The 288358-nt window shown below is 38.9% G+C and overlaps 1 protein-coding gene across 1 annotated transcript; it reads left to right on the forward strand.

Annotated features, from left to right (window-relative positions):
- The first annotated feature begins 50768 nt into the window (after positions 1-50768).
- LOC138427225 (glycerophosphodiester phosphodiesterase domain-containing protein 4-like) lies at positions 50769-176445 on the forward strand. Its single transcript, XM_069566594.1, has 18 exons — positions 50769-50962; positions 56740-56843; positions 67623-67716; positions 70677-70736; positions 77479-77577; positions 77649-77742; positions 78789-78866; positions 79656-79801; positions 80161-80243; positions 103641-103797; positions 133313-133534; positions 135805-135959; positions 152599-152746; positions 163036-163118; positions 164028-164080; positions 172869-173160; positions 175471-175663; positions 176116-176445. Exons 1-18 carry the CDS (start codon positions 50783-50785, stop codon positions 176443-176445), a joined length of 2571 nt encoding a protein of 856 aa, XP_069422695.1. The 5' UTR covers positions 50769-50782.
- The last annotated feature ends 111913 nt before the right edge of the window (positions 176446-288358 follow it).

Raw genomic sequence — 288358 nt, forward strand, 5'->3', positions numbered from 1 at the left:
TAGTAACTCAGAGAGTGGTTTGGATGGAGAGATGAGAGGTAAGGAATGAGACAAAGCAAATATGGACAGCCTCTCAAGATGTGTGGCCAGGAGGGTGGATGATGTGAGGATGATTGTGCCTGCAAGGTCTTTCAGGATTTGAGTCTGAGGTCCTTTGTTAGAAGTACAGACAGAGAAGTCCACTCCACTTTCTTTTCCCTGTCACTACTCACCTTGATTCTGGGATTGATTAAGTTGATACACTTGTTAATTACAATTAAGAGATTAACATGGCAGAGTGGGAGAATGCTCATGTGTTGGAGATTATGAGTGAAATGACACAAAACAAGACACACACACAAAAGACAGACACTCTGGCCAGAGGAAAAATAATAACTGTGCAAGCAAGCAGGCTTGCGGTTTACTTTTATATAGCCCCCCTGGGCAGAGTTCCAGACAGTATGACCAAGCCTTTTCAGTATAGCGCATGTGCATAAACGTTATCGTACAGCAAAAGGGACTGAAATTCCAGCCTACTGCAGAGTCTGTCCAGAGCCCTTATCACAAGAAGGGAATGCTCCCTCGTATGCAAGGGACCATTAATCTCAAGGCTGTGTCCGTCTCCTTGGCAGAACATCTTGTTTGCAAGCAGCACATCTCCACTTTCCCTATTATGGCTGCATTAACCCTTCACTCACGAAAACAAAGTTACAAATATGTATGGAGCAGCAATTCTCTCCAAGTTCACTGGAGGACAAGCCAAACACTTGTTCTACAGCTAAGTCTATAAAGAAAGATACAATCAGGAAGCGACCAGGTCAAGAACCACCCCTTTAGCAGGAGACACAGAAGAGGAGTGCAATAGCATAGGCTCAGGGGTCCTCCTTGGGGAACAAGGGGGTCAAGCCATGAAATAGGCACCTCAGCCCTGGGCTCAGACACTGAGATGCTGAGTCTCCTTAGCTGTTTTGAAAAGCAGTGGATCTTACCACAGGGTTGTAACAAACTGAGACTCTGCTCTTGAAGAATGCATTCACAGTCTTGCTTACTCCTGATTATAGCATGGTGCCAGTGGACGGAACCTCTGGGACTCTGGTTGGCTTGATAGGACTACTCCAGAGTTCACCCCAGCTTGCACCAGGCTCCTGCTTCCGACTCTCTTGCTCCACATTAAGTTGGAGGCTGTCACTACCAGTGGAACAACACATGTTTAGAGGGGACAGATGGACCCTGTCCTGCCTCTGATTAGGGCAGAAACAGCCATTATCACCTCATGCATCCCTGCCCACACTCTCAGAAATGAGCGTGGCTGGCTCCAGGGTGGCAGAGAAGGCAATGGCACCCCATTCCAGTACTCTTGCCTGGAAAATCCCATGGACCGAAGAGCCTGGTGGGCAGCAGTCCATGGGGTCACTGGGAGTCGGACACGACTGAGTGACTTCACTTCCACTTTTCACTTTCATGCATTGGAGAAGGAAATGGCAACCCACTCCAGTGTTCTTGCCTGGAGAGTCCCAGGGACAGGGGAGCCTAGTGGGCTGCTGTCTCTGGGGTCGCACAGAGTTGGACATGACTGAAGCAACTTAGCAGCAGCAGCAGCAGCACCTCCAGGGTGGTGGAGAAAGCAATGGCACCCCACTCCAGTACTCTTGCCTGGAAAATCCCATGGATGGAGGAGCCTGGTAGGCTGCAGTCAATGGGGTCACGAAGAGTCAGACATGACTGAGCAGCTTCACTTTCACTTTTCACTTTCATGCATTGGAGAAGGAAATGGCAACCCACTCCATTGTTCTTGCCTGGAGAATCCCAGGGACGGGAGAGCCTGGTGGGCTGCTGTCTATGGGGTTGCACAGAGTCAGACATGACTGAAGCGACTTAGCAGCAGCAGCAGCTCCAGGGTTGAGGCCATCATAACTGAGCAAGTGTCTCTGTGTATACTGGAAGGGGCCAGGACCAGCTCAGCTAGCCAACTCCTCTGGCCCTGAATCAACTTCTAACCAACTTCTAACCAAGCAAGTTATACACCAGGCAAATGGTGAGTGAAACTAATACAGTAGTGCAGTCCCAGGCCCTGGACATATACCAGACCAATGCCTGGACTTCTGCAATATCTGGAGAAACCAGGCTCCCTCAGGGCTCCTGTTTTAGCCACGTGTCGCCTGATAGGGTGATGATGGTCAGTCCGCATACGAGAAGGCCAAGTTTGCAACTGGCTCTGGATCTAGCCCCTCCAGCTCCAGCCCTATCTCCAACGAAGGTGGTTGCTGCCAAGCATACCCTGGGGGAAGACACAGCCCATGCTTATTTCAGATCCGGCTCTTCCACTGATACTACTGGGTACACACAGACTACATGGGACACTCCGACACAAGGACATGTCTTCAAAGCTGGGATAGGTAACTATTTCACCTAATTTCACAGACACAAAGTTTTGGAATATGTTTCAAATTAAAGAACAACAAAAAACTGGACAAATCTAATTGAACAGAATACCCATTAAAGACTTGAGTGATAAGAATGCTAACTGAACCAGGAAAAAAACAGATGAACACAGTAAGAATTTTAACAAAGAACCAGAAAATTTAAAGGACTAGTAAGAGCTGAAAAATACAATAGCAAAAAATACAATAGAAGGAATTAACTGTAGATTAGGTGATACTGAAGAACACAAGCAATCTAGAAGATAGTAATGAAAATTACCTAATCAGAAGAGTAAAAAGAAAAACATTTTTTAAAATGACAGTAGCTTTAAGGGACTTGTGAGATATCAAGCAAACTAATATTCAGAGAGTTCTGATTGAGATGGCAGAGGAGTGGGACATGTAGCTCATGTTGTCATAAGTACATCACAAATACATTTATGTGTGGAACGATTCTCACAGAACATCTGCTGAGTGCTGGCAGAAGACCTGAGACTTCCCAACAGGCAAGTCTGGGTAGGACCAAAGAAAAATGAAAGAAAGGAAGTGGGATGGGCCCTGGGGCCCTGGGAGGGAGCTGTGAAAGAGGAAAAGTTCTTGCACCCTGGGAAGTCCCTTCAGTGGCAGAGACACCAGCCAGGACAAGATGGGGAGCTTTGGAGTCTCGGAGGAGAACACGGCAAGTGGATTACAGAGGGCAAAGGGGAGGGAGACCTGCACAGATGGGCAGGGCTACTGTCTGGGACTCCAAATCCTAAGATGCTCCTCCACAGGGCTGGATGGGGGCTGACTGCTGAGGCTCGGACTCCAGAGGTCAGACCTGGGGGGACAGCTGGGGTTGGCTGCAGGGAAACCACCTAGGGAGCTAGGGTGTGATGTACCATAAACAAGGAAGTATAGGAAGAAGCCTGGGCCCACCAGGGAGGCCAGCCAGCATTGCTGGGAGGTGCATGAGGAGAGGGGTGGAGGCACACCAGGACCTTCTTTCTCCAGACTTGTACTCTCACCCCACAGGGCATTGCCTAAATGAGCCCTAGGGATGGGCATGAGTTGCCACTGCCACCTCAGACTGCAGAAGTGGGTGCAGACTAAACCACTGCTCCTGAGGGTCCCACAACTGTGCCAACCCCTGCCACAACCTCCTCAGGAGGGCACATAGGCTGCATAACTGTATATCCTCTTTCAAGGGAATAATGACCAGCACACACTAAGGAAAGAGATGGCACACATCCAAACCAAAACAGTCCCTGTGCTAAAAAATGTTAAATCCACACAAACTAACCAGGGAAAGTTCTGCGAATAAATAGCTGTGCAAGACTATGTAGTAGATAATTGTTTCTCCTAATTCAAAGAGTAAGAGGAATATACACAAAATGAAGAATCAGAGGAACCTCTTCCAGTTAAAAGACAATGTAAACTACCCTGATGGAATAAAAAATGGAACAGACCTCTTCAGTATAACACTGGGATAGATAGCCAAAAAGTTCGTTCAGGTTTTGTGTAACATAGTTCAAAAAGTATGTAATGAAAATACTCAAGGAATTAAAAAAAAGGCTATCAACAGAAATTCAGATTAATGTAAAAAGGAACTAGAAACCATGAGGAGGAACCAAGAAAAATTAGAAAATTCATTTGCTGAGATGAAAGCTGAACTAAAGGCAAAAAATAGCAGAATGAATAATGCAGAAAGAATTAGTGATCTGAAAGATATAATGAAATTACCCAGTTAAAACAGAAATACAAATGAAAAAAAGATGAAAACAATATTAAGAGACTTGGGGTATAATATAATGTGTGCCATCTATGTATATCAGGGATTCCAGAAGGAGAAGAAAGGGATAAGGGGATTGAAGATGTATTTGAAGAAATTGTGGCTGAAAACTTCCCAAACTTAAAGAAAGAAACATATATGATGATTCAGGAAGCACAGAAAGCTCCAAACAAGATGAACCCAAACAAACGTACAGCAGGACATATTATAATAAAAATGACAAAAATTAAAGAAAAAGGATTCTAAAGGCAGCAAGACAAGAGCAAAGAGTAAATTACAAGGGAACTCCCATAAGGCTATCAGCTGATTTCTCTACAGAAACAATGCAAGCCAGAAGGGAGTGGCAATATATATTTGAAGTCTTGAATGGGAAAAGCCTGCAGGCTGAAATACTCTACACAGCAAGATTATCATTTAGGAGAATAAAGTTTTCTTCAGACAAGCAAAAACCTGTCCTAACAGAAATATTGAAAGGTAATCTCTAAACAGAAAAGAAGAAGATATAATAAGGAGGAAATCAATTTGACAGTAATTTAATTAAATTAGGCAGTATACACATCAAACAAAACTATAAAGCAAAGACATAAGGAATAGCAAAAGCATAAACATGAAAATGTGAAAGAGGACATCAAAATCATGAAATGTGGGGAAAGAGTAAGAAAATGTAGATTTTTTTTTTTTTAGAATGTATTTTAGCCTCTATGTCATTCTAAATCAAGAAGATACAGGAAGGGTTAACATATTTGAAAAACACAGCAAGCACAAATTGAAAACATACAGAATACTCACAAAAACAAAAAGCATAAAATAAAACTAAATCATGAAACCATAAAAAGAAAAATAAAGGAACAAAGAAGAAACAACTAGAAAGGAAAGTTTAATATGTCAACAAATACATATTGGTCAATAATTACCTTAAAAGTCAATGGACTGAATGCTCCAGTCAAAAGACATAGAGTGGAAGACTGGATTTAAAAAAAAAAAAGTGCCTACAATATTCTGCCTGTACAGAGACCCAGCTCAGGGCAAAGGACACACATAGATTGAAAGTGAGGGTATGGAGAAAGGTATTTCATGCAAATAGAAATGACAAGCTAATGGGAGGTACAATACTCACATTAGACAAAATAGACACTGATAAGTAGAAAATGATATGAAGAAATGGAAAGATACTCCTTGTTCTTGGATTGGAAGAATCAAATTGTTGAAAATGACTATACTTGTCCAAAGTAATCAACAGACTCAGTGCAATGGCAATGGCATCTTTCAGAGAACAAAAAATTTTACAGTTTGTATGGAAACACAAAATACCCTGACTAGCCAAAGCAATCTTGAGAAAGAAAAATGGAACCAGGGGAATCAGGCTTCCTGGATTCAGACTATACTAAAAAGCTACAGTCATCAAAACAGTATGGTACGGGCACAGAAATATAGGCCAACTGAACTGAATAAAAAGCCCAGAGATAGGGACCTATGGTCCCCTAATCTATGACAGTGGAGACAAGAATATACAGTGAAGAAAAGACAAGCTCTTTAGTAAGTGGTACTGGGAAAACTGGACAGCTACATGTGGAAAAATGAAATCAGAACACTCTCTAGCACCATACACTAAAATAAATTCAAAATGGATTGACTTGAATGTAAGGCCAGATACTATAAAACTCTTAGAGGAAAACATAGAACAATTTTTGATATAAATCACAGCAAGACCTGCCGGGGTCCAGCCCGGGTGGATCCAGGGTAATTTGAAGTGGAGATGGAGTTGGCATCTAGAGGAAAATTGTTTAATTAAAGATATGGAGAGAGATTAGAAAAGAATAGTGTCATAGGAAAATTAGTGGAGAAAAGATGCTGAATAACTTGGTTTACGTGGAAAACCAATAAAACTCTGAGACAAGGAGTCTGCACCACCTAGTTAGGCCACAGGCGTCTTCCTGGCCTCCCTAAGAAGTGGAGACACAAAGTGCCTCCCCTTTCTGATCTTAGAAGCCCTGGCAAAATTAGTAGGCCTGGCGAGGCTCTGCCCCCCAGGTGGGAATTCAGGCAGAAAAGACAGCGAGAAAAGACGACATGAGGGAAATCAGTCTTTCCTGGAACTGGTCCATTTCTTTATTTTCTAGGTCCACTTTTATACTTTTAGTTGTACATAGAGATAAATGTAAGAAACAGTCACGCAGGGTCAGCTGCTCCAACCTTTATCTAAAGACAGTGTTCTTTGCATATCTTTGCTCTTACAAGGGTCTTACATTTGTTTACAATATCTTCTGGTCTGGAGACTGATTAACATTTTATGGGCCCATCTTTCTTTCTATTGATAAAGGTTAGTCAATCAGAAAACTTGTTTTCCCTTAAGATCTACTTTGTCTTAAGATAGTGATAAAGTTACATTCTTACATAGCAAGGACACAATAATTTATAACAAAAACAGAGTACAGTAATTTATAACAAAGAGAAAATTCATTAACTCAAAAGTCTAGTATTTCTAACATCAAAACTACTATACTTCTTTTCCTACATTCCAATTACATTGATTAACATACTCCCAGGTGCCTGAGGATATGGAGGCCTGACAGCAATCATTAACTCAGCAATGAAATCCTTCACCAACATGATTTGTATCTTTAGAAAAGGCCTATGCTAACTAAGACTTTCAAAATACTCCAAACTCTCTGTGCTTTATGGTTGAGAGGTTGTAAACAATCATGTGCGTAGTAGCAGGAGTGTGGATAATCCTGTCATGCAAGCTAGTCTGCCAGCAGAGAGGTTTGACCTGAGACACTCCTTTTATATGCAGGAGACTGTTAACTGGAGCTCTAAGTTAATTTTCCAGAGAAAGGTGGTTGGGGATAGCCTCTGTTAATGTCAGAAGAGTGTAGTATAACAGACAGATTTTGGTTTCAGGGGGTAGATGCCTGAGCAGATCTGAGGGAGTTCTTGATTTGCCTTGCCTGCATGACCTTGTCATGGGTGGGGTCGGGGAGTCCCCTTAGTCCTGACCTGCCTTTGCTCATCAGGGCTCTTCTTCAGGACCTTTGGCATGGGTGGGATCTCCCGTGCTGGCTCCCGGCAAAGACCTTTTCTGACCCACTCTCTAGTCTAGAATAATAAAAAATAAATGGGACCTTAGTAAACTTAAACATTTTTGCACATCAAAGGAAATCATAAATAAATGGAAAGAAAACCCTCAGAATGGGAGAAAATAATTTCAAACAATGCCAGTGATAAGGGATTAATGCCCCAAATATAGAAGCTGTTCCTGAAGCTCAATATGAAAACAAACAACCAATCCAAAAATGAGTGGAAGACCTAAATAGACATTTCTCCAATGAAGACATACAGGTAAGATAGACAACAAACATATGAAAAGATCAACATCACTAATTATTTGAGAAATGCAAATCAAAACCACAATGAGGTATCACCTCACACTGGTCAGAATGGCCAGCATCAAAAAACTACAAAAAAAAAAAAAAAATGCTGGAGAGACTGCGGACAAAAGGGAATCCTCTTGCACTGTTTGGTAGGATAGCAAATTGATACAGCCTCTATGGATAACAGTATGGAAGTTCCTTGAAAAACTAAAAGTAGAACTATCATATGACCCTGGGGCTTCCCTGGTGGCTCAGACACTAAAGAACCTGCCTTTAGTGTAGGAGACTTGGGCTCTATCCCTGGATCAGGAAAATCCCCTGGAGGAAGGAATGGCTATCCACTCCAGTATTTTTTCCTGGAGAATTCCATGGACAGAAGAGCCTGGCAGGCTACAGTTGATGGGGTTGCGAAGAGTTGGACATGACTGAGCGACTAACACACACACAGCATATGATCCAGCAATCCCAATCTTGGGTTTATACCCAGAGAAAACCATAATTCCATAAGATACATGCACTCCAATGTTCACTGCAACCCTATTCACAATAGCCAGGACAAGGAAGCAACCTAATTGTCCATCAGCATAAAAATGGATAAAGAAGATGTGGTACATATATGCAATGGAATCTTAGCCTAAAAAGGAATGAAATTGTGCCATTTGCAGAGATTGTGGTTGGACCCAGAGACTGTCATACAGAGTGAAGTAAGTCAGAAAGAGAAAAACAAACACCATGTAATGCTGCTTATATATGAAACCTAGAAACATGATACAGATGAACTTAAGCAGAAATAGAGACACAAGTGTAGAGAACAAAGATGGATACCAAAGGGGAAAGGGAGAGAGTGGGTTGAACTGGGAGATTGGGATTGACATATATACAGTACCATGCATAAAACAGCTAACTATTGAGAACCTACTATATATCAGAGGGAACTCTACTCAGTGCTCTATGGTGAACTAGTTCAGTTCAGTCAGTTCAGTTGCTCAGTCGTGTCCGACTCTTTGTAACCCCATGGACTGCAGCACATCAGGCCTCCCTGTCCATCACCAACTCCTGGAGTTTACTCAAACTCAAGTCCATTGATTCAGTGATGCCATCCAACCATGTCATCTTCTGTTGTCCCGTTCTCTTCCTCCTTCAATCTTTCCCAGCATCAGGGTCTTTTCCAATGAGTCAGCTCTTCACATCAGGTGGCCAGTGTTGGAGTTTCAGCTTCAACATCAGTCCTTCCAATGAACACTCAGGACTGATCTCCTTTACGATGGACTGGTTGGATCTCCTTGCAGTCCAAGGGGCTCTCAAGAGTCTTCTACAACACCACAGTTCAAAAGCATCAATCCTTCAGCGCTCAGCTTTCTTTATAGTCCAACTCTCACATCCATACATGTGAAGAGGTGGTGACCTAACTGGGAAGGAAATCCAAAAAAGGGGATAGGGACTTCCGTTGTGGTCCAGTGGCTAGGACTCTGTGCTCCCAATGAAGGGGGTCTGGGAACTAGATACCAAATGTTGCAAGTGAGGGTTGACATGCCGCAGCTAAGGATTTCACGTGCCACAACTAAAAGATCCGATACAGTGAAATATTTAAAAACAAAACAAAAAGGAGGGGATATATGTATTCGTGTATCTGATTCACTTTACAACAGACATTAGCAGAACATTGTAAAGCAACAATAATAATTAATTTAAAACAAACAACACAAAAATCTACTATGTATATACCGGGAAGATAAAGCCCTAAAATAGACAATTTCTAGAATAGTGCTGTGGGAACAGAGGAGGGTGAAAAACTGCCCAAACTAGAGATCGGGGCCAACTTCACAGATGGAGGACTTTTAAGCTGAGTCCTGACAAAGACAAATAAAAGGATTTGTGCTGTGAGGTGGGAAGGGAATGGAAAAGGAAAGGCAAGATCTACAGGCAAAGGGGAAAACTTGAGACAAAGTGAGGAGGCATGAAAGAGCCCATTCATTATGTTTGGTGATTTATCACTGGTTCAGTATATTGAGTGTAGCAAAAGCTATGGGATATGAAGAAAGAGATATGAGCAGAGCAGAACTTCCCCAATTTCTTTATTTTTAAATAGAGTTTACTTTTTAGAGTAGTTTTAGGTTCACAGTAAAATTAAGTAGAAAGTACACAGATTTTCTATAAACCTCCCACCCCCACATATGCACAACCTTCCCTACAACCAACATCCTGTATTTGATGGTGTGTTAGTTATAATTTATGGGCCTACATTACACATCATATTGAGTTTAGGTCCATATTTTACATTAGGGTTTACACTTGATGTCGTACATTCTGTGGGTTTGGACATATGTACATTGACAAGTATCCAGCATTATAGTATCATACAGAATAGTTTTCACTGCCCTAAAATTTCTCTGTTCTCTACTAATTCATCCTTCCTTCCCCTCAACCCATGAAACCCACTGATCTTTATGCTGTCTCCATAGTTTTGGCTTTTCCAGAATGTCATATAGTTGAAATCATAGAGTATGTAGATTTTTCAAATTGGTTTCTTTCATCTAATAATATGTAGTTTTCTCATTTTTTTAAATAGTTCGTTAGCTCCTTTCTTTTTAGTGCTGAATAATATTTCATTTTCCAGATGTACCTGAGTTTATTCATTCATCTACTGAAGGACATCTTGGTTGATTTCAAGTTTTGGCAATTGTGAATAAGACTGCTATACTATCTGTGTTCAATTTTTTTGTGAACATATTTTCAGCTTATTTGGGTAAATACTAAGGAGCATGATTGCAGTATTATATTATAAAAACGTTTAATTTTGTAAGACACTTCCAATCTGTCTTCCAAAGGGACTGTATGATTTTGCACTCCCATCATCAATGAATGAAAGACCTTGTTGCTCCATCCTCATCAGCCTTTGGTGTTGTCAGTTTTGGATGTTGGCTGTTCTAATATGTGAAGTGATATTTCACTCCTGTTATAATTTGCAATTCTTTGATGACATATGATGTTGAGCATCTTTTCCAATTGTGTATCTTTTAGGTAAGGTGTCTATTCAGGGCTTTTCTCATTTTGTTAACCAGGTTGTTTGTTTTCTTCTTTCTGAGATTTAATAGTTCTTTGTGCATTTTGGATAATAGTTCTTTCTCAGATACAGTCTTCCCTCAGTATCCATGCGGGATTGTTTCCAGGACCCCTGCAGGTACCAAAATCCATGGGTATTGAAGTTTCTTATATAAAAGGGTACGGAGTTTGCATATACTTATACACATCCTCCCATATCATCTCTAGATTACTTATCATTTGATTACTTATCATATAATACCTAATACAATGTAAATACTATATTAATAGTTGTAACTATATTGTAAATGCTATGTAAATAGTTTCCCTTGTAGCAAACTCAAGTTTTGGTATTTGGAACTTTCTGGAATTTGGGGGAAATACTTTTGATATGCAGTTGGTTGAGTCCACCAGTGAGGAACTCATGGATACTGAGGGATGACGATCAGTAAATATTTTCTCCTTATCTCTGGTTTCTCTTCACATTCTCTTGATCTTCAAATTTTACATGCAAATATTAAAGTTACATGGATCACTTGGGATCTAATTAAAATTCAGATTCATATGCAGTAGGTCTAGGGTGGAGCTTGGGATTCCACATTTGCAGCAGTCTCTCAAGTGATGGTGATGCTGGCCTAAAAAACAAGGCTACAGATCACTCAGGCCACTGTTGGAAGGGATGAAAATGCAGGTGACTAGTTCCTGTTAAAATGCTTCTGGCCACAGAGAACAACGTGTGAAATAGGATGGTGGCAGTGGCGATGGAGAAAAGTGGATAATTTGATCACTCTCTAGAAGGTGAAATCATTAATAACTTGGGGACTGCATTGGGAGAGAGGTGAGAGAACACCATCATGGGTGGCCGCTGTCCAGAGGAGGCAGGGCGACAGAATACAAAGGCCTTGGGGCTGGGAGACTGAAGACCTCAATCCTGGCCCCAGATCTGCTGCTAACTGGCTCGGTAACCTTGGGCAGGCTACTTAACTTCTTGGGACCCTTTCGTCTCTCAAACGGGCACCATCATCACGGCTGTGCTGTCTCCCAGGTGTTTTGAGGTGCTAATGAACTAACTCACTTGAGAGTGCTTTGCCAACACTAGGGCAGGACACACATGAAAGTGATTATTGTAATTATTATGAAATGTAAATCTATTATAAAGTGCTATGGGGTTTATTTGTTACTTACCCTTTCGAGTTAGGTCCTAACGTGGGTCCTCCAGCACAGTGAGCCAATGGAACGAGACTGAGTTTTGTTTTGAAGTCAAGGAAAGTTTTATCCTTTGAAAAAGAACAGAGGGGTGTGAGCCTGTGCGCTAGAGCCCCAACTCTCCTTTAAAGGCTGTGGCTGGGGCTGCTAGTGGTCTCCTCTGCAGGGAGAGGGAAGGAGTTCTCCCAGGCGGAGCACAGAGAACTGCTCAGCACACACAGCACTGCTCAGGCTCGAGAGTTGGGCTCAGCCCTTCTGCACATGGCCCGCAGCCGCCATCTTGAACGCAGTGTCTGCCTGAGCTTCTACCCCCAGCCTGCAGAGCTACAGTGTTGGGAGCATCCATTTCCCACTAGGAACTCTGGTCTCAAGAGCCCAGTGCAGGGCCCCCAGTACTGGTACCCTGAGAGCAACTGAAGCTAGACTAATCAACACAAAGAAGAAATAAGGGTAAGACTTTATTTTATCACCAGAGACTATGTTTATTTCCTGGGAGTTGTTAATGGGCTTTGCTGATAACATACTGACACTTTCTTTGGCCCTGGGACTATTCAGTCCGGTAGTAAGGCTCAGACTCGTCAACCTGTAAAGACAATAGAACAAGTGCTACAGAATAAATAGATCATATAAAGCAACCCAGTTCTTCTGGGCACTGGGGCCTAAAGTGTGAATTTGGGGGCCTTATTTTAGCTAATGGGCTTCAGCCTATGCTTTTAATATGAACTCCAAGGAGAGGCCCAGACAAGCCCGGCGTTCAGCCCCTGTCTGAGCCCAGCCCAGGTACCAGTCAGTGAATTCTTTTAGAGGTGAATTTGGGGCTTCCATTCTTTAATGCTGAGCCTTGCTGGTGTATGATCCTGAGTATTTCTAGGTGGGAAACTGTCTAGCTTGTCATGGAGCCCAGGATTTTGTGCCATGATTGTGACAGCATGGAGAATTACTTTTCTTACAAGAAGAAACTGGTTTTCCTGGGAGATCGGTAATGGGAAGGACCAGAGACTCAGGGCTCCTCACCTTTCCTCACTTAGTTATCTTAAAGAAGGGACAATGTGGTCTTGACTCTGGGATATTCTGGCCTTCAAGGTGTTTCTAGTTTGCCTAGATGTCAAGTTTGATGCTTGACAGGGTACCTGTATGGGGGCCCTGCACCAGGCTCTTCAGACCAGAGTTCCTAGTGGGAAATGGATGTTCCAACACTGCAGCTCCTCAGGCTGGGAGTAGGTTATACTTGTCAGGAAGGGTCAAGCCCAAGTAAATTATTAAAAAGAAGTAGCTATGTTTCCTTACCTATAAGATGGGGGTTATTAATATCTGTTTTGTAGCATTTCATGAGTACTTGGTGAAATAATGCAAACAGAATTCTTAGCACATGCCTGTCTACCATAAATGGTAGATTTGCAGTTACCCTCTGAAACCAGTACTGCCAGGTGATATGTAGGGAGTTCTCTGTGAGTTTATTTAGATCACATGGCCCTGTTCTCTACCTCCTCCCTAGGAGATTAAAGGAGGAGGAACCCTGGCTGGATTTTTTTTTTTTTTTAAATCTACAGATTTTTAAATCTTGGCTCTGTAGGTCCCCATCTTGGAAGAAAGATCATCAGGCTGAGCCTACTGCTGCTGCTAAGTTGCTTCAGTCATGTCTGACTCTGTGAAACCCCATAGACAGCAGCCTACCAGGCTCCCCCATCCCTGGGATTCTTCAGGCAAGAACACTGGAGTGGGTTGCCATTTCTTTCTCCAGTGCATGAAAGTGAAAAGTGAAAGTGAAGTTGTTCAGTTGTGTCCGACTCTTAGTGACCCCATGGACTGCAACCTACCAGGCTCCTCTGTCCATGGGATTTTCCAGGCAAAAGTACTGGAGTAGGGTGCCATTGCCTTCTCTGAGCAGGCTGAGCCTAGGAAGGTAAATATTTAAGCCTATTTAGCTGGGTTGCATTTGTAGACGGCTGCTGAGGTCTAGCTAATTGCAAGAACCTGAAACTCAATTGGAAGAGGGTTATATTAGTTTGCTAGAAATATTGCAACAAATTACCACAAAGTAGGGGCTTTAAACAACAGAAATTTATTGTTTCAATTCTGGAGTCTGGAAGTCCAAGATGAAGGTGTTTTTAGGGTTGGTTCCTTCTGAGAGCTGTAAGGAAAAATCTGTTCCATGCCTCTCCCCTCACTTCTGGGGATTTGCTGACAGTGTTTGGCATCTCTTGTCTTGAAGAACTATCACTCTGATTTCTGAATTTGAGACTGGAGGGGAAAGGGACAGGATTCAAGTGCTAGATAATGAAGAAGGGATTCAGCTGTTGGGATGGGATAAAGACTTGCTGGAACCAGCTGCAACTGATGTTGCTTTGAAAATAGTCCAGTTATTGACCTTTAGCTCCTTATTTGTTGTTGTTTAGCTCCTATTTCGGGTCTGACATTTTGGCCACCCAATGGACTATAGCCCACCATGCTCCTGTGTCCATGGGGTTTCCCCAGGCATGTACTGGAGTGGGTTGCCATATCTTGCTTCAGGGGCTCTTTTGGACCCAGGGATCAACCCACATCTCCTGCATTGGCAGACAGATTATCTACCACTGAGCCACCAGGGGAGCCCCTACCTTGATTAATTATTTACAAGTGACCACACCGTTACTTACACTTTCTTTGTAATACAAAAAATCACTCCTCATTACCCCATGACAGTTTGGAGATGGGCCATAAAAGGCAAAAAGTGGGCAGTTGCCTAGTTCCTTGGAAATCCCCAGCCTAGCCTGAAATATCAAGAATATTCCCCCTATAGTAATACCCTGGAACGTCTCTCACTTTCTGAGACATTCTGCCTATAGAATGTGTATCTCTATAAATAACTCATTTTCTCCTTCCTCTGACTCACTCTCAAATTCTTGCCAGTGGGAAGCCAAGAACCCTCGCTTGGCAGTCCATGCTAAAGACTCCTGCAGGTCCCAGAACATGACATTCTGTCTCCTGCAATACCTTTACTGCATATGGTGTTCTTGTGAGCATCTGTTTCCAAAAAAAAAATTTTTAACAAGGACATCAGACTTACTGGATTAAGGCAACCCTCTCTACTCCAGTATGACCTAATCATAACTTAAATTAGTTATCTGCAAAGGCCTTATTGCCAAATAAGATCACATTCTGAGGTACTGGGAGTTAGGACATAGAAATCTGGCAGGAATACAATTCAACCACTAGCAAGGGTAATTCAGCACTACAACTCCTTAAATATCGACATTTTTCCTGTTAGGTCTTCAGGACCTTAGTGAACATCCACTTCATGCAAGACCCTTGATGGCAGAGAAATGATAGCAAGTCTTTGGAGTTAATGATCCTTTGTGTTTCTAGCCTAGGGAAGCAGTATAGCACAGGCATTTAGAGCTCAGGCGCTGAGCCAGACTGCCTGGGTTTGGGTCTGGCTTCTGCCAGTTACTAATATGTGAGTGTGAGCAAGTCACTTAATCTCTGTGCTTCATTTTCTTTATCTGCAAAATAAGGATGATAGTGCCTAACTGATAGTGTTGCTGTGAGGCTAGAGCAAGTTACACATGTTTCATATTATTAAAACAACTTCAAAATCTAAAATGCTCCAATTCAGAGAACCTTAAAATGGCCTGTAATCAGGGATCAAAATGGTGGGATGCACAATATAGAAGCTCAATATAGAATGTAGGATGTTTGAGGCTAGTATGGCCGTTATAGACTGTGTACTTCGGTGTTGTTTTGCAAATGAGGAAATCAGGGTTCAGAAAAAGGAACTTGCCCTGGATCAACTGACTCATTTGTGGAGAACCAAGACTATTAACTCTGATAAATGTTCTTTCTTTTCCTCCCTTATTTAACATCAGTGAAAAATTAAGCCTTTAACCATACACTGAGCATCTACTCCAATCTAGGTCCAACATCAGGCTCTTTAAATACACATGTGAAGTACAGTCCTTGGCTTATATAGGAGCTTACAGCTCAACAAAGAGCTAATTAAATATAAAAACATAGAAGGAAGTAGTTTGGTTTTTGTTAACTTTTCCCCTGTTTCTCTTGCAGCAAATAAAGAGAAAGCGAGTTTATAGTAAGTTCTGGCTATTCACTGTTAAATTCAATCCTTTTCCAGACTTCCTGATGCCTCATCTTTGCCTAAGACCCTCATTGCTATCTTTTTATATTCTTGAGAGGGACACATTCTTCCTCTCCAGAATTATACTGGAGAAGTCTCTGAATCTCCATTCCATAAATAGACCTTGGTTAAGTGGCACTTTGGCAGTAGACTTCGTGTTGAGCATAGTGACCCAGAGATAGATCAGACAAGGTTCATGCTTTTAAGGAAGAATAGCCTGTTGGAGAAACATCTCAAGAAGTAACTGACACAGTGAGATATGTGTTAGAAGAGAGGCCTGTGAGGAGCTCTGATAGCAGAGAGAGAAAGGAATGACTGAAGTCATCTTTAGCTGCTGTCGGTTATCAGAGTTAGTTCTGAATTTCCTTCATGGGCCCGGGACTGTGCCTTGCTGACAGCCTTGCCTGTCTCATTATTAGGAATGCCGGAGCAGTGAGCCCACTCACTTCAGACATTGAATATCACTAAGTTGGAGCAGAAGAAAAACCCACAGGCTGTTCCGGATGTAATGGAATTTTATAACTTGAGGAAGACCTCCAACAGCCAGAAGTACATGAGATTTACATGTATGGAGATTGTGTCCAGGGAAGTATAGGAGAAAAAAGTGTTCAACAGGGTGAAAAAGCTCCACAGGTGTGTAGGTATGGGAGAAGGAAGAAAGAATTGGAGAGTGGAAATGGTACTGTCAGCGAAGATGGAATTTTGGAATTTGAGAGCCAGAATGATGGGTTTTACATCAAAGGGAGTCTTTACTCTGAAACTGCAAGTATTTTCTTGGCCATGAAATGCAACTTGTGGGATCCTAGTTCTCTGACCAGGGATTGAATCAGGGCCCTTGCCAGTGAAAGTGGGGAGTCTTAAAAACTGGATTGCCAGGGAATCCCCTGAAACTGCAGATTTTTTAAAGGTAGTGCAGGCTTCCCCGGTGGCTCAGACGGTAAAGCATTTCCCTGCAATGTGGGAGACCCGGGTTCGATTCCTGGCTTGGGAAGATCCCCTGGAGAAGGAAATGGCAATCCACTCCAGCCCTCTTGCCTGGAAAATCCCATGGATGGAGAAGCCTGATAGGCTACAGTTCATGGGGTCACAAAGAGTCGGACATGACTGAGTGACTTCACTTTCACTATATATATATATATATATATATATATATATATATATATATATATATATATAACACAGACTAGAAGATGTAGATTCTGACACTCACTAGGTTCTAACAGTCATTTCATTCTTTGAAGCTCAAAATGGGTATAATAATTCCTATCTCCAAGGTTTATAATGCAGATAAATGAGCTCCCTAATGTAGAAGTTCTTTATAGGTTGTAAAACAGCACCTTGGAAATGTAGCCATCATTATCATCTTTGTTTTCAATATCAGTAAACTATGTGATAACACATTTAATGTGTATCTTTTACACATTAGGGAGGCAAGTCCAGTTTCTTCTTCAAGGAACTGATTTTTATCAGTCAAATGAAAAACAGGCAAGTAATAGTAAATGGTCTTTAGGTTTACTCTTTGTATACATATATATATAAAGGACCATGTTTTTCAGAATGTTTTTAATCGCAAAATTGTGATTAGAATTCAGGTCGGGTCTCCTGGTTCCTGAGTACGTTTTACCTAAAGGTTCACGAGTACCTTTACAGTTTACCACTTGCTTCTAGTAACTGTATTTGGAGAACCTCCTTCCATAGCAGAGAGATTTTCCTTTTCTTAGGCAATTCATAAGAAAGCCTGCATTTTGAGAAACTTGACGTTTATACAGCATCTTAGAAGTTAGGGCAAGAAGTATCCTTAGTATACACCAGTTCCCCTTTCTTTTGCAGACATTAGAGCCTTTCTAATGTGGCTGAATGTGTGGTCTCTTAACCACTGGTCTTAATTCTGAGTCCAGTGCTCTTTCACTGTATCTCTTTCAAATGGAAGTATTGTTGGGGAAGGTGAGAACCACAATGAGCTAGCTAATTTTGAAGGATGCTTTTCCCAGCAAGTATCTGACTTGTAGCAAAGGGCTCAGATATTGAGGATGACAGACCACGGCTTTGCTGCATGGTGATGCCCAGCAAAGGGTCATGCATGTCCCTAGCATATTTCCTTCCTGACATCTGGCCTGCTGGGCCTGTCTCACTTCTTTCACTGGAGGCCTGGATCATTCCAAGGAGGCACTGGGATTGAGAGATGCTGGGTAGGCAAGTTTTCTAGTCAGGAGATCAGGGCTTGTGTTGTATAGAGTTTGTCATGGAAACATCAGATTAGAAGCTGGCTTTGAAAGCCTTAGCAGCAAAGTCTTTGGAAGAATCTGTTTTTATGAAGAAGAATTCTTCTTTTGAAAAATCTGTTTTTATGTGTATGGATGTGTACAAATGACATTTATGTATATGGAAGCATAGCTCTTTGGATTTGCATATGTTTGAAATTAAAGTCCACTTCAGTATTTATGACTGAATATGGGTATAGATATACAGATGCAGGTTGCTCTGTGTGTGTTCCTCTGTGCATGCATAAATGAATAACGAGTGGATATGTATATATACATACCCATACAGCTAATTTCCTGTGTATAAATTGTGCGAACTAGTATATATGTGTTTGTGCTTGCATGTGCATGCATGCACACATGTGAGGGAGTTTTAATTTTCTAGAAGCTGAAGATCAGGGCTAACTGTCCCCTCTTCTCATACTACTAATTATGATGAAACTACTTCAATTTGTATATGCTTACACATGAATTATCTCACCTGACTCTCATGATTGTCTTGAGAGATTGGTAGGGAAAGGACTATTATCCCCATTTTTCAGACTCAGACAAACTAATTAGGCTCTGGGAAAGTAAGTGACTTATTCAGAGTGTCTCAACTGCTGTGTGACGGAAGTGTGTTCTCACTTTGGGCCCTAAAATCCTTTGCAACCCAAGGACAATCCTCCTTGCCAGTTTTTCATCGTTTCCTATTTTTAAGCGCTTTGTTTTCCATACCAATCAGTAGCTAATGTGATAAGCAAAATGTAGACTGGATAAACAACCCAAGGTTCTGGGTTAAAATCTAGATTTAGGCTACTGATTTGTGTAAACTTGTACTGGTCTTTTCCCTCTGAAACTGAGTTTCTTTATTTGTAAAATGAAAGGATTGAAAGTATGCTCAGTTCTATATTCTGTGCTACAGGATATGATTTTTTCATATAGAAATTGTTGTTGTTTAGTTGCTAAATCCTGTCTTGACTCTTTGTGACCCCAAGGACTACAGTATCCCAACAGAGATTGTAAATCACATTTTACAAAAAATAAATAGAAGTGAAATATTTAATACCAAAATATCCAGTTTATAAGGTGAAGGCATAGTACTGCACTTTGCTGTGCTTAAGGTAGTACACTTTTGGGAAAGAAGAGTATGAATCAGTACTGAATTGGTTTCTTTAAGGTACAGATGGTCTTCAAGGTTTAAGAACACGTATCACAGTTACATGCATTCCATGATTTGTCACAGAACCAAAGAAACTGTCCTTTGTACTTTCTTATATGATGGAATTGGGATCTCAGACATTCTTTTGGCTTGATTCTTGATGATGAATATGTTGAATTTTGTCCTCCTTAATTCCATTGGTGGTAAACTGGTGAAGTCAGTTTCTTCTTGGACCTTTCAGAATAAGAGAACAAAACCAAACACAATATTTGGTCTCTAAACTTATTTTCTTGCTATGTTCTTCTTTGGATCTATGTTTTGTATTTCATTAAGTCTAAGATACTATTCATTGTAAGATGCACCATTATTTTATACGTCACTAAAGAAAAAAAAGTTGCCAGTTAAACCATGAAATGGTGTTAATTGCAAGACAAATCTCTGTTTTGGAGTTGTTAATGTTAAATAAAAAATCCATATCTGTAAACTAATGCAATATGGTAATTATCTGATTAAGGGAGGTTGGAACTCTTAGCAATAAGAGTTCCTGCCTTTGATTATACTTGAGATGATTAAAGCACTCTTTTCCTAATTCTTAGGGTTTATCACTCTGTGGGAAGTAGACATGGAATGTAGAAGGGTCCTTTTTAAAAACTGGTCTTAATTTGTTATGAAGTCTCAGCACCATGCCAACCATGATTATTTTTTCTTTCGCTTATAACGCAGGAAACCTCTTTGGTCATCGAGGCTTGATGATGATATAGTTGATGATACAGATACAATTCCAGCATAGTTTTTTAGAAGTACACCAGGGTTGAACTCTTAACTCCTACCAATCTGTGTGTTAAGCAGTTACTAGGAAAATTACTTAACTTCTCTGAATGTCAAGTTGCCAGTCTGTAAAAGTAGACATAGTGATAATACTCAGAGCTGTACTGGGGATTAAAGGAGGTAATGTATATAATGTGCTTAGCATGGTGTTGGTCCTATGGTACCAATAACACTATTATTATTATTCTCTGTGCTTGGCAAGTGGTTCACTGAATAGGCTTCCTTAGGTCTCAAGAAAGGATTAACTGTAATAGTTTAATGACTAAGTCCCTTGTCTTTTTTCCTTTGGAGATAAATTAGCAGAGGATTATAATCCTAACACTTTGGTAAGCCTTTGTTTCCTCTATTCTGATATGGGCAGGTATGATTTTTAGGGATCAGGTCAGTGTCACAGATGCAGAGTCTGGGCTGGGAAACACTTAGTCTTGCTCACTTTTCCACTCTGGGACTCAGAGTAAAGGACTTGGACTTAATAAACAGTAGACATCCCTTCCAGTTTTAATTTAATGCTCTAGAAATCATAACCATGAAACCAGAACTGGCTGCTAGATTGTTTTTCATTTGTAGATATGAACCTTATGAAAACCAATTTGCCTTTCTTAGCTTCAGCTTTTTCATCAATTAAATGAGCATAAAATAGTTTGCCATTCTTGGACATGTCTTCAAATAATTGAATTTAGAAGAGAATTTCTTCTTTTGGGTTGCTTGGGTCTTCAAAACCAAGATGAGGACTAATTGTTAAGGGAACAGATTCTATTAATTTAAGTCATTCATTCTGTTTTCTGAAGCTGTAGTGAATGTCCTGTTGCTTGATGGGGTATTATATGAATCATTGAATTTTTTGGAAAGTAAAATTAAATGAACTCACGGGTCTCTGCCTTTCTCAACTTACAAATTCTATTTTCCAAAGCAGTTAAGATGAAATGTTGATGTGTTTGAAAGGGTCTTATAAATAATAATCTGTGATGTATCTGAGTGAATATGGCTCTTCTTTGTACCAGATATTATCTTCTGTTTAAAGGTGGTAATTATATCAATTTATTAAATTGTATCGCTTTCCTAAACATTTGTAAAGCCCTCACTCTGTGCCAGGTCCTATGTGAAGAAATGGCAGTACAGGGATGAATAAGTCTTGTCCCAACTCCTAAGACTCTCCCAGTCTTAAGAGTGACATGAAGCCACAGACAATTACAGTACAGCATGCTAAAATTTCATGAGGTGAGGGGCTTTGTCTGACTTGTTAATTGCTGGATCCATGGCATCTGGCAAGTAACCATTTACTGAATAAAAGATTGGCTATACAAAGATGGGTTCTTGATGGTAGAATCTCTTCTGAATGAGTTATCTAGGTTGAGAATTAAGGAGACACGAGAATATTCTAGACAGAAAGGAAGCAACCTAAATGTCCATCAATGGATGAGTGGATAAAGCAGGTGTGGTACATATATTCAATGGAATATTACTCAGCCATAAAAAGAATGAAATAATACCATTTGCCACAACATGGATGGACCTAGAGATTATCATACTAAGTAGGTCACACAGAGTAACATCATATGATAACTCTCATATGTTGAATCTAATATTTTTTAAATGATATAAATCAACTTATTTATGAAATAGAAACAGACTCACAGATTTTAAAAACAAATTTATGTTTACCCAAGAGGAAACGTTGAGGGGAGGGATACATTAGAAACTTAGGATTAACATATACATGCTGCTGCTGCTGCTGCTATGTCGCTTCAGTCGTGTCCGACTCTGTGCAACCCCCGTAGACAGCAGCCCACCAGGCTGATAATCAATAAGAATCCACTATATTGCACAGGGAAGACTATTCATTATTCTGCAATAACCTATATGGGAAAATAATTTGAAAAGGAATGAATATATATACATACATACATATATATATATATTTATATATAACTGAATAACTGCTGTATACATGAAACAAACACAGCATTGTAAATCAACAGTACTCCAATAAAATTTAAGAAAGAGTATTCCAGACAGAGAAAAATTACCATGTGCCAAGACAAGGAGGTTCATGAGGTAGGCTTGTACAGATAACTGCAAGTGATTTGTTAAGACTGGAATGAGAAATGTGAAGGGACTAGAGATGGGTGATAAGGAGAAGGGTAGACAGGTCAGATCACATAGGAGATTTAACAATTTTAACCATAATGAGGAGTTATTCAAACATTTTAAATGGGGGAGTCATACATTCTAACACAATGCTGAATGCTGCTGCTGCTGCTGCTGCTGCTAAGTCGCTTCAGTCGTGTCCGACTCTGTGCGACCCTATAGACGGCAGCCCACCAGGCTCCCCCGTCCCTGGGATTCTCCAGGCAAGAACACTGGAGTGGGTTGCCATTTCCTTCTCCAGTGCGTGAAAGTGAAAAGTGAAAGTGAAGTCACTTAGTCATGTCTGACTCATAGTGACCCCATGGACTGCAGCCTACCAGGCTCCTCTGTCCATGGGATTTTCCTCGCAAGAGTACTGGAGTGGGGTGCCATTGCCTTCTCCACAATGCTGAATAACCACCCCAAATAGTTTGAACCATGCTTCCAGCAGTGGGGATTTGTTTGCTCTGAGTCATTTATACCCTTATCAATTATATTAAAAAATTTCACATATCCAACACCTTGTGGCACACTAGCTCCTTTCTTATTCAGTATCTATTTTAATATTCACAGGTGTTTTATAAAGCAGTTTATTATCTTCATTTTATAAAAGATAAAACTGAAATCAAGAAGGGTTAATGGCAGTAGGTATGTGATTCTCAATCTTTATTGCTTTCCCCTCGTTCACTCTTCCATCAAATGGAAGAGATGTAATTAAAAGACGAGGATGAATTTGCAAATGTTAAGGTCTTTGGGAATTTCTCCCAGTTGTTGAACTGTTAATTATTGAAGAAGAGGCCTGAATGAAGCTGAGCCATGCTTTGTGGCTCAAATGTTTTTACACTCTCATAGAAGGAGTAATAGCTATTATTTATTGAATAGCTAACATGTTCCAGGCACTGTGTTAATAACTTTATATATGTTAGCATAATTAGTCCTCACAATTACCTTGTGAAGAAAATATTATCCTCCCCACTTTGCACATGAGAAAACAGACTTTCCTGAAGGCTCATAATTGCTATTGTGGTACAACCAGATGAGAACTAGGCTATTCTGAGTCCCTGTCCTGGATTTTCTTTTTCACTGTGGCAGGGAACTGAGAAAAAGGATGTTGGAGAGGTCTTATAAAGGAGATTGCAGTAAAGCCTTTAGTCTGTTGTTCCTTAGAGGCGAAGAGGAGCCCTGGGGCGCATGCCATATGGCAGAGAGGATAACATCTGCTTGGTAAAAACCTGTATTGGTTTAGAATCTACAATTAAAACCACCAGGCTGTCAAGATTATTTCTGCCCCAATTCAGAACATGTCCCTGTGGTGCAGTCCTCTTTATCTGCTTGTTAGTATTACATGGGGGATATGGTTTGTATTGTAGTAGCATGACATTGTTTTCATACTAGTTTCACATGGATCATTTTACTTGTCTTGTAAAATAGGTGGATGGGATTGTTACCTCCATGACACAAGAAACTATGAATCAGAGAGATTAAATGACTCTGTACCTTGGATGAGTCAGTAGTAGAGACCAACATAAAATTCAATTCTCCTGAGCTTTTTATTCAGTCAGCACACGTTTTTGTAGTGCCTTCTTTTGCTGAGGTATTGATGATACAAAGTTAAATATGCTCTATCTTTGTCCTTAAGAAAAAATTAACAACAGAATAGAGGTTGAGGGCTGCAAGAGATGTGTAATTAGTATACAGTGGGGGTCATATTTGATGGAGTGATTTATTCTGTCTGATAGTACAATGAGGTTCACACGGAACTGTTGGCACCTTAACTATAGGTTCATTTAACAAAAGTTTCCTACAAGCTCCAGAATCGTTTTATTTGTGGCTCAGTGATCTGAGATCTGGCCCTCAAATTCTAGCATTTTAGTGCCTGAATTCTCATTTATAAAATGAACACTTTCTATGTAATAGGCTCTTTTGGTACCAAAGACTCAAGGACTAGTAAGATCTTTGCTCTTGATCTCACAATTTAGTGAGGATTCAGAAAATATAAATAGGAATTTATAATGTCAGATAAGCACTGCTAATGATCCTAGCCAGAGGAAAAGGCAATGGTTTCTTGTGTGAGGTGACGTGAACAAAAGCCAACTTAAAGATATATCATGTTAGGCCAGAGAACTTGGACCTTGTGCTGAAGCTATGGAAGTATTTTAGATCGGATATGGATGCAGTTGGATGTGCATTTTAGTGTACGCTACAATCTCTGAATGAATTTGAGGGCTTCCCTGTTGGCTCAGTGTAAAGAATCCACCCGCCAATGCAGGAGACATGGGTTTAATCCTGGTCCAGGAAGATCCCACATGCCTGTGATCAACAACTACTGAGCCTTGCTCTTGAGTCTGAGAGTTAACAGTTACTGAGATTCCAAGCTACTGAAGTTCACATGCCTTAGAGCCCATGCTCTGCAACAAGAGAAGCCATCGCAGTGAGAAGCTGTGTACTGCAACTGGAGAGCAGCCCCTGCTTGCCGTGACTAAAGAAAGCCTACGCAGCAACAAGGACCCAGCACAGTAAAAACAAATAAATAGAATTAGCCTATCCCTCTTGCTGTGCTAAATTGCTTAACTTCAGCTGCCATTGCCTTCTCAACTTCAGAAAAGATACATAAAAATCAATTCAAAATAATGCACCGGCATAAAAACAGGATATAAATGGGCCATTGCCAGAAATTCATGGAAGAGAGAAAGCAGGTAAAATCAGGTTGATTGGAACAGAAGAAACCATAGCTTAATGTGTATAAAGAGGGAAAATCCTAGTAAAATCAGATGAGCTCTAGAAAATACTGGCTGAGAGAGAAACAGGAATGAGTCATGGGTCATCTTCATGGATAAATTATTTAAAATTCTGTATTCAAAACAGGAGGGGTAGTCTCCATTTTTGCAATTAACCTGAGGTAGCAGAATTTTGATTCCAAGCTTACACAAGATAATTTTTTCTTTTTTTCATTGAAGTGTAACTGACTTAGAATATGATATTAGTTTTAGAAGTGAAAGTGAAGTTGCTCAATCATGTCCAGTTCTTTGTGACCCCATGGGCTGTAGCCTGCCAGGCTCCTCTGTCCATGGGATTTTCCAGACAATAGTCCTGGAGTGGATTGCCATTTCCTTCTCCAGGGGATCTTCCCAACCCAGGGCTTGAACCCGGGTCTCCCTCATTGTAGACAGACGCTTTACTGTCTGAGCCACCAGGGAAGTCAACATAGTAATTTAGTATTTGGAAGTACAACATAGTAATTCAGTATTTTTATGTATTACAAAATGATCACTGTAATAATTCAAGCTACCATGTGACCATAAATGTTGTTATCATATTGGCTATATTCCCTGCACTGTACATTATGTCCTTGTGACTTACTTATTTTGTAACTGGAAGTTTATACTTCTTAATTGCCCTCACACAGTTTATTCATCCTCCTACATGCCTCGCTTCAGGCAACCAAATGTTCACTGTATCTATGAATCTGTTTCTTCTGTATTGTTATGTATGATTATTTTGTTTTTTAGACTCCATGTATAAGTGAAATCATATGGTATTTGTCTGTCTCTCTCTGACTTATTTCACATGGCATAATACCCTCTAGGTTCATCAGTGTGATCACAATTGGCAAGCTCAAACTAGCATTCAAGCTTGATGTCAATATAAAGACAGCTTTGCACATGTAAAGTTCTGGTTTCATCACTCATAGGTGATCATGGAAAGGCTAAACACCAAATAGTAATAATAATAACCTCCAGGGTTGGTGATTATGTACATTTACTTCAAAACTTATATTTTTCTCAACTATTAGATTAAAATCAACCGGACTAAAATCCTTGTAACTAACAACTGTCGTTCTGGGATCTCCCTGCAGTACTGACTTGGTAGTATTTTTGAATTTTGGAGTTGGAGTTTCTGTGCAGTGCCTTTCTCAGTTTTAGTTTGCTTTTGCAGTTGGTGGAGCCTATATTACAGTCGGTTTGGGAAAGTAAATGGAAAGTAAATATTTAGTATCTTTTAGGTCTCAAAATGGAGTATTTCTATTCTACTGTCACACTTGATTTATACTTGAAACTACAGAATTCTAATCAGGTTGAAAAATTTCCATTGGAATTTGGGAAACATTGTACTTTTGTCATTTACATTTCTGCACTGGCTATTGATATCCAAAACCATTTTATTCCTGCTTCTTTATTTTCTTCTTCAGTTGAGAAGCTTGTAGTATTTTTGTTACCATCACGTTCAAATTTTATTACTACTTCCTTATATTCACCTCTTTATTTTGTGAGGAGCTTTGTGGACTCTTTCAACCTGGAAAGTCTGCCTTCTGCTTTAGAAAATTAGTTTGAGTTGTTTTGTTGATGAGTTCTTCCCCTCTGTTTTCTCTCTTTTTTTTTTCTTTCAGAAATTCTTTTTATTCAGATTATGAGCTTTCTGTTCTGATTTTCTATTTTTCATATATTTTCTTCTTTTTTTTTATTGTATTGGTTTTGCCATACATCAACATGAATCCGCCACGGGTAAACACCTGTTCCCCATCCTGATCCCCCGTCCCACCTCCCTCCCCATATCATCCCTCTGGGTCATCCCAATGCACCAGCCCCAAGCATCCTGTATCATGCATCGGACCTGGACTGGCAATTTGTTTCACATATGATATTATCCTTGTCTTCATTTTGTTTTGATTTATGGGAGATTTCCTCAAATTCATCTTTCAATCTGTCAAATTTTTTATTTCTTTTCTCATGTTTAATTTCTAACAGGTATTTAAATTTTTGTTTATAAAATTATACCATTCTATTCCTGTTGGACCATAAAGAAAGCTGAGTGCTGAAGAATTGATGCTTTTGAACTGTGGTATTGGAGAAGTCTCTAGAGAGTCCCTTGGACTGCAAGGATATCAAACCAGTCAATCCTATAGGAAATCAGTCCTGGATAATCATTGGAAGGACTGAGGCTGAAGCTGAAGCTCCAATACTTTGGCCACCTGATGCAAAGAACTAACTTGTTGGAAAAGACCCTGGTGCTGGGAAAGATGAAAGGCAGAAGGAGAAGGTGATGACAGAGGATGAGATGGTTGGATGGCATCACCGACTCGGTGGACATGAGTTTGAGCAAGCTCCAGGAGTTGGTGATGGACAGGGAAGCCTGGCGTGCTGCAGTCCATGGGGTCACAAAGACTGGGACATGACTGAACAAATGAGCTGAACTGAACTGAGAGCTACTTCAACTCTCTTATGGTTCCTGTTTGCATAGTATATCTTTTCCATTGTTTTGCTTTCCACATACTCATGACTTTGATTTTATAGTGTATAATTATTGATATATTTGGATTTACATTTGCCATTTGCTTTTTGTATTCTATATGGATCCTGAATTTTCCTGTTTCTCCTTCAGTGTCTTCTTTTGTTAAATAAATACTTTTATTTTACTATTTCTACTCTTAAAAAAAAACATATTTCTTAGTGGTGGCACTCAGGATTAAAATATACATTTTAATTTATCATACTTTTCTTTTGATCAACACAAACTGAATTCCCCCCCCCCACACATTTATATATGTTATAAGCCCAACAGTAAAGTGTTATAATGATTATTTTATACAATCTTCTGTCTTTTAAATAAAATAATGGAAGGAAAAAATGTATTTATAGAATCTTTCATGTTACTTTTCCTATTTACCATTTCTTCTGCTCCTTAATTGTATTTGTGGATTTAAGTTACCATTTGTATTATTTCTTCTTAGTTTGGCAGACTCCCTTCAGTATTATTTGTAAACAGCTCTGCTAGCAGCAAATTCTCCTTGCCCTTTTTTATCTGCATATTTCCTTATTTCACCTTCATTTTTAAAATATAGTTTTGTTGGATATAGCTTTCTTCATTAAAAAAAAATCCTTTAAATATGTTATCCTACTGGTCTCTAGCCTTCATGGTTCAGGTAAGGAGTTAGTTTTTAATCATATTGTCATTTTACATCATGCACCATTTTTCTCTTGATGCTTTCAGTATTTTTACTTTGCTTTGACTTTTATCAGTCTGACTATGATGTCTTTATGTATGAACCCTCATGTATTTTCTTACTTTGCGTATGTTTTGGGATTCTTGCATCTCCATATTAATATTTTTCATCAAACTTGGGAAAATTTTCTCCATTAGTTTTAAAATATTCTCTTCTTTTTTGTTCTCTCCCTCAGACTTTTCCATTTTTGGATGTTGGTGTGTTTTATGTTGTCCTACAGTTCTTTGATACTCTATTACTTTTTCTTCAATCTTTTTTTCCCTCCAGGTTCCTTATATTGAGAAATTTCTATGGAGCTTTCTTCAAATTCACGAATTCTTTCTTCTCCTGGGTTGAATCCTTTGTTTAACATCACAAGTAAGATTTTTCATTTACTATGTTATTCTTCAACTCCAGTATATCCTTTTTTTTTAAATGAGAATCTATATTTCTTGATTCATTATTATACTTTCTTTTAATTCTTTGAACATATTTATAATAACTGATTTGAAGCCTTTCTAAATTATTTTTCTTTGGAGTATAGTTGCTTTCCAATGATACATTAGTTTTTGCTGTACAGCATAATGAATCAGCCATATATATACATACATCCCTTCCTTGGACTTCCTTCCAGTTCAGATCACCACAGTGCCTTAAGTATAGTTCCCTGTGCTGTACAATCTGTTCTCATTAGTTATCTATTATATGCATAATATCAATAGTGTATATGTATCAATCCCAATATCCTAATTTCTCCCACTTCCCTTTTCCTATGGTATACATATATTTGTTCTTTACGCCTGTGCCTATTTCTGCTTTGCAAATAGGTTTATAATTTTTAGATTCCATGTATATGCATTAAAATACAATATTTGCTTTTCTCTTTCTGACTTCATTCTGTATGTCACTCTCTAGGTCCATCCATCTCTCTACAAGTGACCCAGGTTCATTAATTTTTCTGGATGAATAATATTCCATTGTATGTATATTTACCACACTTTTTATATCCATTCCTCTGTTGATGGACAATCAGGTGGCTTCCATGTTCTTGAAGCAGCTCTATTTATAATATTTAGAATAGTGCTTCTATGAATTTTGGGGTGCATACATCTTATGAATGATGGTTTTCTCGGGCTTTGTGCCCTGTAGTGGGAGTTCCCTTTTCTTCACACCCTATCCAGCATTTCTTTGTTTATTTATGTGTATAGTATTAGAGAGTTTGTAATTTCATTCTTTTACATGTGTGTGTATATGTGCTCAGCCACATCTGACTCTTTGTGACCTTTTGGGCTGTAGTCTGCCAGGCTCCTCTGTCCCTTGGATTTCCCAGGCAAGAATACTGGAGTGGGTTGCCATTTCCTCTTTCAGGGGATCTTCCTGACCCAAAGATCGAACCCATGTCTCTTGTGTCTCCAGCATTGCAGGCAGTTTCTTTCCCCATTGAGCCACTGGAGAAGCCCCTCTTTTACTTGTCTGTCCAGTTTTCCCAGCACCACTTATTGAAGAGTCTTGTCTTTTCTTCATTGCATATTGTTACCTCCTTTGTCATACCTTAGTTGACCATAGGTGTGTGAGTTTTTCTCTGGACATCCCATCCATTCTAAATGTAATAGCTTACATCTAACAACCTGAAATATCTTGAAGAATGCCATGGGGTTTTGAAGCCTACTGAGGATGTTAAATGGCCAACTTCTGGACCATTATTTTGGCTGGTCCTGATACGGGAGAGAGGACTGCCATATTTTACTTTGTGTGTGCAACTAGCAACTGTTTTGGAGTGTCTTGACTCAATTCTGTTTTCCATCCTATTTTGTGTGAAATAGTTTTATCTACATAGCAGCTTTTGACTCCCTAAATTCCCTAGGGTTCCACTCACATCTTTTCCTGTGTAGAACATTGCAAAGTACATAGGCACATGCTGGGTGAGAGCACTGTGAGAAGTCAGGGTAAAAAATGTAACTGCTTTTAGAGAAAGGCTGTTCATCAAGAAGCTGGCCTCTTTTTTCCATCTTGGATAAGGAGCTAAAAATTAAGATCTTATGATGGCCTTCAATCCATAGATTAAAGAGAAGGATCTCCAAATCTGACTATATGTTAGTTTTGGATGGTTTGTTGGCCTGAGATGATAGTCTGCCAGTTGTGAGGAGACCTTGTTTTTACAATGCTTGGCCAAGCTCTCTACAAATAGAAATGTTTGCACTGAATGTTAGCTCTGTCCTGCTGTCTTTGTGGTTTGGGTCCTCCCATTATGGTAGGACCCCTGGCTAGCATTGTGGCTTGTCATGTCAGCCCCATTGGCTATCCTGTCATACCATTGCCTCTGAAGGACAAGTTTTATTTCCTACAATAAAAGGAGTATACTCTAATTGGAGTATGCCTTTCTTTCTTCCTTTGCTTTTCCCCTTCCTTTCTTTACCCTCTTACACTGTTGGTGGGAATGCCAATTTTAAATTTTGAAATAGTTTCAAACTTAAGAAAACCTAAGAAAAAATATATTATGAATAGATATTTCTTCTTCCAGAATCATTTGAAATTAAGTTGCAGATAAGATGTCTTTTTATCACTATGTGCTTCAATGTGTATTCACTTTTCTTTTCACTTTTATTTTAAATATATTGATTAAGAGAAATGAGTCCCAAATGTTTGTGTATTATAAGATATTGACTAGGCAGTTACAAAGGCTGAGAAGTCCCACGATCTGCATTTGCAAGTTGGAGAACCATGAAAACCAGTGGTGTAGTTTGAAGGCTAGACAGCCAAAGAGCAGTGGTCCAGATTCAAGTCAAAGTCTGATGCCTAAGAACCAAGATCAATGAGGCCAGGAGAAGATCCATGTCCCAGGTGAATAGTCAAGCAGTGAGCAATCTTCCTGTACTGTTTTGTTCTTCTTAGGCCCTCAATTAATTGGATGATGCCTACCCCACCAAGGAGGGCCATCAGCTTTATCCAGTCCACCAATTCAAATGATGATCTCTTCTAGGAACACCCTCTCAGATCCACACAGAAATAATGTTTAACCAGATACTGGGCTTCCCAAGTCCCAGTCAAGTTGACTCATAGAGTTAACCATCACACTCTCCATCCCCACCTCCAGGTGAGGAGCTAATTGTAGGAGGGCTAAGGGAGTGGGTATCTTCTATAATGCTATGTGGTTTTGGCTTTTAGATCAAGGGGTCAAGATTGATAAAGGACTTGTGACTTTTAGTGTTGGTTTATGAGGGAGAAAAACAATTAAAAATAAAAATAAAGGCACAGGAGATCCTCCATTCTCTTACGAAAAGGACAGCTACAATTGGATTTCTTATCTCACTAAGATAGAAGGAATGTTAGAACATGGTTTGGCCCACCAGTAGACAGGCTTGACATTGACCCAAGGATTTCCTCATTTTGAGTGTGTGGTGGTAAATGGTTAATCTGATGAAAGCCTAACTCCTAACTGATATATGATGAAATAGTGGAAGAGACTAGAAGCCACAGTTCTGCCATGTCATGCAGCTATTGGATCACAACTCTTATGAGGCTCATCATTCTATGCTTTTCCAACCTCTTCCTTTGTGAAGAAACACCTCCCTCATTGGCAGTGAAAGGGGATGGGAGGGGATTAGACGACACTACACAGTCGTATATATGCAAGAGTAAGGGGCCTTCTCATTCCTGTGTGTTGAGTACAAATGGAATAAGCAACAGCAGACTTCCGAACCTGCTATTGGTTTCCTCCAATAAATCCTATGATAAAGGCCTGGTATATGTACTGTCTGGCCATTTGGCTTTGTTTGTTCCATGTTATTCAGTTGCCTGAATGTGCTGACATTATTTATTAATTCTTATCAGTGAGCATTTGAATTTTTTTTTTTTCTTCTCTTTGGGGCTATGACAAGCATGCTGCTATGAGCAGTGTTGTATATTTAGTGCCCATAAGCACGTTTACTTAGGAGATATTCTAGGTGTGGAATTATTAGATAGTAGAGCGTATATATCTTCAACTTTTTAAGATATTTTCTAAGAGTTTTCCAAAGAAGTTGTGCCAGTTTTATCAGCCACCGATTTGGGAGTTCATATCCTTTACTCAGCGTTGCTCTCATTGCTCAGTCCTTGCTAACATTTGATAGTCTCAGACCATTTAATCATAACCAACCTGGTGTGTGCATTGTAGTATTTTATTGTGCTTTTACTCTTTTGTGAAGTGAGTTTTCAAATATTTTCTTCATTTTATCTATTTTGCTATCCATTGAATATTTTTTTGTTAGAATTCTTTCATCACAGCCTTAGGTATGACCCACAAATTGTGTGTGTTACATTTTCACTTTCATTGAGTTCAACATATATTTATAATTTACCTTGACACTTGCTGTTTTTAAAATTTTAATTTAATTTATTTTTATTTTATTATTATTTTTTTTTACTTTACAATATTGAGACTTGCTTTTTTACCCATAGATTATTTCAAAGTGTGTGGTTTAGTTTCCAAATATTTGCAGATTTTCATGCTATCGTTCTGCTATGATTACTAGTTTGATTCCAGTGTATCACAGAACACACTGTGTATGATTTAACTCCTTTTAAACTGTCAAGGTTTAAGACCACTATGGTCATATTGGTGTATGTTCCATAAGAATTTGAAATGAATGTAGATACTGATGCTGTTGGATGGAATGTTAGATAAATATCAATTAGATCCTATTTGTTGATGCTGTTGTTGAATCCCTATATATATTTGCTGATTTTCAGTATAATTGTCCTATTAACTTTTGGGAGTTTAGTGTTGAAGACTTAAACTATTGCAGATCCGTGTATTTTACCTTTCAGTTCTATCAGGTTTTCATTCACATATTTTGCAATTCTGTTGTCTGCTGCACACAAACTTAAAATAGCTATGTTTTCTTCGTGTATTGGACCTTTATCATTATATAATGTCCTTTTGTGTTTCTAGTAATTATCTTTTCTCTGAAATATAATCTGTCTTGTATGAATGTAGCCTCTTCTGCATTCCTTTGATTTATGTTTACATGATATAACCTCTCCATCCACTTACTTTCATCCTGATTGTATTGTTATTTTTGAAGTGAGTTTCTTGTAGATAGCATATAGTTGACTATTCTGCACCTTATACCAGGGAGGTCATGCAAAATCAGATAAGGTGTCCTGATTTTTATTTATATTTGTTTCCTGACCTTTTCTGCAAATGACTTAAGAACACCTCCAACAAGAATTTTGTCAATGAAGTAGTAATTAATAAACACAGAAAATTAGGCTCAAGGAAATGATGATGCAGATATGTTTTTCGCAGGGGCTAAAATATTGTTATACTTGAGCTTAAACTTTGGAAGTCAGTATTGCTATAGTTGAGCTTAAATTTTGAAATTGAACTTCCCTGAAGTCAAAGTAATAAGGTACTTCATGTAATTCTCATTATCAGCAAAGAGGGAGGGCATTCCAATTACCTGTGATTCTAGACCAGCACTGTCCAGTAAACTTACAGTACTAACTTTCTCTACCTTCTTTGTCCAGTACAGTAGCTGCTAGCCATACATGGCTGTTAAGTACTTGAAATGTGGTTAGTAGCTCAGAAAATGACTTTCATTTTTATTTACTTTTTATTAATTAAAGCATAATTAGCCACAGGTGTCTCGTAGCGACTTAACTGAAGAACCCAGGTCTAGGGAAAAACATGTTGCATCAAATAGACTAGAATAATTTATGAGTCAGATGTATATGCAACTGTGGAGAAGCTACATAACCTTTGAGTATCAATTTCTAAGATCTGTGAAATGAGTACAATGGTGATATCTAATGCTAAGACTGTGGGGAAGTAAATAATATGTGCCATGTATTTAACACAAAAATGCAGTCCTGTTTTATAATGTTCAGATAGTAAAGAATCTGCCTGAAGTGCAGGAGACCTGGGTTTGATCCCTGAGTCAGGAAAATCCCCTGGAGATGGGATTGGCTACTCACTCCAGTATTCTTGCCTGGAGAATTCCATGGACAGAGGAACCTGGTGGGCTACAGTCCATGGGGTTGCAAAGAGTTGGAAACTACTGAGTGACTAACACTTTCACTTTATAATGCTTGGACTTACCTGATTTGTCAGACTTGTATGCCACAAAACCTTTCACATGCCCTAATGTGGAAGTTTTGTAGAAGAATCAGTAACTAGTTATATTTAAGCATCTTAGCCAATAACTGGTTTCTATCCATAGAATCAAAGGCCAATCAACACTGATAACAACCTGAATCTGTTCAAAAGCATAGGATTCTCTTTTTTTTCTTGTCAAATTATTAAGGATTTCAATCCTAATAGTACCATTTAGTAGCTCTTTCAAACTTGCCATTCAGTATTTCTTCATTATGAGTGTATTAAGAGCAAAAATATTAATTTCAATGAGATTTCATGAGATTCATTACTTTTAGTAAAAAGGGCAGTTGCTAAAGTAGGAATACCATATGTATTTAGCAAAGATAATGTCCAGACTTTGGGCTTGATACACTGCTGTACAATTAACTAGAGTCTGGCATCAAGCCCCAGCATGATGTCAAGATAGATAAATCAAAGCCTGGCACTCAACTGGTAAGGACATGTATCAATAGGTCTTGAGTTTATACTTTTTTTGGTGTCAATTTTATTGTTTTGCAGATTTAGATAACCAGTACTTAAAACAACTCCTGACTCATCCTTCGGATCTTCAGGAAGATACCCTAGAGTAGGGACTGGCTACCCACTCCAGTATTCTTGCCTGGGAAATTCCATGGACAGAGGAGCATGACAGGCTACAGTCCATGGGGTCACAAAGAGTCAGATATGACTGACTGACAAACACTTTCATCTTTCAGTCCAAGCAGTAATCAACAGAATGCTCTTACGATAATTAGAAAGCTACAAATAAAGTTTTGGATTGCTATTGACTAGACTGTACACTGCAGGGCAAGTTAGGAATTTGGGTGTTTTTTAAAATATTGCTAGCTTCTGATATTTTTCTGTACAAAAGGCCCAAGTGACAGTGTGTCAGCCTAGATGTTTAAATAGCAAATGACTGTGTTTGTGTGTGTATACATATGTTTGCAAAGTATATGAAACAGGTCTTCTGGACTATAGCAAACTGCAAACTCTCTTATGTTGTTTTCAGTAGAATTTCCCCCTAGATGATAGTGTAACAGTGATCACTAGAAAAAAACTGTATTTCAGGTCGGTTGGCTCCTTTTGGAAGCTGTTTGACTAAGAGCTCCTACTCTATAGGAGAGTGGAGTTTTGAAAAAAATGACTGACAGTCTTTATTTGCAGGTTTGAAAGTGTCTTTAAAAAATAACTCAGTTTTTCCAGTACGGTCCTATATGAGTTCATCATACTTTTTGTCTAAGATCATTTATGGCCCATTAGACTTTGAACAGTATTCATTACAAAATAACCACTTAATTAGATGAATAACGTGTGAAAACTGTCAGTTCTTTTAGGACAGTAGAGCTGGGAAAAAATATTTCCCAGATAACAGTAGGAACTGTGGTCTCTTATGCTACATCATGTCTTTGAGTCAACTTCTTTAACTATTTTTTGCAGTCAGGTTTGAAGCCATATACAGCGATTAAGTACTTAACGTTTTTGAAATAAAAATGTGATACTTAGACTTATTTGAAAAACTCTTTGATACCCTTTTTATATTCTGCTTTGCATGCTTTAATTTTGTCTTGCTTCTGCTTTAAAATCAGGAATGATAGGATCAGGCTTTATCATGGGTCCAGTCTCTAGAACTTGTTTCATTCTCTCTTGATAAGAGAAGAGGAAAAAGTGTCTAAAGAAGGAGTCAGAATAAAGTTTTAGAAAATCTTCATATCACAAAATATTTCTTAATCCCTTGATTGCTACCTAATCTCACTGGATACAATGATTTCAAGGTACATATAGGACAAGAGGAGGAAGTATTTAACTGAGTATGTTTCTGAGGTGATGATCCAAGATGATCAGCTTCCTGAACAGAGTCTTACACCTACAAGAGATGTTAACAGGTGACAGCTGGGTGTGGTAAGTGGGTCAACCTGGCAGTAGGGACAACATGAAGAAAGATATATAATGATCTAGGGGAGCGGTATAGGGGTTTGCTTTTGCGGGAGTTTCCCTCACTTTTGCTGAGTGGGGATGAAGGAGAGTAGCCGGAAGATGAAGCTGGAAAGGAAGGCAAGATCCACTTTAAGGAGCTAAAACTTTAACCTTAGGAATGAATTTTAACCATGGTCAGGTCTGTGTTTTTAAAAATATCACTAGCCAACCTTGATAGGTAAATTTTGGGAAAGATAAACTGGAAGTAGTGAGATTCTTACCTTAACACTTACCATAGAACTACTGAGTAGTTGGTACCAGGGTGATGATTATGGGCCTAGTAGGCAATGAAATCAAGTGACTAGGGGAAATGAGAAGGAAGATTAATAATCAGAATTTAGTAAGTATCCATGGGAGTGGAGTTGGGAAGGAAAAAGGGAAGAATTACACATGAGCTATTGGTTTCAAATCTTGTCATTTAGAGATTTGGATGTAGAGGCGATGGAGTGTATTCAAAGGGAAAGATCAGTCAGGTTAGGGTTTACTGAGTCTGAGGTGTCTACAGCAGGACATTCAGATGAAGATGACCAGTAAGCAGTTGAATATGAGTCTAGGGGTCAGAAATGAAGTCGGAGCTAGAGAAATGCCTGGACGAATCAGAGAGCAAACATAAAAGGTAAAACAGGTTCATTATTGAAGCAGATTAGTGAAGAGGAAAAGAAAAAAACAGCAAAACAACAACAACAACAAAAAAAACGATGAACTGAGGTACTGGCTGAACTAAATGACGGACAAGAACTAAGTTTATGTGTAAGTTATTTTTAGAAAGAGCAAGACAAAACAAACCGGCTATACTTTAGAAGACATTTAAAGTGTGGTGCTCTGAACTAAGGTTGGGCATTAGCCTGAGTGTCTGACTGGACACCTGAGGCCACGCCCCTGGCCATGCAAACCCGCACCTGCAGCCGTGGGCGCATTCTGCTGCCTCGCCGCCATCTTGAGAGACGTTGGCCTTTTCTAGCCTGAATTCCCAATTTAGGTTAAGGGTTGTGAAATCGCAGTACGTACAGCTCCTTGCTTACCCCTTAAGCATCTCCAGAAGGAGGAAGCTACATTATTAATACTCTCAAGTTGACAGGCACACCTGGGGTACTCTATCCTGTCAGCTCACTACCTCTGGTGAATCATCTTCCCCTGCTCAAGGAAGGACTCTGAGAATGGAGGGCACCTGTGCACCTAAGCTGGCCCACCGCCCCCATGTGGGGCAGGTGGGGGTGGGGCTAGGGTGGGGGGTCACCAAGCCCCGCAGTCCCTGGGCAGGCCCAGCGGCTCAGCTGATCAGGAAGTCCTGCAGGTGTGAATGGTATGCTTGTTTCTCTTCTCAAGGGTCACTGCTCATGGCTGCCTTTTCGAGATCTCAAAGTTGTTTCATGCATTTTGTCCAGGTTTTTAGTATTTCATGTCTATAGAATAACTCTTGTTTTACTTTCTCAGTCCTGATGGCCGCATCCTGAATTTTGCCTCAGACGACTGGGTGAACAGTGGTACCCTTTACTAATGGAACTGACCTCGAGAGAAATAGGTTTTGGAGGGAAAGTCAAGGGTTCAGTTTTGGATATATGTAATTTTGAGATGCCTGTGAGAAACCAGATTGAGATTGTAGTAGAGTTTTGGATGTATGGGTTTGGAAACCAGAGAATCAAATATGTAAGTAATTCCAAGTAATCCTGTAAGAGAAACCATGTTTGTTAGTCTCTCTCTAAATATTGCTAAATTTTCATGTGAATTTGGCTACCTTGGCTGGTAAATGCAAAGGTAAAGAGTTAGTCACTATGTGGGATATGATTATGATAATGATTCTGGTTAGAATGGTTTATTTTATTCAGTATTTAAGCAGTTTACCTTCCTCCCAGTTACATAACTTTTGTTCACGATGTCTTTCTTTGACCAATATTTGCAATATCTGTATTACAATTCATATTGCAGTTTCAACATCAACCGATTAAAACTTTTTCTCATTTAATTGTAATTATTTTCCTTTGACTCATGGGCTTTTTAAAAAAATGAATACAGTGTTTCATGCTCAAATGTGAGTTTCTCTAGTTATCATTTTCTGATTGATTTTTGGCTTGATTGTATTGTAGCTAGGAGGTATACCCATAAGATTTTGTTAATGAACCACAATTGTTTTTTTCAAGGAGCTTTATGGTTCCATAAAGTCCACTTTAGTTCTTTAATGCTGTCAGGTCATATTTGATTTTATGTATTTTCCAAATAGGACATTCCACTTAAACACACGGTAATATAGCCACCATTACTGTGTCCTGTTATAAGGAGAACAAATTCTTAGTAAACTCATGCAAGTAGCTCTATTTCCATGAAAGTAAAAATACTGAGTTTCAATTGTGGAGGGCTTGGATAGAGAAGAGATAAATGTTTCAATTTTACTTACAAAGATATAACCTACCAGGTTACTATATGTCATAATTAGCTTAAGAGGAAAGCTTTCCCCATATCTGCAAATCACAGATTAAAAGTCAGTAATATTTCAGATAAAAACTATAAAACATAATTATATTCATCGGTTATAATCATCATAATTATATTCCACTAATCCTTGATCTTAATATTTTGTTAACAGTTTGAAGAAACCATCAGGGTTCCATCAGTGTTTCCATTAGATTTCTGTGATTTCTTGCTCAGTTGAGTGGTATGATCTGAATGTTTCCAGAAACCTATACTTGTCAAAATTCCCTTCTATGAATATTAAAATGAAGCCCGTTTTGCAAAAAGCATCAGCGTGAAACAATAACTCTCTTTGAATGACAAATAAAACTTAAAAGTCTTGGTTAAAGATCTGATCACAGTGCAATTGACAAAGAAACATGATTACCAAGGTGACATACAAGGTGTGATGATAGTAGCTAGAATTATGACTGGTAATATTATACTAGGACATAGCCAATTTGTAGAAATTTCACATGATTTCTAGGACATTTATATTAATGACAGTTACCCATACAGTATAACGACATATATCATCACTCATTTTATAATGCTTTTCATGTAGTTTAAAATATCAAGTAATCCTAATTAGTTTAATATTTCTCACTGAGATGCTTCAGGGGCCCTCTGAAATATCCCAAAGTTAATGCAAGATTCAAAAAACTTTAGTTAGAATTTGATCCTTGAAATTTTATCTGAAATATCAAAAAGGTTTCAAAATACTTGGTCAGATAGACCTAAATCAAATCCCTTATGATTACAACAGATCACTTAATAGTTAATAAATGTAAATTATGTAATCCAAAACAGCTCACTATTCTAAGAAAACTTAGAACATCAAACTTCAGTCCTACATTTATTTATTTTTAATAACAAACCCGCTAATTAGATTCATTTATGTAATTGAAGTCCAATCTAAACCATTCCTGACCACGTGAAAAACTCTTTTCTCAGGGTTCCTTTTCCATAAACCATCTACAGTTTTATGTATGCATATTGTTGTTTAGTTACTAAGTCATGTTCAACTCTTTTGTGACCCCATGGATTGTAACCTGCCAGGATCCTTTGTCTATGGGATTTTCCAGGCATGAATACTGGAGTGGGTTGCCATTTCCTTCTCCAGTATATCCATATTAGCTTATCCTTTATTTTCACTCCCATTTAGAAATAACCAAGATTAGGACAAAATAACTTTTTTTTTTCCTTAACAAAATGTATTTCTGTTTTTCATACTTTCTTGCACTGAAAACACGTATCTTACTTTCCAAAATGCTGAGATATTTCCCTTATTATTTCTAGTAGCTTGAATTACACATATTTTACAATTTTTCTTTATTGTTTAAAAAGGCTAATATTCCATTAGAATATACCTGCTAATGCAGGAAACATGGGTTTGATCACAGTGTTAGGAAGATCTCCTGGAGAAGGAAACTGCAACCCCCTATAGTATTCTTGCTTGCAAAATACCATGGACAGAGGAGCCTGGCCAGCTACTGTCCACAAGGCCGCCAAAGAGTTGGACATGACCCAGTGACTAAATAACAAAGTTTCCATTCCATTCCATATACATTATGTATATATATGTATGTATGTATGTATGTATGTGTGTGTATATATATATGTATATGTGTATATATATATAATATATATATATATATAAAATCTCACATCTTCTTTATCAATTCCTTCATCAGTGGACATTTAGGCTGCTTAAATGTCCTGGTAATTGTAAATAGTGCTGCAATGAACTTTGGGGTTCATGTTTCTTCTCGAATTATGGTTTTCTCCAGATACGTGCCCAGGAGTGGTGTTGCTACATCATATGATAGCTCTATTTTTAGCTTTTTAAGGAACCTCTATACTGCTCTGCATAGTGGCTGAACCACTTTACATTTCCACAGTGTGGGAGGGTTTCATTTTCTCCACACCCTCCCCAGCATTGATTGAATGTAGATATTTTGATTATGGCCATTCGGATTGCTGTGAGGTGGTGAAGAAGAAGTGAAGTGAAAGTCGCTCAGTCATGTCCAACTCTTTGTGACTCCATGAACTATACAGTCCATGGAATTCTCCAGGCCAGAATACTGAAATAGGTAGCCTTTCCCTTTCCCAGGGATCTTCCCACCCAGGGATCAAACCCAGGTCTCTTGCATTGCAGACAGGTTCTTTACCAGCTGAGCCGCAAGAGTAGTAATTACAATTAAATTCATTGTAATTTAATTTGCATTTCTCTAATAATTAGTGATGTTAGCACCTTTTCAGGTATCTCTTGGCCATCTGTGTGTCTTCTTTGGAGAAAAGTCTATTTAGGTCTTCTGCCCATTTTTTTCTTTTACATTTTATTTTTGAGCTGCATGAGCTGTTTGTGTATTTTGGAGATTAGTCCCCTTATCAGTTGCTTCATTTGCAAGTACATTCTCCCATTCTGAGGGCTGTCTTTTAGGTTTTTTTTTTTTTTTCCTTCTAACTTTTTATTTTATACTGAACTATAGCCACAAGGAGAAGAGTGGAGAAATAACTCCAGAAAGAATGAAAGAGATGGAGCCAAAGCAGAAACAACACCCAGTTGTGGATGTGACTGGTGATGGAAGTAAAGTCTGATGCTGTAAAGAGCAGTATTGCATAGGAACCTGGAATGTTAGGTCCATGAATCAAGGCAAATTGGAAGTGGTCAAACAGGAGATGACAAGAGTGAACATCAACATTTTAAGAATCAGTGAACTAAAATGGACTGGAATGGGTGAATTTAACTCAGATGACCATTATGTCTACTACTGTAGGCAAGAATCCCTTAGAAGAAATGGAGCAGCCCTCATAGTCAACAAAAGATTCTGAAATGTAGTGCTTGGATAAAATCTCAAAAACGACAGAATGATCTCTGTTCATTTCCAAGCCAAATCATTCAATATTACAGTAATCAAAGTCTGTGTCCCAACCAGTAATGTGAAAAAGCTGAAGTTGAATGGTTCTATGAAGACCTACAAGACCTTTTAGAACTAACACCCCAAAAGATGTCCTTTTCATCATAAGGGATTGGAATGTAAAAGTAGGAAGTCAAGAGATACCTCAAGTAACAGGCAAATTTGGCCATGGATTATAAAATAAAGCAGGGCAAAAACGAACAGAGTTTTGCCAAGAGAATGTGTTGATCATAGCAAACACCCTCTTCCAGCAACACAAGAGACTCTGCACATAGACATCACCAGATGGTCAATACCAAAATCAGATTGATTCTTTGCAGCCAAGGAGGCAGAAGCTCTATATGGTCAGCAAAAACAAGACCAGGAACTGACTGTGGCACAGATCATGAGCTGCTTATTGCAAAATTCAGCCTGAAATTGAAGAAAGTAGGGAAAACGACTAGACTATTCAGGTATGACCCAAGTCAAATCATTACAATTATACAGTGGAAGTGACAAACAGATACAAGGGATTAGATCTGGTAGAGTACCTGAAGAACAATGGACAGAGGTTCATGATATTGTGCAGGAAGCAGTGATCAAGAGCATCCTCAAGAAAAAGAAATGCAAAAAGGAAAATGGTTGTCTGAGGAGGCCTTACAAATACCTGAGAAAAGAAAAGATGTGAAAGGCAAAGGAGAAAAGGAAAGATATATCCATTTGAATGCAGAGTTCCAAAGAATAGCAAGGAGAGATAAGAAGGCCTTCCTCGGTGATCAATGCAAAGAAATAGAGGAAAACAACAGAATGGGAAAGACTAGAGATCTCTTCAAGAAAATTAGAGATACCAAGGGAACATTAAATGCAAAGATGGGTGCAATAAGGGACAGAAACGGTATGGACCTAACAGAAGCAGAAGATATAAAGAAGAGGTGGCAAGAATACACAGAAGAACTATACAACAAAGATCTTCATGACCCAGATAACCATGATGGTGTGATTGCTCACCTAGAGCCAGACATCCTGGCATGTGAAGTCAAGTGGGCCTTAGGAAGCATCACTATGAAGAGAGCTAATGGAGTGGGTAGAATTCCAGTTGAGCTATTTCAGACCCTAAAAGATGTTGCTGTGAAAATGCTGCACTCAATATGCCAGCAAATCTGGAAAACTCAGCAGTGGCCAGAGGACTGGAAAAGGTCCATTTTCATTCTAATTCCAAAGAAAGGCAAAGCCAAGGAATGTTCAAACTACTGCACAATTGCACTCATCTCACATGCTAGCAAAGTAATGCTCAAAATTCTCCAAGCCAGGCTTCAATAGTATGCCAACTGTGAACTTTCAGAAGTTCAAGCTGGATTTAGAAAAGGCAGAGGAACCAGAGATCAAATTGTCAACATATGTTGAATCTAGAAAAAGCAAGAGAGTTCCAGAAAAATACCTACTTCTGCTTTATTGACTATGCTAAAGCCTTTGACTGTGTGGATCACAATAAACTGTGGAAAATTCTTCAAGAGATGGGAATAGCACACCTGACCTGCCTCCTGAGAAATCTTTATGCAGGTCAAGAAGCAACAGTTAAAACTGGAAATGGAACAACAGACCTGTTCCAAATTGGGAAAGGAGTATGTCAAAGCTGTATATTGTTGTCCTGCTTATTTAACAGAGTACATCATGCGACATGCCAGACTGGATGAAGCACTAGCTTGAATCAAGATTTCTGGGAGAAATATCAGTAACCTCAGATATGCAGATGTCACCACCCTTATGGCAGAAAGTGAAGAAGTAAAGAGACTCTTGATGAAAGTGAAAGAGGAGAGTGAAAGAGCTGGCTTAAAACTCACCATTCAGAAAACTAACATCATGGCATCTGGTCCCATCAATTCATGGCAAATAGATGGGGAAACAGTGGAACAGAGATTTTATTTCTTTGGGTTCCCAAATCACTTCAGATGGTGACTGAAGCCATGAAATTAAAAGATGCTTTCTCCTTTGGAGAAAAGCTGTGACCAACCTAGACAGCATATTAAAATGCAGAGACATTACTTTGCCAACAAAGTTCCATTTGTCAAAGCTACGGTTTTCCAGTAGGCATGTATAGATGTAAGAGCTGGACCACAAAGAAAGCTGAGAGCTGAAGAATTGATGCTTTTGAACTGTGGTGTTGGAGAAGACTCTTGAGAGGCCCTTGGACTGCAAGGAGATCAAACCACTCAATCCTATAGGATATCAGTCCTGGATATTCATTGGAAGGACTGATGCTGAAGCTGAAACTCCAATACTTTGGCCACTTGTTGCGAAGAATTGACTCACTGGAAAAGATCCCCATGCTGGGAAAGATAGAGGGCAGGAGGAGAAGGGGACGACAGAGGATGAGATGGTTGGATGGCATCACTGACTGATGGACATGAGTTTGAGTAAACTCTGGGAGTTGATGATAGATAGGGAAGTCCATGGGGTTGCAAAGATTTGGACACGACTGAGTGGCTATATTGACTGATTGACTGATAGCTGATTAACAATGTTGTGATAGTTTCAGGTGGAACATGTATTTTACTATTTTTTTAAACCCTTAAAAACCTTAGTCTCCAGTGAAAACCAGTAAGCAAGCAACTGTAAATATAGCAGAATTTACTGATTGGAAACTTATGACCATATTCTATAGCCACTAGGAACATACACTTTCTCACAGCATAATTTCTTTCCTCAGTATAGTTACAGAGAAGGCAATGGCACCCCACTCCAGTACTCTTGCCTGGAAAATCCCATGGGTGGAGGAGCCTGCTAGGCTGCAGTCCATGGGGTCACAAAGAGTTGGACACGACTGAGCGACTTCACTTTCACTTTTCACTTTCATCCTTTGAAGAAGGAAATGGCAACCCACTCCAATATTCTTGCCTGGAGAATCCCAGGGATGGGGGAACCTGGTGGGCTGCCGTCTATGGGGTTGCACAGAGTCGGACATGACTGAAGTGACTTAGCGGCAGCAGCAGTATAGTTAAAGATGTGTATCCAAAGAGCCCAAACACCTATAATTTTCCTCTTATAAGCAGAAAAATGTAGATAAACTTCAACCTTGTTCAGCAACTAAAGTTCTAGTATTGTATATTATTTGGAAACGATCTGGATATTCAGTGATTTCCAATTATTGAACTTAACAAAACCCTAAAGTTTCAAGTTACCAAATATCTAAAGAGATCATTTTAAGGTATCACTAGATAGTCCTAAAATATAATAATCCCCAAAGAGTTCACCAAAAAAAGCTCTTATCTTCTTTACATGTGATTTACTGAAAAGTTTCATCATGAAAAGTTATTTTTTTGACAGATTTTGCAATAGTAATAATGTGAACTTTATTAACTTTCAAACTAGGTGCAAAATATTTATACTAATTTTGATAATGCTTAAGACACGCCTACACTAAATAAACCAACAATCTTAAACTGACTTTAATATTAGATATTAATCAAATTCCATATATTTCTCGGATCACATGGACCTGAAATTCATTCAGGTTAATTTTTTTTTAATATTTCTAAGAAGTTATATAGGCATTTAATTTCTTTTAAGCCAGTTAAATAAAACTCACAAATTCATTTTTGGTAAAAACTTTCAGAGGTAAAGATACATCATAAATGTGTACAAAGACATAATCAGAGATATCTGCCTTCATTTTAAAACTTAGTCATGATTTAGGTATATTACAATTTACAACTCGTTAGTTTGTATACAACATTCAGAATAAGTTTAATTTACTCACGAGTTTAAAAGACATCTTAAGCTCCACCATCCTTTTTTTTTTTTTCCTTTTTTTGCCAGTTTCCGGTTCTGCTAATTAAGTCAAGGTCATAGTCTCAGGCATGTGTTTGCATTTCAAGACTGTAAGTGTTAAAACTTCAAGATTTCTCCTAGTAATGCTATTGTTCCCTCTGTGTCAGAATCTTGAGAAGATATATTATCAAGCCAGCTTCTTTAACTGCATATGCCAAAAAAAAATTTTTTTTAGAATGTCAAAAAAACTCATCTTGGTGATTTTCAGGGTGAGATTTCCTTTAGTTCTCAGTTAAGTGAGTTCTTACAACTGTTGGCTCCATACCAATTGCACATGAAGCCTGCTGGAATTCCAGTGGGTGGCTGCCTGTCTGGGAGCTGGAAAGCTTTAGAAGCATGATTTCACATTTTCTTTTAGTTTCATTTGAATATAGAGTATCTCCAAGTTCTCAGCCCCCAAATAGCCACTGTTTAACAAACAAGACAGTCATATATAGACAGACAAGACAACCAAGGCCAAAACATAAAAAACCCCAAACCAGAACCTCAGGACATTAACCCAGGTTTGGAGTAACCCTGCAGCTGTAACATTTTTATTGTCCCTGTTAGTGTGGGGCCCTAACCCATGATCCTACCACATTCCCACCAGTTGGGCCTCTAACTCACCATCTGGACAGTTTAAACACAGGTACTTTTTAATCAGGTTATTTACCCACAAATGTCTTCCAGACCTAGAAATTGTTTCTTATGTGCCGTGAAAATAATGCACCAAAGGTCAGCAGCACCATGCCAGGGGAAATCCAAGGCATTTCCAAAACCCTGGAACAGATGGACCAGGCATCTGCTTGGACTCATCCACAGGCTTGAAATGCCAGTAGAGAACCAATAAACCATGATCAAAAAGTCCCTCTGGAGATACCTCCCATCTGGCTCCCTGAATTTGTTACCAAGTCAGTTTTATTTGCCTGATGTGCAATAAACCAACCACAAATACACCAGGGTTTGTAGCAGAGAACAAATTTCAGAGCTAGTAATAAATCTTAGATCCAGGTCCCTGAAGGTGAGGGGCTTGAGATATTTATGAGATAAAGAACTTGGGTGGTCTTACCTGTGGGAAAAGGTAATTGGGGGTAGATAAAAGGTGAGGTAATTGGTGTTCTGTGCAGGTGTATCTGAGTTACATTCTTCTTCATGATGGATGCATGTTCAAAAGTGGAGATGCTTATCATGATATGAGGGTAAAGTTTGTGGCACTCTGACATCAAAATGTCATTCATCAGATACTTGAGCAGGCCCAGTTTTAGGGTTAGTGGTCCCAAAGAGTGTATGTGGGCTTGAACTGGACAAGGGCTGACTCCAGGTCCCTAAGCTATGTGAAGCTTGAAGGGTATACATTTTGATCAGTGAAGGCAGTCTGTAAGCAGAGGGTGTTTTTAAATGGGTTGTTCTCTTATCTGCTGATTGGTTCTACAAGCTCAAAAATTTCTGTTCACCTCATTCTGGTCATCCTATGGTATATAGTTTCAGGATGGCTTTTTTTTTTTTTTTAACCTTATGAGGCAGTTTCAATTTCAGTTCTTGGATATTTAACAAAACCAGCTGTGTGGCTCAATATATGATCATTTTTAAGAAAATGTTCATTTTTGATTAGAAAACAGTGTGCATTCTGTGATTACTGAGTACATGTTCTCTAAATGTCAATTAAGACTAGTTAATTAAGACTAGTTTTTTAATCAAGTTGTTAAAATCTTCTATATAGTTAGAGAATTTTTGTCTATTTATATCCTTTGTTAAGATAAGTGTGCTAAGTCTCCTACCATGATTGTGGAGTTGTCTGTTTTTCCTCTAGAGGCTGTGTGATTGGATGCCTATAAATGAAAATTTCTTTTTTTAAAAAATCATTTTTCATCATTATGAGATGTCCCTCTTTGTCTATGCTAGTTCTTTTTGCCTCAGGGTTCTTTGATCTGCTGATAGTATAATGAAGAAGATTACGTCACATGACCTCTCACCTTTCCTTTAATTACATCCTTCGTGTTCATAGTTGTCGCCATGCAACTTTACAGTAGACTCCCACCATTTGTTGACATACTCTGCTTTTAACTTTACCATGAAGACATCTCTTGAAGCAGGGGTTTGAAATGGTTTTATACCTTGGGTCTTACTCTTTTGGACAATTTTGATCACCGTGAGAACATATTCAGGCCAACCTGGTTGAGTGACGCATGGAGCAGAATTACCTGGTCATATTAACAGAGGCCAGTATAGATGAGTACAGTGAATAGTGAATCAGCTCAGATGTGTAAGCAGTAAGTGCTTATAATTATATGTGATTGAGGTTTTTGCCCTTGCTTTGTACATAGCATTATCCTGATAATGAAATACTGATATGTATAAAGTTTTATGTTTCTCTATTCTTTCACTTTCTATTTCAATAAACCAAACTCTTCTAAAGCCTATGTGGTTTAGTAATGCTGTTTTAATCCAGTTAGACAATTGTTTTTATTTGGAACATTTAGTTCATTTACATTAAAAGGAATCAGTGATGTATTTGGGTTTGAGTATGGCATTTACTATTTGCTTTCTGTTTGTTCTCCTGTTCCATGTTTATTTTCCCTCTTTTTCTCACTTTTTTTGTATTCATATTTATAATTTATTTTTATCTCCTTTAGATTCTTAAATATCTTATTGAAGTTTGTAGTATACATATTTCACTTATCCAAGTCTATCTTCCGAAGAAGGCAATGGCACCCCACTCCAGTACTCTTGCCTGGAAAATCCCATGGAAGGAGCAGCCTGGTAGGCTGCAGTCCATGGGGTCGCTAAGAGTCGGACACGACTGAGCGACTTCACTTTCACTTTTCACCTTCATGCATTGGAGAAGGAAATGGCAACCCACTCCTGTGTTCTTGCCTGGAGAATCTCAGGGACGGGGGAGCCTGGTGGACTGCCATCCATGGGGTCACACAGAGTCGGACACGACTGAAGCAACTTAGCGGCAGCAGCAGTCTATCTTCAACTGGTACTCCACTTTGCATATAGCAGGGAACTGTACAACAAACAGTACACTTTCAGTTTTCTACCTTTGAATTATCACTGTCATCCATTTTACTTTTACAGCTGTGCTAAGCTGCAGTAATCATGATTATAATTTTGCCTTTAAATATTCAATTATCTTCCAAAGTGATTTTATAAATAAGAACATTCTTTTCTACCTATGGGCTTCCCTGGTGGCTCAGATGGTAAAGAATTTGCCTGCACTGTGGGAGACCGGGGTTCAGTCCCTGTGTTGGGAAGATCCCCTGGAGAAGGAAATGACTACCCACTCTAGTATTCTGGCCTGGAGAGTTCTGTGGGCAGAGGAGCCTGGCAGGCTACAGTCCGTGGAGTGTACACATATTTATGCCTACACATATATTTACTTCATTCCTTTATTTAGGTGTCCATTCTCAACCTGGCACTTTTTCCTTTCTTATCAGCAGACCTCCTTTAACATTTCTCATAGTAGAAGTCACCTGTTGATTAAGTCTCCAGTTTTTAATATCTGAAAGGGTCTTTATTTCACTTCTTTTTTTTTTTTATAACTTTCATTGCTGTATGTCAAATTCTAGGTTAACATATTTGTTTCTTTATTTCTTCAGTGCTTTGAAGATGTTGCTCCACTATTTTGAGGCTCACTTTTAAGTTTGTTTGGCCATAGCCGCCTTTAATGTAGGCCTTTTTTATTTTTATTTTTTTTGCACTACTGAGGAAATGCCCTTCTAAGTATGTTACTTGGTGGCACATGCAAGGTTTTTCTGCTTTGGTAGAAACTATCCCCAGCCTTTTATGAGCCCTGGGAATTGACTCACACTTTTTTTGTGTGGTTTGCTCCCTACTCTCAGATAAGTTCTTTTAAAGTATGTATTGATTAGTATTCAGTTGAGAAACACAGGAGAGACACTGGGGGACACTAGTCTCCCTAAACTCCTGTTTCTTTTTGCTCAGTCTGGGGTACTGCCAGGCTCAACTACATACCCACACCCAGCACTTTACCCTGGAAAGTAAGTGAGATTTTAAGTGAGACATAACAGTCACTTCCTTTGTTTTCCTTCTATTGAGGATTGCTCTCCTTCACTGCTTATTGTATGCTATCTGAAACCTATTTCATATTTTGTAGTTTTTAAGTCATTTAATGTGGGCAATTTACTCTAGCCCTTATTATTCCATTTTGGCCAGACGTGAGTATTCAGATGTTGTGTTCTTAGCTACAACATTAGAATGTCTTTCACAAAAAAAAAAAAAAAACAAAAACAAAACAACAAAAAAGTGGAGCATAACAAAGTTTTCAGGGGCAAAGACTGTCATCTGGGATCAACTCTAAGATTTTTTGTCATTTGATTTAATTTTTTCTTTCTTTCCCCCAATTCCACACATTCTCTGGAAGTTCCTTTGTCTGAGGATTTTATCCTGTCACAGGGGGATGAGAAAATGTGGTAGTGACAGCTAGATGTCTTTCAATATCTGTTTTTCCTTTTTTTTTTTTTAAATCACTAGTAAGAAAACACCTGTTAGTGAAATGTCATGTCCAATTTCTTGAAATATCCTTAAAGGGGAGCACCCTTCTTTGTTCTTCCTTCCTTCCTGCTAGTTGGAATTTGAAGTGATAGTTATCATTTGAGCTTCCATTTTGTACCCTGAGAAGGAGCCATGTGCTGTAATGGAAGAGCAAACTGGAAGATGTCTCAATTCTAACGACACTGGGAAGCCACATACCACATAATTTGTTTATACCATTTTGGGGCAAATTTTTATGGCAAAAGCAAAAATAAACTTGTCTAATTTCAGCCATTGCTGTTCTGAATCATCCATCATTTTTGACTGAGGCTCTCAAAAAGCCATATGTGAGAGAAGAGAATGACAATGGGAAGGAATGTGTGTGTCTGAGTAACTCATTAGCCAAGGATTGTATTTTTTCATATACTTACCACCCATGCCTCCAAGTTCTAAAGCTACCTCAAGACCACACTACAGTTTTAAAAACACATTTGTATCTATTATCTAACTTGATGTTTTCAACATCTATTAGTTGGCTAGGGCAAAGAATATGGTACCATTTTAGAGGTAAGAAAATTAAACATTGAATAGTGTAATGTCTACAATAAACACTAAACTAGTTCATGAGAAAGAGAGGGTGAAGCTCTATTCTTCTACACCAAATCCAATGCATCATCCTAGATAGAGCTTTTGAAAGATCTATCTATCTATGGTTGATAGATTCTGTAGAACTGTGGGGCAGGAAATGTTTGAAGGAGCTACCAGATTCTGACTGTTTTATTTACCATTCCAGCAAAAGGGTGAACCATGGATAACACTGATGAGACTGAGAATGAGGAGACAGGAAGATGGAGAAACTTTAATTCATGGATTAAATGCAACTTCAACTATGAATGCTACATGACTTTCCTTAATGGCTGCTACAGCTGCAACTGGGAAGCCAAACAGGAGAAGAAGGCTAGACGACCACTCTGCTGCTGCTCTTTGGTACAGAGAGATGGGCGGGGGGAGACAGACCACACTTTCTTTTGCCTTGAGAGAATTGCTATAATTTTGTGTGTGAGTGTGTGTGTGTGTGAGTGTGTGTGTGTGTGTGTGTGTATGCCTAAATACATCATATGTAATGGGTCAAAAATAACTTTATTTAGAAGGCTAAAGGTGATCAGAATTGGATAGCTAAAGAATAGAGAATGGCAGAAGAAATGGTATCAGAGGAGGAGTCAAAGGGCTTAGTATAAGGTGTATTTTAGGTGGAACAGAGGATAAGAAGAGAGAAGTGATGCGAACTGAAGCTACAGATGGAGGCAGGACAGATGCTGTGTGGTTTTAAGAATTTGATTTCTGCCATGTAAGCAGTAAAGAGTGCCTAGAAATTTTTAAGATATTGAGAAACACAGTAGTGTGTTTAGTGAAAAAAGAATTTCCATTGTTGAATTTATGCATACATGGCAATAAACAGTAAGTGATCAGATGGAAAAAATGTTTTAACCAAAGTATGAAGTATCTTTATGTCAAACTAAAATATTTTAAATTTATCCTCATAACAGTGTGGAGGCTTTGAACATTTTTGAATGAATGGCAACAAAAAAAAATCAAAATAAGAAAATGGGTTTATTCCTCAGGTTTATTGAATGTGTGCCACAGTGAATAAGACCATTAAGGTTTCTAACCCTCCTGCACCTCACAATCTAGTGGGATGAGTTAGGCAGTAAACGGTAATGAAGAAAGATGGTGCTGGCTAGAGAGAAGAGCTCTGAAGATAATACGTAGGAAAATGTGTTATGTGATGGGAACGTGGTTATAAAAGACTGCTTTGAGACATGTCTGTAAAGAAGATGTGGGGGCCAGCCATGTATATGCATACGGGCAAAAATATTTCAGGCAGAGGAGCCAGTAAGTGTGAAACTCTTGAGGTAGGAACAGATTTTGTCATGTTCTAGAAACAGAAAGAAAACCAGTGTGGCTGGAGTTCAGAAATGGCATCAGTTGGTAGAATGAGTGGAGGTCAGGAATGGGCAAGGCTTGACCATGTAGAGTCTTTGGGCCATGGCAGAGAGTTTGGGTGATATTCTTGTATAGTAGAAAGCTCTGGAAGAATTGTGAGCAGGGGATTAACTTTATCTGACATATGTTTTTAGAAGGACACACATGTTTTGTGTAGAGAGTATCAGTTCAGTTCAGTCTCTCAGTCATGTCTGACTCTTAGTGACCCCATGGACTGCAGCACACCAGGTCCCTCTGTCCATCACTAGCTCCCAGAGTTTACTCAAACCTATGTCCATAGAGTCAGTGATGCCATCCAACCATCTCATGCTCTGTCGTCTCCTTCTCCTCCCACCTTCAAACTTTCCCAGCATCAGGGTCTTTTCAAATGAATCAGTTCTTCACATCACGTGGCCAAAGTATTGGAGTTTCAGCTTCAGCATCATTCCTTCCAATGAATATTCAGGACTGATTTCCTTTAGGATGGACTGGTTGGATCTCCTTGTAGTCCAAGGGCCTCTCAAGAATCTTCCCCAACACCACAGTTCAAAAGCATCAATTCTTTGGCTCTCAGCTTTCTTTATAGTACAGCTCTCACATTCATACATGCCTACTGGAAATACCATAGCTTAAACAGATGGACCTTTGTTAGCAAAGTAATGTCTCTGCTTTTTAATATGCTGTCTAGGTTCGTCGTAGCTTTTCTTCCAAGGAGCAAGTGTCTTAATTTCATGGCTGCAATCACCATCTGCAGTGGTTTTGGAGCCCCAAAAGATAAAACCTCTCACTGTTTCCATTGTTTCCCCATCATTTGCCATGAAGTGATGGGATCAGGTGATATGATCTTAGTTTTTTCAGTGTTGAGTATTAAGCCAGCTATTTCCCTCTCCTCTTTCACCTTCATCAAGAGGCTCTTTAGTTCCACTTTGCTTACTGCCATAAGGGTGGTGTCATCTGCATATCTGAGGTTATTGATATTTCTCCAGGCAATCTTGATTCCAGCTTGTGCTTCATCCAGCCTGGCATTTCTCATGATGTACTCTGCATATAAGTTAAATAAGCAGGGTGACAGTATACAGGCTTGATGTACTCCATTCCCAATTTGGAACCAGTCCATTGTTCCATGTTTGGTTTTAACTGTTTTTTTTTTGTTTGTTTGTTTGTTTGTTTTTGACCTGCTACAGGTCTCTTGAGGTGGGTAAAGTGGTCTGGTATTCCTAACTCTTTAAGAATTTTCCAGTTTCTTGTGATCCATACACTCAAAGGCTTTAGCATAGGCAATGAAGCAGAAGCAGATGTTTTTTTCTGGAACTCTCTTGCTTTTTTGATGATCCCACAGATTTTGACATTTTGACCTCTGGTTCCTCTGCCTTTTCTAAATCCAGCTTGAACATCTGGAAATTCTTGGTTCACATACTGTTGAAGCCTAGTTTGGAGAATTTTGAGCGTTACTTTACTAGAGTGTGGAATTAGTGCCATTGTGCAGTAGTTTGAACATTCTTTGGCATCACCTTTCTTTGGGATTGGAATGAAAACTGACCTTTTCCAGTCCTGTGGCCACTGCTGAGTTTTCCAGATTTGCTGGTATATTGAGTACAGCACTTTAACAGCATCAGGTTTTAGGATTTGAAATAGCTTAGCTGGAATTCCATCACCTCCACTAGCTTTGTTTGTAGTGATGTTTCCTAAGGCTCACTTGACTTCATATTCCAGGATGTCTGGGTCTAGGTGAATGATCACAGCATTGTGTTTATCTGAGTCATAAAGGTCTTTTTAGTGTAGTTCTTCTGTGTATTCTTGCCACGTCTTCTTTATATCTTCTGCTTCTTTTAGGTCCATCCCATTTCTGTCCTTTATTGTGCCCATCTTTACATGAAATGTTCCCTTTGTATCTTTAAGTTTCTTAACGAGACTCTAGTCTTTACCATTCTATTTTTTCTTCTATTTTTTTGCATTGATCACTTAGGAAGGCTTTCTTATCTTTCCTTGCTATTCTTTAGAACTCTGCATTCAGATGGGTATATCTTTCCTTTTCTTCTCTGCCTTTCACTTCTCTTCTTTTCTCAGCTATTTGTAAGTCCTCCTCAGACAACCTTTTTGTCTTTTTGCATTTCTTCTTCCTGGGGATGTTTTTGATAACTGCCTCCTGTACCTCCATCCATAGGTCTTCAGGCACTCTAAAGAACTACAGCCAGTCCCTCCCACCAGGAAGCTTCCACAAGCCTCTTTTCCTCACCCATCAGAGGGCAGACAGAATGAAAACTGCAATCCCAGAAAACTAACCAAGCAGATCACATGGGTCACATTTCTAACTCAATAAAACTATGGGCCATGCTATGTAGGGCCATGCAAGACAGATGGGCCGTGGTGGGGAGTTCTGATAAAACATGGTCCGCTGGAGAAGGGAATGGTAAACCACTTCAGCATTCTTGCCTTGAGAACCCCATGAACAGTATTAAAAGGCAAAAATATATGACACTGAAAGATGAACTCCCCAGGTCGGTAGGTGCCCAATATGCTACTGGAGAAGAGTGGAGAAATAACTCCGGAAAGAATGAAGAGATGGAGCCAAAGTGGAAATAACACCCTGTTCTGGATGTGTCTGGTGGTGAAAATAAAGTCTGATGCTGTAAAGAACAATATTTCATAGGAACCTGGAGTATTCAGTCCATAAATCAAGGTAAATTGGAAGTGCTCAAACAGGAGATGGCAAGAGTGAACATTGACATTTTAGGAATCAATGAACTAAAATGGACTGGAATGGGCGAATTTAATTCAGATGACCATTATATCTACTACTGTGGGCAAGAATCCCTTAGAAGAAATGGAGTCACCCCATCAAAGTCAACAAAAGATTCCAAAATCCAGTACTTGGGTACAGGCTCAAAAATGACAGAATGACCTCTGTTTGTTTCTGAGGCAAACCATTCAGTATCTCACTAATCCAAGTCCATGTCCCAACCACTAATACTGAAGAAGCTGAACAGTTCTATGAAGACCTACAAGACCTAAAACTAACAGCAAAGAGATTTCCTTTTCATCATAGGGAACTGGAATGCAAAAGTAGGAAGTTAAGAGATACCTGGAGTAACTGACAAATTTGGCCTTGAAGTTCAAAATGAAGCAGGGCAAAGGCTAACAGTTTTGCCAAGAGAACGCACATGTCATAGCAAACACCCTCTTCCAACAACACAAGAGATGACTCTACACATGAACTTCACCAGATGGTGAATACTGAAATCAGATTGATTATATTCTTTGCAGCCAAAGATGGAGAAACTCTATACAGTCAGCAAAAACAAGACCAGGAACTGACTGTGGTTCAGATCATGAACTCCTTATTGCAAAATTCAGACTTAAATTGGTTTTAGAAAAGGCAGAGGAGCCAGAGATCAAATTGCCAACATCCATTGGATCATGGAAAAAGCAAGATAGTTCCAGAAAAACATCTATTTCTGCTTTATTGACTATGCCAAAGCCTTTGACTGTGTGGATCACAATCAACTGTGGAAAATTCTGAAAGAGATAGGAATACCAGACCACCTAACCTGCCTCTTGAGAAGTCTGTATGCAGGCCAGGAAGCAACAGTAAGAACTGTACGTGGAACAACAGACTGGTTCCAAATAGGAAAAGGAGTATGTCAAGGCTGTATATTGTCACCCTGCTTATTTAACTTCTATGCAGAGTACATCATGAGAAACACTGGACTGGAAGAAACACAAGCTGGAATCAAGATTGCCGGGAGAAATATCAATAACCTCAGATATGCAGATGACATCACCCTATGGCAGGAAGTGAAGAGGAGCTAAAAAGCCTCTTGATGAAAGTGAAAGAGGAGAGTGAAAAAGTTGACTTAAAGCTCAACATTCAGAAAACGAAGATCGTGGAATCTGGTCCCATCACTCCATGGGAAATCAGTGGGGAAAGAGTGGAAACAGTGTCAGACTTTATTGTTTTGGGCTCCAAAATCACTGCAGATGGTGACTGCAGCCATGAAATTAAAAGACGCTTACTCCTTGAAAGAAAAGTTATGAGCAACCTAGATAGCATATTCAAAAGCAGAGACATTACTTTGCCGACTAAGGTCTGGCTAGTCAAGGCTATGGTTTTCCCAGTGTTCATGTATGGATGTGAGAGTTGGACTGTGAAGAAGTCTGAGCACCAAAGAATTGATGCTTTTGAACTGTGGTGTTGGAGAAGACTCTTGAGAGTCCCTTGGACTGCAAGAAGATCCAACCAGTCCATTCTGAAGGAGATCAGCCCTGGGATTTCTTTGGAAGGAATGTTGCTAAAGCTGAAACTCCAATACTTTGGCCACCTCATGAGAAGAGTTGACTCATTGGAAAAGACTCTGATGCTGGGAGGGATTGGGGGCAGGAGAAGAAGGGGATGACCGAGGATGAGAAGGCTGGATGGCATCACTGATTCGATGGACATGAGTCTGAGTGAACTCCGGGAGATGGTGATGGACAGGGAGGCCTGGCGTGCTGCAATTCATGGGGTTGCAGAGTCGGACATGACTGAGCGACTGAACTGAACTGATCTGAAGGGAAAACCACTAAGTCATTAAGGTATGACCTAAACCAAATCCCTTATGATTATAATGTTATAAATAGGGTTCTACAAAATTCCACAAGGGTAAAAGAATACAGTGGTCTCTCTAGCCTGAGGAGGGTAATGCTGCAATGTGACTATATAGACCTTTGGGGAATATAAACAGATGTTGCTGAGGTACAATGAGAAACGGAGCTAAATGAGACCTCCTTCTTTCTCTTACCAGAGAGAACGATTATTTTACCCTTGGTTGATTGTGTCCTTTTGCTTGTCTACGGTTTTACTTTTCACATGGATAGAAACTTCAAATGAATTCAATGGCTTTGACTGGTGAGTTTCACTTTTTGTATTTTCATTTGTGTAAGGGCTCTTTGGTCTAATAGTCACATGGATCTTTCTTCAGACTGAAAAAGTCTGGTGACATAAGAGCGAGGGTGGACAAAGTTGTAGTTTTGCAGCTGGTGGATGGGAGGCCTGACTCTGGGGAAGTATAAGCATGCTCAGCACCCTCAGCTACTATACCTCCCTTCCTTGCTCAGTCTCACTCTTAGACCAAATCTGGCTCAGCAGGAAGCTTTCTCTGTGCTTCCAGTCCTTCTATTCAGATGACTCCCTTGTTCTTCAGCCTCTTTTGCCTACATTTACTGATGCCTACACCAGTTGGTCTTCATGATCTTGGTCCATGAACCCTGGTGTCTCAGCCTCACCTCCAGCCTCTACTTCTTCCTTCTGTCCTCACTGGGTTTCCTAAGACTCTGGAGACAGAAACAGTGTCCCATCTCAGCATGCTTGTAGCCCAGTTCCTACTCTGGACTGCTCCTGGCTCTTCCCATTTTTCTGGCCTGGCTGGTATAGCATACCCATTAGTTGGTCTTTGAGGGAAAAAGGGGTATCTTTGAGTGTGAGGCTTTTAAAAAATGTAATATAGTTTATTTTTTCCTTCATAGAAATAAAGTATGGTTTGTTATTTTAAATATTAAGAAATGTAGAAAAATAGATAATATCATCTTATTCTTGAGTAGCAATCACTTGGTATACTTCCCAGTCTTTTCTCCTGTGCCTATTTTTATATTATGTTCATATCATATATATATAATTTTTATTTTTTCTCTCATTTAAATAGTCATACACATTTTGAAAAATTATTAAAACTCTTAATGATAATCACTTTATTTATTTATTTTTTATATTCAATTTTTTGCATTTTATTTCCCCTAGTTTCTGGGAAAATGTTTGACAACAAAAACAAGAGAGTTAGGAAGGAAAAGAAAATCCATTTTAAATGGTTTTAAAGTATTTCCTGATATGAAGGTAGTGTAGTGTACTTACTTAACGACTTTTTATTGTTAGGCTTTATGACTAATTTTCTGTTTTTATAAAATAATAGTGAAGAGAAATCTTTGTGTTCTGACTTACAGTCTTACAGGAAGTTCCCACAATGACATTATTCAGTCAAAAAGAATAAAAACTAGTAAAACTCATTGTGCCTGTTACCAAAGTATTTCTCAAAAGATAGTACAGTTTGCATTCACAATAGAGGTATTTGACTTTCTGTTTTAAACCTCCATTGACAGCATGGACTATTATAATTTTGAATTGTTTTTATTAATTTTATAGATGAAATTTGTTTTATTTTAATTTAATTATTTACCAGGTATCAAAACTTGTTTCCTTAGTAACTTATTTTATCTTTAGTTCTCTCTGTTTGAATATACATATCTTGTGGAATCTAATTTTCTCATTTATATGCATTCTTTATTTAGAGATAAGTTCTAAATTTCTCCACAGTATTGGAAATAAGAAATGCTTCATTTATTTATAAAATTTCCCTCAGTTTTAAAGAACTTTACATTGAGATATAATTGAAATATAATGTTACATTTCTGTTAAGTATACATTACAGCATAATGATTTGCTATTTCTACATATTGTGGAATGATCACCACAGTAAGTCTGGTTAATATTCTTCATCACACATAATTTCAGATTTTGTGTGTGATGAGAATTTTTAAGAAACTTTCCCTTCAGTTCAGTTGAGTTCAGTTCAGTCGCTCAGTCATGTCCGACTCTTTGCGACCCCATGAATTGCAGCACACCAGGCCTCCCTGTCTATCACCAACTCCTGGAGTTCACTTTTAGCAACTTTCAAATATACAGTACTGCATTTGTAACTATAGTCACCATGCTGTATGCATTTTATCCCCAGGGCATGTTTATTTTATAGTTGGAAGTTTATACCTTTTTATCCATCTTCACTCATTTGTCCACCTCTCACCCCTGTCCTCTGGCAACCACCAATCTGTTCTCTGTGCCTACGAGTTAGTTTGGTTGGTTTGTTTTTATCTTTCATGTATAAAAGTGAGGTCATATCTTATTTATCTTTTTCTGTCTGACTGATTTATATTAGCCTAATGCTGACAGGGTCTATCCATGTTGTCATAAATGACATTTTTCATTTTTTATATGACTGAATAATGCTCCCTTGTGGTATGTGTGTGTAAGGATATACCACATTTGAAAAATTAAGTCATCTGTGGACACTAAGGTTGCTTTCATGTCTTGGTTATTGTACATAGTGCTACAGATGTTTTTAAATGATGACAAACCCACAGTAAACATTATCCTCAATGGTGAAAAATTGAAGGAATTTCCCCTAAAGTCAGGAACAAGACAAGGGTACCCACTTCTACCACTACTATTCCACATAGTTTTGGAAGCTTTGGCCACAGCAATCAGAGCAGAAAAAGAAATAAAAGGAATCCAAATTGGAAAAGAAGAAGTATAACTCTCACTGTTTGCAGATGACATGATCCTCTACATAGAAAACCCTAAAGACTCCACCAGAAAATTACTAGAACTAATCAATGAATATTGTAAAGTTGCAGGATATAAAATCAACACACAGAAATCCTTTGCATTCCTATACACTAATAATGAGAGAATAGAAAGAGAAATTAAGGAAAACAATTCCATTCACCATTGCAATAAAAAGAATAAAATACTTAGGAATATATCTACCTAAAGAAATTAAAGATCTATATATAGAAAACTGTAAAACACTGGTGAAAGAAATCAAAGAGGACACTAATAGATGGAGAAATATACCATGTTCATGGATCAGAAGAATCAATATAGTGAAAATGAGTATACTACCCAAAGCAATCTATAGATTCAATGCAATCCCTATCAAGCTACCAATGGTATTTTTCACAGAGCTAGAACAAATAATTTCACAATTTGTATGGGAATACAAAAACCCTCAAATAGCCAAAGCAATCTTGAGAAAGAATGGAACTGGAGGAATCAACCTGCCTGACTTCAGGCTCTACTACAAAGCCACAGTCATCAAGACAGTATGGCACTGGCACAAAGACAGACATATAGATCAATGGAACAAAATAGAAAGCCCAGAGATAAATTCACACACATATGGACACCTTATCTTTGACAAAGGAGGCAAGAATATACAATGGAGAAAAGACAATCTCTTTAACAAGTGGTGCTGGGAAAACTGGTCAACCACTTGTAAAAGAATGAAACTAGAACACTTTCTAACACCATACACAAAAATAAACTCAAAATGGATTAAAGATATAAATGTAAGACCAGAAACTATAAAACTCCTAGAGGAGAACATAAGCAAAACACTCTCTGACATAAACCACAGCAGGATGCTCTATGATCCACCTCCCAGAATATTGGAAATAAAAGGAAAAATAAACAAATGGGACCTAATTAAACTTAAAAGGTTCTGCACAACAAAGGAAGTATAAGCAAGGTGAAAAGACAGCCTTCAGAATGGGAGAAAATAACAGCAAATGAAGCAACTGAAAAAGAACTAATCTCAAAAATATACAAGCAACTCCTGCAGCTCAATTCCAGAAAAATAAATGACCCAATCAAAAAATGGGCCAAAGAACTAAACAGACATTTCTCCAAAGAAGACATACAGATGGCTAACAAACATATGAAAAGATGCTCAACATCACTCATTATCAGAGAAATGCAAAACCACAATTAGGTACCATTTCACGCCAGTCAGAATGGCTGCCATCCAAAAGTCTACAAGCAATAAATGCTGGAGAGGCTGTGGAGAAAAGGGAACTCTCTTACACTGTTGGTGGGGATGCAAACTAGTACAGCCACTATGGAGAACAGTGTGGAGATTCCTTAAAAAACTGGAAATAGGACTGCCTTATGACCCAGCAATCCCATTACTGGGCATACGCACCAGGGAAACCAGAATTGAAAGAGACTTGTGTACCCCAATGTTGATCGCAGCACTGTTTATAATAGCCAGGACATGAAAGCAACCTAGATGTCCATCAGCAGATGAATGGATAAGAAAGCTGTGGTACATATACACAATGGAGTATTACTCAGCCACTAAAAAGAATACATTTGAATCAGTTCTAATGAGGTGGATGAAGCTGGAGCCTATTATACAGAGTGAAGTAAGCCAGAAAGAAAAACACCAATACAGTATACTAACGCAGACCGGTTCCAAATAGGAAAAGAGATACGTCAAGGCTGTATATGGTCACCCTGCTTATTTAACTTATATGCAGAGTGCATCATGAGAAACGCTGGGCTGAAAGAAGCACAAGCTGGAATCAAGATTGCTAGGAGAAATATCAAGAACCTCAGATATGCAGATGACACCACCCTTATGGCAGAAAGTGAAAAGGAACTAAAAAGCCTTTTGATGAAAGTGAAAGAGGAGAGCGAAAAAGTTGGCTTAAAGCTCAACATACAGGAAACGAAGATCATGGCATCTGGTCCCATCACTTCATGGGAAATAAATGGGAAAACAGTGGAAACAGTGTCAAACTTTATTTTTTGGGGCTCCAAAATCACTGCAGATGGTGACTGCAGCCATGAAATTAAAAGATGCTTACTCCCTGGAAGGAAAGTTATAACCATCCTAGAGAGTTGGACTGTGAAGTCTGAGCACCAAAGAATTGATGCTTTTGAACTGTGGTGTTGGAGAAGACTCTTGAGAGTCTCTTGAACTGAAAGGAGATCCAACCAGTCCATTCTGAAGGAGATCAGACCTAGGATTTCTTTGGAAGGAATGATGCTAAAGCTGAAAATCCAGTACTTTGGCCACCTCATGTGAAGAGCTGACTCATTGGAAAAGACTCTGATTCTGGGAGGGATTGGGGGCAGGAGGAGAAGGGGATGACAGAGGGTGAGATGGCTGGATGGCATCACTGACTCGATGGATGTGAGTCTGAGTGAATTCCAGGAGTTGGTGATGGACAGGGAGGCCTGGCGTGCTGCGATTCACGGAGTCGCAAAGTATCTGGCAGGACTGAGCAACTGAACTGAACTGAACTGAACTGAATGCATATATATGGAATTTAGAAAGATGGTAATGATAACCCTGTATGCCAGACAGCAAAAGAGACACAGATGTGTAGAACAGTCTTTTGGACTCTGGGAGAGGGAGAGGTTGGGATGGTTTGGGAGAATAGCATTGAAACATGTATAATATCATATATGAAACTAATCGCCAGTCCAGGTTCAGTGCATGATACAGGATGCCTGGGGCTGGTGCATTCGGATGAACCAGAGGGATGTTATGGGGAGGGAGGTGGGATGGGGTTTCAGGAAGGGGAACACGTGTATACCCATGGAAGATTCATGTTGATGTTTGGTATAACCAATACAATATTGTAAAGTAGTTTGCCTCCAACTAAAATAAGTAAATTTATATTTAAAAAATGATGGCCATACTGACTGGTGTGAGGTGATATCTCACTGTAGTTTTGAGTTGCATTTCTCTAATAAATAGCAGTGTTGAGCATCTTTTCATGTGTTTATTGGCCATCTCTATTTCTTCTTTGGAGAACTGTTTGTTTAGGTCTTCTCCCCACTTTTTTATTTCATTGTTTATTTCCTATTAAGATGCATGAGTTGTTTATTTTGTAGACTAATCTCATGTCAGTCAGATAATTTGCAAATATTTTCTCACATTCTGTGTGTTGTTTTTTCATTTTGTTAATGGTTTCCTTTGCTGTGCAAAAGCTTTTGAGTTTAAGTAGGTTCCATTTGTTTCTTTTTCCCCCATTACTCTAGGAGATGTATCAAAAAAGATTTTGCTGCAACTTATGTGAAAGTGTTCTTACTTATTTTATTTTTGTGTATGGTGTTAAAGAATGTTCTAATCTCATTCTTTTAAAAGTAGGTGTCTATATTCCCCAGAACCATTTATTGAAAAGACTGTACTTTTTCCATTGTATATTCTTGCTTCTTCTGTCATGCATTAGTTGAGCATAGATGTGTGAGTTTACTTCTAGTTTTTCTATCCTGTTCCATTGATCTGTATTTCTACCTTTGTGCCATACTGTTTTGATTACTGTAGTTTTGTAGTATAGTATGAAATAAGGAAGCCTGATTCCTCTGCTCTTTTTCTTTCCAAAGATTGCTTTGGCTATTCAGGGTCTTTGTGTTTCCATACAAGTTTAAATTTTTTAAATTTTGTTCTAGTTCTATGAAGTATGGCATTGGTATTTTGATATGGATTGTATTGAATCTGTAGGTTGCCTTGGGTGTATAGTCATTTTGACAATATTGATTCTTCCAATCCAATAACATGTTTTGTCTTTCCATCTTTGATTTCTTTCATCAGTGTCTTATGGTTTTTAGAGTACAGTTTTTTTTTGCCTCATTAGGTAGGTTTACTCCTAGGTATTTTATACTTCTGATGCTATGATAAATGAGTTTGTTTCTTAAATTTCTCTTTCTGATATTTTAATTGTTAATGTGTAGAAATGTAATAAAATTCTGTGAATTAATTTTGTATTCTGCAACTGTACCAAATTCATTGATGAGCTCTAGTAGCTCTCTGGTAGCATCTTTAGGATTTTCTATGTATAGTATCATTTTCTTTTTCTTGTAGTTTACTTCTCATCTCATTTCTGGTAGCATCTTTAGGATTTTCTACATATAGTATAATGTCATCTGCAAATAGTGACAGTTTTACTTATTCTTTTTCAAGCTGAATTTATTGTATTTCATTATCTCCTCTGAATGCCATGGCTAGGACTTCCAAAATTGAATAAAGCTTGTGAGAGTGGACATTGTTGTCTTGTTTGTTACATTAGAGGAAACAGCTTTTGTCTGTTGAGCATGATGTTAACTGTGGGTTTGTCATATGTAGCCTTTAGTATATTGAGGAGAAGGAAATGGCAACCCACTCCAGTACTCTTGCCTGGAGAATCCCATGGAGGGTGGAGCCTGGTAAGCTACAGTCCATGGGGTCACAAGAGTTGGACACGACTGAGCAACTTTACTATGGTCCCTCTTTGCCCACTTTCTGGATTTTTTTTAAAATCATATATGGCTATTGAATTGTTGTCAGAAGGTTTTTCTGCATCTATTGAGATAATCTTATGATTTTTTACTCTTTGACTTGTTGATATGGTATATCATACTGATGTATTTGTATATATTGAAGAATCCTTGTATATCTGGGATAAATGCCACTTGATGATGGTGTATGATTCTTTTAATTCGATTCATTATTTTCAATTTGCTAGAATTTTGTTGAGGATTTTTGCATCTATATTCATCACTGTTATTGACCTATAATTTTCTTTTTTGTGATATCTTTGTCTGATTTTGGTATCAGAGTATTGGTGGCCTCACAGAATAAGTTTGGGGGTGTTCTTTTTTTCCCTTCTTTTTTTTAAATTTTACTTATTTTACTTTACAATACTGTATTGATTCTGCCATACTTCAGCATGAATCTGCCACGGGTGTACACGTGTTCCAATCCTGAATCTCCCTCCCACCTCCCTCCCCATACTATCTCTCTGAGTCAACCCAGTGCACCAGCCCCAAGCATCCTGTATCCTGCATCAAACCTAGACTGGCAAATTTTTTCTTATATGATATTATACATGTTTCAATGCCATTCTCCCAAATCTTCCCACCCTCTCCCTCTCCCACAGAGTCCCACTCCAACATGCAATTTCTTTGGAATAGTTTCATAAGGATAGATGTTAACTCCTCTCTAAATGTTTGGTGGAATTTGTCCATGAAGCCATTTGATCCTGGACTTTTGCTTATTGAAAGGTTTTTAATTACATTTTCAATTTCAGTACATATGGTTGGTCTTCATATTTTCTGTCTCTTTCTCTTTCAGTCTTGGAAGGTTGTAACTTTCTAAGAACTTTTTAGGTTGTCCATTTTTTTTTTTTTTGCATATAGTTGCTTGTAATAGTCTCTTATGACCCTGTGCATTTATGTGGTGTCTGTTGTAATTTCTTGTCATTTCTAATGTGAATGATTTGAGTCCTCTCCCATTTATCTTGATGAGTCTGGCTAAATGTTTATAATTTTATCTTTAAAAAAAACCAGCTTTTAGTTTCATTGATCTTTGCTATTGTTTTCTTTGTGTCTATTTCATTTATTTCTATTATGATCTTTATAATTTCTTTCCTTTTACTAATTTCAGTAAAAGGAAATTACTGAAATTTTCTTGTTCTTTCTCTAGTTACTTTATGTATTAAGTTGTTGTTGTTGTTTAGCCACCAAGTTGTGTCCAACTCTTTGGGATCCCATGGACTGCAGCACATCAGGCCTCCCTGTCCTTCTCCGTCTCCTGGAGTTTTCCCAAGTTCACATCCATTGCATTGATGATGCCATCCAGCCATCTCATCCTCTGAAGATGTCTTCTTGTCCTTCTGCCCTCAATCTTTCCCAGCATCAGGGACTTTACTAATAAGTCAGCTGTTCACATCAGGTGACCAAAATACTGGAGCTTCAGCTTCAGCATCAGTCTTTCCAATGAATATTCAGGGTTGATTTCCTTTAAGACTGACTGGTTTGATCTCCTTGCTGTCCAAGGGACTCTCAGGAGTCTTCTCCAGCACCAGAGTTTGAAGGCCTCAATACTTTGGCGTTCTGGCTTCCTCATAGTCTAGCTCTCACAACTGTATGTGACCACTGGGAAGAACATAGTCTTGACTATATAGACGTTTGTTGGCAGAGTGATGTCTTTGATTTTCAACACATTGTCTAGGTTTGTCATACCTTTGCATATATATGTCATACTCATACTGCTGTATAGTCTTGAGTAACTGTATAATCCCAGTTGCTTTTTCAATTCCCTCTGATGTGTATAAACAGTCACCCAAGCAAACTATTCTCATTCTTCTCACTCCCTTGTGTTACCCCACCACCATCACCTAAAGTAGAAGAAGGGGAGAGAAAAAGAGAGAAAAATATCACAGTTCTTCCTTTGCCAGAAGTATTCAGCCTGTGGGTGGGAACTTCTCCTGAGTTTGGTGGGGAATTTGGAACTCTACTAATTTTGAATATTTACATGTGAGTGAATATAGAAAAGAAGATCATTATGTTGATAAAGAGGGAAAAAAATCTGATGTGACTAGAGAAATGATTTGAAAAGACAGAGGCACAATTAAAGGCTAAAATTAACTCTTTTTACCTGGAAAGTAAAGTCAATATCACTGCTTGCATAAGCCATTTAATGAATTCTTTGGCTACATTTAGACTGCTCATGTGGATTCCCTGGTGGCTCAGAAGGTAAAGAATTTGCCTGCAATGCAGGAGACGTGGGTTCAATCCCTGGATTGGGAAGATCCCTTGGAGAAGGAAATGGCAACCCACGCTAGTATTCTTGCCTAGAGAATTCTATGGACAGAGGAGCTGCAGTCCATGGGGTCACAGAGTCAGACATGACTGAATGACTAACACTTTATGTCTATCCTGCATGTTTTTTTCTTTTATTTCATTATTTGATCATTACTCTGCTTGCATTTAAATATTCTATTCTTGCTATGTGGATATGAGTCATTTAACTCTGTGGAGATCTTGAATATATTTTTTATGGTTCTTTTCTAATTGTTCTCTTAATTATATTTTTCTGCAAGTTATTGTATTAGTTGACTTTATTAGGTTAATTTATTGGGCTTTCCTGTTATCTCAGCTGATGGAGATTCCACCTGCAATGCAGGAGACCCCAGTTCAATTCCTGGGTTGGGAAGATCCCCTGGAGAAGGGATAGGCTACCCACTCCAGTATTCATGGGCCTCCCTCGTGGTTCAGATGGTAAAGAATCCACCTGCAATGCAGGACACCTGGGTTTGATCGCTGGTTTGGGGAGATCCCCAGGAGGAGGGCATGGCAACCCACTGTAGTACTCTTGCCTTAAGAATTCCCATGGACAAAGGAGCCTGGCGGGCTACAGTTGCAAAGAGTTGGACACAACTGAGCGACTAAGCACACAAACAGATTAATTTGTTAACATTACTTACACATTTTCTGATTCCTGGCTGTGAGATCACGTTTTACAGAGTACTCTTCTGAGTGTCTCGATCTGGGATCAATCTTGCCTAGGATAGCTGCTTGTCTATTTCTTTCTCTTTGTGTCCCTTCTCAACCCTGACCAAAGAGAAATTTTTCTTATATTGAATGTAATTATATATTCAGTAATCTATATTTTGTATCATTAAAATATAATTTCTCTAGGTCTCATATGGAGGGGAAATAATTTCTGTTATCTTGAAATGAAGAGACTAAATTCTGTGACATATAATACCTAGACTAATTATAATATTGTTTAACTTAACAAATCAATGTATTAGTTTTATCTCATAAACTACTTTAGGAACAAAAAAGACCAGAACTGTTTTTAAGAGCTCCAAACTCTTACACTGAATGTAGATATTAATATAGTGACTTGCTATTATACAAGAAAACATATATGGATAAGAAACCTGCTGAAATGGATAGTATTAACTATATGACAGCAGTGAACTTATGGATGAGTTGTCCTGTTTTGACATTCCAGAATTTCTATATTTTTTTAAAGAGTATATAGTTTTTGAGTATGTATTCTAAATAAATTTAAAAACCATACAACTCGTACAGAACCCCATTAAAGTACCTGATTGTCTACGAACAAAGTTAAAACTTCTCAACTAAATATCCTCAAAGATCTTCACACATCTGTTCCCAAATTGCTCCTCTTCTTATCCCCCTGTTTTCTTATGCCTCATTTAGTCCAGTCTTATACCATATCCTTGACAGAAATACTACTAACTTCTATGTTTTAGAAACTGAAACACATTTTTGCAGGGTTGTTTTCCTAGGTACAGGAGTCTGGTTCTTTTGGTCCATTGTCTTGCTGAGTTTCCTTGGGATCCTGGCTGCCTACACAACATTGCTACTGGTGAGTAATGTTTCCCATTTTTCCCACTCCCTTCCTGAGTAGCCTCATGAAGTGCTCCGTCAGTAGTATGGTTCCCAATTGGTGCTGGGAGCCATAAGATCGCTCCTGGCAGAGTTCAGATTTGCATCAGCTCCTTGAATATTAGGGAGGAAGGATAGATGTGTGGAATAGACTTGGGCTGGTAGAGGGTGTGTCTTTCCACTTTGACCCTTTGTAAGGGTGGCGGAGCATCCTTTTTCTCTGCCTTTGTTTCATGGCTTATTTTCTGGCTCACATAGTATTTTCATTTTAGATGTTCATACCTTCACACGGTAGTACTTCTGCACATTGATCTACTCATTCCATAGCCTGTCTCCCGAGAATCAGTCTTTCTGTGGCTTACAAATTATCTGGTGTGCTAAACCTGTTTATTAGTCCTGTGCAAAAGCTAGTCCCCTGGTCAGGTGCCAAGTACATTTTGGCAAATATCTTTATGAAATAGAGACACGGCCTGTTTCTGGACATAGTAGTGTCATGTAGTGTGAGAAATTCACACTGGACATAGTAGTGTCACGTAGTATGAAAAAATTGAGACCATGCAGCAGAGGAGCCTGCAGAAGTGGAAAGCTTATAGAAGACTAACTTTTAGGTTCCTGGAATTTTTCAGTGCCCACTTGAGAATAGGACATAAGTATCTTGCTCTGATTTCATGATTCCTTGTCCCCACTGATTGCCTGTCTGATAGTAAAGAACCCAACCCCCAAATCAGTTGCATTTGCATAAATAATTATTTCAGCAAAATGTATTAATCATTATATGAGTGATAAGTACTGAGGCTATAGAGAACAAAGAGGTGTAGTTTTTGTTTTCATACAGGGTGCCTCAAATAGAGAGGTATGAGAAAGTTACAGTGCTCCTTAATTCAATGAGTTTAGAAGCTAGTAGAGAAGTAAGTCATAGACAAAAATAACCAACACAGACAGAGCATTATAATTGTCATTAGAGAGACCTAAAAATTTTCTGCCTGGATTCGTCAAGAGGATTAAGTGATGCTTCGAGGAAGAGGTGGCACCGGAGAGGCATCTTGAAAGGATGTTGGATTTAGACATGTGTTTGTGGGAGTGGGGAAGAAAGTCCAGATCATGGGAATTTCATGACAGAGTCAGCAAGACAGAGATAGAGATATATGGGATTTGACTAGATAAAAGGGAAGAATCGTACTGTTAGCATGTAGAGGATATTGAAGAAAAATGCAGTATATGACTAAAACAATAGGCTTGTGATAGATTTTAGAAATCCTGAAAAGTATGCTAAGACACATGGTATAAATCAGATTTCTAGTTAGTATCATCATTCTGAAAGTCATTGCATGGAGGCTGTCTGTAGAGAGAAATAGTTAGAAACTTTTACTTTTAATGAGGAAAATGCAGATGAATGATGTGTTTGGGGCAAGAATCTGGCCACGGAATTGTGCTGCACTCATACATAATCAAAATTAAATGGTTTAGGTAACTTCTAAGATGGACTTCCAGTGTCCAATAAGCCATGTTTTTTTTTTTTTTTTTTTTTTCAAACAACCTTGTACACTAGGCTACCTCTTTTTGGATACAGTAGCAACAATGGAGGAGACCTGAATTCGATTTCTGCTTTAAGTTATTTTGTAACCTTGACTGAGTCATATAACTATTCTGAGCCTCAGTTTTTTCTTTCAGATGAGAATTATTTCTTTCAAATGAAATAGTTAATAAAATGACATTTTATACGGCTCGGTTAAGTACAAGTAAATGACCTGGTTGCTTAATTTGTAAAGAATCCTCCTGCAATGCAGGAGACCCAGCTTTGATCTCTGGGTTGGAAATATCTGCTAGAGAAAGAAATGGCAAACCCACTCCAGTATTCCTGCATGGAATAGACAGAGAAGCCTGATGGGCTACAGTCCATGAGATCTCAAGAATCAGGCATGACTCAGTGACTAAACCACCACCACCAAAGTACAAATAAAATCATATCCATAAAATTATTTTGAAAAAAAAAAAAAGGTGAATGCCTTATACAGTCAAATTCTCGATATCCTAAGCATCTGAAGACTCCAGTTTTCAATCTGCATCTCCACACTGACTTGGTGATTACTTAGATTTAGATTCAAATCTAATCTAGATTTATTGACTAATACCAATGTTAACAACAGTGCTTAACTGTTGTAACAAAAAAGCTTTTAAAAGTTCAGAGCAATGAGTTAACATCCATTTGCCATAAAATTCATTTGTCAGAAACCTTTTTTATATGTTTGTATTCATCATTTTATTTGCCATTTCTTATATCTTTTATTAAAAGCATACATCTTTAGCAACTAAAAAAAAAATTATGTATTTATTTGGCTGCGTTTGGGTCTTGGTTGCATCATTCAGGATCTTTCATGGAGGTGCATGAATTCTCTAGCTGTGGTGTGTGGGCTAAGTTGTTCCTCTGTGTGTGGGATCTTAGTTCCCCTACTAGGGATCAAACCCCTGCATAACAAGGCAGATTCTAAACCACTGGACCACCAAGGAAGTCCCAAAAAAGAAATTTTAAATGACCCTTGGAAGGGCTGGCCCCTGACCTCTGTTCCCTCACTAATGTCTCTATGTAATACCATGAATAAGCTCCATCACAGGGAAGAAAAAATTGTAGGAATTCAGAAAGGATATCAATGTACTGATTGTTACAGAATCCCAGAGAAGATAATAATAAATTCTCTCTGGGTTGCTGGTGAAAGTTACAACTAGGAGGTGACATGTGAACTGTGTTTGAAGGGTCAGTAGCATGGTGAGGGAGAGCTATTTAGGCAGAGGGACAGGGTGGCAATCTTAGATGCTGAATAGAGCAGGTGTAGCAAGAAGTGAAGATAATGCCAGACTGTGTAAGGAATTTTGAGTTCAGATCGGTGTTTCAGGTAGCATCTTGGTGATTTCAAAATAATCTCTTCTTTCTTATTTTTTCAGGTACTTGGATTTTTGTTGTGTTGGGAAAAAAATCAACTATACCTGCACTGGTATCATAAAGTAAGACATTTGAATCTTCATAGGAGACTGAGATCAGGACTGCATGTGCCTCTTTGGCACTAAGGGTTAATGCAGAGCTTCCCCTTTCTTTGCCTCCCTTAGAAAGAAGCAATCTGGTTACACTGTTTCAACTAAAATAATTCTGTTTCCAACAGATGAAACTGGCTTACCAAACAAACTGAACCCAAACTGAATTTTTTCCCACTACTCCATGTTAAAACTCACTCTGTGACTCTGTTCTCTCTATCCCCATAAAATCTTGGGCAAGCTCCATTATTTTCCCAGTCCTTTAGAGTCACAAGAACTCTCTCATTTTAGTCATTAAGAATTTCAATTCATTGTAGTAGACTGAACTCCAACTTTATGAGACTTTTTCCTTCCCCTGTTTCACATGACCCAGGCCTGGGAACCTGCAGCGATGGAAAGAGTATGATTGTCTTTTACCTTTATTCCAGCGTATGGATCAGGGGAAGGAGAGATAGGGTGAAAGAACACAGTCCCACAAGGAGGGGTTAGTTTCATCAGGACCAAGTAGATGTAGTTTTTGGCTCTTAATCCTGTGGATTTTCCCTTGTGTATTTTCAAACACCTTACCACTAAGAACCTTAACTGCAACTCTCTTGGTACACTCAATACTTGTCTTCCTATACTCCCTGAAATTTCTTTGTTGAGTTCCTTTGACTATCCCTTAGTTTGGAACCATTTAAAATTACACTAGAAGGGAAGTGGGTAGAATGAGTTAGGAGTGTGGGATTGACATATATATACTATTAATAACTATATATAAGTTAGATAACTAATGAGAACCTACCATATAGCCCAGGGAACTCTAATTATTGCTCTGTTGCAACCTAAATGGGAAAGAAATCCAAAAAGGAAGGGATGTATATCTATATACAGCTGATTCAATTTGGTGTATGGCAGAAACTAACACAACATTGTGAAGCAACTATATTCTGATAAAACTTTAAAAAATAAATAAAAAATAATACTAGCAGTAACAAATGATCCATATCTGGTATGAAGAAGCTGGCATCACTCACCCAACATCTGAAGACATGCAGCTCATTTCCAACATTTCCTCCCTTATCTAGTTCTGCCATGGGCTTGAGCATCTCCAGCAGAGCCTCTTGCTATTTATAGACTTTTTCAGGCATGGTTTTGATAACATACTTTGTGTTTTCTCACATCACGGAACATGTCAAACTGTTGAGTGTTTGCCTTAAATTTCCTTTTACTCAAAAGGAAAGTATGAACTGAAAATATAAACTTAAGAATTAGGATGAATGGAAATTAAAGTCATAGGATCATACAGGGAAACAAGAAATTGAAGACTGAACATATAGGCCTTACTGAGATTCCCACAGGTTTTGGAGTTGGGACACCAAGAGCAGTTTGTCACTACCAAGGATCCCTGTGGGTTAAACCATTCTGGTTACCATTCCAGGCTTGTGTCCATGCTTACCCCATGGAAAAGAAATGCAAAAAAGCAAAATGGCTGTCTGGGGAGGCCTTACAAATAGCTGTGAAAAGAAGAGAAGTGAAAAGCAAAGGAGAAAAGGAAAGATATAAGCATCTGAATGCAGAGTTCCAAAGAATAGCAAGAAGAGATAAGAAAGCCTTCTTCAATGACCAATGCAAGGAAATAGAGGAAAAGAACAGTGTGGGAAAGACTAGAGATCTCTTTAAGAAAATTAGAGATACCAAGGGAACATTTCATGCAAAGATGGGCTTGATAAAGGACAGAAATGGTATGGCCCTAACAGAAGCAGACGATATTAAGAAGAGGTGGCAAGAATACACGAAAGAACTGTACAAAAAAGATCTTCATGACCCAGATAATCATGATGATGTGATCACTAATCTAGAGCCAGACATCTTAGAATGTGAAGTCAAGTGGGCCTTAGAAAGCATCACTATGAACAAAGCTAGTGGAGGTGATGGAATTCCAGTTGAGCTGTTTCAAATCCTGAAAGATGATGCTGTGAAAGTGCTGCACTCAATATGCCAGCAAATTTGGAAAACTCAGCAGTGGCCACAGGACTGGAAAAGGTCAGTTTTCTTTCCAATCCCAAAGAAAGGCAATGCGAAAGAATGCTCAAACTACCACACAATTGCACTCATCTCACATGCTAGTAAAGTAATGCTCAAAATTCTCCAAGCCAGGCTTCAGCAATACATGAACCATGAACTCCCTGATGTTCAAGCTGGTTTTAGCAAAGGCAGAGGAACCAGAGATCAAATTGCCAACATCTGCTGGATCATGGAAAAAGCAAGAGAGTTCCAGAAAAACATCTCTTTCTGCTTTATTGACTATGCCAAAGCCTTTGACTGTGTGGATCACAATAAACTGTGGAAAATTCTTCAAGAGATGGGAATACCAGACCCCCTAACCTGCCTCTTGAGAAATCTGTATGCGGGCCAGGAAGCAACAATAAGAACTGGACATGGGACAACAGACTGGTTCCAAATAGGAAAAGGAGTATGTCAAGGCTGTATATTGTCACCCTGCTTATTGAACTTCTATGCAGAGTACATCATGAGAAACGCTGGACTGGAAGAAACACAAGCTGGAATCAAGATTGCCGGGAGAAATATCAATAACCTCAGATATGCAGATGACACCACCCTTATGGTAGAAAGTGAAGAGGAGCTAAAAAGCCAGTTGATGAAAGTGAAAGAGGAGAGCGAAAAAGTTGACTTAAAACTCAATAGTCAGAAAACGAAGATCATGGCATCTGGTCCCATCACTTCATGGGAAATAGATGGGGAAACAGTGGCAACAGTGTCAGACTTTATTTTTGGGGGCTCCAAAGTCACTGCAGATGGTGATTGCAGCCATGAAATTAAAAGACACTTACTCCTTGAAAGAAAAGTTATGACCAACCTAGATAGCATATTCAAAAGCAGAGACATTACTTTGCTGACTAAGGTCTGGCTAGTCAAGGCTATGGTTTTTCCTGTGGTCATGTATGGATGTGAGAGTTGGACTGTGAAGAAGGCTGAGCGCCGAAGAATTGATGCTTTTGAACTGTGGTGTTGGAGAAGACTCTTGAGAGTCCCTCGGACTGCAAGGAGATCCAACGAGTCCATTCTGAAGGAGATCAGGCCTGGGATTTCTTTGGAAGGAATGATGCTAAAGCTGAAGCTCCAGTACTTTGGTCACCTCATGCGAAGAGTTGATTCATTGGAAAAGACTCTGATGCTGGGCGGGATTGCGAGCAGGAGGAGAAGGGGACAACCGAGGATGAGATGGCTGGATGGCATCACCGACTCGATGGATGTGAGTCTGAGTGAACTCCGGGAGATGGTGATGGACAGGGAGGCTTGCTGTGCTGCGATTCATGGGGTTGCAAAGAGTCGGACACGACTGAGCGACTGAACTGAACTGAATGCTTACCTTGCCTCTGGCAGTGAGCCCTGCTACTTGGCCTCTGCCAAAGCAGAATCTCATCATTGCCTTTGAACTCAGGAAGCCCATTTCTGTAGCAGCACCTCTCACCTTTATTCAGGCATAAAGCATGGCCACTACAGTGCTTTTCAAGAATGCTGACACTTTCCTCACCAATGTGTTTCTCAGTGTCTTCTGAAACCTCCCATAGAGCCCAATATGAAGCAGGTTAGTTTATCACAGGTGATATTCATATCATTCCAGTAACCTTTTCTAAATAAATCATTGGATTTTTTTCTTCCACATTACACCAAGAAATTGCTGGCATCCTAATTTTATAAAGCATGGGCTACTGTTGAGCCAAGGTTTCAGATAACCAAGCAATTAGAACCTCTTTGAGATGCATATTACCTGCTGCTGCTAAGTCAGTTCAGTCGTGTCCAACTCTGTGTGACGCCACAGATGGCAGCCCACCAGGCTCCTCTGTCCCTGGGACTCTCCAGTCAAGAACACTGGAGTGGGTTGCCGTTTCCTTCTCCAATGCATGCATGCGTGCTAAGTTGCTTCAGTCATGTCCAAGTCTGTGCAACCCTATGGACAGCAGCCCACCAGGCTCCTCTGTCCTTGGGATTCTTTAGGCAAGAATACTGGAGGTGTAATACCTAGATGCTGGTATATTAACTTCAGAATCTTTGATAAATGCACACATATCAATAAATCCAGGCTGATTTAATATTACTTTATTTTCTCCTTGTCTGGCATCCTTAATATTACATTTTCCCCCTCCTTGGCTAGCATCCTTTGAATTCATTCTGACACATTTTCTACAGGGTTTTGTTAAAATGCCTTCATCTCTTGAGGTATTGTGCGATCTAATTGCTGTTATGAATCCATAGCCAATGAAAAGTGGTGAAACCGGATATGAGAGGAGTTGAAATACCCTTGTTAGATAAATAATTTGATTAGGCCTTTAAACCTGTGACCTTTAAATCTTCCTGGCAGGCAAGTTTCTTTAGGGCTTGGAATTTCAGTGTGAAAAGAGTAAACCTGGGTTGTCCCTTATTGTCTCACCCTTACTTCTCCTACATAGTCCAAAAGTCTGTTCTTTACATCTGTGTCTCTTTTGCTGTCTTGCCTATAGGGTCATCGTTACTGTCTTTCTAAATTCCATATATATGCTTTAATACACTGCATTGCTGTTTCTGTTTCTGGCTTACTTTTACTCTGCATAATAGGCTCCAGTTTCATTCACCTCATTAGAACTGACTCAAATGTGTTCTTTTTTATAGCTGAGTAATATTCCATTGTGTATATGTACAACTTCCTTGTCTATTCATCTGCCTATGGGCATCTAGGTTGCTTCCATGTCCTAGCTATTGTAAACAGTGCTGCAATAAACACTGGGGTACATGTGTCTCTTTCAGTTCTGGTTTCCTTGGTGTGTATGCATAGCGGTGGGTTTGCTGGGTTGTATGGCAGTTCTGTTTCCAGTATTGGATGGGGTCAGGAGGGGATTTCAGGATAGTGGGGCACATGTACACCCATGGCTGATTCATGACAATGTATGGCAAAACCATAACACTATTGTAAAGTAATTATCTCCAATTAAAATGAATAAATAAAAAAGCAATCACATAACTAAACCAAAAAAAAAAAAAAAAAAAAAGAAATCTGAGAGGGAAGGATTAGTACCAGGCCTAATAGTGTATTCCCCTCTGCCTAGGCATGTTCAGAAAGCAATGAATGATCTCAATCAAAACTCTCTATAAATAGCTATAACCCAACATCCTAATAAAGGTGCTAAAGATATTTATTAGCCAAAATACAATGGAGAGTCCTTATCTATGAAAATTTCTATACAACAGGATTCTAACCTATTGTATCTAGGTTGCCTGCAATAAATAAACCTGGAATTTATAGATTTGTAAGTGGGAGGCATGGCTGGCTGGAATTGTATATTTAACAGAATATATGAGAAAAGGATCCACCATAACTCAAAGATTCCTTCTGTGGAGAAATGTTTGCTCAAAACATTTCTTTGAGCTCATACTTTGCTCAAAACACACCTCACATTTTAAGTCCCAGACCAGGATGTATCCTAATATAAGAGAGGAAAGACCTTTATATGAGTACCTACATTTCACAGATTTCTCCAAGGAAAACTGTTTTATCTGTACCTTGCGTGTGTGCGTGTATGTGTGCTAAGTTGCTTAATGCCTTAAATCATTAGTAAAGCTTCATGTTGAGTAAGATCACAGAATCACAGGAGATTCATGTGAGTCTGATTTGTCTGTTAAAGTTTGCATTGTGACGCATTTTTTTTCCTGATAAGTTATTTAAGATTTTCACGTCTATGTGGATCTATATATAGAAGAGTTTGGACCGTAGTTTTTGTTTCCTGCAATGCCCCTATTGAGTTTGAGTATCAGTGCTTTTGCTGGCTTCAAAAAACAAGTTAGAGAAAATTCCCTCTTTATTCTCCTGAAGAGTTTGTTAAAGTTGAAATATTTTTTCCTTCAATGTTTGAAAAATTAACCATTGAAGGCAGCAAGTCCTAGAATTATTTTGTGAGTTATTTAAGATACAGAATTATGGAAGGAAGGAAACCCAAGCACTGTCTAGGAGCTACACAGATATAGAGAACTCTCTATTTGAAGGGAAGAAGTTAAAATTATATCTTCCTGGTCTCAGTGTTTACCTATGGCTAAATATAGTTTTCTGGCCAGCAAGTTTTTTCATCTGTTCACCAAATATTTATAGAAAATTCACTGTGTCAGACATCCTAAAGACAGCAAATATATAATCATAAACAAATATCATCCCTGATCTCATGAAGCTTATAGTCTATTTGGGGAAAACATATATTGAACAAAATACTGTTTACCTGAGATTGTATTGAGTCATTTTTTTTTAAAGCAGTGACTATTTGTAATGCTTATTTTTGAAACTGAATGAGACCTGCCACGCAATGTTGAGGGCCAAGCAGATATGGAGATAATAAATCAGTAAAAGAATCAGACCACATAGCTGTGTAGGTTTTTTTTTTTTTTTTTTCCCAGCCATGCTGCATAAAGCAGCAAGGAAGGTAAATTGTTAGATCCATGTACTGGCACCCCACTCCAGTACTCTTGCCTGGAAAATCCCATGGACGGAGGAGCCTCATAGGCTACAGTCCATGGGATTGCAAAGAGTCGGACATGACTGAGCGACTTCACTTCACTGTTAAAGAATGGTTAGATTAAAAAGATGAGGTAATGAGGTCCCTGAAATTGTGAGTACATATGTTTCCCAAGGACAGTTCTGATCCAAGTTTAGTGCTTAGAAGTCAAGGTGTTCTTTTTATTTCCCCAGATCCTGATTCTGATAACGATTCTGTTTTGCTCACTTTTGTTGTGGATTTTATTAACTTACTGGAAAGATAGATGGCTCACCATTGGGCTGTCATTGCAGGTAAGCACCATCCTTAGTTGTAGCCCTGTCTGTCCAGATGTGTTTAGGCTGACTTTTGAATTTTCTCCCAGATCTTTTCTCCCTACATACACCTGAGCAGCATATCTGTGATGATTTTGCTTTCGTGGCCTGTGGCTATCTACTTGATTCATTTGGAAGGAGAAGGTATGTCCTGTGGGTGGAACCTTTGCTGATTCTTCCAGCTCTGGCTTTAGCTAGTGTACTTCACTCAACCAAACAAGCTTGGTAGATAGCCAGCACTGTAGCTTTTAGAAATTCATTTAGCTTGTTACTTAGGCATGCTCCTTCTGGTCAAACTCACAACCCTACATGGACTGTCATAGCATTTCTTTGATCAAACATACCCTGTTCTAAAGAAGGATTCTCCTTCTAGAAAAATGATAATTTTCTCTCTGTTATTACAGATTGACTGCCTGGGAATAAATTGGAGTAGTTTTAGGAACGGTAGAGGAAATTTTAAATTTTTTTCAACAGTGATGGTACAAGTCATAGTTCTTTTAGGTTGTATTCCAATACTACTATTTTCAACTTAAGAATGAGGTTTGATGCATGATACTGGATGCTTGGGGCTGGTGCACTGAGATGACCCAGAGGGATGGTACGGAGGAGGGAGGGGGGGTTCAGGATGGGGAACATGTGCATACCTGTGGCAGATTCATGTTGATGTATGGCAAAACCAATACAATATTGTAAAGTAATTAACCTCTAATTAAAATAAATAAATTTATATTTAAAAAAAAGAACCAGGTAAAGATATCCCCTGGATACATCTTGGTTCTTGAAAGCAGCCCCTGGTGAGTTCCTGTCACATCTGAGGACTTCCACAGAAGCAGAAATGTCTCCCTCTGCCACTGTTTCCTCTCCATTCTTTGCCTTCATATCATGGAAACAAAGAATCAGAGCTGTATGTGAAACTATTTTGAGAATGGAGTTATCTCTCAGCGCCCTTACTGAGAAACTAGGAGGGCTTTCTGTCTCTCTTTTTTACTGATGGTTAGATAGGGAGTGCTTGTTTCCTGAGTTGTGCAAGAATGCAGGAAAGAGAAAAACTCAACTGATAGTGCTGACATTGAGTGTTCATACATGTGGGTATGTGTATGTGGCCAGTGAATTTTAGGAAATTTTTTTGGGAGCAAGAACTTAAAGGGGACAATAATGAATTCTTTTCTTTTTCATTTCCTGAATTTTAGCTAGAATGAGAAGATTTCAGATTACAAGTATTGAAAGAAAAAGAAACAAGAGGTGTAACATGCACACAAAATTGAGAGGTTAGAGCTGGCAGATCTAAATTTGAAAGTGACATAGGTGGTAATTTTTAAACATTCAAATGGGTAAAGTCCTCAGAGTAAAAATCCTCTAAAATAGTAAGTGTTGGGGAATGGCCAGTGATAACAGGTATTATGGTCAGGCTGTACCTGTGTGTGTCTCAAAGAGGGGTGGAAAGAGAGAAGTATCTATTATTTACTGAGGATCTGTGACAAGTCAACACTGTCATATCAATTATATGAGATCGATGTTAGTAGCAAAATAGCGTCGTTATTCAGAATGAAGACAATGAAGGCCCAATAGAAGTTAAACAACATGCCTGAGTTACAAAATTAGAAAATAGTAAATTCTGGCTTTGAATGTGGATTTCTTTCAACTAGTGTCTCTTCCACTATCACTCCCTGTCTTCAACACGGGGTATTTTAGGCTGACCTTTAAGGGTCTGAGGGCTTTCTCAGAACCAACCAAACTCCTCCTCCTTCTTAGAAGTTTTTCCTTAACATTCCCTGTCCTTCCCACCTCTTGTACAATTCATTCCCTTGTAAATTTGCATTTATAATAATTTTGACTTAATAATAAACTTTTATTTGGATAACACTTTTTTTCACTTTCAAATCACTGAGAGAATATGGGGATGTGACAGAAATTGACAGTAAATCAGTGAGTCTATAGATGCAGTGAACCCATGTACTAAGTATTTACTTGTTGTTCGTTTGAGGATAGTTACTTGCTTGGGATGGTTCGCCATTTTTCTTTTCTTTTTTGTCACTTTCTCCTTCCAACTTTTTCAGCTTTACAAGTGGCTATTGGGTTGCCCTTTGTTCTTATACTTTTGTGTCTCTGTGTGGTGCCATTTGGGATTTATTCTCCCTGCGTTCAAGAGAAGGATAAATTAGGGCCCAAGCCAAACTTCTTCGGACATAGAGGTGCACCCATGGTAGGTCTGAGCATGATGGATGTTGGTGAGTAAAGGTGTGCATGGGTATGGAGGGCACATCAGATCCTTGGAACTCCCTGGAAAAGTAAAGGAATTGACTTGAGATGACAAGAATAAAGAGTTAAATGTAGAGATTGGAGTTGAACCCAGGTCACCTAATTCTCTGTACATTTCTCTTTATTGTGCCTCAGTGACTTTGCCTCAGATGAGCAGAGTCTCCAAATCAGATTTGAACAAAGAGCCAAGGGAGCCAAACTCTCTTCCTAAAGTCCTTTCTTACTGGGCCCCCTCCCTACCCTAAAAGGGATGTCAGCAAAAAGACTGTGAGATTAAAGGCCTGATGTCCTTTTCTTCCACAGCTGGGGCCTGAGAATACCATCATGTCCTTTGAGAAGGCTGTTGAATATGGGGCCCATGGACTGGAGAGTGATGTACAAATAAGGTAGGAAAGAAGGGACCAGGGTGGGAGGAGAAAAGACCAGTGGATGACTCCAGCCTGGCCCAAGCTGTAGAGAGGGCAAGCCCTGGGAGTTTCTCCCTTATTCACCCGGCACATCTGCACATAACACAATACATGGATCACTTCTCCTTTACAAACCACGTGTCTGCATCTCTACATTGTCAGTCACAGGCTTATAAATCACACACTCTATATAGTCTCCACACATAGCTCAAATCTGGCCTCCCTGCAAACATGCTTGGAGCTTACCTCTGTGCCCTACCTTAGCAATCTATTTAGCTAACATTTCCTGGGTATTGCCTGTATTCCTACTATATCCTTCTTCTGAGTGAGAGGCAGATGAGTGAGACAGAGTCGTGCCTAAGAGCTGTTTGCAGCCAGTGAAGGAGACATGGCATGTTTACAAATAAACACAGTATAGGACCATTTGTGGTGAGTGAGTGCCTTGCAGAGAAGAGTAAGGCAAATGCAATGGAACCTCAGTGGAGGAGGAAGAAGCCACCTCTTTTGTGAAAAATGATCTGTGTGCTCAGAACAGTGTTTGGGTTGAGACTTGAAGGAAAAATAGTATTTTCCCAAGCAGAGATGGAGAATGAGAATATTCTGGGCAGAGGCAACAGCTTAGTCAAAGGCATCCAAAGGAGGAATAGCAAGTTTGTAGATCCGTGAGCTGGTCTGTATGGATGCCAAGAGTAGTCCACTTTGGGGACGTGAGGGGCCTATGTGAGGGGGAAGGTATGGCTATAAGGCTTACTGAGACTGGATCACAGAGATCCCTAAATGTGTACTGGGCAGCCATGGTAGGTTTTAGAGAACAGATTAGCTTATTGTTTTAGAAGGACTTGTCTGAGAATGTGTGAGGGAGAATCGTCATGGATTTGGGCAGTAGGTTCTAGCAATGTCCAAGGGACAACAAAGGAAGAGTTGGATCATGGCAGGAATGAGGACAAAAAACACATGCTTTTCTGTAGAATGTATGTCCTTGGGCAGCCGAAAATAGAGACGAACCGTCGGATGGTTATATTAGAGAATGTGGCATGTACTACTCCCTTCCCAGCCTTCTGTGAGGCAAACAGGAAAGAAATGAACATCCTATTTCACAGTGAAGAACTGTGAATTCAAAGAAGAGAAATGTATTGCTGAGGACGTAAGGTTAGAATGTACATGATAAAGCCAGAATTAGAACTAGATTCCCTGACCCCAGACTTGTGTTCTTGACATTACCTAACAGTGATGTTACCCAGCTGTTCCATGCAAACTATCTGAATCAGATGGAAACTGGACGTTCTTTCAGCACTTCTAGGTTCATTGTGCAAGTGCCTCATGGTCATGACCTAATGTGGTCATGGTGCTGAGATGGTGAGCTCCTGGCACATGGACTTTCTCTCTTGTCTTGTGACTTCAACTTCAGTGTAGATGATCCTCCCAACCCTTTAGTTTCTCTGTGTGTTGATGTCTTCATTTCCGAAGTCTACATACCCCATCATCCATATTGATGGTCATAGTTTATACTTCATCATTAATAAAAATTGCATATCACTCAGTCTAGCCAGAACAGGAATACCACAGAAGTACCTAGAACGGGAAAATGTAGTATCAAGAATTACTAAGTAGTAAAAAGCTATTAACTAATAAAAGAGGAAAACAGGACTGTGGAAATGCACAAGTAGCAGCTATTAGAACTTCTACATATTCTACCCTATTCTTTCCAAGATTTACAAACACATGAAAAAAAATTAAAAACTGGAAAAAATTCACAAAACTTCTGACAGAAGACTCTGAAAGGTGAAGAGATGAAGGTGGACTGGCTGGGTTCGTAAGAGTGAAGGAACTTCCTAGTATTAAAGCAAATAATCTGTTGGTTATTTTTGTTTTTTCCCTCATATATCCTGACATGACCTCTGAAGAGACCTGTACAGAAACACCTACAGCTGCAGAGGGGGAAAAAAAAAAGCCCCACAAAAATCTGCTTTTTCTAGCCAGAGAATTGGCATTAGGATCACCCAGCAGGCTATAAATGTTTTGACCATACCAGTCTCACTCAGGGCAACACCACAGAAAAGCACTCTTCTCTTTCTCACAGCTTGAGGCTGTGTGGCCCTGAAGGGTATGAGGAGATCCCTGTGATGACTTCTGCCCTTATGTCAGTGGTGGTACTCCTCTCTGGTCTCTGCCCACTGAAAAGTAGAGGGAGGATTACTGAGAGACGTTTTCTAGAGACAGTGATTTTTTTCTGGTAAAATATATTTAGCATAAAACTTACCATGTTAACCATTAATTTTTTTTTAATTGGAGTGTGGTTGGGCTTCACAGGTGGTGCTAGTGGTAAAGAACCCACCTGCCAGTGCAGGAGACTTAAAAGATTTGCGTTCAGTCCCTGAGTTGGGAAGATGCCCTGGAGAAGGGTATGGCAACCCACTCCAGTATTCTTGCCTAGAGAATCCCATGGACAGAGGAGGTTGGCAGGCTGCAGTCCGTAAGGTTGCAAAGAGTCCGACATGTCTGAAATGACTTAGCACTCATAGTTGATTTGCAGTGTTGTGTTAGTTTCAGGTGAATCTGGTATACATATACATTTCTCTACTCTTTTTATTGTTTACTCACTAAGCCATGTCTGACTCTTTTGTGACCCCATGGACTGTAGCCCACCGGGCTCCTCTGTCCATGAGATTTCCCAGGCAAGAATTCTGGAGTTGATTGCTGTTTCCTTCTCTAGGGTATCTTCCTGACCCAGGGATCAAACCCACATCTCTAGCTTTGCAGGCAGATTCTTATGGCTGAGCCAGCAGGGAAGCCTGATCTACTTTTCAGTGCACAGTTTAATGGCATGCAGTATGGTCACCTGTTTTGCTACTGTCACCACCATGCATCTCTACAACTTTTCATCTTCTCAGGCTGAAACTTGGTACCTGTTCAATAATAGCTCCTTCATCTCCCCCCCCACCACCCCAAACCCTGACAACCACTATCCTATTTTTCTCTATAAATTTAACTATTTTAGTTACCGCATATAAGTATAATTGTTCAATATTATTTTACGTCTGACTCCTTTCACTTTGAAAGTGGGTGAAATGAAAGTCGCTCAGTCATCTCCGACTTTTTGCGACTCCATGGCTATACAGTTCCTGGAATTCCCTAGGCCAGAATACTGGAGTGGTGGCCTTTCTCTTCTCTAGGGGAATCTTTCTAACCCAGGGATCAAACCCAGGTTTCCCGCATTGCAGGTGGATTCTTTACCAGCTGAGCCAGCTTGGAAGCCCAAAGGGATGAAAGTGAAAGTCACTCAGTCATCTCTGACTCTTTGTGACTCCATGGACTATACGGTCCATAGACTTCTACAGGCCAGAATACTGGAGTGGGTAGCCTTTCCCTTCTCCAGGGGGTCTTCCCAACCCAGAGATTGAACCCAGGTTTCCCACATTGCACGCAGATTCTTTTCCAGCTGAGCTACCAGGGAAGCCCCATTTCACTTTGCCAAATGACAAATTCATCTATACTGTAAATGGATGACAGAATTTCCTTCCTTTTAAAAAATTCTGTTAAAAAGCATATAAAATTGACCATCATAAACGTCTTTAAGTATCCAGTTCAGTAATGTTAAGTATATACATATTTCTGCAAAACAAACCTCTGGAACTTTTTTGTCTTGCAGATCTGAAATCTTGTACCTATTAAACAACTTCCTTTTCCTTCTTCAGTCCTGGATAACCACCATTCTGCTTTTTGTTTCTATGAATTTGACTATCTTAGATACGACATATAGGTAGAATCATATAGTGTTTATCGTTTTGTGACTTTTATTTACTTTAGCATAATGTCCTCAAGGTTCATCCATGTTGTGGCATGCAACAGAATTTCCATCCTTTTTCAGACTGAATAATATTCTAATGTATATATATGCCACACTTTGCTTATCCATTTATTTGCTGAAAACATTTGGTTTTCTTTCACCTCTTGGCTATTTTGAATAAGGGTGCTATGAACATGAATGTACAACTATCTTTTAAAGAACCTTCTTTCAGTTCTTTTTAGTATATATCCCAAAGTGGAATTGCAGGATCACACAATAATTCTGTATTTAATTTTTGGAGGCACTACCATACTGGAGAAAGGAAGTCTAAAAACCTGTATATAAAATCCTGTGCAAATCTTCATGTAACATGCACATGAAATCACACAGACAGAGCAGAAAATTTAATAATTAAACATTGGTTTGGAATATCATCCATGCTTTAGATTGACCTCTGGGTAGTACATAAAGACCAGAGAAGCACTGCAAAGCCTCTTTGAAAACTAAATTGTAATTTGAACCACAGCCTATGAACATGAGCCAATACATGTATTTTGAACCAAAATCTGAAAGTGAAGTTGCTCAGTCGTGTCTGACTCTTTGTGACCCCATAGACTGTAGTGTACCAGGCTCCTCTGTCCATGGGATTTTCCAAGCAATAGTACTGGAGTGGATTGCCATTTCCCTCTCCAGGGGATCTTCCCAACCCAGGGCTCAAACCTGGGTCTCCTGCATTGTAGACAGATGCTTTACCATCTGAGCTACCAGGGAAGTCCAAAATAGGTTAACTAACTGTTAAAAGCAATTTCAACAGGAACCAGAATCTCCAAATATTCTTAATGGCCAGGATATGATCCAAAAATTTCATCATACCAAAACCTACAAAAATCTCAACTTGAGCAAGAAAGGGTAATTAATAGATGTCAACAGCAAAAGAAAGAGGGGTTAGAATTATTATCTTAAAAAAATTAAAGCATCTATCATAAAATTTCTCTAACAGAGAATTATGATGCTAAGAGCCAACTCACTAGAAGAGACCCTGATGCTGGGAAAGATAGAAGGCAGGAGGAAAAAGGGAATGGCAGAGGACGAAATGGTTGGACACCAACCATTGGGTAGACATGAGTTTTGGCAAACTCCAGGAGATGGTGAAAGTCAGGGAAGCCTGGTGTGCTGTAGTCCATGGGGATGCAAAGAGTTGGACAAAGTAAGTGAAAGTTGCTCAGTCGTGTCCAACTCTTTGAGACCCCATGGAGAAGTCCATGGAATTCTGCAGGCCAGAATATTGGAGTGAGTAGCTGTTCTCTTCTCCAGGGGATCTTCCCAACCCAGGGATCGAACCCAGGTCTCCCACATTCCCAGCAGATTCTTTACCATCTGAGCCACCAGGGAAACCCAGACAAGTATCTGACAAAGTTAGTACCTAAGACTCACTCTGTGCTTAGTCACTCAGTCATGTCTCACTCTTTTTGTGACCCCATGGACTGTAGCCCAAGAGTTGTACATGACTTAGTGAATGAAAAGCAACAAATAGGTTGATTAAAATAAAAGAATGGAAAAAATATACAAGTCAGAGATGGAGTAGTTATATTAATATTTGACAAAGTAAACTTCAGAGCAAAGAAAAACAGAAGAAACAAGGGGCATTACATAATGACTTTGAAACAGTAAATTCATCAAGAGGGCATAACAATTCTGAATGTGTATGAACCCAAGAATAGAGCTCCAATGTACATAAAGCAAACCCAACAAATCTAAAGGAGAAGTAGATAAACCTATAACTATAGTTGAGAACAACAATACCTTTCTTTTAGTAATTGATAAAAAGACTAAACAAAACTATTAAAGATCCAAGATGGTGCTGAACTATGCCATCAGCCAACAGGATCTACGTGGCACTGATAGAACACTCAGTGCAGGAACAGCAGAAGACATGTTCTTTCCCAGTGTCCGCAAGTCATATAATATAGACTGTATCCTGCCCCCCTCAAAAAAAAACCCTCAGCAAATTTAAATGTACTGAAATCATACAGAATGAGTTCTCTGACCACAACAGGATCACACTAGAAATGAATAACAAAGTTAACAAAATCTCCAAACACTTGGTACTCCTAGATAATTCATGAGCTAAAGAGAATGTCTCCTGTGTTTGACATGTGATTTGCAAAAATTTCATTCTTTTGTGAGTTTTCTTTCATTTTCTTGATGCCATTTGATTTTGGCAAAGACACAGGGCAATTCATTGACCACTGCCTCACACCATATATACGTGTGTGTGTGTGTGTGTGTGTATATATATATATATATATATATATATATATATATAAGTTACCTCAAAATGCATCAGTGATATAAATGTAAGAGGTAAAAGCATAAAACTCTTAAAAGAAAATACAAGGGTAAATCATGATCTTGAATTTCAGAGTGAATAAGAGCCAAAAGTTGGAAACAAACCAAGGATCTATCAGCAAGTGAATTAATAAATAAAATATGGTGTGTATATATTTTTTCATATATATATATTTTAAACAAAATATTATTCAGCCATAAAAATGAATAAAGTCTGCTACAACAGGGTTGTTACAATATGGATGAACCTTGAAAACAATGTGAAAGTGAAAGTCACTCAGTTGTGTCCAACTCTTCGCAACCATGGAGTTTTCCAGGCCAGAATACTGGAGTGGGTAGCCTTTCCCTTCTCTAGGAGACCTTCCTGACCCAGGGATTGAACCCAGGTCTCCCTCATTGCATGCAGATTCTTTACCAACTGAGCTATCAGCGAAGATGAAAACAATATGCTAAGGTGAAACAATATACACACAGTATAACTCTGTGTGTATGAAATATCTACAGTAGGCAAATTTGTAGAGACAGAAAGTAAACTAAATTACCAGGACAAGGGGGTGGGAGGACTGGGTGTTACTTAGTGGTTACAGAGTTTCTGTTTGCAGTAACAGAAAGTTTTAGAAATAGATAGTATTGATATTTGTATAACATTGTGTATGCAAGCAGTGCCACTGAATTGAATAGTTAAAATGCTCTTAAAATGGCAACTTTTATGTTTTATATATTTTACCACAATGAATATAAATGAAAAAAAGGTAAACACTGGAAGAAAAACAGCCTTTTCAATGGAGTCCCAGAGCAACTGGACATCAGATACAATAAAAGTGACCCTCAACCTAATCCTCATGGTCTAGAAGGGAAATAAGTACAAAAGTTGAAAATTGATTATGGCGTTCTTAGACTTTATACCAAAAGCACTATCTGTGAAATGAAAAAAAAAAATCATAAAGGGATCTCAAAGTAAAATAATTCTGTTCTGTGAAAGATCTTGTGAGGAGTATATAAAGAAAAAGTATCAGATGAAGAGGCAATATTTGTAAAATATGTATCTGACAAAAGGCTTGTATCTAAAATATATAGGAAACAAACTCAACAGGATAAAAAAGAATTCCAAACAACCCAGTTAGAAAATTCATGAACAGTCATTTTACCTGAAAGGATACACAGATAGCAAATAGGCACATGAAAAAATGTTCAACTTCATTAGGTACTAGGAAAATGAAACTTCTCTCACTACTCACTTATCAGAATGGCTAAGTTTAACAAGTAGTGATGTCTCCTAATGATTGTGGATAAACTGGATCACTTACACGTTACTGGTAGAAATGTAGAATGGTATAACTGCTCTGATAAGTTTGGCACTTCCTTAAAATACCAAATATGTACTTACCATATAACCCAGAAATCACACTACTGCAAATTTATTCCAGAGGGGGAAAAAACTTGATGTTCATACAAAGACCTGTATGTTAATGTTCATAGCAGCTTTATTTATAATGAGCAATATCTGCACAACCCCATTGTTCTTCAAGAGGTAAATGATCAAACTGTTATATCCATACCATGAAATGCTGCTGCTGCTGCTAAGTCGCTTCAGTCGTGTCCGACTCTATGTGACCCCAGAGACAGCAGCCCACCAGGCTTGCCCGTCCCTGGGATTCTCCAGGCAAGAACACTGGAGTGGGTTGCCATTTCCTTCTCCAATGCATGAAAGTGAAAAGTGAAAGTGAAGTCGCTCAGTCGTGTCTGACTCCTAACAACCCCATGGACTGTAGCCCACCAGGCTCCTCCGTCCATGGGATTTTCCAGGCAAGAGTATTGAAGTGGGATGCCATTGCCTTCTCTGACCATGAAATACTACTCAGCAATAAAAAGGAATGATCTAGTAATACATGCAACAGTTTGGATGAGTCTCATGGGAACTGTGCTGCATGAAGAAAGCTACTCTCTAAGGGTACATACTATATGCTTTCTTTATTATATAATTTTCAAAATGATAAAATTAAGTGATTGGAAATAAATCAGTGGTTTCCTGGAATGATGAAGGGGAAAGAGCATGGTGGCTGTGGCTATAAATGATAAAAGGTTGCTCTCACATCTTTACTGCTTTGCCTCTTGACTGTGGTGGTTGTCACCTGAATCTGTCCATGTGATAACATGAGCACATACACATACAAGTATATGTAAAACTAATGAAATCAGAATAAAATCAGTGATTTTATCAATATCAATTTCCTTGCAACATTGTACTATAGTCAGATGTTCAGTTCAGTTCAGTCGCTCAGTCGTGTCCGACTCTTTGCGACCCCATGAATCGCAGCACGCCAGGCCTCCCTGTCCATCACCAACTCCCAGAGTTCACTCAGACTCACGTCCATCGAGTCAGTGATGCCATCCAGCCATCTCATCCTCTCGTCCCCTCCTCCTCCTGCCCCCAATCCTTCCCAGCATCAGAGTCTTTTTCAATGAGTCAGCTCTTCATATGAGGTGGCCAAAGTACTGGAGTTTCAGCTTCAGCATCATTCCCTCCAAAGAAATCCCAGGGCTGATCTCCTTTAGCATGGACTGGTTGGATCTCCTTGCAGTCCAAGGGACTCTCAAGAGCCTTCTCTAACACCACAGTTCAAAAGCATCAATTCTTCAGTGCTCAGCCGCCTTCACAGTCCAACTCTCACATCACTGGAAAAACTATAGCCTTGACTAGACGGACCTTAGTCGGCAAAGTAATGTCTCTGCTTTCCATATGCTATCTAGGTTGGTCATAACTTTTCTTCCAAGGAGTAAGCGTCTTTTAATTTCATGGCTGCAGTCACCATCTGCAGTGATTTTGGAGCCCCCCAAAATAGTCTGACACTGTTTCCAATGTTTCCCCATCTATTTCCCATGAAGTGATGGGACCGGATGCCATGATCATCATTTTCTGAATGTTACTGTTGGGGAAATCTCATGGTATTATTTCTTACAAACCCAAGTGAATCTACAGTTACCTCAAAATAGAAATTTTTAAAAAGAAAAGAATGCCATCAGCTTAAAAAAAAACCAGACAATCTGATTCTAAATTTTATAGGAAAGATAGGGGAACTAGGATAGCTATACCAATACTGATAAAGAAAAATAAAGTTAGAGGAATCACACTATGTGATTTCAAGACATACTGTCTAGCCACAGTAATATGAACAATGTAGTAATAAAGAATCAGACATGCAAATCAGTTAAACAGGATAGGGATTCCAGAAACAGATCCCAGTACATAACCCCGTGTATGTGTTTTGCTTTTTTAACCAAAGGTTGAAGATCAGTAAAATAAAGATGGTCTTTCTAATAAAAGGTGTTGGAACACTTGAACTTCCATTGTGGAGGTGAGAGTAGTGGAGAACCTCATTCTTTACCTCATACCTTATACAAAAAGTAGCTCAAAATGAATAATAGATCTAAATGTAAAACTCCAAAACTTTGACAAGAAACCATAGGGAAAAAAATCTTTGTGAGCTTGGATTAGGTGAAGATATGACACTACAAACATGTACCATAAAGAAAAAATGTAAAATTAAACTTTATGAAAATAGACATTTGTCATTTGAAAGCCCCTGTGAAGAAACAAAATGCAGACTGGGAGAAAATATTTGCAAACCCATATGCAACATAGGACTTGTATGTAGAATATAAGAATTCTATCAACTGAACAGTAAAGAAACAAGCCCTTTATAAAGTGGGCTTCTAATGCTTTCTTGGCCCTTCACCCAAGAAAATACACAGATGGCAATCAAGAACATGAAAATATGGATAGCATCATTAGCCATTCAGTCGCTAATCAGTCACATCCAACTCTTTGCGACCCCATGAATCGCAGCACTCCAGGCCTCCCTGTCCATCACCAACTCTTGGAGTTCACTCAGACTCACGTCCATCGAGTCCATGATGCCATCCAGCCATCTCATCCTCTGTTGTCCCCTTTTCCTCCTGCCCCCAATCCCTCCCAGCATCAGAGTCTTTTCCAGTGAGTCAACTCTTCGCATGAGGTGGCCAAAGTACTGGAGTTTCAGCTTTAGCATCATTCCTTCCAAAGAACACCCAGGACTGATCTCCTTCAGAATGGACTGGTTGGATCTCCTTGCAGTCCAAGGGACTCTCAAGAGCCTTCTCCAACACCACAGTTCAAAAGCATCAATTCTTTGGCGCTCAGCTTTCTTCACAGTCCAACCAGAGAAGAGCGAATTAAAGTCATCATAAGATGTCACTACACACAAATATAATGGTTGGAAAAAATATATTGGCTAGCAAATGCTGGCAAGGATGCAGACAGCTGAATGAATCTCTTATATATTGTGGACGATTGTAAAATAGTGTAGCCACTCCAAAATATAGTTTGGCAATTTCTTATAAACTTAAACATTCACTTACCATACTAGCCACATTTAAAAAATTATTTATTTTTAATTGGAGGATAATTGTTTTACAATCTTGTCTTGATTTGTGCCATATATCAACATGAATCAGCCATAGGTATACATATGTCCCCTCCCTCTTGAATTACCCTCCCACCTCCCACCCCAACCCACTCTTCTAGGTTGTCACAGAGCACGAGGTTTGAGCTGCTTGTATATCATCCAGCAAATACCCACTGGCTATATATTTTACATATAGTAATATATATGTGTCAATGCTAGAGTCTCAATTTGTCTCACCTTCTCATTGCCTCACTGTGTCCACAGAGTCTGTTCTTTTTTGTGGCCCTGCAAATAGGTTCATCAGTTCCGGTTTTCTAGATTCCAGATATATGCACTAATTTATGATATTTGTTCTTCTTTTTCTGACTTCACTCTATATAACAATCTCTTAGGTTCATCCTCTTCATTTGAATTGACTTGAATTTGTTCCTGGTTTTGGTTAAGTAACATTTATATATATACCACAGCTTCTTTATCTGTTCATCTGTTGATTTATCTCGGTTGCTTCCCAATCCTAGCTATTGAATGTTTGTACACATGTGTATGTGTATGTGGCCAGTGAATTTCAGGAAATGTTTCTGGGAGCCAGAACTTAAAGGGGACAATGATGAACTCTCTTCTTTTTCATTTTCTGAATTTTACCTAGAATGAGAAGATAACAGATTACAAGTAGTGAAAGAAAAAGAAACAAGAGGTGTAATACGCTCAAAGTTTACAGGTTAGAGCTGAAAGGACCTAGGTGGTAATTTAAAAATGTACAAATGGTTAAAATCCTCAGAGGACAAAAATTGTTAAGTGTTGGGGAATGCCCAGTGATTACAGGTATTATGGTCAGGCTGTGTGTGTGTGTGTGTGTGTGCGCTTAAGGGAGGGGTGGGGAAGAGAGAAGTACCTCCTGAGAACCTGTGATAAGTCAGCACTGTCCTCTCAATTATATGGGATGCATGTGTCTTTTTCAATCATGGTTTTCTAAGATTATATGCCCAGTAGTGGGATTGCTGGCTCATATCATAGTTTTATTCCTAGTGTTTTTAAGGCAGCTCCATACTGTTCATTGTAGTGACTGTATCAGTTTACATTCCTGCCAACAGTGCAAGAGGGTTCCCTTTTCTCCGCACTCTTTCCAGAATTTATTGTTTGTAGACTTTTTGATGATGGCCGTTCTGACCAGTGCAAGGTGATACCTCATTGTAGTTTTGATTTTCATTTCTCTAATGATAAAATTTTCCTATGTTTATTTGGCATTTGTTGTCTTTATAGTCCTTTTTGGAGAAATATCTGTTTAGGTCTTCTGCCCACTTTTTGATTGGGTTGTTTGCTTTTCTGGTACCAAGCTGCATGAGCTGCTTGTTTGTTTTGTAGATTAATCCTTGTCAGTTTCATTTGCTATTATTTTCTCCCATTTTGAGAGTTGTCTTTTCACCATGTGTATAGTTTCCTTTGCTGTGCAAAAGCTTTTAACTTTAATTGGGTCCCACTTGTTTATTTTTATTTTCATTACTCTAGGAGGTGGGTCCTAGAGGATCTTGCTGTGATTTATGTCAAAGTGTGTTCAGCTGATGTTTTCCTCTATAGGTCTAACATTTTATTTGAGAGCTTTTGAAAAGTAGTTAATGCCCTTTTTCATTAATTAAATACTTTGGATGTTTTAAACTGCAGTTATAAATGTAATATATTTTGTTTTTAGGTACCCAGTAGTCTGATTTCAGAGAAGGCAATGGCACCCCACTCCAGTACTCTTGCCTGGAAAATCCCATGGATGGAGGAGCCTGGTAGGCTGCAGTCCATGGGTCACTGAGTCGGACACGACTGAGTGACTTCCCTTTCACTTTTCACTTGCACGCATTGGAGAAGGAAATGGCAACCCACTCCAGTGTTCTTGCCTGGAGAATCCCAGGGACGGGGGAGCCTGGTGGGCTGCCATCTGTGGGGTCGCACAGAGTCAGACACAACTGAAGTGACTTAGCAGCAGCAGCAGCAGACTGATTTCAATCTTTTCAGAATACTTAAGTAACTCATATAAATCTAACACATTAGATGAATAACTATGTTGACTTTAATGCTTTTACACCTTTCAAATTATTTTGTAAATGTAGTAAGATTTTATTTTATAATCATAACTCTCAGTTGTTCTATTTAACATTTTAAATTGAAGTTACAAAAGTAAACTGGACCCAAATATAAATTTACCTGAAATACTAAATACCCAAAGATTTATTTTTTTAATTAATATATTTTTAATTGAAGGATAATTGCTTTACAGAATTTTGTTATTTTCTGTCAAACCTCAACATGAATCAGCTGTATATATGCCCCCTCCCTCTTGAACTTTCTTCCCATCTCCATCCCCGATCCATCCCTGTAGGTTGACACAGAGCCCCTGTTTGAGTTTCCTGAGCCATGCAACAAATTCCCATTGATTATCTATTTTATATATCTAAATACACAGGTTTCTTAAGCATAGTACTAATAACATAGGTATGACTGTTTTAAGCATATGTACTTTTGATTCTACATCTTTCCACTGTGAGATATACTTATTCACCAAAAAAACAAATGTCATCTGTGTTAGTTTCCTAGGGGGATATACTATGGTGGCCTTTATTTTATTTCAATTTTTAAAAATTATAGAAATATGAACATAAAATATTCCATTCAGTTCAGTTGCCCAGTCACGTCTGACTCTTTGTGACCCCATGGACTGCAGCATGCCAAGCTTCCCTGTCCATCACCAACTCCTGGAGTTTACTCAAACTCATGTCCATTGAATGGGTGATGCCACCCAACCATCTTATCCTCTGTTGTTCCCTTCTCCTCCAGTCTTCAATCTTTCCCAGCATCAGGGTCTTTTCCAATGAGTCAGTTCTTTACATCAGGTAGCCAAAGTATTGGAGTTTCAGCTTCAACATCAGTCCTTTCAATGAATATTCAGGACTGATTTCCTTTAGGATTGACTGGTTTGATCTCCTTGCATTCCAAGGTACTATCAAGAGTTTTCTCCAACAACACAGTTTGAAAGCACCAATTCTTTGGCACTCAGCTCTCTTTATGGTCCAACTCTCACATCCATACTTGACTACTAGAAAAACCATAGCTTTGACTAGATGGACCTTTGTTGGCAAAGTAATGTCTCTGCTTTGTAATATGCTATCTAGGTTGGTCATAGCTTTTATTCCAAGGAACAAGCATCTTTTAATTTCACGTCTGCAGTCACAATCTGCAGTGATTTTGGAGCCCAAGAAAATAAAGTCTGTCACTGTTTCCTTTGGTTCCCCATCTGTTTGCCATGAAGTGATGGGAACGCATGTCATGATCCTCATTTTTTGAATGTTGAGCTTTAAGACAGCTTTTTCTCTCTCCTGTTTTTCATCAAGAGGCTCTTTAGTTCCTCTTTGTCTTTTGCCATAAGAGTGGTGTCATCTGCATATCTGGGATTATTGCTATTTCTCCCAGCAATCTTGATTCCAGCTTATGCCTCATCCAGTCTGACATTTTGCATGATGTACTCTGCATAGAAGAAATAAGCAGGGTGACAATATGCAGCCTTGATGTACTCATTTCCCAGTTTGGAACCAGTCTGTTGTTCCATGTGTGGATCTAACTGTTGCTTCTTGACATGCATACAGGTTTCTCAGGAGGCATGTAAGGTGGTCTGGTATTCCCATCTCTTGAAGAATTTTCCACACTTTGTTGTGATCCACAGTCAAGGCTTTGACATAGTCAATGCAGCAGATGTAGATATTTTTCTGGAACTCTCTTGCTTTTTCAATGATTCAGTGGATATTGGCAATCTGACCTCTGGTTTCTCTGCTTTTTCTAAATCCAACTTGAACATCTGGAAGTCCTCAGTTTTCATACTGTTGAAGCCTGACTTGGAGAATTTTGAGCATTACTTTGCTAGCATGTGAGATGAGTGCAATTGTGCTGTAGTTTCAACAACTTTGGCATTGCCTTTCTTTGGGATTGGAATGAAAACTGACCTTTTCCAGTCCTGTGGTCAATGCTGAGTTTTCCAAATTTGCTGGCATATTGAGTGAAGCACTTTTCCAGCATCATCTTTTAGGATTTGAAATAGCTCAACTGGAATTCCATCACCTCTACTAGCTTTCTTTGTACTGATGCTTCTTAAGGCCCATTTGACTTCAGACTCCAGGTTGTCTGGTTCTATGTGAGTAATCACAGCATTATGGTTATCTGGGTCATGAAGACCTTTTTTGTATAGTTCTTCTGTGTATTCTTGCCATCTCTTGTTAATATCTTCTGTTTCTGTTAGGTCCATACAATTTCTGCCCTTTATTGTGCCCATCTTTGCATGAAACATTCCCTTGGTATCTCTAATTTTCTTGAAGAGATCTCTAGTCTTTCCCATTCTGTTGCTTCCTCTATTTCTTTGCATGGATCACTGAGGAAGGCTTTCTTATCTCTCCTTGCTACTCTTTGGAACTCTGCATTCAAATGGATATATCTTTCCCTTTCTCCTTTTACTTTAGCTTCTCTTCTTTTCTCAGCTATTTTCACTTTGCCTTTTTGCATTTCTTTTTCTTGGGGATGGTCTTGATGACTGCTTCCTGTACAATGTCACAAACCTTTTTCCATAGTTTTTCAGGCACTCTATCTATCAGATGTAATCTCTTGAATTTGTTTGTCACTTCCACTGTATAACTGTAAAGGGTTAATTTAGGTTCTACCTGAATGGTCTAGTGGATTCCCTACTTTCTTCAATATAAGTCTGAATTTTGCAATAAGATGTTCATGATCTGAGCCACAGTCAGCTCCAGGTCTTGATTTTGCTGACTGTATAGAGCTTCTCCATCTTTGGCTGCAAAGAATATAATCAATATCATTTTGGTATTGACCATCTGGTGATGCCAAAGCAAAAACAGCACCCAATTGTGGATGCGACTGATGGAATTAAAGTCCAATGCTGTAAAGAACATAGGAAATCTGAAATGTTAGATAATATGGACATTTTAGAAATCAGTGAACTAAAATGGACCAGAATGGGTGAATTTAATTCAGTTGACCATTAATCTACTACTGTGGGCAAGAATCCCTTAGAAGAAATGGAGTAGTCCACATAGTCAACATAAGAGTCCAAAATGCAGTACTTGGGTGCAATCTCAAAAACAACAGAATGATCCCCATCTTAATGATTTTTAAACGCATGCTTTAGTGGTTATATATATATGTGTATTAGCCTGTCTAACTCAATGAAACTATGAGCCATGCCTTGTAGTGCCACCCAAGATGGATGGGTCATGGTGGAGGATTCTGACAAAACGTGGTCCACTGGAGAAGGGAATGGCAAACCACTTCAGTATTCTCGCCTTGAGAACCCCATGAACAGCATGAAAAGGCAAAAAGATAGGACACTGAAAGATGAATTCCCCAGCGTGGTAGGTGCCCAATATGCTAAGGGAGATAAGGGGAGAAATACCTCTAGAAAGAGAAGAGATAGAGGCAAAGCAATAACAGCACCCAGTTGTGGATGTGACGGGTGATAGAAGTAAAGTCGATGTTGTAAAGAGTGATATTCCTTAGAAACCTGGAATGTTAGGTCGATGAATCAAGGCAAATTGGAATTGGTCAACAGGAGATGGCAAGAGTGAACATCGACATTTTAGGAAACAGTGAACTAAAGAGGAATGGGATGAGTGAATTTAACTCAGATGACCATTATATTTACTACTATGGGAAAGAATCCCTTAGAAGAACTGGAGTAGCCCTCATAGAAATCAAAAGAGTCTGATGCAGTACTTGGATGGAATCTGAAAAACGACAGAATGATCTCTCTTTGTTTCCAGCACAAACCATTCAATGTAACAGTCATCCAAGTCTATGCTCTGACTACTAATGCCGAAGAAGCTGAAGTTGAGCAGTTTTATGAAGACCTACAAGACTTTCTAGAACTAACACCCCAAAATATGTTCTTTTCATGACAGGGGACTGGAATGCAAAAGTAGGAAGTCAAGAGATACCTGAAGTAACAGGCAAATTTGGCCTTAGATTACAAAATGAAGCAAGTCAAAGGCTAACAGAGTTTTGCTAAGAGAACACACTGGTCATAGTAAGCAATCTCTTCCAGCAACACAAGAGATGTCTCTACACATGGACATCACCAGATGGTCAATACCGAAATGAGATTGATTATATTCTTTGCAGCCAAGGATGGTGAAGCTCTATACAGTCAGCAAAAACAAGACTGGGAGCTGACTGTGGCTCATCATGAACTCCTTATTGCCAAATTCAGACTTAAATTGAAGAAAGTAGGGAAAACTAGTAGACCATTCAGGTATGACCTAAATCAAATTCTTTATGATTACACAGTGGAAGTGACCAATAGATTCAAGAGATTAGATGTGATAGAGTGCCTGAAGAACTATAGGTAGAGGTTCATGACATGTACAAGAGGCAGTGATCAAGAGATTCCCCAAGAAAAAGAAATGCAAAATGGTAAAATGGTTGTCTCAGGAGGCCTTACAAATAGCTGAGAAAAGAGAAGCTAAAGTAAAAGGAGAAAAGGAAAGATATAAGCATCTGAATGCAGAGTTCCAAAGAACAGCAAGGAGAGATAAGAAAGCATTCCTCAGTGATCCATGCAAAGAAACAGAGGAAAACAACAGAATGGGAAACTGTAGAGTTCTCTTCAAGAAAATTAGAGATACCATGGGAACATTTCATGCAAAGTTGGGCACAATAAAGGACAAAAATGGTATGGACCTAACAGAAGCAGAAGATATTAACAAGAGGTGGCAAGAATACACAGAAGAACTATACAAAAAAGGTCTTTATGACCCAGATAAACACAATGGTGTGATCACTCATCTTGAGCCAGACATCCTGGAGTCTGATGTTAAGCAGGCCTTAGGAAAGATCACTACGAAGAAAGCTAGTGGAGGTGATGGAATTCCAGTTGAGCTATTTCAAATCCTAAAACATGATGCTATGAAAGTGCTCCACTCAATATGCCACCAAATTTGGAAAACTCAGCATTGGCCGCAGGTCTGGAAAAGGTCAGTTTTCATTTCAATCCCAAAGAAAGGCAATGCCAAAAAATGTTGAAACTAGAGCACAATTGTACTCATCTCACATGCTAACAAAATAATGTTCAAAATTTTCCAAGCCAGGCTTCAGCAGTACATGAATTATGAACTTCTAGATGGTCAATTAGATTTAGAAAAGGCAGAGGAACCAGAGATCAAATTGCCAACATCCGTTGGATCATCAAAATAGTGAGACTTCCAGAAAAACATCTACTTCTGCTTTATTGACTCCACCAAAGCCTTTGACTTTGTGGATCACAACAAAGTGTGGAAAATTCTTCAAGAGATGGCAATACCAAAGCAAGTGACCTGCCTCCTGAGAAATCTGTATGCAGGTCAAGGAGCAATAGAACTGTTCATGGAACAACAGACCTATTCCTCAGTGGGAAAGGAGTACATCAAGGCTGTATATTGTCACCCTGATTATTTAACTTATATGCAGATTACATCATGTGAAATGCCAGGCTGGATGAAGTAGAAGCTGGAATAAAGATTGGTAGGAGAAATGTCAATAACCTCCGATATGCAGATGACACCACCCTTATTGCAGAAAGTGAAGGACTAAAGAGCCTCTTAATGAAAGTCAAAGAGGTGAGTGAAAAAGTTGGCTTAAAATCACCATTCAGAAAATTAAGATCATGGCTCTGGTCCCATCCCTTCATGGTGAATAGATGGGGAAACAATGGAAACAGTGAGAGATATCATTTTTTTCGGCTCCAAAATCACTGCAGATGGTGACTGCAGCCATTATTTAAAAGATGTTTACTCCTTGGAAGAAAATCTATGACTCACCTAGACAGCATATTCCAAAGCAGAGACATTACTTTGCCAACAAAGGTCCATCTAGTCAAGGCTATGGTTTTTCCAATGGTCATGTATGGATGTGAGAGTTGGACTGTGAAGAAAGCTGGAAGCTGAAGAATTGATGCTTTTATATATATATAATTTGTATATTATATGTATATATAATGTTTCCCAACCTTCAACCATTCATCTCTCAAACTCTTTTTATATTATAAAACTGGACCTCTTACTCTTTAAATATTACTTTCAATCCCTCCTCCTCCTCAGCTCCAGACCCTGGCAATCCCATTCTACTTTTCTCCTTTATGATTTTGATTACTCTAAGTACTTTGTATAAGTGGAATCATACAGTACTTTTTGTATGTTACTGGCTTGTATCACTTAGCTTAAAGTCCTGAAGGTTTATTCATGTTGTAGCATATTGCAGGACTTCCCTCCTAAAACGATGAATGATATTCTACTGTATGTATGTACTATATAACATGGGTGCATAAATACCTCATTGAGACCCAGCTTTCAGTTCGTTTGGTTGCTGGATCATATGGTAATTCTGTTTTTAATTTTTTGAGGAATTGCCATTACTCTTTTCCAAATTGGCTGTACCACCTTGTGTCCTCACCAACAGTGTGCAAGGGATCCAGTTTCTCCAATAACAACAAACCTTATTGGTTTCTGCTTTTTGATAGGAGCCATCTTAATCTTTGTGTGGTGGCATCTCATTATAGTTGATTTACATTTCCCCAGTGACTAGTGATGTTGACTCCTACTCATTTAATTATTTCTCAGTCCAAGTCTTCTTTAGACAAATGTGTAGTCATGTCCTCTACCCATTTTTGAATTGTTTGTTTTTGTTGTTGAGATTTAGGACTTTTCTTTATATTCTGAATTTTAATCCTTTATCACATATATGACTTGCGAATATTTTCTCCTTGTTTATGGGATGCCTTTTTAGGTTGCCAATAGTGTCTTTTGGTGTATAACATTTTTTATTTTGATGAAGCCAATTTGCTTAAATTTTTGTTTTTGCCTCTAATTTCGTCATCATAGAAAAAAAATTGCTGAATCCAATGTCATGATTTTTTTCTCTATGTTTTATTCTAAGAATTTTAATGTTTTATTTCTTACATTAGGTTTTCGATTAATTTTGAGTTAATTTTTATATATGATATTAAGGAAAGGCCCAGTTTCATTCTTTTCATGTGAATATCCAAGTTTTCCTGACAGTTTGTGGAAAAAATCATCTTTTCCCTGTTGAATGGCCTTGGTTCAAAAATCACTTGACCATATAAGTGGGGCTTTGTTTCTGGGCTCTCTATTCTATTGTTTTATTTGTCTGTCTTTATGCCAGTACCATACTATTTTGATTGCTGTTGCTTCATAGTACATTTTGAAATCAGGAAATGTGATTCCTCTGGTTTTGTTCTTCTTTTTCAAGATTGTTCTGGCTATATGGGATCCTTGTGAATTTTAGGGTGAATTTTTCTATTTCTTAAATATTACTGAGATTTTGTTAATAGGTCGCACTGAATCTGTAATTGCTTTGTGTAGTTTTGACGTCTTAACAATGTGGTCTTTCAATCCATGAACATGGGATTGCCTCCATTTATGTGTCCTCTATCCTTTATTTCAGCTTGTGTTCTAGACTTCACTGAATATATCTTTTACCTCCTTTTATGTATTTTATTCTTTCACTAAATGGGTGCTAACACAGTTGCTTTTGTAATTTCTTTTTCAGATTATTCAATCTTAGTGTATAGAAATGCAGCTGATATTTTGTGTGTTGACTTTGTAGCCTGCTGCTTTACTGAATTCATGTATTGGTTTTTGTTTGTGTATGTATAATCTTAGAATTTTCTGTGCGTAAGATAATATCATCTAAAAACAGAGGTTAATTTTATTTATTTCTTTTCAGTCTGTATGTTCTTTATTTCCCTGTGTTGCCTAATTACTCTGGCTAGAATTCCAGGATTACTATGAATAGGGATCCCCAAAGCAGACATCCTTGCCTTGTTCTTAATCTTAGAGAAAAAGCTTTCAGTTTTTCACCATTGAGCACAGTGTTCACTCTGGATCTCTCATATATGTGTTTAATTATATTGGGATAGTTTCCTTGTTTTTATTCTTTTTAAAAATATTTATTTACTTGGCTGTGGCGGGTCTTAGTTGCATCATGCAGTGTCTTGGATCTTTGTTGCAGCCTGCAGTATCCCCAGTTACCACATAGCAGATCCTTTATTGCGGCGCATGAACTCCAGTTGTAGCATGCAGGATCTAGCTGCTGGACAGGAGATTGAACCCCAGCCCTCTGCATTGGGAACACAGAGTCCCAGCCCCTGGACCACTAGGGAAATCCCAGGGGTGGTTTCCTGCTATTTCTAGTCTGTTTAGTATTTTTATCATGAAAGGGTATAACATTTATCTTAAATGCTTTCTCTGCATCAATTGGGATGATCATTCCCCACCCCTTTATTCTATCAGTGTGGTGTATGACACTGATGGATTTTGATATGTTGAACTACCCTTGCATGTCAGAATAAATCCCACTTGATCATGGTTTATAATCCTGTTGTTACACTGCTGAGTTCTATTTGCTGGTATTTTGTTGAGCATTTTTGCATCAGTGTTCCTAAGGGATATTGATCTGTAGTTTCCTTTTTGGTAATGCTTGTCTAGCTTTGGTGACTGGGTGACCTTAGACTCTTTACTTTTCTACAGTCTTTTTTATCTCTTCCTCAGACTCAATAACTTGCATTGTCCTATCTTCAAGTTTATTAATTTTTTTCTTCTGCCTTAAATTTGCTTTTGGATCCCTCTAGTCAATTTTTTATTTAGTTCTACATTTTAGCTCCAGGATTTTTTTTTCTGGTTTCTTTTTAGTTCTTTTTTATCTCTTTATTAATATGTCCATTTTATTCATATATTATTTTTTGACTTTATCCACAAATTCTTTTAGTTCTTTGAGTATCTTTAATATGTAATATCTTTATCTAGTACTCATATGAGCTCTTTTTCAAGGATAGTTTCTGTTGATTTTACTTTTGCCTTTGAATGGACTGTACTTTCCTATTTTTTATGTCTTGTGGTTCTAGAGGAGTTGAAAACCTGTAAGATCGTATTGTAATAATTCTTAATGTGTGTATGTGTGTGTACTCTTATATTTATCAATTTTCATATTCATTAATATTCTTGGATATATTGGTACATACTTTTTATGAAATCTGGAGATTTTTTTAAACTTCCATTTCCTCAGATGTTTTTCCTGTTCACCCCCTCCTCTTAGGACTCTAATCATACATGTGTAATTTGGATAAATTCTGTTCCTACATTTGAAACTTCATTGATCTTTACATCATCTGTAATAACTAATCTGCTGATAATTTCACCCAATGAAATTTTCATTTCAGTTATTATTTCAGCTCTGGAATTTCCTTTATTTTTTATCTCTTATAGTTATGTCTTCATTATGCTCATATTTTATATCTGTTTTATACATCACTTATATTTGTGTTTTATATAATTTAATATCCTTATTTGTTAATTTTATTACCTCTTTCATTTCCAAGTTTGCCATCATTGGATAATTTCTCCTGATTATAGGTACGTTTTTCTGCTTCTTTACCTGTCAGGTAAATTTTGTTTACATGCTGCACTTTGTGATTTTACCATGCTGGTTACTAAATTTTCTTGTTCTCCTTGAAAGAATTTGGCTTTCTGTAGCAGGCAGTTAAGTTGATTTGAAGATTAGTTCAATGCTTTGGGGGCTTGCTTTTAAGCTCTTTAGTGGAAGTTCTACAGTCATTCTAGTTCTAAATTATCCCCATTTCAAAAGTGTTGCCCTCTGGAGTCTCTAGAGAATGCCTGAGTAATTACTGACATCTGTTCATTCTCACTGGATAGACTTTGAATAATTCACACACCTAGTAGGAGGTGTCCAAATTGTCTTAGAAATTTCTGGTAGTTTTTCATTTCCTTGATCTTGGCAAGCTTCAGAGAATTTTACTCTGCAAGAGACACCTGATATTTAGTCATAAACTTTATGTATTTCCCTAACAATCTTCTTTTTAGCATAGCTCAATTCCCTATGGAACTCTAGGCCACAAAGTCTCTTGACCTGTCCTTCATCTGACTTTTTTTTTTCTCATTTCACACAATTTCTGGGTCCCTTTTAGGGTTTTTCTTCCCAGTAGTACAGTCTAGTATTCACCTGCAAGACAAAAGCCTGGAGGAAGGTAGAGCCTACTTATTTGTTTACCTTTTCTCCAAGACCATCGTACTGTGCTCCCTGTTGTCCATTGGCTGAAAACATCATTGCCTTATTTTGTCAAGTTTTCTAGTGGTTTATGGGAAGGATGCTAAGTTTCCATCCTGTTAGTCCCTCATAGCCATTACAGAGTTCACTTCTTAGGTCTTTTAATGAGAAAAGAAGAGAGATTCTCATAAAAGCAGAGATTCTTCAAGGTAAACATCAGAAAACAAAACCAGGATCTTTTCTAATAACACCATCTGATGTGAAGTGTCTGGGGAAAGAAATACTCATGGCAGGTGCCTAGCTGGAAAATGGGCCAGAAAACACAAGAAGATTGCCTGAGTGCCTACTTACTATGACTCTGAGGCCCACAAGGCCTTGGCCCATCCTCACCCCATTCACTTTACATTCATATCACTTCTGTACCTATCTTTTTCTCCATTCTGAAAATTTCATGCCTATAGAAGTTATTCTTTCATCATAAACATTATTATTATACACAGGAAAATGTTGATACCTAGGACATTAAAATATTGACATCAACTATGAATTACTGGTACCTAGTCCTTTGATGAGAGTTGGGTTGGAGTAAGGAACCCTAGTAAGACTTGTGACCTTGATGGACTTTCTAAGAACCCTATCTACCAAGATGATTGAATTCAATATATTGATCCTTTCTCCTATTTTCCCCTCTGCCTGCAGCTTGGATAAGGTGCCTTTTCTCATGCATGATTATGACTTGAGAAGAACAACCAATATCTTGGACGTCATGCCAAATGCCTCCCACGAACACAGTAGCTTTTTTAATTGGGATTTCCTGTCAACTCTGAATGCAGGCAAATGGTTTTCAGATTCATGGGTAAGATACATTTCTCGGGTCTAAAACCCTGCATTTACTCTCTTTTGTATGGTCATGTGCTAATCCTGGAGATAAATACAGTGTGTACAGCTGTAATTTTGATGTAAGTGTGAAGGTTTCTACTTGAGAGAGTTGGACAACATTTCATGCAAAGGTACCATTTGAGCTAAAATAAGATCATTTTTGAGGGGAACTAAGGGCAATGAGGAGAAGGCAATGGCACCCCACTCCAGTATTCTTGCCTGGAAAGTCCCATGGATGGAGGAGCCTGGTAGGCTGCAGTCCATGGGGTTGCTAAGAGTCGGGCATGACTGAACGACTTCACTTTCAGTTTCATGCATTGGAGAAGGAAATGGCAACCCACTCCAGTGTTCTTGCCTGGAGAATCCAGGGATGGTGGAGCCTGGTGGGCTGCCGTCTATGGGGTCACACAGAGTCGGACACGACTGAAGTGACTTAGCAGCAGCAGCAGCAGCAAAGGCAATGATAGTGATTTGTTTTAGAGATTATACTATAATAGACAAGAGGGGATATGGAGTGTGTGTGTGTGTGTATTTGTGTGTATGTATGAGTGTGTAAGAAAGAAGTAGGGAAGAAGTGGTAAGGAGGAGAAAAGAGAGAGAGATTGAGAGAAGAATCAGGAAAATATGTTATAAGGAGACTATAGCAGTGCTTAAATAACAAGTTAGACAGTTTAGAATTATCCTGAGTATTTTAAATGGGTAAAACAAAAGGTCAAATTTGCATGTGATGAAAGTCAAGCCTGACTTTCTCAGAATTATTCTCAGAATAGTTAAAGAAAACAAAAAAAAAAAACCTTACATTTTCTGGGTTATCATATGTCTAGAGGGAATCCACACAAACTAGGTTTTATCAATCAGATATACTCATTTTTAAAAAATTAATTATTTTAATTGAAGGCTAATTACTTTACAATATTGTGGTGGTTTTTGCACTTTGAGTCTTTTATTTTGATAGCAAATATATGAGAAGCAAGCATTCATATTACTAGCGCCTATGGTAGCAGAGCTAGGATAGCTAGGGGCAGCTGTGGTAATAGTTCTCCTATCAGGTAATAGTGAAATTATGGAAACAAACTTTCAAATACTTTTGATTATGTACTAGGAATTTTATTTATATTTAATGTTAATCTAGAGGACACATTTAATCTTTTTTCATAATAAAAATGTGAAAAGTAAAGAATTATGTGAGGGTAGATTTATCCACTTCAAATTCATTCTATTAACTAGTGTTAATATAAGGAATAGACGAAGATTGATTTGTAATGACCGTATCACCTCAGAATACTTATTTTCATATGAGTACATAGCCTATAAGCACTATTACCATATGTGAAAGAAATGGGATCAATCTGATAGTACGGGTTTCTGTGTGAAGGCTCTGTATATATCTTGTCATACATGAATTGGTCAGTCAGTCAGTTCAGTCGCTCAGTCGTGTCCAACTCTTTGCGACCCCATGAATCGCAGCACGCCAGGCCTCCCTGTCCATCACCAACTCCCAGAGTTCACTCAGATTCACATCCATTGAGTCAGTGATGCCATCCAGCCATTTCATCCTGGGTCGTCCCCTTCTCCTCCTGCCCTCAATCCCTCCCACCATCAGAGTCTTTTCCAATGAGTCACTCTTCTCATGAGGTGGCCAAAGTACTGGAGTCTCAGTTTTAGTATCATTCCTTCCAAAGAAATCCCAGGGCTGATCTGCTTCAGAATGGACTGGTTGGAGAACAGACACACAGAAACTAGAGATGCTTCGTTAGAATGTATGTATATATTGGCTTAGGTAGCCATAGATAATGTCTGTCAAGTGCATGTTCCAGATGAAAAGATTATTACTGTATCTATTTTGTAACATATGGCTGGTAAAGTCACACTGGTAAGTGGTGTGATTGGATATGTTATTGTAATAAACTTTGGTGGCTTCTTTTAGGATCAACAGTTTCCTATCAGCATATTTAGATGGTATGCTTGCAGTGCTTTGTTTTGCTATTACTTTGGCTACTGAGGAGTGTCCTGAGACACTTCAATTATGGTTATCTGAGTGCAAGTAATAGTTGTTCAGTCATGTCTAACTCTTTGTGACCCCATGGACTGTAGCCTACCAGACCGCAGGTTTGACTGTGGAACTTTCTTTGCTTGCATGCTGTGTGTTCACAGGTGGTCAGAGTGATGATAGCACATAATTTAAAGATTTGGATGTTTAGATAATTTTCCATAGCAAGATAAATTGGTTTTCTTTGTGAAATGTATTCTGGGTTGCTCTTCATTTGGATGGGTATCATTATGGATTGATATGGTGGTGAGTTGATTATTTGTTAGTATATTTGTTCTTCTTGAGATTTCTTGTGAAAATTAAGTAGTTAATCTGATTAGTAATGAAATAAAAATAGATACAGAAATCCTAGGAGTTGTTCCTAGAAACTTAGCTGAGTTCCCCTTTCTCCAGTAAAACCAACCTTTGTGTGGAACATTTTTATACCCTTTTTGTGAAAGTATAAATATCAAAATTACAGAGATATAATTCTCAATCATATAGATAGTAAGCAGGGTATAAGTTTTAACTAACACATTAATATAGGAACAAATAGGATGACAAAACCCACTCAAAAGAAAAGTGAGAAGCCAACATGCAAGTAAGTACAACAAAGTAATGCTGAAATTACATTGCTAAGTTGGATACAAATCTAGTGTATTATTTTGGTTAATATATTCTGTGACAATAAAGTTTACTTTGAGTTCTCTATCAAAACTCACTTGCATCTTGACTGGACAAAAATATTTTCCTGTTTTATCGAAGTCAACATCTAACTTTATATTATCTGTCCCTAATTAATAGTAAGTAATTCAAAGAAAGGTACATTCCCCTAAGAATCCAATGACACTTAGGTGTGCCTGGTAAGAAAAAGTGCCACCCTGATGCTGGAGGGTTCAACAAGTCTTAATTCTGAGTTTTGAATAATTTAGGCCCTCTCTTGTGATCATAAATAAACTCTGTAGATTGTTTAGAGGCTGGTCTTGTTGTGATTTTGTATTGTTTGGCTCTATTGTTGTGATTTTATATTATTTGGCTCAATTGATTTACATCAGTGCAGTTAAAAGGGTCAGTTAACACACATAAAGTTCCTTGTATAATTAGCAAATCTAGAGTCAGATTTTGTTAAACAACTACTAAGGCTATTAATGAGGTTCTGTCTAGAGAGTATATAGAGAATCTAGAATTTCTCTTTTAATAGTCCCTATCATTCCAGAGCTCTTTTTCTCACTACTACTTTAAAAATTGGAAGTTCACTTGAACCAGTTTTCACAGGTATAGCTACAAATACGGGCAAGTGTCTCTCTTCTTTTCCTGCTCATCATTGATCTTTCTTACCTCCTGTAATGCTGAGACAGTGTGCAAAAGGGAAACCATACAGTTTGCCTACAAAGGTGCATAGGCATTGGTTCCAAATACCAATTGTATGTGTATCCTTAGTGGGGACTGGGGGCTTGTCATGTCAGATTGAATGACATGTACTCTCAAATATGATCTTCAGATATGATGTTGACAACACAATTTTTCCAGTTATATCCCTGTGTAAAGAGGGGCATATTTCTATTCAGTTTATGTAGGTGACTGCATTGCCCTGTAACATAGTGACTCAGTAAAAAGAATGTATACCTGAATTCAGAGAGGTGGTGAGAACGAGTTGCTAAATACTGGGTTGGCCAAAAAGCTCCTTCAGTTATTAAGTAAGAATGAAACACGCATTTTTCATTTTTACCAAGATGTATATCGAACACCACCATATTGACCTTTTTGTCCCACTACCGTTTGCCATTTTTCTGGCAACTTTGTAATTCTGTCTTCCAAAACTTTTCATCTTTTTGAACAGTCTTTCAGGGAATTGAATTTTTTTCCACTAAAAGAATTTTGTGAAGACCAAAATCAATGGAAATCCAAAGACGCAATGTCTGGTGAATATGGCAGTTGAATCAGAAGTTGCCAGCCAGCCTGTAACAGTCTTTGTCTGATCATCAAATAAACATGCAGACTTATGCTACCCTGTTGGAAGATTATTTTCTGTTGACTAATTCTGGATGCCTTTCATTGAATGTTGCTTCCAGTTAGTCTAACTGAGAGCAGTGCTCATTGGAATTTATTGTTTGCTTTTCCCGAAGAAGCTCATATTGGAGGACTCTTCCAATCCCACTATATATACAACATCACTTTCTATGGGTGAGCACCAGCCTTTGGTGTGTTTGATGGTGGTTCATTTTGCTTGTGCTTGATCTCTTCCATTGCACATTACTGTACAGTATCCACTTTTCATCATCCATCACAATTGGTTTTAGGGAATGTTTTTTGTTATGTTTAGGTAGAGAGTTGCATGAAATATTTTCAAGAAGATCTTTTTCACATCACTTAGGTAGAACCCAAGCATCAAAGCAATAAACATAATCAAGTTAGTGAAAATGATTTTGAGTGCTTGATGGATAGTTTGAGTATGTTGGCTATCACTTTGTGGTGTAACTTTATTCCTAATTAATGTCTTGATTTGATTGCTATCAATTTCAACTAGTCTCCAGTCCAGTGAGAAATGTCCAGCACTAAATTTCACAAACCACTTTTGACATGTTCCATCAGTCACAGCACTTTCTCCATACACTGCGCATTTTTGGGGGCATGTTTCAGTTGTGCTTTTGCCTTTCTTGAAATAATAAAAGTATAATATGCTGAAAATTTTGCTTTTTTGATTCCATCTTCCATATTAAAATGGCTACACAATTGATGCATGATTCAGGGAACTCAGATCTGGTGCTCTGTAACAACATAGAGGGATGGGATGGGGTGAGAGGTGGAAGGGAGGTTCATGAGGGAGGAGACATATGTAATACCTATGGCTAATTCATGCTGCTATGTGGCAGAAAACAGCACAATTTTTAAAAGTTAGAAAGATGGTAACGATAACCCTGTATGCGAGACAGCAAAAGAGACACAGATGTATAGAATAGTCTTTTGGACTCTGTGGGAGAGGGAGAGGGTGGGATGATTTGGGAGAATGGCATTGAAACATGTATAACATCATATATGAAATGAATCATCAGTCTAGGTTCGATGCATGATACTGGATGCTTGGGGCCGGTACAGTGAGATGACCCAGTGGGATGGTACGGGGAGGGAGGAAGGAGGGGTGTTCAGGATGGGGAACACGTGTATACCTGTGGTGGATTCATGTTGATGTATGGCAAAACCAATACAATATTGTAAAGTAATTAACCTCCAATTAAAATAAATAAATTTATATTTTAAAAAAGTTATTATGATGGATTAAAAATAAATAGCCACACAAAAAGTCGCCAATTTTTGTTTTTAAAAAATACACACCGATATGACAGCAGTCACAATAGAACCTAAGAAAATTATTTCAAATGAAGTTAAAGACAGCTAATTGCTTCTAGAGCCATCTTATGGGAAAAGACCAATGAACCTTTTGGCCACCCCAGTATTTATTATGTTATGCCTTCTTGATGTTTTTACCCTTTTATCATTACATCATGACTTTCTTTGTACCTTGTTATCATTTTGCCTTGAGATTTATTTTGGGGGGCGTAAGTATGACTATATCTGCTTTCTTTTATTTACCATTCGCTTGGAATATCATCTTCAGTTCTTTCATTTTGAGTCTGTATGTATTTTTAGAATTGAAACAAGTGTCCTGAAGACACCGTGTAGTTCAGTCTTGATTTTTAATCCACCCCCACGACCCTGTGCCTTTTGATTTGGTGAGTTCAATCCATTTACATCTCAGATGATTGTTGATATGTAAGAACATACTACTGTTTATTTATCTTTTGTCTTTTGACTGTTTCATATCTCCATTGTTTCTTTTTTCTTGTGCTTCTGTCTTTTTAATTGGTGATTTTCCATGCTTGTTTGCTCAGTTTTCCTCTTTATGTTTGCTGTGCTCTAGATTTTTGTTTTCTGAGTACTATGAGGTTTGCGTAGAAAATCTTTCTCATAGTTTGAATAGGTCTTTTCCTGTTGATAGTAATTTATCTTAATTTGCTGTCCTTCCTTTTTATATTTTTACTGTAGAAATTCTGTCACTTTATTCTGTGAGTTTGTTGCACGTTGTGGTAGCTATAGTTATTTTCAAAGTTCTTTCCTTTAATCTTTATGTTTAGTGTTTACCGCTTTATTCTAAACTAGAGTTACGGTTTTCTCCTTAACTGAGAGCTGTGTATACTTTTATCTTCTCATTTCAGGTGGAAGAGCTCCTGTCAGCATTTCTTGTAAGGCAGATTTAGTGGTGAAGAACTCTTTCAGCTTTATTTGTCTGGGAGAGCCTGAATATCTCCTTCATATCTAAAGAGTAACTTTGTTAGATTATCATTTGTTAGAGTATTCTAGGCAAGCATTTTTAAATCTTTCAGTACTTTAAGTATGTTGTTCCATTCTTTCCTGGCCTATCGAGTTGTTGCTGGTAGTCTAATGGGGGGTTCATACCGGCAATACTTAATTCCACCCCACCCCTGGTGTCCTTTATTTATCACTCACCCTGACACCTTGATTATAATGTGTCTTGGAGAAGGTCATTTTACACTGAAATGAGGTGATCTATTAGCTTTGTGGATTTGTACCTGGATTTGTCCAGGTTTTTGCCCAGGTTTGGGAAGTCCCCAGCTATTATTTCTTTACATAAATGCGGTGCCACCTTATCCTTCTCTTATTTTGGTAGGTGCACCCATTATCTGTATTTTGGCTGTCCCAATAAATGTGATAATGTTTCTTCACTTTTAAAAACATCTTAGTTCTCTCTCCTCTTCCACCTAAAACATTTGTAGCTTCCTTTCTTCCAGGTCATTTATTCTTTCATTTGATTTGTTCTATTTCAAAGATTTTCTCATGCATTCTTCATTATATTTGTTGGGTTCTTAAGCTCCAGAATTTGGGTTTGGTCTTTTTTAAGAATTGAAAAATTCCCAAAATTAAAACACACAGAAACACCTCTAAATAACCCATAGGGAAAGTGGGAAGTCTCAGAATATTAGCTATATTTTGAATTGAATGTAAAAAAAATACAACATTGGGACTCCCCTGGTGGTCCAGTTACCAGTGCAGGGAACCCAGGTATGATCCCTGGTCTGAGAAGATCCCACATGCCCTGGAACAGCTAAGCCGTATTTGCCATAACTGCTGAGCCCATGTGCTGTAGCTACTGAAGCCTGCATGCCTAGAGCCTGTGCTTGACAATGGAAAGCCACTGCAACGAGAAGCTCGTGCGCTGCAAGGAAGATTAACCCCCCTTTGCTGCAATTAGAGAAGGCGCGTGCATTGAGCAATGAAGATGCAGCACAGCCAAAAATAAATAAAATATTTTAAAAATTTGGTGGAATGCAACTACGACAGTGATTAGAGAAAAACTCCTAGGATTATCTGTTTATATTAGGAAAGAAGAATCTCAGTCAAAAATCTAAGCTTCCTCTTTGATAAGCTAGAAAAAAAATTTAACTTGTAGTAAGCAGAAGAGAAAATAGAATAAACGGCATGAATCAGTGAAATGGGAACAGAGAAAAAGAAAACATAAATGAAACAAAACTGTATTCTTTAAAGAGATCAATAAAATTGATAAACATCTGGTCAACTGACTAAGACGAAAGGAGGAAACACACAAAATTCCAATACTGGAAAGGAAAGAATGTGCTTTAGTACAGACCCTCTAGCCATTACCAAAGGTAATAAAGCGAACAGTGGAGCTGGCTCACATTGGCTCACAACAACAAAATATTACATTTCAGATCTTTCAGAACCAGTTGGTAGTCCAGTTATGAAATTGGGCATGGTTGTAGTATTTAAGTAACAAAAGTTGGCAAACTCTATAAATCGGGTCTTTTTATTCCTGGAGAGCCCTTTGCATACTATAGGAACAAGACCATGCACATAAATCTGTTAGTTTAGATGAAATGGAACAGTTCTCTGTATCATGAAAATTCAATTAACAATCAAGTTAAAAAGAATTTTATTTGAGTCAAACTATCGCACAATTGCACTCATCTCACATGCTAGTAAAGTAATGCTCAAAATTTTCCAAGACAGGCTTCAGCAATATGTGAACCGTGAACTTCCAGATGTTCAAGCTGGTTTTAGAAAAGGCAGAGGAACCAGAGATCAAATTGCCAACATCTGCTGGATCATGGAAAAAGCAAGAGAGTTCCAGAAAAACATCTATTTCTGCTTTATTGACTATGCCAAAGCCTTTGACTGTGTGGATCACAATAAACTGTGGAAAATTCTGAAAGAGATGGGAATACCAGACCACCTGACTTGGCTCTTGAGAAGTCTGTATGCAGGTCAGGAAGTAACAGTTAGAACTGGGCATGGAACAACAGATGGTTCCAAATAGGAAAAGGAGTACGTCAAGGCTGTATATTGTCACCCTGCTTATTTAACTTCTATGCAGAGTACATCATGAGAAATGCTGGACTGGAGGAAGCATAAGCTGGAATCAAGATTGCTGGGAGAAATATCAATAATCTCAGATATACAGATGATACCACCCTTATGGCAGAAAATGAAGAGGAACTAAAAAGCCTCTTGATGAAAGTGAAAGAGGAGAGTTTAAAAGTTGGCTTAAAGCTCAACATTCAGAAAATGAAGATCACGGCATCTGGTCCCATCACTTCATGAGAAATAGATGGGGAAACAGTGTCAGACTTTATTTTTTTGTGCTCCCAAATCACTGCAGATGGTGACTGCAGCCATGAAATTAAAAGATGCTTACTCCTTGGAAGGAAAGTTATGACCAACTTAGATAGAATATTGAAAAGCAGAGACATTACTTTGCCAACAAAGGTCCATCTAGTCAAGGCTATGGTTTTTCCAGTGGTCATGTATGGATGTGACAGTTGGACTGTGGAGAAAGCTGAGCACTGAAGAATTGATGCTTTTGAACTGTGGTGTTGGAGAAGACTCTTGAGCATCCCTTGGACTGCAAGGAGATCCAACCAGTCCATTCTAAAGGAGATCAGTCCTGGGTGCTCTTTGGAAGGAAAGGTGCTAAAGCTGAAACTCCAATTCTTTGGCCACCTCATGTGAAGAGTTGACTCATTGGAAAAGACTCTGATGCTGGGAGGGATTGGGGGCAGGAGGAGAATGGGACGACAGAGGTTGAGATGGCTGGATGGCATCACTGACTCGATGGACATGAGTTTGAGTGAACTCCGGGAATTGGTGATGGACAGGGAGGCCTGGCGAGCTGTAATTCATGGGGTTGCAAAGAGTCGGACATGACTGAGCTACTGAATTGAACTGAAGATTATAACCCCGGAGACAGACTCTCAGAAGCTCTGAGAACTGTTGCAGTGGTTGACGTTGAAGAGACAATCATATATGTTTATGAGACAGATGATCACACATCAAAATGACATGCTGACATTTTACGTAAATTCCACAAAGATAAATAGTCCACATAAGCACATATAAAGTGAGTAGCAAGTCACTGTGAACTCTTACAGAGTTGAGAAAGAAAACAAATCTTCTAAGAAGTTACATTGGTAACATCAGAAGAAAAGCAAAATATCTGTACAGCTGAGCAGGCATTCCCACCTTTGAGGGATCTGGTTGATGTACAAGGCAGAGGCACACTGTATGTTAAAGGAGTGGGGTGGGGGGAAGGAGGCCCAGGAAAGAGCACTTTATCCTTAAATTTTCTTTCCCTGCCTTAAAATACAAATTTTTATCTTTTGAATAACTCAATAAGAAATATATAACCTAAACCGTGTTATATGTCTATTAAAGAAACTGTGTAAAAACTTCCAACAGAAAATTCCAGGTGCACTTGTGCTCACTGGTGAATTCTACCATGTGTAGAAGAAAAAAAAATTATACTGATTCCATAAGTATCTTCTAGAAAATCCAACAAGAGAGGATAATTCCCTGTGTAAATTAGATAAGCCCAGTATTTCTCTGATAACAAATATATAAAAAGGCATTTTAAGAAATCTAAAGACTGATACCCCTCATGAATATACATAGAAATATCCTCAAAAATTCCAACAATATGTAAAAAGCAGAACATATATTGATCAAAGGTATTTTTTCCATGACAATGCAAGGTTGGTGTTTACAGTTTAAAAATGAATAATTTTTTTATCATGTTAATATACACAAAGAAGAAAGTCATATAATCTCAATACATGCAGAAAGATCATTTGATAAAATTCAACTCTGTTCTTAAAAAAAACCTGTGTATATTAAAAATAGAAACTTTTTTAACTTGCTAGAGGTAATCTGTTGTATACTTATAGCTGTCATTATACTAATGGTGAAAGACTAAATTAATTCATTTTCCGTAAGACTTGGAAAAACAGAGGTTATCTTAGCAATCAATTCAACATTATATTGAGTCATCACCAGTAAAATAGGGAGTAAATAGGCATAGCTGTTGGAAAGGAAGAAATAAAACTATTTCTGTTTGCAGAGGACCTGATTGTATAATATCCCTGGGAATCTATAGCAATATCTAAGAACTGAGTTTAATTTGGACATGAATACAAGGTTAATATTTACAGAAAAAACAAATCCCCAAAACCTTAATCTAGTCAGAGAGGACTTCTGGTTTCCACTTTGACATACAAAGAGCTTGGAAGTTGTCAATCCTATCCTTAAAACAAGAGATAAAAGCCAACTTGAAAATAAATGACTCTTAGACCTGTCTGAGAAATGAAGTCACAAGGCAAATCAGCCATCTGAAATCTGGAGAGACAGATGAGTAGAGAATCAATCAAAATCAAGTTTCCAGAAGTAGAAGCCACTGGAGCCAGCAGCAGGTATAAGTAGTTTACCTAGGAGGTCATTTTGAATAATTACTGGAGGCTGACTGCGGACTGTCTTGAGACTTGAAAACTCTTGCAGGCCTAATTTTATAGAGGCCCCCATACTTTTATGGCTTTTCCTTCTAGGAGCTCCATCAGATTCTTGTTTTTAAGAGTGATGAAAAACAAACAAAAAACCCTCTCCTGTTTTGGGCTGGAGGAGGATAAAGTAGCTCTTAAAAAAATTTTTTTTTAAATTGCAGAATAATTACTTTACAATATATGATGTTTTTTTGCCATACATCAGTATGAATCAGCCGTAGGGACACACGTGTCCCTTCCATCCTGAACCCCCCTCCCACCTCCTTCCCCACCCCAGCTCTCCAGTTTGTCACAGAGCACCAGCTTTGTGTACCCCGTGTTATACATCAAACTCCCACTGACTATCTGTTTGCATATGGTAATGTATGTTTCAATGGTATTCCTTCAAATCATCCCACCCTCTCGTTCTCCCACTGAGTCCAAAAGTCTGTTCTTTATGTCTGTGCCTTCTTCGGTGTCCTACATGTAGGAATGTTGGTACCATCTTTCTAGATTCCATATATATGTGTTAATATATGACATTTATTGTTCTCTTTCTGACTTACTTGACTCGGTATAATAGGCTCAGGGTTCATCCACCTCGTTAGAACTGACTCAAATGTGTTTCTTTTCATAACTTAGTAATATTCCATTGTGCATATGTACCACAGCTGCCTTGTGTTTCCCAGGTGCTGCTAGTGGTAAACAACCTGCCTGCCAATGCAGGTTAGATGTAATAGATGTAGGTTCAAGCCCTGGGTCAGGAAGATCCCCTGGAGGAGAGAATGGCAATCCACTATAGCATTCTTGCCTGGAAAATTCCATGGACAGAGGAGCCTGGCAAGCTGCAGTTCATAGTCTTGCACAGAGATGGACATGACTGAAGCGACTCAGCACCCATGCACCATAACTTCCTTACCCATTTCCTGCCGACGGACACGTAGGTTGCTTCCATGTCCTAGCTATTGTAAATAGTGCTGCATTAAACACAAGGGTATGGTTTCCTTGGGGTATATGCCCAGTAGTGGGATTGCTGGGTCCTATGGTGGTTTTATTCCTAGTTTTTTAAGGAATCTCCATACTCTTCTCCATAGCAATTGTATTAGTTTGCATTCCTACCAACAGTTTAAGAGGGTTCCCTTTTCTCCATACCCTCGCTAGCATTTATTGTCTATAGACATTTTGATGATGGCCATTCTGACTTGCATGAGATGATACCTCATTGTGGTTTTGATTTGCATTTCTAAAATAATGAGTGATGTGAGAGGGGAGGGAAAGATGGCGGAGGAATAGGACGGGAAGATCACTCTCTCCCTCACAAATTCCTCAAAAGAACATTTCAACGCCGAGCAAACTCCACAAAACAACTTCTGTAGGCTGGCAGAGGACATCAGGCAACCAGAAAAGCAGACCATTGTCTTCAAAAACAGGTAGGAAAAAATATAAAAGACGAGAAAGGAGACAAAGGAGGTGGGGAGGGAGCTCCGTCCCGGGAAGGGAATTTTAAGAAGAGAGGTTTCCAAACACCAGGAAACACTCTCCCTGCTGAGTCTGTGGCGAGCCTTGGAAACACAGAGGGCAACATAACAGGAAGGAAAAATAGATAAATAATTAAAACCAAGAGATTACAAGCCCAACAGTAACTCCCCCAGCGGAAAAGCAGCACAGACGCCTGCATCCACCATTGGGAAGTGGGCGCAGGGCAGGGACGCGCGGGAGGCAAGGGCTGCAGTGCTTTGTAAGAATCGGGCAGGAACGCCCCACGCGCACCAGAACGATCTAGCTTGGGCTAGCAACCCAGACTGTGGGATAGCTACCACGCGAAAAGCTCGAACATAAGATACCGCCAGGACCGAGCACAGAACAAAGGACGGAACGGAAAAAGCCGGCTGCAGACCATCCCCCGCCGGGGACAGGCAGCCAGAGCCGTAAGGACTGGAAAGGGGCAATTGCAGACCCGGAGAGACTTTACTTACCTAACTGCAAGCAGGCTCCTTTGCTAAGACTTCTGGGGGTGCTGGACAGTCACAGTCTGCCTCGCGGGGTGCGCCAGCGGTCCACCCAGAGAGCTGAGTGGCAGCGGCGGAAAAGGTGACAAGCTGCGGTGATCGTGCTTGCCAAACTCCTGAGCTACTCGGACCTGGGAAGGGCACAAAGCGCAGTCCCAGCAGCATTTGTGCCTCTGAGGGCTGCCTGAGCGCCGAACCTGAGCGGCTTGGACAGGGGAAGTGCACGCAGCCTAGGGCTGGCCCCAGACGGTTCCCGGCTGAGCATCGTAGAGCCGGAGCGGTTTGTGCACCGTGAGAAAGGACAGGTCAAGCGGAGCAGAGATACTGTGTGCACACGACAGTGCTATTTGTTTGCAGCATCCCCCCTCCCCACAGCGCGACTGAACTAGTGAGCCTAAAAAACCAGCAAACAGAAGAAGTTAAACAGAGGGAACCACCTTGGAAGTGAGCCCACACGGCCCATAACATCAGAGAAGGGCGAGATATTTTTAATATTTTTAAAATCATTCCTTTTTTTTTTTTTTGCTTTTTGCTTTTTGCTTTTTTCTTTTTTTTTCTAGCTTTTTTTAAATTGTTAACTCTTCTATTTCTCCTCTAATTTTTATTTCTATAACCTACTATTACTATTTTAAAAAAAAAGACTTTTTTTTTTTTTAAGACAAACACCATATATACTCTTTGGATGGTTGTTGGTGTTTTTTTTTCGTTGTTGTTGTTGTTTGTTTTTTTAATAATTCTTTTTTTTTCTTTCTTCCTTTTTCCTTCTGCTTTTCTTTAATATTGTATCTTTGAAAATCCAACCTCTACTCTAGATTTTTAATCTTTGCTCTTAGGTTTTTGTTGTCAATTTTGTACATTTAAAAACCCAAACTTCACTACCCAAGTTTACCTGAGAGCGAGATTACTGGCTTGACCACTCTCTCCTCCTCTGGACTCTCCTTTTTCTCCACCAGGTGGCCTCTGTCTCTTTTCTCCCCCATCTCTTCTCTATCCAACTCTGTGAATCTCTGTGTGTTCCAGACGGTAGAGAACACCTAAGGAACTGGTTACTGGCAGGATTTGTCTCTCTCCTACTCATTCCTCTCTCTTATCCTCCTGGTCACCTGTGTCTACTTCCTCCCTCTCCTCTTCCCCGTATAACTCTGTAAATACCTCTGAGCGGTCCAGACTATAGAGCGCACATAAGGAAGTGACTACTGGCTAGCTTGCTCTCTCCTCTTTTGATCTCACCGCATCTCATTCCAGTTACCTCTAACTACCCCCTCCATCTTCTCTTCTCCTTGTAACTCAGTGAACCTCTCTGGGTGTCCCTCAATGTGGAGAAACTTTTCATCTTTAACCTAGATGTTTTATCATCGGTGCTGTATAGATGGAGAAGTCTAGAGGCTGTAAAAATAAAACTGAAAACCAGAAGCAGGAGGCTTAAATCCAAAGCCTGAAAACATTAGAGAACTCTTGAATTCAGGGAACATTAAGCAATAGGAGCTCATCAAATGCCTTCATACCTACACCGAAACCAAGCTCCACCCAAGGGCCAACAAGTTCCAAAACAAGACATGCCACGCAAATTCTCCAGCAACACAGGAACACTCCCCTGAGCTTCAATATACAGGCAGCTCAAAATTATCCCCAAACCTTTGATGTCTCATAACCCATTACGGGTCACTCCACTGCACTCCAGAGAGAAGAAACCCAGCTCCACCCACCAAAACTCCAACACAAGCCTCCCTAACCAGGAAACCTTGACAAGCCACTGATAGAACCCCACCCAAAGTGAGGAAGCTCCATAATAAAGAGAACTCCACAAATTACCAGAATATAAAAAGGCCACCCCAAACGCAGCAATATAACCAAAATGAAGAGACAGAGGAATACTCAGCAGGCAAAGGAACAGGAGAGTTGCCCACCAAACCAAACAAAAGAGGAAGAAGTAGGGAACCTACCAGAGAAGGAAATCCGAATATTGATAGTGAAAATGATCCAAAATCTTGAAATCAAAATGGAAACACAGATAAATAGCCTAGAGACAAGGATTGAGAAGATGCAAGAAAGGTTTAACAAGGACCTAGAAGAAATAAAAAAGAATCAAAATATAATGAATAATGCAATAAATGAGATCAGAAACACTCTGGAGGCAACAAATAGTAGAATAACGGAGGCAGAAGATAGGATTAGTAAAATAGAAGATAGAATGGTAGAAATAAATGAATCAGAGAGGAAACAAGAAAAACGAATTAAAAGAAACGAGGACAATCTCAGAGACCTCCAGGATAATATGAAACGCTCCAACATTCGAATTATAGGAGTCCCAGAAGAAGAAGACAGAAAGAAAGATCATGAGAAAATCCTTGAGGAGATACTAGTTGAAAACTTCCCTAAAATGGGGAAGGAAATAATCACCCAAGTCCAAGAAACACAGAGAGTTCCAAATAGGATAAACCCAAGGCGAAACACCCCAAGACACATATTAATCAAATTAACAAAGATCAAACACAAAGAACAAATATTAAAAGCAGCAAGGGAAAAACAACAAATAACACACAAGGGGATTCCCATAAGGATAACAGCTGATCTGTCAATAGAAACTCTTCAGGCCAGGAGGGAATGGCAAGACATACTTAAAGTGATGAAAGACAATAACCTACAGCCCAGATTACTGTGCCCAGCAAGGATCTCATTCAAATACAAAGGAGAAATCAAAAGCTTTACAGACAAGCAAAAGCTGAGAGAATTCAGCACCACCAAACCAGCTCTCCAACAAATTCTAAAGGATATCCTCTAGACAGGAAACACGAAAAGGGTGTATAAACCCGAACCCAAAACAATCAAGTAAATGGTAACGGGATCATACTTATCAATAATTACCTTAAACGTAAATGGGTTGAACGCCCCAACCAAAAGACAAAGACTGGCCGAATGGATACAAAAACAAGACCCCTCTATATGCTGCTTACAAGAGACCCACCTCAAAACAAGGGACACATACAGACTGAAAGTGAAGGGCTGGAAAAAGATATACCACGCAAATAGAGACCAAAAGAAAGCAGGAGTGGCAATACTCATATCCGATAAAATAGACTTTAAAACAAAGGCTGTAAAAAGAGACAAAGAAGGCCACTACATAATGATCAAAGGAACAATCCAAGAAGAAGATATAACAATTATAAATATATATGCACCCAATATAGGAGCACCGCAATATGTAAGACAAATGCTAACAAGTATGAAAGGGGAAATCAACAATAACACAATAATAGTGGGAGACTTTAATACCCCACTCACACCTATGGACAGATCAACTAAACAGAAAATTAACAAAGAAACGCAAACTTTAAATGATACATTAGATCAGTTAGACCTAATTGATATCTATAGGACATTTCTCCCCAAAACAATGAATTTCACCTTTTTTCCAAGTGCTCATGGGACCTTCTCCAGGATAGATCACATCCTGGGCCATAAATCTAAACTTGATAAATTCAAAAAAATCGAAATCATTCCAAGCATCTTTTCTGACCATAATGCATTAAGATTAGATCTCAATTACAGGAGAAAAACTATTAAAAATTCCAACATATGGCGGTTGAACAACACACTTCTGAATAACCAACAAATCACAGAAGAAATCAAAAAGAAATCAAAATATGCATAGAAACGAATGAAAATGAAAACACAACAACCCAAAACCTGTGGGACACTATAAAAGCAGTGCTAAGAGGAAAGTTCATAGCAATACAGGCATACCTCAAGAAACAAGAAAAAAGCCAAATAAATTACCTAACTCTACAACTAAAACAACTAGAAAAGGAAGAGTTGGAGAACCCCAGAGTTAGTAGAAGGAAAGAAATCTTAAAAATTACGGCAGAAATAAGTGCAAAAGAAACAAAAGAGACCATAGCAAAAATCAACAAAGCCAAAAGCTGGTTCTTTGAAAGGATAAGTAAAATTGACAAACCATTAGCCAGACTCATCAAGAAGCAAAGAGAGAAAAATCAAATCAATAAAATTAGAAATGAAAATGGAGAGATCACAACAGACAACACAGAAATACAAAGGATCATAAGAGACTACTATCAGCAGTTGTATGCCAATAAAATGGACAACGTGGAAGAAATGGACAAATTCTTAGAAAAGTACAATTTTCCAAAACTGAACCAGGAAGAAATAGAAAATCTTAACAGACCCATCACAAGCACGGAAATTGAAACGGTAATCAGAAATCTTCCAGCAAACAAAAGCCCAGGTCCAGACGGCTTCACAGCTGAATTCTCCCAAAAATTTCGAGAAGAGCTAACACCTATCCTCCTCAAACTCTTCCAGAAAATTGCAGAGGAAGGTAAACTTCCAAACTCATTCTATGAGGCCACCATCACCCTAATACCAAACCTGACAAAGATGTCACAAGGAAAGAAAACTACAGGCCAATATCACTGATGAACATAGATGCAAAAATCCTCAACAAAATTCTAGCAATCAGAATCCAACAACACATTAAAAAGATCATACACCATGACCAAGTGGGCTTTATCCCAGGGATGCAAGGATTCTTCAATATCCGCAAATCAATCAATGTAATTCACCACATTAACAAATTGAAAAATAAAAACCATGTGATTATCTCAATAGATGCAGAGAAGGCCTTTGACAAAATTCAACATCCATTTATGATAAAAAACTCTCCAGAAAGCAGGAATAGAGGGAACATACCTCAACATAATAAAAGCTATCTATGACAAACCCGCAGCAAACATTATCCTCAATGGTGAAAAATTGAAAGCATTTCCCCTAAAGTCAGGAACAAGACAAGGGTGTTCACTTTCACCGCTACTATTCAACATAGTTCTGGAAGTTTTGGCCACAGCAGTCAGAGCAGAAAAAGAAATAAACGGAATCCAAATTGGAAAAGAAGAAGTAAAACTCTCACTGTTTGCAGATGACATGATCCTCTACATGGAAAACCCTAAAGACTCCACCAGAAAATTACTAGAGCTCATCAATGAATATAGTAAAGTTGCAGGATAGAAAATCAATACACAGAAATCCCTTGCATTCCTATACACGAATAATGAGAAAGTAGAAAAAGAAATTAAGGAAACAATTCCATTCACCATTGCAACAAAAAAAATAAAATACTTAGGAATATATCTACCTAAAGAAACTAAAGGCCTATATATAGAAAACTATAAAACACTGATGAAAGAAATCAAAGAGGACACTAATAGATGGAGAAATATACCATGTTCATGGATCGGAAGAATCAATATAGTGAAAATGAGTATACTACCCAAAGCAATTTACAAATTCAATGCAATCCCTATCAAGCTACCAGCCACATTTTTCACAGAAGTAGAACAAATAATTTCAAGATTTGTATGGAAATACAAAAAACCTTGAATAGCCAAAGCAATCTTGAGAAAGAAGAATGGAACTGGAGGACACAACTTACCTGACTTCAGGCTCTACTACAAAGCCACAGTCATCAAGACAGTATGGTACTGGCACAAAGACAGACATATAGATCAATGGAACAAAATAGAAAGCCCAGAGATAAATCCACACACATATGGACACCTTATCTTTGACAAAGGAGGCAAGAATATACAATGGAGTAAAGACAATCTCTTTAACAAGTGGTGCTGGGAAAAGTGGTCAACCACTTGTAAAAGAATGAAACTAGATCACTTTCTAACACCGCACACAAAAATAAACTCAAAATGGATTAAAGATCTAAATGTAACATCAGAAACTATAAAACTCCTAGAGGAGAACATAGGCAAAATACTCTCAGACATAAATCACAGCAGGATCCTCTCTGATCCACCTCCCAGAATTCTGGAAATCAAAGCAAAAATAAACAAATGGGAACTAATTAAAATTAAAAGCTTCTGCACAACAAAGGAAAATATAAGCAAGGTGAAAAGACAGCCTTCTGAATGGGAGAAAATAATAGCAAATGAAGCAACTGACAAACAACTAATCTCAAAAATATACAAGCAACTTATGTAGCTCAATTCCAGAAAAATAAACGACCCAATCAAAAAAATGGGCCAAAGAACTAAATAGACATTTCTCCAAAGAAGACATACGGATGGCTAACAAACACATGAAAAGATGCTCAACATCACTCATTATTAGAGAAATGCAAATCAAAACCACAATGAGGTACCACTTCACACCAGTCAGAATGGCTGCGATCCAAAAATCTGCAAGCAATAAATGCTGGAGAGGGTGTGGAGAAAAGGGAACCCTCCTACACTGTTGGTGGGAATGCAAACTAGTACAGCCACTATGGAGAACAGTGTGGAGATTCCTTAAAAAATTGCAAATAGAACTACCTTATGACCCAGCAATCCCACTTCTGGGCATACACACCGAGGAAACCAGAATTGAAAGAGACACATGTACCCCAATGTTCATCGCAGCACTGTTTATAATAGCCAGGACATGGAAACAACCTAGATGTCCATCAGCAGATGAATGGATAAGAAAGCTGTGGTGCATATACACAATGGAGTATTACTTAGCCGTAAAAAAGAATTCATTTGAATCAGTTCTGATGAGATGGATGAAACTGGAGCCGATTATACAGAGTGAAGTAAGCCAGAAAGAAAAATACCAATACAGTATACTAACACATATATATGGAATTTAGGAAGATGGCAATGATGACCCTGTGTGCAAGACAGGGAAAGAGACACAGATGTGTATAACGGAACTTTGGACTCAGAGGGAGAGGGAGAGGGTGGGATGATTTGGGAGAATGACATTCTAACATGTATACTATCATGTAAGAATTGAATCGCCAGTCTATGTCTGACGCAGGATGCAGCATGCTTGAGGCTGGTGCATGGGGATGACCCAGAGAGATGTTATGGGGAGGGAGGTGGGAGGGGGGTTCATGTTTGGGAATGCATGTAAGAATTAAAGATATTAAAATTAAAAAACAAAGCAAGTATCACTTCCAGATTCAGATATAATACAGATTTTGGATATATCAGCAAATATAAAATAACCATGATTATTATATTAAGGGCTCTAATGAAGAAAGTAGACAACATGTAAGAAAAGAGGCAATGTAAGCAGAGAGATGTAAACAGAAGCTCTAAGAAAGAATCAAATGAAAAGCTTCCAAAGCAAAAACATTTAATAGAAATGAAGAATGCCTCTGATGGGCTCATCCTCATCAAGGATTAGGAAGAAATCAGTGCCGTTGAAGATGTCTAGAAGCTTCCTAAACGGAAATGCAAAGAAGAAAGTGAACAAAAAGGGCAAGTCAGAATAGCCAAAAATTGTGGGGCAATTACAAAAGACATAACATATATGTAATAAAAAAAAACAAATGGAGAAGAATGAGGGAAAAGAACAGAAGAAATATTTGAAGCAATAATGACTGAAAGTTTTCAGTCACTGTTGAGCTCAATGACTGGACATGTCACTTCCAGTTTACCTGTTAGTTGAAAATTGGACTTGTGATTATTTTTTAAGCTTTAGTTTTCTCATTTTTAATATATCCTGTGGTCAAATTAAATAGTGCATTTGCTGTTTCTTTCTTTCTATTTTTTGCACATTGCATCTTACTGTTGTTGTGCTGTTGCCCAGTCATGTCCGACCCTTTGCAGTGCCATGGACACTCTGGGCACACCAGGCCTCTCTGTCCCTCACCATCTCCCGGAGTTTGCCCAAGTTCATATTCATTGCATCAGTGATCCATCTAGCCTCTCATCCTCTGAGGTCCTTTTCTTCTTCTGGCCTCAGTTTTTCCCAGCATCAGGGACTTTTCTAAGAAGTTATCTGTTTGTCTGCATCAGATGACCAAAACTGGAGCTTCAGCATCAGTCCTTCCAGTGAATATTCAGGGTTGATCTCCCTTACACTGGAGCCATTAATTGTGTGGATCATGACAAAGAGTGGAAAGCTCTTAGAGAGAGGGGAATACCAGACCAGACCATCTTATTGTTACCACAATCCAATTCTAAGAGCCCAAAATAATTTTCAGTGACAACTGTCATGAAACTTATGTTTTATTTGTCTCTGTGTCTTATCTCTCTTACTAAATTGAATATTTTGATAACAGGATTTGTGTTTTAGGAGCACGCAGAGTATGCCTGCTGAATGAATGATTATCTAGTATTTAGGGCTTAGTAAGTAAATCTTACACTCCTTTCTTCTCTGTCAGTGTCATTGAAAATGTACAGATAATGGCACTTTTAAGTTAAATATCCTGAAACACTGCATTGCAAGTAGCATCCACTGCCACAAAATGAAGGCAATTCAAGTCCTTTAGACTGCATTTAATAAACCCTTCCCTAATCAAGCCACAGTTGATCTTTAATCTGGTACAACATGAAGTGTTAGCAGTGGTGTTAACAAAAATAAGTTCAGGGCTTCACTATTTTTGATAACTACTCAGGCTAAGGGCTTCCCTGGTAGCTTAGCTGATAAAGAATCTGTCTACAATGCGGGAGACCTGGGTTTGATCCCTGGGTTGGGAAGAGGCCCTGGAGGAGGGCTTGGCAACCCACTCCAGTATTCTTCCCTGAGGAATCTCCATGGACAGAGGAGCCTGACAGGCTACACACCATGGGGTCACAAAGAGTCAGAAAGTACTAAGTGACTAAGCACAGCAGCATTCAGGCTAAGGAATTTAAACTGTTATGTTGTACATCTAAGGCTTGGGTTATGTCATTTATCACATCAAACAAAGTGAAACACACATTTTTAAAATCACCTCTGATTATTCAGTTCCTGGTGGTGGGATCCATATCCTTAGAAGGCTGTTTCCTAGGAAATATGTTATTCCTTCATATGCTTATTAAGCAGATATGGTTTACTGAGGGTTTGGAGAGTCCTGCAGTTGGAGTTGTCTAACAGGCCCACAGACTAAATAACCCTGCCCTGTGTTACCAGCAAAAAGCCTGATTGCCACATATTTAAAGAACACAGGAGTTATATAAGAAAAATACTATCAACTTTGGTAAACTTCGAGTATGTTTCCTTTGAGAATTGTCATAACAATCATTCAACTATTACACTGAAAGTACATTTTATTTTCTTCTAGGTCAGAGATGTTTCTTTTCATTTAGGTATTACATGAAGAGTGTAGTACCTAAATGAATAATTGTTAGATACATGAAATAATCACTAAATAATCATTAAATACATACATGAAAATAATCATTATTAATAAAATTTCAAATTGTCTAAGCTAGTAACATCTTGGAGAAACTTAATTACAGTTAAAGTGATGATTATGTAGAAAAGCTTAGAGTTAAGCAAATTATTAATTTTAGTAAGAGAAATATGATAGGTGAAATCAAAAGTGTATAACCTTAGGACTTCCCTGATGGTCCAGTGGTTAAGAATCCACCTGCTGATGTAGAGGAAATGGGTTTGATCCCTGGCCTGGAAAGATTCCTCATGCTGTGGGGCAACTACCCATGTGGCACAATTACTGAGCCCATGTGCGGTAACTACTAAAGCTCGCATGACCTAAAGCCCATGCTCCACACAAATGAGGCCATCTCAATAAGAAGCTTGTGCACTGCAACTAGAAAATAGCCCCCATGCAGCCTCAAAAAATTCTTTAAAAGTATATAAGCTTAAATCAATAAAGAAAATACGGCCAGAAAGATGAGGAATGAAAGTATTCAAAGGAGAGTCTGGCGTTTAAGAGGAGAATCTTTGCCCAAGGCTCTTTGATGAAAGCTGTGCTACTTCATGCAGCTGTTTGCTTGTGTCAAGGATGTTGGGGCGGCTGTTGACTTCTGTTCATTTAACTATTACACGAAGCTGTTAAAGTACTGCATTCAATTTGCCAGCAAGTCTGGAAAACTCAGCAGTGGCCACAGGACTGGAAAAGGTCAGTTTTTATTCCAGTCTTAAGGAAAGGCAGTGCCAAAGAATGGTCAAACTACCACACAATTGCACTCATCTCACATGCTAGCAAAGTAATGCTCAAAATTCTCCAAGGAAGGCTTCAACAGTATGTGAACTGAGAACTTCCAGATGTTCAAGTGGGATTTAGAAAAGGCAGAAAAACCAGAGATCAAATTGCCAACATCCATTGGAGATGTCAAGCAAGAGAGTTCCAGAAAAAAATCTACTTCTGCTTTATTGACTCCACCAAAGCCTTTGACTGTGTGGATCACAACAAACTGGAAAACTCATAAAGAGATGGAAATATCAGACCACCTGACCTGCCTCCTGAGAAATCTGTATGCAGGTCAAGACACAACAGTTAGAACTGGACATGAAACAATGGACTGGTTCCAGATTGGGAAAGGAATACATCAAGGCTGTATATTGTCACCTTACTTGTTTAACTTATATGCAGAGTACATCATGCAAAATGCCAGGCTGGATGAGGCACAAGCTGGAATCAAAACTGCTGGAAGAAATATAAATAACCTCAGATATGCAGATGACACCACCCTTAGAGCAGAAAGCAAAGAGGAATGGAGAAGCCTCTTGATTAAAGTGAAAGAGAAGAGTGAAAAAGCTGGCTTAAACCTCTACATTCAAAGAAAAACGAAGATCATGGCATCTGGTCCCATCACTTCATGGCAAATGATGGGGAAACAATGGAAACAGTGAGAGACTATTTTGGGGGGCTCCAAGATCACTGCAGATGGTGCCAGCAGCCGTGAAATTAAAAGATGCTTGATCCTTTGAAGAAAAGCTATAACCAACCAGGCAGCATAGGCAGCATATGTTGCATATTAAAAAACAGCAGGCAGCATATTAAAAAGCAGAAACATTACTTTATTGACAAAAGTCTGTTTGGTCAAAGCTATGCTTTTTCCAGCAGTCATGTATGGGTGTGAGAGTTGAACCATAAAGAAAGCTTAATTCTGAAGAATAGATGCTTTTGAACTGTGGTGTTGGAGAAGACTCTTGAGAGTCCCTTGGACTGCAAGGAGATCAAACCAGTCAATTGTAAAGGAAATCAACCCTGAATATTCATTGGAAGGACTGATGCTGAAGCTGAAGCTCCAATACTTTGGCCACCTGATCTGAAGAACCGACTCACTGGAAGAGCCTGATGCTGGGAAAGATTGAAGGCAGGAGAAGGGGAGGACAGAGGATGAGATGGCTGGACTCCATCACCGACTCAATGGACATGAGTTGGAGCAGGCTCCGGGAGTTGGTGATGGACAGGGAAGCCTGGTGTGCTGCAGTCCATGGGGTTGCAAAGATTCAGACATGACTGATCAATTGAACTGAACTGTTGACTTCTGTGGTTCTCTGGGAAACCTGGGTTTATCATTGCTAATGGGTATCACTTTCCAATTGTTGTCAGACGGGTATTGTGATTTTGCTTGGGAAATGTGTATCCAGGGATCAATTCTTTCTGCTTTAATGGCTCTATTGAGTTAAGAGTATTCTATGTATTCGATGTCGTCCTTTCCGGTGATGTTCAAAGGCAGTCTTTCTATGAGTTGTTTTCTATACACTAGATTTCACTGATGAGGTGGTTGGCAAGGAAAAGAGCCATTCTGTTAATTATAGGAGTGAGATATATTGCCTAATCCCTTATAATATTTGCCTGAAAGAGCCTTGGTAAATTATAGCTAGTGTAGAGATATTTCTGAAATGTAGGCCTGCAAGTGATTAGCTGACAGATTTTTGGATAGTGAAGGACAGGGAAACCTTGTGTCCTGCAGTCCATGGGGTCGCAAAGAGTCAACACAACTTAGAGACTAAGTAATAACAACAACAAATCTAGGATTACCTGATGGGAAAGAATACAAGGTCAAAGAAAAAATGAGTGGTCTTTGAGGGTATGGAATGTCAAGAGCATCTGAAGTTTGGCTAATTGCAGTTTTTTACATGTCATGCATTCTTCCCGCTTTTCAAGAGTATTGTGTGTTTAGGACAGGAAATTATTTTAGGAAGGAGCAAAGCTTTACCTAATTTAAAGTAAAACTCCCAATAAAATGTTTTCACCTCTCACTAAATAGCTACGTTGGAATGGCTTAGGTAAAGAACACAAATATATAATAACCCAAATAAGCACATAATTACTGGTAGAAATTCATAACCCACAGAGGGAAGAAATTGAATAAAATTTATTTGGAGATCCTCAAAGGATCCTTTGGCACAGGGTTCCAATTCATGTCTGACCTTCATAGTTTTTCTAGGATTATGTTGGTTATAGATTAGGGAAGAACTGCTCATATCTTCTGATGTCTTAGAAAGCTACCCCATCCAATTTTATTTAATACTATAGTGACTTTAGACTTACCCGGTGGTCCAGTGGTTAAGAATTCACCAGCCAATCCAGGGGACACAGGTTTAATCTCTTGTCTGGGAAGAGTTTACATGCTGCATGGCAAATAAGCGCATGTACCATAACTGTGGAAGCCTGCATGCTCTAGATCCCATACTCTGCAGCAATGGAAGCCACTGCAATGAGAAGCCTGTGCTGCGCAACTAGAGAGCAGCCCCCACTCGCCCCAGCTAGAGAAAGCCCACACACAGCAACAAAGACCCTGCACAGTCAAAAAAAAATAATACTATAATCAATTTCTCCCTACTGTGGTGAGTTGTATCATGGAAGATTTGAAGAAATACCCACTTGAGCTTAGTTGATACTACCAGTTTGCCATTATGAAGCTCAAAACATAAGTGGATCTAGTGTTTCTTTTCAGAATTGGGGGTCAGATGCTACACATCAGTGACGGAATATGTGAATTCCATAGACTGGTCTGTCTTCTGTGAAAGAGGCCCCTGTCTAAGGACTTTAGTCAGAGCATTCGGTGTTGTATGATGATCTGCTAAAACCTTTCCTCCAAAGTCTCATCCTACAGGCTATGAATAGATGACTAATGTGGCCAAGACTGCATTTTTTTTTTCCTGAGGCAAAAATAAGAAGTGTTACTCCTAGATCAAGGAACAGGCCTTAAACAATGAGTCTTTGATGTGTGTTAACTTGTTGGTAGATTTAGACCTTGGCCTCATGTTTTGAGTACTTTTTAAGAGAAAAGATTTACAGTTATCTGGAAGATCATGAAGGTGCACAAGTTCAGCAAAGATGACTGTTGAGTAGATATTTTGAGGCCACTGAAGGTCTTTTTGGTTTCTGTTTTTTATGAATCGGAATGGGAACAAATACAAACAGTGGAATAAGTGCGAAGAAAAAAATTGTGTGGAGACAAAGAGAGCATATTTTAGTCTTGAGAAAATGTGAGGCAGCTACTGTTCCATTCCTCCGAGAGAAATTCCTTCTCTCACCAGCTTCACCAACAAGTGATCTAAAATTGGCAAAGATGGTAAAAGTAGCCATCTACTAAGTTCAATATAGGCAACATATATATGGACCTAGGTGTAAGATGAAATGCTGTGTAATATACAAAAAAGTGACAGTTGAGAAAGTTGCAGTCAGGAGAAGCAGTAGAGTGAGGGAACTATTGTGAATTGCACAATATTCTGTGTACAAGACATTCTCCTAGACCTAGAAAGTATTTTATCATATTCAATAAACAAAATAACCCTGAGAAATATGTAGATTATTCCTCCACATTGTAGAGTTTGGATAATAGAGACTTTGAGAATATAAGTGATTTTATCAAGGTTACAAAGCAAGAGCGTATGAAGCCAGAATTTGAATTTGGTGTAAGACCTATACAAACAAGAATAGAGAGCAGTATTAAAGAGGTTTAAAAGTGAACCATTGGAGTTGAATGCCATCAAGCTCTCTTTAGTTTAGAAATATTTGAGGAAGTCTTCATGAAGGAGGTATCATTTGAGCTAAACTTTGCAAATAGAGGAAAGGATTTTAACAGTTGAATATGGCAAGGAAGATCCCTTGGAGAAGGAAATGGCAACCCACTCCAGCATTTTTTCCAGGGAAATCCTGTCAACAGAGGAGCCAGGCAGATTGGGCTACATTCCATGGGGTTGCAAAGAGTCGAACATGACAGAGGGTGCGTTGTGCGTGCACACACACACGCACACACACACACAACAAGGAAGGCAAATAAGTGATAGAGTGGAAATTGAATCCAATTTAGTCTGAAGCTGAAGTCTTTTTTTTTTTCACTACAAATAACTAAAACAGAGAAAATGTGGGTAACCAATGAAAGAAAATATGAATTTTATTACCTTAAGCTTAGAAAAAAGGTTGAAAAGGGAGGTCTAGAGAAGAATAAGAATACCCTTCAGTGCAAATACAGAAGGTTCTATGTTATAGAATTGTTGCTCAGTTGTTCATTCATGTCTGAATCTTTCTAACCCCATGGACTGCAGCACACAAAGCTTCCCTGTCCTTCACTGTCTCCTGGAGTTGTTTCAGTCTCATGTCCATTGACCTATGATGCCATCCAACCGTCTCATCCTCTGTCATTCCCTTCTCCTGTTCTTAATTTTTCCAGCCTTTGGGTCTATTCCAGTGAGTCAGCTCTTTGCATCCAGTGGCCAAAGTATTGTATCTTCAATGTCAGCATCAGTTCTTCTAGTGAGTGTTCAGGGTTGATTTCTTTTAAGATTGACTGGTTTGATCTCCTTGCAGTCCAAGGGACTCTCAAGAGTCTTTTCCAGCTGCACAGTTTGAAAGCATCAGTTCTTCGGCTCTCAGCTTTCTTTATGATCCAACTCTGGCATCCATGACTACTGGAAAAACCATACCTTTCACTAGACGGACCTTTGTTGCCAAAGTGATGTCTCTGTTTTTGAATACTCTGTATAAGTTTGTCATGGCTTTTCTTCCAAAGAAGATTTTAATCTAATGATTGCAGTCACCATCAGCAGTGGTTTTGAAGCCCAAGAAAATAGTCTCTCACTGTTTCCCCATCTATTTGCCATGAAGTGATGGGACCAGATGCCATGATCTTAGTTTTTTGAATGTTGAGTTTTAAGCCAGCTTTTTCATTCTCCTCTTTCACCTCCATCAGGAGGCTCTTTAATTCCTCTTTGCTTTCTGCCATTGGGTGGGATCATGTGCGTATCTGAGGCTGTTGATATTTCTCCTGGCAATCTTGATTCCAGCTTGTGATTCGTCCAGCCTGATATTTTGCATGATATACTCTATATATCAATTAAATAAGCAGGGTGACAATATACAGCCTTGATGTACTCTTTTCCCAATTTGGAACCAGTCTGTTGTTCCATGGCTAGTTCTAAACGTTGCTCCTTGACCTACATACAGGTTTCTCAGAAGGCAGGTAAGGTGGTCTGGTATTCCCATCTCTTTAAGAATTTTCCACAGTGTGTTGTGATCTACACAGTCAAATGAAGCAGAAGTAGATGGTTTTCTGGAATTCTGTTGCTTTTCTATGATCTAGTGGATGTTGGCAATTTGATCTATGGTTCCTCTGTGTTTTCTTTTTTTTTAAAGTTAATTTATTTATTTTAATTGAAGTATAATTGCTTTACAGAATTTTGTTGTTTTCTGCCAAATATCATCATGAATCTGCCTCTGCCTTTTCTAAACCCAGACTGTAAGTTGGGTCATGTACTGTTGAAGCCTCGCTTGGAGAATTTTGAGCTTTACCTTGCTAGCATGTGAAATGAGTGCAATCGTGCAGTAGTTTGAACATTCTTTGGCTTTGCTCTTTTGGGATTAGAATAAAAACTGACCTTTTCCAGTCTTGTGGCCACTGCTGACTTTTCCAAATTTGCTGGCATGTTGAGTGCAGCACTTTAACAGCATCATCTTTTAGAATTTGAAGTAGCTCATTCCGTCACCTCCATTAGCTTGGTTTGCAGTAATGCTTCCTAACGCCTACTTGACTTCACACTCCAGAATATCTGGCCCAGGTGAGTGACCACACCATCGTGGTTATCTGGGTCATGAAGACCTTTTTTGTACAGTTCTTCTGAGTATTCTTGCCACCCCTTCTTAGTGTCTTCTGCTTCTGTTAGGTCCACTTCATTTCTATTCTTTACTGTGCCCATCTTAGTGTGAAATGTTTCCTCAGTATCTCTACTTTTCTTAAAGAGATCACTAGTCTTTCCCATTCTGTTGTTTTCCTCTATTTCTTTGCATTGTTCACTTAAGACTTTCATATCTATCCTTGCTATTTTTTGGAATGCTGAATTCAGATGGGTATATCTTTCATTTTCTCTTTTGCCTTTCACTTCTCTTCTTTTCTCAGCTATTTGTAAGGCCTCCTCAGATGACCATTTTGACTCGTTGCATTTCTGTTTTTAAATAAACATATTGTGACAGGCTTGTTGATTGCTGCCTTCAGTTGATCTAATTGGGAGCAGTACTTGCAGAATTATTCATTTGGTTTTCTAGAAGGACCTCATAATAAAGAATTCCCTTAGAATCCCACCGTACACACCATCACTTTTTTTGAATGCAGACCGGATTTTGATGTGCTTAATGGAGGTTCATTTTGCTGGCCACATGGTCTCTTTAATTCCACATTATTGTATTTCCTTTATGTTCTAGAATAAATCATTGCAAATACCATTACTAGCTATGGAGATTATATTTTATTTCTCTTCTTGGCAACTCTCGTCTCAGGATCAGTATTTCAGAAAACCTGGTGGGTTGAATGGTAATGGATCAGCACAGAGATAGGGCGGGGTGTGGGGCTAAAAGCATGAGAATTGGAAAATACTTTTGATAGGAGCCAATGTTTTCTCTGATGTACTTATTTTTAGATCAAACCATTTTTTCGTATGAAACCCTTATCAGAGGCTGATAAGGAAAGAGCAAGAAATCAGAAGATTCCCAAACTATCTGAGTTATTGGAACTTGCACAGAAGGAAAAAAAGTTGGTTATATTTGATCTTAATGCTCCTCCACAGTCACATCCTTCCAGATCATCATATATCCGTCTTGTAGTAAGCGTGATCCTTGACTCTAAGATTGAGCAACATCTGGTATGTCTATCTCAATATTCACACTAGAGGTTGAGAAGTGGGTAACTTGTTTCAGGAGCATAGCATTTGAACCTGATGAACCTTGTAGATCTTCCCTGGAATGCTTAAACAATTCTACTCCCTAGAGAAGTAGAATTGGCTGCTTATATAGCTATGGGGTTGGCCAAAAATTCCTTTGGTTTTTAAGTAAAAATTAAAAAGAGACATTTTTCATTTTCACCAAGAAGTTTATTGAACAATGTATTCACTGTTCTGTTTCACTTAAAATAAGGTAAAGGTGTGTGCTCAATTGTGTCCGATTATCTGCAACCCTATGGAGTATAACTTGCCTGGTTCCTCTGTCCATGTACTAGAGTGGGCTGCCATTTCCTACTCCAAGGATTCTTTCCAGCCCAGAGATCAAACCCATGTCTCTTGCAACTCCTGCACTGGCAGGTGGATTATTTACCATTGTGCCACCTGGGAAGCCTTATCTTCTGCTATTTTTCAGGCAACTTCATAATTTCATCCCCCCAAAACTTATTTTTTGGGGGCAAAGAACTGTTCTAGGTGCCATTTACAGTTTTCTGGGGAATTGAAATTTTTTCCATTAAGAGAATTTTATAAAGACAAAAAAAAAGAGGAAGTCCAAAGATGCAATGTCTGCTGAATATGAGAGATGAATCAGAACTTCCCACCTAAGCTGTAACAGTTTTTACCTGGTCATCAAGAAAACAGGTGCATTATCCTGGTGGGAGATTATTCGTTTTCTGTTGACTAATTCTGATTGCTTGTTGTTGAGTGCTGCTTTCAGTTGGTCTCATTGGAAACTGTACTTGAATAACTAATCATTTGGTTTTCTGGAAAGAGTTCATAATAGAGAACTCCCTTCCAGTCCCACCCTATGCATTATCACCTTCTTTGGATGAACACCAGCCTTTGGTGTGTTTAGTGGTGGTTCATTTTGCTGGCCCCATGGGCTCTTCAATTCCACATTATTGTACAGAATCTACTTTTCATCACCCATCACATATGTTTTAATACATAACATTTTCATTATGTTTAAGTAAATAATCTCATGCAAAAATACCTTCAGGAAGTTTTTTTTTTTTTTTTTTTTTTTTTGCTTAATTTGTGTGGAATGCAAACATCAAAGCAGTTAACATAACCAAGGTGGTAAAAATGATTTTCTACACTTGATTTGGATGCTCTCAACCTCAAGTGGTCTTTATGACCATGGAGGATCATCCAGCGAGAAATCTTTTTTTTTTTTCATTTCAGTTGTGCTTTTATCTTTCTTGAAATGATAAAGCATAATATGTGAAAAATGTGACTTTTTCTTCAATCTTAAATATTAAAATGGTTATACAAAAATTCTCCAAATTTATGTTTTCTTAAAATACTCACTAATGAGTACCAGCTGTTACAGTGCAATATAAGAAAATTGTTTAAAATGAAGTTAAAGACAACTAAGTGCTGCTAGAGCCATCTTACAGGAAAAAAAAAAAGAAAACAAAATTTTTGGTCAACCCAATACATGTGCCAATCTAAGAATGAGCCAGTTAAATTTGTATCAGTGGGGAAAACATTGAGGCTGTTTGCTGTTCCAAACCAAATGAAATAAAAGGAAATGTATGTAATGGCTGTACGATGTGAGCTGCATCATCACCAATGTACATCTATTAGAAAAAGGCTTGAGTATGGAACACTAAGGCTTTGAATACCAGCTTTCATTTATGATATAGAAAGTTCTTATTTGAACAGAGATTCATTCATCATGATTTCCAGAATGCTCTTCATTTTGTCAGTCATTCCAAATATCTTTAATTTTCAGAATGTGGAAGAATGCTATGAGAGAAACAAATATGTGTCTTTTTGCAAATAGAACTCTTTCCACAGATGAGTCATAATAGCATCTCCTGTTGGCAGAAAATGACTCTTCTCAAAAATGATTTATAGCATCATTAGCCAGAGGAGATGTTTATGATCCTGACCCTTTATCCACACCTACAAACTCCTCATCCACTTTAGCTAGTGTGGTGACACAGCTCACCTTTGGTCCCATGATGTTAACTGGGAAAACTCAGCTCCAGAACAAAACTAGTGACAGCCCCATTTTAAGAGTTCACTGGACAACATTAGGGCAGGTTAACTCATTCATCAAAGACTAGAATCTCTGCTCCCTATAGACTGTTACCCATGATTGAATGAGACTCCTCCCATTCTACAAGGGGCTGTTTGTACCAACACAGCTGATTTTTCACTGAAAGACTTCCTGTTTCTCCTTGCAGATTATTTGGTTACCAGGTTCTGATAGGAAGTATGTCAGGAGCAAAGCTCCTGGTTTTCAGCACATTGGCCGGTTATTCACCATTGAAGAACTTAGAAAAGAAAATATCACTAGAATAAATGTTGACTATAAGAGGTTGTTCTACAATGGCTTGAAGTAAGTGTTTAACCCCTCTTGGCATGTATTGCCTTTCTTGCACAAAATCTGCATCCTGGCCAAGTAATTTAGGTTCCCCCTCCCATCTCAGGATTTCTGGGTTTGGCCATCTTTGTGGAATTCCCAAATTTCCTCTTGTTATCCTTTTCTCGCTATCTGCCCTAAAACGTTTATCAAAGGGTAGACTCTGTTATTGGAACATAGTCTACGGCCCCTTCTCCTGTCCTCCAATCAACCCACTTTTGAGTATTCTTGGTATTTTTCTTTTTACACAATGTAAGTATTAAAAAGTCAGAACTCAAAAAGTTATTGATTTCCTCTTCCAGATTCCAGTACCTTATAAATGGCTTTGTGATCCCAATATCCAGATCTCTTATAGTAATAGTAAATAACATAGCTAAATCATTGTTTTAAAAAATTTGAGACAGACAAGTATGAGAAGAAAGAAAAATTATTAATCATCACATTTATAATTGTTAATATTAGAAATACATTTTCAGAATTAAAAGTACCTGGTAGTAAAGCAACATTTTAAAATTTATTAATCACTGTTTACATTAATCCATATTCCCTTTCTGTTAGATTTTAAGGTATTTTTTTCAGATAATTCTAAATTCATCAGAGACAAAGTTTCCTTTGAGATATAGATGTAGCTAAATTTATAGATTTAGCATACCCTTTTAGCCTACACTTGCTCAGCACTGCGACAGAGGCCATTCAATATCATGGTGATCCAACCTATGCCCCAACCAGTAACACTGAAGAAGCTGAAGTTGAACGGTTCTATGAAGACCTACAAGACCTTTTAGAAGTAACACCCAAAAAAGATGTCCTTTTCACTATAGGGGACTGGAATGCAAAGCTGTGGTCCGTATGATCAGATGGCTGGTTTTCTGTGATTGTGTGTGTCTGCCCTCTATGCCCTCTCACAATACCTACCATCTTACTTGGGTTTCTCTTACCTTGGATGTAGGGTATCTCTTCACGGCTGCTCCAGCAAAGCGCAGCCACTACGCTGAATGGTTGAAAGGTTCTATGAAGATCTACAAGGCCTTTTAGAACTAACACCCCCAAAAGATGTCCTTTTTATTATAGGGGACTGGAATGCAAAAGTAGGAAGTCAAGAAACACCTGGAGTAACAGGCAAATTTGGCCTTGGAGTATGGAATGAAGCAGGGCAAAGGCTAATAGAGTTTTGCCAAGAGAACACACTGGTCATAGCAAACACTCTCTTCCAACAACACAAGAGAAGACTCTACACATGGACATCACCAGATGGTCAACACTGAAATCAGATTGATTATATTCTTTGCATCCAAAGATGGAGAAGCTCTATACAGTCAGCAAAAACAAGACTGGGAGCTGACTGTGGCTCAGATCATGAACTCCTGATTGCCAAATTCAGACTTAAATTGAAGAAAGTGGGGAAAACCACTAGACCATTCAGGTATGACCTAAATCAAATCCCTTATGATTATACATTGAAAGTAAGAAATAGATTTAAGGGACTAGATCTGATAGACAGAGTGCCTGATGAACTATGGATGGAGGTTAGTGACATTGTTCAGGAGACAGAGATCAAGACCATCCCCATGGAAAAGAAATGCAAAAAAGCAAAATGGCTGTCTGGGGAGGCCTTACAAATAGCTGTGAAAAGAAGAGAGGCGAAAAGCAAAGGAGAAAAGGAAAGATATAAGCATCTGAATGCAGAGTTCCAAAGAAGAGCAAGAGATAAGAAATCCTTCCTCAGTGATCAATGCAAAGAAATAGAGGAAAAGAACAGAATGGGAAAGACTAGAGATCTCTTCAAGAAAATTAGAGATACCAAGGGAACATTTCATGCAAGATGGGCTCAATAAAGGACAGAAATGGTATGGACCTAACAGAAGCAGATATTAAGCAGATATTAAGAAGAGGTGGCAAGAATACACAGAAGAACTATACAACAAAGATCTTCATGACCAAGATAATCGCGATGGTGTGATCACTCACCTAGAGCCAGACATTCTGGAATGTGAAGTCAAGTGGGCCTTAGAAAGAATCACTACGAACAAAGTTAGTGGAGGTGGTGGAATTCCAGTTGAGCTATTTCAAATCCTGAAAGATGATGCTGTGAAAGTGCTGCACTCAATATGCCAGCAAATTTGGAAAACTCAGCAGTGGCCACAGGACTGGAAAAGGTCAGTTTTCATTCCAATTCCAAAGAAAGGCAATGCCAAAGAATGCTCAAACTACCGCACAATTGCACTCGTCTCACATACTAGTAAAGCAATGCTCAAAATTCTCCAAGCCAGGTTTCAGCAATACGTGAACCGTGAACTTCCAGATGTTCAAGCTGGATTTAGAAAAGGCAGAGGAACCAGAGATCAAATTGCCAACATCTGCTGGATCATGGAAAAAGCAAGAGAGTTCCAGAAAAACATCTATTTCTGCTTTATTGACTATGCCAAAGCCTTTGACTGTGTGGATCACAATAAACTGTGGAAAACTCTTCAAGAGATGGGAATACCAGAGTACCTGACCTGCCTCTTGAGAAACCTATATGCAGGTTAGGAAGCAACAGTAAGAATTGGACATGGAACAACAGACCAGTTCCAAATAAGAAAAGGAGTACATCAAGGCTGTATATTGTTCAGTCTCCTTACTGATTATATATCTATTTATATTTTCTAATTCTTCATGATGCAGTCTGGAATTTGTCCTTTTCACCTTGGCTATCTAATTTGTTGAGATACAATTGGTCATACTGCTATATCCCTTATAATCCTTTTATTTCTGTAAAACTTGTAGTAATGTGCCCACTTTCATTTCTGATTCAGTAATTTGAGTCTCTTCTCTTTATCTTAGTACCTCTAGCTAAAAGCTTATTAATTTTGTTGTTTTCAGAGAACTAACTTTTGGTTTCTTTGATTTTCTTTATTGGTTTTCTGTTCTTTATTTTGTTTATGTCTTTCCTAGTCTTCATTATTTTCTTCCTTTTGCTATGGGGCTCAATTTGTTTTTCTTTTTCTAGTTTCTTAAGTTGTAGTTATATGGTTGATATGAAATCTTTCCTGTTTTTTGAAAATTCTTTCCTTTTACTTTTATTAAAATATGCATATAGCTCTGTAAGTTTAAGTTGTACAGCATACACAATCAATTTGCTTACATTCATCATTAAATGATTATCACAAGAAGTTGAATGAATATCCATCATCTCATATAGATACATAATTGGAGAAATACAAGGTTTTTTCTTGTGATAAGAACTCTTAGGATTTCCTCACCTGACAGCTTTCACATGTAACGTACAGCAATGTTAATTATATTTTTCATATTGTGCATAGTACTTCTTTTTAAATATTTTTAATTGAAGTATGGTTGATTTACAGTGTAGTGTTAGTTTCAGGGGTACAGCAAATTGTTTCATATATATATATATATATATATATATACACACACACACATATATATGTATATATTTATTTAATTTTTCAAATTGTTTTCCATTATAGGTTGTTAAAAGTTTTAGATGTAATTTCATGTGCTATACACAAGTTCCCTTTTTGTTTATTTTATATCTGATAATGTTTATATCTTAATCCCAAACTCTTAAGTTTCCCTGCCCACCATTTCCCCTTAGGCAACCATAAATTTGTTTTTTTTATGTTTCTGTTTTATAAATAAATTTGTTTGTAACATTTTTCAGTTTCCATTAAGGTGATATCATATGATATTTGTCTTTTGCTGTCTGACTTCACTTAATATGACCATTGCTTGGTTCATCCATGTTGCTGCAAATGGCATTATGTCATTCTTCTTATGACTGAGTAATATTCCACTGTGACACACACACAACAAGCATCTTTATACGTGTATCTGTTAGTGGACATTTAGATTGCTTTCATGTCTTGGCTATTGTAAAGATTGCTGCTGTGAACACTGGGTACACATACCTTTTGAATTAGATATTAGATTTTTTTCTCTGAGTGTATGCCCAAATGGGTTTGCTGGATTCTATGGTAGGTATATTTTTAACTTTCCAAGGAAACTCCATACTGTTCTCCTCAGTGGCTGTACCAATTTGTATTCCCACCAGGAGTGTGGGAGGATTCCCTTTTCTCCACACCTTCTTCAGCATTTATTGTTTGTAGATTTTTTAATAATGGCCATTCTGACTAGTGTGCAGTGATGCCTTGTAGTTTTTATTTGCATTAAGACACTGATACTGGGAAAGATTGAAGACAGGAGGAGAAAGGGACAACAGCGATTGAGACGGTTGGATGGCATCACCAACTTGATGGACTTGAGTTTGAGCAAGCTCCAGGAATTGGTGATGGATGGGGAAGCCTGGTGTGCTGCATTCCATGGGTCACAAAGAGTCGGACATGACTGAGTGACTGAACTGAATAATTAGTGATGTTGAGCATCTTTTCATGTACATTTTGGCCATCTGCATGTCTTCTTTGGAAAAATGCCTATTTAGATTTGCTGCCCAATTTTTGATTGGATTGTTTGCTTTTTTGCTATTGAGCTGCAAGAGCTATTTGCATATTTTGTAGCTTAATCCCTTGTCAGTCACTTAATTTGCAAATATTTTCTCCTATTCTGTGGGTTGTCCTTTCATTTGTTTATGGTATCCTTTGCTGTGCAAAAGCTTTTAAGTTTAATTAGGTTCCATTTATTATTGTTTTTATTTTCATTACTCCTGGAGATGATTGAAAAAGATGTGATTTTTTTCAGAGTATCCTACCTATGCATTCTTCTAACACTTTTATAGTAGCTTGCCTTATGTTTAGATCTTTATTTTATTTTTGTGTATTGTGTTAGAGAATGTTCTAATTTCATTATTTTGCTTCTAGCTGTCTAGTTTTCCAGCACTGCTTATTGAAGAGACTGCCTTTTCTCCATTATGTAGTCTCACCTCCTTTGTTGAAAATTAACTGACCATAGGTGTGTGGGTTTATTTCTGTTCTTTATATCCTGTTCCATTTATTTATACTTCTGTTTTTGTGCCAGTACTATACTGTTTTGATTACAGAGCTTTGTAGTATAGTCTGAAGTGAGGGACTGTGACTTCCAGCCCCTTTGTTCTTAAGATTGTTTCAGCTCTTTGGGGTCTTTTGTGTTTGTGTACAAATTTTTAAATTTTTTTTTCTAGTTCTGTTTAAAGTGCCATTGGTAATTTGATAGGGATTTACCTGAATCTGTGTATTACCTTGGGTAGTATGGCCATTTTAACAAATTATTGACAACGGGAATTTTGCAGAAGCTAACACCTGTGGCCAGCAATTTGTTATGTAAGTGAATATTGGTACATCTCCGGTCAGTAATATTTGGGTAACAAAAACTTATTGATAGGTCTGTGGTCAGTAAGTTGTTAACAGTATTGATTTTTCTATTCCAAGAGCACAGTATATCTTTCCATCCTTTTTGTACTATCTTTAGTTTCTTCCACTAGCATTTTAACAGTTATCGAAGTACAGGCCTTTTGCCTCCTTAGGTAGGTTAATTCCCAGGTATATTATTGTTTTTGATTCAGTGGTAAATGGCATTGGTTCCTTAGTTTCTCTTTCAGATATTTTGTTGTTACTGTATAGAAGTCCAATGGATTTATATACATTAATTTTGCATTTTGCAGCTTTATTGAATTTACTTATTTATTTATTGGTGAGTCCTGGTGGTTTTTTGGTAGTGTCTTTAGGATTTTCTGTGGATAATATGTCCTCTACAGACATTGACAGTTTTACTTCTTCTTTTCCAGTTTGGATTCATTTTATTTATTTTTTCTCTTATTGCTGTGTCTAGGACTTCCAAACCTATGTTGGATGAGAGTGATAGGAGTCGGTCTTCTTCTCTTATTCCTGATCTGATCTTAGAGGAAGTGCTTTCAGCTTTTTAACTTTAAGTATGATGTTAGTCATGGATTTGTCATATATGTGGCCTTTATTATGTTGAGGTATGTTTCCTGTTTTCTCACTTTCTTAGTTTTTCTTATCAATGGATGTTTAAATTTATCAAAAGCTTTTTCTGCATCTATTGAGATGATCATATGGGTTTTATTCTTCAGTTTCTTAATGTGGTTTATCACAACATTTGATACTATTGAAAAATTATTACAATTCTGGGATATATCCCACTTGATCATGGTATATGAGCCTTTTAATGTATTGTTGGATTTGGTTTGCTCATATTTTGTTGAGGAATTTTGCACCTGTGTTCTTCTGTGACATTGATGATATTGTTTGAAAGGAACACTTCTAAACTCATTTTGTCAGGCTGCCATCACTCTGATACCAGAAGCACACAGAGATATCACAGAAAAGAAAATTACAGGCCAATATTACTGATGAACATAGATGCAAAAATCCTCTGATTTTTTAAATGTAAGCATTGATAGCTATGGATTCCCCCTCCCCTAGCACCATCTATGAATTTTTGTGCATCCCACGAATTTTGGTGTTTTCATTTTCATTCATCTCCATGTATTTTTTCATTTCCCTTGTGATTTCTTTCTTTATCTATTAGTTTATTGAAAGTGTATTGTGTGCTTAGTCACTCAGTCATGTCCAACTCTTTGTGACCCCATGGACTATAGCCTGCCAGACTCCTCTGTCTATGGGGATTCTCCAGGCAAGATTACTGGAGCTGGTTGCCATGCCCTCTTCCAGGGGATGTTCCCAATCCAGGGATCCAACCCAGGTCTCCTGCATTGCAAGTGGATTCTTTACCATCTGAGCCACCAGGGAAGCTCAGGAAGTGTGTTAAGTCCCACAAATATGTGAATTTTCCAATTTTCCTTTTGTTAGACTTCTAACTTTATTGGGTTGTGGTTGGATAGGTTACTTTGATATTTATCTTTTTATATCTGTTGAGACTTAATTTGTGGTCTACTATATGACTTCCGTGGTGGCTCAGATGCTAAAGTGTGTGCCTGCAATGCGGGAGACCTCGGTTCAATCCCTGGGTCAGGAAGATCCTGTGGAGAAGGAAATGGCAAGCCACTCCAGTACTCTTGCCTGGAAAATTCCATGAACTTAGGAGCCTGATAGGCTACAGTCCATGGGGTCACAAAGAGTCGGACATGACTGAGTGACTTCATTTTCAGTTTTATATCTAAATAGGGAATTGTCACATATGTATTTGAGAAGAATGTGTATGCTGTTATTGGGTTGAGCATTCCGTGTCTTAGAAATAGTTAGTTTCTTGTGTTGATTAAGTCCTCTCTTTCCCTACTTATCTTCTATCTGATTGTTCTATTCATATTGAGAGTGGGATATTAAAATTTCCAGCTATCATTGTACAGCTTCAGTTCTGTCAGTGTTTACTTTGTAAATTTTACTGTTCTGTCATTAGGCAGATAAATGTTTATAATTAATATATCTTCTTGCTATATTGAAGTTTTATTAATATACAATGTCTTTCTTTTCCATATATAAGCTTTTTTGACATAGTGCCTGTTTTGTCTGTTGTTAGTATAGCCACCCATGATCTTTTTAGTTACTGTTTGCATGGAATATCTTTTCTGTCCTTTCACTTGCAATCTATTTGTGCCTTTGGATCTAAAATGAGCCTCTTTTAAACAGCATAAAGACGGGTCGTATGTTTTTATGCATTCTACCAATCTGTTTGTTTGATTGGAGAGTTTAATTTATTTACATTTAAAATAATTACTGAAAAGAGGGAAGACTATTGTCATGTTTTTACTGCTGTCTTTTTTGTAAATATTGTTTCTGTTATCAGTTATTTTAATATATCTTATAATTTTTCCCCTTATTTTCTACTTTACTGTTTTCCTTTATGTTTCATTGTTTTGGGGGTTTTTTTGTAGTAAAATACTTAAATCCTTTTCTTCTTTCCCTTTTTATGCATTTTATATCTAAGTTTTTGTGGTTACCATGGGAATTGCACTTACCATCCTAAAGTTATGATACTGTGATTGAATTTTTACCAGCTTAAATTCAGTAACATGCAATAATTGTTCTCCTTTATAACTCCAATTTCACTTATTGATGTCAGAAAAATTTATCTTTATATACACTATGTGCCTCAAAGATAAACTAATAATTCTTATAAATGCAATAGTTTCTCAAATTATGCAGAAGACAACATGTGGAGTTGATAAAGTTACAAAATTACTAGATGTTAGACTAATAATTCTGACTTTCTCCTTTTACTAAAGTATGTGGGAAATAAAGACTATAGTTACAAAATTGTTAAAAATAATACTAGCTTTTATATTTGCAATTGACTTTTATTGAGATCTTTATGTGTCTGTAAGACTTTGATTTACTGTCCCTTGACTACCTGATGCGAAGAACTGACTCATTGGAAAAGACCCTGATGCTGGGAAAGATTACTGGCGGGAGGAGAAGGGGACAACAGAGGATGAGATGGTTGGATGGCATCACTGATTCAATGGATGTGAGTTTGGGTAAACTCTGGGAGTTGGTGATGGACAGGGAGGCCTGGCGTGCTGTGGTCCATGGGGTCACAAAGAGTCAGGCACGACTCAGTGACTGAACTGAACTGGAGGATTCTCTTGAGTTTTTCCTACAGGGTTGGTCTAGTGGTCATGAACTCCTTCAGCTTTAGTTTATTTGGGAATGTCTTAAATTTCCCCTTGTGCCTGTGAATCTCCAACAAGACAAATGTTATTCTCTGTTCTGCAACTTTTTATCTCTACATGTATAGGAAAATGTTATACCGTTAGAGGTCAGAACCTTGAGAATGGGTTATCCTGAGCATTTCGGGCTATAGGCAACATTCTTGCTTGTCTCAAAAGCAATAGAATACACAGATTAAAAAAAAAAAGAGGTCTAATATGGACTCAGATTTGTTCTTTAGTATTATACCTCTTATATTTGAAAGATAGGTTTTTCTGGGTTTATAAATCTTAGTTGACGGCTTTTTTCTTTTAACACTTTGAATATTTGGACCCACTGCCTACTGTCTGCCAAAGCCTGATGAGAAGTCTGAGAATGTTATTGAGGATACCTTGTATGTGGCAAGTTGCTTCTCTTGGTGATTTCAAGATTCTTTCTTTGCCTTTGGCTTTTGAAAGTTTGATTATAGTGAGTCATAGGGTATATCTCTTTGAGTTCACCTTACTTAAGGTTCATTGGATATTTACATTCATATCTTTTATCACATTTGGGCATTCAGCGATTATTTCTTCAAATATTCTCTCTGCCTCTTTCTCTCTCCTTCCTTTGGAACCTAAAAATATATATATTGACTTGTTTTATGATGTCCCACAGATATCTTAGGCTCTGTTCCCTTTTCTTCAATCTTCTTTGCTTCTTTTCTTCAAAATCATAAATATCTATTGATCTATCTTCTAGTTCACTGATTCTTTCTTCTGCTTGATCAAATCTGCCTTTGAATCTTAATAGTCAGTTTTTCATTACAGTTATTATGATTTTCAGCTCTAGAATTCAGCTGTAGTATTTTCTAGGTTTTCTGTTTCTTTATTAATGTTTCCATTTTCTTCATATATTTTAAAAACTCTATCTACATCTTCCTTTAGTTCTCTGAGTATCTTTAGGATGGAAAAGTTTTTGTCTTGTGTATCAGCCATCAGCTCTTTTCCAGGGGCAGTTTTTTTAGATTTAGTTTTTCCTTTGAATGAACCATACTTTCTTGTTTCTTTTTACACTTTGTGATTTTTCTTAAAAACTGGACATTTGAAATTATTATCTGGCAACTCTTGAAATCAGATTCTCCCCTTTCCTCAGGGTTTGCTGCTTTTTGTTATTTGTTTGTATTTTGGCTGTCTCTATGCCAACAGTCAGCCTGAGGGTATAAACTTAAGGTCTTCTCGGGTCTGTAATGTGCCTTTCCCTGGACATATGTGGTCACTTTGCAACTTTCCCCATATATGTAATTGCTTTTCGATGTCCTAATCTTTAATGTCTGGCTCCCAAAAGGGGGAAAAGACATAACTGAAAGATGGGAAGGAAAGAGCGCTGAACCTTTAAACCACTGGAAATCATTTTAGTGGGAAGAGGAAAGATTGCCACAGTTGTGATGTTGGGGGGCAGGGAGGCAATGAGGAAGACAAAAATGCTTGCATGCCTCTTTCTGTGCACATCTGTGGCCAGAAGCAGCAATCACTGATCAGAGCACAGATCCCCAATAATTGGAGGATAGTGACCTTTTTTGCACTCCTTGGCTCTCATAAGCTGTGTGTAAACTACTCTAGGAACATGGGCACACCTGCCTGTCATGTGGCTGGGAGTGTGGAATGGGTAACTACTACTGTGCTAATTGCTGAAATTGACCACAATCCAAGCCAGGCTTCAGCAATACATGAACCATGAACTTCCAGATGTTCAAGCTGGTTTTAGAAAAGGCAGAGGAACCAGAGATCAAATTGCCAACATCCACTGGATCATCTAAAAAGCAAGAGAGTTCCAGAAAAACATGTATTACTGCTTTATTGACTATGCCAAAGCCTTTGACTGTGTGGATCATAATAAACTGTGGAAAATTCTGAAAGAGATGGGCATACCAGACCACCTGACCTACCTCTTGAAAAACCTGTATGCAGGTCAGGAAGCAACAGTTAGAACTGGACATGGAACAACAGACTGGTTCCAAATAGGAAAAGGAGTACATCAAGGCTGTATATTGTCACCCTGCTTATTTAACTTCTATGCAGAGTACATCATGAGAAATGCTGGGCTGGATGAAGCACAAGCTGGAATCAAGATTGCTGGGAGAAATATCAATAACCTCAGATATGCAGATCACACCACCCTTATGGCAGAAAGTGAAGGACTAAAGAGCCTCTTGATGAAAGTGAAAGAGGAGAGTGAAAAAGTTGGCTTAAAGCTCAAAAAACTAATGTCAAAAAACTAAGATCATGGCATCTGGTCCCGTCACTTCATGGCAAATAGACAGGAAAACACTGGAAACAGTGGCTGACTTTATTTTAGGGGTGGAGGGTGCTTCAAAGTCACTGCAGATGTTGATTGCAGCCATGAAATTAAGATGCTTACTCCTTGGAAGGAAACTTATGACCAACCTAGACAGAATGTTAAAAAGCAGAAACATTACTTTGCTAACAAAGGTCTATCTAGTCAAGGCTATGGTTTTTCCAGTGGTCATGTGTGGATGTGACAGTTGGACTATAAAGAAAGCTGAGTGCTGAAGAATTGGTGCTTTTGAACTGTGGTGTTGGAGAAGACTCTTGAGAGTCCCTTGGACTGCAAGGAGATCCAACCAGTCCACCCTAAAGATCAGTCCTGGGTGTTCACTGGAAGGACTGATGTTGAAGCTGAAATTCCGATACTTTGGCCACCTGATGCCAAGAGCTGACTCATTTGAAAAGACCCTGCTGCTGGGAAAGATTGAGGGCAGGAGGAGAAGGGGACGACAGAGGATGAGATGGTTGGATGGCATCACTGACTCAATGGACATGAGTTTGAGTAAGCTCAGGGAGTTGGTAATGGACAGGGAGGCCTGGCATGCTGTGGTTCATGGGGTTGCAAAGGGTTGGACACGACCGAGCGACTGAACTGAACTGAGCTGTAACTTATTAACTATAACATTTAGAGCTTCAGTAGACTCTATAGTATAAAAATATTAATAGTTACAATAGACAGATTCACCAGTGTAATTGTCCAGGATGAGATCAGGTTCTTGGGGTTTCTTTTTCTGCTATCTTCTGAGAATTGTTTGCCGTGAATATAGGTTTTTACTTCTATGGGATTAATGGCTAGAATTAATGGCAAGATGGATTAATGGATTAATGGCAAGAATGCAATTGCTGGGGTATGGTGGTTTTCGAAGTTTTATAAGAAACTTTGTAAATTTTATTTAGCTAAGACACTTCCAAACGTTTTCAGAGGGCCTGTACCTCTTTACATCCCACCAGCAATGTATGATGATTCAGAGCCTCTCTGTCCTTACCAGTCTATGCCATTGTCATTATTATTATTTATTTATTTTTGCTTTGAGAACATTTTTATTAGACATCATTGAATTAATTTGTTTGAATAAACAGCACACAAAACAAAGATTTGCATTGTGAAAATCCTGAAGCTTCTAATCAGCAGTCTGCAAGCTGCGGAGACTTTGGTTTTGTGTCTTTTTAAGTCATACATTTCCACTTATTTTTAGATTTTAAACATAATTGTTTTCCAAAATATTTTTTAACCTACCCTGGGATTTATTTATATCTATTAGTCCATAGTTCAGTTTATTCTGTTATCATGAATCAATGCTAACCCATCTAATGCACCAACACTGAATAGAAATTATTTTGCCATATAATTGCTTTATGGATATGGAAATATCTGATAGGAAAATTAAAGTTTTCAATATTTTAAATCTAACATTTTATAAGTAATAGTTTTTTGGTTTGTTTTCCTTTTATTTTTTATTGAAGGATAATTGCTTTATTGAATTTTATTTTCTGTCAAACCTCAACATGAATCAGCCATAGGTATACATATATCCCCTCCCTTTTGAAATTCCCTCTCATCTCCCTCCCCATCCTACCCCTCTAGTTTGACACAGGGCCCCTGTTTGAGTTTCCTGAGCCATACAACAAATTCCCCTTGGCTCTCTATTTTACATATGGTAATGTAAGTTTCCATGTTACTCTTTCCATACATCTCACTGTCTCCTCCCTTCTCCCCATGTCCATAAATCTATTCTCTATGTCTGTTTCTCCATTGCTGCCCTGTAAATAAGTTCTTCACTACCATTCTTCTAGGTTCTGAATCTATATGTTAGAATACGATATTCATCTTTCTCTTTCTGACTCACTTCACTCTGTATAATAAGCTCTAGGTTCATCCACCTCATCAGAACTGACTCAAATGCATTCCTTTTTATGGCAGAGTAATATTCCATTGTGTATATGTAGCAAAACTTCTTTATCCATTCATCTGTTGATGGATGGACATCCATGGGCATGAACATGCTTCCATGTTGTAGCTACATGTGTCTTTTTCAATTTTGGTTTCCTAAGGGTATATGCCTAGGAGTAGGATTGCTGGATCATATGGTGGTTTTTACCATGGTTCCTGACCCTGAAATGCTACTCTTCTGTGAGGATGAATGTGCCCCCAATGTACCTGGTACCTCATGTACTTTTCACAAGGCTGTGCAAGTACTAATAAATCAATCCTTGTGGGATTGGATATGCATTTGATATGCACTTTTATTTTCATAGATATATAGAATACTCTTTCAACTTTGTCCTTTAATACTAAAGAAAAGGAGGAAACCTATACATGAGTACTAAAAAAATCTGATCTTCTCCAGAAATCAAAACAGTATCAAATAACAGTTGTCCTTCAGAACCAAATATGTGACTGTTAGCTGGTGATTTTTTTTTTCTTTCTCATTCTTTCTTTTGAAAGTGAAAGTCAATTGAGTCCAACTTTTGTGACCCCATGGACTGTAGCCCACCAGGCTCCTCTGTCCCTGGAATTTTGAATTTTCCAGGGAAGAATACTGGAGTGGGTTGCCATTTCCTACTCCAGCCATTGTCATTTTTACTGTAGCCATTCTATAGGTGTGTAGTGATATCCCACTGTGGTTTTAATTTTCATTCTCTGGTGGGTAATGATACTGAACATCTTATCATGTTCTTAGTTGCCTTGGTCTGTCCTCTTTGGTGAAATGTCTTATCATTCTTAACTGAATTTTATTGTTGAATTTTGAGAGTTCTTTCTGTATTATAGATATAATCCTTTGTTGGATATTTTGTTTGCATATATTTGTCCCAGTCTATTTCTGGTCTGTAGCATCTCCTACACAGTCTTCCACAGAACAAGAGTTTTAAAATTTTGATTAGGTCTAATATCAGTTTTCCCTTTTTGAATCATGCTTTTTACTGTTGAGTCTAAGAGTTCTTTTTCTAGCCCACAGGTCTTGATTTTTCCTGCAAGTTTTATAGTTTACATTATATATTTATCTATGATCCACTTGAGTCAATTTTTATATGAAGTGTGTGTGTGGTGTTAGGTTGAAATTTTCTGGGTTTTTTTTTTTTTTTTTTTTTTTTTTGCCTATGCCTGTATGTTTTTGGCCAATTGCTCTAGTCCAGTTTGTTGAAAAAATTTCTCCTTATCCCATTAAGTTGCTTTTGGACCTTTGTTAAAAATCATTTTGACATTTGTGTGGGTCTATTTCTGGGTTTAAAATTATGTTTTACTGTTCCATATGTCTGTTCCTTCTCTAATACCACATTGTTTTGATTACTGTAGCTATACAGTATGCCTTAATACTGGGTGCAATGATTCTCTCTCACTTTATTCTTCCTTTTCAATATAGTTTTAGTTAATTTTGGACTGAGCCTTTTGACATACATTTTAGAATCAGTTAGGACAGAAAGCCCATTTTAGAATCAGTTAGGACAGAAGAGCCTGGCAGGCCGCAAAGAGTCAAACATGACTGAAGCAACTTAGCACACACACATGCGCAAGTTAATTGTACAGAAAAAAACAGACAAACCAAGGAAAGCTTGGTGGTATTTTGGTAAGAATTGCATTAACCTACAGATCAGTTTGAGGAGAATTGACATCTGTATGATGTTGACTTTTCCAATTCATAAATACGTGTGTCTCTTCACTTTAAAAATATTCTAGTTTGGGGTTACAGATCCTATGCTTCTTAATACCTACGTATTTACATTTCTTTGGGTGATTGTTAATGGTATATTGTGTTTCAATTTCTATAGGCTCATTATTAATAGATAGAAATTGTGAATGGTTTTCGTGTGTTGGCTTCAAAAATTTTTACTACTGTTTCCTTATTTCTGTTTCCTAATCTTCTGGTGATATGAATAATTGTCTTAGAGATAGTTCTAGCATATTGGGTAACTAATTGCAGGCACTGCTGTGAAAGTGGTAGTATTATTTTTATCTTACAGTTTATATACTGAGCCTAACAGCCTGCAAAGCTAGTACAAGACAAAGCTAGATTCAAATGCAGACTTGCTCATAGCTGTTTTCAATATGCTATGTCATCTCAGGGTTAAGCAAAATTTTTGAAGGGATTTACATGGTATATTTTGTGAGAAGTTTTCCCTGAAAATGACAACTTGATTAGAATTACTAGATGCTCTACTTACTTTCTGTCTCTATAGACAGTGCACAAATATCTACCAACATGCAGGTGGTGCCAGTGGTGAAGAACCCACCTGCCAGTGCAGGAGACGTAAGAGATATGGGTTCGATGCCTGGGTTGGGAAGATCCCCTGGAGAAGGAAATGGCAACCCACTCCAGAATTCTTGCCTGGAAAATCCCATGGACAGAGGAGCCTGGTGGGCTATAGTCCATGGGGTTGCAAAGAATTGGACACGACTGAAGTGACTTAGCATGCAATGCATAGGGAAATTTGGGTTCCATTTTCCCTAGTAAGTGCTTTAAAAAATTCTTTATATTTGAAGTATAAATATTTACCATATTGGTATTCATTTCTTTTTTCCTTCAGTCAACTGTTTATGAAGCAGGTACTGGCTATACAGAGATGAGTAACACAGAATCTCTGCTTTTAATTCGCTATAGTCAAGTAAAGAAGACTGATAGGAAAGCAGATAGTGTAATAGGTGTTAAGCATTCTGATGGAAGTAAGTACATTTGCTACACAATAGTGTACTGGAGCTGGTGCATATTAGCTTATGGAAGCAAATTGTAGGAATATTTACATGACATTAGTCATGTCCAACTCTTTGCAACCCCATGGACTGTAGCCTGCCAGGCTTCTTTGTCCATGAAATTTTCCAGGCAAGAATACTGGAGTAGATTGCCTTTTCCTTCTAACAGGGCTTTCCTGTTTCTTCCCTCCCTCCCTCCCTTTCTTTCTTCCTTTTCTGTCTTGGGGCATGTACTTTACTAAAATACTACTATTACTGTTAACATAGAAAACAAGCTTATAGTTACCAAAGAGAAAGGGGGGAGGGATAAATTAGAAGTTTGGAATTAAAATAAACACACTACTATATTTAAAATAGCTAGCCAACAAGGACCTAGTGTACAGCAACAGAAAACTGTACTCAAGATCTTATAGTAACCTACAATGGAAAAGTATCTAAAAAGAAGATAGATTTAGATATAGGTAGGCAATGGCAACCCAGTCCAGTACTCTTGCCTGGAAAATCCCAGGGATGGAGGAGTCTGGTAGGCTGCAGTCCATCGGGTCGCTAAGAGTCGGACATGACCGAGTGACTTCACTTTCACTTTTCAGTTTCATGCATTGGAGAAGGAAATAGCAACCCACTCCAGTGTTCTTGCCTGGAGAATCTCAGGGACAGGGGAGTCTGGTGGACTGCTGTCTATGGGGTCACACAGAGTCGGACACGACTGAACCGATTTAGCAGCAGTAGCAGCAGCAGCATATACTATGAATCACTTTGCTATAAACCTGAAACTAACATAACATTGTAAATCAACTATATTTCAATAAAAATTAAAAAAAATAGAAAAATACTAATGTAGGTACAGGAGCAAAAGTATTAAATCTAGTCCTTTGTCCTCACTGAAATGAGCTAATTCAGCATGTTGTATCATAAGATGTCACATGACCAACTGCATCTTGTGATTTAAGCAAACACCTTTTACAAATATGGTGACCAGTTCCCTTTTAGATGATGAGTGTGAGATTAAGTCTTAATTTCCTGTGGGTTCTTTTTCTTTCCAGAGAATATAAAGCAGCTAACATCACCATCAACTTGTACATCATCAATGAACCTTGGCTCTTCTCACTGGCCTGGTGCTCCAGGATTCACTCAGTGACCACAGACAATATTCAGGTCCTAAAGAAGATAAATCACCCTTACTACTTCATGGTAAGCTGGTTGTCCAGATTGTTCTTCCAAATCTAGTACAATAGGAGTCTCTGTCCCCTCTCCACCTTACATTGCTCACGGTGCAGTCTCCAGGGGAGCTAGTTAAGAGCAGAGACTTATGTGACATTGAAGAGGGGACATTTTCTATTCTCTCACCCAGATTCTTCTGTGATTTTCAGGCAGAAATTGTTATTATTGGTATAATCATCACTGTTCATTTAATCCCCACAATGTGCCTTTCATGCATAATGTAATACAGCCCTCTGGGTTAGCCACTAGGAGTATCCTCATGGGAAATCTGATATTTGATGTTATTAATAGCCTTGACATCATCACATGATGCAAGATTCAGAATCAGGTCTGACTCGAGTTTTCTTACTGCACCCCTTATTTCTGAAGGCACAGCAACAATGATAGTGACAAGATGTTTGCGGAAAAAACCAAGTATCAGTTCAGTTCAGTTGGTCAGCCGTGTCCGACTCTTTGCGACCCCATGAATTGAAGCACGCCAGGCTTCCCTGTCCATCACCAACTCCCAGAGTTCACTCAAACTCACATCCATCGAGTCAGTGATGCCATCCAGCCATCTCATCCTCTGTCATCCCCTTCTCCTCCTGCCCCCAATCCCTCCCAGCATCAGAGTCTTTTCCAATGAGTCAACTCTTCGCATGAGGTGGCCAAAGTACTGAGTTTCAGCTTTAGCATCATTCCTTCCAAAGAACACCCAGGGCTGATCTCCTTTAGCATGGACTGGTTGGATCTCCTTGTAGTCCAAGGGACGCTCAAGAGTCTTCTCCAACACCACGGTTCAAAAGCATCAATTCTTTAGCGTTCAGCTTTCTTCACAGTCCAACTCTCACATCCATACATGACCAGAGGAAAAACCATAGCCTTGACTAGACGGACCTTTGTTGGCAAAGTAATGTCTCTGTTTTTCAATATTCTATCTAGGTTGGTCATAACTTTTCTTCCAAGGATAAGCGTCTTTTAATTTCATGGCTGCAGTCACCATCTGCGGTGATTTTGGAGCCCCCCAAAATAAAGTCTGACACTGTTTCTACTGTTTCCCCATCTATTTCCCATGAAGTGATTAGACCAGATGCCATGGTCTTCATTTTCTGAATGTTGAGTTTTAAGCCAACTTTTTCACTCTCCTCTTTCACTTTCATCAAGAGGCTTTTTAGTTCATCTTCACTTTCTGCCATAAGGGTGGTGTCATCTGCATATCTGAGGTTACTGGTATTTCTTCCAGCAATCTTGATTGCAGCTTGTGCTTCTTCCAGTCCAGCGTTTCTCATGATGTACTCTGCATAGAAGTTAAATAAGCAGGGTGACAATATACAACCTTGATGTACTCCTTTTCCTGTTTGTTGTTCATGTCCAGTTCTAACTGTTGCTTCCTGACCTGCATATAGGTTTCTGAAGAGGCAGGTTAGGTGGTCTGGTACTCCCATCTCTTTCAGAATTTTCCACAGTTGATTGTGATCCACACAGTCAAAGGATTTGGCATAGTCAATAAAGCAGAAATAGATATTTTTCTGGAACTCTCTTGCTTTTTCCATGATCCAGCAGATGTTGGCAATTTGATCTCTGGTTCCTCTGCCTTTTCTAAAACCAGCTTGAACATCTGGAAGTTCACAGTTCATGTATTGCTGAAGCCTGGCTTGGAGAATTTTGAACATTACTTTACTAGTGTGTGAGATGAGTGTAATTGTGCAGTAGTTTGTGCATTCTTTGGCATTGCCTTTCTTTGGGATTGGAATGCAAACTGACCTTTTCCAGTCCTGTGGTCAGTGCTGAGTTTTCCAAACTTGCTGGCATATTGAGTGCAGCACTTTCACAGCATCATCTTTCAGGATTTGAAATAGCTCAACTGGAATGCCATCACCTCCACTAGCTTTGCTCGTAGTGATGCTTTCTAATACCCACTTGACTTCACATTCCCGGATGTCTGGCTCTAGGTGAGTGATCATACCATCGTGATTATCTTGCTTGTGAACATCTTTTTTGTACAGTTCTTCTGTGTATTCTTGCCAACTCTTCTTAGTATCTTCTGCTTGTGTTAGGTCCATACCATTTCTGTCCTTTATTGAGCCCATCTTTGCCTGAAATATTCCCTTGGTATCTCTAATTTTCTTGAAGAGATCTCTAGTCTTTCCCATTCTGCTCTTTTCCTCTATTTCTTTCCATTGATTGCCGAGGAAGGCTTTCTTATCTCTTCTTGCTAGTCTTTGGAACTCTGCATTCAGATGCTTATATCTTTCCTTTTCTTCTTTGCTTTTTGCTTATCTTCTTTTCACAACTACCTGTAAGGCCTCCCCAGACAGCCATTTTGCTTTTATTCATTTCTTTTCCTTGGGGATGTTCTTGATCCCTGTCTCCTGTACAATGTCACAAACCTCTGTCCATAGTTCATCAGGCACTCTGTGTATCAGATCTAGTCCCCTTAAATCTATTTCTCACTTCCACTGTATAATCATAAGGGATTTGATTTAGGTCATTCCTGAATGGTCTAGTGGTTTTCCCTACTTTCTTCAATATAAGTCTGAATTTGGCAATAAGGAGCTCATGATCTGAGCCACAGTCAGCTCCCAGTCTTGTTTTTGCTGACTGTATAGAGCTTCTCCATCTTTGGCTGCAAAGAATATAATCAATCTGATTTCAGTGTTGACCATCCGGTGATGTCCATGTGTAGAGTCTTCTCTTGTGTTGTTGGAAGAGGTTGTTTGCTATGACCAGTGCGTTCTCTTGGCAAAACTTTTTTATACCTGATTCCAAAACAAACACTCTGTGTCCTAAGCAAAATACTTTTGAAACCATACTGCTTATGGTTAGAGGAGTGGGGTTCTGAACACCTGGTTTACACTTGCAACTAAATCCCATCATTTATCTATGAAGAGAGCCCCAGCTAACCATTTAACTGCTATAGAGCCTGTATTTTTTTATCAGCATAGAGCAGGATGACTGAGTCAGGTACAATAGCCCACAACAGAAATCTGCTCTGTGAGCTAGGTCTTTCCCTACCCCTGAATAAGATCTCACTCAGATTCCATAGTTTCTCTAGTCACTCTGAGATAATTTTTAAAGTTCTTTTTAGTCACCAAAAAGCCTCAGCTCAGTATCAAGTGTCTAATCAAGAGTAATAACCCAAAGTCTAAACTGCCTTGAACATTAAAGTTTTAGTCAGAGACACCTAAATGAGAAGCTTAGATATTTTAGGTTGCTTTCCCTATAGCTCCAGCCTCACTGGCCCTTGTTTCTGACTTGATCAGAGTCAGGAGCAGGTGCGAGGTGACCGGGGCCAAGCGCACAATCCCACTGGGCCAGTACTGCATTGAGGCCTTATGGTGGCAGTGTAAAACTGCCTACCCCTTCTCCCTTGGTGCCTTGGGCAGCACTCTGCAGATGACCCACAAGGAAACCTTGGGTGGCAGGTCCCTTGGCATAGATGAAGCCTCCCCACTTGTCTGTCTCTGTATTATCCTCCTTCATGCATAGACTATATACTTTTCTAACAATTTATTTTTAAAAATTGATTACAGAGTAAACTTGTTCATCATATAAAGTTAATCATTATAAAATGCATAAGTTAGAAAGCAGTATACCCCTCCATAATCCTATCCTCCTACATCAGTAATGTTTGATAGTTGTCACTTTGGATATATTAAATAAAACTTTATTAAGTAAAATTTTCATTTTAATATTTGAATTGTTAATAAATTCATGTGAATCAAAATTCAGATGAAAGTCAAAAACTTCTTTCTACACCTGGCCTGGACTTGTTTTAAAGGACCCAAGGTCAGTTTGTTCAGGAAGGTGGAGCCAGTATCCCAGGGACTCTCCTAAGCAACCCTCACCCTGAGTTGGAATATGCAAGTTCAGATACTGGCCACCTATTGTGTGAACTTGGAAATGTTAGTTAACCTGTCTTGGCTTCAGTTTACTTATTTGTAAATTGAGGATCAAAAGTACTACAATGGAAGCATTTTTATCCAATATAATCCTCTCTGCTTAATGGTCTGTTAATTCAAAAATTTAAAATGAGGAATTGTGAAATAAATGATGTGTGGTCTGTTAGCATTTTTGTTGTTGTTCATTCTCCAAGTCTTGTCCAACTCTTCGAGACACCATGGACTGCAGCACCCCATGGCTTTCTTGTCCCTCACTATCTCCCTATCTCCTGGAGTTTGCCCCAGTTCATGTCTGTTGAATTGGTGATGCCATCCAACCATCTCATCATATGTCACCCTCTTCTGCCTTTAGTCTTTCCTAGCATCAGGGTGTTTTCCAGTGAGTCAGTTGTTTGCATCAGGTAGCTTTATCCAGGTCTTCCCTTGTGGCTCATATGGTAAAGAATCCACCTGCAGTATGGGAGACCTGAGTTCAATCCCTGGGTTGAGAAAATCCCCAGCAGGAGGGCATGGCAACCCACTCCAGTATTCTTACCTGGAGAATCCCCATGGATAGAGGAGCCTGGCAGGCTATAGTCCATGGGGTCACAAAGACTCAGTCATGTCTAAGTGACTAAGCTCACAACATAGCTTTAGCCAGCCTTAGTCCTTTGAAAGTTCTTTTCAATATTCAGGCTTGATTTACTTTAAGATTGACTGGTTTGATCTTGTTCTCTAAGGGACTCTCAAGCATCTTCTCCAACACCACAGTTTGAAAGCATCAATTCTTCAATGCTCTGCCTTCTTTATGGTCCAGCTCTCACATCTATACATGACTACTGGAAAGACCATAGCCTTGACTATCCAGACCTTTGTATACAGACCTTTGACTGTGTGGATCACAACAAACTATGGAAAATTCTTCAAGAGATGGGAATGCCAGACCACCTGACCTGCCTCCTGAGAAATCTGTATGCAGGTCTAGAAGCTGGACATGGAATGAAAAACTGGTTCCAAATCAGTAAAGGAGTACGTCAAGGCTGTATATTGTCACCCTGCTTATTTAACTTCCATGCAGAGTACATAATGAGAAACACTGGGCTGGATGAAGCACAAGCTGGAATCAAGATTGCCAGGAGAAATATCAATTACCTCAGATATGCAGTTGACACCACCCTGTGGCAGGAAGTGAAGAACTAAGAGCCTCTTGATGAAAGTGAAAGAGGAGAGTGAAAAAGTTGGCTTAAAGCTCAACATTCAGAAAACGAAGATCATGGCATCTACTCCCATCACTTCATGGCAAATAGATCGGGAAACAATGGAAACACTGAGAGGCTTTATTTTTGGGGGCTCCAAAATTACTTTGCCAACAAAGGTCCATCTAGTCAAGGCTATGGTTTTTCCAGTGGTCATGTATGGATGTGAGTGTTGGACTGTGAAGAAAGCTGAGCACCAAAGAATTGATGCTTTTGAACTGAGGTGTTGGAGAAGACTCTTGAGAGTCCCTTGGACTGCAAGGAGATCCAACCAGTCCATGCTAAAGGAGATCAACCCTGGGTATTCTTTGGAAGGAATGATGCTAAAGCTGAAACTCCAGCACTTTGGCCACCTCATGCAAAGAGTTGACTCATTGGAAAAGACTCTGATGCTGGGAGGGATTGGGGGCAGAAGGAGAAGGGGACGACAGAGGATGAGATGGCTAGCTGGCATCACCGACTCGATGAACGTGAGTTTGAGTGAACTCTGGGAGTTGGTGATGGACAGGGAAGCCTGGCGTGCTGCGTGCTACAAGGAGATCCAACCAGTCAATCCTAAAGGAAATCAATCCTGAGTTTGAAAGATTGATGTTGAAGCTGAAGCTCCAATATTTTCTACCTGATGCGAAGAAGTGACTCATTAGAAAAGACCCCGATACTGGGAAAGATTGAAGGTGGGAGGAGAAGGGGAGGGAAGAAGATGAGATGGATGGATGGCATCACCAACTTGATGGACATGGGTTTAAGTAAGCTCAGGGAGTTGGTAATGGACAGGGAAACCTGGCGTGCTGCAGTCCGTGGTGTTGCAAAGAGTTGAATATTACTGAGCGACTGAACTGAACTGATTGATATAGACCTTTGTCTGCAAAGTGATGTCCTTGTTTTTTAACACACGGTCTAGGTTTGTCACAGCTTTCCTGCCAAGAAGCAATCTTCTTTTAATGTTATGGCTGCACTCACCAGCTGCAGTGATTTTAGAGCCCAAGAAAATAAAATCTATCACTGCTTTCACTTTTCCCCCTTCTATTTGCCATGAAGTGTGGGACTGGAAGTCATGGTCTTAGTTTTTTGAATGTTAAGTTGTAAGCCAGCTTTTTCACTCTCCTCCTTTACCCTAATCAAGAGGCTCTTTAGTTCCTCTTTGCTTTCTGTCATTAGAATTGTATCATCCATATATCTGAGGTTTTGCTGTTTCTCCCAGCAGTCTTGATTCCAGCTTGTAACTCATCCAGAGGTAGATTTTGCATGATGTGCTCAGCATATAGGTTAAACAAACTGGGTGACAATAAACAGCCTTGTTGTACTCCTGTTTCAATCCTGAACTAGTCAGTTATTCCATTCAGGGTATTGTTGTTTCTTGACCCGCATACAGGTTTCTCAGGAGACAGGTAAGATGATATGGTATTCCTATTTCTTTAAGAGTTTCCCACAGTTTGTTATGATATACGCAAAGGCTTTGGCATAGTCGATGAAATGGAGGTAGATGTTTTTCTGCAATTTTCTTGCTTTCTCAATGATCCAGCAAATGTTGCCAATTTGATCTCTGGTTCTTCTACCTTCTCTAAACCCAGCTTGAACACCTGGCAGTTCTTGTTTCACATAATGCTGAAGCCTAGCTTGGAGGATTTTGAGAATAACCTTACTAGCATGGGAGATGAGAGCAGTTGTCCAGTGATTTGAACATTCTTTACTACTTTCTTGGGAACTGGGATGAGGATTGACCTTTTCCAGTCCTGTGGCCACTGCTGCATTTTCTAAATTTGCTGACATATTAAATGCATCACTTTAATAGCATCATCTTTAGGATTTTAAGTAGCTCTGCTGGAATTCCATCACCTCCACTAGCTTTATTGGCAGCAGTGCTTCCTAAGGCCCACTTGACTTCACCCTCCAGAATGTCTGGCTCTGGGTGACTGATTACACCATCGTGGTTATCTGGGTGACTGATTACACCATCATGGTTATCTGGGTCATTAAAATCTTTTTGTACAGTTCTTCTGTGTATTTTTTCCATCTCTTCTTGATCTCTTCTGCCTCTACAGAAGAGATCGGGCCTTTACTTTTTCTGTGCCTTATTGTGCCTATCTTTGGATGAAATGTTACTTTGATATTTCCAGTTTTCTCAAAGAGATCTCTAATCTTATTCTTTCTGTATGTTCCTGTTTCTTTGCACTGTTCTTTGAAGAAGGCGTGCTTGTCACTCCTTGCTATTCTCTGGAACTCTGCATTTAGATGAGTATACCTTTCCCTTTCTTTCTTGTTTTTCACTTCTTCTTTCCTCAGCTGTTTGTAAAGCCTCATTGGATAAACATTTTACCTTCTTGCATTTCTTTTTCTTTGGGATGGTTTGGTTCACTGCCTGCTGTACAGTATTATGGACCTCTGCCCACGGTTCTTCAGCCACTCTGTTTACTGGATCTAATCACTTGAATCTATTCATCACCTCCACTGTGTATTAACAGGGAATTTGATTTAAGTTGTACCTGACTGGCCTAGTGGTTTCCCCACTTTCTTTGGTCTAATCCTGAATTTGACCATGTCAAAAAAACCAACCTAATACTTAGTGGCTTAAAATATTTGTTTTTCACATTCTGTTTAATGGCTGAGTGCTTTCTCTGGTCTCAACCAGTTTGGGTGGCCTGGGTGTCTAGGATGGCCTCATCCACATGTCTAGGGTCTTACCTGGAATGTCTGTGGTCTCCCTTCATTTTGTCACTCATCCTCAAGGAGGCCAGCTTTACTTATGTTCACCTGGTGATGCTGGGTTCTCAGTAGTGAGAGAGGTCAAGCCCCAATGCTTGTGCCTTCCTAAGGATCTCCTAATCTGATGTTTGCTGATGTTCTACAGACCAAAGATAATGACATGGCCAAGTCCAGATTCAAGGTAGGGCAGGGAGCAACAGACATTAGCTCTTGATGGAAAGGAACAACCAAGTCAGATTGCATACAGGCCTGCATTTGGGGAGGAATATTGTGATTATTTTATAGGCAATCCACCACATACATACCTAATACATTTAAAAATATTCATTCACCTTTTGACATAGATTCAAGGTCTTTCCTTTGAGGGTATTTTAGCTGATTGAATTCTGTATTCACTTGCTTATATATACTCCAAATGAACCGCTATGATTTCTAAGTTTGTTTCCCTTTTTTGTTGTTCAGTCACTAAGTCATGTCCGAGTCTTAAAGGACAATAATAACTTAAAGTCATAGGGAGAATGAGGAACCCACCCAGATTTTTATAATAATCCCTTGGCATGTCACTCACATCTAATTCATTTGCAGTTTATTTTTATTTATTTACTTAGGGCTGTACTGGGCCTTCATTGCTTTGCATGGGCTTTCTCTGGTTGCAGCAAGGAGAGGCTACTCTTTGTTGTAGCGAGCAGGCTTCTCATTTCAGTGTCTTCTCTTGTCTCTAGGGCACACAGGCTCAGTAGCTGTAGTTCTTGGGCCCTAGAGCACATAGGCTTCAGTAGTTGTGGCACACAGGCTCAGAAGGTGCGGCTTGCGGGCTGTAAAGTGCACACTCTGTAGTTGTGGCACGTGGTCTTTAGTTTAGTATGTGAACTCTTCCCAGAGCAGGGATTGATCACATGTCCGCTTCAATGAGTGTGTGCACGCTCAGTCGTGTCTGACTTTTTGTGACCCTATGGACTGTAACCCACCAGGCTCCTCTGTCCACGGTATTCTCCAGGGAAGAATACCTAAATGGGTTGTCATTTCCTCCTCCAGGAGGTCCTCCTAACCCAGGGATTGAACCTGTGTCTCCTGCATCTCCTGCGTTGGTAGGTAGATTTTTATTCACTGCACCACCAAGGAAGTCGTGCAGTTTATTTTTTAATGACTTTTTCTGTCATCATCACCTTTTAAAAAGCATTGATTTCGTATCCATTGAAAATGCCATATTTTTTTTACTCAGCTTTTAGAGCTCTAAGTAACATTTAATTACACCACACAATCATAACAAGTGCAACTGTTCTAAAGCAGTAACAACAACTGATTCTTACTGACTGTGCAGCCCACCTGGTGGGCATCTTGGAGCAGGCCAAGACATTGGTCAGGTTCTGAGAGGGCTTTAGGAGCCTTAGATTAGTGGAACTTGGTTGAAAGCTTCTGCTGTACCTGCCTACTAGAGCTATTTGAAGGATTAGCTGTGAAAATACCCTTAATATGCTTAGAACACTTCCTTAGCTCCTATAATTGCTCATTAATATTAGTTCTCATCATTATCACCATCATTCATGTTATTGTTATGATAATAATTATAATATTATATAATAATAAAAATAATAACTAATAAATCATTACTATCATTTCTTTCTTTCTCCTCTTTTTTTCCACTAATCAGTCCAAGAAAAGACCTTGGAATAGAGTGGAAAATGGCATAAGAAAGAAAAAAATTCCAGACCCAGTACCATCATGTAGTATTGGAGGTGAAATAATGAAAGCAGAAAGGGAAGATCAAACCAGAGAATTTAAAAACTCATGCAAGAGAAGCTAGGAGATAGAGGTCTGTAAAACGGGTGATTCAGTCAAGGAACCTCAAGAAGTAGGCATGTTAGTCTTAGTTAAGAATGATAATTTCAGCATGCTTATTTGAAGCACAATGGCTTAGAAGAATGATTCCTAAATGCCAGTTCACAGACTGGTTGCTTGTTTCTAGGAGGCTTGTTAAAGATGCAGAAATTCTGATTCCTGAGTTGTTAATGAGGCCCAGGAAGCTGTATTAGGAAAGGCTGCCGCTCAGGTAGATTTGGATGCATGGCCAGGTTTGGGAAGCTGTGCCATGAACACATAGCGCACTGGAAGCCAAGGAACTTGGGCTGTAGTCCTGGGTCCAGAGAAGGCTTGCTCTGTGACGTCTCTGCGACTCCCTCAGACCTCTGTCGAGGGTCCAGGGAAATGAGGTGTGTGAAGTATTTTAGCCATTACAGAGCCCCTGGAACATGTAAAGTGGGGATTACATGTTAGGTTAGCAGCAGGTATTCTCTGTGTTTGACTTCAGTCCCGGCAATCAAAGTTCCTCTCCCTGCTCCACCCCTGCTTCATCCCTGACAGCCAAGCAAGGGACTTGATCCACGTGATCTACAATGTTCTCCAACTGTAAATGCCTAAAACTGTGTTTTCTGTTTTGCAGACACCAAAGTTCTATCTATTCATGTGGATTTTCATGGATATTCTTGCTGCAGTTTTCATTGTTGCCATATTTCATTTTTATTGGTAAGCATATGTCTGTAAGTTTAAATGTTCCCCCCCCCAAATAAAAATATAAATAATTTGATGGCAGTTTAAGAGAAAACAGTTACATTCTTCTCATAGTCCCATGTGGCAAATCCTCAGGGAGACAGTGTTTTAAGGGTTTTCTCTTCCAAACCTCCTGTTTCTTCTCATGCTGCCCGTAGCTCCTCACACCCTGTCTATCTCCTCTATGTGAGACCATATCCTAAGGATAAGAACTCTCACTAAAGCTTAATCAAATCTGTTACTGCAGATCCCTTGTGTATCAGTTGGAAGAGGACAGGGGGTTGAAGGTCATTCAGAACAATTGCCTCCACCTCCCCACCTTCCACAGCATGGGACACAGCAGAGTGCTGTGTAAAGAACAAGCTCACCCTCCAGGAAACCTAGGTTTTAGTCCTGGCTTTTCCTGTAGTTCCACTCCAGCACTATTGCCTGGAAAATCCCATGGACGAGGACCCTGGTAGGCTACAGTCTGTGGGGTAGCAAAGAGTCAGACACAACTGAGCGACTTTACTTCTTCTTCACTTCTTTCCTGTAGTTGCTGGGTAACCCTGGGGAAATCAGTGCCCCTTTCCAGACCATAGTCTTTGTATCTGTCCAAGAAAATGACATTTGGGAATTCTTGAGCAGAAAATGCTACAAGATTACAAGGTTCAGGCAGAAGAGGGGAATCTGGTAGAAGAATTTTAGCTGAAAGAGACTCCATGATTCTTTAGACCTCATCATGCCCATCATTTCCTCATTTGAGTTATCTTTTAAAGGGGGAAACTACAAACCCTCCACCTAAGGTAGCATTTGACTGGGTAATGTTCTTTTCTGGCCACTGCCTGTATTATTTTAACTTTGGAAGAGGTCTCTGAGGCTCATGGTCCCTCTGCTTCATTCTAGGAAGAGAGAGAGCCAGAGTGAAAAAATCCTCCATGGTATCACCAGTTACACAGGTAAAGTCAGAGGCCTTTAGGAAGTCATTGCCTCCAGAAAGCAGGGCCTACCTTCAATGTTTCTCTCAAGAATTTAAGGAGTCTAAAATTATGGAGTGGGAAACACTGAGAAGTTAGGAGAAATAGGCTGGGCACAGATTCTAGAGGGCTCTTGACATCAGAATTCATTGTGGGCTTTATCCTCTAAGCAGTGAGATTTCTTGAAAGATTTTGAATGTACGTATATATTTGCTCTCTTGTTCATATATTCATTCATCACATGATTATTATTGAGCACCTGCTTTGTGCCAGGCATTCTGAGAGGCTGAAGCACCTGAAAGCTGTCTATGGAGGCTGGTTCAAGAGAAAAGAGCTTCTGGCCCACGGAGAGCAGTGAGGAAGCAGGCAAATGTATAACAGTTGGCATCTTTGGTTCAGGCATCTAGTTCCAGGACAGAGAAGCTGTCATGTTCATCACAGCTCAGTGTGCTCTATGTGGCTTCAGTTGTGATGTATGTTGGAAGGTGGAAGGAGAAAATTGCAGAGATCCTGGAATTTTCATCTAGAGTCTAGGCTCTGCATATAAGCAATCAGGAAATGGCGAATGAGTTTCAAGCAAGGGAGTAATATGCTTAGACTTCTGTGTAAAGGGATAGAATAGCAGAATAACTTATTGATCAGCAGGATAACTAAGGGCTGAGTAAGTGAGATAGGTCCAGTAAGGGAAGGGAAGCCAGAGTTTATATTTCAGGACGTTGTGGTGATAATCACACAGTGAGTTACTGGTTTGGGAAGCCAGTGCCATGTCAAAGGGAAAACCATTTAGGAGGCAGAGGACTGTGCAGTACATGATGTAGTTTCCTCCCATAGCTCGTGGAGCCTTAAGTAAAGTTGAAACAGTCACAAAATCATGAATTAATTTAATTTCTTGTGGACAGTGGTAAAGATCATGAGATGTTGTGTACCAACTGGCAGAGTGTTCAACACATACACTACTTAGAGTTGCAGGAATGGATCCATAGGGACCATGAAAACCAAGTTCAGACATTGGAAGAACAATTGTCTTTCCTACTGTAAAACTGAGTGGTTTAACCAAGCTGATCCAAATTTCTTAAGATAGAGATTTCCAGTAACTGAGTTTTACTCATTTTAAAAAGATCACTCTGCTGGCTCTTAAGATGACTGGAGGCTGTGTTCCAGCTGCCTTATACTTTTTAGTAGTTATATTAGTAAACTAGGGCTTCCCAAACAAAATGCCACAGCCTGGGTGCCTTTAACAACAGAAACTGATTTTTCTTACAGTTCTGGAGGCTAGAGGCGCAACACCAATGCATCAGCAGGTTTGCATTCTCCTGGGGCCTCTCTCCTTGGCTTATAGCTGCCCACTTTCTTGCTGTGTCCTCACACTCTGATTTCTCTGTGCACACACAAACCCCCAGTGTCCTCAGTGTCTCAAGATTTTCTCTTCTCTGCTCAAACTGGATCAGGGCTCACCATAATGGCCTCATTTTGATCATGTCTTTAAAAGATTTATCTCCTAAATTAGTCCTATATTGAAGTGCTAGTGGTTAGGCCTTTAACATATGAATTTGTGTGGTATACAATTTAGCCCATAACAGTAATCCAACCAAGAAATAAAAGAATGTGAAAATGATGAGGAAACCATGGGTGGAAGAGAAGTTTTGAAGGAAAGTTAAAAGAACTCTTTAAATTTGAATGAAAGAAGTAATTATAATGCCTTAGGAAAGCATGGGTTCAGTTCAGTTCAGTTCAGTCGCTCAGTCGTGTCTGACTCTTTGCGACCCCATGAATCGCAGCACGTCAGGCCTCCCTGTCATCACCAACTCCCGGAGTTCACTCAGACTCACGTCCATCGAATCTGTGATGCCATCCAGCCATCTCATCCTCAGTCGTCCCCTTCTCCTCCTACCCCCAATCCCTCCCAGCATCAGAGTCTTTTCCAATGAGTCAACTCTTCCCATGAGATAGCCAAAGTATTGGAGCTTCAGCTTTAGCATCATTCCTTCCAAAGAAATCCCAGGGTTGATCTCCTTCAGAATGGACTGGTTGGATCTCCTTGCAGTCCAAGGGACTCTCAAGAGTCTTCTCCAACACCACAGTTCAAAAGCATCAATTCTTCGGCACTTAGCCTTCTTCACAGTCCAACTCTCACATCCATACGTGACCACAGGAAAAACCATAGCCTTGACTACATGGACCTTAGTTGGCAAAGTAATGTCTCTGCTTTTGACTATACTATCTAGATTGGTCATAACTTTTGTTCCAAGGAGTAAGCGCCTTTTAATTTCATGGCTGCAGTCACCATCTGCAGTGAATTTGGAGCCCCCCAAAATAAAGTCCAACACTGTTTCCACTGTTTCCCCATCTATTTCCCACGAAGTGATGGGAGTGGATGCCATGATCTTCATTTTCTGAATGTTGAGTTTTAAGCCAACATTTTTATTCTCCACATTCACTTTCATCAAGAGGCTTTTTAGTTCCTCTTCACTTTCTGCCACAGGGGTGGTGTCATCTGCATATCTGAGGTTATTGATATAACTCCTGGCAATCTTGATTCTAGCTTGTGTTTCTTCCAGTCCAGCGTTTCTCATGATGTACTCTGTGTACAAGTTAAATAAGCAGGGTGACAATATACAGCCTTGATGTACTCCTTTTCCTATTTGGAACCAGTCTGTTGTTCCATGTCCAGTTCTAACTGTTTCTTCCTGACCTGCATACAGATTTCTCAAGAGGCAGGTCAGGTGGTCTGGTATTCCCATCTCATTCAGAATTTTCCACAGTTTATTGTGATCCACACAGTCAAAGGCTTTGGCACAGTCAAAAAGCAGAAATAGATGTTTTCTTGGAACTCTCTTGCTTTTTCCATGATCCAGTGGATATTGGCAATTTGATCTCTGGTTCCTCTGCCTTTTTAAAACCAGCTTGAACATCTGGAAGTTCACGGTTTATGTATTGCTGACCTGGCTTGGAGAATTTTGAGCATTACTTTTAGCATGTGAGATGAGCGCAATTGTGCGGTAGTTTGAGCATTCTTTGGCATTGCCTTTCTTTGCGATTGGGATGTAAACTGACCTTTTCCAGCCCTGTGGTCAGTGCTGAGTTTTCCAAATTTGCTGGCATATTGAGTGCAACACTTTCACAGCATCATCTTTCAGGATTTGAAATAGCTCAACTGGAATTCCATCACCTCCGCTAGCTTTGTTCGTAGTGATGCTAAGACCCACTTGACTTCACATGCCAGGATGTCTGGCTCTAGATGAGTGATCACACCATCATGATTAACTGGGTCATGAAGATTTTTTTTGTACAGTTCTTCCATGTATTCTTGCCACCTCTTCTTAATATCTTCTGCTTCTGTTAGGTCCATACCATTTCTGTCCTTTATCGAGCCCATCTTTGCATGAAATGTTCCCTTGGTATCTCTAATTTTCTTGAAGAGATCTTTAGTTTTTCCCATTCTGTTCTTTTCCTCTATTTCTTTGCATTGATCGCTGAAGAAGGCTTTCTTATCTCTTCTTGCAAATCTTTGGAACTTTGCATTCAGATGCTTATATCTTTCCTTTTCTCCTTTGCTTTTCACCTCTCTTCTTTTCACAGCTATTTGTAAGGCCTCCCCAGACAGCCATTTTGCTTTTTTGCATTTCTTTTCCATGGGGATGGTCTTGATCCTTGTCTCCTATACAGTGTCACGATCCTCATTCCATAGTTCATCAGGCACTCTATCAGATCTAGTCCCTTAAATCTATTTCTCAATTCCACTGTATAATCATAAAGGATTTGATTTAGGTCATACCTGAATGGTCTAGCAGTTTTCCCTACTTTCTTCAGTTTATTTTAGGTGGTTTCTTATTATCCCATGGGTTGCCAAGACCATTTGTTTTTGTTTTTGTTTTTGTTTTTGTTTTTGTTTTTTAGCCTGTTTAATTTTTTTGAATGTACCAGGTCATATTTGTGGCATGTGGGAATTTTAGTTGTTGCACACAAACTCTTAGTTGCACCATGTGGGATCTAGTTCCCTGACCAGGGAGTGAACCTGGGCCTCCTGCATTGAAAGCATGGAGTCTTAGCCATGCTAGGGAAGTCCCTAGCCTATTTAATTTTGTGCTTCATTTTGGAAATATTGTCTTACTGTATGGTTAGTTTTTAATTGCTATGTAACAAATTACCTGAGACCTAGCAGCTCAAAAAGACACAAATTTATCATCTTATAGTTTATTGGACTAGGAGTCTAGGCATAGTTTTGCTGAGTCCTCTGTACAAGGTCTCATGAGGATAGCATCAAGTTATTGGCCTGGGCTGCAATCTCATTTGAGACACCAGAGTCCTTTTCCAAGATCATGGGTTGTTGGCAGAATTCAGTTCCTTACAATTGCAAGATTGAAGCCATCCATGTTTCCTTAATCAATCTTGAAATAGTTTTGCTCTAAGATCCTAAAGACTACCTTCAGGTCCTAGCCATAAGGCTTTTTCACAGCATGACATCTTAATTATTCAAAGCCAGCAGGAAAATATCTCTTGTAGCAGATAGATGGAGAAGGCAATGGTACCCCACTCCAGTACTCTTGCCTGGCAAATCCCATGGATGGAAGAGCCTGGTAGGCTGCAGTCCATGTGGTTGCTAAGAGTCAGACATGACTGAGTGACTTCACTTTCACTTTTCACTTTCATGCATTGGAGAAGGAAATGGCAACCCGCTCCAGTGTTCTTGCCTGGAGAATCCCAGGGACAGTGGAGCCTGATGGGCTGCCGTCTATGGGGTTGCACAGAGTTGGACATGACTGAAGTGACTTAGCAGCAGTAGCAGATGGATTGAGGAAAAAGAGAGCAAAGAAAACAAAATATTACACCAAACAAATAGAGAACAAGTTGAAACATGGTAGTCATAAATTCAATCATTTTATTAATTACATTAAATATAAATGAACCAAATTCTCAAAACATGTGCAGGAATTGTCAGACTGGATATAAGCAGAACCAACACATATGCTGTCTATAAAAGAAATACTTAAAATACAAAAACACAGAGTAAAACCAAAAGGATAGAAAATAATATGCCATGTAAACAATAAGCCTCAGAAATAATACCTGAAAAATCTTCAAAACATGGAGCATAAAGAAATAAAGATTCCATAATGATAAAACAGTTGATGTATCAGGAAGCCACTATATATACTTAATAGCAGAGCTTCAAAATATATTAAACAAAAGCTGAAAGAGAGAAATCATACTTAGAGATTTTAAGATTCCTCTCTCATTACCTGAAAGAACAACTAAACACCCAAAAAATTAAATCAGAAAAGATACCTGAATACTTTCAGTGAACGTGACCTATTGACAGAAAATATACTTAGCAACTACAGGATACACATTTTCAAATGTACATTGATAGCCATAAAATGAATCTAGAAAAGTTTGCTGATTTCCATAATACAGAGAGAATTAGGCAAAATGAGGGGACAGAGAAATATGTTCCAAACAAAATAACAAGACTAAACCTCAGAAAAAGAACTAAATGAAATCGAGATAAGCAGTCTACCTGATAAAGAGTTAAAATTAATGGTCTTGAATATGATCAACCAGGAATTCTCTACCCATCAAGACTTGAAGGAGAGATCGAGTATTTCCCAGATAAACAAAAGCTAGATGAGGTTCATCACCATTAAACCAGTTCTATAAGAAATGTTAAAGGGAGTTCTTTAAGTTGAAAAGAAATGACACTAACTGATAATAAGGAAGCTTGCAAAAGTAAAAATCTCACTGGAAAAGGTAGGAGATGGCTCACTTATAAGGAAGTATGAAGATTAAAAAAACGAAAGTAGTAAAAATGACTAAAATTATAATAATTAGGGATGCCAAAAATAAAATGAAATAAACTGTATCATCAATAAATTTCAAAAGATAAAATCACACACTTTTGTTCTGTGATCACAAAAGGAATTAAGTTAGAAACAATAAAATATCTAGATAATGCTCTAAATGCTGGAAATTAATGCCTCTCTAAACATTTCCTTGATAAAGGGATTAATAACAATGGAAATTAGAAAATACTTTTAAAGGATACTGCCTATATAATGGCAAAATTTGTGGGGTACAGCATAAAGCTGAACCTAGAAGGAAATTTGTAAGTTTAAATGTTAGAAGGAAGATTGTTAAGGTAGAAACTTATCAATATGAAACCAATTTTAAAAAGCTAAGTAAATTTTTTTCCAAGTAAAAAGAAGGAAATAATATAGATAGGAGCAATGGAATAGAAAAGATGAAACAATAGAGAAATTTTTAAAAGTTAAAGTTTGTTCCCAGGAAAGATTAATAGAATTGATAAATTCTTAATGAGAGAAATTGATTGACAGCATGATGGATGATTAATGAAAAAGGGACTAAATCCAAATCCTAGAAATAAAAAATTATAAACATTTTAAACCATTAAATTTGACAATTTAAATGAAGTAGACAAATTCCTTGAAATGTATAGCTTATCAGAACTGAAAGAAGCTGAAATTTGTAGTAACTCACTGTCTATTGGAATCAAATCTGTAAATCAAAAATCTACCACAAAGAAAAATCCAGGCCCAACAAGTCATATTGGTTAATCAAATATTTGATAAATAATATCAATTTTATACCAACTGTGAAAAAAAGAGGGGCTGATTCTTTGAGGCCAGCAATAATCTCATATAAAAAATGTCTGACAGAGTACAATAACTAAATTCATAAATCAATATCTTTCATGAACTTAGACATAAAAATCCTGAACAAAACATTAGCACATTGAATCCATCAGTAGAAAAAAGGATAAAACATTGGGAGCAAGTGAGGTTTATACCAGCAGTGCAAGATGAATTTATCATTTGAGAATCAAATTAATCTACCATATTAACAAAATGAAATAGAAAAAACATATTTGACAAAATCAACTATGTTCAAAGCTCTGAGTAAGCTAGACCTGGAATGAAACTCACTCAATCTAAAGAGAGATATTTAAACAAAAAACCTCTAACCAACATGATTTTTAATGGTGAAACAGCATTTTCTCTCTAAGATTAGCAATAAAGCGAGGATATCTGCTCTTACTAGTATCTGTTTGGCATTGTACTGGAGATCCTAGCCAGTTTAGTAAGATAAACAACAGGCATAAAGGAAGAAATAAAACTTCTGATTCAAAGGTATGATTATTTACATTAAAAAATTCTAAGGACTCAAACAACAAATCTACTACAACTGGTCACTTAAGCAATGCCTCAGGATATAAGATCAATATACAGAAAAACCAATTGTGTGTTGATATATTATCAGTGAATGATTAGAAACTTTAAAAATTGAAATAGCATCATTTATAACAGCCAAGTTATAAATTCTGACAAAGGTCTGTCTAGTCAAAGCTATGCTTTTTCCAGTAGTCACATATGGATGTGAGAGTTGGACCATAAAAAAGCTGAGCACTGAATAATTGATGCTTTTTGAACTATGGTGTTAGATAAGACTCTTGAGAGTCCCTTGGACTGTAAGGAGATCAAACCAGTCAATCCTAAAAGAAATCAGTCCTGAATATTCATTGGAAGGACTGATGCTGAGGCTGGAGCTCCAATACTTTGGCCACCTGATGCGAAAAACTGACTCATTGGAAAAGACCCTGATGCTGGGAAAGACTGAAGGCAGGAGGAGAAGGGGACAACAGAGGATGAGATGGTTGGATGGTATCACTGACTCAATGGATATGAGTTTGAGTAAGCTCCAGAAGTTGGGATGGACAGAGAAGCCTGGTGTGCTGCAGTCCATGGGGTTGCAAAGAGTCAGACACAACCTAGAGACTGAAATTGAACTGATAACAGCATAAAACATTGACTAGGAATCTTAGGAAATTATTGTAAGCTCTTACAAAGGTAGATGATTGTTCATTGTAGACCTCAAAAAGTTTAATGAGGAAAAAGAAGACCTAGATAAACGGAGCAAAATAACACATAAATGAATTTAAAAATTCAATATTGTAGATATTGGATATCATGGAATTGAGTTACAAATTCAATTCAAGCATTATAAAAATCCCCTTCTTTCTATGAAGCTGACAAAGAAATAAAGCTCATGTATGCAGCTGTTTCTTCAAGAGTGAAATTACACTCAGGGCAAAAATAACTGGATTCTGGACTGGCTGCTTTGGATTTTCACTCTCTTATAGATTTCAGCTCTACTGTTCCTCATTATATTATAAATTCTTAGATAAATTTAGGATTTCTTCTTGATTTTGTACAGTATCCAGTTTCAAATTTGTCTTTGATAAGAGTCCATTTCCTAGCTGCATTACTGGAAAAAGTCTCCATCATCTATTTTTTCTACTGTTAAGTTTGAAAAAAAATAAAAAACTATTTTCTGAGCAATTACTATGTTACTCCTGAGCACTGTATATGGGGTGGCAAGCAAGACAAAGTCTCTGTCCTTAAAAAGCTCCCATTCTAATGGAGGATGTGTTCATTTTTCTATTCAAGCTGCTTTGGAAGCAGTGGTTATGAAATCCATGAACTTTAAGCAAATGTTGATTTCACCCTTCCGAGTGCTCCCATTTGAATGAGAACCTCACACAATAGACCCTTAAACTCAAGCACCTTGATAAACTGAGGACCATAGCAAAGTCTGCCCAAAGGCTGGATAGGGAGGAGAACTAGGGGGAAAAGAATCTAAAATGGTAAGTGAGGAGCTGACATTTTAAAGATGACTAGGATTCTGTCACATGACAGGCAAAGATTGGAGAAGCGACTTTGAAAGAATATGTGTTGGTTTCTTTTCTATCCCACAGAAACTCCAAGTACAAGCCTCCATGATGAAGTTTTGGAAGTTGTGGAAATACCTGGACTTTTAACCAAGAGTGACTCTGAAGTCATTATATCAGAGGTTGTCAATGAAACCACTGCACCAACCGTGTATCCCACAGATGATGTTGGACAACTAGTGCCCACTGAGCCAGCCTTTGAACCCATCCAAGCACCCACTTCAGAAGCCAACAGAGAGGCCACCCTCCAAACTGTATTGCTTACCTTGGAGGCAAATGAACCTACAGTTCCCTTCGTGGAGAAGCCTCCTCCTGAAATGTAACCTGAAAGGCCCCCCGCCATTGACTCCCCCCAGTAATCCTCTTTTATGATGGTTTCCACCACACCCAGCATGTCCTTATCCCCCTACTGGGCTGTCTTCAAAGAATAATTAGCCACAACTTGCCTCCTTCTCCTTTTTCTCCCTCTCTGTGCCTAGGATGACCTGATGGTAGAGAGAGATCAGGAAAGGTGTGCAGAGGAGCCAAGAAGGCTCTCAGGAAAACCTCTCTGGTCTCGCCTTTCCTCTCCAGGGGATGAGCAGTGGGGAAAGAGTGTGATTGTGGAGTTGGAGCTGGTTGTTCTCCAGGTGTCAGAGGATCTGTCTCATCCTAACCCTTCATAATATTCCCCGCTAAAGGAGTGGCTGTGGTGAACAAGAGCCTATAAATAAAGGCAGCCTCTTAGGAACTGAGTAGGAAATTGATACAATCTTTGGGGCCCTCTGTGGTCACTCAGGCTGACAAAGACAAGGGAGGAGTGCCAGCATGATGCCCTCCAGAGTCAGAGAAGGAGAGGTGGCATGGGTATGAGCGGGGGCAAAGATCTCACCCCACTCGCACATCCTGTCATACAGTGTGCGTGGGGTGCTTCCTCATAGCTTGTTGCTGGCTGATTCTCCAGTGGGGTGATGGGCATACTCCCATGTCCATCCAGTGGCTTTTGACCTTGAAGGGAAACTCGAGCTGAGAACCCTGTGTTGGAAGCAGGAAGTTATGTTCTATTTTGTGACCATCACTACTCACCCTCCTTGTCCAGGGCTCATGTTCCCATGTATATGGTGATGGGCAGGGGCAGACACCACAGCCCCTTCCCTGGGCTGACTGTGGAGTCCTGTAAACATTGGTGGGGCAGGGATGCCTCAGATGGCCTCATTGTCATCCCAGAAAGCAGGGCCGTGTGGTCTGGGGACTTTGTTTCAGCAACAGCCCCTCCCCGTCCCATGCAGGCATCTGGAGACCAGGAATAGCACTCCCTGTGGAGTGGTTTGTCACCTACATGCAGGTGACCCCAGATGCTTGTGCATTTGAGGGCAAGTGAGCTAGGCTGGCTGTGCTGAAGTATCAGGGGCCTTGAGGACAGATCCCTAACATGCCAGAGGCAAGAGGATTCTCCCCTCACCTCTCCAGGCTCTCAGCCTAACCACAGTCCACAGGGATGTCCCACCCCACATCACACCTTCTCTGTCTGAAGACCCCACCCAAGACCTGCCCAGGTCATGTCCAAACTTGGGTGTTCCATCCTGGTCACAAAGTAATATTTTACAGGCGCCCACTGGACATAAGGATTTAACCCCAGGCAGCACAGTTCTTGGAGGTTCTGGGGTTCTTGGAGGTTTCTTGATTGACTAAGGAGATATTTCTGGCAGGATTCAAGCACCACTCTGGATCCACTGGCCCTAGGTAAGGCACAGAAGCTGGTTCCCCTTCTGGATCTCCAGCCAACCACACGTAGGTCTCCACCTCCCAGGATGACATCCAGCATTGCCCTGCCCATCCTGCCCTAGTCCCAGCCCATCCCTTTAAGCCCCTTTCAAGCACACTGTGGGCTCAGGCTCCCCAGCCCCCAATCCCTGACTAGCTTGACCCTGCACTTGCAGGGCGCAGAGATACTTATATAGATCACTCACCACAGGACCCTGTCCTGGCCCCAAACAATACCCCGTCCCCATTCCCGCCAGCAAAGACAGGGCCAGAAGATAAACACAGGCTTTACGTCTGAAGTCATCAAGGGAGATTTAAGCAGCGGCTCAGCACTCACACTGTTATATGTAAAAGAGTTCTGTCTCCTTCACACCAGCTGAGGCTCCTGGAGTTTGGGGAATTAAGCCAGTCTCTTAGGTTTCAGGATAATCTTGGTTTGATTGTTCCAGCATGGAGAACTAGGTCGTCCTCTTGGTTATGGTTCCAGGCCATGCACAGAAAGTCAAAAGAGGTCACATGGTAGGACTAGTCTGAGTAATGAATGACATCCGAGGAGCACAGGATCTTATAATGGCAAGGTCATAATAAGCCAGGACTAGAGCCAACCAGGTGCTTCAGGGTGAATGGAGGGAGTTCTGCCTCCTGGCAAGGCCACCTCACTGGAAGAAGGGTCAGAGGCCATGGTGATACTGTCATGGTGGCCAGCCAGCCCAACCTCCCTGCCTGGGTAGTCAGGGTCTTCCTCCTGCTGCAGAGGTTGCTGATGGTCCTGAGCCAGCTGCTGCCTAGAGAGCAGGCAGGGGGCCAGAGCCGCCTTCCCACTGTTCCCTCGCCATTCCTGGAGCCCCACTGTTTGCTCACGGCTGTGAGCATCTGACTAATGTAGGGAGCTGGGAGGTCATCCATCTTGTAGCTCTGAAAACATCAGCAAGAAGATAAACAGAGCGCCGAGAAGGACACGGCCATCCACTCAGACCCAGAACAGAGACAGCTCCCAAGAAACTGCAGTGGACAGAAGCCTGGACAAAGACAAATCCTGTCCCGCCCCTGGGCTCAGCCTCCCCAGCCAGCAGCTGAAGGTATGGATTCATCCACCCATATTCTAGGATTTTAAGTTGTTGTGACCCCGCATTAAGGTGCTAGTTTGTGGGTCCCTCAAATCCTGAATGCCTGCCTCCAGGAGTGATCATAAAGGCTGTACCAACTGAGCTCAGTCCAGGAGGCCTCATTGCTAATGGCTGTGCAGTTGACTTCAATGACCAAAGGCTCAGTCTCTAAATATTAAAGACACTGGGACATAGTTCCTGAGTGGGTAATGTGTTCCTCAGCTCTAGATTAAGCTCCCACCCCAGTTGGATCTAACCTTAGGTCCAACTTGACCCTGACCACAGGCTAAGCTGCACACTTCTGCTGTGATGTGGGGGCTGGGAGGATGGCTGAAGCTGCGAGTGGGGCTAGGGAGCCCCCCAGGCCTGGAAGGAAGTGGTCTCACCAGTGATGTTTCACAGAGGAGTTTGCTCCCATGCACTAGGTTCCCAGTGGTGATGTGGAAGAAGGTGTTGCTGCTGCTCCAGTGGGAGAACTTGGTGAAGGGGCGAGTGGTCAAGATGTCCTAGGGGAGCAGAGAGAGTCTGAAGTTGCACATCTGGACTGTCTGGCTTCACTCTCCTCAGCTCCAGCCCAGAGACACCACCCACATGAAGGACCTCAGGCCCTCAGACAGGGAAAGAAGCAAGAGGGTAGAGTCCAGCTGTGCCACAGGGCTGCTGTGCAAGGAAGGCCGTGGTTGGGACCAGCTAGAGGGACAGCCAAGCAAGCCCAGGAGGCCGTCAGGTGTGTGGGGCCAGTCCTGGAATTTTAAGAGCTTCAAGAAACTATGCTCCCACATGAGGTGATCCAGTGGAGGTGGAAGAGGGAGACAAGAAGACACCATCTCGGGGAAGACAGAGTGTAGGCTGGGTAGAGAAGCAGCCCAGGGAAGTAGAGAAGAGTAGAGAAGCCTGGGAGGACCAAGGGAGATGAGAGGAAAACTGGGCAAGCGGGCCTGTGGAGCCAAGGAGAAGATGCTGGTCACTGCCGCTCTCGCCAGCAGCCCCAGTTGTGCCCTCCTGTTTCGTGGTAGGACTCTGCCCCCTTGGTAGGAGCTGCTTAGGCCCTTACAGCTGAGCACAGTTACCCCTGCCTGCCACCCCGACTAACGTGGGCAGAGAGCGTTCTGGAGGGAGGAAGTGGGTGGTAGGTCTGATGATGCTGAAAGACCAAGCACTAAAAGATTGAATGGATTTAATAGTGAGGACTTTGTTCATAACTCAGAGAGCAGTTCTGATGGAGAGATGAGAGGTAAGGAACTAGACACAGCAAACACAGACAGCCTCTCAAGATGCGTGGCCAGGGGGGTGGATGAAGTGAGGATGATGGTGACCAGAAAGGTCTTTGGGTTTGCGTCTGGGATCCTTTATTAGACGTGCAGACAGAGAAGCTCACCCTCCCTGCTCTTCCCTGTCACTGCTCACCTTGATTCTGGGATTGAAGAGGCCGAAATTCTTGTTAATGGCAATTAAGAGGATCTCAGGGTAGAGGAGATCAAGATGGCAGAGTGGGAGAATCCTCACGAAAACATCAAAATTACCAAAAATAAAAAGCAACTCTCGCCAAATTCACTTGAGGACAAGCTGAACACTTGTTCTACAGCCAAGGCTGTAAAGAAAGATACGCACAGACTCAGGAGTGTATGAGAAGCGATCAGGTCTGGACTGACCCCTTTAGCAGGAGACGCAGAAGAGGAGAAGGGTATCTTGGGCTCAGGGATTCTACTTAGAGAGTGAGGGGGTCAAGCCATGTTTTAGGAAAGTCCTGCATGTAAATAGCCCTCCAGGACTCTACAGTAGATAACTGTTTCTCCTAACTCAAAACATAAGAGGAATGTACACAAAATGCAGAATCAGAGGAACCATTCCCAGTTAAAAGACTGAGAATTACCCTGATGCAACGAACAATGAAACAGAATATTGGGATAGTCAAAAAGTTCATTTGGGTTTTTCTGTAACATTTTATAGATAATGAATTTGAAACCAAGTTCAAAAAGGAGGTAATGAAAATACTTAAGGAATGAAAAAATGCTGTGAACGGAAATGCAGATTACTGTAAGAAGGAACTACAAACTATAAAGCAGACACAAGAAAAATTAGGAAATTCATTTGCTGAGATGAAAGCAGAACTAAAGGCAAAGAACAGCAGAATGAATAATGCAGAATAAAGAATCAGTTATCTTAAAAACAGAGTAATGGAAATTACCCAATTAAAATAGTAGACAGAAAAATCAAATTTAAAAAATGAAGGCAATATAAGAGACTTTGCGTATAATACAAAGTGTGCTGATCTGTGCATACAAGGGATTCCAGAAGGAGAAGAGGAACTGAAAATGTATTTGAACAAATTATGGCTGAAAATGTCCCTAAAACCTAAAGAAGAAAACAGATATGATGATACAGAAAGCACAGTGAGCTCCAGACAAGATGAACCCAAACAGACCTACACCAAGACGTAATACAAATGGCAAAAGTTAAAAATAGAGGATTCTAAATGCAGCAAGAAGAAAACAAAGAGTTAATTACAGGGGAACCCCCGTAATGCGAACTATTTGAAGTAATAATGACTGAAAAATTTCCAAAATTAATAACAAAAACCAAAGCACAGATTTGGGAAAGTCAGAGAACCTGAAGCAGGATAATTACTAAAAATTCTATACCTTGTTGTAATGCTATGGTTATGTTACTGTGTCATTAGGTCACTGTCTTGATGACGCATGCACCAGATGCATGACCTGATGTACTGTGTTCATTGCTGGTACTTATGAAACACAATCAAGAGTGGAAATATCATGAAGCATCCACCAAGAAAGGGCAAAAGATGTCCAGAGTAGATAAAGATCAGGAACAGTAAGAGTTTTGGGAATACTGTTTTCCCCCTTTGATCTGGACAATCAAAGGAGAATCAGACTTTTCCACCTCCCCAGTGCTGCAAAGTCTTTGAACTCCTTTGAGAACAAAGAACTCTGTAAGGTATAAAATGGCAGTCATCCACACTTAAGGCAAGGTCCCCTCCATGAATGCGTGCATGTAGTGGATGGTGTTGATAAAGAATTGTTGCTTTTGAACTGTGGTGTTGGAGAAGACTCTAGTCCCTTGGACTGCAAGGAGATCCAACCAGTCCATCCTAAAGGAGATCAGTCCTGGGTGTTCATTGGTAGGACTGATGTTGAAGCTGAAACTCCAATACTTTGGCTACCTGATGTGAAGAACTGACTCATTGGAAAAGACCCTGATGCTGGGAAAGATTGAAGGCGGGAGGAGAAGGGGATGACAGAGGATGAGATGATTGGATGGCATCACCAACACGATGGACAGGAGTTTGAGTAAACTCTAGAATGGACAGGGAGGCCTGACGTGCTGCAGTCCAGGGGGTGGCAAAGAGTCAGAGATGACGGAGCGACTGAACTGAACTGAGTGGATGGTGTTCCCACTGAGGCTCTTGTGCGCTGACGCTAGGACTTCCCAGCTGCAGAGAGCCAGATGAAGGTTCTTTCCCCTGGATTGGTGAGATTCATTTACTAATGCTATTGTAAATTCCATTATTTCCTTTTGCTTTGATCCTTGATTCATTCTAGCCTGAATAATAAATTGATGTTTGCTACCATCTTGTGGACTGCGTCTGGAATTCTTTAAAAGAAACACTGATGCAAAGCTAAATACTAGACTCATTATATTCAATTTGCAGAAAGTCAAAGACAAAAAAATTTCTAAAGAAATCAGACAGGAGGAAAAATGTCTTTACCTATTGAGGAACAAAGATAAGAATTATGTCAGACTTCTCATCAGAAACCATACATACAAGAAAAGAGTGAACGATTTATAATTGACAGAAATGTCAAAGGAAGTTTTTCAGAGATAAGGAAAACAATATAGGTGAGAAACTCAAATCTACATTAAGAAAGGAAGCATCAGAGAAGGAATATGTAACTCTAAAATGAAAATTTTTAAATTTAGTTTAAAACTTCTAATAGAATAATAGAAAATTTTAGTTATCTTGGATTACATAAAGAGTTCTTAGAACATCAAAAGCACGATCTTAAAAAAAGAAAAGATAAATTGGACCTCATAAAGATGAAAAGCTTTTGCTCTGTGAAAGACATTGCTAGTATTTCAAGACAAGGAATATTGCTAAGGGTAAAAGTAATATGGAGCATAATATACCTAATTGTATTATCTTTGCTTGTCAGTGCTATGCTCAGGTTTACATCCTGAAGGAGACAACTTTTGATATTTTGCTAAGGAACAGCACATAATTTGGGGTGTAAAAAACTTTATTTTTCTGAATTTAGGGTCTTATGTTTGGAAGATAGTATAAGAATGTTATAGTATACAAGTCATTTAAGATTGGAGTGTTAGGTATTTGAAAACAGAGAATGGTTCTAGTTTTATTGTCTATTACGCATACTGATAAAACAATGTTTTAAAATAGAAACAGCAGAACATAACATAAGGAAATTTAATTCCTTAAGGTGAAAAAAATTTTTTTGCTATCTCAAAATAATAAAGGGCATGCCAAACTTAAGGCATGCAATAACAAAGCACAAGTTACTTGAAGGAAATATAGGAATAGATTTTGAAATTATTATTAAATACAGAAAAAAATAGGAGACTAGCCTATGTTCCTTTAGTTGCAAAGGGAAGTAGGAGGCAATGAGTCTCAGATAGTGACCAGTTCAGGACACTAGATGGTGCTATTAGCCTAGACTATTTGATATCACTGGCGGCTGAACAGCCTCAGAATAGAAAGATAGAAAGTCAAAAATTGCGTATGTATTAAAGGTGTGAATTGTTTTGTAGAATATATATCAAAGTATTGTGATAATTCTTGATTTTCTCCTCTAGAGATGATTTTGAAATTTTTTTGTTTTGAAGTAGTTTCTTTTTAAATATTTTATTTGATGGGCACTCCATTTTTTTTTCTTATTTTAAATTAAAGGTTATATATACAGTGTGTTTCTGTTTAGAACTCATAGTAAACCAAGACAACAGGTTTTCATATCAAGATGATAAATTCAGAAGGAATTTGGTGTTAAGTTTTAGTGAACTTACTTCAAATCAGTGTTCAACTCCATTAAACTTTTTGAAATACTGAAAATAGTTTGATTCCTGTTGATTTCTTTTAAGATTCATGTTAATTTCTTTTAAGATTGAGAATAATTAAATTCATTATTTGACTTCTGTAGATGATTTATACCATTATATTTTTACTGATACCTTCATTGAACAAGTGACAGAAACCCCTAACTCAGTGTGGCTTAAGCAAATGGAAATTTATTGGGTCACATAATTAAAAAGATATGGCATTGCTGATTTCAAGTGAAGCTTGATCCAGTGGCTTAAATTAATTTTTTGGATTCTCTTCAACTGTTAGCTGTGTTTCTCTCGCTCTTGGCTTCTTTTGCAAATAAGCTCTCATGTCCTGAAGGTAGGGTAGGTCTCAGCAGGTTTATATCCTTCTCATTTTGTTTGTTTGTGTCTAATGACTCCAAGAAGAGTTGTGGTGTTAGATCATATTAGGTCTGTTTGGCTTGTCTTGGTCTGCCTATCTACTCTGGTAGCTGTAGATAGAATTAGCAATTCTAGAAATTTAAAGATTAAGAATGTTGGAGGGATGGTTTCTCAAAAGCAGATTTGAAGATTGTTATAGCTTCCCTTGGGCTTCCCTGGTGGCTTAGATGGTAAAGAATCTGCCTGCAATGCGAGAAACCTGGGTTTGATCCCTGGATTGGAATGGTCCTCTGGAAGAGGGCATGGCAATCCACTCCACTATTCTTGCCTGGAGAATCCCACGGACAGAGGAACCTCGTGGACTACAGTCCACAGGGTCACAAAGAGTTGGATATGGCTGAGCGACTAAGCACAGCACAGCACATAGCTTCCCTGGTGGCTTAGATGGTAAAGAATACACCTGCAATGCAGGAGACCTGGGTTTGATTCCTAGGTTGGGAAGATCCCCTGGAGAAGGCAACGGCTACTCACTCCAGTATTATTGCCTAGAGAATCCCATGGACAGAGGAACCTGGTGGGCTACAGCCCATGGGGTTGCACAGAGACATACATGACTGAGTGACTAAGCATGAGCATCATAGGACATTTGCTAAGTGGACAGATGACCCACAATATAAATAAAGATTTAGTCTATATTTTAAGGAAAAGACTAAACAGTCAGAGATCCATCTGGTGTTTTAACAAAGAGTAAATTGAATTATGGTTGTGCAATAGTATAACATTTGTCAGTAGAGACTCAAAAGCCTTTTAACCATATTTTTAAATGAGCTAATCTGAACTAACTTTGTCAAAATATTCATACATTTTATTGCCTCTTGCCACATTCATTATTTGCAGATATTACAAACCATAGCAAATATATCAGTAGTTCTCCTTCCCTCAAATCTTATGTAATTTATTGTACACACTTATTTGCCTTTAATTATTTTGTTTCACATTCTAGAACAACCAAATACTTTCAGCTATTTCACTGAACACACTGTTTAGTTCAGTTGAATAGCCTTATTCTAGCATGATATGTAGAGTGTGAAATAATACACCTAAGGAAAAATCCTAGCATCTGGGCTGGATTTTATTCTTGGAATTGTTCACTGTTGAGTGGAATGATTGGACCTGTCACATAGCTTACCTATTGGTTGAATAGGTAATTGTACTTGTAATTGACAATTGTACTTGTCATTATTTTTTAAGCTTTATTTTTCTCATTTTTAATATATGCTGTGATCAAAATTAGATAGTGGATTTAATGGTTTTTTTTTTTTTGCAGATTGCATCTTACTGTTACCATAGTGCAACTCTAAGAGCCCAAAATAATTTTCTAAGACCACTGTCATGAAACTTATGTCATGTTTTATTTGTCTGTGTGTCTTATCTCCCTTACTCAACTGAATATTTTGAGAATAGGATTTGTGTTTTAGCCGCACACAGAGTATGTTGCTGAATAAATGATTATCTAGTATCCAGGGCTTAGTGAGCAAATCTTATACTCCTTTCTTCTCTATCAGTGTCATTGAAATGTACAGTTAATGGCATTGGTAAGTTAAACTTCATGAAACACTGCATTGCAAGTAGCATCCACTGCCACAAAACCAAGGCAATGCAAGCCCTTTTGATTGCATTTAATAAACCCCTCCCTAATCAAGCCACAGTTGATCTTTAATCCGGTACAACATGAAGTGTTAGCAGTGATGCTGGTTGGACAAAAATAAGTATGGGGCTTTATTATATTCCATAACTACTCGGGCTAAGGAATTTAAGCTCTTAGGTTGTACACCTAGACTTCAGTTCAGTTCAGTTCAGTCACTCAGTCATATCCGACTCTTTGCAACCCCATGAACCGCAGCATGTCAGGCCTCCCTGTCCAGCACCAACTCCCAACTTGGGTTATGTCATTTATCACATCAAACAAAGTAAAAGACACATTTTAAAAATCGCCTCAAATTATTCAGTTCCTGGTGGGATTCATATTCTTAAAAGGCTGTTTCCTAGGAAATACGCTATTCCTCCATATGCTTTATAAGCAGACATGTTTTGCTGAGGGTTTGGGGAGTCTTGCAGCTGCAGAGGTCTAAGAGGCCCACAGAACATCTCACCCTGCCACAGGTTACCATCAAAAAGTCTTATTTCCACACATTTAAAGAACATAGGTGTTATACAATAAAAATACTGTCAACTTTGGTAAACTTTTAAGCATATTTTCTTTGAGAATTGTCATGATAATCATTCAACTATTACACCACCAGTCCATTTTTATCTTCTTCTAGGTCAGGGATATTTCTCTTCATTTAGTTACAACTTACAAAAATAGTCATTATTAATAAATTTCAAGTTGTCTACACTAGTAACATCTTAAGGAACTTAATTATACTTAGAGTGATGACTGAGTATAAAAGAGTTAGGCAAATTTTTATTTTTAGTAAAAAACATGATAGGCTAAATCAAAAGTGCATAACTTAGAACTTCCCTGATAGTCCAGTGGTTAAGAATCCACCTGGCAAAGCAGGGGAAATGGGTTTGATCCCCGGCCTGGGAAGATTCCTCATCCTGCGGGGCAACTAAACCCATGCACTGCAACTACTGAGCTCACATGCCATAACTGCTGAAGCCAGCATGTCTTAAAGCCCATGCTCTGTGCCAACAGAAGCCACTGCAATGAAAAGTCCGTGCACTGCAACTAGAGAATAGCCCCCCATGCAGCCTAATAAAGAAATTCTTAAAAGTGTATATGCTTAAACCAATAAAAAGAAAATATGGCCAGAAAGATAAGGGACAAAAGCATTCAAAGGAGAGTCTGGCATTTAACAGGAGAATCTTTTCCCATTGCTCTTTGATGAAAGCTGTTCTCCTTCATGCAGCTGTTTGCTTGTGCCAAGGATCTTGGGGCAGCTGTTGACCTCTGTGATTCTCTGGGCAACCTGGCTTCATAATCTCTGAAGGCTGTGACTTTCCAATTGTCAGATGAATGTTGTGATTTTAGTTGTGAGATGTGTATCCAAGGATCAATTCCTTCTACTGTAACGGCTCTGTTAGAGTTGAGTATTCAATATAGTCCTTTTCAGTGATGTTCAACTTTCTATGAGTTGTTTTCTATATACTGGATTTCACTGATGAGGTGCTTGGAAAGGAAAAGCAGCTGTTCTGTTGATGACAGGAGTGAGATATATTACTTAACCCCTTATAATATTTACCTGAAAAGTTAGGGTAAATTTTAGCTAAAAGGTTTTTAAGCTAGGCTAGAGATATTTCCAAAATGTAGGCTTGCAAGTGATCAGTTGACAGAAGATAATCTAGGATTCTGGGAGATGGTGACGGACACGAGATGGTGCTGCAGTCCATGGGGTGGTAAACAGTAAGGCACAACTTACCAGCTAAACAGCAATAACCACAAATCTAGGGTTACCTGATGGGAAAGAAAACAAAGCCTAAGAGGAAAAGAGTGGTCCTGGAGGGTATGGAATATCAAGAGTATCTGATAGTTTGGTTGATTTGCATTTTTTCATGTTGTGTATTCCTCCCACTTTTCTAGAGTATTGTGTGTTGAAGGACATTTCCTGTCATTTTTAAGTAAGGAGCTGGACTTCCCAGGTGGCTCAGATGGTAACATATCTCCCTGCAGGGCAGGAGATCCCCTGGAGAAGGGAATGGTAACCCACTCCAGTGTTCTTGCCTGGAGAATCCCATGGACAAAGTAGCCTGGAGGGCTACATTCCATAAGATTGCAGAAAGTCGGACTTGACTGAGTGAATAACACTTTACTTTACTAAGCTTTAGTTCTTTCAAAGTAGAACTTCCAGTAAAATGTTTTCACCTCTTACTAAATAGCTAGGTTGGAATGGCTTAGGTAAAGAACACAAATATATAATAGTTTTCAAAGCTATTTTAAGTTGCAGTGAAATTCAATTGTTAGCACCCCTCAAATAAACACACAATTACTAGTAAAAATGCATAACCCACAGAGGGAAGAAATTGTACAAAATCTATTTGGAGATCCTCAAAGGATCCTATGGGGAAAGATTCCAATTCATGTCTTACTTTATAGTTTTTCTAGGATTATGTTGGTTATAGATGAGGGAAGAACTGCTTGTATCTTCTGATGTCTTAGAAAGCTACCCCATCAGTGTTGACTTAATACTATAGTGATTTTGGTGATTACTATAGTGATTTTATCTGGTACTCCAGTGGTTAAGAATTTGCCAGCTGATTCAGGGGACATGGGTTCGATCCCTGGTCTGGAAAGATTCTACATGCTGCATAGCAGCTAAGCCTGTACACCGTAACAGTGAAGCCCCATGTGCTCTAGAGCCTGTGCTCTACAACACTGGAAGCCACCGCAATATGAAGCCTGTGCTGTGCAACCAGAGAGTAGCCCCCTCTCGCCCCAACCAGAGAGAGCCCATGCAGAGCAACAAATCCAGCACAGTCAAAAAAAAAAAAAAATACTGTAGTCAATTTCTCCCTACTGTGTGAGTTGTATCATGGAGGATTTAAAGAAATACCCATCTGAGCCTAATTGGTACTACGAGGTTGCCATCATGAATCTCAAAACCTAGGAAGATCTAGTGCTTCTTTTTGGAATTGGGGGTCAAATGCTATGCATCAGTGATGGACTTTGTGAATTCCGTAGACTGGTCTGTCTTCTGTGAAAGAGGCCCTAGTCTAAGGTCTTTAGTCAGAGCATTCTGTGTAATATGGTGATCTGCTAAAACCTTTTTCCAATGTCTCATCTCACAGGCTATGAGTAGATGACTAATTTGGCCAAGATGGCTTTTTTTTTTTCCCCCTGAGGCAAAGATAAAAACCTTTACTCCTAGATCAGTGAATAGGCATTTTGAACAATGAGTGTTTGATATGCTAACTTGTTAATAGATTTAGATCATGGCCTCATCTATTGTATACTTTTTTTTTTTTTTAGTTTTTTATTTTTTAAATTTTAAAATCTTTAATTCTTACATGCGTTCCCAAACATGAACCCCCCTTCCCACCTCCCTCCCCATAACATCTCTCTGGGTCATCCCCATGCACCAGCCCCAAAAGCAAAAATAAACAAATGGGATCTAATTAAAATTAAAAGCTTCTGCACAACAAAGGAAAATATAAGCAAGGTGAAAAGACAGCCTTCAGAATGGGAGAAAATAATAGCAAATGAAGCAACTGACAAACAACTAATCTCAAAAATATACAAGCAACGTATGCAGCTCAATTCCAGAAAAATAAACGACCCAATCAAAAAATGGGCCAAAGAACTAAATAGACATTTCTCCAAAGAAGACATACAAATGGCTAACAAACACATGAAAAGATGCTCAACATCACTCATTATAAGAGAAATGCAAATCGAAACCACAATGAGGTACCACTTCACACCAGTCAGAATGGCTGCGATCCAAAAATCTGCAAGCAATAAATGCTGGAGAGGGTGTGGAGAAAAGGGAACCCTCCTACACTGTTGGTGGGAATGCAAACTAGTACAGCCACTATGGAGAACAGTGTGGAGATTCCTTAAAAAATTGCAAATAGAACTATTGTATACTTTTGAAAGTTGAAAGTTAAGTCGCTCAGTCGTGTCCGACTCTTTGCGACCCCATGGACTGTAGCCCACCAGGCTCCTCCATCCATGGGATTCTCTAGGCAAGAATACTGGAGTGGGTTGCCATTTCCTTCTCCAGAGGATCTTCCTGACCCAGGGATCGAACCCAGGTCTCCCGGATTAGAGGCAGACACTTTAACCTCTGAGCCACCAGGGAAGCCATTATATACTTTTAAAGAGAAAGATTTATGGTTATCTGCGAGGTCAGGAAGGTGAGCAAGTTCAGCACAGATGACTGTTGAATAAATATTTTAGATCACTAAAGGTCTTTTTGGTTTTTGTTTTTTATTTTCTGTTTTTTTTTTTTTTAATTTGGTTTCTGAATGTGAATGGGAACAAATACAAAGGGCGGGATAAGAATGAAGATTAAGTTGTCTAGAGAGACAAAGAGAGAATACTTTAGTCTTGATAAAATGTGAGGTAGCTACTGCTTCCTTCTCCTGAGAGACAGCATTCTCTCATCAGCTTTAGCAACAAGTGATCTAAAATTGGCAAATAATGGTACAAGTAGCCATCTACTAAGTTCAATATAGGCAATATATATACAGACTGAGATATAAGATGAAATGCTTGCTATATAATACACAAAAAAGTGGCAGTTCCTTCTGTGAGTAAGTTGCACTCAGTAAAAGCAATAGAGTGAGGGAACTATTGTGAATATTGCAGTATTGTGTGCCAGCCATTCTCCTAGACCCAGAAAATATTTTATCATATTTAATCAGCAAAATAATGAGAAATACATAGATTATCTTCCCCTTTCCCATTTTATTGTTTGGATAATAAAGACTTTAAGAACATAAGCAATTATATCAAGGTTACAAAGCAAAAACATATGAAACCAGGATTTGAATTTGGTTGAAGACATATACAAATAAGTATAGAGAATAGAATTAAAGAGGCATAAAAATGAACCATTGGAGGTGAATGCCACCAAAATCTCTTTAGTTCCAAAATATTTAAGGAAGTCTTCATGAAGGAGATACCGTTTGAACTAAGCTTGCAAATAGAGGAAAGGATTTTAACAGTTAAATATGGCAAGAAAGATATCTTGGAGAAAGAAATGGCAACCCACTCCAATATTTTTTCCAGGAAAATCCACGGACAGAGTAACCTGGTGATTAGGCTACATTCCATGCAACTGCAAAGATGGAATACAAATGAGCGCTTACATGCATGTGCCTGCGCACGCGCGCACACACACACACGCAGCAAGGAAGACAAAAAAGTGATAGAGCTGGGAGTGAGTCCAATTCAGTCTGAAGCCAAAGTCTATTTTTTTTCCACAACACATAATTAAAACAGGGAGAAAATCTGGGAAACCAATGAGAGTAAAAATGTATTACCTTGAGTTTAGGAAGAAAAGTTTGAAAAAGGAACTCTAGAGAATAGGAAGGCCCTTCAGTGCAAATACAGTAGGTTCAGTGTTACAGAATTGTTTTTTAGTCGCTCAGTTGTGTCCAACTCTTTGTGACCCCATAAACTGCAGCACACCAAGCTTCCCTGTCTTTCACTATCTCCTGGAGTTGGCTCAAATTTATGTCCATTGAATCTATGATGCCATCCAACCATCTCATTCACTGTCATCCCCTTTCTCCTCCGCCCTGAGTCTTTCCCAGAATCAGGGTCTGTTCCAATGAGTCAGTTCTTCATATTAGGTGGCCTAAGTATTGGAGCTTCAGCTTCAGCATCAGTCCTTCCAATGACTGTTCAGGACTGATTTCCTTTAGGATGGACTGGTTTGATCTCCTTGCAGTCCAAGGGACTCTTAAGAGTCTTCACCAGCACCACAGTTCCAAAGTATCAATTCTTTGGAGCCCAGTCTTCTTTATGGTCCAGTTCTCACATCCATACATGACTACTGGAAAAACAATAGCTTTGACTATACAGACCTTTATCAGAGAAGTGATGTCTCTGGTTTCAAATAATCTGTCTAGCTTTGTCATAACTTTTCTTCCAAAGAGCAAGCATCTTTAATTTCATGGCTGCTGTGACTGTCTGCAGTGATTTCAGAGCCTAAGGAAATGAAGAGCCCAAGAAAATAGTCTCACTGTTTCCATTGTTTCCCCATCTATTTGCCATGAAGTGATGGGACCAGATGCCATGGTCTTCATTTTTTGAATGTTGAGTTTTAAGCTAGTTTTATCATACTCTTTCACCTTCATCAAGAGGCTCTTTTGTTCCTCTTTTCTTTCTGCCGTAAGGGTGGTGTCATCTTCATATCTGAAGTTATTGATATTTCTCCCAGCAATCTTGATTCCAGCTGTGCTTCATCCAGCCAGAATTTTGCATAGTGTACTTTATATATAAGTTAAATAAACAGGGTGACAATATACAGCCTTGAAGTACTCTTTTCCCATTTTGGAACCAGTCTGTTGCATGTCCAGTTCTAACTGTTGCTTCTTGATCTACATACAGGTTTCTCAGGAGGCAAGTAAAGTGGTCTGGTATTTCCACCTCTTTAAGAATATTACACACATTTTTAGAGTTCACACAGTCAAAGGCTTTAGTTTAGTTAAAGAAGCAAAAGCAGATGTTTTTCTGGAACTCTCTTTTTCGATGATCCAACAGATGTTGGCGATTTGTTGTCTGGTTCCTCTGTCTTTTCTATATGCAGTTTATACATCTGGAAGTACTTGGTTCACATAATGTTGAAGCCTAGCTTGAAGGATTTTTGAGCATTACCTTGCTAGCATGGGAAATGAGCACAGTTGTGTAGTAGTTTGAACATTATTTGCCATTACTTTCCTTTGGGATCAGAATGAAGACTGATCTTTTCCTGTTCTGTGGCCATTGCTGAGTTTTCTAAATTTTCTGGCATACTGAGGGAAGCCCTTTTCAGGATCATCTTTTAGGATTTGGTATAGTTCAACTGGAATTCCATCACCTACACTAGTTTTGTTTGCAGTAAGGCTTCTTAAGGCCCACTTGACTTCACTCCAGAATGTCTGGTTCTAGGTGAATGATTACACCATTGTAATTATCCAGGCCACTAAGATCTTTTATGCACAGTTCTTCTGTGTATTCTTGCCACTTCTTGTTAGTATCTTCTGCTTCTGTTAAGTCCATAGTGTTTCTGTCCTTTATTGTGCCCATCTTTGTGTGAAATGTTCCCTTGTTATCTCTAATTTAAAATATATATATATATATGTATATATATATATTTTTAATGAAGAATAGTTGACTTACAATGTTCCAGGTGCACAGCAAGGTGATTCAGTTATACAAATGCACATATATTATCTTGAAATTATTGTCCATCATAGGTTATTACAAGATATTGATTATAGTTTCCTATTCTATACAGTAAACTTTGTTACTTGTTGCATATCTATTTTTTAATTAGAAATCTAGCATTCTATTCATACTAAGTCAAACAAGTATAATCAAAATGTAATAATATATAAACTTTTCTATTACACTTGATAAAGGCTGAGAAAGAACATAAAAAAAGAAGAGTTGGAGAAATTGGAGAACATAAAGTAAATGAAATGGAAGCACTGAATATGAAATAGAAAAAGTGAAACAGTCTATTTAAAAGTAAAGGTCATAATATAGTCCAGTTGTTTTTAAACATGACTGCTCACTAGAAACATATCTGGTGCTCTGGAGAAAACAGCAATACCTGTGCATTTGTATTTTTCAAACAATTTCAAAATAATTCTGAAATGCATCTGTATTTTTAAAATGGTTACAGGTTTTTCTATTAGATCCTAGTTTTGGTGATATAGAGTGCTATTGTTTTTCTGTTGACCAATCATGATACAATGGTATTAAGTGAGTAATAGTTACAATAGCAAAAATATTTATCAGCTTTCACAATCAATAGTCAGGAAAAAATGAAAGATAATTACAATTGCAAGTCATAATGGGAACATGATTAACTTAACAATATAAAATTACATACAATTTGGGGGTTTCAAGCAGAGTGATCAGTAAATGGAAGTGCATACGTGCACATACTTACATCCACCCAGCCAGTCTATGTCTTTTGGTTGGTGCCTTTAATCCATTTACATTTAAAGTATATTAGTATGTATGATCCTATTACCATTTTCTTAATTGTTTTGGGTTTATTTTCTGTAGGTCTTTTCCTTCTCTTATGTTTCCTGCCTAGAGAAATTTCTTTAGCATTTGTTATAAAGCTGGTTTGGTGGTGTTGAGTTCCCTTAACTTTTGCTTGTCTGGAAAGCTTTTTGATTTCTCCATCAAATCTCAATCAGTCTTGCTAGGCAGAATATTGTTGTAGGTTCTTCCTACAACAATATGGTTGTAGGTTCTTCCCTTTCATCATTTTAAATATATCATGCCATTCCCTTCGGCTTGTAGAAAAATCAGCTGATAGCCTGATGGGAGTTCCCTTGTATATTATTTGTTATTTTCCCCTTGTTGCTTTTAATATTTTATCTCTGTCTTTAATTTTTGTCAGTTTGATTACTGTGTGATGTCAGCTCTCTCCCACATGGTATAATATTTGTTGTTGTTAATTAATATCTTGATTTTATCGCTATCAACTTCAGCTGGTCTTTATGACCATGGAGCATCATCCAGTGAGAAATCTCAAGGATGAAACTTCACAAACCACTTTTGACTTCAGTCATAGCAGCATCTCCACATACTGCACATACCTTTTCTGCTTTGTTTTGTATTTACCTTTCTTGAAGTAAGAAAGTATAATATGCAAAAATGTTACCTTATTCTTTGATCTTCAATATTAAAATGGCTACACAAAAATTATCCAGTATAGGTTAAGTTTTTTTTTTTTAATGCATGCTAATGTGCCAGCTGCACAATACAAGCTAAGACAATTGTTTCAAATGAACTTAAAGAGAACTAAGTGCTGCCAGAGCCATCTTACAGGAAAAGAAAAAGCAAACAAAATTTTTGGTCAACTCAATGCTTGTGGCAATTTAAGAATGAGCCAGTTGAATTCATATCAGTGGGGAAAACGTTGAGGCTGTTTGCTGTTCCAAACCAAATGAAATGTCACCACTGTGTTAAAAGAGAATGTGTGTGATTGCTATACAATGTGACCTGCGCTGAGTCGCTCAGTCATGTCTGACTCTGTGCGACCCCATGGACTGTAGCCCACCATGCTCCTCTGTCCATGGGGATTCTTCAGACAAGAATATTGGAGTGGATTGCCATACCCTCCTCCAGGAGATCTTCCCAACCCAGAATCAAACCCAGGTCTCCTGCATCACAGGCAGATTCTTCATCTGAGCCACCAGGGAAGATTATCAACATACATCTATTAGAAAAGAGCCTGGGTATGGAACACTAAGGCTTTGAATACCAGCTTTCATTTATGATATAGAAAGTTCTTATTTGAACAGAGATTTATTCATCATGTTTTCCAGAGTGCTCTGCATTTGGGACAGTCATTCCAAATATCTTTAAGTCTCAGAATATGGAAGAATGCTGAGTGAAACAAATGTGTCTTTTTGCAAATAGAACTCTTTCCACAGGTGAATCATAATAGCATCTCCTGTTGGCAGAAAATGACTCTTCTCAAACATGATTTATATCATCATCAGCCAGAGGAAATGTTTATGATCCTGACCCTTCATCCACACCTAACAACCCCTTATCCACTTTAGCTAGTGTGGTGACACAGTGGACCCTTGGTCCCATGATGTTAACTGGGACCAGCTTAACTCAGCTCCAGAACAACCCTGGTGACAGCCCCATTATAAGAGTTCACTAGACAATATTAGGGCAGGTTGACATTCATCAAAGGCTAGAAGCTCTGCTCCCTATAGACTGCTACCCATGCTAGAATGAGACTCCTCCCATTCTACATGGGCCTGTTTGTACCAACATAGCTGATTTTCCACTGAAAGACTTGCTGTTTCTCCTTGCAAATTATTTGCTTACCAGGTTCTGACAGGAAGTATGTCAGGAGCAAAGCTTCTGGCTTTCAGCACACTGGCCAGTTATTCACCATTGAGGAACTTAGAAAATATCACTAGAACAAATGTTGACTACAAGATGTTGTTCTACAATGGGTTGAAGTAAGTGTTTAACCACATCTCCCTAGGTATGTGTTGCTTCTTGCATTAAATCTGCATCCCAGCCAAGCTACTTAGGTTCCCCCTCCCATCTCAGGATTTATGTGTGTGGTTTAGTTCAGTTCAGTCACTCAGTTGTGTCTGATTCTTTGTGACCCCATGGACTGCAGCATGCCAGGCTTCTCTGTCCATCACCAACTCCCGGAGCTTACTCAAACTCATGTCTAACGAATCAGTGATTTCATCCAACCATCTCATACTCTATTGTCCTCTTCTCGTGTCTTCAATCTTTCCCAGCATCAGGGTCATTTCAAATGAGTCTGTTCTTCGCATCAGGTGGCCAAAGTACTGGAGCTTCAGCTTCAGCATCAGTCCTTCCAATGAATATTCAGGACTGATTTCCTTTAGGATGGACTGGTTGGATCTCCTTGCAGCCCGAGGGACTCTTAAGAGTCTTCTCCAACACCACAGTTCAAGAGCATCAATTCTTTGGTGCTCAGCTTTCTTTATACTCCAGCTCTCACATCCATACATTACTACTGGAAAAACCATAGCTTTGACCAGACAGACTTTTGTTAGCAAAGTAATGTCTCTGCTTTTTAATATGCTATTTAGATTGGTCATAGCTTTTCTTCCAAGGAGCAGCATTTTTTAATTTCATGGATGCAATCACCATCTGCAGTGATTTTGGCGTCCAAGAAAATAAAGTCTCACTGTTTCCATTGTTTCCCCATCTATTTGTCATGAAGGGATGGGAACAGATGCCATATTCTTAGTTTTCTGAATTTGAGTTTTAAGCCAACTTTTTCACTCTCCTCTTTCACTTTCATCAAGAGACTCTTTAGTTCTTCACTTTCTTCCATAAGGGTGGTATCATCTGCATATCTGAGGTTATTGATATTTCTCCTGGCAATCTTGATTCCAGCTTGTGCTTCATCCAGCCTGGCATTTCACATGCTATACTCTGCATATAAGTTAAATAAGCATGGTGACAATATACAGCCTTGTCATACTCCTTTTCCATTTTGCAACTAGTCTGTAGGCCCATGTTCAGTTCTAACTGTTAATTCTTGACCTGCATACAGATTTCTCAGGAAGAATATACGGTGGTCTGGTATTCCCATCTCTTTAAGAATTTTCCAGTTTCTTGTGATCCACACAGTCAAAGGCTTTGGCATAGTTAATAAAGCAGAAGTAGATGTTTTTCTGGAACTCTCTTGGTTTTTCAATGATCCAACTAATGTTGGCAATTTGATCTTAGGTTCCTCTGCCTTTTCTAAATCCAGCTTGAACAACTCGAATTTTACCATTCACATACTGTTGAAGCCTGGCATGGTGAATTTTGAGCATTACTTTGCTAGCATGTGAAAGTGAAGTCACTCAGTTGTGTCTGACTCTTTACGACCCCATGGACTGTAGCCTACCATGCTCCTCCCTCCATGGGATTTTCAGGCAAGAGTACTGGAGTGGGTTGCCATTTCATTCTTTGGAGGATCTTCCCAACCCAGGGATCGAACCTGGGTCTCCCACATTGTAGACAGGTGCTTTATGGTCTGAGCCACCAGGGAAGTGTGAGATGAGTGCAATTGTGTGGTAGTTTGAACATTCTTTGGCATTGCCTTTCTTTGAGATTGGAATGAAAACTGACCTTTTCCAGTCCTGTGGCCACTGCTCAGTTTTCCAAATTTGCTGGCATGTTGAGTACAGCACATTCACAGCATCATCTTTTAGGATTTGAGAAAGCTCAACTGGAATTCCATCACCTCCACTAGCTTTGTCCATAGTGATACTTCCTAAGGCCCACTTGACTTCACATTCCAAGATGTTTGGCTCTAGGTGAGTGATCACACCATCATGGTTATCTGGCTCATGAAGATCATTTGCGTATAGTTCTTCTGTGTATTGTTGCCACCTCTTCTTACTATCTTCTGCTTCTGTTAAGTCTATACCATTTCTGTCCTTTATTGTGCCCATCTTTGCATGAAATGTTCCCTTGATATCTCTAATTTTCTTGAAGAGATCTCTAGTCTTTCCCATTCTGTTCCTTTCCTCTATTTCTTTGCATTGGTCACAGAGGAAGGCTTTCTTATTTCTCCTTGCTATTCTTTGGAAATCTGCATTCAAGTGCGTATATTTTTCCTTGTCTTCTTTGCCTTTAGCTTCTCTTCTTTTGTCAACTATTTGTGAGGCCTCCTCAGACAATCATTTTGCCTTTTTGCATTTCTTTTTCTTGGGGATGGTCTTGATCACTGCCTTCTGTACAATGGCATGAACCTCCATCCTTAGTTCTTCAGGCACTCTGTCTATCAGATCTACTCCCTTGAATCTGTTTGTCACTTTCACTGTATAATCATAAGGGATTTGATTTAGGTCACACCTGACTGGTCTAGTGGTTTTCCCTACTTTGTTCAATTTAAGTCTGAATCTGGCAATAAGGAGTTCATGATCTGAGCCACAGTCAGCTCCCAGTCTTATTTTTGCTGACTGTATAGAGCTTCTCCACATTTGGCTGCAGAGAATATAATCAATCTGATTTCAGTGTTGACCATCTGGTGATGTCCATGTGTAGAGTCTTCTCTTGTGTTGTTGGAAGAAGATGTTTTCCATGACCAGTGCATGCTCTTGGCAAAACTCTGTTAGCCCTAGACCTGCTTCGTTTTGTACTCTAAGGCCAAATTTGCCTGTTACTCCAGGTATCTCTTGACTTACTACTTTTGCATTCCAGTCTCCTATAATGAAAAGGACATCTTTTGGGGGTGTTAGTTGTAGAAGGTCTTGTAGGTATTCATAGAGCCATTCAACTTCAGCTTCTTTAGGATTACTGGTTGGGGCATAGACTTGGATTACTGTGATACTGAATGGTTTGTGTAGGCCATCTTTGTGGAATCCCCAATTTCCTCTTCTTATACTTCTGTCCCTGTCTGACCAAAAACAGTATCAAGGGTAAACAATGTTCTTGTAACATAGTCTTCAGCCCTTTCTCCTGTCGTCCAATCTGACATTACTCAACCCACTTTTGTGTATTCTTGTTGTTTTTCTTTTTTTGGAATTTAATTAGGTTCTACAAGTCTTTATTCTGTGCCTGTTAGGTGTGAGAGCTGATATAACCAGAGGGACACAGATATCTAAAGTTTCCCTCAATGACACATTTTGGTTACTTCTCATTTCCCTAATTACGTGGGAGATTGTGATGTGATCATTTCATGAACCACACAATGAAATAAGCAATTAAACCGGACAGTGTTAGTTTGAATAAGTTTTGTTTCTCCCCAAAGAAGGAAAGGTGTCCATATGAGGAACACACATCAAGTTAGAAGACAACTCTCTGAGATAACAGTTGTTAGTTGGTCTCTGAAACTCCCTTCTTGCTGGAGGCTTAGAGAAACCAAATAGAACAGGGTTTCTCAGATAAGTAAGGCTGAAGTTCCTTCAGGGAAGTATTTACCAAGACTCCCTCTTTGCCTTGAACTTTAAAAAATGTTTATTAGCATTTATTTATTTATTTGGAGTAAAATATACATGACAGAAAATTTACCATCAAATTTTTTTTTTTATTGTGATGACATACACGGAACGTGAAATGTACCATCTTAACTATTTCTAAGTGGACAGTTCAGTGGCATAAAGTACATTTACCTTGTTGCACAAGTGTCACCACCAGCCATCCACAGAACTCTTTCTATCTTGTAAAACAGAGACTCAGTTTTGAAAACTCAAAACTCAAAAAAGTTGTTTTTTTTTTTCTTCTATTTCTCTGCTATTACCAGACAGATTCCAGTGCCCTGTAAATGACTTTGTGCCCCTATATCCAGTCTCTTATAGAATAATTAATAATGTAACTAAATCATTGTTTTAAAAAACTTGAAACTACCAAGTATGAGAAGGAATAAAAGTTCTTAATCATCACATTTACGAATTTTATAATTAGAGATACATTTTCAGAATTAAAAGAAATAACTATATTTCTGTTTAAAGGATTAATTTGATTAACGTTCATTTTGAGTAACTGTGTAGTTCAGTACATAGTGTGATTGTTGACACTTTGTATTGGCACAGCTTCTGAAAGTAATTTAAAAATCTGAATCAGTTTACAGAGTATTTATTAGTTGTTTCCTCAGTTAATGTTGATTTTTCCTTTACCTTATCACTGGTATAAAGAATAAAGATGTTTGAGAGCTGACTTGCATGTAAAATTTTTAGTGTTAAGTTCTAATTTGCCTAAAATTTAGTACTGTGGTGCTTTCTAAAATAACTATTTTGTAAACCTTATTTTACTGCAAAATTTCCAAGTCTATAAATATTAAAAAAAAAAACTGGACAAGTATTGGCAGTTATTTTGTAAAGATTCTGTGAATTATGTGTAAGTCTCTTCTAACATTTAATGTTTTTTAAGTAAAAACTTATTTTTACCTAAACAAATCTTGTCAGAAAGTAAGAGTGTGCTCAGAAAACAGAATTATGGAAGCATGCTGTTAAAGGGACTGAATTTAACGGCCTATTTCTAAATAATACAGTGTAATAGGAAGAAAAAATTGTAACTTTACAGTGGAGAAACCTGATAAGCACTCTCTTGGCCAGGTGATCAACATTAACATCACCGTGACAAGCAATATTGATAGCCTATTACCTTGATGTAATGTGGTAAGAGTGACACTTCATCCCTGTGATCTTCCTTAGATGCCACATAACCCCTGTCTAATCAGGAAAATTACATGTCAGACTAATCCCAACTGAGGGACAGTCTACAAAATGTCTGATCAGTACTCCTCCAAATTTTTATCAAGGTCATTAAAAATAAGGAAATTCTGAGAATGTCATTTAAAAAAAAGGAGATTAAGGAGACGTGATGGCTAAATATAATGTTGCATCTTGGTCTGAATCCTGGAACAGGAAAAGGTAAAACTAATAAAATATAAATAAAATCAGAAGTTTAGTTCATAGCAATGGACCAATATTGATTTCTTAGTTTTGAAAAATTATGATGGTGATATATAGTAGAAACTATACGGAGAAGGCAATGGCACCCCACTCCAGTACTCTTGGCTGGAAAATCTCATGGATGGAGGAGCCTGGAAGGCTGCAGTCCATGGGGTCGCTAAGAGTCGGATACGACTGAACTACTTCCCTTTCACTTTTCACTTTCATGCCTTAGAGAAGGAAATGGCAGCCCACTCCAGGGTTCTTGCCTGGAGAATCCCAGGGACAGGGGAGCCTGGTGGGCTTCCGTCTATGGGGTCGCACAGAGTCGGACACGACTGAAGTGACTTAGCAGCAGCAGCAGAAGCAGAAACTATATAGTAGACACTGTTAATATTTTAAAGAATATTTTGAGTGGTATACTATTTTTATAATTTTTATTAAAATTATTCTAGAATCTGTTAGAAGGGGATAATTAAGATATACTTGACTGTGAAATATAAAGACACATACACATTCATCAACAAATGTTCACAGAACATTGCAATTATGAACTTTTTCTGAGAAATTTACAAGGGAAAAACAAACCTCAGTCAAGATGACAAGAGACATAGAAATAGGACTAGTGCTCAGCATTAAACATCTACCTGTTCAGATAACTTACAGATCTAATGTGTGTTTATGCATGTTGCTTTCAAATGTGTATATATGTACATATATGTAAATGCATCATATACATAGATCTGCATGTATATATAAATCTGTATATATTCACATATATATAAGAAAATATACAAATCTGTCTTGACTTATAATGGGGTTCATATAATAAACCTATCATAAATTGAAACTCTAATAGGTCAAAAATGAACTCAATAACACCTAACATTGTCATTTAGTCGCCAAGTCCTATCTGACTCTCTCATCACTCCATTCCTCCGTCCATGGGATTTCCCAGGCAAGAATACTAGAGTGGGTTGCCATTTCCACCTCCTGGGGATATTCCTGACCCAGGGATCGAATTCAGGTCTCCTGCTTGGCAGGCAGATTCTTTACCACTAAGCCACTAAAGATATCATAGCTTAGCCTTGCCTCTTTAAACATGCATGAAATACATTAGCCTACAGTTGGGTAAAATCATCTCACACAAAGCCTATTTTATAACAAAATGTTGTATACTTACTGAATATTCTACTGAAAATGGAAAACAAATGGCTTATATATACAGAATGGTTGCAAGTGTATTGGTTGTTTGCTGCTGCTGCTAAGTTGCTTCAGTCGTGTCCGACTCTGTGTGACCCCATAGACAGCAGTCCACCAGACTCCCCTGTCCCTGGGATTCTCCAGGCAAGAACACTGGAGTGGGTTGCCATTTCCTTCTCCAATGCATGAAAGTGAAGAGTGAAAGTGAAGTCGCTATTTGTGTCAGACTCTTAGTGACCCCATGGATTGCAGCCTACCAAGCTCCTCTGTCCCTGGGATTTTCTAGGCAAAAGTACTGGAGTGGGGTGCCATTGTCTTCTCTGATTGGTTGTTTACCAAGCTTAATATGGAAACTCCCTTGCTTATAAAAACTTCTTGCTACCTGAGTCTTCAAAGTTCTGCCTCTTTCTTTGGTCTCTCCCTGCCCTCCAAGTGCAGGGGTCAGTTTCAGATTTCACTCTGAAAACTCCTGAGTTTGCAAACCAACAACAGTGATCTGATCTACTCTAACCTTATCATGATGGAGAAGGCAATGGCACTCCACTCTAGTACTCTTCCCTGGAAAATCCATGGATGGAGGAGCCTGGTAGGCTGCAGTCCATGGGGTCACTAAGAGTCGGACACAACTGAGTGACTTCACTTTCACTTTTCACTTTCATGCATTGGAGAAGGGAATGGAAACCCACTCCAGTATTCTTGCCTGGAGAATCCCAGGGACAGGGGAGCCTGGTGGGCTGCCATCTATGGGGTCGCACAGAGTCAGATACGACTGAAGCGACTTAGCAGCAGCGGCAGCAACCTTATCATGAAAGTAACCTGGGCCATTCACCATCTTTTGTACATGTCAATAATTTCAATATCATTGCCCCTGTTTTGTCATAATTTTATTTTTTCAGAATCTTCCTTCATTGTCCATGGAGTTTAATGCCTCCTTCTCCAGTTCCCTTCTGTTTCACTAAACCAGAACAAGAGTTCTCCTTAGAGTTCAGATTCCTTGGCTTTGCATTTGACACAGCTCCTTTGATGACACTAGGAAAACTCAGATCCAAAGGCCATGTGCAAAACGTATGTCGCCACGGAGGTTCCAGTAAAGAGCTTTTTGTCTAATGAGTGAATAGATTAGAAGACAAAGTGCTTAGATTGTGAGAGCTCAGAAATGGCATCTAGGTCTAAACTGACCTCTTTCCAGAGTTAATGCTGAAGGATGCTGCTGAAAGGAAGAAGCTGGCTGACAGAACAAGGCTAGGGAGCACTCTCATAGCATCCAGACTTCTCTGTGTGGTTGCTTTGTAACTGAGCCAGATCAGTCCCCTCTTATAAGTTCCTGTCAAAATGGGACACTTGTAGTCCCTGACCCCTCTCTTGTTACTCTGCCTGGAAGTTCCTCTCATGAGCTCCCCTGCACTTCCACCCTAGAGCTTCCACTTCCACTTCCAGTCCTAGAGCCTCCAGTTGCCCCTGTCTGCTGGGAGCCCAGGGCTTACTTAAATCCACAGGGCCCTGGAATCTGCAAGGAACCTGAGAAACCAAGCAGAAATCTGAGAAGTGTTGTGTAACTGCATGGTGGGCGCACTCCAGCTCCATCCTGTAGAGTCCTTCCCTGAGCCTCCGAAGTCCCACTCTGAGTTCCCTTGGTTATAATCTACCTGTAACAAAGATTGTGAAACTGGCACTGCAGCCTCTGCAACCACTGCTGCTCAAACAGGACACCTCAATAATGAAGTAAAGAAACTCAGTAAAAGGAAGCCCAAGGAGCAGAGGGAACGGGTGAGCAGCAGAGCTAAGGCCAGGGATCTTCCACTCCTGAAACACTGTTTCACACTTAAAAAAAAAAATCTTTGTTCAAACTTCCAATACCTCTATATTTCCTCACCTTCATTTACTAGCATTCAGTTCAGTTCAGTTTCACTTCAGTTGCTCAGTCATGTCCGTGTCCGATTCTTTGAGACCCCCTGAATCGCAACATGTCAGGCCTCCCTGCCCATCACCAACTCCCGGAGTTCACTCAAACTCATGTCCATCGAGTCAGTGATGCCATCCAGCCTTCTTATTCTCTGTTGTCCCCTTCTCCTCCTGCCCCCAAATCCCTCCCAGCATCAGAGTCTTTTCCAATGAGTCAACTCTTCGCATCAGGTGGCCAAAGTATTGGAGTTTCAGCTTCAGCATCAGTCCTTCCAATGAACACCCAGGACTGATCTCCTTTAGGATGGACTGGTTGGATCTCCTTGCAGTCCAAGGGACTCTCAAGAGTCTTCTCCAACACCATAATTCAAAAGCGTCAGTTCTTTGGTGCTCAGCTTTCTTCACAGTCCAACTCTCACATCCATACATGACCACTGGAAAAACCATAGCCTTGACTATATGGACCTTTGTTGGCAAAGTAATGTCTCTGTTTTTGAATATGCTATATAGGTTGGTCATAACTTTCCTTCCAAGGAGTAAGAGTCTTTTAATTTCATGGCTGTAGTCGCCATCTGCCACTGTTTCCACTGTTTCCCCATTTATTTGCCATGAAGTGATGGGACCAGATGCCATGATCTTAGTTTTCTGAATATTGAGCTTTAAGTCAACTTTTTCACTCTCCTCTTTCACTTTCATCAAGAGGCTTTTTAGTTCCTCTTCACTTTCTGTCATAAGGGTGGTGTCATCTGCATATCTGAGGTTACTGATATTTCTCCCAGCAATCTTGATTCGAACTTATGCTTCTTCCAACCCAGCATTTCTCATGATGTACTCTGCATAGAAGTTAAATAAGCAGGGTGACAATATACAGCCTTGACGTACTCCTTTTCCTATTTGGAACCAGTCTGTTGTTCCATGTCCAGTTCTAACTGTTGCTTCCTGACCTGCATATAGGTTTCTCAAGGGGCAGGTTTGGTGGTCTGGTATTCCCATCTCTTTCAGAATTTTCCACAGTTTAGTTATGTTTAAATGAGAAAACAGAAGAAATCAGATGAAAATGCTCCATTTTTCTGTTAAACTATTTAGTGTGGCATCCCTCATGTTAAAACAGATGAACTTTACCTGCTTTTCTGAAAAGTTTGCTGTTTCACTTAACTCTCTGGATCTACCCTACTTCCTATTCAGATATCACCCAAACAGCTGACCTCTTCCTGCTTTCTTAGGTTTTTCCCTTCTTGACCAGATTATTCCCTACAAAGGGAAAATATTCTGAGATGCTAACCATTTTTTTACAAATCAGTCTTATGGAGGTATGGTTTACATGCAATACAACGCATGGGTCTTAAACTGCTGTCACTGTTTAAGCTCTCTTTATTCTAGTTGTGTTGTTTTGTTTTCCATCTGTTTAATTGCATTCATTCTCAGCTTCACCTAATCCAGTTGTTTTACAGAGACTTGCCCGTCCCTATCCAACAACCAGCTGGGGCTACTTAGGCCCACTCTCCCTATAGCTAGGCCAGCACAGGTGCCTTTATAAACGGTCTTTTGACGGGGGAGCTCTGGAAAGCTCCGCCTTCCTAGCCTTCTAAGGGCCTCCATTTGTGCCTGCGCAGAACAGTTTAACTCCCTTTCCCCCTTACCTCCAATAACAGTTCCCCATGCCAAAGACCTGCCTGCTTAGCCCATAAATACCCCAACCCCCTCAACCTTGAGAAGGTGAGTGGGGCTTGTTCTCTGGTGTTATCGCTGCGCTGCCTTGTGAATAAGCTTTTCCTCCACAGCAAGTCTTGCAAGTGAATTGGCATCAGCATTTGGCTGTCGTGTTGGGCAAATGGATTTGGTTCGGTAATGTCATCTTTAAACATTTTTTTTTCTTTCTTGAGTCTCAACAAAATGTCTGTATTAACATTCTCATGCTAACATGACAAATTACTACCAACAGTAGCTTAAAACAGGTGTTATTTTACAAGCCTATAAAGCAGAAGTCTGACTAGGGTCTCATGGGCTAAAAGCAAAATGGTAAGGAGATTGCGGTCCTTTCTGGAGCTCCTTAGTAGACAATCCATTCGCTTCTTTTGTTGGCAGAATTGAGTTTATGTGTTTGTAGGGCAGAGGGCCTGTATTCTTGCTGGCTGGCTGCTCAGGGGCCTTCTTCGCTGATGAAGGTCACCTGTGTTCCTTGGCTCTCTGTTAACGCTCCCTCTATCTTCAGAGCCAGCAGAGGGAGATAGAATGTCTCACATTCGAAATCTCTGCTCCTTCCTCTTCTGTCAGTTCATCTTTCTTACCCCAGCCAGAAGTAATCCTCACACTTTAAGGATCCCTGTGAATTAATTGGACCCACCTGGGTGATTCAGAATAATTACTTTATTAATCACATCTGAAATGCCATCTACAATTTAAAGTAACGTATTCACAGATCCCAGGGATTAAAGTACTGACTATTTTTGGAGGGGGACTTCCCAGGTGGCACAGTGGTAAAGAATCTGCCTGCCAGTGCAGAAGATGCAAATGACCTTGGGTTTAATCTCTGGGTCAGGAAGACCCCTAAAGTAGGAAATGGTAACCCACTCCAGTACTTCTGCCTGGAAAATTCCATGGACAGAGGAGCTTGGTGGGCTACAGTCCATGGGGTTGCAAAGAGTCCCGCATGACTGAGCTACTGAGCACACATGTACACATATTTCTGGAGGGCCATTATTCTATCACAGTGACTCCAAAACACAGAACTCTTTCAAGTTTAGTTAACAAAGGAAGAAAATCCAAGTTCCTGGTAGTGGGATTCTCAAGGTATAAAATTAGCAAAGGTCTAATGATGCTTAACATAAAAGCAGAGGTTTCATTATTTTAAAATGCTAGTTTGTGTCACTATAAAACTAAGGTATACAACATTTAAAATTTTCTCATCAAGTCTAAGCAAATTAACTGTTAGAAGTACATGGGTTTCTCATTAAGATTTTAGAACTGGGATTTAGGGCTGTTAATGAAGATACCAGATGAGTAAATGACTAACAGGTTTAGCATTTTTTTTTTTTTTTTTTTTTTTTTGCTATTCCCATAATCACCAGGTGGAATACTGTTGGAAAAAGAAGTCAAGAAATGCTTCTATGGTGTTATTTCCAGCAAGTAAATAAAACCCAGACTACAGAAGCAACATGTTGAGGGAATGAGATTTATACCTTTAATGATAATCACAGATGCTTTTGTAACACGTGAAGCTGTGCCTAGTGTCCAGAGCTTTGCCACACCTCAGAAATGTGATAAGCTTATAGTTCTAGGACTTTGAAAGAATTAAGCTTATAGATAAATTTTGCTGGTGCTCAGTTGCTGTTGACTCTTTGCGACCCCGTGGACTGTAGCCGGCCAGACTCCTTCCTCCGTGGAATTTTCCAGGCAAGAATACTGGAGCGGGTTGCCATTTCCTTCTCCAAATTTTGCTTGGACAACAGTAACTGTCAGTGAGTACTGGATGTACTCAAACTCTGTCTTCAGTGTGATTGACAAAATTGGAAACTTGCTGTCTGAAACTGAACTTAAAATTAGGTTGGAGCCTGTAATAAGTTAGAATAAATAAAATCGATTTAGCCATCTTTCTGTACTGGTTGAGATCGATGGAACAGTAAATTGCTCAACAATCTTCCTCTCAAATCTTAGAGATTAAAGGCATATACAAGTATAGTAAAAGTAGACCTTAATGTCAAGGAGGGGCAGAAAATGATTTATAGTTTAATAGGAAGGAGTGATTTACTCTTAAAAGTGGGATAACAGGAGATAAGGAAGGCTTCTGGCAAGAAGGAAATTTTGAGCTGTTTTAAAAAAAGTCTTTGATTCAGTAGTCAAATGTGAGAAGCAGGAGATTTTAGAACAGGTAGGGGTAATTCTTTCAGTATAGCAAGAATGAGTTGTATGACAGTTGGTTAATGTTATACTTTTTATAGAGCCAGAGCATCATACTCATTATTGGTTCTCTGTTCACTTGCTTAGTCATGTCTGACTCTGCAACCCATGGACTGCAGCATGCCAGGCTTCCTTGTTCTTCACCATCTCCCAGAGCTTTGCTCACACTCATGTCCACTGAGTCAGTGATGCCATCCAACCATCTCATCTTCTGTCATCCCCTTCTCCTCCTGTCTTCAATCTTTCCCAGCATCAGGTCTTTTCCGATGAGTCTGCTCTTCGCATCAGGTGACCAAATACATTTAAAGTATTGGAGCCTCAGCATCAGTCCTTCCTTCAGGGTTGATTTCCTTGAGGATTGACTGGTTTGATCTCCTTGCAGTCCAAGGGACTCTCAAGAGTCTTAGTATTCATAGTGATAAAGACAGAACTACATGATACTTTGAGGGAAAATTAAGGAAAATAACTTTTTTTTTCTATGTGCTTATATCCAGGCTTTTTGCTGGACATTTCGCATTAACCTAGTTAATATAACCTTTAAAAATTTTAACTTATGTGCTTATTAGAACCACCTGGAGATTTCATTCAAATCTCTAAATCCCAGATCACACACTAGGCCTGTTAAGCCTTGGTGCCTGGTGGTGGATGCAGGCATAAATAATTTTCAGAGCTCTCAGAGTGATTCCACTTTGCAACCAAGTTTGGAAACAAAGTGTACAACATGGTCTCCTTTGAGCCTCAGAGTTTACAGCATATCGGTTGTAACATCATCTCCATTTTACAGATGAAGAAACAGATGTCTAGATTATGCCACGTGTCTAAAGCCTCACATTAGAAATGATGGAGCCAGGACTTGACCACAGATATTTTATTTTGAGCCATTCCAGGGCTTTGCTGTGACAGTCACAAAGCATTTGTTTTTCTACAAAGCAAGACATCTTTAGCTTTCTCATTTTGCTACTTAGAGCAATGCCAGCTTATGTGCAGGAGTGACAGTCTTGCTGAAGAGATTTTTTTTTTTTAAGACTAAAATATTCCAACTTGGATGTTAATGTTGTGGTGGTCGTTTATTTTAAGGTGGCAGTTTCCTGATACCTATTTCCACTATTTCTGGAGTTTTCTTTATCCAGAAATGCTTCTTTTAGAGAATATCTAGGAAATTGTCTCAAATGTTAGCTCAAAATTTAAACTAATTCTGAATGAGGCTACATCATCATTCACTTATGTATAAGGTACCAATAAATTCTGATTGCTTAAAAGTTCTGGTGCCATATAGGCAGCAGCACAAGAGAACTAATTGTAGAAGCTGCAGGCGAAAATGAAAAGTTGTTATTGTTCAGTGGAAATTTAGTAATCTCTTTTCATTCTTATACAACACATCATAGTATGTGAATGGTCATATCATTTGCACTTGGGTTCAAATGCTTTTTTTTTTTTTCCTTTCTTGGTGAATAAACTTCATTTTTACCATCTTTAAAAGGGAATGAGGATGAGGGAGAGAGAGGGATGAATGGAGAAAGTAGCATAAACATATGTAGTATCATGTGTAAAATGGATAGCTGGTGAGAAGTTCTGCATAACACAGGGAACCCAACCCAGTGCACTGTGATGACCTGAACAGATGGGGTAGGGAGAGGGGAGGGAGACTAGAGAGGGAGGGGAAATATGTACAATTGTAAATTGTTTTTTTTTAAAGGGAATGATGCCTCACCAATAAGTCATTCAGAGAGTGAAATGAAGTAAACATAACACCTGTCCCATGAAAGGTACTTGATAACATGTTAGAGTAAATTTTTATAATTATTTTATAATGTCATTTTAGATTACTGGATATTATTTCTGTACACTTTGCTCTTTAGTTTCTCTTATTTCATGGATGGGGAGAGAATTCAGGGAGGGACAGTCGTAATAATCAAAATAAACCAAATCACTCCATGTGAGTTGCTGTCCAAAACCAGAATCTCCATATTGGCTCCTGGGTAAACGTACTCTTGATTTTAGAGCACAGTCTCCATCTGAACATGTCCTAAAATATCAAATGTTGACATAAATATAGACTGACAAAATATCCTGAATTCTTGGACACGGTGGTTTAGGAAATTAAAAAAAAAAAGAATCTTAGTCCCAAAGACAACTTCATCTGAAAAGATTACAAGAACCAAAGCTGCAGCTGAGCCAAATTCAATTTCTGGGATCCTCATTTTCTACTTCCCAGTGATACTATAATTGGGCCTGTATAGTAGATAGTGCTCAACCTGAGCAATTTTGACATGTGCTTCAGAGACATGACTTGATCAGTGGAAAAGCTTACATAATTTAGACTCATTTGGAATGGTTGGAGATTGTGCTAAGTCGCTTCAGTTGTGTCTGATTCTTTGCAACCCCATGGACTGTAGCCCACCAGGCTCCACTGTCCATGAATTTCTCCATGCAGGAATACTGGAGTGGGTCGTGACTTCCTTCTCCAGGGAATCTTCCTGATCCAGGGATCAAACCAACGTCTATTATGTTTCCTGCATTGGTGGGCTCATTCTTTATCACTAGTGCCACCTGGGAAGCCCCCAGAATGGTTGGAGTAGATTCTCAAATATTGGGATGGCCAAAATGTTTTAATTTTTCATAGCACCTTATGGAAAATCCTGAACAAACTTTTTATCCTACCAATGAAATGCCTCCAGAATTCCCAAAGACATCAGAATGATTAAACCTCATAAGATTCTTGTTTTATGAATAAAAATCATTGTATGAATTATTGCTTAACAGTGGACACTCGTGGATTAATTCAATACAATGAGTTAAGGGTCATGTGTTAGTAACAATGCTGGAGATTCAATACTCTGAAGTTAGATGATAAGGTCAGCTTAAATAGAAGTGGTTTTACAGAACTATATATGATATACCTCTCAGCAGAATCTAACAACCAGTGGACAGAATCTAACAGCCAGTGGAAATAGTGGGAGAGCATATCAATTACACATAAAATGAGCTATTTTTGAGAAGTATCTAGAAATAGCCACATGTAGAAGCAGTAAACTGTATTATTGAATAATGACAATTATTCATCATTGAAGCATTGGGGCTGTGAGAAATAGGTAACATAAAGGTTTCTTTTGACTCCAGGATCCAATGGCCATGAGAGATTACGGTGAAAGCTGAGAGGAGCACATTTGATATTTTAGTGAATTAAAAGCAAAGGAAAGACACCTCTGGTGGTCCAGGGGTTAAGAATTCGCCTGCCAGTGCAGGGGATATGCATTTGACCTTTGGTCTGGGAAGATTCCAAGCCTGTACCTAGAGCCTGTGCTTCATAGTAAGAGAAGTCATTGCAAGGAGAAGCCTGAACAACACAACTGGAGAATAGCCCTCTTTTGCCACAACTAGAGAAAGCTGGTGTGCAGCAATGATGACCCAGGACAGCCAAAATAAATAATTTTAAAAAGCAAAACAGATACATTTTGATTTTTGTTGATCACATAGGGGAGAAAGTCACATAAGGGAGAAAGCCTTGAATTAGAATCCTGACTTTGGTTGTCTTGTGGACGACTAGCTATTATTCTGAGTGCTGGCTTCCTTTCGCATGTAATGTAGGCAGCAGCTAAGTCGCTTCAGTCGTGTCCGACTCTGTGCGACCCCATAGACAGCAGCCCACCAGGCTCCCCCATCCCTGGGATTCTCCAGGCAAGAGTACTGGAGTGGGTTGCCATTGCCTTCTCCAATGCGTGAAAGTGAAAAGTGAAAGTGAAGTTGCTCAGTTTTGTCTGACTCTTCGCGACCCCATGGACTGCAGCCCACCAGGCTCCTCCACCCATGGAATTTTCCAGGCAAGAGTACTGGAGTGGGTTGCCATTGCCTTCTCTGAATGTAGGCTGATGTTCCTAAATTTCAGGGTGAATTATAAATGGTGGACTTGTAACAAGGCCACTTACGTGTCTGATGGCAATAGTTTTTGTTTCACACTTTGAAAACCATTGACATTAACATCTTGATTTGAGATGTCACTAATAAATGTTATATACGCATTATTTTAACAAACCTTAAAACCCATAAGTGTCTGTATCTGTATATGCCTAGCTTTTCAAAAAACTGCTGTACAATTTCTGGATTTCTGAGCTTCAAGAGCCAAAGTTTTCCTCGAAGTCCCCTTATCATGAGCTATCTTCTTGAGTTCACACCACACACTGTATATATTTTCTGTTAAGTCTGGTGGGTCTATTTAGGAAATGGCCTTTGGATTCTCTGGTAGTTTTTAAAATAGACTTAGAAAATTTGAAATGGATAATGGAGAGCTAAGGGGCATACTGAATTTTCAGTTTGGGGTGTCTTTAAATTACTTTAAAATGATGGGTTATTTTCAGCAGCTTTTCTTAAATGCTAATATTGGAGTCACACAGAGAAAATAAAGGCTATACATACTCCATTTCATTTTCCTGGGGATTGAAATTGTGCTTCGTATTGTTTTATAGTATAGTAAGAATTAAAGAAATTGCACCTTTTATTTTAATTTTCAGTTAGGGGTTAAGACTCAGGGTAAACATGATTTTCAATGACTTTTAACTCCTAAATACAGCCAATATTCATTTTGTCTTAATGGGCTGAGGGAAAGGAAAGAAAACAATGGAACTAGGAGACTTTGCTTGGTTTCCTGCAGTGTTGTTCACGTGCACATTTATTATCAGAGGGAATTATTCCATGGCAGTCACTGCCTAGGGACGGTAAGAAAAGAAAAAATGTGTAAATCAAGTCCTAGAGCAAAGAGAAAATTATGCCAGGATTTTCAAATTAAATGTGAACTTCTTCAGGGATTTATGTAACCCTCCATTGCCCTTTTCCCAATAGTTACTATGTGTGTCGCTATTGCATGCTTTGAAATTTTCACATAAGGTTGATTAATTTTTTTCTGGACTAATTGTGCTCTGCTATTATTTGACCCAGAGAACAGATTTCTAGAAACATCATTCTGGCTGTACTGCATCAAACAACCTGAAGAGGTCGCTTCATACAAAAGCTGCTTGTTACTGAGGTACTTTTTTAAAAAAAAGCAGCAGTCGTGCCTCATCTCAGTCCTTGCAAAGATGGTAAGTAGTTTTCAAATTTTTTTTTTTTTAACCAGCTGGCTGTTCTGCCAAATAGATAAGTATCCTGTACAATACCTGACCTTAGAGCGGGTGATAATGTAACACATCTTATTTTCTTGCCATAGATCTTTGTGGACTTCTAAATATTGAGGGGCAATTTGTTGATCTGGAGAATGTGAAGAAAAGCTATGCTAGATAAAGAGGTCACCCAATCAATGATACGCAAACACAGAAATTCATAATTCTGTGACCTTCGCTAAGAAAGTGTTAGTTCTTCTTGATCCTCATAGGATTTGGTTTATGCTAATGTTTAGGCTGTATCACAGGTGAATTAGTATTTCTATTACTTGTGTAAGGTGTGTTTTAGATAATAAATTATAAGCAATTTGAGAAAGGGAGCCACGGAAATCTTTGTATTTCCTATAGCACTTCACAAAATATGTGTTATCAGGAGCTTAATGATATTTGTCAAATAAAAGTATGCATTTACCAAGATAGGATTACATTTATCTAAATGTAGCTCATTCACTGTATAGGTGGAGAAACTGTTTCAAAGAGAGAGTCACTTGCCTAGAGATGTTGTCAGTCCGGGAGCATGAATACTGGGAGCACTAACTCCTAGTCTAACACGTTTACCATCAGCCGCATCAATTGGAATAAGAAGGATGGCCTTAATTAGACATATGCTTCACTTAACTTTTTCTCTGCTATTGTTATTCTATTTTTCTGATTTAGATAAAAATCATACTAAATCTGCACTTTCTCATGAAACAGCCATTTGAAACACAGTGCTAGTAATTCAGAAACATGGACTGAAAATAAATTGCCTTACCAAGCAAATTGGTCTTATTGCACACTTTAAAAATGCAAATAATGCTTCTTTTTCAGTCTTCAGCCTCTCCTGATTCCCAGTTAATGCTATATATTTGCCTTGTAGTACTGCCTTATTTTCATTTCTAAATATTTTCTAATTTTCCTTACAATTTATTTGACCCGTGGTATACTAGAAGAATATCTAATTTCCAAGTATGTGGTCTTTCCCAGATATTTTTCTACTTTTAAGTTTTAACTTGATTCCGTTGTGGTAAAAGAACTTATTTGTTTGACTTAAACTGTTTAACATTTATTGTAAGTATTTTGTGACAGAATAGGATGTGGTTTATTTTGGTAAATGTTTTCTGTGAAGTTGGAAAAAATGCATGTCTTGCTATTTTTTGGAATATTCTGTAAATATCAGATAAATTTGGTTGATTATTCAAATTTTCTATACCCTTACTGATTTTCTATTTAATTGATTACTGAGAGTGTTATATTTAAATCTCCAAATATAATTGTGCTTATTTCTTTTTTTAGTTCTAGTTTTATTTTTTCATTTAAAAACATTTTTTAATTGGAGAATAATTACCTTACAATATTGTGATGGTTTTACCATACATTGACATGAATCAGCCATGGGTGCACATGTGTCCCCCATCCTGAACCCCCCTCCCACATCCCTCCCCATCCCATCTCTCTGGGTTGTCCCAGAGCACCCACTTTGGGTACCCTGCTTCATGCATTGAACTTACACTGGTCGTCTATTTTACATATGGTAATGTACAAGTCTCAGTGATATTCTCTCAAATCATCCCACCCTCTCCTCCTCTGACTGAGTCCAAAAGTCTGTACTTTACATCTGTGTCTCCTTTGTTGCCCTGCATGTAGGATCATTGGTAACATCTTTCTAAATTCCATATATATATGCATTAATATACAGTATTTGTCTTTCTCTTTCTGACTCACTTCACTCTGTATAATAGGCTCCAGGTTCATCCGTCTCATTAGAACTGACTCAAATGTGTTCTTTTTCATAGCTGAATAATATTCCTTTTATATATGTACCGCAACTTTCTTATCCATTTATCTGCCAATGGATTGCGTCCATGTCCTAGCTATTGTAAATAGTGCTGCGGTGGACACTGGCGTACATGTGTCTCTTTCAGTTCTGGGTTCCTCAAGGTGTATGCCTAGCAGTGGTATTCCTGGGTCGTATGGCAGTTCTGTTTCTATTTATCTAATTTCTAGCTTTTCATTTGAATATTGAAGTTTTGTTAAATAAGTAAACACATATTCTCTTGCTGGATTGATCGTTTTATCTCTGAGTTGAAATTTTTCTTTTTGGTAATATTTTTTGTCCAGTAGTGATATGTCTAATATGAGTATAGCCACTTCTCACCTTTTTTTGACTGATTATAAGCATAATATATATGTGTGTGTGTAGTGTGTGTGTATATATATAGCTACACACACTTTAGGTATCTTTTAAGTTTGGTTTATTGTAGATAAAATGGTTGGATCTTGTGTTTTATCAAATCAAATCAGTCATGTCTACTTAAAATTTCAAGTTCTTTAAGTTTTTAATAGAAATTTCTGATGTCTCAAGTTTATTTCAGGCTACTTCTCAGTAGAGGTTTCAGTCAACTCCCCCAAAAATATTAGGTGCATCCCTAGTTAGTTGAGCTAACACAATAGATCCAGGATCCAGAATCTTACTAAATTCACTCGTATTTGTAATTATTTCCCAGTTTGATGTTATGTTCTCTTCCTTGTTTAACAGAAAGAGAATATGTCACAGCATGTATTCTCCCAATTATTCTGATGGAAATGAACGAGCTCTTGTAATTTATTTTCCACATTCACTCTCTCTGTTCCTAGTCAGACTTTGAATTATTTCCCCTATTTAAGAAGATTAATATCATAGTACAGTTATCTGGAGGAAGTGAGGGTGGTGATCATGGGGAATGAGGAGAACTACTGTTCTTTAGTTGGATACCTGCTTCAGGAGATCCTTAAATCTGCTTCAGGACCACAGAATAGGATGGTTGCTTGAGCTGGTGAGGAGTTAGGCTCAGAGGATTTCATTCCTGATATTCAAATTTACTGGATTTTTTTTTTTTTCCTATTTTCAAAAATGTTTTCCCCTTATAGCTCTGTTAAATGGGACTTGTGGTGATGTTAATGTAACTTAAGTTGTAGTACAACAACATAAAATCCAGTGGTAATGTTCAGCTGAGTTTTTCAAATACATGATCCCTGTGGCTATGAGATAAGCATTCTTCCTAGCCTTTCATAAAAGCTCTGATTCTTTCACCATGCCTTCTGAGAACAGAATTAAACTCAGATTTTTATTTTCTTTAAGATCCCAATGATATCAGAATTAGAAATTTGGCCACTAACTCTGCCCTAATTCCTATATTTATTTTGGCTTCATGATAGATTGGCTGACTCAACACTACCTGTGACAAAGCCTTGCCTTTATTATGCATTTTATTCTAGGTCATCGTAGGCTGATTATTTGAGTAATAACCATTTAATGCTCTTTTGGGCTTCCCTGGTACTCAGACTGTAAAGAATCTGCCTGCAATGCAGGAGACCCAGGTTCAACCCCTGGATTGGAAAGATCTCTTGGAGAAGGGAATGGCTACCCACTCAATATTTTTGCCTGGAGAATCCCAGGGATAGAGAAGGCTGTTGGGCTGCAATCCACGGAGTCACAAAGAGTTGGACATGACTGAGCAACTGACGCTTTTACCACTCTTTTGCCCTACCATGAAGATGACCATCTGTAACCATATTCTACCAATGCTGATGTCTTAATAACCAAGCAGGATTAACTGGTCAAATACCTGCTCTCATATTTTCGTCTTTGTGGATCTGCAGCTGTGCTTTCAAATGCTGTATTAGGATTAAAGAATAAAACAGAAATCACTAAAGGTATTTTGGGCTGCCCTGGTGGCTCAGATGGTAAAGAATCCGCCTGCAATGCGGGAGACCTGGGTTTGATCCCTGGGTTGGAAAGATCCCCTGGAGAAGGGAAAGGCTACCTACTCCAGTGTTCTGGCCTGGAGAGTTCCATGGACTTGTCTTGCAGTCCATTGTCTTGCAAAGAGTTGGACACGATTGAGTGACTTTCAAAAGCATTTTAAAAAGGAACAGAAATAAGAACTTTAATATAAAGAGAATTATACTCTATCAAAATCACTGAAAGTTTAGAGTTGTTCCATTCTGGACTTACACTGCTTAAAACAGTACCCATGAGAACACAGAACTGGCTCTCCAGGCCTATATCCTTTGTCATGGCCACTGTCTGTACCCACAGGCTTTGAATCCCTCTCATTTCTTTTGGCTTCTGCTGAAATGTAGCTGTATCAGTGAAGCCATCTCTGACCACCCAATAAAACAACCCACCCAGCATAATGGTAATTCTCATCTGATTATTTAATTGTACATTCCTTTATCAACTATTTCTTCATCAACTATTTCTTCCAGTAGAATATCATTCTATAGTGGGGAATTTTGTTCACTGATATATTTTCCTGCTTAGAATTTTGTGTGTCATATTGTAGGTTTGTAATATCTGGAGTCAATAGATGAATGGATGGACAAATGAAAATTTGTTCCTTTGTCCATGGTCTTGCTTCTACATTAAGTGTGCTTTCCTCCTCTATATCTTCCCAAATTCTTAGCATGATTCAACATTCAGCTTACATCAGGCATCCTCATGGTTTCTTCTCATACTTTGTGATCCCTCCTTCCTGAGACCCTAGCTATTTTAGCAGTCCATACCAAGTTATTTAGGATTCTGCCATATTTTTAAAACATGCAAACACTACTAAAACCTTATAATATTTGTGGGGGCAAAGCCAGTCCCTTTGATTTATTTTGACATTCCAAGAACCTTATGTTTTAATAAACATAGTTGGATGCCAAATAGTTTATGTCAAACAGGCATGCACTATTTTTCAAGGCTTTTGTCTGTTATCATGCTGACAATAAACACTTGATTACTTACCATATGTCAACTCTAGTTCTCAATCCTCTATATTTATTATCCTATACAATCATGACAAATGCTCTATAAGAAAGGTAAAGTAATTTTGTATATGGAGCAGTTTGCTGTCAAAAATTTATGACTCTGCTGCCATTGATAGATGTGACATGTTGGGAGAAGGGGAACCAGACTTGACTGTGCTAATCCTCTCCAGTATTCTTGCCTGGAGAATTCCATGGACAGAGGAGCCTGGCGTGTTATGGTCCATGGGCTCGCAAAAGAGTCGGACACGACTGAGTGACTAACACAGTGGTCAGCCCTGGTCAGAGTTTCCTTGCATGCCAGCTGAAGAAAGTAACAGGATTATCTCTAAGGCCCCTTCCAGTTTAATAATCTATAAATCTGTGGCTTAGAAAAATTGAAGCAATTCAAGGATGCTATTAACTAAGAGTATAAAAAACAGAATATTAAGGAACATACTTTCTCTGAGGAAACCAGAGACCTCCCAGGCTTCTCCAGCTCCATTGTCTGTAGTTGCACGAATCTCAGACTCACTCTCATTTTTTAAGATCTTCATAGTTCAAATACATTACCTCCTAGCTGGATGCAGTTATTTGACAAGGAAAAGTTTAAAAATTGCTCCTAAAGTACAAACTAAAGTTCTCTCTCTAAAGGAAATTTTAGTCTGTATGTTAGAGACTAAAATACTATTATTAGGAAGAAATATTGTTTATCAAACTTTACAAATGAAAGTAAAAGTTGGGGTCCTGACAGAAAATAAATCAAACTCGAAGATTTTGATGTAGGATAACTTGCTGAGGTATAAATAGGATAAAATATCCATGAAAAAATGTGAAGCAGTCACAGATGAACCCTGTCAAACTGTTGCCTCATCTAGGCTTAAAGAGCAAGAGGAGAAAATAAGGGTAATGAAAGCTAAACCATAGAAGAAATGCCAGCTCACAGAAGTGATACCTTGGAACAGTGGTTCCCAACCCACAGGCCACAGACCACTCCTTCCTGTCAGATCAGTGGTGGTATTATTATAGAAATCAAGTGCAAAATAAATGTAATGTGCTTGAATCCTCGCGAGACCACTCCCCTACCCCCAGTTTGTCTCCCACAAAATCGGTCCCTGATTGCAAAAAGTTTGGGAACTACTGCCTTAGCACACAGCCGCTGTCATACCAACAGCAAGGCAGGCAGACAACAGCAACTGGAGGTGTATCAAGATCCCAACTTTTACCCAACCTATACTCCTGAACCCGGTCAGTGTCATCCATTGACCAGCTCAAAGATGCAGATGCAGTCTATGCAGATCTGTCTCCTGGATTATAGAGTGGGATAAAGGTGTTGAAAAAATGGGTGAGGTAACACAAGATCACATTATCAAATCAGATTCACACAAATCAGATTGAATCTAGTGATAGATTTTTCCTGATGTCTGCATCCTTGAAATTAATCAAGAGACATGGTCTAAACAGGAAAAGGAAAAGGTCTGGCTCATTTAGGGACATCCTTGGTCCCTCTTTATTAGTGAAATACTTGGGAAGCTTTTGGAGCATCTCCATTCTGTACCTCAGATGGTCACTATTTTATATACCACTTTTTAAGAATGACAGGCCCATAAATCCACATATCCCAAGTTTGTTTCCTATAAGCGTTTGTAATTAGGGACATCATGCTAAGATAATTCAGTAGATAAGCACTCTCCTCCTAGAAAATATTCTGTTTAACAGAAGGTCTTACGTGCTTAAAAAGAGATTAGATTGTACACATTCCTTTCTTTCCTTGAGTCTCCTTGATAAGGAGGAGAGTATTGGAGAGATGGTATATGTGATTTTATACTGCCAGCCAAATTTAAATTTAAAAGTGAGGCACAGTCATTAATCTTCATAGAAGATAACAGGTAAGAGGAATTAAAAATTAACGTAAAGCATAGCTGCTTCATTGATAGCTGCAAGGAGGCAGACTTACGGCTGCTGTTTGCTACCACTGATTTCAGATTAAGCTTACCCATTCCTAACAACTCAGCATATTTTTGTTTTCTCTGCTAGGAAACCCAAATCTCGTCTGGATGCACATCCTTTTTGTTGCAGTTGTTTAGTGGCTAAGTCGTATCCAATTCTTTTGTGACCCCATAGACTGTAGCCTGCCAGGCTCCTCTGTTCATTGGGTATCCCAGGCAAGGATAATGGAGCAGGTTGCCATTTCCTTCTCTAGGACATCTTCCTGACCCAGGGATCAAACCCGCATTTCCTGCATTGGCAGGTGGATTCTTCACAGCTGAGCCACCTGGGAAACCCTATAGTTGCAAAGGCTACCCTAACAAAATACCACAGACTGGTTGGCTTAAACAACAGATTTAGTTTTCACAGTTCTGGAGGCTAGAAATCCAGGATCGAGGTCCTGGAGGATTCAGTTTCTAACAAGGACTTTCTTCTTGGCTTGCAGGTGGTTGGTGCAGGGGTAAGGGGAAGTATTGCTTATGATATTGAAGGGGGTATTCTGAACACGCCCATCCACACAAACACATCAAGACTTACTCCGCATCTGCTACTATCCTGTTAGCCAAAACAAGTCAAAAAGGCATTTTTCCAGTAAAGCAGGAAATGCACACTCTCCCCGTCATCAGGCCAAACAAGCCACATGGTTGAACCCATTAACTGTTGGGATGGAATATACTTTCCATAGAGTGTATATATTTGAGGAAATACTGAGTCAATAACTTGATGCAGTAATTTAATCTATCACATTTCTCAAGTCTAGGTAAGTGGGATCTCTGTGTGTCTGAAAATTGCAATTCCAAACCCCACCCTCTGCCACATCACACAGGTGTATGTTAACCATAGCTCTCATCATGATGCTATCATTCCAGAGCTAATCTACTATATTGCTCTAACCTGATTTCAACCTTACATAAGTGCCAGTTGTCAGTGCTCGACAGTCCAAGATTTATTTCACAAGGTTATGAGGTATTGCCTCTATGTGCCGCATTTTTATTCTCTTTTACCACAGTGGAAATACCTACTCCTCATTTGCTATGCATCCCCCTCTCTCTGGTTTTTAATCTTTTTTTTTTTTCATTTACATCTAGTTCTCATAATTACTTCTAATCTTGTGTTTTGGAATATTGACTCCATAAGATATAAAATATTATTTCATTAGCTAAAAACAATTATTTTTTATTGAGAAACTTTAAAAAGTTAGCCCTCTGAGGACAAAGATAGCTTCTTAGACATTCATGGATAAGTAGTTCATATGTATTATGTGATCTTGCTGTTTAATGAGGTTTTATTCATTGTACAGTTTTCATTTGCTTGGGAGGTTTTATATAGTCTGAAGATATTTATATTGCATTAATTATTTAATTGTATATCTTACATTGTAATGTTAATATCCTTAAAAAGTACCCTGAATTTTATAGGCAACAGAGGAATTGTACCTTATTAAAAGACAGCAGACAGCATAAATGTTACTTGAAGGCAGAATTTATTGTTCTGAGGGCCATGTTTCTTTTTAGTAGCTTAGCTGCCATGGTTGACTAATGTTCCCCTAGATTTTGCATATAGTAAAACTTTATATATTTGAGTAAAGTTTGTTTGAAAGATACTTTAATTCTATTTCTGTACTGATTTGAAAATTTAGCACAGTCTTGTAGCTAATGAACTTTGTTCTATTGTGAGAGGGTCATGTCAGAATGAAGCTATTAATCACTGTAATTCCACGGAGAGGAGCCTAAACTTGTTAAAGAGTGAAGGTTTAATAAGTGGGAGTTGCTATAAATGTCACTTCAGATCTGAACCAATGAAGAGACAGGTAATGATTCAATAGTGTATTTTTAAAACTATATGTAGGCTGACTTGAAATAGATTCATTTTTGGAATGATTTTTTATGGAACCAATTCACCTGAAAGTTGCAGCTAAGAAAATGGTATGCGTGTGATACTAATTTTTCCATTTTTAACTGGAAGCCATAAAAATGAATGTTAATTGGAAGATAAACATTAAGAGTAAACTTTTCTTCAGAATAACTCACCTGCACTTGAGAGGCAATTGAAGGGTTATCTCTTTGAATAAGGCAAAAATATGAGTAAAATTTTGTGCCTATAATTTCAAACATCATTTTTTAAATGAAAAGGGGGAAATACTCATGGTTCAAGATCTTCAGATTAAACATATCACTGGCCAAAGAAGTACGGTGTGTTGTTCAGTTGCTAAGTCATATCTGACTCTTGGCGACCCCACAGACTGCAGCATACCAGGCTTCCCTGTCCTTCACCAACTCCTGGAGTTTGCTCAGACTCAAGTCCATTAGTTCAGTGATGCCATCCAGCCATCTTATCCTCTGTCTTCCCCTTCTCCTGCCCTCAGTCTTTCCCAGCATCAGTGTCTTTCCCAATGAGTCGGCTCTTTGCATCAAGTGGCCAAAGTACTGGAGCTTCAGCTTTAGCATCAGTCCTTCCAAGGAATATTCAGGGTTGATTTTCTTTAGGATTGACTGGTTTGATTTCCTTGCTGTCCAAGGAACTCTCAAAAGTCTTTCCAGCACCACAATTTGAAAGCATCAGTTCTTCAGCACTCAGTCTTCTTTATGGCCCAGTTCTCACACCCATACATGACTACTGGAAAAACCATAGCTTTGACTATATGGACCTTTGTTGGCAAAGTGATGTCTCTGCTTTTTAATATGCCTTACTATGGATTATCATAGCTTTTCTCCCAAGGAGCTTTTAATTTAATGGTTGTAGTCACTGTCCTCACTAATTTTGGAGCCCAATAAAAGAAAATTTGCCACTGTTTCCATTTTTCCCCATCTATTTACCATGAAGTGATGAAACCAGATGTTATGAGGTTAAGTTTTTTTGAATGTTAAGTTATAAGGCAAGTTTTTCACTCTCCTCTTTCACATTCATCAAGAAGTTCTTTGGTTCTTCTTTGCTTTCTGCCATTAGGGTGGTAAAATTTGCATATCTGAGATTATTGGCATTTCTCCTGGCAATCTTGATTCCAGCTTTTACTACATCCAACCCAGCATTTCGTCTGATGTACTCTGCATAAATTAAATTAGCAGGGTGACAATGTACAGTCCTGTCCTACTCCTTTCCCAATTTTGAACCAGTCCCTTGTTCCATGTCTGGATCTTTTGCTTCTTGACCTGCATAGAGGTCTCAGGAGGCACTTAAGGTGGCCTGGTATTCCCATCTCTATAGGAATTTCCACACATCAAGGGCTTCCCTGGTGGCTCGGCTGGTAAAGAATTTGCCTACAACGCAGGAGACCCTGGTTTTGTTCCTGGGTTGGGAAGATCTGCTGGAGAAGGGATAGGCTACCTACTCCAGTATTCTTGGGCTTCCCTGGTTGCTCAGCTGGTAAAGAATCTTCCTGCAGTGTGGGAGACCTGGGTTCAATCCCTGGATTGGGAAGATCTCCAGGAGAAGGGAACAGCTATCCACTCCAGTATTCTGGCCTGGAGAATTCCATGGACTATGTCTATGGGGTTGCAAAGAGTCAGACATGACTGAGCTACTTTCACTTGGACTTGGACACAGTCAAAATCTTTAGCGTAGTCAATGAAACAGAAGTAGATGTATTCCTGAAATTCCCTTGCTTTTTCTGTGATCCAGCAGATGTTGGCAATTTGGTCTGTGGTTCCTCTGCCTTTTGTAAATCCAGCTTATACATCTGGAAGTTCTCAGGTTATGTACTGCTGAAGCCTAGCTTGAAGGATATTGAGTATTACCTTGCTAGCATGTGTAATGAGCATAGTTGTGTGGTAATTTGAACATTCTTTGGCATTGCCCTTCTTTAGAATTGGAGTGAAAACTGATCCTTTTCCAGTTCTGTGGAAGTATGGTATAGCAAACACCAAAAATGGTAGAAGAGCATTATCATAATTAAAAGTATTTTTATTTTGTGAGATATGAGAGGTTAATGTTGCTATAGCCTAATTCAGCAAATTTCTTAACTCCCTGGTCCTCAGTTTCCTTGATTGCAAAATGGATCAGTTGTATGAACAAATATATAAGATGCTTTCTAGCTCTGAAATGTTGTGACTATTTAGACAACCTAATTTATTATTAGTGACAAGTAGCTTTCTCTCTGGCAAAATCCTTATTGGTTACTAAGAATAAAAATGCTAACATTATACTTCTCCTTGGCCTAAATAATTTTCCTCATAAAGGCATGCATGCTCAGTCATGTCTGACTCTTTGTGACTTCATGGACTGTAGCCAACCATGGACAAATTCCTCTGTCCTTGGAATTTTGCAGGCAAGAATACTGGAGTGAGACTGGAGTGAGTTGCCATTTCCTTCTCCAGGGAATCTTCCTGACAGAGGGATTGAACCCACGTCTCTTACATTCCTGCATTGGCAGGCAATTCTTTACCAGCTGAGCCACTGGGGATGCCCAAAGTGAAAGTGAAAGTCACTCAGTTGTGTCCAACTCTTTGCAACCCCATAGACTGTACATTCCATGGAATTCTCCAGGCCAGAATACTGGAGTGGGTGGCCTTTCCCTTCAGGGGATCTTCCCAACCCAGGAATCAAACCCAAGTCTCCTGCATTGCAGGTGGATCCTTTACCAGCAGAGCCACCAGGGAAGCCCATTTTCTCATAAAGAGAATATTTAAGCAAGTTTTCTTTAAAATCGACAAAAATAATTGGGATGCTTTATATATATATACATACACACATGTGGATAAGATTCTTATAAATGTCAAGTAGTTTGCTTTGAATAATAATTAACATCAGTTTATTCTTCAACAAGATGCTAAATCTGAAAGTCTCTTTGTCCAGTGTCTCATATACTACAAGCCATTAATATTTAGTGCAGCCAAGTAAAACTTTGAAAGGCAACTCTGACATTATTTAGGGGCTGTTACTGATATCCAAATTGCATATTTTTTCATCAAATTGCTGTGAAAATGGCATCCTATGTTTTAGGTAATATTTACACATGTCATATACATTTATGATCATTGTCTCTCTGATAAGGAAGCTATGCATGTTTTGTTGAAACTGGAGTCCCAGGGGTTTTCTATTATAGTATTCCAAAATTTTAACTGACTGAATGTCACAACTCATTTCTGAGTGATGAAAGAACACTGCATAACTTTAAAACATTTCTTGATTTTTAAAGTAAAATTAGTCTTATCTTCCTCCCTAATCCAAGTTTTTGATAAATTTCTGTCGAGATAATTCTCCTTTGATGAGAAAGTACATATTATGAAGAATAGTGTTTTAAAGAAAAGCAAATTCTTTGGTTCTTCAGTGAAAGCAATTGTTGAAATTGAAGCAAGTGAAATATGTCCTTCCTTCTAGGAATATAATATGAAGTGCTTATAGAGAATAGTGAGCAAATACTTTCAAAGAAGTGAGAGCTTAGAAATGAATGAATGTAGAATAGAAATTCAAGGTTGAATTTTCTTGAATGGAAGTTGTCATTTAAAATAAGTGTATTTGGAAAAATACTCGTTAGCCTTCTATCTATGACACAGAGCTTCTTTTGTTCATTCTGCAGCTGCTCTAAAGCTTTAGTTTTAGAATCTTTGAGTCTATCCTGACCTTTCATGCAGTCATAACCAAATAGATTATCAATAATGTATATGCTTAATATATTCAGTTTCATCCTAAAGACAAAATATATTGCTGATTGCATGTTAACTTTGGGAAGCTCTTTGGCATCTCATATTTAGACAACCCAGATCAGAGGTGTAAGGAACTTTAAATTTAATTATAAAAAGCCAGTATTTGAGTGTTCATCTGGGTGTTAGTGGTAAACAGTATTGCATAGAGTTGATTTTAATCTGGATACAGAAGGACAACTAGAAACAACACTCTCTGGAAAAATTTGACATCCTGGCAGTGTCAGGATGTTCCCATGTACCATGGAACTCATATATAAATATATACTATATTTTTGAAATGGGGAATAGTTTAGAGATATTAATTATCCACGAGACACAATCACAGAAATTGTCTCTCCTCTCTGCCCCCTTACCTCGCCCCCCACAATTCTCTTCCCTCATTTTTCTCACCACATTTAAATAGGTGAATATCTGGGATTAAGACTCAGCTTAGCTGTTGACTAGATTTGCCTGCTTTCAAATTAAAACACAGTATTATTTCCTATTTCTATATATAAAGTGCCTGAAATGTAGGACATTTGTGACTAAAATGCCTTGTAGAAAATGGGTTCTTACTGCACTCTAAACATTTTCACATTTGAAAAATTTTTGTTTTATAATTTTTACGTTTTTATTCATCTTATATTGCTATTAGTTAGAGTATCAATAACCTCAGATACACAGATGACACCACCCTTATGGCAGAAAGTGTAGAGAAACTAAAAAGCCTCTTGATGAAAGTGAAAGAGGAGAGTGAAAAAGTTGGCTTAAAGCTCAACATTCAGAAAAGTAAGATCATGGCATCTGGTCCCATCACTTCATGGGAAATAGATGGGGAAACAGTGGAAACAGTGGCTGACTTTATTTTTGGAGGCTCCCAAATCACTGCAGATGGTGACTGCAGCCATGAAATTAAAAGACGCTTACTCCTTGGAAGGAAAGTTATGACCAACCTAGGTAGCATTTTCAAAAGCAGAGACATTACTTTGCCGACTAAGGTCCATCTAGTTGAGGTTTTTCCACTGGTTTTTCCTGTGGTCATGTATGGATGCGAGAGTTGGACTGTGAAGAAAGCTGAGCGCCAAAGAACTGATGCTTTTGAACTGTGGTGTTGGAGAAGACTCTTGAGAGTCCCTTGGACTGCAAGGAGATCCAACCAGTCCATTCTGAAGGAGATCAGCCCTGGGTGTTCTTTGGAAGGACTGATGCTAAAGCTGAAACTCCAATACTTTGGCCACCTCATGCGAAGAGTTGACTCATTGGAAAACACTCTAATTCTGGAAGGGATTGGGGGCAGGAAGAGAAGGGGATGACAGAGGATAAGATGCTTTGATGGCATCACTGACACAATGGACAAAAGTTTGGTTGAACTCTGGGAGTTGGTGATGGACAGGGAGGCCTGGCATGCTACATTTCATGGGGTCGCAAAGAGTTGGACACGACTGAGTAACTGAACTGAACTGAAAGATGATGTTTTTCCAGTATACTTTCTTGACATAAAACTAAGTCAAATCCTGGCTCTATTGCTAATCAGCTATAAGATTTTAGGGAAGTCAGACAACCTCTCTGGGCTTCAGTATCTTCATCTGTATAAGCAAGTCATTGACCGTACAGTTATTTAAGGTCTCAGTGCTCTTCTGCATAAATGTGAATGATAATTACCTCTGTTTTCTGTTTAGAATAAATTGTCAGTCAAGTAACATGTTAGTCTTCATCCACTATTGAAATTTAAAGTTGTGGAATTTAAGAGATTTGTTACTACTTTTTGCATTCCCCATTTGACATCCTGTAAGAATCTTTGAATATTAATGAAAATTTGAGTTCATGTTAAGACAGGTTACCATTTCACTTCATGGAACTATTATAATGACAATGACTTTAAAGGAAGAAACCATTGTTTCTTGAGAAGCTTGAGTTTGCAAGGTATTTAACACAAATTCTGAGTAAAACTTTCCCTCTGTAAAAGATAGATGGTATTATCTTCTGGAAATTTAGGAAAGTGAACTTTAAAAGCGATTCCTTTCCTTAAACCTCAAGGAACTGAAAGATGTTTTCATCCCAGTTCTGTATAACAGCAAAGCTGGCCCCTTTTCATGCTACTCATCAATGAAGGAAAAGAGTCAATAATGAATTGGCTTTGGTTTCTTCAGATACTTACGCTTTGAAAGCTCTTCCATTAGCTTTTATTGTTTGGGTAAGCTAGTTCTTTGTGTCTCATTTTCTTCATCTGTATAAAGGATTATAAATTATATAATTAATGTAATTCTGCTTACTTAAATCTAAAGCAATAAGATGTTTTATATTTAAATAAGCAGAGAGGAAGAGAAAGTGGGTTCTGGGCAAGGAAAGCAGTAGATACAATCGAAAGCCTGGGAAAGACCATAGTTTTCTTGATGTTACTTGGCTTGAATCTCATTTTCTTTATGCAAAAAGAATATAAATTATATAATTATAATTTAAATTAAAAATATAAATTATATAATCATTATATACTTAACATATAGGATTCTTGATATGTAAAGGTATGGATATTACTGTGTGGTCCTGGAATTGTTTTTAGGATAACTTGGCCAGAGAGACCCAGTTCTTCATCCTGGAAAAAAAAAAGTTATGAATGTGGGCAAAATTAAATGGACTATAAATGTAGCACAATAAGGGCTTGACTGTTGTAAATGAGTTTGATAACAAGACTAAGTATTTAAGAAGTGATGAGAGTTACTGAAGTTCCATCTAATCTGTGTTTTATTCATTCATTCAACAACAAAGTTTCTGGAGAGAAGGTCCATTGGCTTCCAGAATATTCTCAGTGGGGTTTTATAACTCCAAATTCATACAGTGTTTATGTCAGTTATCTAATTTTTTTCAAATGGCTTGTCAACGCTATTTATTCAACAGTGTCATTGTGGTAGGCTACATAATTGTCTCCAATAAAGAAAGCTGGGGAGATAACCAAAAAAGAATTGCTTTAGGCCTCAGGCTTTCTCACATGAAAAGAGAAGACAGCTTTTACTGAAAATTTCTGGACTGAGTAAACCCCATCTTGAAGGATTAGGATGGGAATTCCTGGCCAAACTACCCTAGAACAATTCCAGTTTCCCTCAGCAATATGTACACCATGTAGGGGTCCCATTTACAAGTGTTTACTTACATGGTCTAAGCAAACTCAATGATGCAAAAAATGGGAGCCAGCAGTAAGGATTCATATCCAGTGCCATTAGCCATAAAGGCTTCTAGGGGACAGTATCCTTGAACCCAACCCTGCAGTGTTATAAGGTCTAACCAAGTTCAATGATGCAAGAAATGGTAAGTGAGCAGCAAGGACAGAAATGGTAAAATAAAGCATTGACATACGAATGCCTGGGAATATTAGCTAAATTTCTGTCCCAGATATTTTCTCCTCATACATTTACTCTCCCTACATATCAGAAAACCCTAAGATTTAAAAAGTTTATTTTTCTATGAGCAAAACAATTTTGTTTCACAGTATCTATGGTTCTTGTTACTTAATATTGTGTTTCATGTTCTGTCACATTTGAATGCCATTGTTTTTTTGATTCTTTCAATTTAGGAAATTCTCTGTTTGAGGTTTTGGAAATGAGCTTATAAGTAATGATACACTAGTTCTTATATTGATTTTGCACAAAAGAAGTAGCCTAAGAATAGAGAACGACCATCAAGACATATGCACTGATTCAGAGAAGGGGACTAAATAACCCAAGGTGAATTGAGAGGCATTTTCCTTCTCTGCTAGTTAATGTGATCTAAAAATCATTTCTGAACCTTATGCTCACTTGTGACTGAAGATCCTTAGTATGGTATAAAGGAATACCATCCTTAGTATGGTATAAAGGAATAGTTATTGCATATCTCATGGCCCAAATCTTTGCTAGTCAATGAAGGTGATCTCTACCTGGGGTAACATAGGTTAAGGGAGAAAGTAGTTTTGATATTATTGCTATAAGCATTACAGATATGGGAGGGATTTATATAAAGTGATGTGGAATTACATAGGAAGAAAAACAAGCACGTTGCAATATACACAAGTTAGGATAGTAATTTGAACTGAGTTTTAAGTTTGTATTAGGCTAATCAGGCAGAAGATAATGAACTGTTCTAGAACATATAAATCATTATCAGTTCAGTTCAGTCACTCAGTTATATCTGACTCTTTGCGACCCCATGGACTGTAGCATGCCAGGCATTGCTGTCCATCAGCAACTCTCAGAGCTTGCTCAAACTCATGTCCATTGAGTCGGTGGTAACATCCAACCATCTCATCCTCTGTCGTTCCCTTCTCCTCATGCCTTCAATGTTTCCCAGCATCAGGGTCTTTTCCAGTGAGTCAGTTCTTCGCATTAGGTGGCCAAAGTATTGGAGTTTCAGCTTCAGTAACAGTCTTTCCAATGAATATACAGGATGATTTCCTTTAGAAAACAGTTCTAACTGTTGCTTCCTGACCTGCATACAGGTTTCTCAAGAGGCAGGTCAGGTGGTCTGGTACTCCCATCTCTTTCAGAATTTTCCACAGTTTATTGTGATCCACATAATCAAAAGCTTTGGCATAGTCAATAAAACAGAAATAGACAGAACTCTTTTGCTTTTTCAATGATCCAGCAGATGTTGGCAATTTGATCTCTGGTTCCTCTGCCTTTTCTAAAACCAGCTTGAACATCTGGAAGTTCACAGTTCACATATTGCTGAAGCCTGGCTTGGAGAATGTTGAGCATTACTTTACTAGCATGTGAGATGAGTGCAATTGTGAGGTAGTTTGAGCATTCTTTGGCATTGCCTTTCTTTGGGATTGGAATGAAAACTGACCTTTTCCAGTCCTGTGGCCACTGCTGAGTTTTCCAAATTTGCTGGCATATTGAGTGCAACACTTTCACAGCATCGTCTTTTAGGATTGGAAATAGCTCAACTGGAATTCCATCACCTCCACTAGCTTTGTTCGTAGTGATGTTTCCTAAGGCCCACTTGACTTCACATTCCAGGATGTCTGGCTGTAGGTGAGTGTGAGTGATCACACCATTGTGATTATCTGGGTCATGAAGAGCTTTTTTGTACAGTTCTTCTGTGTATTCTTGCCACTTCTTAATATCTTCTGCTTCTGTTAGGTCCATACCATTTCTGTCCTTTATTGAGCCCATCTTTGCATGAAATGTTCCCTTGGTATCTCTAACTTTCTTGAAGAGATCTCTAGTTATTCCCATTCTATTGTTTTCCTCTATTTCTTTGCATTGATCGCTGAGGAAGGCTTTCTTATCTCTCCTTGCTATTCTTTGGAACTCTGCATTCAAATGGGAATGTCTTTCCTTTTCTCCTTTGCTTTTCGCTTATTTTCACAGCTATTTGTAAGGCCTCCTCAGACAGCCATTTTGCTTTTTAGCAAGGCTGGGTCAGTCTCTTTTGGGGTCACTATTCCTTTCTCCTGGGTCCTGATGCACACAAAGTTTTGTTTGTACCCTCCAAGAGTCTGTTTCCCCAGTCCTATGTAAGTTCTGTAATCAAATCCCACTGGCCTCCAAAGTCAAATTCTCTGGGGATTCTCAGTTTCTTTGCCAGATCCCCAGGTTGGGAAATCTGTTGTTGGTCCTAGAACTTTCTTAATAGTGCAATAATTTATTTGGTGTAAATCATTATATGACAAAGCAGAGGTGACTGGAATCATTTTTTAGACCTATATTGGCTTCAGACATACAGAAGCCTTGTTAATTTTGCTTGTGACACTACAAGTCCATCTCTTAATTTTTTGCTCTTTTCTGTCTCTACATGTTACATTTGCTGTTGAACTAAAAAAGTGAGATATCTAACAACCTGGTTATGCATATAAAGTATAAACCAGGAACATATGTACAGTTGCATGTCTGTGTGTATGTACTGTCATGCCTGACTTTTTGTGGCCCCATGGACTGTAGCCTACCAGGCTCGTTTGTCCATGGAATTCTCCTGGCAAGAATACTGGAGTGGGTTGCCATTTCCTCCTCCAGAGGATCTTACTGACCTAGGGATCAAATCTGAGTCTCCTGTGTCTCCTGCATTGGCAAGTGTATACATTACCATTGTACCAGCTGGCAAGCCATATGCATGGTTAGAGGCTGGGAAATCATAGAATTTCTTAATTTGTATATTGGAAAAAATATTTCCCTTTTTTTGTGATTTTAATCTATCTAAAAGTAACTATAAATGATATTTGAATTTTATATTGTGTTTTGCTTTGGAGATACTTTATTACCAGAGAACTCAGAGATAGCCATTTTTATTTCAATATAGAAAAAAAAAAGCAAACAGATCCATGCACATTAGAACTATATAAATGTAATATTTGGAAATGGCGTTTAAATATCACTTTTTTTTATTGAATTTTCAACTAATAGAATGCAGTGAAAAAGATAAATTAGAAAAAAATAAGTTTATTCTATATAGCCTATTGGAGTAGGAAATGGCAACCCACTTCAGTGTTCTTGCCTGGAAAATTCCATGGACAGAGGAGCCTGCCAGGCTATAGTTCACGGTGTTGCAATGAGTTGGACACAACTGAGCACAGCAGCAACATATAGCCTATTATAGTTTAATTTTTGTGAATGATTATTTGGGTTAATATCATACAGCAGAATTTTAGGACCTTCTGACATTTAAATGTTCATTCCTTTTCTTTTTCTTTCTAGTCAACTGCAAGAAATGAAGTCTCTCTAGAAAGATAATTTTTTAGCTGATACCCAAAGCAGTTAACCTACATTTTAGAAGAAAATATAACCTTTTAATGTTTCAGCCTATAAATTATCACATATAATCCTTACAAATTATATAACCTTTATAAATTAAAAAATTATATATTTAATTAGAAGTGTGTTTAATATAGATTCTCTTTCGATTAATGCTTTCAAATATTCAACATATAAAAAATAGGATATTTAAAGAATTCAGTATATCATTTAGTTCAAGGTAGATATTTAAGATATTAGTATTCCTTTCTTTCTCCACCACCCAGCCCTAAAAAGTGAAAGTGTTTAGGCTTCAATATCTCTGTTCAGTTCCTGTAACCATGAAAATATTTGTATATGTGTGTTTTTAAATGATGATTGATGATTCACGATGTAATGCTATGTCTGAAACTACTTGGTTTCTGCAAGCAGCAGCCTGTCACCCAGCAAGGGTTTAATAAGTAACTCCTTGATTTTTAAATCATGACAGAATTTCAAAACTGGTTTCTGCATTTAACTAATTGGACTATTACCATTTTGTACAAAATTAATTGCAATGTGATGGTTTTGTTCATTGGCGTCCCTCTGTGCTAAATTCCCAACCAAATGTTATTAGAGGCATATGATTTCTGATTTCTTCATTAAAGATTTTGTTTTGTGATAATGTGGCTAAATTTTCAATGTGTGGTTGACTCCTCAACAATCATTTAATAGTTATTCTTAAGCGTTGCAGGGGGTTGAGGTTTTGCTCTCTCTCTTTTTTTAAAGAAAATTATATATAGCTAACCTTCTGTAGGGTTTTTTTTTAAATAAAATTTCCTGATACATAAAGTGTTAATGTGAATTAAAATTGTAAGCTCTTGTTTAGCTGTCCAGATGTTTTCATTTAGCTTGAAAATACTTTGCTTCTGTTGAAGGCATTAATGAGTTATGATGTAAAATTTATAACAATTTCATTTTGCTTTTTTTGACTTAAAGCATCTCATATAAAGAACTAGGGAATTTTAAGTGCATTCAGTATTTCAAAGACATTTCCTTGGAGGTTTGGACAGATTTTAATGTGTTATTCTTGCTCAATGTTAGTTTTTCCCTAACAAGCTCAAATTCAAAAGAGATTTCCTTTTGAAATACTGACAAATTTGAAAGACTATGAGATAGATTTTCAAATGCAGTAAATTTACTTCAATGATGCCTCTTGGAAGAGAGCTCTCCCCTCCAAATTTAGCCTTAACCTTTAATCTACAGAGTTATTTTTTTCTGTATTTCTTTATATCCCCCTAACCCAGCAGGAGAGGGGGACACAGGACAAGATGGTTGGATGGCATCACTGACTTGATGGGCATGAGTTTGAGCAAGCTCTTGGAGTTGGTGATGGACAGGGAGGCCTGGCATGCTGCAGTCCATGGGGTTGCAAAGAGTTGGACACGACTGAGCAACTGAACTGAACCCAGGCTCTGAAACAAAGCTGTGCACTTAATAGGCTTACTTCTTAGTATTGGAATTGCCACTTGGAACAATTCTTGAGTGAAAATTTTCATCTCATCTTAAGACTACATCTGCATATGAACTCAATGCACAGGTCAGGGTCTTAGGGAGGAAGGCTGAGTGGGAAAGCCGTTGGCTACTAAACTGAAAGACCTAGATATTAATCTTTGAGCTACCATGCACTTCTATAAAATCAGCAAGTCAGCCCAGATTTCTTGAACTTCCTTTTCCTCATCTCAGATCAAGATGATAACCCCAGTGTTCATCACAGCACTGTTTACAATAGCCAGGACATGGAAGCAACCTAGATGTCCATTGGCAGATAAATGGATAAGAAAGCTGTGGTACATATACACAATGGAATATTACTAGGCTATTAAAAAGAATGTATTTGAATCAGTTCTAATGAGGTGGATGAAACTGGAGCCTATTATACAGAACGAAGTAAGTCAGAAAGAAAAACATCAATATAGTATATTAATGCATATATATAGAATTTAGAAAGATGGTAATAATGACCTTATATGTGAGCCAGCAAAAGAGACACAGAAGTGAAGAACAGACTGTTAGACTCTGTGGGAGAAGGTGAGGGTGGGAAGATTTGAGAGAATAGCATTGAAACATGTATATTATCATATGTGAAATAGATCACCAGTCCAGGTTTGAGGTATGAGACAGGGTGCTCAGGGATGGTGCACTGGGATGACCCAAAGGGATGCGATGGGGAAGGAGGTGGGAGGGGGGTTCAGGACGGGGAACACATGTTCACCCATGGCTGATTCATGTGAATGTATGGCAAAAACTACCACAATATTGTAAAGTAATTAGCCTCCAATTAAAATTTAAAAATATAAGTTAAATAAGCAGAGTGAGAATTAAAAAAAAAAAGATGATAATACTTGCCTTGTGGATTATAGTGAAGATTAAGAAAGCATATATATTACTGGTTAACACTTATGGAGTACTCACTGTGTAGCAGGTATCATGTTAAACACAGTAGAACACCAAAATCCTGTGAGGCAGGTACTGACACCCAACATTTCAGTGAGAAAACTGAAGCCCAGAATGAAAGTAAATTGCTCACCATCACTCAGCTGGTAAATCAGGCTCCAGACCTGTGTCTTTAACTAGGCTTCAGTGCAATTTCTGTCCAAAGTATGTGATCAATAAACAGTAGTGTCTCTCATCTCTGTCTTCTCAATTCACAGGTCAGGATGCTTATGAATGGTAATCCATAGTCCAGTGAATTTTGAAGCATTCATTTCAGGCTGTGGTATAAATCGCTTTCCTTTAGTATTTTCGGTCTGGTGATTTATTTTTTATCTCATCTTTGACATACTCTACCTCCATCTGGTGTTACTCTTCTCCTGGTAGGAGCTTTCGATGTTTAATTAAGAATTTGGGGTTTTATTTCATAATATTGTTATTTTCTTGGTTTCTATGGTGAAACCTTTTCAGTCTTCTCTCCGGCAATCTATTTTCAGCCATTGTTCTCTCCTCATCCACTGCCAAACCCTCTAATTATTGAAATGCTCCTTCCTACTCTTAGACAGAGGCTTCCCTTGGTGGCTCAGATAGTAAAGAATCTGCCTGCAATGCAGGAGACCTGGGTTTGATCCCTGGGTCAGGAAGATCCCCTGGAGAAGGAAATGGTGACCCACTTCAGTATTCTTTCCTAGAGAATTGCATGAACAGAGGAACCTGGTGGGCTACAGTTCTTGGGATGGCAAGAGTTGAACATGACTGAGCGACTAACTTACACACTCCTCTACACTCTGTCCTTCCTTTCAAATGTATTCATTTTAAATCAGGAAAGCAAATATTTGTTCTCATAAGGACCCGCGCTAATTAGAACTGGGAGACAGAGTTGAGCAGGACTCAGTGTAGGTCTAGAGACGTGCTGCTTATTCCCTTCCCTTCATCTGAAACATGGCTTCCATTTCACGATGCCTGTAATTCTCACTTGTTTCCAGTCTATTTTCCTCAGTCTGCTGACCATCTCTGTCTGCTTATTTGGAGTTTTCACATGGTTCATCATAAAAATGCATGATAGAGGGAGTTTTTAACCTTAAGTGCCACTGCCAACAGGTCCATTATTTTATTATTACGTAGTTCACATTCCCAAGCAACAAACCTTTCTGGTGATGTATTATTATTTGACTTTGCCTCTATCTCTGGCTTCACTTTGACCTTCTGCTCCTGTGGTAACCGTGTGCTGTCAGGTTGGCTTTCTTTCTGTAACTGAAATGGGACTGGCTTATCTCACCCTCAGGTTTTTTTGTACTTGCTATTTTCTGCCTGGAGACTGTTTCACGTCTTTGCATGGCTGATGTCTGTGAAAAACTCTTTATTCTAAATGGAGCGTTTAATCATCTTTCATTCATTGAGCTGTGATTGATTTTTGAAAGCAAGATTTCAAAAAGGACACACAAAGATGCATGAGTTTTATAATTTATCATTGATCTATGATTTTAAATTTTCCATTTCTTTGTTAGATTGACTTTTTTGTCAACTGTGGTTAATTATTTGTAGCACGAGCAGAAATATTTAACTTTATCCAGTAGGTTTTCTATAGAAATTTTTCATCTTTGGGGTTGACTTTGTCAAGTCACTCCAAGACTCAATAGCCTTTCAAGCAGTGTTTGAACTCTGAGATACACTGGCACATTTGTCATGAATGTCTGAGGCAGAATTTAGGCATATCACAGGAACTGATACTCTAAGTGATTCTAGGTCAAAGAATGAGAATCGCTAAATCATTAATTATCTGAAATCTCTTGTTTTTCTCTCACAGCTTATTTTGAATTCATAGCTCTGGAGATCACTTCATCTTTTAAGCTCCTAGAGAGTGTTGAATTTATTTATATTGAGTTTCCTGCTCCTTGTATAATTATTGTCATTAGTTCACTGATTAACATTCATTCATTGCTTTTTGTGTTTACAAGACACTTACCTAAATTTTTAATCTTTACTTGCTTAAATTTGAAAGGTGTTTATGGAGGCAGTTTTTTTTTTCCCCCCATAAATTGTGTTTGGCGCTTGTAGGGGCACAAATTTTACAAAATGTCTCTTTAGCTTGCAGATCATTTAAAGTTTTAAACAATCAAGGTCCAAAAGACTTAGGAAGAAGTTTTGACCTTCCCCCTATAACTGCCTGAAATTTGATAGAGGGCCTTTGCTAAAATAGAGCTGTCACCAGAAAGGTGGTATATGGTGGGGGAAACTAGGTAAGTCCAAGGAAACAGAGTGCTCTCTGTTTCCCATTATTTCTGCTGGTCCCAGCAAGCATGTGTTTACCAAACATTTGCTTTTCCATCTCCATGTCAGTTGCCTCCCTCTGCTTTGAAGTCCCAAACCACTACTCTGAGCATCCTCTGTAGTCTTAAGCTGGCAGTGATATTTAAGGTGAGAGTTTCAGCCTTTTGGTGAGTACTTAGTTTTCCTGGATCCCCCCATGGATGCCTGTTATTAAGCTTTAGTCTGATTGTCTCCTGTCAGTTTAAATTTTAGACCAGCCAGAAAAGCCTAGAAGGATAAAGGAAAATTTCTTCCTCTTCGACACACTTTTCCAAAATTCCTTAAAGTTTGTGTGTGACAGTATTGAATGTAGGCTTCCTCTCTCACTGCATGTGCATGTTTGGAGGCCTAGAAGACAGGGACCTTGAAAAGCAGGGGTTGTAATTGTGTACTGTGTGTACACGCCTTGTGTTTACTTGCTATTAAGCAACAACTGAAATTGTATTAACTTATCTATTCAACAAAAACTTACTGAACACCTCTGTTCTGATTTCTTGGAATTATTTGGAACAGAGTTAGCAAAGATCCATGACCTCAAGAAACTTCTGCTGTCTACCAAAACCAAAAAATAAAGAAGGCTGTAAATAAGGAGGGATTATTTGGTATCTTCAGTTCAGTTCAGTCGCTCAGTCGTGTCCGACTCTTTGTGACCCCATGAATCGCAGCACGCCGGGCTTCCCTGTCCATCACCAACACCCGGAGTCCACTCAGACTCACGTCCATTGAGTCAGTGATGCCATCCAGGCATCTCATCCTCGGTCGTCCCCTTATCCTCCTGCCCCCGGTCCCTCCCAGCATCAGAGTCTTTTCCAATGAGTCAACTCTTCGCATGAGGTGGCCAAAGTACTGGAGTTTCAGCTTTAGCATCATTCCTTCCAAAGAAATCCCAGGGCTGATCTCCTTCAGAATGGACTGGTTGGATCTCCTTGCAGTCCAAGGGACTATCAAGAGTCTTCTCCAACACCACAGTTCAAAAGCATCAATTTTTCAGTGCTCAGCTTTCTTCGTAGTCCAACTCTCATTTGGTATCTTAGTTACAATTCAAGAGACACAGATTTGAGTAATAACTTAAATGAGATCTGAGGTAAATAGAAAATGGTGAGGGTTTACAAAGACGACAGACAAAACCAAAAATATTCAAGAAGAGTTACACAGGTGGTTTTATAGAACTATGATTGGTGCTGCCAGGCATTCAGTTTCTTGTCAGCAAATGATAACTTGCCAAACTGCATTTTCCAAGGGGTGAAGAAAATGAGTTCCAGGTGGCCTGTGAATGGCCTGGTCCAGAGTTTATATTGTGTCTAGGTGAGGATATGTTTGAGTGCTGCATCCGCAGTGGCCTCCTGATTGCATTATAGGTCCCTTTGACATAAGTGACTCCATTTTGTTGTTCATAGTTAATACTATCCCAGTGACCTCTATGGAGAAGGCAATAGCACCCCATTCCAGTACTCTTGCCTGGAACATCCCATGGACGAGGAGCCTGGTAGGCTGCAATCCATGGGGTCGCTAAGAGTCAGACACGACTGAACGACTTCGCGTTCACTTTTCACTTTCATGCACTGGAGAAGGAAATGGCAACCCACTCCAGGGTTCTTGCCTGGAGAATCCCAGGGATGGGAGAGCCTGGTGGGCTGCTGTCTATGGGATCACACAGAGTCGGACATGACTGAAGCAACTTAGCAGCAGCAGCAGCAGCAGTGACTTCTATGGATTATAGAGGGGAAGAAATGTCAAAGTCACTTATACATTTCTTTTTTTGATGAGAAATTGTGATCTAAGGGATTTTGCTATGTTTAGAAATATGGACAGAATTCTGTGGAAGGCTCTTAGGTTTTGCACATTTAGATTTCAAGATTCTTGCATCTAATAAACAAGTATGGTCAAAGCCATGGTTTTTATATACACACACAGTGTGATGCTCAAATAATGTAAAACAAACTAACAACATACAGTGGACTCTGCTATGTCTCCAGCAAGTCTTAATTGTTATAGATAAAGACCATCTTTGAGTGAAAGTCACTCAGTTGTGTCCAACTCTTTGCAACCCCATGGACTGTAGCCTGTCAGGCTTCTCTGTCCATGGAATTCTCCAGGCCAGAATACTGGAGTGGGTAGCCATTTCCTTCTCTGGGGGATCTTCCCAATTGAGGGATCAAACACTGGTCTCCTGCATTGCAGGCAGATTCTTTACTGTCTGAGCCACCGGGGAAGCCCAAGGCCGTCTTTGAAGTCCTTCTATATTTGAAATCCTGCTCCTCATTTTAGGCCTGTTACTGCTGACAGTTCTCACTATTATCCCTGGTAATAACATCATGTGAGATGTGAATGAAGCACAGCTGGAATAAAGATTGCCAGGAGAAATATCAATAACCTTAGATATGCAAATGACACCACCCTTATGGCAGAAAGTGAAGAAGAAGGCTGCAATCTCTGCCCTCTACCAGAAAAGTAACCTCTCTAAACTCCAGAAACTGCATTTTTCTCTAAAGGACCAGGTGTTTCTGTCCTGCTGCTAGTTGATTTTGCTGGTCCACACAATGGGATTTTTTTTTTTTTTTTTTTTTTTTTGCTTAGAGCTATAATTTTAAATGTGCTCCTTTTAGCTCAGTGAGGTGAACAGTCTTCCAGGTAGTATTTCTATAAAGAGTTGTTGTTCTTGTTGTTCATTTGCTCAGTCATGTCTGACTCATGGTGACCCCATGGACTGCAACAATCCAGGCTTCTCTGTCCTTCAACATCTCTTGGAACTTGCTCAGACTCATGTCCATTGAGTCAGTGATGTCATCCACCATCAAGTTGATGATGCCATCCAACCATCTCATCCTATGTTGTCCCCTTCTCCTCCTGCCTTCAATCTTCCCCAGCATCAGGAACAACAGCATCAGTGTCTTTTCCAATGTGTCAGTTCTTCCCATTATGGCCAAAATATTGGAGCTTCAACCTCAGCATCAGTCCTTTCAATGAATATTCAGGGTTGATTTCATTTAGGATGGACTGGTTGTATCTCCTTGCAGTACAAGGAACTCTGAACAGTCTTCTCTAACACCATAGTTCAAAAACATCTGTTCTTCACTGCTCAGCTTTCTTTATGGTCCAACTCACATCCATACATGACTACTGGAGAAGAAATAGCTATATGAATGCTTATCAGCAAAGTAATGTCTCTGCTTTTTATACAGTGTCTAGGTTTGTCATAGTTTTTCTTCCAAAGAGCAAGCATCTTTTAATTTCATGGCTGCAGTCACCATCTGCAGTTATTTTGGAGCCCAAGAAAAAAAATCTGTCACTGTTTCCATTATTTCCTTATCTATTTGCCATGAAGTGATGGGACCAGATGTCATGATCTTTGTTTTCTGAATGTTGAACTTTAAGCCAGGCTTTTCACTCTCTTCTTTCACTTTCATCAAGAGGCTCTTTATTTCTTTACTTTCTGCCATAAGGGTGGTATCATCTGCATATCTGAGGTTATTGATATTTCTCCTGGCAATCTTGATTCCAGCTGTGCTTCATTCACATTTCACATGATGCGCTCTGCATGTAGGTTAAATAAGCTGGGTGACATGTCTACTTCTAACTGTTGCTTTTTGAACTGCATACAGATTTCTCAGGAGGCAGGTCAGGTGGTCTGGTATTCCCATCTACTTAAGGATTTTCCACAATTTGTTGTGACACACACAGTCAGAGGCATTAGTGCAATCAATGAAGCAGAAGTAGATGTTTTTATGGAATTCTCTTGCTTTTTCTGTAATCCAATATGTGCTGGCAATTTGATCTCTGGTTCTTCTGCCTTTTCTAAATCCAGCCTGAACATCTGGGAGTTCTTGGGTCATGTACTGTTGAAGCCTCACTTGGAGAATTTTGAGCATTACATGTGAGATGAAAGCAATTGTGTGGTAGTTTGAACATTGTTTGGCATTGTTCTTCTTTGGGATTGGAATGAAAACTGCCCTTTTCCAGGCCTGTAGCCACTGCTGAGTTTTCCAAATTTGCTGGCATATTGGTGTAGAACTTTAACAGTATCATGTTTCAGGATTTGAAATAGCTCAACTGAAATTTCATCACCTCTACTAGCTTGGTTCGTAGTGATACTTCCTAATTCAGTTCTGTACAGTCACTCAGTCTTGTCCGACTTTTTTGGCCCCATGGTCTGCAGCACCCCAGGCCTCCCTGTCCATCATCAACTCCTGGAGCTTACTCAAACTCGTGTCACCCCACACATGCATTGTCTCCCCCATTATCAACATCACTCACTAGAATGGTAAGGATTTTTTTTAAACAAGATTGAACCTACATAGACACATTTTAAGTACACAAAGTTCATAGTTTACCTTAAGGTTCACTCTTGGTATTGTACATCTTATGGGTTTGGACAAGTGTATCATGATGCAGGTCCACCATCATAGTATCATGCAGTATATTTTGACTTAGCTAATCATCCTCTGTGCTCTGCCTACTGCACCTTCCCCAACACTATAAATCATTGATCCCTTTAATATTCCCAAAAGTTTACATTTCCAAAAATATAGAGTTAGAAGTCAAATTACTTTTACTTGGTAATATGTATTTGGAGTTTCTGTGTGTTTTTCATGCCTTGATAGCTTATTTCTTTTTAGTGCTGGGGAATACATTTTTTAGTAAAAAATATGGAAAATCATCTTAGATATCCATGAGGTAACTAGAGATGGTCCCTGATTTATGATGATTTATGATTTTTTTACTTCAAGGTAGAGCAAAGGCAGGAAATATTATGTAGAAACCAAACTTTAAAGTCTGAATTTTGATCTTTCCTGGGCTATCAATATGTGATCTAATATGTTCGTGATGCTGGGCAGCAGCAGAGAGCCCAAGTTCCTAGCTAGCCACACAATTACATGGATAAATAACTGATACATTTTGAACCATTCTGCACCCATTCAACTGTTCTGCTTTTCACTTCCAGTATGTACTCAATACATTTCATGAGAGATTCAACACTTTATTATAAAATAGGCTTTCTGTTAGATAATTTTGCCCACTTGTAAGCTAATATAAGTGTTCTGAGCATATTATGCTAGGCTAAACTACTGGTTAGGTGTATTAAATGCATTTTTGAATTGCAATACTCAGCTTACAATGGGCTTATTGGGATGTAGCCACATTGTAAGTAAAGATTGGTAAATACAAATAAAATGAATACTTTTAATGGAAGAGAACAGGAGTGAGAGAAGGTAAATCTTGAAAGGCTTGGTGAAAAGTGTATATAGAAAGCTGACTCGAAACAAAACAAGGTTTTCAACAATTACATCAACAAAACCCTTTTAAACTCAAAGAAAAATCACATATCCACACATATCCATGATGGGAATGACCCCTGAGGTTACAGAGTCTATTGTTTGGCTATTGGAGTCTCCTTTATTTTGCTTCACAATTTATTTTGCTCATCTGGCTTACCAAGTCAGACAAAATGAACAGACAGAGGATAAAATGACCTTCATCAAGCACAATCATCAACACACTAGCCTCACTGAGCCTCAACATGCTCAGCCTCACCAAAGTCAGCCCAGTGACAAGTTCACACAAACTGTCAGCCAATCATTCATTGGCTGCAGAGAAGTCAGAGAGATGGGGTCCACAGAGATATCCAGTTGTCTTCATAGATAGGAGCTGATTTTTCAGCCATCATTTTTAAAAAGCTTAGATAAAACTATCCACTAAGCAAAGAAAATTTTTAATTTCTCTAAAATAAATTTAGAAAGGTTAAAGTATACCCAGCTCGAGCACTTCTTTACTTCATCCCTAATCTTTAGTAATACTTTTTTTTTTTTTAACGTGTTACAGATTTCTGGATAATACCAGACCTCAGCAGATGTCTTCTAATGACAACAACTTTCTCAGTATTAGCAGTGGAATTTTCCCATGCCCATGGGGAAGATCTTGCTGTTCTATTTCTGTAAAATCCTCCTTGATTTCCTGGTTGAGTTGTTATATCCTCTTAAAGTATGGTATATGTGATGGGATAAGTATGGCTTCTAGAGACTGCTCAGATCTTAGCCCCCTCACTTATTTTGTTGTCACCTTGAGTCATTTAGTGTCTTTAGACCTTAGCTCTCCCTTTATCCTCCAACAAAAATATAAAGCAACATTAATTAGAAATATGTTTAGCTACATATAACAGGAAGCTATCACTGATTTAAGCAGAGGTGCATTTTTCTCTCACACACACAAATCCAGATGTAAGGAATTACAGTTGTTGATTCAGCTTCTTTTTAATGAAAGTAGAAATTCAAACTGTTTCTGTGTTCCTACCCTATCATCCTTAGTGTGCTGAATTTATTCTTAACATCTGTTGTTTCAAGGTCACAAGATAGATTCAGCCACTGAACATTTTATTATTAGGGTTCAAGGCAGGAAGAAAAGAACAGACAGTGTCAGGGTTTGTCTGTTTGGGCTTCCCTTTACTAGGAAAGCAGAAGTTCTATAAAGTTGTACCTACTACCCAGAAATTTTTCCCTTAGTTATGACTGTCCAGAAGTGAAAAATGTGGCCAGACTTGGCTTCAAGAAAGACTCAGAAATCACAGATTATGACTGTCTTAACTGATCATGACCAATCACGATGTATCATAAGATGGGATATATTAAAAGGAACTTATGTTCAGGTTAGTGGCAACACATGCCACCCACTGACTTTGGTGATTTGTTTTGATGATTAAATGCAAGTGTATGTAAATGCCAATCCAGAGTAACCACTAAGTAAATGTTAGTCTAACAATATTGCTTATAGTTGTGTATCTGCCTTGCCTTATGGTATCTTAGGGTACTAATTGCTCTCCGAGGCCAGAAATCATATTTAATTCATCCTTAGACACCATGCACTATCAAAAATAGTAAATCTGGGACCAATATCTTGGGAATTGGTACATTTACAATTAGGCCTTTAACTTCTGTGGCTGTTACTGGGTTGGCCAAAAGGTTCATTTGTGTTTTACTACATTTTATATTTAGAATATATACATATAAAGGGTGGTATTCAAATAATATATAACCAAAATGACAACAACATTCAGTAGGCTCTGCTACGTCTCCAGCATGTCTTAATTGTTACAGATAAAGAATTAATTTTGGTCCAGTCTAAACCTGTGTCAGTGTATCTGACACACACAGACTCTGCAGCTTTGTCTCCTACATTCTGTTCTGTATTTGAAGGCCAGCTCCTCACTTTAGGGCTCTTACTGCTGACAGTTCTCATTAGTTATTCCTGGTGAAAGCCTCATGTTGCTGTAGTTTCCGCCTTCTACTAGAAAAGTAATTTTTCTAAATTCCAGAAACCGCATTTTCTCTACAGGACCAGATGTTTGTGCTTTGGTGCAAGTTGATTCCATTCTTTTGATCCACACAATGGGATTAAACGTCCCTTTTTGTCTGGAAACACCTCTTTTATTTAGGAACTTTTGGCCAACCTAAGAGTAAATAATATAATATCACTTTCATTTGAAAACACTCAAATTAGACTTAACCTTTGTGAAGCCTGGGACTACAGGAGTTCTTTTATCAGCTTTCCAGATGATTGATCTTTATGTACTGTTTGAATAAAGTATTAAGAGTATGGCCGGTTATGTCTAATAATCAATTCTAAATCATAGAATACATTTCTTGTCATAAGTAGACTTTAAAAACATCTTTATATTGAATGAGGGGCTTCCCTGGTGGTTCAGACAGCAAAGAACTTGCCTGCAATGTGGGAGAGACCCAAATTCAATCCCTGGGCCAGGAAGATCCCCTGGAGAAGAAAACGGCAAACCACTCCAGTATTCTCGCCTGGAAAATCCCATGGATGGAGGAGTCTGGAGGGCTATGGGGTCACAAAGAGTCAGAAACAGCTGAGCAACTGGTAACTAACTAACCTTTTGTTTCTTACTGGACTAATAGTACATTGGTTCCTCACTTCCAATAACATCTTCATATGACCTTTAAGATACATAAGGAAAATTAATAATTCTGTATCTGACATATATTAATTAAAATAATTAAAATTAAGTGACTTTTTATATTCAGAATAATAAATACTACTACTGTTGCTATATATTTTTAGCCAAGAATGAATTCCAGTAGCAAGAAATGAGCAAAACTATAACTTCACTGAAATAAAAATAAAGTTATGAAAGGTAACGGGTTGAAAAATGACAAGCATCAAGAAAAGTCAAATGATTCTACAACATACAAAATATTAGTCATAAGCATTTTCTAAAGCCAATTACACTGAAAATGTTTGAGATGTCATTCATCTTATATTAGAAATGTATCTCTCTAGGTCACTCAACCATGTGTGGCTCTTTGCAACTCCATGAACTATAGCCTGCCAGGCTCCTATGTTCGTAGGATCTTCCTGACCCAGGAACTGAACTAGTCTCTCCTGCATGACAGGCAGATTCTTTACCACTGAGCTACCAGAAAAGCCCTAAAAATGTATTCTGGTTAATTAATTATAGGAAAAATTGGTCAAAACAAAGATTTTTGACTTAGTTTATTGTTTTGTTTTGCATGACTCCTATAACCTTTAATACATTAATATACTAAGAGTTTCAAGAGGAAGAGATGACACAAAGTGTTTCCCAAAAATATTCTGTAAAAGAATTCTATTCAAATACTGCATAAGACTAGTGTTCTGAGGAGCACTTTTGGAGAATAATGGCTAAATAACTCTGTATAACATGTCACCAGATGGTCAATACCAAAACCAGATTGATTATATTCTTTGCAGCCAAATGTGGAGAAGCTCTATACGGTCAGCAAAAACAAGACTGGAAGCTGACTGTGGCTCAGATCATGAACTCCTTATTGCCAGATTCAGACTTAAATTGAAGAAAGTAGGGAAAACCACCAGGTCATTCAGGTATAACCTGTGTCAAATGTCTTGTGATTATACAATGCAAGTGATGAATAGATTCAAGGGATTAGATCTGTTAGACAGAGTACCTGAAGAACTATGGACAGAGGTCCGTAACACTGTATAGGAGGTGGTGATCAAAACCATTGCCAAGAAAAAGAAATGCAAAAATCAAAATAGTTGTCTGAGAAAGCCTTATAAATAGCAGAGAAAAGACAAGAAGCAGAAGACAAAGGAGAAAAGGAAAGATATACCCATCTGAATGCAGAGTTCCAAAGAATAGCAAGGAGAAATAAGAAAGCCTTCCTAAGCAAACAATGCAAAGAAATAGAAGAAAACACAAGAATGGGAAAAACTAGAGATCTTTTCAAGAAATTTAGAGATGCCAAGGGGAATGTTTCATGCAAAGATCAGCACATTAAGGAACAGAAATGGTATGGACCTAACATAAACAAAAGATATTAAGAAGATGTGGCAAGAATACAAAGAAGAACTATACAAAAAAGATCTTCATGACCCAGATAACCATGATGGTGTGATCACATCTTGACCCAGATGTCTTGGAGTGAAAATCAAATGGGGCTTAAGAAGCATCAATAATACTAAAGTGGTTTGCCATTCCTTTCTCCAGTGGACCACATTTTGTCGGAACTTTCTACCATGACCCATTCATCTTGAGTAGCCCTACAAGGTATGGCTCATAGTTTCATTGAGTTAGACAAGGCTGTGGTCCATGTGATCAGATTGGTTAGTTTTCTGTGATTGTGGTTTTCGGGTCATCTGTGCTCTGATGAAGGATAAAAGGCTTATGGAAGCTTCCTATTGGGAGAGACTGACTGAGGGGGAAACTGTATCTTGTTCTGATGGGCAGGGCCATGCGCAGTAAATCTTTAATCCAATTTTCTCATGACAGGTAGGCTGTGTTCTTGCCCTATTATTTACCTGGAGCCAAACTATGGTGGACATAATGAAGATAATGGTGACCTCCTTCAAAATGTCCCATGCACACACTGCTACACTCAGTGCCCTCAACCCTGCAGTAGGCCACCGCTGACCCACACCTCTGCCAGAGACTCCTGGGCACTCATGGGCAAGTCTGGGTCAGTCTCTTGTGGGGTCACTGCTCCCTTCTCCTGGGTCCTGGTGCACGCAAGATTCTGTTTATGCCCTCCAAAAGTCTATTTACCAGTCCTATGTAACTTCTGGCAGCTCTATGGTAGGGTTAATGGTAACCTCCTCCAAGAGGGCTTATGCCACATGAGGTCTGCTGCACCCAGAGCCCCTGCCCCTGTGGCAGTCCACTGGTGACCCGTACCTCCATAGGAGACACTCAAAACCAGACTACCTGACCTGCCTCTTGAGAAATCTGTATGCAGGTCAAGAAGCAACACTTAGAACTGGATATGGAACAACAGACTGGTCCCAAGTAGGAAAAGAAGTACGTCAAGGCTGTATATTGTTACCATGCTTATTTAACTTATATGCAGAGTACATTAAGAAAAACGCTGGGCTGGAAGAAGCACAAGCTGGAATTAAGATTGCCAGGAGAAATATCAATAACCTCAGATATGCAGATGACATCACCTTTACAACAGAAAGCAAAGAAGAACTAAAGAGCCTCTTGATGAAAGTGAAAGAGGAGAGTGAAAAAGCTGGCTTAAAACTCAATATTCGAAAAACAAAGGAGACATCTGCTCCTATCACTTCACGGCAAATAGATGGGGTAACAGTGGCTGACTTTATTTTTCTAGTCTCCAAAATCACTGCAGATAGTGACTGCAGCCATGAAATTAAAAGACACTTGCTCCTTGGAAGAAAAGTTATGACCAAACTAGACAACATATTAAAAAGCAGAGACATTACTTTGCCAACAAAGATCCATCTAAGTCAAAGATATGGTTTTTCCAGTAGTCATGTATGAATGTGAAAGTTGGACTATAAAGAAAGCTGAGCACCGAAGAATTTAAGCTTTTGAACTGTGGTTTTAGAGAAGGCTCTTGAGAGTCCCTTGGACTGCAAGGAGATCCAATCAGTCCATCCTAAAGGAAATCAGTCCTGAATATTCATTGGAAGGACTGATGCTGAAGCTCAAACTCCAATACTTTGGCCACCTGAAGCAAAGAGCTGACTCATTTGAAAAGACCCTGATCCTGGGAAAGATTGAAGGCAGGAGGAGAAGGGGACGATAGACAATACAAAATTTGAAAAAAACTCAAGGAATTAAATGGTATCATATTTCTCTTCACCAATACTTATGTTTGGGTGGGGTTGAGACATTTTTACACAATAAAAAAATTGGAGACAGCTTTGAATTCAGTAAAGTAGCCTAAAATAGAAAATTTAAAGTGTAATATTGTGTTTGTGTTATTTGCTCAGTTGTGTCTCACATTTTGCGACCGCATGGACTGTAGCTCTCCAAGCTCCTCTGTTTATGGTATTTCCCAGGCAAGAATACTGGAATGGGTTGCTATTCCCTTCTCCAGGGGATCTTCCCAACCCAGGGATTGAACCCTGGTCTCCTGCATTGCAAGCAGTTTCTTTACTGTCTGAACCACCAGGGAGCTTCAAAATGTAAATTAGAAATAGAAACTTTAGGATAGGTAAAATTTTCATCCATAGGTCAGTAGTTCTGTAGTTATAGAATGAGCTTCAAATATGTTTTCTATAGCTACTATTTATGGCATGTTATGTCGCAGACAGGATATTGTTTTCCAATACCTGTTAACACCATTGTGTGCATATAAGAGATGCAACTAAAATTAGACATTTGTTGTCTGTGCATAATCAGGGCTGGGAAAGTCACTGTGTCACAATCTACTTCTTATAACTTTAAATTTTGTCCAAACTAATTGTAATTTTGGTTTTTTTTTTGATTATTATTATTTTTATTTATTTTTTTATTTTTTTATTTTTTAAATTTTAAAATCTTTAATTCTTACATGCATTCTCAAACATGAACCCCCCTCCCACCTCCCTCCCCATAACATCTTTCTGGGTCATCCCCATGCACCAGCCCCAAGCATGCTGCATCCTGCGTCAGACATAGACTGGTGATTCAATTCACATGATAGTATACATGTTAGAATGTCATTCTCCCAAATCATCCCACCCTCTCCCTCTCCCTCTGAGTCCAAAAGTCCGTTATACACATCTGTGTCTCTTTCACTGTCTTGCATACAGGGTCGTCATTGCCATCTTCCTAAATTCCATATATATGTGTTAGTATACTGTATTGGTGTTTTTCTTTCTGGCTTACTTCACTCTGTATAATCGGCTCCAGTTTCATCCATCTCAACAGAACTGATTCAAATGTATTCTTTTTAATGGCTGAGTAATACTCCATTGTGTATATGTACCACAGCTTTCTTATCCATTCATCTGCTGATGGACATCTAGGTTGTTTCCATGTCCTGGCTATTATAAACAGTGCTGCGATGAACATTGGGGTACATGTGTCTCTTTCCATTCTGGTTTCCTCGGTGTGTATGCCCAGAAGTGGGATTGCTGGGTCATAAGGTAGTTCTATTTGCAATTTTTTAAGGAATCTCCACACTGTTCTCCATAGTGGCTGTACTAGTTTGCATTCCCACCAACAGTGTAGGAGGGTTCCCTTTTCTCCACACCCTCTCCAGCATTTATTGCTTGCAGATTTTTGGATCGCAGCCATTCTGACTGGTGTGAAGTGGTACCTCATTGTGGTTTTGATTTGCATTTCTCTAATAATGAGTGATGTTGAGCATCTTTTCATGTGTTTGTTAGCCATCCGTATGTCTTCTTTGGAGAAATGTCTATTTAGTTCTTTGGCCCATTTTTTGATTGGGTCGTTTATTTTTCTGGAGTTAAGCTGCATAAGTTGCTTGTATATTTTTGAGATTAGTTGTTTGTCAGTTGCTTCATTTGCTATTATTTTCTCCCATTCAGAAGGCTGTCTTTTCACCTTGCTTATATTTTCCTTTGTTGTGCAGAAGCTTTTAATTTTAATTAGATCCCATTTGTTTATTTTTGCTTTTATTTCCAGAATTCTGGGAGGTGGATCATAGAGGATCCTGCTGTGATTTATGTCTGAGAGTGTTTTGCCTATGTTCTCCTCTAGGAGTTTTATAGTTTCTGATCTTACATTTAGATCTTTAATCCATTTTGAGTTTATTTTTGTGTGCGATGTTAGAAAGTGATCTAGTTTCATTCTTTTACAAGTGGTTGACCAGTTTCCCCAGCACCACTTGTTAAAGAGATTGTCTTTACTCCATTGTATATTCTTGCCTCCTTTGTCAAAGATAAGGTGTCCATATGTGTGTGGATTTATCTCTGGGCTTTCTATTTTGTTCCATTGATCTATATGTCTGTCTTTGTGCCAGTACCATACTGTCTTGATGACTGTGGCTTTGTAGTAGAGCCTGAAGTCAGGCAAGTTGATTCCTCCAGTTCCATTCTTCTTTCTCAAAATTGCTTTGGCTATTCGAGGTTTTTTGTATTTCCATACAAATCTTGAAATTATTTGTTCTAGTTCTGTGAAAAATGTGGCTGGTAGCTTGATAGGGATTGCATTGAATTTGTAAATTGCTTTGGGTAGTATACTCATTTTCACTATATTGATTCTTCCAATCCATGAACATGGTATATTTCTCCATCTATTAGTGTCCTCTTTGATTTCTTTCATCAGTGTTTTATAGTTTTCCATATATAGGTCTTTAGTTTCTTTAGGAAGATATATTCCTAAGTATTTTATTCTTTTCGTTGCAATGGTGAATGGAATTGTTTCCTTAATTTCTTTTTCTACTTTCTCATTATTAGTGTATAGGAATGCAAGGGATTTCTGTGTGTTGATTTTCTATCCTGCAACTTTACTATATTCATTGATGAGCTCTAGTAATTTTCTGGTGGAGTCTTTAGGGTTTTCCATGTAGAGGATCATGTCATCTGCAAACAGTGAGAGTTTTACTTCTTCTTTTCCAATTTGGATTCCTTTTATTTCTTTTTCTGCTCTGATTGCTGTGGCCAGAACTTCCAGAACTATGTTGAGTAGTAGCGGTGAAAGTGGACACCCTTGTCTTGTTCCTGACTTTAGGGGAAATGCTTTCAATTTTTCACCATTGAGGATAATGTTTGCTGTGGGTTTGTCATATATAGCTTTTATTATGTTGAGGTATGTTCCTTCTATTCCTGCTGTCTGGACAGTTTTTATCATAAATGGATGTTGAATTTTGTCAAAGGCCTTCTCTGCATCTATTGAGATAATCATATGGTTTTTATTTTTCAATTTGTTAATGTGGTGAATTACATTGATTGATTTGCGGATATTGAAGAATCCTTGCATCCCTGGGATAAAGCCCACTTGGTCATGGTGTATGATCTTTTTAATGTGTTGTTGGATTCTGATTGCTAGAATTTTGTTGAGGATTTTTGCATCTATGTTCATCAGTGATATTGGCCTGTAGTTTTCTTTTTTTGTGACATCTTTGTCAGGTTTTGGTATTAGGGTGATGGTGGCCTCATAGAATGAGTTTGGAAGTTTACCTTCCTCTGCAATTTTCTGGAAGAGTTTGAGTAGGATAGGTGTTAGCTCTTCTCGAAATTTTTGGTAGAATTCAGCTGTGAAGCCATCTGGACCTGGGCTTTTGTTTGCTGGAAGATTTCTGATTACAGTATCAATTTCCATGCTTGTGATGGGTCTGTTAAGATTTTCTATTTCTTCCTGGTTCAGTTTTGGAAAATTGTACTTTTCTAAGAATTTGTCCATTTCTTCCACGTTGTCCATTTTATTGGCATACAACTGCTGATAGTAGTCTCTTATGATCCTTTGTATTTCTGTGTTGTCTGTTGTGATCTCTCCATTTTCATTTCTAATTTTATTGATTTGATTTTTCTCTCTTTGCTTCTTGATGAGTCTGGCTAATGGTTTGTCAATTTTATTTATCCTTTCAAAGAACCAGCTTTTGGCTTTGTTGATTTTTGCTATGGTCTCTTTTGTTTCTTTTGCATTTATTTCTGCCCTAATTTTTAAGATTTCTTTCCTTCTACTAACTCTTGGGTTCTCCAACTCTTCTTTTTCCAGTTGCTTTAGTTGTAGAGTTAGGTTATTTATTTGACTTTTTTCTTGTTTCTTGAGGTATGCCTGTATTGCTATGAACTTTCCTCATAGCACTGCTTTTATAGTGTCCCACAGGTTTTGGGTTGTTGTGTTTTCATTTTCATTCGTTTCTATGCATATTTTGATTTCTTTTTTGATTTCTTCTGTGATTTGTTGGTTATTCAGAAGTGTGTTGTTCAACCTCCATATGTTGGAATTTTTAATAGTTTTTCTCCTGTAATTGAGATCTAATCTTAATGCATTGTGGTCAGAAAAGATGCTTGGAATGATTTCGATTTTTTTGAATTTATCAAGTTTAGATTTATGGCCCAGGATGTGATCTATCCTGGAGAAGGTTCCATGAGCACTTGAAAAAAAGGTGAAATTCGTTGTTTTGGGGTGAAATGTCCTATAGATATCAATTAGGTCTAACTGATCTAATGTATCATTTAAAGTTTGCGTTTCTTTGTTAATTTTCTGTTTAGTTGATCTGTCCATAGGTGTGAGTGGGGTATTAAAGTCTCCCACTATTATTGTGTTATTGTTGATTTCCCCTTTCATACTTGTTAGCATTTGTCTTACATATTGTGGTGCTCCTATATTGGGTGCATATATATTTATAATTGTTATATCTTCTTCTTGGATTGTTCCTTTGATCATTATGTAGTGGCCTTCTTTGTCTCTTTTCACAGCCTTTGTTTTAAAGTCTATTTTATCGGATATGAGTATTGCCACTCCTGCTTTCTTTTGGTCTCTATTCGCGTGGTATATCTTTTTCCAGCCCTTCACTTTCAGTCTGTATGTGTCCCTTGTTTTGAGGTGGGTCTCTTGTAAGCAGCATATAGAGGGGTCTTGTTTTTGTATCCATTCTGCCAGTCTTTGTCTTTTGGTTGGGGCGTTCAACCCATTTACGTTTAAGGTAATTATTGATAAGTATGATCCCGTTGCCATTTACTTTATTGTTTTGGGTTCGGGTTTATACACCCTTTTCGTGTTTCCTGTCTAGAGGATATCCTTTAGAATTTGTTGGAGAGCTGGTTTGGTGGTGCTGAATTCTCTCAGCTTTTGCTTGTCTGTAAAGCTTTTGATTTCTCCTTCGTATTTGAATGAGATCCTTGCTGGGTACAGTAATCTGGGCTGTAGGTTATTGTCTTTCATCACTTTAAGTATGTCTTGCCATTCCCTCCTGGCCTGAAGAGTTTCTATTGACAGATCAGCTGTTATCCTTATGGGAATCCCCTTGTGTGTTATTTGTTGTTTTTCCCTTGCTGCTTTTAATATTTGTTCTTTGTGTTTGATCTTTGTTAATTTGATTAATATGTGTCTTGGGGTGTTTCGCCTTGGGTTTATCCTATTTGGGACTCTCTGTGTTTCTTGGACTTGGGTGATTATTTCCTTCCCCATTTTGGGGAAGTTTTCAACTATTATCTCCTCAAAGTTTTTCTCATGATCTTTCTTTCTGTCTTCTTCTTCTGGGACTCCTATAATTCGAATGTTGGAGCGTTTCATATTGTCCTGGAGGTCTCTGAGATTGTCCTCATTTCTTTTAATTCGTTTTTCTTGTTTCCTCTCTGATTCATTTATTTCTACCATTCTATCTTCTATTTCACTAATCTTATCTTCTGCCTCCGTTATTCTACTATTTGTTGCCTCCAGAGAGTTTCTGATCTCATTTATTGTGTTATTCATCATATTTTGACTCTTTTTTATTTCTTCTAGGTCCTTGTTAAACCTTTCTTGCATCTTCTCAATCCTTGTCTCTAGGCTATTTATCTGTGTTTCCATTTTGATTTCAAGATTTTGGATCATTTTCACTATCAATATTCGGAATTCCTTCTCCGGTAGATTCCCTACTTCTTCCTCTTTTGTTTGGTTTGGTGAGCAACTCTCCTGTTCCTTTACCTGCTGAGTATTCCTCTGTCTCTTCATCTTGGTTATATTGCTGCGTTTGGGGTGGCCTTTTTATATTCTGATAATTTGTGGAGTTCTCTTTATTATGGAGCTTCCTCACTTTGGGTGGGGTTCTATCAGTGGCTTGTCAAGGTTTCCTGGTTAGGGAGGCTTGTGTTGGAGTTTTGGTGGGTGGAGCTGGGTTTCTTCTCTCTGGAGTGCAGTGGAGTGACCCGTAATGGGTTATGAGACATCAAAGGTTTTGGGATAATTTTGAGCTGCCTGTATATTGAGGCTCAGGGGAGTGTTCCTGTGTTGCTGGAGAATTTGGGTGGTATGTCTTGTTTTGGAACTTGTTGGCCCTTGGGCGGAGCTTGGTTTCGGTGTCGGTATGAAGGCATTTGATGAGCTCCTATTGCTTAATGTTCCCTGAATTCAAGAGTTCTCTAATGTTTTCAGGCTTTGGGTTTAAGCTTCCTGCTTCTGGTTTTCAGTTTTATTTTTACAGTAGCCTCTAGACTTCTCCATCTATACAGCACTGATGATAAAACATCTAGGTTAAAGATGAAAAGTTTCTCCACATTGAGGGACACTCAGAGAGGTTCACTGAGTTACAAGGAGAAGAGAAGATGGAGGGGGTAGTTAGAGGTAACTGGAATGAGATGCGGTGAGATCAAGAGAGGAGAGAGCAAGCTAGCCAGTAGTCACTTCCTTATGTGCGCTCTATAGTCTGGACCGCTCAGAGGTATTTACAGAGTTATACGGGGAAGAGGAGAGGGAGGAAGTAGACAGAGGTGACCAGGAGGATAAGAGAGAGGAATGAGTAGGAGAGAGACAAATCCTGCCAGTAACCAGTTCCTTAGGTGTTCTCTACCGTCTGGAACACACAGAGATTCACAGAGTTGGATAGAGAAGAGATGGGGGAGAAAAGAGACAGAGGCCACCTGGTGGAGAAAAAGGAGAGGCCAGAGGAGGAGAGAGTGGTCAAGCCAGTAATCTCGCTCTCAGGTAAACTTGGGTAGTGAAGTTTGGGTTTTTAAATGTACAAAATTGACAACAAAAACCTAAGAGCAAAGATTAAAAATCTGGAGTAGAGGTTGGATTTTCAAAGATACAATATTAAAGAAAAGCAGAAGGAAAAAGGAAGAAAGAGAAAGAAAAAGAATTATTAAAAAACAAACAAACAAACAAAAACAAAACAAAACACCAACAACCATCCAAAGAGTATATATGGTGTTTGCCTTAAAAAAAAAAAAAAAAAGTCTTTTTTTTTTAAAATAGTAATACTAGGTTATAGAAATAAAAATTAGAGGAGAAATAGAAGACTTAACAATTAAAAAAAAGCTCGGAAAAAAATGAAAAAAAAAAGCAAAAAGCAAAAAAAAAAAAAAAGAATGATTTTAAAAATATTAAAAAATTAAAAATATATCTGGCTCTTCTCTGATGTTATGGGCCGTGTGGGCTCACTTCCAAGGTGGTTCCCTCTGTTTAACTTCTTCTGTTTGCTGGTTTTTAGGCTCACTAGTTCAGTCGCGCTGTGGGGAGGGGGGATGCTGCAAACAAATAGCACTGTTGTGTGCACACAGTATTTCTGCCCCGCTTGACCTGTCCTTTCTCGCGGCGCACAAACCGCTCCGGCTCTACGATGCTCAGCCGGGAACTGTCTGGGGCCGGCCCTAGGCTGCGTGCACTTCCCCGGTCCAAGCCGCTCAGGTTCGGCCCTCAGGCAGCCCTCAGAGGCACAAATGCGGCTGGGACTGCGCTTTGTGCCCTTCCCAGGTCCGAGTAGCTCAGGAGTTTGGCGAGCGCGATCGCCGCGGCTTGTCACCTTTTCCGCCGCTGCCGCTCAGCTCTCTGGGTGGACCGCTGGTGCACCCCGTGAGGCAGACTGTGACTGTCCAGCACCCCCAGAAGTCTTAGCAAAGGAGCCTGCTTGCAGTTAGGTAAGTAAAGTCTCTCCGGGTCTGCAATTGCCCCTTTCCAGTCCTTACGGCTCTGGCTGCCTGTCCCCGGAGGGGAATGGTCTGCAGCCGGCTTTTTCCGCTCCATCCTTTGTTCTGTGCTCGGTCCTGGCGGTGTCTTATGTTCGAGCTTTTCGCTGGGTAGCTATCCCACAGTCTGGTTTGCTAGCCCAAGTTAGATCGTTCTGGTTGCGCGTGGGGTGTTCCTGCCCGATTCTTACAAAGCTCTGCAGCCCGCGCCTCCCGCGCGTCCCTGCCCTGCCCCCCCTTCCCAATGGCGGATGCAGGCGTCTGTGCTGCTTTTCCGCTGGGGGAGTTACTGGTGGGCTTGTAATCTCTTGGTTTTAATTATTTATCTATTTTTCCTTCCTGTTATGTTGCCCTCTGTGTTTCCAAGGCTCGCCACAGACTCGGCAGGGAGAGTGTTTCCTGGTGTTTGGAAACCTCTCTTCTTAAAATTCCCTTCCCGGGACGGGCTTTCCTTCCCGGGACGGAGCTCCCTCCCCACCTCCTTTGTCTCCTTTTTCGTCTTTTATATTTTTTCCTACCTGTTTTTGAAGACAATGGTCTGCTTTTCTGGTTGCCTGATGTCCTCTGCCAGCCTACAGAAGTTGTTTTGTGGTGTTTGCTCGGCGTTGAAATGTTCTTTTGAGGAATTTGTGAGGGAGAACGTGATCTTCCCGTCCTATTCCTCCGCCATCTTTCCCTCCCTCCTAATTGTAATTTTGAATGATCTGAAATCTCCTTTCAATTAATCAAATAGGTTGAGTTGTACTCAGTGAAAAATTAATTAATTAATATTAATTAGAAAGGCAATGCCAAAGAATGCTCAAACTACCACACAATTGCACTCATCTCACATGCTAGTAAAGTAATGCTCAAAATTCTCCAAGCCAGTCTTCAGTAGTATGTGAACCGTGAACTTCCTGATGTTCAAGCTGGTTTTCAAAAAGGCAAAGGAACCAGAGATCAAATTGCCAACATCACTGGATCATGGAAAAAGCAAGAGAGTTCCAGAAAAACATCTATTTCTGATTTATTGACTATGCCAAAGCCTTTGACTGTGTGGATCACAAGAAACTGTGGAAAATTCTGAGAGAGATGGGAATACCAGACCACCTGACCTGCCCCTTAAGAAATCTGTATGCAGGTCAGGAAGCAATAGTTAGAACTGGACATGGAACAACAGACTGGTTCCAAACAGGAAAAAGAGTGTGTCAAGGCTGTATATTGTCACCCTGCTTATTTAACTTCTATGCAGAGTACATCATGAGAAACGCTGGACAGGAAGAAACACAAGCTGGAATCTTGATTGCCGAGAGAAATATCAATAACCTCAGATATGCAGATGACACCACCCTTATGGCAGAAAGTGAAGAGGAACTAAAAAGCCTCTTGATGAAAGTGAAAGAGGAGAGTGAAAAAGTTGACTTAAAGCTCAACATTCAGAAAATGAAGATCATGGCATCCGGTCCCATCATTTCATGGGAAATAGATGGGCAAACAGTGGAAACAGTGTCAGACTTTATTTTTCTGGGCTCCAAAATCACTGCAGATGGTGATTGCCGCCATGAAATTAAAAGACGCTTACTCCTTGGAAGAAAAGTTATGACCAACCTAGATAGCATATTCAAAAGCAGAGACATTACTTTGCCGAGTAAGGTCCGTCTAATCAAGGCTATGGTTTTTCCAGTAGTCATGTATGGATGTGAGAGTTGGACTGCGAAGAAAGCCAAGCACCGAAGAATTGATGCTTTTGAACTGTGGTGTTAAAGAAGACTCTTGAGAGTCCCTTGGACTGCAAGGAGATCCAACCAATCCATTCTGAAGATCAGCCCTGGGATTTCTTTGGAAGGAATGTCACTAAAGCTGAAACTCCAGTACTTTGGCCACCTCATGAGAAGAGCTGACTCACTGGAAAAGACTCTGATGCTGGGAGGGATTGGGGGCAGGAGGAGAAGGGGACAACAGAGGATGAGATGGCTGGATGGCATCACTGACTCGATGGACGTGAGTCTGAGTGAACTCTGGGAGTTGGTGATGGACAGGGAGGCCTGGCATGCTGCGATTCATGGCATCGCAAAGAGTCGGACACAACTGAGCAACTGAACTGAATAATTAATAATTAATTAGGAGTAACATTAATATAGGAGTACATATATACACTCTGTACAGAAGCTTGTAATTTCTTATTTTGCTAGAAGTGAATGCAATTTTTTAGCCTGTATTTTTGTTTGGTCAAAGTCCTCTATTTTCAGTGTGTGCTGATTCTTTCCTGGATAGCTTACAAGTTTTTCCCCAAGAACTTGCATCAGTTCAGTTCAGTCACTCAGTCGTGTCCCACTCTTTGCAACCCCATGAACTGCAGCACACCAGGCCTCCCAATGAACACCCAGGACTGATCTTCTTTAGGATGGACTGGTTGGATCTCCTTGCAGTCCAAGGGACTCTCAGGAGTCTTCTTTAATACCACAGTTCAAAAGCATCAATTCTTCAGCACTCAGCTTTCTTTATAATCCAATTCTCACATCCATACATGACCACTGGAAAAACCATAGCCTTGACTAGATGGACCTTTGTTGGCAAAGTAGTGTCTCTGCTTTTTAATATTCTGTCTAGGTTGGTTATAACTTTCCTTCCAAGGAGTAAGCATCTTTTAATTTCATGGCGGCAATCACCCTCTGCAGTGATTTTGGAGCCCAGAAAAATAAATTCAGCCACTGTTTCCACTGTTTCCCCATTTTTTGCCATGAAGTGATGGGACCGGATGTCATGATCTTCATTTTCTGAATGTCGAGTTTTAAGCCAACTTTTTCACTCTCTTTCACTTTCATCAAGAGGCTTTTAGTTCTTCTTCACTTTCTGCTATAAGGGTGGTGTCATCTGCATATCTGAGGTTATTGATATTTCTCTTGGCAATCTTGATTCCAGCTTGTGCTTCCTCCAGCCCAGCGTTTCTCATGATGTATTCTGCATAGACGTTAAATAAGCAAGGTGACAATACACAACCTTGACGTACTCCTTTTCTATTTGGAACCAGTCTGTTGTTCCATGTCCAGTTCTAACTGTTGCTTCCTGAACTGTATACAGGTTTATCAAGAGGCAGGTCAGGTGGTCTGGTATTCCCATCTCTTCCAGAATTTTCCATTTTATTGTGATCCACACAGTCAAAGGCTTTGGCATAGTCTTGTTTATATTTCTCTTTGCAGTTTGCACAAAACATGATATTTGCAAATGTTGAAAATTTACTTTCAAAACTGTCTTGATCCCTTAGTTTTTAAAGTATTTTGCTTCTCTGTAATGTATTCAACATGATGCTAACTTTCCCATTCACCTGTAAGTGTCATCTTAGTCTTCATGCGCAAGCCATTTTGGGTCTCTATTCCCTTCTGCATCCCTCCTCCTAGTCTCTGAGGCTCTTTGAGTGAAAAATGGGCCAGGCCCTGCTGTATTTGAGAGTATCACATGTGGGTTGGTATGTACTCTAGAAATTTTGTTCCATTGCTTTATTCTCATGACCCCACTGTGCGTAACACCATTCAGTGCTAGTTATCAGCAGCTTCCCTGGTGGCTCGGTCAGTAAAAAGTCTGCCTGCGATGCAGGAGACGCAGGTTCGATATCTGGGTCAGGAAGATCCCCTGGAGAAGGAAACACCAACACACTCCAGTATTCTTGCCTGGAAAATCACATGGATGGAGAAGCCTGGTAGGCAACACACTATGGGGTTGCAAAGAGTCAGGCACAACTGAGCAACTAACACACACACACACCAGCAGCACTTCTTTTAACCTTTTTTTTTTTTTCACAACAAGTCTTCAAACTTCAACTTCTGCACTGAGGACAAGTGTTGTCTGGTAGCTATTTGTTAAATGAAAGAATATGAGAATAACATCCATTGCCTAATTAGGAGACTTTAATATCAGTAAGAGTTTTGAGTTTTCACTATTTCCTAAAAAGTGTACTGAAAACATAAGCTAACATGTATGTGATTTGCTTTCTGATGCTCGTGAACTACTCAAGAATGATTTTACCTGGCCAGGGAGATTTTGGACTGGCTCCTCCATTTTCTTAGGAAAATGAATTGCATGATTCTCAATGCAGTGAAGTATCCTTAGTTTACTTGTGTGTAACAACATCCTTCACATCCTCATTCACAGACTGTTCTGCTGTTTCCAAAGGCTTTCTAAGGGCTATGCCAGTAAGTTGAAAGAACAAATCAAGTAACCCTGAAAGGACTTTGAGGAGGATGAGGGAAATAAGAGGTCATTTTTGGTAGCTCTCCACTTTCTTGGGTCAGAACACTCGTTGATTCATTACAATCCAAATCTGTTTCTTAGCCTCCAGGTTTAAGGATTTTTTTCCTCAGTCATTTCAAAGTATTTTAGTCAAGGGAACATGACAATGGGAGAACAAGAGTCAGTGTTTTTCCTTTTCAGTAACTGAAATGTTTGAATCCTTTAAAAATCTGGAAATCTCACTAGCAATCAGAATATTATCTTATAAATATAGCCCAAGAAGGTAGAATGTTTTACTTAGATTCTGATAAAGCTGTATGAGCCATTCCTGCTCCACAGCATGCCAATGTCCTTTGGATTTTTATATCTCAATTCCATGGACAAGATGCTTTGATGAAAACTTAATGAAGCCTTTTGATGAATATTTTAGTACATAACTATGAAGTTTATATTTGGCATACAGTTTATTTGGTCATAGCCTGGACCTAATTATTATTAATAGTTATGATCAAGCTACAATTTATAATATTTTACATTCCTTGTATTTTTAGCTTCATATATGTATAACTATGTTTTCTTTGGCTTATGGTCAATTTAATGCATTTTGCTGTTATATCTCTTCATTATTCCATGGGTGTGAGTTAGGTTAATTTTTATTGACATCTGCTTACATCTAGTTTAAACTTTAGTAGTATATATAACTGGAATTCACATGTGAGCATTGCTTTAATCAATTTGCCTTTTGGGACCCAGGCTCCCTTTTATATGCTGAGTCAATTATGGAGTTTATATCCCAGTCTACTGAAGATAAGTAAGTTAGTATTACTTAAAATTTGTATTCAAAATATAAGATACCTCATGAGGCATGTTACTTTTAGGTAAAATAGGTATGAGAGCACAGTGACATTAACTGATAAAGATCAGATAGCAGGAGTGTTTTATGTATTATTCAAAAAATATGAATGGTGTCCTGTAAGCAAAGGAGGCCATTGAACCATTCTGACATATTTTAGAAAGGGTACATGGAAACATAGAATAAAATTTAGAAGTAATGAGATGAGAAAGCAAAAGGGAAGAGAAAGACTAGTAAGAGTCTATTGCAATGATCTGCTGAATGGGAACACAAAATCACAGCATAGAGAGAATCCTGGGATAAGTGTGGAAATGGGGGTTGTATTAGGATTGTCTAGAAAAACAGGACCAATAGGGTGTGTATAGAGGATATTTATTACAAAGAATTTGCTCGTGCAGTTTACAGAGGCTGAGAAGTTCTGCCATCTGCCAACTGGAGACTCGGGAAAGCTGGTGGTATAACTTAGTCCAAGTCTAAAAGCCCAAGAAATAGGAAGCCTCTGATGTAGATTGGGCTTCCTGGGTGGCTCACTGGTAAAGAATCTGCCTGCCAATGTAGGAGGCGCCAGAGACGCAGGTTTGATCCCTGCATGGGGAAGGTCCCCTGGAGTAGAAAATGGCAACCTGCTCGAGTATATTTGCCTGGAGAATCCCATGGACAGAGGAACCTGGTGGGCTATAGCACATGGGGCCACAAAGAGTTTGACATGAGTGAACGACTGAGCAGACACATGATGAAGATTATAGTCTGAGTCTAGAGTCCTGAGAACCAGGAGCACAGAGAGGTGTCCCAGCTCAAGACAGAAAAGCTGAATTCTTTCATCCTCTGCCTATTGTCCTATTCAGGCCCTTATTAGATTGGATTGTGCCCACCCATATTGAGGATGGCAAACCACTTTACTGAGTCTATGTATTCCAATGCTAATTTCACCCAGAAATGTCCTCATAGAGACCTAGAAATAAGGTTTAGCCTAATATCTGGGTACCCCATTATCTAGTCAAGTTGACACACCGAAAAATAACCATCATAAGTGGGAAACTGACAAGTGAGAAGTTGCTACTAAGTGACTGGGAAACTTGAGGCAAATGATTTTTAATAATCAACTACATTTCTTAACTGATCTTTTCTCTGATTCACATAATCTCCTGATTCCATTATCTAATAGCTTGCCATCATTATTCATTGTTATATTTATAAAATATACAGTGCATCACTGCCTTGAGTTATTGGCATTTTGGTTGACATGGAGAAAAGAGAAGAGACTATCCATGAGTCAAGACAGAATACTTCTAAAAGTCTAAAGGAGTAGGACATTTGAAGTGGGAGTTGACAAAGAGACTCTGATAGTTCACAAAACTATGACTGAGGTCTGGATTTATTATTGTATATGGGAGGAACTCCCCATGGCCTTCTATTTTTTTCTCTAAATGTTAGGGAGAAAGCAGCCCCCAAATCTTAGCTAACTTGTGGACATACAAACTAGAGATATTAAAGTTACAGTTTAAAAAAAAATTAAAGAATTTTTCATGAGAAAGCTTTGTACAAACTATGAGATTCTTAAAATAATGTATATCTATGTTGGAAATCAGACATGAGCTCTAATTCTGTGTTCGGTGTCTAACTTGGGACAAATTAGTATGTCTCATTTTACTTATCTTTTATATTTAAAAGTGATTATAGATGCTATAAAATGTTACCTCCTAACTGCTATGAAAACTCAGAAGATGAATATGATATGTGTTCTTTCTTTATATAATTCCTTACTATATCTCTAAACCTGGCAAAGTGTGCATTCAGCCACTATTGAAAGGCTCTGGAGCTATGATCTGGAAGAATAGCCAGATTAGATAATTAGAGTAATCACTTACTGAGCAGCTATTTCTTGCTAGCTATTAATTTTGATAGCATTTAATTACTCACAAACATTGTACAGTAGGTTTTGTTATTTTCTTTTAGGTGGAAAATTGAGTTCTAACAGTATTTAAATAAATGATCAAGGGGAACAGCTTATTTAACTTCCAGGACTACTCCAAACTCAGCAAATTATTTGTATTTGCCTCATCAATATGTCATTAGTTGCACCAGTTTTGTAGCACTCAGTTATGAAATGAAATGACTAGATGTCCCTTCCTGAGCCTCTTTCCCCTTTGTACATGTTAGAAGAAAATAAAGACTCTATGTCTTATCTATAGTCAAACTCAATATTGTCTATATTAAATATAATGACAATCTCCACCATGAATAGTAAATCTTTTTTTATGGGCTAGGTGTTGAGTTACTAATAAATTAATAGTTTCCTAAACTTATGTCTTTCCATATATTAGTAAAATGTTTTGTCATAAAGTATTTCCTGAATAGCTTAGCAAATATGATAAATATTCACAATCAGAAAGGTTAACTTTAGGGAAAGAGGCTTTCCTTATGGTGATGGAATGTTTCATAATAGACTAAATTTCTTTTTGCCTTTTTCATCCCTATTCTGACTCTCATTTGTAAACAATGTGTAATATGACACAAGGACACAGATATAACAGGGGAAAGAAAGAAATTCCATACAAAACATATTTTCTATTGCTCATTTTTGTCTCCCCTTGCTCAGAGAAAATTTACTTGAGTATTTTGCCAAAACAAAAATAGTAACAACAACAAAAAAAACACATTAAAGATTACTTGTTTTGTTTTGTTTGCTGACTTTTAGGGATACTTACCTAGTGTTGCCTTACATAAAAATGGCCAGAGGCAGATGTTAGCTGCTATCTACATTTTAAAGAACTATTGAGATGTATGTGATCTCTTCAATTGGAGATGTCAAAAGAGCATCCACAGCTATGCAGTGTAATTGAAAGTAGGCAGAGATAGTTCTCACTCTTAACATACTGAATACTGATTAAGATATTAATTCACAGGAAATACAAAGTTTCTTTAATGGTAAAAATATGATCCCTAGTAAAGAAGAAAAAATAAGAGGTAAAGGGGAAGTGTCAGAAGGCAAATGTTCCTTGCAGTACAGATCTATTTTGATTTAGGTACTCAATATGAGAAAAACACACAGACAGCAGGAAGAGCTAACATTGCTTCTTAAAAGCCCAGCTTGTAACCAGTCTCCACCAGCATTTTACTCGCATCCTAAAGACTCCACTACCAGCAGCCCCTCCCTCAGTTTAATGGCAGTGGTCATGTGATATTAACTTTGGAAAGACGAGTTGTTTAAGGATGAAAACAAACTTGATTTTTGCTTAGAGAAAGTTGGGAAACTCCTGAAATAAAAAGGAAGTTAGGCTTTCATGATGGTAGGAATAGGCCAGCTCAAGAAGGACTCTGAAAGTCATACTAAGAGGTTTCTGAGTTTATTCAGGAGGCAACCAATTGTATTTAGTAGGCATTCAGTTCAGTTTAGTTGCATAGTTGTGTCCGACAGTTTGCGACCCCATGAACCACAGCACGCCAGGCCTCCCAGTCCATCACCAACTCCCAGAGTCTACCTAAACCCATGTCCATTGAGTTGGTGATGCCATCCAACCATCTTATCCTCTGTCGTCCCCTTCTCCTCCTGCCCTCAATCTTTCCCAGCATCAGGGTCTTTTCAAATGATCAGCTGTTTGCATCAGGAGTCCAAAGTATTGGAGTTTCAGCTTCAACATCAGTCCTTCCAATGAACACCCAGGACTGATCTCCTTTAGGATGGACTGGTTGGATCTCCTTGCAGTCCAAGGGACTCTCAAGAGTCTTCTCCAACACCACAGTTCAAAAGCATCAATTCTATAGCACTCAGTTTTCTTTATAATCCAACTCTCACATCCATCCATGACCACTGGAAAAACCATAGCCTTGACTAGACAGACCTTTGTTGAAAAGTAATGTCTCTGCTTTTTAATATGCTGTCTAGGTTGGTGATAACTTTCCTTCCAAGGAGTAAGCATCTTTTAATTTCATGTCTGCAATCATCATTGGGAAGTCAGATTTTTTTGAGTGGGAGTGTGACATGATCAGAACTATGCCATCAGTTCAGTTCAGTTCAGCTATTCAGTTGTGTCTGACTCTTTGCGACCCCATGAACCGCAGCACACCAGGCCTCCCTGTCCATCACCAAATCCTGGAGTTCACCCAAACCCGTGTCCATTGAGTCGATGATGCCATTCAACCATCTCATGCTCTGTCATCCCCTTCTCCTGCCCTCAATCTTTCCCAGCATCAGGGTCTTTTCAAGTAAGTCAGCTCTTCTCATCAGGTGTCCAAAGTATTGGAGTTTCAGCTTCAACATCAGTCCTTCCAATGAATCCAGGACTGATCTCCTTTAGGATGGACTGGTTGAATCTCCTTGCAGTCCAAAGGACTCTCAAGAGTCTTCTCCAACACCACAGTTCAAAAGCATCAATTCTTCAACACTCAGCTTGCTTTATAGTCCAACTCTCACATCCATACATGACGACTTGAAAAACCATAGCCTTGACTAGAATATATTAAGATGAGGTGGTATACACAGAAGAATGTACAGAAGAATACACAGAAGAACTGTACAGAAAGAGCTACATGACCCAGATAATCACGATGGTGTGATCACTTACCTAGAGCCAGACATCCTGGAATGTGAAGTCAAGTGGGCCTTAGGAAGCATCACTACAAACAAAGCTAGTGGAGGTGATGGAATACCAGTTGAACTATTTCAAATCCTGAAAGATGATGCTGTGAAAGTGTTGCACTCAATATGCCAGCAAATTTGGAAAACTCAGCAGTGGCCACAGAACTGGAAAAGGTCAGTTTTCATTCCAGTCCCAAAGGAAGGCAGTACCAAAGAATGCTCAAACTACTGCACCTATCTCACACACTAGTAAAGTAATGCTCAAAATTCTCCAAGTCAGGCTTCAGCAATCTGTGAACCATGAAATTCCAGATGTTCAAGCTGGTTTTAGGAAAGGCAGAGGAAGAAGAGATCAAAGTGCCAACATCTACTGGATCATCGAAAAAGCAAGAGAGTTCCAGAAAAACATCTATATCTGTTTTATTGTCTATGTCAAAGCCGTTGACTGTGGATCACAATAAGCTGTGGAAAATTCTGAAAGAGATGGAAATGCCAGACCACCTAACCTGCCTCTTGAGAAGTTTGTATGCAGGTCAGGAAGCAACAGTTAGAACTGGACATGGAACAATAGACTGTTCCAAATTGGAAAAGGAGTACGTCAAGGCTGTATATTGTCACCCTGCTTATTGAACTTATATGTAGCGTACATCATGAGAAACCCTGGGCTGCAGGAAGCACAAGCTGGAATCAAGATTGCTGGGAGAAATATCAATAACCTCAGATATGCAGATGACACCACCCTTATGGCAGAAAGTGAAGAAGAACTAAAGAGCCTCTTGATGAAAGTGAAAGAGGAGCGTGAAGAAGTTGGCTTAAAGCTCAACATTCAGAAAACTAAGATCGTGGCATCTGGTCCCATCACTTCATGGGAAATAGATGGGGAAACAGTGTCAGACTTTATTTTTCTGGTCTCCAAAGTCACTGCAGATGGCTACTGCAGCCATGAAATTAAAATACACTTACTCCTTGGAAGGAAAGTTATGACCAACGTAGACAGCATATTTTTGGGCTACAAAATCACCACAGATGGTTACTGGAGTTATGAAATTAAAAGATCCTTACTCCTTGGAAGGAAAATTATGACCAACCTAGATGGCATATTAAAAAGCAGAGATATTACTTTGCCAAAAAATGTCCGTCCAGTCAAGGCTATGGTTTTTCAAGTGGTCATGTATGGATGTGAGAGTTGGACTGTGAAGAAGGCTGAGCGCCGAAGAATCGATGCTTTTGAACTGTGATGTTGGAGAAGACTCCTGAGAGTTCCTTGGCCTCCAAGGAGATCCAACCAGGCCATCCTAAAGGAGATCAGTCCTGGGTGTTCATTGGAAGGACTGATGCTAAAGCTGAAACTCCAATACCTTGGTCACCTCATGCAAAGAGTTGACTCATTGGAAGACTCTGATGCTGGGAGGGATTGGGGGCAGGAGGAGAAGGGGACGACAGAGGATGAGATGACTGGATGGCATCACCGACTTGGTGGACCTGAGTTTGAGTGAACTCTGGGAGTTGGTGATGGACAGGGAGGCCTGGTGTGCTGCGATTCATAGGGTTGCAGGAGAGTTGGACACAACTGAATGACTGAACTGAACTGAGAAAGCATATTAAAAACAGAGACATTGCCAACAAAGGTACATCTAGTCAAGAACTATGCCATAGAAAGAATAAACCTTGGTTATTTTTAGGACCATTGGAAGGGGAAGAGTGTAGAAGCAAGGATGCCCTTCAGGAGGCCATGCACATGATCAGGGAAGGATGGCTTGTTCTAGTTGGCTTGAACTAGAACAGTTACTATAGGAATGAGTGTTATCCCCCATGTAAAAGATTGCATTTTAAAACCTGATTCTATGCGACTTGATAGATTATTTGGGCCAAGAATGAAAGAAATCAGATTGAGCAAGCAACCTAAAAAGGGCTCTGAAAAAAATCAGTTTACTTATCTGACTATGTGTACTAGCTGTGTGACCCTGAATAGGTTGCATGCTTTTCTGAATTTTGTTTCCCTCAAAACAATTATTACTATGTATGATTATCAATTCATACATACATACACACACATATATACATATACATATGCATATTTTATACACATATGTATGTATGTATATGGCTGTGCCAGATGACATGAGGGATCTTATTTTCTTGACCAGGGATCAAACCTGTGTTCCCTGCAGTGGAAGTGCAGAGTCCTAACCATTGGACTGCCAGAGAATTCCCTAGTGTGAAATTAAATGTATTCCCAACTGTATACATTCTGCAGCTACATTGCTGTGGTTGAAAATGAGATATTTGAGATGCAGAAAAGCTGGATTAAATGTATTAGGGGATGTTTTCCAGGTTTGAAATGTATTCTTTATCCTTAGAGAAGAAATGGAGTCCTCAATTTTCCAGGAGTGAGCAGAGTTCAGAAGTAAATAAACAATCATGGACATAAGATGTGAAAATGTAGACACATTCACTAATGAACGTTTGGGAACCTCAAGCTAGCATCAAAAAATCATTTGAATTTATTTTATCTACCAGCATATTCTTGAATTAAAATGATTTGTCATTTCAGCTCAGTAGGAATGACTTTTCAATGTAGTTTAGCAATAAATGCCTTTATCATATAAGCAAATGAGTCATGCATTCTCAAACTGAGCCCTGTTAAGATTATAATCTTTTCTGCAAAAGTCATATACAAAACCTGTTAATATATCTTTGTTATTGGAGATGCTATGCCACATGTGGGACAGAGTATCAATAATCATCATTACTGATGCTTACTCAATTTTCCTGGGTGCCAAGAATAATTTCCAATGCAAATAAATATAATATTAATCTTTTATTCACATTAAAATACCAAAGCCTGATAATTGCCCAATATTCATCTGATAGTATATAACAGTGATTAAAAGCTAATTGTATGAAAGCTTTCCTGGTGGCCCAGACAGCGAAGAATCTCCCTGCAACGTGGGAGACCAGCTTTGATCCCTGAGTTGGGAAGATCCCCTGCAGAAAGGAATGGTAACCCCCTCCAGTATTCTTGCCTGGAGAATTCCATGGACAGAGGAGCCTGGAGGGCTATAATCCATGGGTTCACACACGACTGAGCAACTAACAAACACTTTATAGATGGCTAAAGGTAAGAATGGCACAATACTGGCAGAATATTGATAATTTGAGAAGTAGGTGCATGTTTACTGGACATTAATACACTTTTACTTTGTATATATTTGAACATGTTAATGTTTAAGTGCATGCATATATAATATTGTTTGGAGTCACATAAATCTTGGTTCAACTCCTAGCTTGGTAAATGCCTAGCTCTGGTATTTTAAACCATTCAAATATTGTAAACCTCAGTTTATTCACTTGAAAGTTAGAATTGTGTTCCCTCATAAACAAAGGAAAAAATCAGTAGTAACACTTGCAACAACCCAGGCACAATTCAGAGCCACTGCTTGACCACAAATAGCGGTGGATGAAGATAGCGGAGTACAAAGACATGTGCTCCTCTTCTCCCGTAAGAACTCCAAAATTACAACTCACTACTGAAAAACCATCGATAGGAGAATGTTGGATGCCACCAAAAAAAGATACCCTATGTCCAAGGGCAAAGGAGAAGCCCTGCAAGACAATAGGAGGGGCAAAATTGCTATTAGAATCAAACCCCTTACCCACCAGAGACACTTGGAGGGCTCAAACAAACTTGTGCACACCAGGACCCAGAGACCCTACAGAGACTGAGCCAGAAATGTGTTTGAATGTCTCCTGTGGGGGTATGGGTCAGCAGTGGCTTGTCACAGTGGCAGAGGCTCTGGGTTCAGCAGACCTGGGTATGGCATAAGCCCTCTTGGAGGAGGTCGCCACTAACCCCACCATAAAGCCACCAGAACTTACACAGGACTGGGAAACAGACTCTTGGAGGGCGCAAAGAAAACCTTGTACACACCAGGAACCAGAAGAAAAGGGCAGTGACCCCACAAGAGACTGACCTAGACTTGCCCGGGGGTATCCAGGAGTCTCCGGCGGAGGTGTGGATTGGTGGTGGCCTGCTGCAGCTTCAGGGGCACTTAGTACAGTCGTGCATGCATGGGACATTTTGAAGCAGGTCATCATTAGCTTCATTACCTCCACCATAGTTTGGTCTCAGGTCAAACAACAGAGAGGGGACACAACCCCGCCCATCAACAGAAAATTGGATTGAAGATTTCTGAACATGGCCCTGCCCATCAGAACAAGACCCAGTTTTCCTCTTAATCAGTCTCTCTCATCAGGAAGCTTCCATAAGCTTCTTATCTATCAGAGGGACAACACAATGAAAACCACTATCACAGAAAGCTAACCAAACTGACCACATGGACCACATCCTTGTCTAACTCAATGAAATGATGAGCCATGCCATGTAGGGCCACCCAAGATGGAAGGGTCATGGTGGAGAGTTCTGAAAAAATGTGGCCAACTGGAGAAGTGAATGGCAAACCACTTCTTGCCTTGAGAGCCCTATGAATAGCATGAAAAGGCAAAAAGATAGGACACTGAACATGAACTCCCAGGTCAGTAGGTGCTCAATATGCTACTGGAGATCAGTGGAGAAATAACTCCAGAAAGAATGAAGAGATGGAGCCAAAGCAAAAACAATACCCAGCTTTGGATGTGTCTGATGATGGAAATAAAGTGCAATGCTATTATGAACAATACTGCATAGGAATCTGGAATGTTAGGTCCATGAATCAAGGCAAATTGGAAGTGGTCAAACAGAAGATGGCAAGAGTGAATATCAACATTATAGGAATCAGCAAACTAAAATTTACTGTAATAGGTGAATTTAACTCAGATGACCATTATATCTACTACTGTGGGCAAGCATCCCTTAGAAGAAATGGAGTCACTCTCATAGTCAACAAGAGTCCAGAATGCAGTACTGGATGCAATCTCAAAAACAACAGAATGATCTCTGTCTATTTCCAAAGCAAATCATTCAATATCACAGTAATCCAAGTTTACATCCCAAATGGTAATGCTGAAGAAGCTGAAGTTGAACAGTTCCATGAAGACCTATGAGACCTTCTAGAACTAACATCCCCAAAATATATCCTTTTCATTATAGGGGACTGGAATGCAAAAGTAGGAAGTCAAGAAACACCTGGAGTAACAGGCAAATTTGGCCTTGGAATATGGAATGAAGCAGGGCAAAGACTAACAGAGTTTTGCTAAGAAAATGCACTGGTCATGGCAAACACCCTCTTCCAACAACACAAGAGAAGACTCTACACATGGACATCACCAGATGGTCAACACCGAAATCAGACTGATTATATTCTTTGCAGCCAAAGATGGAGAAGCTCTATACAGTCAACAAAAACAAGACCAGGAGCTGACAGTGGCTCAGATCATGAACTCCTTATTGGCAAATTCACACTTTAAGAAAGAAGGGAAAACCGCTAGACCATTCAGGTATGACCTAAATCAAATCCCTTAAGATTATACAGTGGAAGTGAGAAATAGATTTAAGGGCCTAGATCTGATAGACAGAGTGCCTGATGAACTATGGATGGAGGCTTGTGACATTGTACAGGAGACAGGGATCTAAACCATCCCCATGGAAAAGAAATGCAAAAAAGCAAACTGGCTGTCTGGGAGGTCTTACAAATAGCTATGAAAAGAAGAGAAGTGAAAAGCAAAGGAGAAAAGGAAAGATATAAGCATCTGAATGCAGAGTTGCAAAGAATAGCAAGAAGAGATAAGAAAGCCTTCCTCAGCGATCAATGCAAAGAAATAGAGGAAAAGAACAGAATGGGAAAGACTAGAGATCTCTTCAAGAAAATTAGAGATACCAAGGGAATATTTTGTGCTAAGATGGGCTTGATAAAGGACAGAAATGGTATGGACCTAACAGAGGCAGAAGATATTAAGAAGAGGTGTCAAGAATACACAGAAGAACTGTACAAAAAAGATCGTCACAACCCAGATAATCACGATGGTGTGAACACTCACCTAGAGCCAGACATCCTGGAATGTGAAGTCAAGTGGGCCTTAGAAAGCATCACTATGAGCAAAGCTATTGGAGGTGATGGAATTCCAGTTGAGCTATTTCAAATCCTGAGAGACGATGCTGTGAAAGTGCTGCCCTCAATATGCCAGCAAATTTGGAAAACTCAGCAGTGGCCACAGGACTGGAAAAGGTCACTTTTCATTCCAATCCCAAAGAAAGGCAATGCCAAAAAATGTTCAAACCTACCGCACAACTGCGCTCATCTCACACGCTAGCAAAGTAATGCTCAAAATTCTCCAAGCCAGGATTCAACAGTACATGAACCGTGAACTTCCAGATGTTCAAGTTGGATTTAGAAAAGGCAGCAGAAACAGAGATCAAATTTCCAACATCCATTGGATCATCAAAAAAGCATGAGAGTTCCAAAAAAATTCCAAAAAAACCATCTACTACCTGTTTATTGACTATGCCAAAGCCTTTGTGTGGATCACAGAAAACTATGAAAAATTCCTCAGGAGACAGGAATAGCAGATTACCTGACCTGCCTCCTGAGAAATCTGTATGCAGGTCAGGAAGCAACGGTTAGAACTGTACATGGAACAACAGACTGGTTCCAAATCGGGAAAGGAGTACATCAAGGCTGTATATTGTCATCCTGCTTATTTAACTTATATGCAGAGTACATCATGTGAAATGCCAGGCTGGATGAAGCACAAGCTGGAATCAAGATTGCTCGGAGAAGTATCAGTAACCTCAGATATGCTAATGACACCACTCTTATGGCAGAAAGTGAAGAAGAACTAAAGAACCTCTTGATGAAAGTGAAATAGAGTGAAAAAGTTGGCTTAAAACTCAACATTCAGAAAGCTAAGGTCATGGCATCTGGTCCCATCACTTCATGGCATATAGATGGGAAAATAATGGAAACAGTGACAGACTTTGTGTTTTTTTTTTTTTTGCCTCCAAAATCACTGCAGATGGTTACTGCAGCTGTGAAATTAAAAGACACTTCCTCCTTGGAAGAAAAGCTATGACCAGCCTAGATAGCATATTAAAAAGCAGAGACATAACTTTGCCAACAAATGTCTGTCTAGTCAAAGCTATGGTTTTTCCAGTAGTCATGTATGAATGTCAGAGTTGGACTATAAAGAAAGCTGAGTGCCAAAGAATTAATGCTTTTGAACTGTGGTGTTGGGGAAGACTCTTGAGGGTCCCTTGGACTGCAAGGAGATTCAACCAGTCTATCCTAAATGAAATCAGTCCTGAATATTCATTGGAAGGACTGATGCTGAAGCCTAAACTCCAATACTTTGGCCTCCTGATGGGAAGAACTGACTCACTGGAAAAGACCCTGATGCTGGGAAAATTGAAGGCGAAAGGAGAAGGGGATGACAGAGGATGAAATCCTTGGATGGCATCACTGACTCAATGGACATGAGTTTGAGCAAGCTCTAGAAGTTGATGATGGACAGGGAAGCCTGGCGTGTTGCAGTCCATGGGGTCACAAAGATTTCAATACAACTGCATGACTGAACTGAACTGAACTGATTTGACCACATGATATTTTGGTGTTAATATAAAAAAATATCTTTTTCTCATTATGCCTTCCTACCATCTATAAGGAAAATGTCATAGTGAGTAATATAAATTTACTTTGACCTCAAGGAGGATGTCACCATCCCTGTTGTGGGGCCTATATCTTCAATACTGTATCCAGCATATTAAATGATTGATGTAAAAGAAATGTAAATTGCTTTCTTATATTAATTCTCAGTGACTAAATCTGTGAAGAAGGCTGAGTGCCAAAGAATTGATGCGTTTGAACTGTGGTGTTGAAGAAGACTCTTGAGGGTCCCTTGGACAGCAAGGAGATCCAACCAGTCCATTCTGAAGGAGATCAACCCTGGGATTTCTTTGGAAGGAATGATGCTAAAGCTGAAGCTCCAGTACTCTGATGTGAAGAGCTGACTCATTGGAAAAGACTTTGATGCTGGGAGGGATTGGGGGAAGGAGGAGAAGGGGACGACCCAGGATGAAATGGCTGGATGGCATCACTGACTCGATGGATGTGAGTCTGAGTGAATTCTGGGAGTTAGTGATGGACAGGAAGGCCTGGCGTGCTACGATTCATGGGGTCGCAAAGAGTCAGACATGACTGAGCGACTGAACTGAACTGAACGGAAAGCTGTAGAAGAATGATGGAAAGTAGTTATCCTCCAGTACATGGGAGAATTCCAGGGCATAGGAGATGAGTTTGAGGACCGTCACCATGCACTCAATATTTCCAGTTCCCTCTACCCTCATCAAATCTCAAATTTCCTGTGTACAAAATTTTCTTAGTAGGTCATTTTAATTCACCTACCAGGACACCATGAAGTGGTTTTTGAGTGCCGGATTTTGTAAGCATAGCCTCTCCTGGGGAAGGAGGAAGTAGATTCGGCTTACTTTTCATATTGATAGTTTCATTTGGCTTTTATCCTTGCTGTTCTTCAGTTGCCAAGCCATGTCTGACTTTTTGCACCCCTGTGGAATGCAGCATGCCAGGCTTCCCTGTCCTTCCTGACATCTCAGAGTTCGCTCAAACTCATGTCCATTGAGTCAGTGATGCAATCCAACCATCTCATCCTCTGTCACTTCCTTCCTCTCTTGCCTTCAATCTTTTCCATCATCAGGTTATTTCCCCATGAGTCGACTCTGTATCAGGTGGCCAGAGTATTGGATCTTCACCACCAGTCCTTCCAATGTGTATTCCAGATTGATTTCCTTTAGGATTGACTGGTTTGATCTCTTTGCTGTCCAAGGGACTTAAGAGTCTTCTCCAACACCACTGTTGGAAATCATCAATTCTTCAGCACTCAGCCTTCTTTATGGTCCAACTGTCACATCCATATATGACTACTAGAAAAACCATTATGATAAAAACCAATTTTATCCTTATATTGTTTTATTCTGCATTATGTTTATCTTATAAGCTGCTTTAAATAGTTTTGATGGGAAAATGTGATATAAATCCTAAATAAATACACCAGCAAAACAAATTATATTTGAAATGAAAACTAAGTGAAGCTTCCCATTTTCTGGAATTGCTTAGCAGAGACACATTTTATGAACTGTGAGACTACGTTGAGTATAGAAATACTAATGAGGTAGCTAGACTCAATAAACTATTCCACATTCCTTCTATAATTAGGATTCCCTGTGCTTTTTGAAGCTGAGAGTCAAAGATAAGCAGATGTGGTTTTCTTTGAATGACATGAAAGGGATGATATTTTGTTTGATATTATCACTTGCTTCTTTTTAACTGTACAGACTGAAGACATTATTCTTAACAGAATTCAAAAGCTCAATTCCAGAAAAATAAACAACCCAATCAAAAAATGGGCCAAAGAACTAAATAGACATTTCTCCAAAGAAGACATACAGATGGCTAACAAACATGTGAAAAGATGCTCAACATCACTCATTATCAGAGAAATGCAAATCAAGACCACAATAAGGTACCATTTCACACCAGTCAGAATGGCAGTGATCCAAAGGTCTACAAGAAATAAATGCTGGAGAGGGTGTGGAGAAAAGGGAACCCTCTTACACTGTTGGTGGGAATGCAAACTAATACAGCCACTATGGAGAACAGTGTGGAGATTCCTTAAAAAACTGGAAATAGAACTGCCTTATGACCCAGCAATCCCACTGCTGGGTATACAGACCAAGGAAACTAGAATTGAAAGAGACACATGTACCTCAATGTTCATTGCAGCACTGTTTATAATAGCCAGGACATGGAAACAACCTAGATGTCCATCAGCAGATGAATGGATAAGAAAGCTGTGGTACATATACACAATGGAGTATTACTCAGCTATTAAAAAGAATAATTTGAATCAGTTCTAATGAGGTGGATGAAACTGGAGCTGATTATACAGAGTGAAGTAAGCCAGAAAAAAAAAAAAACACCAATACAGTATACTAACACATATATATGGAATTTAGAAAGATGGTAACAATAACCTTGTATGTGAGGCAGCAAAAGAGACACAGATGTACATAACAGACTTTTTGACTCTGTGGGAGAGGGAGAGGGTGGGATGATTTGGGAAAATGGCATTGAAACATGTATAATATCATATAAGAAATGAATCGCCAGTCTAGGTTCAATGCAGGTACAGGATGCTTGGGGCTGGTCCACTGGGATAACCCAGAGGGATGGTACAGGGAGGGAGGTGGGAGGGGGGTTCAGGAGTGGGAACTTATGTACACCCCTGGTGGATTCATGTTGATGTATGGCAAAACCAATACAGTATTGTAAAGTAAAAAAAATAATAAAATAAAAATTGAAAAATAATTAAAAAATAAAACAAGTAAAAAAAATAGAAAAAAAATAGATGAAAATATTTTTTGACTTTGAACTCTTTATAAGCCTGAAAATTCTTTAGAAAGTCATTTGCTAATTGTGGTTATTTTTCTCAGTAAACTTGAGGTTGATTCATTTTACTGTGTGCAAATATATACCATTTATTTTAATTAATATTATATTTTATGTTAGACATATCATACTGAAATTGTTAGATTAATTAACATGATTAATTCATTGCTTTACATTTTAGTGCCAAGCTTTAAAGGTGATCAACTTTAAATGTTACCATAAAATTCCTTTATAGCTTTTAACCACTGATTATATATTATTAATCAGCTTATTGTTAATGCCAGCAATGATGGTTAAAATAGATGCACTAATTATGTTTGGAAATAAACTACATGCTGCTTTTTCACATTCAGAGTGTGATAAATTCCATGTGGCAAAACGAATCTTTTGTTTTAGACTTGTAAGGAATTTTAAATTTAATCAAATAAAAGTAAAACTATAATTTATAAAGGGATTACTATATACCAACAACGGCACACAATATTGCATTTCATCCATAGTAGTCCCATGTGGCAGACATTATTATTCCTAATTTCAGATGAGAACAGGGGGATAAACAGTAATTTTTTTCCATGTCACATACTAGTAAGTGAAAGAACCCAGATTTCAACCCAAATATCTTTAGCACTGAAGTTTACTTAAATATCATCGATCTAGAGAGTAAAATCATATACAACCTCATGTAGCAGTTGAAAGCAAAACATTTTTCCAAGTAAGAATTACCTACTCTACTGTGGATATATAACAATATCATTGTCTTAAAAATTTAGAAAAATAATTGTTTTAAGGAAAAAATCACACCAAAGCCTTGGGGTAAGAACTCATACTTTCATAATCTGAAGTTTTCTTCATGGACTCAGAGATTCTGATGATAATCTCACTTCTTGCCTCCATCCTACTAGGGATGTATTTACTGGATTCTCAGGAAGGGTACAGGGGAGCGGGGGAAGACAAGACATATGCAATTCTAATTAAAAAAAAGACATGTGGTTCTAGAAAGCTCCATAGCTAATGGAAATTAAACTCTCTTGACTGATCAGTTGGAGGCCACTGTTCTAGTTTGTTTTCATAGTCATATAATAAGAGACAAACCAAAGGAATATGGCTAATGGAGCAGTGTTCTGCAAGGGTTGAGTTAAACTGGGTGAAGTGTGGTGACTATTTTGTCATTGGAGGCATCAAAATATTGATGCCATTGATGATCAGCAATTATAAATCTTCAAATGTATTAGAGCTTTCAATTCAATAGTATGTAAAGTCTGTAGAATGGGAAAGGAGAATAATAAGACCATCTATGGAACTTTGCGTGTTAAAACTAACACCCAAAAAAGATGTCCGTTTAATTATAGGGGACTGGAATGCAAAAGTAGGAAGTCAAGAAACACCTGGAGTAACAGGCAAATTTGGCCTTAGAATATGGAATGAAGCAGGGCAAAGACTAATGGAGTTTTGCCAAGAGAACCCACTGATCATAGCAAACGCGCTCTTCCAACAACACAAGAGAAAACTCTACACATGGACATCACCAGATGGTCAACACCAAAATCAAATTGATTATATTCTTTGCAGCCAAAGATGGAGAAGCTCTATACAGTCAGAAAAAAACAAGACCGGGAGCTGACTGTGGCTCAGATCATGAACTCCTTATTGCCAATTTCAGACTTAAATTGAAGAAAGAAGAGAAAACTGCTAGACCATTCAGGTATGACCTAAATCAAATCCCTTAAGATTATACAGTGGAAGTGAGAAATAGATTTAAGGGCCTAGATCTGCCTGATGAACTATGGATGGAGGCTTGTGACATTGTACAGGAGACAGGGATCAAGACCATCCCCATGGAAAAGAAATGCAAAAAAGCAAAATGGCTGTCTGGGAGGCCTTACAAATAACTGAAAAGAAGAGAAGCAAAAAGCAAAGGAGGAAAGGAAAGATATAAGCATCTGAATGCAGAGTTGCAAAGAATAGCAAGAAGATATAAGAAAGCCTTCTTCAATGATCAATGCAAAGAAATAGAGGAAAACAACAGAAAGGGAAAGACTAGAGATCTCTTCAAGAAAATTAGAGATACCAAGGGAATATTTTGTGCAAAGATGGGCTCAATAAAGGACAGAAATGGGAAGCAGAAGATGTTAAGAAGAAGTGGCAAGAATACACAGAAGAACTGTACGAAAAAGATCTTCACAATTCAGATCTCACGATGGTGCAATCACTCACCTAGAGCCAGACATCCTGGAATGTGAAGTCAAGTGGGCCTTAGAAAGTATCACTACTAACAAAGCTATTGGAGGTGATGGAATTCCAGTTGAGCTGTTTCAAATCCTGAAAGATGATGCTGTGAAAGTGCTGCACTCATTATGCCAGCACATTTGGAAAACTCAGCAGTGGCCACAGGACTGGAAAAGGTCAGTTTTCATTCCAATCCCATAGAAAGGCAATGCAAAAGAAAGCTCAAACTACCACACAATTACACTCATCTCACACGCTAGTAAAGTAATGCTCAAAATTCTCCAAGCCAGACTTCAGCAGTATGTGAACTGTGAACTTCCAGACACTCAAGCTGGTTTTAGAAAAGGCAGAGGAACAAGAGATCAAATTGCCAACATCCGCTGGATCATGGAAAAAGCAAGAGAGTTCCAGAAAAACATCTATTTCTGCTTTATTGACTATGCCAAAGCCTTTCACTGTGTGGATCACAATAAACTGTGGACAATTCTGAAAAAGATGGGAATACCAGAGCACCTAACATGCCTCTTGAGAAACCTATATGTAGGTCAGGAAGCAACAGTTAGAACTGGACATGGAACAACAGACTGGTTCCAATATAGGAAAAGGAGTACATCAAGGCTGTATGTTGTCACCCTGTTTATTTAACTTATATGCAGAGTACATCATGAGAAATGCTGGGCTGCAGGAAGCACGAGCTGGAATCAAGATTGCTGGGAGAAATATCAATAACCTCAGATATGCAGATGACACCACCCTTATGGCAGAAAGTGATGAGGAGCTAAAAAGCCTCTTGATGAAAGTGAAAGAGGAGAGTGAAAAAGTTGGCTTTAAGCTCAGTATTCAGAAAACTAAGATCATGCCATCTGGTCCCATCACTTTATGGGAAATAGATGGGGAAACAGTGTCAGACTTTATTTTTTGGGCTCCAAAATCACTGCAGATGGTGATAGCAGCCATGAAATTAAAAGACGCTTACTCTTTGGAAGGAAAGTTATGACCAACGTAGACAGCATATAAAAAGCAGGTAGGTTACTTTGCCAACAAAGGTCCATATAGTCAAGGCTACGGTTTTTCCAGTGGTCATGTATGGATGTGAGAGTTGGACTGTGAAGAAAGCCGAGCGCCGAAGAATTGATGCTTTTGAACTGTGGTGTTGGAGAAGACTCTTGAGAGTCCCTTGGACTGCAAGGAGATCCAACCAGTCCATCCTCAAGATCAGTCCTGGGTGTTCATTGGAAGGACTGATGCTGAAGCTGAAACTCCAATACTTTGGCCACCTCATGCGAAGAGCTGACTCATTGAAAAAGACTCTGATGCTGGGAGGTATTGGGGGCAGGAGGAGAAGGGGACGACCGAGGATGAGATGGCTGGATGACATCACTGACTCAATGGACCTGAGTCTGAGTGAACTACAGGAGATGGTGATGGATAGGGAGGCCTGGTCTGCTGCGATTCATGGGGTCGCAAAGAGTCAGGCACGACTGAGTAACTGAACTGAACTGAACTGATGGAATTTGACTTAATGCAAGCTTATTTAAAAGACATGAACATAGACACACATGCACATACATGTATATATAAACGTCAGGGGAGAAAAAGAAACTCAATTTTTAAGTTAGTAAATTTCTGAAATTTCTGTCATTGCCTTCTCCTCAGGAAACTAGTGAGGCTGTCAAAGGGGTGTGGCTAGGGAAGCAGCAAAAACTGATCATACACTTACTTATTTTCTAACTTTTCCTAATTCCATGCATCCTCAGTCTCTTCATTTTTAGATTATTTTGTATTGAAATGCCTACACATTTTATTAGGCCTTTTATATCCTAAATAAATTTTTATCTACATAGTAAAACAAGTATGGTCCTCACCATATGTTTATATGGATCTACCTATTCTTCCATTTAATTACTGTATTGCTTTGGTTGAAGCTGACACTGAAGCCTTATGGTGGTCATGTGCACACACCACTGCTAAGGGTAGCCCTCATCTAATGACTGATCAACCCAAGGCTGTAAGCAAATTAACCAAAGTCCACTATTGAGAGCTAGGGAAGTACCGATGAAAATGAAGTCGAAGGATGCTGGACCAAAGAAGGTGAAACACAGATTTTATCAATATGGGAACCCTCACATGAATTACAGACTTCAAGACCTTGAATCCTAGGAGATAACAGAGAGCCAAATGCTATGGTGGCTATGGTGGCTCCCCCAAAAAATAGAAAAATAAGCAATGAGGCTAAAATGCCAAATTGTCTTGATAGGTAGTGGAGGGAAAGATTAACATGCTTCATGGAAATAGTCTTGTTAAATTTGTTACAGTATGTAATAAAAATAAACAGAGCCCTATGTTTCAGGGGATGACTCAGAGGATCCTCCTTATACCAGTAAGAAATTTGTGCTTAGAGGGACATCAGTATCAGTAAGCAGTTCAGTGGTTGGGATGGCAGGGGGCTGAAAGCTAGAACTCCTGGAAAGACTCAAAGGTGCTTATCAGGGCAGATTTGCATTCTGCTTGTAACTTATTCTGCTCTTTCTGCTTTTCTCTCATTTCTTCAGCATTCAGTTCAAATTCTTTCCACTTCATGAAGACCAGTCGGCACTCAACTACTTATCTGCTCAAATTCCTATGTTATTCTATATGTTATTCTATTCTATCCTATATAATTCTCACAATAGAGCAGATTTTGCCTCTATCTCCAGACATTTAGATAGCATGTGATATAAAGTTTGTTGACTTCATGGACCCGGGTTTGTAGTAAGAGGAAAAATATGCCTTTTGATAGCTTGTATTTGCTGTATCCTTTATTTTTTTCATAAATACGGTTTCTAGGCAGGAACTCGGTTGCAAATGAGGACAAAGGAACTTTTAAGGAGGAGCAGTTACCTGAACACAGCCATCATATATGTGATACTTGTACCTGGGAAATCTAGGATTGGTGCGATCTGCTGGGCCACCAAGTAAAATCCAATCCAGAACAGAGATCCCAGGCTGGTATTTGATGTCTGAATAGAAGCATGCTGAATTCCTACCATAGCACTATCTTCCCAGGGCTTATAAATCCAACCTGCTTAAAAGTGCAACCCCCTAGGACACAGAACTCTAAAGTTTGCTGTGTTTTCTTTAGGGAGGAGAAAAAAATAAATCCCCAACTGTAACAACTACTTTTTGCTGTAAGGAGAATAAGAAAGAATGCTAGTAGGGATATTATTACCCTTAACACAGAGATCTATGGTAGTCAGAGCAATGAACATAGACTAGTTCTCATTACACTGACTGAGCAAGTCCTCCTTTCTTGGTCCATGCTTCCTGTTTAAAATTGCAGGATTGGTCCAGATATATTGCATCACACTAAATCAAACTTCGTGTGGTCTCTCGATGGATAACAGAACTTAACCCCATGACTTTAAACCTCAGAGTTCTCAAAAGAAATAATAGAAACAAGCTATTTCCTACTATAGAAGTAGCTTTCGACTTTTCTATTTCTCATACCCTTCAGAATGGTTGTTGTTGCAACATAGAAGGGAGAAGAGAAAGGATTGTGTGGTAGGCAATTTACCTATTTCTCTAAAATTAAAAATATTAATCTATAAGCTAAGGGCAAATGTTAACATCTTAGTCATGATTTTATTATTTTCTGAAATATGTTTGTTTGATCACTTTTAAACTAAAAAATTATTCTGACATAATTGCCAAAATATGACCTACAATCATAACAGAGAAGAATTTTACCTAAATATATTTTTTATATCACTCCAGGGATCAACACAGGCAAAGAAATGAAGATTTGTAGTTTATGGTAAAAAAAACTTAGGATCAGATTTTATAAAATCAGGGATAAACTAGATAAAATCTAAACCAAAGATAAAGCAGAAGTATATTAATACCATAATACCATAATAAGACCATAATGTTCAAATTAAAGAATATTCATGATAAAGAGACACAATAAATTATAAGTTCAAATCAGTGTGTATATAATGAACTTACATGAACATAGACTTAATAAAGAGCTATAATAGAGATGAAGCAAAACTAACTAAGGGGAAAACAGATGAATACTCCATTTTAGTTGGAGAGCACAAACTTCTTTCTCATTATTGGAGGAAAAGTATATAGAGATTCAGTATGAATAGGAAAGAAAGTAGAAAATACTATGAAGCAACTTGACCTAGTTGAAACATACAAAACTTCCACACAAAAGCAGCAGGATACACAGTCCTTAAAAATACTAGTAATGTGTTTATTAAAATATATATGCTGAGCCGCATAACAAACCTCAAGTTGAAAAGAATTGAATCGCACGAAGAGTATATTATATGGCTATTATACGTGCAATCACTAGCAATAATAACTGAAAAAAATCTCTATGGGTTATGGTTTTAATTTTTCTATTATCATGTCTTTGATATGTTTAAATATAAAATATTAAAATATAACTGATGAAAAAATAAGCCACAACACCTCAGGAAGTAATTTCCTTTAACTGTATTTTTCCAATCATCCTGGGGTTCACATTATCATTTATATTAGAGTAATAATTTGGGCTAGGGCTAAGTCACGTCAGTTGTGTCTGACTCTTTGTGACTCCATGGACTATAGCACCAGGCTCCTCTGTCCATGGGATTCTCCAGGCAAGAATACTGGAGTGGGTTGCTATGCCCTCCTTCAGGAGATCTTCCCCACCCAGCGATCAAACTTGCGACTCTTAGATCTCCTGCATTGGCAGGCAAGTTCTTTACCACTAGTGCCACCTGGGAAGTTAAGAAACTTTAAATAAAAAGATTTGTCACCCAGTTTTCCTAGACTTGATTGGCCTCATAATCACTTTTAAAAAATTTATTTTTAAATTGAAGGATAGTTGTTTTATAGAATTTTGTTTTTTTCTGTCAAATATCAATAAGATCAGCCATAGGTGGCATTCAAGATGTCTTTTGTTAGAAAGTTTTTGTAAAGAATCTGCCTGAAATATGGGAGATCTGAATTTGATCCCTGGGTTGGGCATATTCCCTGGAGAAGGGAATGGCTACCCACTCTAGTATTCTTGCCTGGAGAATTCCATGTACAGAGGAGTCTGGTGGGCTATAGTCCATGGGATTGCAAAGAGTCAGACAAGACTGAGTGACTAACACTTGCAAGTTTTAAAAAAGTGAATCATGACAAATTCTTGTTTTCAAGAGAGAACTGACCTATCTTGCAAGTTGTCTACATCCTTCTGTTCCAGGAATTCCTTTCACAATCTCCATTTTACAACATGAAGTCCATGATTATACGTACTTCATCCACTAGGATTTCATCTTGATCAAAAATATTAGCAAACCAGTAGCAATTCATTAACCAAATATCAGGTTGATTTTCCTCTGTCATCCCCTTCTCCTCCTGGGAAAGATTGAAGGCAGGAGGAGAAGGGGGATGACAGAGGATGAGATGGTTGGATGGCATCACCGACTCGATGGACATGAGTTTGAGCAAGCTCCAGGAGATAGTGAAGGACAGGGAAGCCTGGCATGCTTCAGTCCATGAGGTCACAGAGAGTCAGACTTGACTGAGTGACTGAATAAAAACAGCAATTCATTATCAATTTGAAGATCTATAGGGAAATGTCTTTTTTTAAAAAAAAATAATTCTCATTCTGTGTCAAATAGAAGGTGTTTTCCTTTTGATATATACACTATTATATATAAAACAGATAACAATAAGAACCTGCTATATAGTGCAGGGAAATGCTACTCAATTCTCTATAATGGCCTTTAAGGGAAAAGAATTTTTTTTTTAAAAAAAAGGGTGTATGTATATGTACAACTGATTCACTTTGCTGTACACCTGAAACTAACATAGCATTGTAAATCAACTATGTGCCAATACAAATTAAAAAGAAAGAAAAGGTCAGAAGAAGTGAATTTAAGCATATCTTAGAAGTGTGGACTAAGAAGTCTTGGTAGATCTTCTAAACAGCAAATTAGAAATCATAGGCTATGAGTTTATCAAAATAGCTGGGAAAACTAGTCAATCAACCTGATATTTGGTTTAAAGATGACAAGCATAATTATGTTGAGTTTTAAGATGTGCCTGCCCACTTGGTTTGACATTTTATTCAGAAACAGCTTGAAGGCAAAATATGAAGAATCTATTCAGAAAATTTTTGAAAAATGGTACTAGTTCTCATTAAGCTTATGTTGCAATCTAATTTGGAATTTTCTGACAAATTTTAACAAGTGATGAAAAGTGGCAGTTGAATTAAAATGAAAAAAAGCAAATGTACTAATCGCCAAGATGTTAATATCTGGTTCCTTAAGTTTTGAAACATCAAATATAAATTTAAATGAGATCTTGCTGTCACGTAGCATATAAATGAATAGTACTAGGAATAACAACTATATCTAATATTTTAGGGCTAATATTAAGTATTTCCCTTGGGATAGGTATTTGCATACATTCTCACTTAATTTTCTCAGAAACTCTACAAAATACATAGGCATATCCTATTAGGGACCTACACAAAACCTGCTTCTCTGTCCAATGTGTCTGTCCTGGATCATGACTGGTCAGAGTAGACCATGACAATCATATCCTGATTTTTCTAGTCATCTTACATTCCCAGGTGGCTGTTTGAACAGATTCTGGCCAGTGACCTGTAAAATGCAAGTCAGTTTCCATTGTCCCTAAAGCCTTTTCATGCAGAAATTCTTTACATTTTCCCCAGCATATAACGTTAAGATTAAAGACAGGAGTTATTTTTAGGAATGCAAAGAGCCAGCATTTTCCTGCATATATTGGAGAAAAGCAACATTTCTAAAAATGGTACTTAACTAATCCATTATTTAATTGAAATTTGAGCATTTACCCATTCACAGACTAAAAATCATTACAAATAGAACCAGATTTTCAGAATTAAAATATTAAGAATTCTAGCTCAGAATAATCACGATGAACAAAGCTAGTGGAGGTGATGGAATTCCAGTTGAGCTATTTCAAATCCTAAAAGATGATGCTGTGAAAGAGCTATACTCAGTATACCAGCAAATTTGGAAAACTCAGCAGTGGCCACAGGACTGGAAAAGGTCAGTTTTCATTCCAGTCCCTAAGAACGGCAATGCCAAAGAATGCTCAAACTACCACACAATTGCATTCATCTCAGTTCAGTTCAGTTGCTCAGCTGTGTCTCTTTGTGACCGCATGAACTGCAGCACACCAGGCTTCCCTGTCCATCACTAACTCCCAGAGTCCAGCCAAACCCATGTCCATCAAGTCTGTGATGTCATCCAACCATCTCATCCTCTGTTGTCCCCTTTTCCTCCTGCCTTCAATCTTTCTCAGCATCAGGGTCTTTTCAAGTGAGTCAGCTCTTCACATCAGGAGGCCAAAGTATTGGAGTTTCAACTTCAACATCAGTCCTTCCAATGAACACCCAGGACTGATCTCCTTGGATGGAATGGTTGGATCTCCTTGGAGTCCAAGGGACTCTCAAGAGTTTTCTCCAATGCCACAGTTCAAAAGCATCAATTCTTCAGTGCTCAGCTTCTTTATAGTCCAACTCTCACATCCATCCATGAACACTGGAAAAACCATAGCCTTGACTAGATGGACCTTTGTTGGCAAATTAATGTCTCTGCTTTTTAATATGAGTCTAGGTTGGTCATAACTTTCCTTCTGAGGAGTAAGCGTCTTTTAATTTCATGGCTGCTATCACCATCTGCAGTGATTTTAGAGCCCAGCAAAATAAACTCAGCCACTGTTTCCCCATCTATTTCCCATGAAGTGATGCAATCAGATGCCATGATCTTTGTTTTCTGAATGTTGAGCTTTAAGCCAACTTTTTCACTTTCCTCTTTAACTTTCATCAAGAGGCTCTTTAATTCTTCCTCACTTTCTAGCATTCATCTCACATACTGCTAAACTAATGCTCAAAATTCTCCAAGCCAGGCTTCAACAATATGTGAACCATGAACTTCCAGATGTTCTAGCTAGTTTTAGAAAGAGCAGAGGAACCGGAGATCAAATTGTCACCATCTGCTGGATCATCGAGAAAGCAAGAGATTTCCAGAAAAACATCTATTTCTGCTTTATTGACTATGCCAAAGCCTTTGACTGTGTGGCTCACAATAAACTATGGAAAATTCTGAAGAGATGGGAGTACACAGACCACCTGACCTGCCCTTTAAGAAATCTGTATCCAGGTCAGGAAGCAACAGTTAGAACTGGACATGGAACAACAGACTGGTTCCAAATAGGAAAAAGAGTACGTCAAGGCTATATATTGTCACTCTGCTTATTTAACTTCTATGCAGAGTACATCATGAGAAACGCTGGGCTGGATGAAGAAGCATAAGCTGGATCAAGATTGCCAGGAGAAATATCAATAACCTCAGATATGCAGATGACACCACCCTTATGGCAGAAAGCGAGGAAGAACTAAAGAGCCTCTTGATGAAAGTGAAAGAGGAGAGTGAAAATGTTGGCTTAAAACTCAACATTCAGAAAACTAAGATCATGCATCTGGTCCCATCATTTCATGGCAAGTAGCTGAGAATCAGTGGAAACAATGGCTGACTTTATTTTTTGGGCTCCAAAATTACTGCAGATGGTGACTACAGCCATGAAATAAAAAGAAACTTGCTCCTTGGAAGAAAAGCTATGGTCAATTTAGACAGCATATTAAAAAGCAGAGATATTACTTTGCTAACAAAGTTCCATCTAGTCAAGGCTATGTTTTTTCCCAGCGTTCATGTACAAACGTGAGAGTTGGGCTATAAAGTAAGCTGAGTGCTGAAGAATTGATGCTTTTGAACTGTGGTGTTCAAGAAGACTCTTGAGAGTCTGCAAGGAGATCCAACCAGTCCATCCTAAAGGAGATCAGTCCTGGGTGTTCATTGGAAGGACTGATGTTGAAGCTGAAACTCCAATACTTTGGTCACTTGAAGTGAAGAGCTGAGTCATTTGAAAAAACCCTGATGCTGGGAAAGATTGAAGGCAGGAGGAGAAGGGGACGACAGAGGATGAGATGGCTGGATAGCATCACCCACTCAATGGACATGAGTTTGAGTAAGCTCCAAGAGTTGATGATGGACAGGGAGGCCTGACATGCTGAGGTTCACGAGGTCGCAAAGAGTCGGACATGACTGAGCGACTGAACTGAATGTAGTACAAGACTGTGAGAATGCCGCAGAAAGAATATCTGTAAAAACTAGAAGAATAAGAATATAGAGCAGGTGTAAAAGATTCATTTCTCTTTAGAACACTGGCAGAATATTTTAATTACCACTTTAGGATGAATAAATGAAATGCACTACATTCACAAATATACCCCATATTTTACATAGTTTATATGTGCATATGTGTTTAAAATATAAAGCAAATATCAATAACTTCTACCAACTTGAATAAGGTCATTCTTGACATTAGAGATAAACCTTATGTCATGGTTAACTTGGAATAAAATCTTAATTATCTGGATCAGTAATTGAGATGTTGCCAGTTTCCAGTTGACAGGGAACAAAGATGTTGCCAGTTGCCAGGGAGCAAAGACAGGAAGAGTTTCCTTGCATTGGACTGCTTCTGTGTGAGTATATATGAGTATGTGTGTGTGCACATGTTTGTGTTGCAGGATGTACACCACAGAGTCAGTTACAGAGTAAACAGTCAACACTTGGCCCTACAGAAACCATGTTTCCAGTTCAAGCACAATGCATGGCAAATAGATCTTGCACATATGGAGATGTTTGTGCTATAGTAGAGGTATCCATGATGCTTAAGACACACATTTTATGGGATTTTGTTATACCAGATTGAGCAAACTGAAACAGATTACTATGTTTTTCATCTCATCTAGAGCCAAATTGCTTACATTTCAGGGTACAGACCATCCCTCTTCCCTCAAGAAAATTTTTATTCACATTTCAAGCTCTCCCTTTCAATGAAGAAGAAGAGGAGATAGATTAGCTCCTACATAAGCTTTGTGATTCATAATTCTTGGATTGTCCTCCTATGTGTGCAAGGTCTATATGGTAAACACTGTGTTACGCCAAGGAGGAAATGCGCCATGGAAACTGGCACTAACATATTCTGTAAATAAATAGTTCATCTGCCCCTGATCCAAAAACTTCATACTTATTTTCAGGAAAACATAATTTAATATGGATATTGAGTAATAATGAAAATGGGTAGTCTTTGTCCCAGGTTCTTGGGAAGTAACTTCTCTATCCTTGTACTGTCTGAGTGATAAGAAAGTTTTGATCCTATGTACTGTGAACTGTTCAAAGAACAAAAAAGGCTGTTGTATCAAAAAATAAAAGAATCTTCAGGACAAGCTGAAGTAATAGACTATATTTAAGTTCCCATCTAAAGCAATAATAGCAGAACACACAGCATAAGTGAAACAATAGTTTTCAAGATACTAGACATCAGTGATCCCTCAGAGGTGGGAAACAAATTAAGAAACCCCCCAGAATTTTTCATAGTTTTGTTTTGAGAAAATTTCAAGGCCAGGGTTTAGATGGGAGCCCACGTAGAGTCAGCTGACTCTGTAAATTGAGAATGTGGAGCTGAGACACCAAGTAGGTAAAAAACAAGGAGATTATGACCAGCACAGGGAAACTTTTGGAGTGACTTGATTGCTCATTTTCTTGACCATAGCAATAGATTCATAGGCATATACTTACGCAGTTGTGGTGGTTTGGTTGCCAAGTTGTGTCTGACTCTTGCGACCCCATGGACTGTAGTAGCCTGCCAGGCTCCTCTGTCTATGAGATTCTCCAGGAAAGAATACTGCAGTGGGTTGCCATTTCCTTCTCCAGGGGATCTTCCTGACCCAGGAATTGAACCCAGGTCTCCTGCATTGCAGGCAGATGATTTACCGATTGAGCTATGAAGGAAGCCCATATACTTATGTCAAGATGCTCAGTTGTATGTTTAACTGCAATAGATTGTGTATAAATTAAATCTCAATAAACATATTTTAACCAAAAAAATGAAAGGATATTCCCTTTCAGTAACTGAGATGACCTTAAAAATGAACTCTCCTTTCCTAGTATTGAAGCACTGAAGAAGCACCATTAGTCATTAGATTGTTATTTAACATACATGACACTATGCAACTGGGTAGTTTCTGGAGCTTAATGTTCAAAATCCATTGATCTACTCCTACTCTACAATATAACATTTGCACTCATGTCCTCTTATCTTGACTGCATGTAATCTCTACTCTAGTAAAAATATCATGAACATAAAAGAAGGTCTTATCACTTTAAAATGAGCATAGACTTTACTGTTGATTACCACTAACTTGTCATTAGTTATGTGTAACTAACTGCAGGTTTTAAAATTAAATACATTTAAGAATAATCATATCATAACCAGTTTGACATATTTAACTGTCCTTGTATTTCCTTATTATTGTTCTTATTTTATAAACATCTGCTCTCATCCTGTTTAACTTTTAGCAATTAACTCTAATAACTCATTTATGACTGTGGTTCACTTTCCTCCTTGTTATTAACAGAAGAATTCTGTTTAAATTTCTGTAATGAAATATTCCTTTTGGAATCCAGGCATTTTGCTGTGGCCAGGCTCTGCTGCTGCCTCTGCTGTGGGTCAGAGGCAGGCACAGAGCCCAAATCCTCAGTACTGCACAGAATCTATGATGCACTTACCTAAAACTTTGTGTTCAATATGTAACATAAGTCATGCCACTTGTTTTAGGTTTAGATAAAGATAGTGGAGTTACTGGAATTGAAAGTTATCACAAGCAGAATTATTCAGAATTGTTTTTTTATGTTAGAAAAGATGTAAATTTTATTTTGAAAACAATACAGCATATTGAAACATTTTGAAGAAGAATTATATGAACAAGCTTGCATGATAGAATGTACTTCCCTGCAGCATTGTGCAGTCAGTATTTACCAGGATGAGAGAATCACATTCATAGTAATAAGAGAGCCCTAGAAGATGTTGGGAAAAAGTTAACAAATAAGAAATTTTCATGACAAGAATGTCTTTAGGATGAACATACACTCATATATGTGTGCATATGTAAGTATATAAATCCTTATTGATCTATAGTATATTCTTATGAAAATTATTTAATAATTTTATGTCTATCTGAATTCTACCATGATTTCAAATCTTCAGTAAAGTACTCTGCCTGCAAATCTATCGAGTTAATGAGCTCTTGAGGCTCTTTAGGGCTTCCCTGGTGGCACAGTTGGTAAAGAATCAGCCTGCAATGTGGGAGACCTGGGTCCGGAAGATCCATAGAAGAAGGGAACGGCTACCCACTCCAACATTCTGGCCTGGAGAATCCCATGGACTAAGTCCATGGGGTCACAAAGAGTCAGACACAACTGAGTGACTTTCACTTCTGGGGTCATTAAAGAAGCCCATATTTGCATTAATATTAGGTAGAGAAGAGAACATAGGGAGTAGTTGAGGAAAAAAATATCCCCAAATTCAAAAACAGTATGAAATTAGAATGAGATTTATCCAGTAAAGTCTCTTTGGGAACTTACAGAAAGACCTGGAATTAACAATAAATGTGGGACTAGTTCTCTACCACTTTGTTCTGCCAAAAAAAATAAAAGGTGACCTCAAAATGTTGGAGAACATAAACGCGAGAAGATTGGGGCTATATATTCTTTGAAAGGATTAATTAAAGTTAAGGCTGTATTGAATCCAATTTCAAGGCTGTAATAAAGCATATGAAAACACTAAGTACAACTCTGACATAACCAGCAGCTGAATATGCAGTATCATAGTTGGTAATCAGAAGGTATTTATTCCAGTTATACTTGCTGTGTTTGCTCAGTTTTGACTTAGGAAAAGAGCAATTAAGAATTTGAGTTTTATTTTACATTTCTATAATATCAGTTTGTTGGAAATTCCTTACATAAGAAAAGATATATTATTTGTTCTGCTTTCTCCAACTAATTGCCAAGTTTGTCTGTAGAGCTCTCCATAGTTTGCTTGGAGTCACTGATAGGAAAAACAAATGAAAATAAAAACTTTGAGATCTTTTGATTTAAAAGAGTCTTTAAAAAATCCAGCTGAAATAATAATGACTATTTACTGAGCACTTTTGAAACATTGCAAATAATAAGTTTTAGCTTAGTTGGCATAAATTTCTAGATAACTCTTTCTTATTCTCATTTTACACAGAGAAAATGAAATCTAAAGGGGGATAATCAAGGAAGAAGCTTGTTTACAGCATATGCCATAGAAAGCATTTAGAGGGATGTGTTTCATCCATAGTTTAGGAGGAAAAATAATCTTGCCAAAAGAAGTCCCTTTGTATTCTGACTCTGTTAAGTCTAGAGGGAAGTCTGTTCCTTGGAGCTCTCCATTGCCTTCTAGATGTTTGCCAGCATTTTTATTCTAAGGGAACAGCTTGAAACAGTGTGACAGTAACTCTTAAGGGAATTGTATGCACACTTTCCAGAAATCTAAAATGTAATGCCACTTAACTTCTCAAGTGTCCTGGGACTGTTCCCAACTGTTAGTTTTGTGTATCTGCTTGCCACAATCAAGACTCTATTTAGTACAGCAGTTTTGTAGCACTGAGCCATGAAATGGTATAACTGGTTTTTCCAGACTGTTGTTTC

Source organism: Ovis canadensis, chromosome 21 (assembly GCF_042477335.2).
Source record: "Ovis canadensis isolate MfBH-ARS-UI-01 breed Bighorn chromosome 21, ARS-UI_OviCan_v2, whole genome shotgun sequence".
Classification (NCBI taxonomy): domain Eukaryota; kingdom Metazoa; phylum Chordata; class Mammalia; order Artiodactyla; family Bovidae; genus Ovis; species Ovis canadensis.

What these genes read in the sequence shown, in the direction of transcription:
- LOC138427225 (XM_069566594.1), top strand. Translation starts at nt 50,783, where the DNA reads ATGGATAACACTGATGAGACTGAGAATGAGGAGACAGGAAGATGGAGA. An exon ending in CACTCTGCTGCTGCTCTTTG is followed by an intron (nt 50,963 to 56,739) that starts GTACAGAGAGAT and finishes TTCTCTTACCAG; the next exon opens with AGAGAACGATTATTTTACCC. An exon ending in AATGGTTTTCAGATTCATGG is followed by an intron (nt 103,798 to 133,312) that starts GTAAGATACATT and finishes ACTTATTTTTAG; the next exon opens with ATCAAACCATTTTTTCGTAT.